The 285,829-nt window shown below is 43.2% G+C and overlaps 11 protein-coding genes and 1 long non-coding RNA gene across 20 annotated transcripts in view; 5 read left to right on the top strand and 7 right to left on the bottom strand.

Annotated features, from left to right (window-relative positions):
* Positions 1–54,150, bottom strand: part of SLC23A2 (solute carrier family 23 member 2) — a 62,441-nt gene extending 8,291 nt beyond the window's left edge. The window contains exons 1-13 of one of the 4 annotated variants that reach the window (XM_085242930.1): positions 52,849–54,150; positions 28,187–28,383; positions 22,372–22,650; positions 21,684–21,782; positions 16,238–16,354; positions 14,891–15,048; positions 10,078–10,166; positions 9,042–9,112; positions 7,694–7,875; positions 4,732–4,852; positions 3,901–4,057; positions 2,406–2,553; positions 1,466–1,571 (exon numbers count right to left, since the gene is read on the bottom strand). In XM_085242930.1, the coding sequence (XP_085099056.1) occupies positions 1,466–1,571; positions 2,406–2,553; positions 3,901–4,057; positions 4,732–4,852; positions 7,694–7,875; positions 9,042–9,112; positions 10,078–10,166; positions 14,891–15,048; positions 16,238–16,354; positions 21,684–21,782; positions 22,372–22,503 (1,380 nt within the window). In that variant the 5' untranslated portion in view covers positions 22,504–22,650; positions 28,187–28,383; positions 52,849–54,150. Of the gene's footprint in view, positions 1–1,465; positions 1,572–2,405; positions 2,554–3,900; positions 4,058–4,731; positions 4,853–7,693; positions 7,876–9,041; positions 9,113–10,077; positions 10,167–14,890; positions 15,049–16,237; positions 16,355–21,683; positions 21,783–22,371; positions 22,651–28,186; positions 28,384–31,387; positions 31,510–44,402; positions 44,575–52,848 lie in introns of those variants that run through there. The other 3 variants (XM_010723071.3, XM_010723072.4, XM_019622616.2) reach the window with 3 other exon arrangements.
* Positions 54,151–57,356: 3,206 nt separating this feature from the next.
* Positions 57,357–61,916, bottom strand: TMEM230 (transmembrane protein 230). 2 transcript variants are annotated; one of them, XM_010723073.4, is made up of 4 exons: positions 61,696–61,916; positions 59,457–59,584; positions 58,907–59,029; positions 57,357–57,870 (listed from the first exon to the last, which is right to left on the bottom strand). In XM_010723073.4, the coding sequence occupies exons 2-4, from the start codon at positions 59,553–59,555 to the stop codon at positions 57,730–57,732; spliced, it is 363 nt and encodes a 120-aa protein (XP_010721375.1). In that variant the 5' UTR covers positions 59,556–59,584; positions 61,696–61,916; the 3' UTR covers positions 57,357–57,729. The 2 variants fall into 2 exon arrangements, with proteins under 2 accessions (XP_010721375.1, XP_003212428.1); XM_003212380.5 differs by having other exon boundaries at positions 61,692–61,912.
* A 2,069-nt stretch (positions 61,917–63,985) lies between these two features.
* PCNA (proliferating cell nuclear antigen) lies at positions 63,986–67,077 on the bottom strand. The gene is made up of 6 exons (XM_003212379.5): positions 66,773–67,077; positions 66,115–66,212; positions 65,669–65,736; positions 65,354–65,548; positions 64,924–65,047; positions 63,986–64,526 (listed from the first exon to the last, which is right to left on the bottom strand). Exons 1-6 carry the CDS (start codon positions 66,991–66,993, stop codon positions 64,444–64,446), a joined length of 789 nt encoding a protein of 262 aa, XP_003212427.1. The 5' UTR covers positions 66,994–67,077; the 3' UTR covers positions 63,986–64,443.
* Positions 67,078–67,276: 199 nt separating this feature from the next.
* CDS2 (CDP-diacylglycerol synthase 2) lies at positions 67,277–87,168 on the top strand. Of its 2 annotated transcripts, none has more exons than XM_085242932.1 (13): positions 67,277–67,703; positions 75,464–75,606; positions 76,545–76,641; positions 76,777–76,874; positions 77,589–77,728; positions 78,054–78,112; positions 78,843–78,925; positions 80,124–80,211; positions 80,410–80,478; positions 81,206–81,358; positions 81,664–81,783; positions 82,458–82,561; positions 83,183–87,168. In XM_085242932.1, exons 1-13 carry the CDS (start codon positions 67,653–67,655, stop codon positions 83,310–83,312), a joined length of 1,335 nt encoding a protein of 444 aa, XP_085099058.1. In that variant the 5' UTR covers positions 67,277–67,652; the 3' UTR covers positions 83,313–87,168. The 2 variants fall into 2 exon arrangements, with proteins under 2 accessions (XP_085099058.1, XP_085099057.1); XM_085242931.1 differs by having other exon boundaries at positions 67,279–67,703; positions 75,458–75,606.
* A 2,012-nt stretch (positions 87,169–89,180) lies between these two features.
* On the top strand, positions 89,181–105,166 carry ARHGAP25 (Rho GTPase activating protein 25). 2 transcript variants are annotated; one of them, XM_003212378.5, is made up of 11 exons: positions 89,181–89,515; positions 93,208–93,401; positions 95,555–95,642; positions 96,011–96,130; positions 98,228–98,435; positions 99,948–100,080; positions 100,516–100,589; positions 101,111–101,232; positions 101,467–101,666; positions 102,298–102,878; positions 103,631–105,166. In XM_003212378.5, exons 1-11 carry the CDS (start codon positions 89,455–89,457, stop codon positions 103,839–103,841), a joined length of 1,992 nt encoding a protein of 663 aa, XP_003212426.2. In that variant the 5' UTR covers positions 89,181–89,454; the 3' UTR covers positions 103,842–105,166. The 2 variants fall into 2 exon arrangements, with proteins under 2 accessions (XP_003212426.2, XP_085099055.1); XM_085242929.1 differs by lacking the exons at positions 89,181–89,515; positions 93,208–93,401; positions 95,555–95,642; positions 96,011–96,130 and adding an exon at positions 96,268–97,786.
* A 9,733-nt stretch (positions 105,167–114,899) lies between these two features.
* On the bottom strand, positions 114,900–120,928 carry BMP10 (bone morphogenetic protein 10). The gene is made up of 2 exons (XM_003212377.5): positions 120,346–120,928; positions 114,900–117,031 (listed from the first exon to the last, which is right to left on the bottom strand). Exons 1-2 carry the CDS (start codon positions 120,677–120,679, stop codon positions 116,088–116,090), a joined length of 1,278 nt encoding a protein of 425 aa, XP_003212425.1. The 5' UTR covers positions 120,680–120,928; the 3' UTR covers positions 114,900–116,087.
* A 12,050-nt stretch (positions 120,929–132,978) lies between these two features.
* On the bottom strand, positions 132,979–136,324 carry GKN2 (gastrokine 2). The gene is made up of 6 exons (XM_010723078.4): positions 136,313–136,324; positions 135,718–135,771; positions 135,070–135,201; positions 134,443–134,553; positions 133,678–133,831; positions 132,979–133,159 (listed from the first exon to the last, which is right to left on the bottom strand). The coding sequence occupies exons 1-6, from the start codon at positions 136,322–136,324 to the stop codon at positions 133,071–133,073; spliced, it is 552 nt and encodes a 183-aa protein (XP_010721380.1). The 3' UTR covers positions 132,979–133,070.
* A 6,559-nt stretch (positions 136,325–142,883) lies between these two features.
* On the top strand, positions 142,884–146,482 carry LOC104914221 (uncharacterized). The gene is made up of 6 exons (XM_085242685.1): positions 142,884–142,901; positions 143,507–143,557; positions 144,314–144,643; positions 145,308–145,385; positions 145,825–145,969; positions 146,199–146,482. The coding sequence occupies exons 1-6, from the start codon at positions 142,884–142,886 to the stop codon at positions 146,276–146,278; spliced, it is 702 nt and encodes a 233-aa protein (XP_085098811.1). The 3' UTR covers positions 146,279–146,482.
* A 2,601-nt stretch (positions 146,483–149,083) lies between these two features.
* LOC104914220 (gastrokine-1) lies at positions 149,084–153,201 on the top strand. The gene is made up of 6 exons (XM_010723075.3): positions 149,084–149,095; positions 149,731–149,787; positions 150,148–150,309; positions 150,745–150,855; positions 152,245–152,398; positions 153,110–153,201. Exons 1-6 carry the CDS (start codon positions 149,084–149,086, stop codon positions 153,199–153,201), a joined length of 588 nt encoding a protein of 195 aa, XP_010721377.2.
* A 4,280-nt stretch (positions 153,202–157,481) lies between these two features.
* ANTXR1 (ANTXR cell adhesion molecule 1) lies at positions 157,482–247,932 on the top strand. Its single transcript, XM_085242818.1, has 18 exons — positions 157,482–158,034; positions 164,883–164,954; positions 165,418–165,489; positions 167,672–167,753; positions 168,539–168,572; positions 169,987–170,066; positions 172,357–172,425; positions 173,133–173,213; positions 178,505–178,565; positions 180,791–180,889; positions 191,425–191,494; positions 192,075–192,153; positions 204,988–205,083; positions 213,925–213,966; positions 221,001–221,096; positions 221,406–221,573; positions 228,210–228,290; positions 244,042–247,932. The coding sequence occupies exons 1-18, from the start codon at positions 157,883–157,885 to the stop codon at positions 244,312–244,314; spliced, it is 1,707 nt and encodes a 568-aa protein (XP_085098944.1). The 5' UTR covers positions 157,482–157,882; the 3' UTR covers positions 244,315–247,932.
* Positions 201,795–227,906, bottom strand: LOC146542817 (uncharacterized). Its single transcript, XR_014887961.1, has 3 exons — positions 216,642–227,906; positions 208,704–215,697; positions 201,795–205,137 (listed from the first exon to the last, which is right to left on the bottom strand). It is a non-coding gene; the product is annotated as an uncharacterized LOC146542817 (long non-coding RNA).
* A 498-nt stretch (positions 247,933–248,430) lies between the features above and the next one.
* Positions 248,431–282,629, bottom strand: GFPT1 (glutamine--fructose-6-phosphate transaminase 1). Of its 3 annotated transcripts, none has more exons than XM_085242816.1 (20): positions 282,474–282,629; positions 274,664–274,771; positions 273,596–273,703; positions 272,755–272,880; positions 272,010–272,068; positions 271,395–271,529; positions 270,761–270,822; positions 270,035–270,114; positions 269,537–269,590; positions 267,669–267,774; positions 266,521–266,684; positions 265,755–265,850; positions 265,534–265,631; positions 264,760–264,880; positions 263,282–263,439; positions 261,421–261,535; positions 260,993–261,120; positions 260,279–260,446; positions 259,400–259,561; positions 248,431–253,970 (listed from the first exon to the last, which is right to left on the bottom strand). In XM_085242816.1, exons 1-20 carry the CDS (start codon positions 282,577–282,579, stop codon positions 253,941–253,943), a joined length of 2,184 nt encoding a protein of 727 aa, XP_085098942.1. In that variant the 5' UTR covers positions 282,580–282,629; the 3' UTR covers positions 248,431–253,940. The 3 variants fall into 3 exon arrangements, with proteins under 3 accessions (XP_085098942.1, XP_085098941.1, XP_085098943.1); XM_085242815.1 differs by lacking the exon at positions 248,431–253,970 and adding an exon at positions 255,130–258,833; XM_085242817.1 differs by lacking the exons at positions 248,431–253,970; positions 269,537–269,590 and adding an exon at positions 255,130–258,833.
* Positions 282,630–285,829: the final 3,200 nt, after the last annotated feature.

The following is a 285,829-nucleotide window of genomic DNA, read 5'->3' as shown; positions in this document are numbered from 1 at the left end:
GCAACCAGTACTAATTTCAAGGCAGGTATATGCCTTTTCAACAGTTGCAGTGGTATAATGGGATCACTATAATTGTTTAGACTTTGCTCATGAGCACTGAAGATTGCCTTTTACAACTAACAGCAGAGTATCTAAGTTGTACAGATTGATTCCAATAGAAATTGAAGTTGCAAAGCTGTTTAGATTTTTTTGGGACAAATACTCACACAGCAAAACAGGGCAAATCACTGGAGCACAGCCATCCAGCTGTGCCACTCTAGATAAGGCACATTCAACTCTTCCATCGTACTCTCTGAACAAACCTAATCGTACTTAACTCTGTTCTTTGTTTCAAGAGAAAATGCATCCTCATTCCTGCACCCTTAATAAAAAATCTTTGTTAATTCATGGAACTACGAAGTGAGCAACAGAAAGAGCAGAACAAAATAAACCTTTCTCTAAGGATTCTTCAAGCAAACTTCTAGGAAATTTCCACCAACAGAAAGGAGGACTTACACAGACAGCAGATGGTGCTGTTAGTATTTATATTGCATTGCAAAAGCAAACAGAGCCATCCTTTCCTAGAGGAAAAAATATGGCTGACGATAAATCCATCATCTACACTGGATTAAGCTGGGGGATGAGTTATTCCAAGAGGAGCACATACATCCCGCATCTCGCCTGCATGAAGTAGATTTACAGCTCCCAAGCCAAACACACAACAGGATGTACGCAGTTACAACGTAAATTGCTCTTTCTGATTTTGCTGATATTTCTTAACAAGGTTAAATTAACAGTGTCAAGCTAATCCATCTGCAGCCCAAGGTCCCCCAGCTCAGCACAGCACTCAACCACCCATCAGTTCAGTACGTAAACAAAGGAATTCCTCAACTGCTTACACTTTGCTGACTGACACTGCCTCCAAACTGTAACCCCTTAATCATGCTCAGTGATTTATAAACATATCACAACAGAGACATTTTAACTTTGAAGTTACCTGGACTGCAGCTCCTGCTCTAGCTCTGTCAATGTAACATCCTAGTACAGATGTAGACAAGACCCAAGGATCTCAACTTATATTTCGTTGTGTCAAAATGAGACACTGGAAACAGTCCTGTAGCAACGCTTTCACAGCTAGGAGATCCAAAGGAATACTAATTTCTATGCAGTTTACAGTGTCTATGCCTCAACTCAAGAACACTACAGTCCTGGAATTCTTTGCTGGTTTTCAAAAGGCTAGTTTATTTAGCATCATTTGCATTATGAACATTTTAAAACTCCTGTTTACTTAGAATGAAAATAAGATTTTTGGCATCCTTTCATAGAATGGATTTCTATTAGACAAGGTCTGACACTTAAGTTTAGAATACTGTATGAAGTTTAGTCTGCACGAAGTGCAGCTGTAAAATATGAGAATAGCATAAGCCAACCACAAGAAGACAAAATAATACTCAAAGTCACTGCCTGATTAAGGTATAGAACATACCTTTGTGATGCCCAGGACACCAATGTTAGGGCTGGAAGAAGTGGATCCATTCCCTGTCCCAAATACTCCATCCAAAACACAGGAGAGACCCTCAATAAAAATTCCTCTGTAATTCAGAAACAGAAAATTGTCAAACTTGTATTAGCATTGACTCACTCAGATGGTGCTTTATAACTGCAGTGCCTGTTAAGGCATCTGTCCCAGATGAATTACTGTAATTGACATTTCAACTTCCAATACAGCTGGAAAATCAACTTGTGTTCTGACTTTGTGTCTCAGATAATCACGTTCCTAAAATGAGGAAATTAAACTCATAGAATCATAGAATTGTTTTGGTTGGAAGGGACCTTTAAAGGCAATTTAGTCCAACTTCCCAGCAATGAAAGGAGATATCCACAGCTTATCACAGGGATGGGACATCCATCATCTCTCTGGGCAACCCATGCCAGTGTCTTACTACCATTATAGTGAAAACCTATTTCCTTATATCCAATCTAAATCTCCCCTCTTTTAGTTTGAAGCCATTTCCCCTTCTCCTATCACAACAGATTCTGCTAAAGAATTTGTCCCCTTCTTTCCTATAGACCCCCTTTATACACTGCACTGCTGCTCGCTCTCAGATCTCCCCAGAGCCTCCTCTGCTCTGGGCTGAACAGTCCCAACTCTCAGCCTGTCCTCCTAGGGGAGGTGATTTAGAGTTCCCTCCCCAGTGAAACTGTATTATTTCTTAATTTCTATAGATCCCAGTAGGAACAGGACTAAGTTTCCAATGTTACATTTGAATCAGAGTTGGACTTAGCTCTTCCATCTTTCATTTCTCATCCTCGGCCCTTGTGTCTAACACATAACAGCAGAGCACAATCCTGCCTTGCCCCAAGGAAAAAAAACATGACAAGAAAATAGAATTGATACTCATTTTTTCCTTTTTTTTTTGACATACCTGTTTATCGCATGAATGGGAGGAGGAGGAGCACAAGACAACCTGGCACAGGCATAGTAATCCCCTATTGATTCAATAATGCTTGCGACAACTGCGCTAAGCATTCCTATAACTCCAGCAGCTGAAATTGTTGGCAGTCCCCACTGAACTGTGAAGAAAACAAAACTGAAATCTCTCATGCCACATAAAACAATTTAGATTTCAAAACGTAGAGTAACTTATTATTCTCTAATGGAATCAACAAACTCCCTTCACAGTCACACAGCCTGGCAGGTTCACTTAGATTAAAGGAGCAAAGAAATAACCATCTAACCGAATGCTTTGATCATGTTTGGGGGCTTTCCTCCTGCTCAGAAGGAATCTGAACTACTTATAGGGGAAAAAACCCAATTCAGATCAGTGAGGCAAACGCCTCTTTATTGTCTTTCCTCTGAAAACTCAGTCTTTGGTTACAAGTTTAGTCTATCAAACGAAGACAACGTCCAACAGCCAGCTATGATCACTGCACAAACAACTTCCAATTCTAAATTCCTTTACAAGGGAAAGTAAGATTAATTTAAGTCTACAGAAAAGCTTGGCAGGTTTTCCACAGCCACTGCCTTGATGCTTTTATCTCATTGAAATAAAGAGTCTCTCGCAACAAAAGGAACTTTTAAGTTACACAAACATGAAAGAAGAAGGCTTCACAAATAAGAAAGGTCTAATGAGGGTGGAAAAATTTTCTGCCTCTTCTTTTCCCAAACCCTTCTATTATACATCTTGCAAGTAATGCTTTAGATGAGTTTTTTCCTAAGAACTAACCAGAAACAAAGCATATGAAAAAGCACGGTGAAGATACTTCATTATGAATGCCCATACATCATAATGATTTATATTACTCTATTCTGGAAGAGTATTATTCTCTTATGATTATGTTAATTTCTGAGCAGCACAAGCACAAACCAGTGTACAGCTCTATCTCAAGTCCTAAGAAAATGCCTTTAACAGCTTTAGACTTAGATGTAGCTGCCAAAAGAATAAAATCAACCAAGGTGCCACATAAAGGATTTTGCACTGTCTTTTATGCACTCTTCTTCACTTTCGTAAGCATTGACTGGCATCTGCCAGCTTGCCCATAAGCCCAATTCTGGAAGTCAGATTATTTGCACAGCTGTCTAATAGTTGTGCTAATTCAAGAACAGTTGCCTTCACGGGCAGGGAAATGTATGAAGTTGGAAAAACTCCAGGCACTAGTGATTCCTTTAACAATGAGAATGAGTAACTCCTGTAGAGAGCTACTGAAGTCATAATAACCCACCCTTATTTCTGTAACATCAACTGCAGCAGGCCACAGTACTGCCAAGTACAGATAAATCAACCATCTACCTGAAGCCCTCATTAAATATACAGTCACATCCATGTCGTTAGGAGTCAAGAGTTACCTAGATAAAATCTAGCAGAACTGATATTGGCAGGCTATCAAAAGAAAACGACCCTTACAACCAAACATACTTACAAGGATAAGGAACCTTGAACCACGGAGCTACTAAGAGCACTCCTCGCCGGGCATCCGTGCGGGCATAGAAGCCGTACTTGGAACTGTCGGGGGGAAAGACATCTGTCACAGTGAAGATGAAGCAAAGCAACCACGACACCAAGATAGCTAAAATTATCTGCAAAAGAAGATAAAGAAGCTGTTTAAAAATCACTTATCGTCAATATACATCAAGAGCAAACAGTTTCTGCACAGAGTATCTACTGTACACGCATCTGAGTGTGATCTTAAGTGATGTTTTACATCGGAAGAAGCAGTAAACCCTGCAGTAGATCTTCTGAGTATCTTTTACCTCTAATGAAGGTGCTGTTAGAATAAGTCTGCTACCTTGCTAACAAATGGAAAAGTCTTCAAATGGGCACTTATATGAGCTACTGAATTAGTCTCGTGAATTAGTCTCAATGCGAACAGAAATAAAGGAAGCCTTTCACATGGGGAAACAGTGCTGCTTTCATAAAGCTAGAAGATAACGATCTTGTCATCCCTTTTTTCAGGATTCCGTTTAGGCTTTCACTACATGCATAAACATATGTCCTTCTCTACCTCTTCCCTCCATCACCTTCACTGCTCCATCAGAGATGGATGCCAGAATGGGATCTGGCAAGACATCAATGAGACCACCTCCTATGGCAAATCAACCATCTAGTTCAGTTTCCCATAACCACATTCAAGCTTTTATCTCACATTTGCCATCTACTGTACTACTAAGAAAAATCAAAATCAAGCAAAAAAGCCCCCAAGCATTAAATTAGGGACACTTTTGCCCACTGAAGAATAAATTCAGCTACTTACAGGGAACATCTTAAAAAGCTGCAGTCTATATGCCGTCCATCCTTTTTTTGATTTGTAAATGGGTAAGGGAAATTTGACATTTCTGGCATACTGAGAAAACAGCAATACGAGGAAAATAGTCCTGAGAAGGAACAACAAGAAAAGGAGAAGGATGGGACAAGAGAGATGTGTCATTAGCACCAGTATTTTAAAAATCCTTCTCAGCACAAATCTTTCAGGCTGCTCAGACTTCAAATAGAAACATAGATTTTAAATTTAGAGCGAGACAAAACGAGAGAATTTGTTTTAAATATATAATTATTCTGCACAATCCCAAGCGACATCATTTGCATTCAATTCTTAAGAACCCCAATGTTTGCTGCATATGTTATTAGAGTATGATTCCATGACGTGATTCTAGCTGTAACACTAACAGAATACAGCCCAAAAACCAAGATTCCAGTCAACTGCAGGTCAGCAGTACCCCAGTTCATAGAAGTTTTTAGATGCCTTAAGTGTTACGCATTTCCCTGTTGTCAAAATTGCTAAGCTCCTCCGTATGTTAAAAATAATTAAAGTCTACAGCTAAAATGAGTACCTACTGCAATGTAAAATAAAAAGGAAGGAGGAGTTGATCAATTCTGAAATAACCAAAAAGCATTTCGCTGTAAAAAGGCTACAGAAAGAGTCAAGCTGTCTGAAGAAGCAAAGCTTTCCTGCAATTTGAGCTTATGTTTTCATCAGATTTATTAAGGGGAAAAAAAAGAAGACGGAATTTAAGCATCCCTCCCTTTCCTATCCAGGATCAGTTTCAGCTTGCATGAAACAGAACAGAGCTTCATTTTCTCCCCCAATCTCCAGGAACAAAGAGCTCTGCACCACAAGGGCATCATTTACAGCCTTTCTCCGTGACTGAAGTCTAATGATAAAGACACCTTTTCCCTTGCGTTCAGGAAATGCTTTGGCATTCCTCCAGAAGTCCATTACAGAAAGATGATGAACTCCACTCCCTAACAGCACGTCAGCCCTGAGGATAGACAGTTACCAGGATTTTTTTGTTAAAAAAAAAAAAAAAAGAAAGCTGCATTATTTAAGACAGTGAGGAGGATAGGAGGATACACGGCATGAGGCTAAGCAGGACACAGAGACAAGACTTGAAAACTGAACTTTTCTTCACAAGCAGAGACAAACTCAGGAATACTTTTCCCCTTTTAAGAGATCAGTTGTATTTTATCATTAAATTATCTCAGACTGTAACCTACAGAACAAGGGCAACAAGATCATTCTGGAGACTGAAAATCCTGTCAATCACATCTGCAGCTAACGAAGGCCAACAGCTCTTACACAAATATTACCCCATTGTGCTAGATAGTGATGCAGTCATTTTATCCCATCAGAATAGGCAAGACCATTTTCAGTGCCATATCTTGTAGAAATCAAGTTACTTTTGAGTGGCACTAGATGACCACGGAGTTATTTCCAGTTCTCCAGCACACATTTTGAATGGCTGGAGCCAGAAATACTTATTGACTGAGCAGTACTTAAACCTGTTCCTAAATGGATCTATTTTTTCCATCTGCAAAATGTCAACTGTCATTACAGGTTTCCATGTCCAACTCAAAGGTCTATGTGACTGATACAGCATCAGTCCCAACTTGCACAGAATTTGTTTTGCACGAAAATAAATGTTCCTTTGTGTCAGCTGCTTAACATAACAGAATTACAAAAACATCCATAATGCTAACATTGGAGATAATGAATTAAACAGCCCTTTTAACCATAAGCTGCACTTACAGAATACTTTACTTGGTCAAAGTACCGTGCTAACAGATGTGTCAGATCACGGTCTGATCGCATCAACTCATTCCTTCCACCTCCAGAGCCAGTTCAAAGCTGGTCGCTATAGATCGGATATTTCAACTGCTTCAGCCAATTTCATGCTCCCTTGAGTGTGGTTTCCATCCCAATTTGGCTGCGTATCAACAGCATCTCACAGGAAACTTTTGTCTTTGCTTCATCTCATTTTTCCCAGCTATTCCCTTCTGTACTCCTAATCACATTTTGTTTGTTTCCCTGGCATCTATACCTCCAGAAATATGCACAGCATGGCCTGAAACTTGCTGTCCAAGTATTTCCGCCTGCTGAACAGCAGTCAGCCTACTTACACTTCAGTAACTGAAAGAATTCTTATACTTTAGTAAAGAATAATACAAGACACACTGAAGCTACCACAGCTGTCCTCCAATACTGTCACATTCTTGTTTAATTTTATCTCTGAAATAGGTAAGTTCCAAATTCACCGTGAGATTGAAATAGCACTCACTGAAGCAACTTCAGAGTTTCCACAGAATGAAAATTAAAATAGAAAAGTAGAGGTAGGATGTAATAGCAAGAAAGAAAAAAAAAAAAAAGAGCAGCTGTGTAGAAAAAGAAATCATATTCATCCTAAAAGTCCAATCTGTTTCCTCAGCAACTGGCATTTATGGAAATACGTATTCTGGCATCATATAAATTTTCTGGGAGGTACCCAGAAATAAAATAGCAAAAATCAGAAATGGACAACTACTACCAAAGCCATTTGCTTGCTTTTGCCAAATAAGAAATGTGCAAAAGCATCATTAAAAAAGAAATACAAGTTGTCCACCAGTCCCTCTGATGCTCTGCAGAATCGCTTTTAAGTTTGCACTGAATTAATGGACCCATGACTCCCAGACAAACTATCGTTTCATAACATTCTGTTTTCTACACTTCACTGTCAGCCTTCTCTCCTTCCTCCTCTCCCTGAGTTGCTGTGGTTTTTGTTCCCTAATTGCTTGCTGATCCCACCCAGACTCCTGTTCTGCTTCTCCGAGCTGGGAGCACTGCCACACTACCTCTGGCAGCCAAGCAGACTCAGCTTCCTCACTGGCACTCCAGAACATCTCTGTGATGACTTACCAGCTGGGACTCACTGCTCTACATCAGGAACACCCTGAGTACTTACAACATAGCGATACCCCAGTGTTTGCCTGCTCTTTCTCCAGCTGCTTGGAAACCAGAGAGGCCGATGAGAGCAACAGTTGGTGTGATGGTCAGAGGTCCAATGTATCGCAGCAGGGCACCAGGAAGGCCAAGCAAACCAATCACCACTTCTATCAGTGAGGACATAATAATAGCACCTTGGATCTGAACACACAAGAATGGCAAAGAGACAGTTTAGTCACATCTTAAAAACAAAACCAAAACATTTTTTTTTCTGCTCTGGATTACAAACTGCAGTTCAAAGAATTCAGTGACACAGAAGAACTCAGCATATATATATTTTTTTTTGTCATAAAACAGCTCATTAGGTTTAAGTGACTTATTGCTTAAGCATAACACTTATGGTTTTCTCCACAAAACTATTACACAACAGACCAGTGGGCCAGTCTGGTAGCTGTGTGGATAGCACATCACACTGTCAGACAGGAGACCTGGGTTCCAGGCTAACCTTTAAGCTCTCAGATCGAGCCGGCAAGGGTTGGTGGCGCCACGGAGGTGATGCTCCTAGCTCCTAGGGGCAGTGTATGCTGCATTGTTCACAAGTGCTCCTTAGAAGCTGGTATAGAGCAGCGTTGTGGTCTCAGGAGACTGTCAGCCCTCTTGGCTGCAGGGCTCTTGGCAGGATGTAGCTATGGTTTGAACATGGGGAAGAGAGAGGGGTTGTTTTTAATTAAGAAAAAGTTTGCAGCCCAAAGCAACGGGATGGGAGATAAATTCCATGACACACGCCTTGATTTGGACTACGCTATCTACCACTGTAGTGGGATGCCTGGGCACAACCCTCACTGTGGGCTCTGCAGTGAACGATGAGGTTCAGACTGCAATGCTTCAAGTGGAGAAGGAGTCTGATATACTTCAGCAAATCTTTTGGGAGAATCCAGGTCTTATCAGAAGTCTCCAACTTCAAACACCTGGGGATGAACACATTTGCCAACTGCATTTTACCTTCCACGGGACAGCCTACTGACCAGAGTGAGCAGGCAAGTGGTCTGCTAGCAGCCGATGGTTTGCTGAGCTGCTACTGGTGAGTGCAAATTGCAAGTGTTACAAGAACAGTATTCATCTCACTTGTGCATTTTACTGCATATCTTTTGGAATGTGACAACTAACTCATCATATTTGCTGTTCAGCGATGAACAAGTTGGAAAAAAAAAATCAAGACTTCCATAGAATGAGTAAAGGGATATACTCAAATGAAATTGCAGTGGAAGAAGGAATCAGCAACACAACGATGAGAACACACAGATGGTTAAATGAGAAACTTAACTGAAATCGGACAGATTAACTGCAAAAGGCTACTCCTACATTACCTCTCGTATTCTGGGATACCAGATGTGCTCAGTGTGAAGCAGTTCTGTTGTTCCATTTGTAACAGTTACATCTTACCAAAAGAAGAAAAGATAAAAGACAGATATTTACTCCTCAGTTTGTCTGCCATCATTTAATAAAAAAAATTTCCCTTAAACACAGCTTAACAAAAGAACCTTGATTTACATTTTAAAAAAATTCTGCAATGCTATAAATCTTGTAGTAACATGCACACATTTCCCAAGAGCTAACCCACTAATTTTACCCAGTGTACTGAAGTAGAAAAAAAATTGTCATTTTCAGAAATGAAGGTTTTTTAAAGACTTTTCCCACTCAAGTAAGTAAATGAATGGAGAATTACTCAATTGCTGGGAATCAAGGAAGCCCCCCAATGTTTGTTGTTAGCCAATTTAGGTCACTTGCTGAACAATGAACTGACCCCATGGTAACAGCCCCATCTGACAGTATCTGAAGGTTAAAAGGTTTAAGAGCAAGATGCAGCAAAGGTTCTTTCTGAAAAGCTCAAGTAGTGGAAAAATTGCTTTGGCAATCAAATGTTATCTATTGGACAGTATTTTCTCTCAACCAGGTACGTATCAGGATTGTGGCACATTTTGTCATCTGGAAGTATCTGACACAGGTCTGAGAACTGAAACCCATGTGCTCTTTCCCAGCTTAATCTTCTCAATAGCAAAGGATTTATGTGTCATCAAAGCAGAAATTATACCTGGATGTTAACTCTAACAAACAGAAGTTTTCTAACAAGGCCTTAATGGCTCTCTTAAATTTTGCATCTTCCATTTAATTCCCTTATAAAACAAGTAGATTAGACATGGACATAAAAGAATAAAAGCCAGAAATCCACAGGGACACTTTTAGAAATCTTCTAAAGCAAGGTTTTAACCTTGTACAAGGAGTTCATTTTCTATATCCCCTGCTCATTACTTGCAGTTTCCATACCAAAAGGTTCAGTAGTTGCTCCATATGACATCTGGGTCATTTGCCACTTAAATGAGAACAAGCATAAATGACAATTACCTGTATTATTACATTTCCACTTCTCCAGGGAGAGTATTGCTCTAGCAGGTGCTAAGAATGCAAAAGCACTCGCCTGGAACAAGGGTAACCTGGTGGAAAGTGAAAGAAGAGATGCTAATGCTACTCCATGGCATGGCATTGTGTCAAGGTATCAATTGCAGTTAGGTGCTTATTCATCCTCAAAACCATCCTGTATCAGATGGCTGCCACAAATGTGAAATACGAGAATTTCTTATTAAAAAGAACATAGAAATGCTAAGACATCACCAAAAGAAAGGCCTAACAAAAGATGCTACGTGTGTGAAGTCAACAAGATGTAACAGGTAATTACTGGATGCTGACTGCAGGTACCTGACGTTGCTTTAAGTTTTTGACTCAGTATCACAACAAAGATGAGGACGCATGCTGTGATGTAAGCACCAGGCAGGGTGCTGAACACTCAGCTTTCAGTCTCACCACATTAAAGAGCCTTCTGATAGAGGTAAGGACCTTCCCACTGCATGACTTGAAATGGAGTCATTTACAGAATCATCTTTAAGTATATGTGTAAACAACAATTAGGTAGCTAAGTGCTGATTAGATGTACCGGGTGGCTACTAACAATAAATACAAATGTTGCAAGCATTTCAAGATGACATTCTTAGCAGTGGTGTTTACACTTCCCAAAAGGTTTAATATCTGAAGAGCATCCACCAGCACCAACTATGTATGTATTGAATGCACAGCATTACAAATATTCAGATGTTACTTAACTAGAAAGAAGATGCACTTTGACCTGTTCTATAAATACCAACGGACTGTAACTCTTTAATAGCAGATCTCAAACATAACATGTGAAACAGCTGCACATGCACCACTAGGAACTGAACTGCATTTATGGCTGTTTTACAGCCACAGTCAAGTGCCTTAATGCCAGCACAAGTATTGGTAAAGGAAAAAGAACTGACTGTAGCAGATTCAGATTAAGATCAAAAAGGTACAAGGAGAAAAAAGAACAGAAACTTGCTTAACAGAGGAAAGTTCAAAACAGAAACATGTTACTAACAGCACTTGTAAAAGTTCACAGGCAGGAAGTCAGAAGAGATGACCTATTTATTACAGAAAGGAGTGTGAGCCATGAGCTATCTAACAAGTTGACCTATCTGCTGCAAACTTGGAGAGTCGAGTTTGAAAGTCACTCATTATGAAATACATGAAGCCACTTGAGGACAACTGACCTGCACACAATTCCCTTCTACCTTTCTCCAGCAAAAATCAAAGCTTTGGGGAAGAAACAGTAGCAGCTATGAGTGAATAATTCACCTCATTTTCCAAAGTTCACTGGGCAAACTGAGCAAGCATGGCATAACATGTAATACTTCTTAACAAGCTGTTACTCCTCTGTCCCACCTACACAGTGCTCTGTCCCTGCATAATGATTTTGTAAACGCACTTTGCAAGAACATTCACCAGTGATGAGGTCAGTCACACTGAGACAAGTCTGGGTTGTGAGTTTTCTATGACATAAAACACCCCCTGGAAACCTTGCACAACCCTCACTGGTGGCACACTTACAGGACACAAATTGCAGTGGGCATTCAGACTGAGAATTATCCTTCCAAAGATAATAAAACCACACAATAATAAAGTAATTAAGGTTGCAACAGACCTTCAAGATCATCACGTCCAATCCTCAACTTTACCTAATGAGTCCCACCACCAAACCACATTTCTTAATGCCACGTCCCAAACACCCGCAGGGATGGCAACTCCACCACTTCCCAGGCAGCCTGCTCCAATGCCTAACCACTCCTTTTGTGGAGAAATTCTTCCTGATATCCAGTCTAGCCCTCCTCTGGCACAAACTGAGACCACCTCCTCTGTGCTACCACTTGTCACAAGAGAAACTAGGCCAACATCCATCCCTCTACAACCTCCTTTTCCAGATAGCTGCAGAGAGCCTGCTCCCATCCTCTTGATATTCACACCCTTCAGGTATCTGTGAATGTTGCTAAGATCCCCTCTCGGTCTCCTCCAAGCTAAACAGTCCCAGGTCTCTCAATCCTTCCTCATAACAGAGGTGCTTCAGGCCCTTAATCCCCTTTGAAGCCCTCTGCTGGATTCTTTCCAGTAGTTCCTTGTCTTTCTCAAACACAGGAGCCCAGGAACAGATCTTGCTGAATGCCATCCGAATGGACACAGCCCGCTCATCTGGCCCATTGGGAACCTCCTGCAGAACCTTCCTTTCCTCAAGCAGATCAACAGTCCCACCCAACTTGGTACGGTCCACAAACTTACAGAGGGTGCACTTGATGATCCCTTCACCCAGATTCCTGATAAAAACATTAATTAGACCGAGCCCCAGAAACAAATCACGGGGACCACTGCTGACCAACCACCAACTGGATTAACTCCATTCATCATCATGACTCTGACCCTGGCCAGCGAGCCCACTCTTCACCCAGATATTCACACTGCACAAATTCTTCCCTCATCTTTAGCCAGTTTATGCTTAACTTCAGCTGTTTTGTCAAAACTGGGGCATTCTGGTGCTTTTAAAAACAAGCTGGTATTTTTACTCTGCCCAAACCCTCTTTGTAGACCTAGACTATTCACCTGGATAAAATTACGTATTGCATAATATGGTCTTAGCAAGTCCTGCTAAGCTATCTGCTCAATCATCACGAAAGATGGTTAATCCAAAAACATTTCCCAGAAGGGTCACTGAGCTCAAAATGCTGTGCTTTTGTCTAAGCAGAAAATAACAGTTTCTATCTTCTTCATTTTTTTTTTTAAACACTACCCCAAATCAGCCAGCCACAATTAGTATCCTTCTGGAGAGACAGTTGTAGTTTGGAATGTGCTTTATGAAATAGCCTTCCCATTGCAAACCCAGGCATTCATTACTAGCTAAGTACCACCAGCCTGGTACTGGAATATCATGGCTATATTGCTGAGTTGCTCAGTTTTGGCAGCAGCACTTGTGAAGTTGGAGCTATTTATGAAGCTGAAGTCATTTAGAATCTTCTTCATTATATCAACATTTCACACAGATGTAGGAATGCTTAGACAATGTGATGGGCACAGTAATAAGCCTAAAATGTTTAGATATTAAAGCTCTATGTGATTGTTTCAGTCATATTAACTGCTCTGAATCCTTGCAAAATCTTCTGGCTTATAAGGAAATCCAATAAATAGCTTGAATTCCTAAAAACTAGCATGGGTACCAGACTGACCAGAACTCTCCCTCATAATGGAGCCAAATGAACCTTCAAACCACAGAATTTCTCCTTCTGATACCATGCTGGCTTTATTTGCTGAAATACTTTACAACTGACATGCCTGCCAATAAATACTTGAAAATCTCATTTAGTGAATGTTGCTGCTTTATCTCAGCCCCACCCTTATATAAAACCAGAATCACATGTTAAATCATTACAAAACATTCAGCCACTGGAATTTTCTTCTTAAATAGAAGACCCAAACACAATTACCTCTTCAGTTTATAAATACATCTTTCGCAGGGCAAGTGAAAAGGGCTCTGAAAAGGAAAACCACAGAGGGCAAGCACTGGATTATACAGGAGGAACAGAGCATTTCAGACTGATGGGACCACACCTATTTTTGAAAGAGCCTCAAATAATTCTATAGCAAATAATAAAGACATGAAGCCAAGATTAGTTAGGGAAAAAAAGAAAGATGACAAGCTTGAGATCTGTGAAGACATATCCGTCTCTGGAAATATTACAAGAAAGTTTCTTCTGATAAATTCGAGGCAGAAGAAGAAACCCATTAGGTGCACAGGAAAATCAAGCTCCCTTTTGCATTAATATCCATTCAGTCACAACTCTGCATTTGTCCAGAAAATATGGAGATTTTCAACTTCAATAAGCCCAGGAAGCAGACACTCAAAGATGAAAACCAGAAGACCTTATCTCCTAATTAGGTCAATGATCTCTTCATTTCCTACATAAAGCACAAATTGGAGTGGGGAAAAAACATCCCGAATATAAGCGAGGTCGATCAGGTTCAGAACACCAAGAGGCACTGAACACTGCTCCTCTGCTTCCTTTCAGATGTGGTACTTGAGAATTTATGATTACAGCTAAAGCGAGCTAACTTATAACACAGAGAGCCAATCAGGCAGAAAATATGATTAGTCTTGACATAAAGAAAATACTCTGGGGAAAGAAACTTCTCTTTCAACAGTTTCCATTATACCGCTCTGCCATACGATTTTCTACATTTAACAAAATGTAATAAAAACAAAGCAAAGATTCCTTTTCAAAGTCAAAAGTCAAGAAAGTATGTAAGCAATGCATCTTCTCAAACTAAAACATCACTGAAGATTACATTAAAAAAGCTGAAATACTTGAAACCGTGTTGGATAAGAACTGATCTCAATATACAACAGACTTTACTTCTGCACCCCGCTGAGATAACTTTTCCACCCAAAGATTCTGTTTCTAAGATAAATCTTTCCAAATGAGGAAAATGTTAAAAAACCCAAGGAAAACATCAGAATTAATTCTTCTTTGCAAAGGTGTGTGAATTTATCCTTCTCCTCAGAAACACTTCTACATTCTGTTCTCAGATTTCTCTTTTCCTCATGCTGGATTTTCTTACCCATGAGATATATTTTCTGATTTCAGATCCATCTTTAATTAGGATAAGTTTTCCAAAGATTTTAATAAGCAGTTCACAAATAGGGGACAGTTATCTCATATTTAGTGTTTTTCCTTTGGAAAAAAGACTGCTTCTTGGATCTCTACCTACATCCTGGAAAATCTTACAATCACCATCTCCACAACTGGAAACAAGTCCCAAACCTCACCTGCATCCAAAAGTTGTTTGTAACAACGTAGTGATGCCCACACAGAAGAAAATGGTCCCAATCAACTGGCTGGTGGCCCACTGGTCAAATCCAACACACATGGCATCAGCTAGCAAAAAGGGAACTGCTATAGTTCCACTGAAACATGTTAAATAGTGCTGTGAACAACAACAAAATATGTGTTAATACATCAGACTATTTATTTATTTATTTGTTTTTTAGTTTATGACCTTTTTTTTTTTTTTTTTTCTTTTCCACTGGAATTTTTTGCTTTTGCATTACCTACCAAATGACTCATTTCTTGGGTCTAAGGCATTTCTTCATGTATTTGCTTCCATGTTAAGGTACCACTAGTCCATCGCTAATGATCACTAATTCATTTACATAGTTGCACAGCTACTGTTCTTGATGAGGAAGTACTTAGATTACTGCTGAAAACACCTTTCAACTCAGAAAAGTAGATAAACAACTTCATTCATTTTCAACCATGTGAAAAACCAATAGCTTACAAATGAATTTAAAGCACATACAGACTAGTATGTAAATAAGCTCCCAAGTATCAGAAAACAGGTAGTCATTAATTCCTTCCCAATCTAAGTATGTTAAGCAAACAAACAAATAGGTGCCACCATATTCAACAATAATCCTTACAGAACTGCCTGCTCTTGAAGGAAAGGCAGAAGTAAAAAAGATGCTTCGGAATGTATTTGTTTGGAGATCTCAACATACTTTACAGATATTAACAAATTCTCAGCATTCCTGTGGGATGGATTTTATTACCATTCAAGAAGGAAGCGAGATGGAAAGAGCTGTTCTTCATATAAGTGAGTGGCTGGGCTAGAAGTACAGTCCAGCTCACCACTACAATCACATCTGCAAGATGCACACACATTCCATCCAAGAGCAGCGACAGAATTTGCCCACCCTGCTTATTTCTAAGTCTGCAGGTAATTACTGCAGGATGGTGCTATCAAGTTTGCAGAACAGAAACCACTACAGTATCAGGTTAATATTCAAGGTTTCAGCAGTAAACAATTATCTCCCATCAGCATTAATTCTAGAGGTATAAAGTGTCAGTTTCTGAAGCTTTGCACTTTACTTGCTAACTTACGTCCTATCTAACAACAGCTTAGAATAATAAATATTTAAGTGAATCTCACTAATAACTAAGCCAGCAATAATATAGGTCATTATTAACATAGTAAACTTACTGTGTGATCAACTTCAGAAGAAACTATCTTAACAGCTTTTCAAATGTGTGAGAGTGTGGGAAGAATCAAATTATCACATACACAGAAAGTGCTAAAAAAATCCCAGAGGAAAAAAGAAAGCTGCTTTGAAACATACCTGTAACCCCAAAAATATGCAGAGATACCACGGAGGAACATCCTCAATAGTGTAAATCATATCAGTTCTCTGAGCATCTAAACTGCCAGTGCTGTCCAGTGTCTCTGCCAAAGAACTCTATCAAATGGGGGAGGGTAGAAAGGTGGAGGAGGACACAAAACAACACAGGTTAATATTACATAGGAATAATCTGAATTTGAATTATCAGACAATTCCCAAATGCTGCAAGTCTGGTGTAATAATCCCAAGCAACATCTGTATGTTGCATTTTCAGAAACCTTCTACTTTTGATGATGGGCTCATCTTCAACTCTGGCTACAGAAACTGCACTGAACAAATCACGTGTATAAACCATTTCCTGTTTATTTATGCTACCACAGCAGTTCATTTATGGTACAACCAATCCGGCAGTCACACAGTGTCCCAAAATACTGTATGTTTAAAAAAAAAGAAAAAAAGAACGAAAAATGAAGAATTGGAACTAAGAAAAAGAATCAACACTGGCTATCTGCAAAGTCAAACAGCCACCTTTGCACAAGAGGCCCAAGTCACAGGCAAGGAAGTTCCTCATTTGTGTAGCCTGGAAGCTGCTTCCCAGCTTAGCTCTTACCCAGTTTGAATCTTGGTTAACCGTTTTTTAGCCATAAGATAGCTTTCTTTTCCCCATCCCACATTCAAGAATAAATGAAAAAACCCTAATTGTTGTAACTGAATAATACATATATGGTCAATTTGTACGCAAACCTACAGGAATTTAAGTGAGACCACATTGGGGCCCTCGTACACAGCTAACAGAACATTGATCAAACCTACCCGGGCTCTAAAACCCCCACATATGTTCCATTAAAACAAGATTCAGCACAACCACTTCTTTACAACTAAGTGGAATTGTTTGTAACTCTCTGCTGTCCAATTCCTGAGAATCAAAATGCAAACACTTCAGAGCATTAAGAACCAACAACAAAAGTAGAAGGAAATATCAGATTTCATCATTTCAGCTCAGCTATCCAAAAACTACATTATGTAACTGCTGTTCTGACCTAATCCACACCTGAACCTGATCTCACGTGAAGCAGCCCTACAGAACAGGCCAGCGCTTCTGCCAGACTTGTGACTTTGCTTCATATGGCCTTTACTTCTTCAAAATCACAGCACGTGCACAGATCGCTCCTAGATCATCTCCACTTTGTGTATCACCTACAAGGTCAGGGAAGCCAAATGGACCTATGGCATTTCCCTTTTATCTAGCACTGGGTAATTACATCAATTCAAATTCAGAGAGCATAAACAATCATATTGCTAAGGAAAGACTAAGGTTATTACAGTAGAATATGACAGAAAAACACTGATTTCAAAAGACTTTAACAGCCTTAAGCTCCAGGCATTCTGCTCACCAGGATTAAAGGTGCAGCTGTTGAACAGATCAATAAGTACATCTGTTAATTTACCAGCTTGCAGCACCAATGTCATTTTTCATTGACCAGAAAGTGAAAGACTGCTCCCTTGACTGAGTTCTCTAAAAAATTATAATAAAAAAAAGTTATGAAGCTGAGTTTCAGAGCTTCATCTCATACTGAAGGGAGAGCACAGAGCAGCTGTAAACCTGTGCACATCTCTTCTCTGACAGGAACTTTGGAAAAACGCATATATTCCATGTCAGCCTAAGTATGCATAAATCCAAGGTACAGCACAAAGAGCCACAAAGATATGCAGAAAAAAGATTTGGAAGCTGATGAAAGTCACTGAGAAATGTCAGATTCACCCGGAGAAGATCCTGTGATACACTTCTGTCGTTACAAAGCAGCACGGTGAAGCATTCCCTAATAAATACATGCACACGTGCACAAATGCATTTTTATGTGTGTATAATTGTCTCCCCTCCCCTTCACTGTAATATATGCACCACCTGAGAACTCTGCTAACCAGAGGTACTGTAATTTATTCTACAAAGACTGTCACACACACTTTCAAAGAGGCACAGGCCACAAAGGAAGTGCAAGAACTGTTGTAAAATCCACCCATGAGGTCAGAATAGAGAAGAACCAGCAGAAAACTCTTTGTTTCACAAATCACATCAGCATTAACTTGCTGAAGCCATCAAAAGAGGCAATTACATTTTTCCTCAAACGACTGATGAGGTTCTATCCTGTACAATCCTTTACTTTGTCAACTGCCCATCTAATCAACAGAATATTTCCCTTCTTCTTAGGGCAACTGAAATCAGAAACGATGACCTGTTTCTACCTGTAAGACCATGACGTATCCTTCAAGCTTACTAGTCTTTTTACAGCTTTTCATTTTTTATTACATTTATGCCTACGTTTGTCTGCAAAGAATAAAAGGTTCAGCAGGCTTAGAAACAAGCCAACTGGTTTGCATAAAGCTCTCCAGACATACTGACAATTGGCAACAACTTTAAGCTCTTGAGAACAAACTTTCTAGCTCTTCTAACAAAGGCATTTTAGCAGAGTATCCTGGGAATCCATGAGAGCTGGTTCATTTTCAATAACCATCTTTAAAAGCCCAGGAGCAGGCAATCCCACCGCACTCCAAGTTATGCAAGCAGGGCAGAAGATCAGCCTGGCTGAACAGGGAACTCCTCCTGGAACAAGAGCAAAAAGATATGTGATCCCTGGAAACAAGATCAGGTTTCAAGGAGTGATTACAGAGCTGCAGTTTGCACCTGCAGGAAGAAAACAAGAAAAGCTGAAGTTCAACTTGAGTTGACGGTGGTCATTGTGCTGTCAGACAACAAAAAAGGCTTCAAGTATGTCAACAACAAGGGAAGCTCGACGGAAAAACACTGGACTTATGCCTGGTGAAGCCATTCACCCAACAAGTGAATATGAGGAAAAGGCAGAAGAAAGTAACATCTCAGTTTTTTAATATTAATGACAGAGCTCGGGCTGGAGGATCATTACTGGGACTTTCAGCAACTTCCTATTTGTGGTCACCAAAACTGTAAGGAAATCATTTTAATCAGCTCCACGGTCTGAAGTCCACGAGGTCTGACAGAATCCACTCCAGAGTGCTGAAGGAATTAGCAGATGTTGCACCTCATGATCACTGTCAACAATTTACCAAAGTGCTGGGAGCCTGGGAAGATCCCTGCTGATTAGAGTTAGCCAACTTTATAGTCATCTACAAACAGAGAATTAAACACAGCATGGCCAACTGGTCCAAGGAGATGATTCTCCTGCTGTATTTCACATCGGTGCAGTCTCACCTTGAGTATTGTGTCAGCTCTGCACTCCACAATATAGAAAGAATGTTAAGTCCCTGAACGTGTCCAGAGGAGACAATGAACTGATAGAAGGACCAGAGGGCATGTTCTGTGATGAGTGGTTGCCTAGTTTAGAAAAGTCTCACAGGTGATCTCATTGCTCTCTACAACATCCCAAGGAAGGGAAATGAGGAGGTGCCAGCCTCTTCTCCCTGGTAATCAGTAAAGCATACGGGAACAGCGCAAGTCTGCACCAGGGGACGTTCAAAATAGAGATAAAGAAAAATTCCCTTACTGTGAGGGTGATCCAAACACTGCAACAGGCTTCCTAGAGAGGGAGGTGATGCCCCATGCTTGTGTTCAAGAAGCATTTGATCAATGCCCTCAGTAATATGCTTTAACTTTTGCTTGGCCCCGAAACACACAGGCAGTCACTGATGACTTCATAGGTCCCCTAGAACTGAACTTTTCTCACTTTGAAGAAGAAATATCATAGCAGTGTCCTTCCCAAACAGAAAGCATTCAGGACACTCCTCCATTCTTCCAAAATCCAGATTTACTCTGCTTTGAACAAGGAAGCTTTCAACTTGATCAGAACTTCAGCAGTAATAGTTAAAGGGAGTGGGCATAAGAAACATTCAAGGCCAAACAATTAGGGCAAGGTGTGGCTCCCCAGGTGATAAGTCACTGGGTAGTCACTGGCCATTTCATATCTCAAGCATGCGCCTGCTGCCTTCATATACTGACTGCATGCTGGTGCTTGCCAAGTGTGCCATAATGTTATGCTTTAGGGAATTGCCAGGAATAAGCTGCACCTTTTTGAATGAGATATTCATCAGAGATGAATTAATTTTTTAAATTTTTAACTGCCCACAAGTGGGACAACACAAATTGGAAAAAAAACAAACAAAGAATAATTATGTACAGGAAAAAGAATGAGACTGAAAGGCAGAGCAAAAATGTTGGGAACTAACATAGAAACAAACAGAAAAAAATAATCATGCAAGATGAAGACATGAAGACTGTTGTGAAGTATAACTGGGAAGGACCAAGAGAAAGCTGAGGAACTGCAAGGAAAAAGGGAAGAGCTGACAAGATGTGACCATTATAATATCAGCACGATCGAGATGGTAACACAAACGTGCATGAGACAAATTTCTGCATACAAAACAAGTGTAAGACACACCACACGATGCACGCTGCAGCATTCATACATTCTTCCAAAATGTAAGACCACAAGACTTGCATCATAATTACTTGCCCAGGGTATGTTTTGAAGTGAATTCTGATGTCTGAGTTCGAAAACTAACTATACTATTTAAGATCATCCTTGTCCTAGAAGCAGCTATGGTTCAGATAAACAAATGTCAAGATGCACTTATAAGGACCCAAAGGAGTTTTTCCTCTCATTTCAATTTAGACATTTAAAAAAAAAGAAAATTGCCAAACTGAGGCTTCTCTGAAATAACCACAGAGCCAGTTAGATAATAAACACTTGAGAAAAAAGTGCTCTTCTTATTTCCTGTAATTTTCTTCCTCTAAACAAAAGTTCAGATGATTCATAGTGTTTCTGCTTGCAAGATTATTATTAAACAGGATTGAAAAGCAATAGAATGGAAGAAGAAAGTTGAAAAGTCACAACCAAACTCATCTCCAAAGAGGAAAGAGACAAACACAGCTGTACTAAGGTAAAAATCTTCAGGGGTCTTTATGAACGACCCGATCTTCACTCATAAAAGCTGTCATGAAATAATAAGAAGTTCCCAACTTATGAGAACAACTAGAAAATTAAGTCTATTAGGTTGGAGCTTGGAAGAAACTGGAAAAGATCCACTTTCAAAGGTGCTCAACACCAGTAGTTTGACTAAACACTGGAAAAATTAAGAACTGAAGAACAAAAGAAAAGAATCTTAGCAGGGAAATCACATAAAAAGGCCAATGGAAATGAAGAGATGCAAAAGCTGCCTATGATGAAATTAGGCAGCAGGTCATGGCAAATTAACTGCTCCTAACACATGCTGAGTCATTCTCCAACTTCTGCAACTGAAACATGTGACCAGAAGAATCATGAGGTCACAACTCTCCCAGACCCCATCTGGATCTGCAAATCAGCAAATTCTATTAGAGAAAGAAAATCTCACAGCCGAGGAAAATTACTGTGAGCAAATAACAGCACTAAACAAGCAAGAATGAGTTCTTGTATAAAAGGAAACAACCAAATACCTTTTCTGCTATGCCATTTTCTGTAGTATAGATGGCCATCAACTCTGTGTCTTCTGTATCCTGATCACCACTCGATGTTGCTCCACCATTAATCACAACCTTAAAAATAAAACAGAGCAAAACAAAGAAGTGCTAAAATAAACATTTTCTCTGCAACAACAGCTCACATCAGCCATCTCCCCCCGGTCTGCACTTAACAAGTGCCTTTGACGTTTTGTCAGAAAAGGTAACGCACATGAGAAGCAGTTATTTCTCTAACAGCATGTCTAGGAACACACAAATTTGAAAGGCATCACACAGAGCACTTTGAAGCCTAGACATGAAGGATGTAATGAAAATCTAATTAAGTAAAAGGTGATCAGCAGCTGTTTCTTTACTGCTGCCTGCTACTCTCAGGCAAGGAACATAGGGTATACTCCTCATGGGGGCTGGTGTGTTCTGCAGTATTACCATCAATTGTTCTAATCACAAACTGCCTGGGGAATTGCAGGTCTTGCTTTGGAGCACACACAGGAAATAACCACAGACAACATAATGGGCCATGTTTACATATACACAGAAACAAGTGGGAAAAGAGTTTTTACTAACTACTTACGGATGGTCAGGTTTCATGCGACACAATTAGAACAAAGCATGACTGACTGAGTCACACTGAGCTCGAGAATGGAGTGCTGAACGTGTTACTTACAGGCAGAGTGAAAAAGGTGGGATGTTTGGATTCATCCTCATATTTGCCTTCTGTTGAGCCTCCTGCCTCCACTGATTTCGAAGTGGTATTCTTACCAATCCCCATCGTTTCCAGTATGTCATGGACTTGCATACAGGACCCAAGAGAATGCTTCTGGGTTGAAGGCCAAGTACTACCAGGACAGGTTCTTATTTAGACAACAGCAGCTCCAAGAATCACAGATGTCTTCAGCAAACCAGCTGGGATACTCAGGTTGTTTACTTTAAGTACCGTTAGCACCTAGAATTAAAGACGGGATTTATTTTTTCCCCTCAATTATCTAAGTTAAATGCACAAACACAAGCCCTGCAGACATGTTCCTTTTCGTGCTCATGACTCACTAACATTCAGCATTCCTTCTCTTGATTTGATAATCAGTAGATACCACTTAAAAATAAGGCTGATGGTATTTTAAGTTCTTTCCAGGAAGAGACCACTGTGATTATTCTCTCATCCTTTACTTGTGGTCTTCAATTATTAGCAGCATATTTAAATTCCGGCTTTGTTTCTACTGCACAGTCATTTCTAAATGGGTTTTGGGGAACAAAGCAAGCCTGTAGCTGAGATGCCAAACAGCCTGCTGTTCTACACCCATTGCAAACAATACTTGTGCTCCTTCAAAGGATTTCAACTTGTAGACCTAATCATGACTTCACTTCTGAGTAACTAAATTCTTCTTTTTAGAATAACATCTTTAAACACAGAGCATCAGGAAGCTGAGATTAGAAGGACAGTGAAGCACTGAGCCTATTTCTGCCTGTTACCCCAAATTATCCCAGTTTCTCGAGGGACTTTCAAAGCGAACTGCCTGATGATGTCAAAGCAGCTGCTTCAGGGCAAAACTGAGCCTGCATTTTAATTGGCATCGCTGCTGTTCTGGCACAGAAGCAGGAAAGATCATACAGCTTACGAGTTCTTTTGTTTTACCAGATGGGTCACTACAGCTCGTTTTCCCACATTTGCTCCTTAAAAGGAACCTGCCAGTCCTCGGACATCCACATTTTTGCCTTTTCCAAGACTAAGGAGCACAAATCAACAGACGTGAACCTAAACTTTCTGTGGGAAAGCATCAAACGTTCCTAAAGCAAACCAAGTTCCGCAACCTGTGGTTACTGAGCTACAAACAAATTAAGCGTAGTTGCAGGCAGCTGTGGATGAAACAACCTAAGCTACAGACAAAAGTACATGACAGAACCTGAAAAATGCTCTTCAAAACCTTAACGAGTGAAATTTTCTGCAAAAACAGGAACACATTCAAGCAGCAAAACCCCACTGCACATTGGCATTACAATAAAGCAAGTTAATGACATTTCCAACCAAATTGCTGGAGGTGGAAATGCAGCTAATGGACATTCAAAAAGCTCAGTTATGTGTATGTAAGAAAGCCAAAAAGTAGAGTTTGGTGTTTTTACTTAAACCTCCCTTTCAAAATATCGCTCAGGAAAATGTCAGCAGCTCAGATATCTGCTGTAATTGCAAGAATTAAACTTGACAAAGACCCTTCTCCTAGAGGTACTTAACTGCTTTTAAAATCTCCTAACAGCTCTTAGTTGCCCATTTGCTAGAAAATTCTGGTTACTTGAAGCAAAATAGATATTCATCTTTCAAAGTGAGCAACTTCTGGAGACACAAAATATACACACAAAATAGACCCTACTTGGGTGCTGAAATACCCTTAAAGCATCCCTAATTAAATCAAAATGGAACTGAGAGAACAGTCTTCAAGTAAGGGCTTAATTAAGATCTGTTTCTCCAAGTAAATAGTAGGAGAGCATAACTAATTATTTCTCACTTGCAATTAAGACTAAAGGAGAGGACTAGTTCAAATATTCACCAGACTTGGCATTTACTAAAAAGCTTATTTAGGTGAAATTTGGGGGTAGGTGTGTGATTTTTAGAGGTTTTGTTTGTTTTAATGGTAGAAGCACAAGGGATTTTTTGTCAAGCACAAAAAGTGTTATAAGAAAAAAAGGACTTTGTCTTTTTCTTTCAACACAGACATATGTTATTCTCCAAGAAAACCAGTGATGGAGACAGGCTTAATTTGCTCTGGCAGCTTACATATCTCAGGTCTGGAAAGGAAAAGGGAAAGGATGGAGTTACACCTCCCTAACAAATACAGCCACGCCAAAAAAGCACCACTGCAAGGGCTGGACCAGCAGGACCGTGCAGTTCAGGAGATCTGGTTTAAGGCATTCCAGATATTAGCATTATATCTAATTAGCATTAACCAGTATATGCACTGATGCAAAGGAAAAGACCATATAATCTTACTGTTGTGCAATGCAAAATGAAATAAGTCTGCTATCTTCTCCAAGATGATGTGATCATTCCTTGGGAATTGTTCTTGAGAATTACATCAGGAGATCACACAAGCAAGCTATGCCTTGTACTAATTCTTTAGAGCTGAAACACAATAGTTAGCAAGGTACAGCATGGAGAGGGGTTCCCAGATTACAGCAAAGTAATGACTCCAAAACAGCAGACAAAAACAGTCTCATCTGCTATTTCCCTGGAGGAAGGTTGTGTTTGCATACACACCAGTTTCTGTACATGCACCCAGACGTGCCCACACAGACACCACACATTTGTATGTTGGTGCACAGTCCAAGGCAAACGAGAATAAATCTCCAAGCTATACTGGCTCCTGCCCAGCAATTAAACTGGCTCTTACTGGCACAGATAGCCACACAGCTTCAGAATGCTTTTATTCTGCAATGAGAAGCGTCAAACCAAAAGAGAAATCTCTAGGCAGCAGCAGCTGTCTGATTGATAGCAGTATTTCCTGCGCATCCTACAGCAGGGAACCTGCTCTGGCAGTGGGTGGGACTGGGCAATCTCCAGAGGTCCTTTACAGTCCCTACGATCCTGTGATTATCAGAGCTCTTATCCTCACCGACCACAGCTAAACCAGGTGACTCACACATTTTATAGCTCTCCACAACAAACCCAGCTGATCAGAAGCTGAAAAGCTATGCAACTGGAGATAAAACTCCTGTGAAACCAGCTGCATGCAAACAAATTATCTGCTGCCTTGACTCAAACACAAAGGCTAGAAGTGAAATTTCCAGCAGGGCACTGAATAGCATCTATTTCTTTGAACACTGGGTTATCTTCAGCACATGACTAACTCAGCAAGGCCAGAAAGCTGGTGAAGGCCACACGCATCCTCTGACACACTTCCTGTTCTCTGAGACAATTCTTTTTAAGAGCTGGTGCCACCACGGGTAGGACACAAAGCTACAGCAGTGTCTGGACACTGAATGGCAGTCCTAAAGATCTGCATTTCCATGACTCCCAATGCTGTATTTTCAGTGTTACCAAGGCAGCTTCTCCTTTGTTTGAAACAAGTTCAGGGAAGGAAAAAGCGTTGAGAACCATCAGAGACCGGGATGTGCAATAGAAAACTAATCTAACTTAGTTACATGTTCATTCTTGAAGCTGATCTCTGCGTGTCATTATTCTGTGATCTCTGCCTTAAATAAAAACGTCCACTGAAGTATACAACAAAGGTTTTCCCACAGAGAAATCTGCCCCATCTATCAGGACAAGGTGAATCAGAAGTTACTATTTCACAAGCTACCAAACTGCATATGCATGTTTGTCTAAAAGCTTATTTGAAAATCCACCTCTTGCTCGTTTCAGCAGTTACCCTGGGTAGGACAGAAGATAGATATACATGAGAGCTCACATATACATAAATAGCACGTAAAGAGTAACAGAAAGGAAAAACTGACCATAAACCTCTTACAAGAAGCATGCAATTGTAACACATACATCATCTTCCTTATTTGCTTTACTTTCTTTAAGGTAGCATCATTTTTTATCCACTTTTGGGTTCAATGACATTAAAATTGTTCTCTGCTTTTTTTCCGCTCATTTGTCTAAGAGGACAAAAAGCAGAAAATTGGCTTTCGTGGCATTTCTCTCTACAGTGCTACTTTTGAGGGCCTTCAACATGACATACTGGCATCCTACAGTGCTCATCTCCTGACGTTTGCACTAAGTGCACACATAACTGAATCCTTCGGAAGAAGCTCAGCTCAGACCTGAAGTTCCCCTGTATCACAATGACCTTCAACTCTGATAACTGCCAGTTTTCCACAATGTTAATATAATGTTGGTTTTCTCCCAGAAGCTTTAAGAAGGAAGCAGCTTCATGAATTTCCTTAATTGTTCAACTCAAAACAAAACCACAAAGGTCTTTCCAAATTTCATCTGAATCATGAATTTCTACAGCTGAGCAAGGCTCACCCTACAGAAACATTACTCAAAATACTTTAGACTTCTCAAATCGATTTGTACGACTGCTGACCCAGCATAAAGCACAGCAGATAAATGCCAGCAATGGGCATAAAGTTTGAACACAACTCAAGTGGCCTCGTGTTGTGCTTTGCAAGATGGTACAAACAGTGTTCACCTCAGGGAAGTCCAGAAGACAAGGAAGCCGAGGTAAAAGAGTTAGAGAATCCCAGTTAGCCTGAGAAGTGAGTGCATCCCTCCTACCCCTTAGCCTAACTGAAGTCACAAGTGAATTAGCAAGTTATGCAGCCGCTGTGGTTTCTTGATTTGTTCTATAGGAGCTGACCTACATTTGGTGGCCATCCACTGTCATGCAAGGGAAATATTTGGAAAATAAGCACAAAAGGCGTGGTTATAAAACAAGCTGGCATTGAAAGCACATTCTTTAGAGTATACTGATGGAAAAGCTCCCAGAAGCAGTAGGTGTAGGTATGCCACCTGGTATGCACATGTCATGCACCCCGAGGAAGGAGTGATGCCAGAGCCAACCCAGGATCTTTTTGGCTTTTACAGATGGCTGAAGAGCCAACAAGCTCAGCCTACTGCATGCCTTAAGGAGATTAGAAACAAATCAAGATGACAGCTTAATTACAAACTTCAGTTTATTAATTGTAATTCGTTGTCAGACTCATGCAAATATCAACAGCTTTCTTCTGCAAGCAGGGATGATGCTCAGCCAGAAGCTGTCTGATCTTACAACCAAGGTTAGCTTCACCTAAATTTTAAATAAAATCAGGGCACTTATTCATAGAACGGCTTGGGTTGGAAGGGACCTTAAAGATCATTTAGTTCCAATGCCCCGCTGTTATAAGGCAAGCAACATGAACTCTGGCAGAATTTCTGATGTTCCACCATGTCCACTTCCAGGTATTTAACACCTCTGAAAATCAAGGACACGTTGTGTCTAAATATAAATCAAGATATCCTTTCTGTCTGGGGCTGTATTTGGCAACAGACACAAAACAGATGTGGAAAGGAACCTGCACTCCCCATCCTTAAGTTCTTTACTATGAGAGTGGTAAGGGGCTGGAACAGGCTGCCCAGAGAGGTTGTCTCCCTGGAGGCATCCAAGGCTAGGTCAGATGGGCTGTGGGGAGCATGGCCTAGTATTAAATGGGGAGGTTGGTGGCCCTGCCTGTGGCAGGGGGGTTGGAGATTCACGATCCTTGAGGTCCCTTCCAATCCAGGCCATTCTGTGAAACTTTGTGATGTTTTATTGTTAGATTACACCAAGTCCGAGCAGAAGATAAAGCCAAACTTTAAATCCCCTTCACTACCCCAGCAGCAGGCACTGCAGCTAAAGATGAACTCCCAGTTCCTGCAGCATCATACAGTCGTGCAAACGTGATTTACTTTGTTTAATTAACAAAAAAAAAAAAAAAAAAAATCAACCAAGAAGTGTATTTACATCAAGCAGCTACTAAGCTACTACTACTCTCCGGCACTGAGGATGCTGCAGGACAGGGTTGCTTACAGTTTGGCTGCCAGATGACGTGGACGGAGGGAGCCGGAGGAGGAGACAGGCAGTCACAGCTGGGAGCAGCACCAGAGCTTTCTGCGGAAGGCAGAGGGGTGGATGCCAAGAGATCAGAGAAGTTTTCAAAGAAATCCTTCACTGAAGCGCTGTGTCGGAGCGATGAGGGAAACAGGAACGCTTCTGCGTCTTCAGGACTGAAAAGAAAACAATCAAGGAATTTTGTGGAGGCTCCAATCAGACAAGTTTACTTACGGGGTGCAGCTACCTTTGGCCAGACACACAACTCAATAGGAAAGCAAGGCAATTCCCAGTTAATTACAGAACAGCAGCTTTCTCCATTTTGCTCTTGGCTTTGGTTATACCAGCCGTACAAAACTTCTGTACTGATTTTTTTGTCGTTACAGTATTAAAAAAACAAAAACCACAAGGACTTCTCTTCCTGTGATCAGACACACCTGGTCTTCCATGCATTAGACAGGAGGCAGAGCAATAGGCAGGTTGCTTTATATGAGTGCTCGTCACCCAAGTCCCAAGCTGAGCTCTTTTTAACACCTGATGATTCTCAGAGTGAGATTTCCCCTTTTATTTTCCAGCCTGCTCACCACAGCCATTCCCACCTGCTATTCAGCAGCATGAAGCCTGAGATACCACCTCTGAGAAGCTGTTCAAATGGAGCAGCTCGTTATCAAAGGGGTTAAAATAATGACCAAATTATAAGTAATCAAAAGAGCAGCTACATTCCAACTCCAAACTGTCTGTGAAGTTGTTTGATGTTGGACTCTGTGATCCTTTATGGGTTCCTTCCAACTTGGGGTATTCCAAGATTCTATGTTTTCCTACACAGCAAGAAGATTCCTCCCCCATCCAAAGGACTCATCAACAATCTCTCATCAGCAAGCCTAATAAAGCCCAGCAATCTCTTTGCATTACACAACACAGTCCCATCTGCAGCCCCACAACCACAACTGCCTCAGCACTGACCACTGCTGTTACATCTCAAGATTGGTGCTGAGATACCGCACCTGTGAAGTCTCTACCTCAAAAACCAGTCCAGATACATAGGTGTGCCCAAAAGGCATTTTTTCAGCCTTCCAGGGGATTTTGACCATCTCACAGACAAGGAAAAGGTTGCATAACTCCCACACTTCATCTTCTGTTGTTACACGTAAAAACTATCTCCTTGGTTTAGTCTTCAGTAGAGATTTCCTCAGGCTCTTCTGAAACAGAGCTTCTTTGGTCTGGAAAATCTTTGAATTTGCCCCAACTGCACGCCCACTGCACCCTTCCCACTAAAGGAAACAGCACTAAACTGCAGATTTTCCGCCTTCCAACTAAGAGGAACTACATCCACATTCAACTAGATGTGCTTTAAGTTCCAAAGCACTTCCCCAAAAGACACCCCTTCCCAAAAGGTATGAAATATGCCCAAACTTCCTACCGTCTACCTTACAGAAAGCAAGACTGAAGGAGCACTTTAATAAGTCCTGATCTCGTTTCTCATCCACTTCAAAGCCCGCTGTCAAAGCACCAATGCATTCCCTCTTTGTAGGCACTAATGAATTTTTAAGTAGTTGGTATTTTGACTACGGTCCAGAACAGTATGGCTGAGCTGACCCACGTTATTAGCGCATGCCTACACAGCACTGAGCAGGAAAGTTATGCCCAGCTCAAACCTGCTGCTGATTTAAAGCATATTAAGTAAATCTCATTAACTTCCTATGCGAATGAGCTTGCTGAGAAGAGGACTTAAGTCCGAATGAATGAGATATTTAACAAAGGATCTTAAAGCTTTCAAAACCAATGCTTGGTTACTCTAATTATTGTAGAGTTAACATAGCTGTGATTCTAAATGAAAATATCTGAAATATTTACCTTTCTAAGATGTATATGTCAATGTGAAGGTGTGCTTTTGTCAGAAATCTGTCAAGCTTGCTTGCTTCTCACAACATTTCTCCCGTTTTCTTGTTCTAACAGGCAATGGCTTTGCCAAGTTTTGTGTTCTCCATAGGACACCAGTTTGATGCCCACAATGGTGTGCATTAAGGTCCTATGGAAAGGGCTCAAAAGGAGTGTCCAGAAGCCAAAACACGTTTCAAAGAAATGCAAGCAAGATTCAGGAAATACTTCCGCAGCTTGATCCTACATGACTGATAGCAAGTGACACTTGCAATGCTCTCCAGACAGAGACGGGATAAATAAAAATGAAATACTGTATCACTGTGCTTTATGAAACACATTTCTACTTCATAGCTTTATTTTTAGCCAAGCACACCTCCATCTCTGTTTATGGCACGCATTAACTTGATTTACAATAGCACGCAGCCCTGACAGTCTCCCTATGAAGCATTAATAATTGAAGAATTCAGATACCTCCACATTATTACGGATGTTAATACATAGTTCATTAAGCTCCTCTGCAGCACTCAGACAGCAACCTGAGCACACACTGGCTCTTTTCTCAGCTTCCTTTGTACTTTCACTTGGCACTTTGATGAAAGCTATTTTTCTCCAAGACCTTAATCACATTTACAAGAAAAAAAGGTGAAGCTAGAGACTCATCTATGAAAAATTCCATTTATTAAGCAAACTAGGGAAATGTGTCAGCTTTCCCATCTCTGTGAATGAAGCTCCTTTCCACAGCCTTCAAAATTCCCAAGTCTACCTTTGAAACCGATATCCCTCGCTGGAAGAAAACAACTTTAGCCCAGTAAACAATATAAAATCAATAACTGGTCACACACTACGTGTAATGTACAAATGCACAGAGGTAAATAAACAGTTGATCTGTTAGGCTTAACTTGAAATAATTGAGTATTTCCCTTCTATTTAAGAGAACTCAATAAAAGATCTGGAATTCAAGAAACTTTCAAAAACGAATCCAGATGATGCACTTCTGGGGTCAAACATTAAAACCTTCTCTTTAGGACAGAAATCTCATTTATTTTCCACCCGTTTAAAAATAAAAGGAATCCAAAGTTTACAGGTAAACAGAAACAAGCAAACACTTTTGAATGTCTCTTGATGATGATAATTTTAAAATGAAAAAAAAACAAAAATCTTGTGTATATTGAAACTTAAGCTATGAAAAACTTGAAGTGGTCAAGTTTAAATTATCTCAGTTATAATAACGCCCACACTACAGCACTGAGCTTTTGTAACCATCCCTATGAACATCTGGACTCAGAGAAGCCCTCTTACCACCAGGCTCACTCCTGAGATCGTCTCAGGCAGCTCCTCCACGGCGTCTCCTCCAGTTCGTGCTCAGAGCAACAGCCCAAGCTGCAAGCCACAGCCTGAAAGGATGCAGGCATCAGACTTTTATAATCTGGTTGGGCTCACGACACTGTATAACTGTACTTTGCCCAATCAACATCTCTGCACATTACACAATGCTGAAATGCGGGAAGACACCACATGGCCATGAATTGTTACTACATGCCTCCAGCACTGTTACAAAAGTGAGGGAAGGGACAGTATCCCTGAGTAACAGCAGAGAGCACATAAGAACTGTGCGTGGAGGTTTAAGAACTTTGCATAACCCGGCCAGGGCCCTCAAAATCAAACCGCATAAATATTTACAAGCCAGACTCCAGCAGCTGTAATCAGGATAGGGAATTTTCTCCTCCTGTCTCTGATGAACAAATTAGCATTTCCATAACCCTTAGTTGTGCAACTTGCAAGGAAATATTTTTATCAGCAATTAGCCAGCTTTCAACGGTTCCCAGATCCAAAAGCTCTGCTCCATAACACAAGGACTAGCAATCCAGTCTCAGCAAGAGCACAGAACGTACCCCACGCTGGGCTCCTTCACTTTACCGATGCAACAGCTGTATCACAGAGATGCTCAGAGCCTGAGACGGTAAGGGAGGCAGGAACAGGAGAGAGTTAAAACAACGAAACTCCATTAATTGATGATGTACAGTTTGTCCTCATCTCCCTGACTACCTCTATTTCTGGATGAGGACGGCACTCATCTTAAGGGTCCTTCACCTGCAACCAAATCCCCTTTGCTTGCTGTAAACACCATTCCCCACTCCCTGAAGTCTCCCACGTAGATGCACGACCTTACCAGCCCTCCAGGAGGCACTTCATATTTGTCATGTCCTGAGTCCAAACCCTGTCCCTGTATGAGGGAAAAGCAGCAACCTCGACATGAGTCTGCAGTGTTAACAAGCCGCCACCACTTCTTCAGCCAACGCCATAACCATTTAAACAGGCCTCCAGAAAGCAGCACTCAGCTGTGGGATGCTGCCCACCTTTTACCTGCAAGGCACCTTTTGAACCCAAAGCTGAGTAGGCAAAGGCCGAGGGCGCCATCTAGCTCCCTTCTCCCAAGGAGCAGAGCAAGCACTGCGCAATTAGCAAAGTTCGTCACACAGCTTGCTTCATTGGAACATCAACACGTGCTTGTCCTTCCATCGCAGGATGAACCATGAATAGGGCACAATTAATTGTTATTACATGTTACTTTTTATTCATTGTTTATTAAGAATTCACGAAAGAAAGTCAATTACATCCAGTAATTTTGTGTAATGTGTGTATATAAAAATACATTATTTTTCATTTAGTTTCCACTAAATTCATCTTTCCACTGGAAAGAGATGTTGAAAGGTTCCCTCCTCCATTTGCTCATTTTCCAATTCTTAGCTTCTTTCCTTGGCTCTTGGCTTCCGATTCCCAACACTTGTGCCAAAGTTGACCACAAAACCCAAAACATTTGCTAAGTCCAGTGAAGAGAAAGCTTACAGCCTCCAATGCAAGCAGTCTCTAATGCAGGTATCCCCATCTCTGATGTTTTAAGACCAGAAAACAACAGCTGTACAATAGATCTACAGACAGCCTATGAGGTCGTTCATACTTTGGAGGAGTATGATGGAAGTTCTTCCAGCTTCAAGACATTTGATGTGCTTACAGGGAGCACGAGTTGGAGTCTGTGATCCTTATGGGTCTCTTCCCATCACATTCTATGACTATCTAATGGCAAAAAAAAGAGGTAAGTTTTGGATAAACAAACAAGATACTTCCTTTTTGACTCTTCGTGCTTAATGACTCCTAATTTCTAGTGTCCACAATTATTTCTTTAAAATAGTTGCAAAAAAACAAAACAAAACAAACCAACAAAAAAAAACAATAACCAGGAACTCAAACACTGCTTGCCCTGGATGTCAAAGTTCAAAGTATAATTGAGTTCAATGCCAGTAACATTGGTTAAGTATTCAATTAACCAAGACTTGTATATTTACCTTACCATTAAGGCTAACCGGTTCAAAGTTCATCATCAGGTAGCGGACAATTTCATCATTACAAAGATTTGTTTCTGGTTAGTTAGTATTTATACTCCATAATTTAGTTCAAACAAACCACCTGCTAATCTGAGGCCTTCACTCCAAGTCCAGCTTCCCCCCTCCACCAGACAGATCTAATTGCCTGTTGTTTGCATGCAATTGCTTGCAGTGAGTAGGTACTTAATCACTGACAACTTGAAATGAATGCTAATTCAAGATTTAATCTTACAACTACGGTTTCAAGACAGCACAATATTATACAGTGCCTTTTCAAACACTGTAATAATGCAAAGGACAGGAGGGAATGAAAAGCTGAGAACAGAAATGGGGGATTTTATGCCACAGCACAGCAGCCTTCATCTTCTGGATGAGTCTGGAACAGGAGGACCCTCCAAGATCAGCTGGCTCTCTTTCCAGCTGCCCCACTAAGCCTGTTTTACGCAAGCGAGCAGCGTGTCAGAGCTGCCTTTTACTTACTGTAATTCAAACCCTCTGGGAAGCTTTATGTGTTGCTGCATTTTATTGATGGAAGTGAACTCACAGCCGACAATTTATCTTCCACTTCTCTATGCAGGAAGCAGACTGTCGTAACGATCCTGCATAACCAGTCATCATTTTTACGCCCTGCTTAATATCTGAAGCTTGAGCTGACAGAAGCACCTCTCTTGCTTGAGGATGTTACTCCTCGGAGGAGTTCACTTCTGATTACTGTGATGAAATCCAATTTTGTGCCTCTTTCCCAGTTACACAGCGCTCAGTTTAAGCACGAAACAAATACTTCAGAGAGACATAGCTGAATTACAAATGCTTGCTGGTAGACACACATTGGTGAGCTGACAATTTGCAGGCAACATTCTGAGTCTGAAGTATTTATTCAGAGGACGATTTTGCAGCACTCAAATTTAGGACAAAATTCTTTTTTGAAAGCATCTGTTTCTTCTGTACTGAAAAGTGTCTCTTGTGTGCGAGGATGGAGCACAGCGGTGGACTCACACAACTGAACTCAGCAATAACATAACCCAGTGACCACAAGCACCTGGTAACCAAATCACTCCTTTGAACCTTCAGATATTGCCAGGTAATAACAAGAAAAACAAACAACACAGAAGGCAAATCTGATGCAATCACTGCAAAACTGTTAAGAAGAGGTTCTCTGCTCCACAACTTATTAAAACAAGGAAGAAATAAAAATACCCATTCCAGCAGAGCAGGTGCTGCACAATACTCAGCTGCTGGATTGCACCCTTTGCAGAGCAACAGAACTGAGACATCGCCTTTGCAAGAAAATCCATTTGAAAAAGGAGAGGGTGAGGTGAAGGATGTCACAGTAATGATGGCCAAACGATGGCTCAGTGAGCGTTCTTCCTACCGAAGTCCAAACAAATCCGCAGCCTTTAGCACCAGTGAACTCATAGAAGATGTAATTACATCATACAAACCAACATATTAGTAAACACATACACTGTGTATGGTTTTTTTTTCTTTTTAAACCTGCCTTATAGGCTGTGTTATTGTGTTTCCTACAACTTTTCTTGCAATCACAATATTTTTTAAATTCTAGGGTCTGAGAAGTCATTCAGAACTACGGTTCATTCACACAAAAAGTACTTATCAGATGGAAGTGCCTTTAAAAATGCCCAGGCTTGATTTTTGTTCAAGAAACAAGAAATCACTGTCAAGAACAGATGAGGAGTGAAGCCAAAGCCATTTACTGCAAATGTGCTCCAAAAATTAATGACTAAGGAACATGCTTTCTGTGACCTGTCATTGTATTCACGGGTCCATAAACCAAACCAGCTACCTACATCTCTCCTGAACCCCCAGGCATGTTTGCAATTAGCAGCCCAAACTCAAATCACTTTTCTTTGAGGACTGACAAGGGTAAAACCAGTTCAGTGGCCAATACAGCACCAAGGGAAGCCACTGGATGCCACCCTCACAGCATCATTACAACGTTCCCAGATGCCCAGGGAAGCACCATCAACATCACCACGTGCTTAGAAGACAGCATCCAGCCCAACTCGACGTGCAGTAACTCAGCCAGAGGAACAACACACAACTAACCCAACCAACCCATCCAATAGGCCAAAACTTAATCCGCCAATTGCAAGTGAAGACCCGAGATCAGCCCAGCAGCTCCAACCTGCCCAGTGCTGCAGGCCAGAAAATGGATATGCAAATCCATACACTAAGTCTGGACCTGCAACATCTGTTGGCTCTTCCCACCTGTGGCATTATTTTGCTGTTACATTTAGGCAGCACACACACATTTTAGTTTATCTACCTTATTTTTTGACTGCAAGTAGTTTCAAAAGTGCACTCTACATCAGTTCAGAGAAAAAAATAGCAGGCTGATGTGGTAACAGGCTATGCAAAGAAACAGAAAGTTCCATCCTTCAGCTGAAGTTGCTGTTATTTTCATTTTCTTAAGGCAAAACATGTTTATACAAAAAACATCCTTACAGCTTTGAATTCAATACGCTGTTTGCTCAGAGATCCATCTGCATAAAGAGTGACCAGACGAGTTGAAATCTCCAGCTGCAAAATTAAATGTTGTAAAAGAGGGAGGGAAGCAGATAGCCACACTTTGTTCAGCAATCCTGGTTTCCCACTCACAGTTCAGTAAGTAAAACGCAAATGCAGCTTCACAGCACTGCCCAACTGCTCAGGCAGCCACAAGTCCCCCTCCCACCCATCCCAGCCTCCTCCATCTGAAATGAAAAAGCCCTTTTAATCTTCAAAGCATGGCCACAAGTCAATCTCAAACTTAGCACGCTTTTTAATTTTCTTTTTAATTATCCAGCTGGGAGAGTTATGCCCTCTTTGCTCAGTGACCTTTCATTCCTTCAGGATTATTTCAAGAAATCGTTCCTGGGAATGATCAGTAAATTTATACCACTTGCAGAGGAAATGTTTCCAAGCATACAAGCACTGAGAGGAGAGACAAGAAGATTCTTTGTGTGCTTTTGTGCAGGCTGCTTTTACTGGGGTAACCCAGCACAGCACACTCTGCTCTGCAGGGCAACTACATTCTGGCTTCAAAGCAGCGACTGCAGCAGGCACAATTCTGACATTTACCCCAACACCTTTCCAGCAGGCCGTTGTTGCTGCACTGATATTCAGAGTTCTTGATCCCAGAAGAGAATTTCTTTCTGCTAGAACAGAAGGCAAGGGTGAAGCTGATAGCTATTGGTATGGAGATTTTTGTATCAGCAACAGTGACCAAACGTCGGTCCTGTGAGTGCTGGTGTTGAAGCACAGCTCGGTTTGCCACAGCGGAGCCATAGGGACAAATCAAGTCGTTACAGCCATTAACGATTTTTAAGTTAACACCAGCACTTACACCCTGCCCACACACTAAACAACTGCATGCAACCCTGCACTTGATTCCCACACCAATTACTAATTTATTAATTTTACAACAAGCCCGGAAGTGTTTATAAGACAGGCTCGTGTTTAACCAGACCTGCTGGTTAACTTCCCCTACTCGTCTTTCAGGCAAATGGGGTGAAAGTGCCCTCATGGCCAGCAGCCACGACCTGCTTCCTTCTCAGTGTGCACACGGCAGCTGCACCTGCTGCCCTGATGCTGTGCATCACCACCACAGCCCTCCAACAGACAGCAGAGCTAACAGAACCTGTTGGAACATCCAACCTGCACGTTACCACAGAGAGACGCAGTGCTGAACTCAGCCCAAGAGATGTGACTCTTCTCCATACGTAAGCAGGTAATCAGTGATACATTAACATATGGAGCGTATTAAATATCCGCACAAATTCCGCTCCGGAGGATGGGATAGGAGGTGGACAGCCCATGTAATACCGTACTGATCAGACAGATGAAGAGCAAAAAGATGCAAGATTTTGACAGGGCTCACATAACTTACAACAGTATTCATGCCAATTACAGCTTATTGAAAGAGCTTCTTTTCCCAGCAAGACATGCTTGTTCTGAAAAGTATTTTCACAGGACCATAGAATGGCCTGGGTTAAAAGGCCCACAGTGCTCATCCAGTCCCAACCCCCTGCTGTGTGCAGGTCACCAACCAGCAGCCCAGGCTGCCCAGAGCCACATCCAGCCTGGCCTTGAATGCCTGCAGGGATGGGGCATCCACAGCCTCCTTGGGCGACCTGTTCCAGTGCCTCACCACCCTCTGGCTGAAAAACTTCCTCCAAATATCCGACCTAAACCTCCCCTGTCTCAGTTTAAAACTATTCCCCTTGTCCTATCACCATCCACCCTCATAAACAGAGGTAGATGTTGGCAGTGTTTAATGGAATATTTCTTCAGCATTGTTTTGCTGTCAAAGATCACTTTTTTAGCAAGTATACTATGATGTCAATATTTCACATTCCTGCTTTCTGCGTTTTCAGGGCTTTTTTGCAGATGTCTATATAGCACTACTTGAAAAAAAAAAAAATCACAATAATTCTTGCTTAATTGGCATTACTTAGAGAACTACTATTTGGAGTAATATCATTTAGTCATACATTCTACCCTCAAACAACATTTTCCATTTGAATAATTAAGAGGAGAAAAGACCAGTACAGATAGAGTCTCCTTTGAAGATACCCACATGCTGTGCTCTCTCCATAATAAACCTATTACCTGCCATTCAACAACACATTATCTGTCACAACAGCCTCCAGAACAATAACACCAATTAGATGCGGATCCTTTACATGCTGCGCTATTCTGCAGTCGGTGATTCTGCAGGTTTAGGAAACAAGCAGGGCTACACCTGGGCAAGATTCAAACCTGGGCTAATGCTGACCACGACACCCTCAGCAAAGCGGAACAGCCAAGGGGCAAGGCCTGATAATCCGTGGGCTTTAAGCTCATTTATACTAAGAAACTCAATAGGAAGCTTAACTGACAGCTTTGCTCAATTCGATTGTGCCTTATTAGACATCTTCATGAAAAGCACTGAACGTTTTCATCCCTTCCAAAGAGGAAGGCTCATTAGCAATGGATATTTACAAGAGCTCAAAATTACAGGAACTCCTTCCGTCCTGGAGAAGGAGCTGCTCAGATCCGTGTCTTTATGAGAAGGGCTCACGCAGCATGTCAGCAAGAACTCAGGTTCCATCCTCTTCTCCTGATATCTGCAAACAAGACAGCCAATGGAAACATCAGCTCACTGGAAAGCCTGACTCAGAGCTCACACCTCAGTGCGTGGCTAGAGGTCCAGGGGAGTGCAACAGCACTGTTACACAGCACCAGAGATTATATCTCACGTCAAGACAGATTTTCTGTGCTCTTAAGTCAATATGCTGCAAACTGAGCAGCTCTCATTCATATTGCTCCTTCCAGATAGAATTTGCTCTCATTCATTCTTCACTGTCCAGCTAGAAAAAATAAATAGAGCAAGTAAACTATTACACTACCTTTACACTGATAGTAACTATTACACTGATAATAACTATTATGCTCAGCAGCAACTCATGGCATTTCACTCATAAAATCGAATGTTACCAATGCAAATACACACTTCTAGGACCAAACAACAGACACCTGTTGCCGTCCCTCTACATGAAGGACACAGAACAGCATGAGAACAACACAGCTATGCCTTATGGTTCTATAAAGCAAGGATCAGGAGCTCCAGTTTTATTATATTATCATCTTTTTGTCAAGCTGGATCCCAACTGCTTCTTGGGTTTGGCGCACACGCAAAAAAGCACACAAGAGAAATCAGTGCTCTTTAAGCCTTCAAAAACTCTGGTCTGCTGAAGTACACTCAAGCAAATGCTTCTGGAGTCAGGAACATCCATGTCAACCTCCAGACATTCATTTTGCATTAAAAAATATTAATAAAAAAATGCTCCAGCTGATGCTTCAACATACCCTAATTTTCCTGAACATACGCAAAAGCATGGATGTGTTTTCTTTGCTCAGGTATGGCAAGGCTCTGAATACAGCAATCTACAGTAATACATGGAGTAAATTGCAGAACTCGGGATTTTTCCTGCCACATATTCAGACACAGTCATACTTTATCACAAGGCAGGCAAATAAACACATTTTATTTTCTTTAAATAACCTATACGACCTGAATACTGATGAGAATATATACATACACATATAATATACACACAAACACACACACAGGCACTTTCTTCCCACAAGCACAAAAGGCCAGAACACAGAAGCCCTTAAAATCATTACTTTTTGTACAGAAAACCACAAATACCCAGCACAGACACACTTCAGAGCAAAAGCAAGAAATCAGAGATTTGCATTAGGGAGCATCTTCCTCTCTAGGAATTCCAGAGCACTGAAGGTTGGGAGCAAACTCCCAGCACATCAACCCCCTCATCACATAAACACAGCTAAGACTGACTGCTTTGGGTACCTTCTTAAATCTCCGAAACTGCCCTTTATTCTCTTAACTTTTATAACCTTACAAGCACACTAACAGCCAGCATGCCACTAAAACGTTGCCCCAGGCTGTGATTTCATGGCCACGTAACAATTAAGGGTAAACCCAATTAAAATGTGTTACTACTTTTAGAGTCCTAACTTACTCAAAGCATCCACACACAAGGCTAATGCCTAGGAATCCAAGTGCACAGAAATCCCTTCAAGTTGCTTTTTTTACTTCCTTGCTATGACAGCATTCCTGTCTACAGCTCGTTCTCAAAATGCTTCAGCCAACTGTTCATGTGACACAAGCTCTGCAATAATTTGATGTGAAAAGAAACGCAGACAAGAACTTTGGGGGACATTCAGCCATTTGATATCTGTCCTATGAGTCATTCCATTTCAAAACCATCACCATGGTGAGTCAATCACTCCTTCACCATTTATACTCATTCAAGGCCATGTTTCAAGCAACTTCAACCTAAAGGAAATGGTACAAAGTTAGCATTGTCTCTTTAGTCACAAGGGGCACAGCAAGCAAGCATTGGTTAAACCCACATGTTGTTATTGTACTGACTGCATATAAATGAACTCTGGTATTGCTGTCACAGCCCCTAAAAGTTCAACATGCCTAAAGGTACCACATTGCTCCTTCAACACAATGACAAGTGGATAAATCTGCTCCTAAAATTACAACCCTCAGACAGAGCTCATCTCCTCTGACATTTTGCTGGTGCAAGTACAAGATCAAAGCATTGCTCAAAGGAGAAAGATAGGCTGGTCTCTACAGCGCACAAGAGAAAGTTGCACCATGCCATCACACCGAGGTGCACGTGACAGTGATTTGGTACTTACTGGCCTGATGGCAACATCCAGCACCGAAGAATTGTTGGTCAGTATCTAACCTCCCAAAGCGTGTTGGGTTAGAAGAACACAGGATCTGCACAACATATTATTATGCATAGGGCATTTCTGATGCTGTAGACATTCTTACTGCTGTGTTTGGAAAGGGAGGCTACAAATTCTCACGTCAAGTGCAAGGCATAAAGCTAGAGCAGGAGACTTCATATGGACTCCTCTTCCTTCCTTTCCCCACCAGTGATGTACCAGCAGCCCAACCCTTTCCCAAGGAGGCACCACTTCTCCTTTCACAGCCGAATTACCAACACAAGAAATTCCCAATTAAGATCCTTCCCTAACTGAAGAGCACACAGATAGCAGACATTTCCTTCCCATAACCTATCATCAGACTTTTCTTTAACTCAGTTGTTGTAAGACCACCCCTAACAACTAGAAACATTTAGTCATAACACTTTCTTAGAAGCATAAGAAACACATTCCCAGCAGCAACACAAAGTTAGCACAATGTCTTAATGCAACCCACCCCTGGGAACAGCTCAGGAACATGGCAAATAGCTTTCATTTTCAATGATTTATTTTAATGCTGCCTTAGGCTCCATCATGCTGCACATCTCTTTACTTATCCCGACCGTCAATATTTTCTTCCTGCAGCTTTCAAGTCAAATAAACCACGCTGTAACTGCAGTCAGGCCGCTTCACGACCACTAAGGCTCCATAAATAAGAGCACTTGATACAAATAAATTTTTCGGCAATATGTGAACCATCATCATCAATGGCAGAAAAAGCACTTTGTGCAGCCATCTGCATTTTCCCTTCCTACATAAACGTCCAAAGGAGTGTTCGAAAGCAAGATAAATCTATGGAGAAAATGGCTCCAGAGAATCTTTTCGGTCTTGGGTTTTTTCTTACTGATTTTTATACGTGGTTTACACAAAGATATCGAAAGGAACAGCTGCAGTAGAATAAAACCTTCCAGAAGCACCCTGCATAAGACATAGCACTTAATAGAACGGCTCACAAGGGCGTGCTGCCTTCCTTCCCCTTGTACACACAGGGATCAGAAGAGTTCAACTGCAGCAGTTCAGACCGGGCCATTAGGGCAGTTTAGCAGCCACTTCCCCAGGAATCCTTACTAAAGATGGGTAAAGCTGCCCTCGGGTAGCTCTGAACAGCCTAGAGAGCACTCCACTAAGCCCCATTCCACAGCACAGTAAGAAAGCCCATGCTACTGAGGAAGCTAATTAATACTTTGGGACATAACAGGGGGAAAAAAACAAAACCAAAATACAGACAGACTCAAAGAATGAAAACCCAACCTGTCTTTTTTTCAAACTGGGAAGTAGTTCTGCACACAAACGCAGCATCATCTACTAAGATCTGAAACAAACATGGGGAAAACCTACAGTCATATCACTTTCTGGTTTCCCCACCTCCTCAAATACTGCCAGTATCTTGAACTCCTCCCGAAGAAAACAGTCTACAGCCCAGCAAAACCAACAGACACACGACTCTTATTTCTCTCCTGGATTTCTACTCCCTGTTAGCTTCAAGTACAAAGAGAGAAAATCTCATATCAGCAGTTGAATAGGGGTTGCTTAAAAAAAATAAAAATAAAAATAATAATAATCATCACGGAGGCATTCACCAAATTGCACCCCAAATTATCCTGCACTGTGTAAAGCTGCTTCTCCTTCTGGTTTGTTTCTGTATTGATGACGCAGAAAAGGCACAGAGAGAACATTTCTACCCAGCTCTCCATATCTACTTAATGTGAGGGCCAATGCCTTTGAGAAAACACACACCAGACCTCAGCCTAGCTGAATGCAGGGTTTAAAGGCAAGTCACAGATTGGCATGGATTTTAAACCTGAAGAACTTGGCTTGTTAAGGAACAGGTGGAACCCAACCCACCCCAGCTCTTTCCCTTATCCCCAGGGCTCTGACAAGCCATTTTCAACTCCAATTTGCATCTTTCCTACAGCCAAAGGCTTGTTTAAATCCACGATAAAAATCTTAGGGGTTGTTTAACCTCACAGCTAATCCAAGGTTGAATTTGTTCCATTGCAGCTCCCAGTTAACACTGCTATAATTTCAAGCTATCTGGATCACAACTTGAAACTGGGAATAGAGTTGCAAAAGCTCATCAACTACAAATCCCATTGTTCTACATGTGTCCAGGATTGTTTCACACTGTACTAATCTGAGCTACTTGCTGCAATAACCCCTTACTTCTAATGAAATCACCCAGCAGATTATGGTGTGCAGTTCTAGTGCCTTGCTCTGGCAGGGTGCAGCACTCCAACAGACTGCTCCAGCACTTGTTCTGCTGCTCCACTTCGTTCTCCAGCCTGCATCAAACTCCAGGTGCCAGCAAAACCACTATCCAAAACAGCTCCTATTTTAAGCTTAAAATGGGTAATTTAAAGCTCACTCAACTAAGGCAACACCATGATGCAGGGGGGATATACAGATGTGTTAAGCTCCAAATGAGAACAGAGCATTATTTCTAATTCAGGTGGTCAAGTTCAACAGCAAGTCATGCATTTATTTGGCACTGAACTCATACCGAGAGGTATGAGCAGGCAATAAGACGTCCAAAATGATCACAGAAGATCTTCACTTTGTCTTAAATACGTTTGGGAATTTTTCCCCTTTCCTGCCAAAATTTTCTATGGGCTCTGGCGGCAGCTGACTTCCTTCTGGGTTCAGCCCCACTCACTCATCTACAGAGGAGATGAGCTGACCCCCAAAGTCTGGGCAAGGAAAAGAGCAGACCCCCAAAGCTGAGCCATCCTCTGAGCCTACAAAATGACAACGATGCTTCAAAATGAAGGGACAGGAATCTCTCTGCCTACACGCTCATCCTTTATGACAAACCCACTAACGACAGAAAGGCACAATGCAGGTATTGAGGCATTACCCCTTAGGTAATGAAACCCAATCAGAGGTTCATCGGCAAGGTTTTTTGTCAGGGCATTCTGTATTGCCTGCATCGCTGGGCTCCACCAAAACACACCTTAAAACAAAAGGGAACTGTGCACGATGGGGCTCACAGACTGAAACAGGAATAGATAATAGAAATACGAAATGCCTCGAGCTGCAAAGGAAGCAACACACAGCCCACAAGCCCCAACCATTTAAAATAATAATAACGATAAAATAAAACCCTCAAATCACGTCGTAAGAATGGGATCGGACAGATGAGGGTGGGGGGGAGTCGAGGGGTGGGAATAACATGAATTGCTTCACCCCATCTTCGAGCTGACGGCTCTGCCACCCATTTTGATTCCAGTAATGAAATAATAATAATAAAAAAAAAAGACGCGTGACACGACGATCTCCGTAAAATAACATCCACACCTACGGCCGTCCCCACGCCCGGCAGGTGGCTGCGGCCACAGGCGCCACCTCACGCAGCCCCTCCGCAAGGCAGCCCCGGCTCGGAGAGGGGAGAACGTGGAGAGGCTTAAAAAAGAAAGAGAAAAAGGGGACTCGGATGGCACAGCAGCCGCCAGGCCAAGGTGAGGCGCAGCCCCGCAACATGGTGGAGGCTCCCCGATAGGCGGCAGGAGGAGAGGATGAGGGGGAGAGGAGACAGAGGGCAGCGCACAGAGGTGACAGTGGGCGGCTGTCGGATGGCGCCATGGGGGAGGCGCCCGCCGGGCTGCGGCCTCAGCGCGGCAGGAGGAGGAGGACGGGCTCACCTGCCATAGCGGACGGCAAGGGCGATGGAAGCTGCGGTAGCGACGGAGAACGCGCCAGACTCCGCACCCCTCGGTCGGCAGCGGGGAGTAGAGCGGGGCCGGGGCCGGGGCCGCCCCGCCAGGCAGAGCACGGGGCGGGCCGAGCCCCGCTCCGCCCCCGACAAGATGGCGCCCGCCGCCTTCCCTCAGCGCCTGCCCGCCATGGCAGCCCCGCAGCGGGCGGGCGACGGTTGCGGGTGTCGCGTTATGAGGCGATCGTGAGGCGAGGCGGGTCCCGCCGAGGTGTATCGCTGTGGAAAATGGTGTTGATGTGGGCACGGGGTGCACTCAGCCCATGCTTATTTTGGGGGGGGAGTTCATAGAACGCTTGGGTTGGAAGGGATCCAAAGGATCAAAAATACATAAATAAATGAATAAATAAATAAGTCCAGCTCTCCTAATAGGAGAAGTGAGTGGTAATAGTGACATTCTTTCTTCCCTCCAAGGAAGTGGGCACCCTCAATATAAGATGCCTCCAACATCCAACATAAGCAATCTTTGGCTTAAAGTCTCTTTAAAAAAATCCCAATTTTTCTCAGATTTTCAGACTTTTCTGCTTGAGCAGTGATGGGCACGTCACCGCACAGCAGATCAGCTCCTGGAGCACAGAGCTGTGTGTTTCAGACCCATGGCAGATCCCTGCTGCTCCAGTAACCCACATTGGAACAGACGTATGCTTTCTCTTCAAGCCTGTTGGCCAAAAAAAAAATGATTGACATTCTTAATTGATTTTGATACTGGTAACTTGCTTTAATTTTGCCCAGAGAGGTTGTGGATACCCCAGTCTCTGAATGGGGCTCTGGGCAGCCTGATCCAATGGTTGGCAACGCTGCCCATGGTGAGCAGGTTGGAGCTGATGATCTTTAAGGTCCCCTCCAACCTAAGCCATTCTGTGGTTCTGTGATTAATTTGTCTTCTCCCCTTTTCAAGTATGTACCCTTCTCAGGTGTGTTGGGGCCCATTGGCTCACTCTACCTTTTACGTCTTGCTGCCCTTCTGGGAAGCCACAGCCCAATGCCGCCTCCAGTAATTCCTACTCTTTCTCCAACAACAAAGCTCTGCTTCAAGCAGCAGTGCTAACTTACAGTAGGTGTCCTTGAGATAATACTGACTGATGCTGAGCTTTCTCCCCAAACCAGCCCACTTTGTTATTTGATTAAGGTGCCTTGTAGCTGTAACTGGAGACCAAGTCAATAGGAAAACCTCTGCTCTCTGGACCAGTGACACTAGTTGTAATCCATTGCATCATTTCACCCAGACCTGCAATTCTCTGTTGATCTTCCAGGTCCTTGCCTTAATAGTTGCTGTTTGCAGGGTTCAGCTGCTCGGAGTGTTTACTGAGTATTTGCTCACCAGCTGCCTGACCCCTTCCATCCACTGCTGGTGTAAAGAGGGTTTCATCGGATCCCACTAAAACCCAGGAGCTTATTTTAAGATCGTAGACTCTATGAGGCCCCTGGAGCATTTGCATTTATCCTTGTGCATCGCTCAGTTCCACATTCACTGAGATACTCTCCTTGTTGAGCTTCTAAAAGGCTTTCAAATTAACCATGTGGAGGACTATACAGGACACAGATAAGTCACAAAGCATCTTTTCTGCTTTGTATGCTCTTGACTATGGGTATCGATCCCTAAGCATTACTCAGTGCTTGGCTTTAATCCAAATATATACATATATTTAATTGCAGCTTTTAAACATTAATAGACTTTGTTTGTTAGGGCAGAGGACCATGCAGCCATGATACAAGAGACATTTTAGTACTGTAAGATTGATTGAGACTGCAGCAGTTTCACTGCTGACAGCAGTTTGTATAGGAAGATGGATTGTATGTATCCAGTGATTCTGTCTCCCTATGAGGATTTCTCGTGTTCAGAAATCATTGTCAGAGCCACAGCTCTAAGATTTCTTTTAAATCCAGATTCACAAATAAATATTCTAATTTTGCCAACGTGGCGTCCCTCAGTTGAAGATTGCAGAGTGAAATACAGGTAAGCCAACAAGAGATCTGCAAGTGGGAAGTTCATGAGTCAGCCTGAAATTTAACAGATAGAGACCTCAGGTTCTAAATAATTACAAGGACAAGCAAAGAAAGGATGATAAGTGTGCATTTAGTGCTCTAAAAATTGAGCAGGACACCATTAGATCCCCTGGATCCATGGGCTCAAACCCAGCAAAAGCACTTTCAGGCCTTTGTTCCTATGAAATAGACAAATTACCTTCCAGGTGGCTTTCTGTGTTGTCAAATTTCAGAAAATATCCTGACATTCCTGCTGGTCAGGGAGCCAGAGCCCACTTGGTGTGGTCACACTGCCCTGCTGCTGAAGTGTAAATTATCTTGCTGGATTATTGGCGTATATCATTCTTCATTATTAAAATGAGGTCTTTATAAACACTTTCAGTCTGAGTGATTTGTGGGAGCATAAACAAGTTGCAGGGAGCAGAGATACAGGATGTGCATTTGTGTGTCCTTTATAACAACAGCAAGTATAAAGGAAATTAGCAGCCATTAATCATTTAGTGTGCAGATCTTTGAGATCTCGAAGGACTGACCTTCCTTTTGTAGTTTTCCTTTATATGTAATCTAGGAGATTATCAGAAGGAGAGAGATGTGAGGTCCTCAGAGCTCACCTGGATTTACCTGAATAGGTGAAGTGTTGCTGCATCCAGACACCAAGTCGCCACAGAATGCTTATGCTTTAATTGTCCCAATTAAACCAGTGTGAAATACCTGTCCATCTACAATACATCTCCTGAATCCCTCCTGCAATTGCCCTAACTGCCTAAATTCCTATAAATTCTTCAGCTAAGATTAACAGTCCTGTAGTCTCGATTCCGCCCTCTGTGGTTTGTGCTAATCGGTCATTACGCTTGCTTTCATAATGCAGGATAAATATTATAGTATTAATGTAATCACAGTAGTAACAAGTAGGGAGTACATGAGCAAAGAGTGTGTTGTGATATTTGCCAGCTTGAATCACTGGAACGCCTCAACAACACATGCAAGAAGAAACTTGATTTTGTGGTGAGGTTGTGCCCTTGTCAAACGACGAGTCTGCTGAGCTGGGTGTCCTTCTCTGCAGCCAGAGAATGCAATATTACTGTGATAGTCTGGGTAACTAATGAGTATGTTCCCCAACCATGCCAGTTTTATTTTGTTTGTTTCTTCATGGCTCTGTAAAAATAAAGTGGTAAGGACAGGACTACAGAAGGTCAGGGCTTTCTTGAGATGCAATGCGTAGGTTACTGGCATAAATTTAAGTGCTGAAGTCTTTTTGGCTGGCATCTCCTCTGTTTACTCAAAATTCCCAGTTTAAACTGAAACGTCACCTCCATTTGGACATGAGTCATTGATCTGAATACAGGATCTCCAAAAGAGTAAATTACACCTCAGATCCAGTTATATCCAGAGATGGTTGTTTTGGAGCTGGGATCTGTAGGAATTTTCCAACTGCCTATCTGATTTTGCCAAAAAAAAAAAAAAGGGCAAGAAAATTAAAAAATTATAATAATAATAATAATAATAAAGAAGTTTAACAGTATTTTCTATGATCCCACAGGTGGTGTTCAGTAATTTAGAACAACCCAGCATGGAACATATACATGGACAATGAATAGACATGTCTCTACTGGATTACACAAAATAAAAACAAACCCCTGGTATTTCCACAGCCGCTTAAGAGGAGAAAGGAGCCTGAGAAAAGGCAGTTTGTAGGTCACCAGCTGTGATAGTTTTTCTTCTTCTGGAGTATGGAGTAAGTGAAGACAACACTGAACTGAGCAGATCCTGGGTTTCTATCCTAGAAGGTTAAAAAAATCCTTAATGCTGTCTACCACCACCTAGTGGAAAATACCACTTTAGTTTTCCTTGACCTACATAGATTTGTAGTTGATCTTGTGGACACTCCTGACTTGATTGCTGCTTTTTTTTCCACCCTCATAGTGCTATACAGAATTAGAGCTAGCAAAAAAATTCATTCTAAGAAGTATTTAAAAACTTAACGACATACTTCCTATCTGAGCTAAATCCTCAATTTTGTCATCTACAAAATGGAGATTCTAAGACCCAGGAAAAGTTTTATGAGGTTTAATTAGTGCAAAGTGCTCTTAATACCAATAGGTCTTTTTGGTCCAAGGACCTCAGACTGCTTTGGTCCAAGTACTCAAATTACTGAGGCTTCAGCCAGCGATCCAAGAGGGAGATGTACTGCTGTGCTTGCTGTATAGAAAGATAAATAGCAGGGGCTGCAAAGTTACAGTTGCCAGAATTCACGTAATAAATCAATAAGCAAAGAGAAGAAAAATTCTGCATAGCTGCAAAATTGTTGGATCCCTACTGTTCTCATCAAGATGGTCTTCCCTCTGATAGCTTTCAGAGCGAGGAGATCCTCCTTGGCTTTTGTGCATGCATATATGCTGCAAATGGAGTCCAGATTCTGGCAAAACAACCCAGAAGAGCTTCCCGTGCTTCTCACAGAAGGGCTGGTCAGATCACATTGCTGCACAGAACGCACAGTATGCATCAAAGCGTTGCTGGCAAATGTGGGGAAGTGCAAGTAATAGGGAGTGCTTACAGTAACACTAACTCAACCAGACAGCTCATGCTCTGGATGAGAAGCTAATTTTCTTGATGCTGTTGTGTCTGGTACCTCAGGGGCTGTGCCAAAGAGATGGGACTGAACTTTCTGAGTCAGGAGTAAGGCCTGAGGATGGAGAAGATAGACAGCCATGTCTCAGAGCTCACTCCTAGTCCTCTTGTCGCAAATAATGGGGAGTCCTTACACACTGGGAAGAGCAGAAGCAGGAAAACAGCATGCCTTTATCCTCCCTGTTCCCTTTTTCTATCAGGTTCCAGCTGCCAATACTGCTGAATTGCTGGAGCCATGTCTCCTGACCCTGAGATTTCATGGCAGCAGCAGCAGAACTGCAAGAAGCATGTGGCTAACAGCTCTGGACAATTTTGCTTTGCTGGTCCACGTTCACGCTGGCATTCTGCTTGCAGCCACCCATCAGATGAAGCCTGTGTCACTGGGAGCAATGATGGCCAGGCAGGAGACATGCTGAGTTTTGCCATCTTATATCAAGTTCGTGACTGGCTGCTGTTCAAAGCTATAGCAGTAAATGGAGCTTCTGTTGACAAATGTGTATGGACAGAGCCGGGCCAAAAAGTGACTTATTCTTACTTAACTCACTTCCAAAAGGGTGTGGACATCGTGCTATGTGAAAATCATTTGGAAGTCCATTAGAGGAGTTTTTCAGCACAGTGTGAAATAGGTTATGTTAAGTCACCTCCACTGGGAATTCAAATGAAGATCCTTTGCTTTGTAAAGGTCAGCAGCACTTTTGTGGTTGTTTACTCCTATCTCAGAGCAGTGATAGCAGACAATTCCTGTCTTAACCTTTTCGTTACTTCCACAGTCTGTTCAGGGAGGAAGGACGGTCTGGGATGGTGTCACTGCTTTTATCTGCGATCTGCCCGTGACTCATTTCGTTCATCACATGAACGCATGGTAACAACAACAAGCAGTGATGTCAGGAATGATAGAATGATAGATTTTGCGGAATCAATCCCCTCTAGCAAGTGGCAGAAGACAAAATAAATGAGCGTAGCACCGAGGCATGAGTCAGAGATGGAAACAGCACCACAACAAGCCCTCTAAAAGCTTCTTCTGAACCGGAACTGTCCGAAGCACGCTGCGAGGATGCTTGATGGGAATCGTCACTCACTTGGCTAGAACAGCTCCCTGAGGCAGGAGGGATTGCTGGGCCCGAACCAGGGCTCAGTGGGCACACGGAGAGCTGGAAACTGTGGCATTCTTCAGTTCCTTCCTTCCCTGACAGCTGAACTAACACTTGTCACAGGAGTGCAAAGTAGGCAATTACAGCAAGCGCGGAGGCCACAAGGCTGGATGGGCTCGCTATTTATAGCTTCCTACTGAGGGAGTTTTCCCACCGTGCCACTCTGCACGCAGGGTAAGGTACAGTCCATGCCTTGAAGGGCTCACAGTCCAGATAAAATTAGAAAAAGGAAGGAGAAGCAGCCTCTTGTGATGAGAGCCAAGACTCGGGAGATGAAAGGACAAAAAGGAAATCCACAGCGGAGCCTGGAACAATGAACTCCAACTTCTCCCCAGCAAACTGCCCTTCCTCTGGTTAACTCCTTCCCTGCCTCAAGTCCGACCTCTCCACTACTCATCATAATTAGTGCCAGTTTGATACGTCAGGAAGAGGAGTTTTTGCACGTTCTGACCTGTCTTCCCACTGTTAAATTATTTTCCCTCCGGCAGATGTGGTGAAGGGACGTGCGCCCAGCCTGTATTCCCTCCTGGTTCAGTGCTTCCATCCCAATGAAAGGAGGATGGGAAACGTCCTGGTGTGCTGACTCTGCTCAAGGAACGATAAACCCCCTGGAGAGCAGCAGGCTATCAGCTTCGAGAATTCACTGCCTCAGACAGCTGTGGACGTGAGTCAAAGACAGAGGTTCTCCTTTGTTTCATGTGAGGATTAGAACAGGAGCTGTTTGTAAGTTGAGCTCTGCAGTATATTCTCAGCAACTGGAAATGTGGTCACACAACAAAGAGAAAACCTTTGCAACTCTAGTTTCTTTGTACTACTCTAGTACTTGAGGTTGGAGTCCATCCACTGGCCTATTTGCAGCCAAGCATTTGAAATGCTGCATTGCAATCCTGCCCCTGTTCTCATGCAGTAAAATATGGAGAAGAGTCACTTGACTTACAGTATCAAGTACAGAGAAAATGAGATACCTATCTGGAAAAGAACCACTTAACACAGTGGTGAAGAAGTCTTGCTTCTACTTGTACTGTTAGTGCTGAGGCAATAAAAATCATATTGTAGAAGCTGGTAAACTTTTTAGTAGCGATTTTAATGGAAATAACTTACAGAAAATGGTATAATGATGCTAATAAGTATTCACCTGTTTAAAAGCCTGAGATCTTTTACTTTCATACTACATACACGTAGGTGTAAATCCACCTGACTTCCTTTGCTGACTTCCTTTCTAGCTCAGAGGCTGACGCTCTCACATGAGTGAACCCTTCCCTGGTTGCTGACTTTCGGTCGACTGGTTTGACCACTTGCATTAAACACGATGCAACATATGACAAATGGAACTGAATGTCGGGATGCAGTGCAATGAAAATGCTGCACCCCATCTGATGGGTCAGTGAGAGAGAAAGGAGGTATTTGCCCTGGGTGAGAGCACATGGAAAAGCACAGAGATGAACACCAAGCCCCAGGTCTCTCAGCCTTTCCTTATAAGAGACATGCTCCACGTCCCCGATCATCTCTGTGGCCTTCCACTGGGCTCCCTCTAGAAGTTCCCTATCACGTCAGCAAGACTTTGTGTACCACACATTTCTCAACAAGGACAGAAAGGTTAAATCCTTGGTTGACAGGTTAACAGCATGATTTGCAGCAGCAGCTTAAATAAATGGTTGCAGGCACAAACGAGTAGCAGGCAACTAATCCTTTAAAGGCTTAAGTGCAGCTACTACTGCAGTCCGAGTAAATATTTCAAAATAAAATTAATTAGTGGTGACTGGTGGATTTTCTTCTTTGTTTTGCAAGCCCAGGCTTAAATGGTGATTCCTCCACAGAATGTATGCTTTCAGTGCCAAAACTGCCATTTTGCAGGAGTAGAAGGTGCCTTCTCAAAGACAATGAATTGCAGTGTTGTTCTTTACAGTAATTGTAGCAGAACTGGAAAAGTTACAGATGAATCTTGTAGGTCTGTGCTACCATCAGAGAGGCATCAATGGCTCAGTGTCCAACACAAGTACAATGTAGATGAAATATTTGCTTCCTGATTCTTGTCATAAGTAAGCTCCGCCCATGGCCACAGAAATAATGGTCTTAATAATGGCCTTACTTCCAATTAAAAGATTTTTCTTCACACCTTCATAGACAGAGGTCAAAGCAGGAAGGCAAAAACCTCAACATAACCTGTACCCAACCAGCACAAAACAAAGCCTGAGACTGCAGAAGAAAAACACTCAAACGAAAGCAGCAAAAGGTCAATGAAATTATTTGAAAACAATCATTTATAATCCACAATCAACCCTTTTTTTTTCCCCAAGATTTTTTTCCTTTTACCTTGACCTTTGACTCCATCTCAGAACAACGCCAATTTTCTCATGAGGGAGGAATCTCTCATGGTCCACTGAACTGTCTGGACTATTTTTAGTTAAACACAGCATTCCTAAAAATCTCAAGCTGCTTGTGTATTAAGGAGGGAGCAAGGAAGCCCTGTGCCCACACTCATCATTTCACACGGCAAGCACAAAACACAGCATGCCAGATGGGGTTGAATGCAGAGCTCTAGGAGAAAGAACAGTGTGCCTGCAGTTTTCAGTAGATAAAGAAAAGGGAAAATGGACAGCTTGCACTTACCCACTAAAATGATGAGCTGCAGCTCCAGAGCACAGCAATGGGAAATCTGCCCAGTGGAAAGGCAGAAGTCAAGGAGATCTTCGCAGGTGGAGATCTTGCTGGGAGGAGCAGGACAGATGCCCAAAGGGAAGGGTGAGGAGAAAGCTTATGGTAGCAGCTTAGGGAGAGGCAGAAGATGTGAGGAGGGGTTGTATGAATGAGCTGATGTCAGGGACATTTAAGGACTGAGCATGAGGGGGAGGAGTGTGGAGAAACTCGTTTAGACCTCAGCATAAGTGGAGTATAGCACAAATCTGATTAGATGGGACAGAACTGTAGTGCCGAGTCATTTCTTCCTGCCCTGCAGGGTTTTCATGTCTTCTTTTATGCTAAGCAAAATCCATATTGCCATAAGAGCAGCATTATAGCACTGAGCCTCTCAGTTGCTGAATTTGGCTAACTGCAGTTGGCAGAAGGAAAGCAGACCCCAACCACAGGGTCTAATCTGAGTGATGTGTACCAGAAAAGCACTCAAGATGCCACTGTCAATTGTGATGTTTGAACAACAAAACACTCATTTTAAGGCTATATTTAGAGCACATTGGTTGTATCTAATATGCTCCAAGTGAGTCATCACATTCTCTCTCCCTCATCTCCACAGATGTTTCACATGATTTCTGCTAATATATTTTCAGGGCTAGGATCAGTGACAACCACTCCTGTCTGCAGATAGTCCTCAGCCCTCAACCAGCACAGCATCCAGGCAGGCCTCGAGGATCAGCTTATCAATGAGAACATAAAATCTCTGCTGAGAGAAGAGAATCAAGGTAAACCCAACAAGGACAAACAAGAAACTCAAGCTCCCACTTTTCTCCATCACTGTAGAACCAGCGGTGAGCCCTGCTCTTCTTCCCATCCCATAAACAAACACATGGAGAAGCTCAGAGAGATTGATCAGCAGCAATGCCAAGAAATATACAAATATAGTGCAAGGGAAACTGCTGCTCAGGGTACTGGCACCTGGCACCCTGTTTCCCAGGATGTTCCCTGTAGAGCCGTCCCAGGTGAGCTGCTGCTGAAGGTTGGTGGGTAAAGACCTGGATGAATCAAAAACTTGCCTGTCATTTAGGGTCTTCATAGGGGAAGCATGGGAGAAGAGGAATTAGCAGTCACCTCCTCGCAGCACGATGCCCCCCTACAAAGCTCTCTGTATGGAGAGATCCAAAATTGCTGCGTCTGTAAACAGCTCAGCACTGCTGGCTCCTCTAACCTTAAAACAACTAGAGGAAAAAGAAAGAGGAACTGAGAGAACACCATGGGGTGATAGAGATAGCTGCACAAATAGCTGCACAGCTATGCTCTCACTTGGACACGGGCACCTCACCACCCCCTTTATTGCACTAACCAACCTACAGAAGCACCATCTCTCCCTCTTCTCTCAAGCAGAGAACTGTTTGTGTAAAGCTTTGGATAACTGTAGCTTTTCCTATTGCCCCTTTCCACTGCTGAGCATCTCTCTGTGTCCTGTCTTTGCCATTTGATACAAGTAGCCCCTTACAGGCAAGGCTTTGCCGTAGGATTTCAAACTCGGGGCTTGTAGTTAATGTCTGCAGCTCCTCAGATAGCCTTCACTGCTACCCAAACTGACCAATGAAGTTGTGGATGCCCCATCTTTGGAGGTGCTCAAGGCCAGGTTGGATGGGGCCCTGGGCAACCTGACCTGGTGCTTTGTCTGCTTCAGGGAAATTTCCTCTGTTGTGATTATGCTCAGGCATTTGCATTAAGCTGTGCTCACTCCAGACACTTAAATAAAAAAATCATGAGATTGATCGAAAAGGAGTCCTTGCTTTTATAAAGAATACATTTGGTGGAATTTCTTTGTGACTTCTTTGAAGCTCAGACCTCCGGGAGACTCTAGAGCCACACAATCACATAAATACACCACACCACAGCAATAGAACATCACTGAGGACATAATTCAGGCGCTCATAAAATAGAGAAAAGCCTTAACTCCGGGTGCTTGTTCTTACTGCAGTTCTTGTGTATAACGATACCCCATTGAGCCATATAAATGCCAACTATTTTTATCTAAGACAGCTGCCTCACCCAGAATGGATGATGCTCAACATAGGAGACAGCAATTTGGCATTATCCTCATCCATCAGTGCTCAGCCTGTGCCTTGCTCATTGGTCAAGCTCTGCTCTAGAACCAGAAATTTCTTCACAGTACTGAGGCTGTTGTCATATCCCAGCACTCAGAACAACAGTGTATGAGGAACAGCCTCATCTAGATGGAAAACTACGATGCCTTCACGCAATGCTTGAACAAAAAATCTGAGCTGACAGCACCGACTATCCTCATATAGTCCTCACCAAAGGAGCATCACTGCTATGTGAAAGAACCGTGCTCATCATGGAAACAAATGCTTGCAGTAATTCTTCCAGATTCTCCAAAACATAAAGTCAGTTTGTTTTCTGAGAAAAAAAACGAACAGCAGGTATTACTGCACTGCAGCCAGACCACAGAAGTTTGAGCATAAGGAAATTTATATGCTGGCGGAAAGCCATGCTTAGAATACAATATATGAACACACAGAATGAGGTAGTCAGGACCTACCTTTTTTGAGTAGTAAATACACCTTTTTCCTCATAAACAGATATAAAATATCCCCACGCAGAGGAAATTTTCCACGCATCCCTCCCTCGTACAGACCACCCCGAAAGGGACTGATCTTATTTGCACTGTGCTTCTGTCAAACGACAAATAAATTGCCATCTCCAGAGAAGTCAGCATGCTCCCTACATTCCCTAACCTTCTGTAGCTTCCCAGGCTTCCCAACATTCTGCTGCCCCTCAGCTCCCCTCTGCTCCTTCTTTTCCATATAAACTTCCCTTCCCTTTCCTCTCCCGTTTCCCCAAACCAAACAAACTCACATTCTTATCCCCTTATAAAGGCTGATTCATGATTTTGCGTCAGCAGCAGCGTTTCTGGCCAGACCCAGCTTTAACTGAGGGATTTCAGCTGCTGTTAAGTGATGGTGACATCTGGGAAGCTGGGCTGCCATTGGAACACGAGACTGGTGGTGGCCAAGGCCGGCGTGACGCAGCAGAGCAGGGAACATGCGTAGCTGTTGCCTTGGGAGGAGGGAAGGGAAAAGGGAGATCCTGAATTCAATCAGTTATTCCTCAGAGCACACCGCCAGGGCACGCACAGGCCAATGCATCAAGTCAAACCAGAGAATAGGTGGAGTTTGGAAAAAAAGAAGAACGTGGCTCAGGCTCTGGGTTTGATCTAGAGCACTGGAGGAAGAATGGCAAAGTGAGGAAGGAAGAAGTGAATCTTGGCCTTCCAAATCATAAGTGGCCCAGGGTTGAAAGAGACCTGAAAGATTATCTAGATCCAACCCCTCTGCCAGGGTTGCCACCCACCATTTCAGGCTGCCCAGAGCCCCATCCAACCTGCCCTTGGGCACCCACAGCTTCTTTGGGCAACATGATGAAGCACAGACTGATGCCACACCTAGGGCACTGCATTGCTGCTCTCCGGAGGGTAATTACTGATTCAAGTGAGCCAGGGGTCTGCAGAGCAGTTGGAGCTGTTGTGAAGCTGCTGGCTCAGCAAAGCTTATTGCTGATTGTAGCAACTGCATCAGAAACTGGAAGCAGCAAGCAACAGCATATTCAGCTCATTGCCCAGAATCATTTTTAGACTACACTGAAGTCTGTGAAGGTGAAAAGATGAACCTATGATTTGTACACAGAAGATAGAGAAGTTTATTTGTGTTAAACACATATACTTGCATCTTGCATTTCTGTGTCTTGTCACATAGTTGATCTTCAGGATATTTGGTTCAGTCCTGCTTCAGAGACAGCGAGCTTTGCCTTTGCATCAAATACAGATCAACCAGCTTATTTCCCCTGAATAACCTATGGCTGAAGCTAGCAATACAATACAAACAAGATTTACCCAGTACAAACTATACAGACTTGCTTTTTGCTGGTCTAGGGAGTTATTAGCAACATATCATCTAGACAAGGACAAAATAATCCCAAATATACAGTTAGAATTCAAGTGTCTGCAATACCCACACACCAATCAAAACCAAGGTTTAGATATTGAGACTCTTCAAGTTCTTCAAGTCCAGATCCCAGTTTTTCTCCCCGTCTCAATTTGCTTTAAAATAATGAGTAAAATCCAGACATAGTAAGTCCTTTTAGAGGATAACAAGTTGGCTTTGCCATAAGCAAGAGTGGCGTGGAGAACAGCCTGCTTCTGAGAAATGTTTGCTGAACAAATAGGATTGGTCAGTGTAATGATGAATTGCACAGCAAATGCAATATGTGCAAGTTATCTCATGCAAGTGCAGTTTGCATTTGACTTCCACTACTCCAGACAAGCACAACACAAGTAGATTGGAAGAATTTTGGATGGGCAGAGAGCAAAAAAAAACAAAGAGATGCAAGGCGTTTGCGACATTAAACCCAAGGGTGGCCACAATCTCTCAAAAAACAAACAAACAACAAAACTCTTTGAAACAGTATAGAAAAACAAATATCTTTACTGATGGAACTGTCTGGCTTATCTATTTTTGGAGAATGGCTAGAATTGCTTTGCTGAGGAACTTCTTACAAGTAACCGGCATCATGCACCCGAGAGGAAAAATACAATAAATCACATGTTCTTCCCACCTAATTTTGCAATCCTTCTGGTCACTTCCGCATTTAATCCCCCATCCCCACCAGCTGAAAGCTTTCAAAGCCTCCCCACAGCATTTTCAAAACCAGGACGATGCATCTTGTGACTGACACGCTCCATTTACAATCTTAAAGGCTCCCTCCAATATTTAAGATCACTAGCAGCTCTTAACACTAACCTAATGGTAACGCTGTCCAGAACATGATTCAGTCATCGAAATCTGGGATATCGTCGTAGGAATAGCCCCGGTAGCCTTTGGAAGCATAATATGCAATGCGCAGGTGGTAGAAGCCTGGGAGGAATACGAGGATCCCAATGATGAGCACGGGGATGGCACGGTCTGTTCCCTGCAGCAGAGAGAAGAGCAATGTAAGTGCCGTGAGGAGGGATCTGTATCGAGGTCTTTTTCTTATTCATCCCTACATGGGTTTCCTGGCCCAAAAAATTCATCTCAAATCAGAAATCTCTCAAGCTTTATCATGCTAAGCTCTGATATCCTTCCTGGTCTGCTCCTCGCTACAGGAAACCTCAACTGAACTTTTCCTTTGGGTAGGAGGGGTGGCTCCTGCTGGCACTTATCACATTACAAAACTGCCAACCACAGGCTGGGTGCTGGGCACTTGGCTGAGATCAGCTCTCCTATCAGCGCCTGGACTGCTTCCGATACAGCCAAAATGCTGCTGCTTCCACACTGATAACAGCAGCTGCCAACTGTAAAGCAATTCCATCCTGCACAAGGCTAAAGTATGCCAAGCACAGCGCCAATGGCAAGGATCAGATCTGCTTTCAGTGGGTCATAAATGTAGAGAGAGGAGATAAATAGTGCTGCGTCCTGCATGGCGATCAGGTATCCCCTAAAGCATTAGATCATTATTAGAAGCGTGATGATCTGAGTGCTATTTCCACCAAGACAGCAATGTGGCATTAAAATGAAACCACTCTACCAAGCAGGACACAGAAACTCAGCCCATCCTGACAGATACCCCATCCGGCCTGGAGCTCCAATACAAGCTAACTAGAGACCTCAAGGGTTGGATATTAGGAACAATTTCTTCTCAGGAGGCGTGGGCAAGCACGGGCATAGGGAGGTGGTGGGGTCCCTGTGGAGATGTGGCACTGAGGGAATGGTCAGCAGCGTGGTGGAATGGCTTTGGGATTGGACTTGATGATCTTAGGGGTCTTTTCCAACCTGAATGATTCTAAGGTTGATTCCATGATTCTAACTAGAGCTGTGAGCAAACACTGCTGCGGTAGTAGAAGGAATTACTTTCTTGCTTATAGACCTTTTGTGCCAAGTTTCTGCACTGAAGTTATGGTTCATGGCAGGTTTTGGGAGGGGCAAACAATACAGAACTAGAAAAGAGATGTAATCAATCCACTTACGCCTTTGCTAATGTATCCTGCCAAGAGGAGGGCTCCGATGATAATGAGAAAAGTTCCAATCATGAAGAGCACAACAGCCAGTGCAATTGCCTTGTAGGGGATTTTTGGTGGGCTCTTCTTGAACTGGATGGAAAAAGCCCAAATGTTAAGCAGCTCATCTCAGTGTTGTTCCCCTATAACCATGGCAGAGATGTGAATATCACAGCTGGCAGAGGACAAGAGAAACCACTGCTGCAGCCTCCCTACGATGAATCCTGTCCATGCATCCCCTGCTGTTTGGGGCTGCATTTACACCATTGCTCTGATTTTCATCCCCCTCCAAATAAATGAAGCCGATTCTATTTATTAAACAAGCAATCTTATTTCCAGTTGAGCTGTGTGGGTTTTCTGGAGCAGAAGGGCTGAAATTCTGTGATTAAACATGGTGAGGTTGGACTTCATACCTTGGGTACCTTTTCCAACCTTTATGATTCTGAGTGGGCATGGTGATGATGGGTTGACAATAGGAATTTACTTGCAGAACAAAGCATTTTTTCCCCCCACATTTTACCTGCAGGTCAATATATCCATCATCAGTGCTGGCGAGCTTGGAATATTTGACTTTGCTACTGGGAATCCCAGCAGAGAGATTCGTTCTTGACGGCATCATTACAGTGAGGTGTGGGCATCAGCTAGAACCTGGAAAACAGAAATAGACACAAAAAAAAATCAGAGCAAACTGGATGATAGGATCAGATGTGGATTATGTTTCTTATGACAAGCACAAGGAGTGTCAAGCTGATACAAACCAAAAGAAATTCATTTTCATAAATTACATCTTTTCAAACAAAGCTTTGTATCTTAGCCTAAAATACAAAGGCATGGATGTGCTTCCTCCCTGGAAGCACTCAAGGCCAGGTTGGATGGGGCTGTGAGCAGCCTGGTCTGGAGGAAGGTGTCCCTGCCTATAGCAGGGGGTTGGAACGTGATGATCTTAAAGGTCCCTTCCAACCCAAACCATTCTATGGATTCTATTACAAATGCAAAAGGCAAATTTGGATTTGTCAATATTTGAAAACAAAATTAATGTAGAATGTGTTTCAAACCTCGTACAGGTTCCAGAATAATATCCCTTGTGTAAATTGGCTCTGCTGCACAAGGAGGTCACGCTTCCTGCTGCAGGATGTCTGAGGTCTACCTATTTCTAAATAGGGTCATTAGCAAACAAACCCAAACCAGAACTGAACAAAGCAGCTTTTCAACCAGATGGATATTTTGCAATAAATCCATTTTGAAAAAAAAAAAAAAAAAAAAAAAGAGTTAATAAAACCATGAAATGGTGAAATGGAGCTATCATCATTGGGATAGCTTGAGGCTTGAGTCAGAGGGAGCATGGAGGGGTGGGCACTGGGTGAAGCAACCAAAATGCAGGAAGGGGCTACAAACCATATCCAACAACTCCTCTACCCAGCTGCAAGGCAGGAAGCATTCAGGGCTGCACTTCATGGAGTTGCAGCAGAGCTGTATCCTGCAGTTGCACCCTGTGTGCAGCCAGGCCGTGGTTTTGCTACCAGCAGTGACAGCACTGCTGATTGGAGCAGAGAGGTGGGCAGAGCCAGCGCTCCTCTTGTGGGCACCGAACGTGGATCCGACCTCACACAGCCCTGACTCAGTGCAGAGCCCCTCAGTGGGAAGTCCTGCAGCTTCCATGCAGGATCTGGGCATGGGGCAGCGCTCACCCTGAACCCACAGCCTTCCCAAAGAGAGGTACGGTTTCACTCACTGCACCAATTCAATAACTTCTAATTTCTGGAAAAGCGTGAAATAATAATAATAATAATAATAATAATAATAATAATAAAACAGCACAGAACCCCATGAGCATGTATGCCAGGTGATAAAGGTGCCCTTTCTGCAATTGTATTTGATATCCCATGAAATAGCATCTCCTCAAAGCATGCTCTCCACTGGAACAAAATAAATCCTTCGTCTCCCTCAGTGCTAACAGAAATTCTTTTTGCGTTCCTCTCTGCTCTCTATGCTTTGGTAAATCCTCCTTTAATGCAACTTTTATTTAAAATAATAAATTAAAAAGAAATAACAAAAACCCAACACTCTGATCTTAAACCCTCCCACCTCTTTAATATGAACTTATTTTGCTTCTTACGGAGGGGAAAGAATATGCATATACATCCCCATTGAGAGTGGGAATATCGCCCACCTATGGGGCAGTAACCCCTCCTCACTGCTCACCCATCCCTTTTTTTCCTCAGTGTGCCCAAATGCCCTCGGAGACTCCCACGTGCCCACAGGGTGGAAGTGCAGAAAGGGACGCAGAGAGAAGAGAACAGCACGTCCAAACTTAACAAATGTCCCCACTCGGCCCTGTTGTGCCCTGGGATTGTTTGTACTCCCTGTCTCATTGCTCACAGGCTGATTCCCAGCGGCCTCCCAGGGATTACTGCTGATTTACACAAGCTGTCCCTGCACGCTATTAAGGACGAATGCACAACATTCCCTCAGACTCCACATTAGGGGCTCTATTCAAGCCCAAGCAAACGCAGCACTTCAGGCCAAAGTCCTATTTCTCCCCCAAAGACCCACAATACACACTTCTACCCCCAGTGCCCATATCAGGGAGGGGAGCAGGATGTCATTTCCTGCCCCGCGCAGAGCTCAACGCAGACGCAATAACACCCAGCCAACCCCGAAGCCCCCACATGGATTCCCTGCTGCTAAGCCCACATCACGCCCATCAAATCCCCAAAACCTCAGAGCTCGGCGAGGTCATAACGAGCAGAGTTACCTACGGCTCACGCTGCTGCTCAGAGCCATCGCTGCCAGCGCCGCTTCCCGGCCGACCAACCCAGGAAGTTTATTTTGATGACGGCTGTTTCCTTCCAGGTTATGGCAGCAGCTTTGCTGGCTCAGCTCTGCGGGGCTGTTCCGAGCCTGGTGCTGAGGGCTGGCAGCCGGAGGGCTCAGGGAGCCGTGGGACAGGCAGTGTGGGCACATCTGCTCCATGCAGCCCGCTGCGCGTTGCCCTGCGTATGAAAAGGAAGCGCTGGGTATCGTCGAACTGCAGACACAGCACAGCCCTCTGTCAGCAGACACAGCCAACAGGCGAGGCAGAGCCAAACGTTATTAAAAGCATCTGTATTAATTGGGAGGAATCACAGCTGGGATTTCCTCCATCCAACCGCTCCCAAAAAGGAAGCTGAGCGTGGCTCCAATTCCTGTAATCAACAAAACGTGCACTGATTTGCCATCTGCAAATTGATTTCTCCCAAAATTGCAAAGGATCCTCCATCTCCCACTTTTCCTAAATCAGACATTTCTGCAAACGAAGGCCTCAAAAGTTTCCCTCCTCCAACGGAGAGAAACAAACAGCATTTTACTGCATCTCCCCATTTACTTTTAAGAGGGAGCAGCTGCTGGTTTTTCAGCAGTATTTCAGGGAATATTCATACACGAAGCTGATGCAAGGGTTTAGCAGAAGGTACAGCCACAAATCAAACAGAAGTGCACAGATGGTGCTAAAAGGTGTTTCCTACTACGAGAAACCGCTCAATCTCATTGTTACAGCAATAAGTAATGAAACCAGGTGGCTTAATTTAAGTATTATGGGTAGAACAGCACAAATAAGAGGTCAGTGACCCCCACTGCAGCAGGAGGCGGACAAAAAGCTGTTTGCTTCTGATGCAGCACATCACTGACATGGAATCCTCCCCGTTTCCATCATGGATCTTTAATTCCCCACTGAAGCACTTCATTGCACTTGGTAGTACAATGGCAACCCAGTGTGAGCAGCATTACATTTGGGCTTAAAACCCCATCCCTCCTATGGACAATTCCTACGCACCAACTGAACTGGCTGCTGCAGCTCCAGGCCAGCTGATGCTTTCAGGTGTTTCCTGGAGGGTCAGCAACATCAACACTGAGAGAATAAATGAGGCGCACTCTAGAGATACGAGGGAGCTCAATACGAGATCTAAAACATTTCCTACTGAAAAAGATGTGCTGCTATAAGCTTAGAATGAAGGGCAAGGGGCATGATTAGTTCTCACCAGCAGCCTTTGAGCAGGAGCTGCTTTCAGTGAGCAGCCCTGTCATTCTGACACAGCAGAATTGGTTGCCTGATCAGCACTGCCACCTCGTGAAGGTCTTCTGCTCTGTTACCCAGCCGCCCTGCTTAGGGCAGTGTGCACAGGGATGCTCTTGTATACTCTTACAGCACCGTCTATGAGAACAATGAACACAGCATTAAGACTACAAGTACTTCATACTGATGAAGCCAACAGAACCGCTCCTGTGTTTATCTTCATTTGTGGTGGAGTCACTGACTGAGGATGAAGGGTCAGGATTTAGGCGGATAGCAGCAATGAAGTTACTGAATAAAAACAGTGGCTACTCAGAACTTCTCAAACCCAGTTTCCACCATCAAGCCACAAAGCACACTGCAAACCTGGCATCTCCATGGATGGTAACTTAAGCAAAGGAGTCTCAGTGTAGGTGACCGCAGCACATTTGTCACACGTGGGGCAGACACAAGAACAGAACACGTGCAGAGCTGCTGAGGAATGGCTTAACAGCAAGAGCAGTAACAGCAGAGCCAAAAGCAAAGCTCTCCAGCCCAGGTTTAATGCACTGTGGCACCACAGCATTTGTCTACATACTGACTTCATTTAAAGCACAGGTGGCAGCCACAGGATCAGTCCATGCTGGAACAGGAGGGTCTCCAATATGCAAATCTTCAGTTTATTTTAGGGAAAAACACATTTCACAAAACTGTTCCACTGGAACAGGTCGCCCAAGCAGGCTGTGGATGCCCCATCCCTGCAGGCAGTCAAGGCCAGGCTGGATGTGGCTCTGGGCTGCTGGTTGGTGACCTGCACACAGCAGGGGGTGGGACTGGATGAGCGCTGTGGGCCTTTTAACCCAGGCCATTCTATGGTTCTAAACCTCACTAGCTTAAAGCAGCAGCATCACTGATGAATTAGTTAACTGGGATTTCCTTCCTCCTTCAATTCAGTGCTTTAACAGAGGGACTGTACATCAGCACCTTTTGACAAAGCAGTGATTGATCTGCTCACATTGAAGTAGGATAAAACCATGAAGTTGTTTTTATTTCCACATTTCAGTTAGAATACCAGCTTCAAAAATAAATGAAGGGGAAAATAAACTTGCGGCATAATTAAACAGCAACCCTAACCAACTACAGTTCCACAGGTGAAAATCTAGGAACCATCTTTACTGAAATTAAATATTGCACTCCTCTAACACACGTTAAGAGGAGTATTTCACCTAAAGACAGCATCTAAGACATTACTGCAAGTATAGCTATAGGCTATAAAAAAAATTCCTATTTCAAATGACATCAGTATAGCAAAACAAGTAAGTTGAAAAATATTTACAGAGATATCTACAGAACATTAACAGTGCTGATTCGATGCAATGCACTGACATTTCTAGTAACGTGGAAGACAGCAGACTTCCTTCTTCAAGCTGGTTGTGCCCCCCCAAGGGCTGAGCAGATCTTCCCCTCAGTCCCAGTGTAGTTAAGAGCCTTCTTGCTGGTCTTCAATCTTTGGAGCCAGGTAGTATTTTAAGTGTCCCATATCAGCAATCTTGTACTCCACAACTGGTAAAGAAAAAAGGGCATTCAGGAGGTTCTTCATAAAAGCAGTTAAATACATTCCTAATAGAATTTGGATAGTGGTAGAACCAGGGGGAATGTTGAAAATGTTGAAAATTGAGACAGGAGAGGTTTAGGTTGGATATTAGGAGGAAGTTGTTCAGCCAGAGGGTGGTGAGGCACTGGAACAGGTTGCCCAAGGAGGCTGTGGATGCCCCATCCCTGCAGGCATCCAAGGCCAGGCTGGATGTGGCTCTGGGCAGCCTGGGCTGCTGGTTGGCGACCTGCACACAAGCAGGGGGTTGGAACCAGATGAGCACTGTGCTCCTTTTAACCCAGGCCATTCTGTGATTCTAAGGGAGATTCTTTCACAAGGTTTTCAAGGAGAGCTGCTTCTACTTACCCAGAGGAACATCTGCAGACATGCTGAGTGTTACTGTAGGTGACAGGGGGGTGGCTTTGGTAAAGAAGTTCAAATACCTCAGAGCAAAAGTCAACTGGACTGGCTCATTCATTTCTATTGTAACCTGGAACAACAGCAGCCAGATCAAAGTTGAGTAAATGCAAGTTGCAGTGAGTTCCCCCAAACTTCTCAAACAATTCAGCATCACAGACCTAGACACCTCATGCACAGACAGTGCTAGTCTCCACTCTGCTCTGTGCAGGGCTGCTTGCAAACCCCACAGCTAAGAAAGTGCCAGCAAGGATTCATTGACTTGGTTCTACACATCAGAGAAACACTGGATCCAGTGATCTACTTTAGCCCCCAGCAGTCACATCAGTAGAAAGCTCAGCACAAAAGACACCACAGTAACCATTAACATTCAACTTACAGCTTCTTCCTCTTTGTCCACATTACTGGTCTGTGACAGCTTGATGTTTCCATTTCCTAACTCTCCATTAGCTGAAAATTTCACACCGTCTTTTGCACAGGAGATGACAACAGCATCACCAATGTGGCTGAGGTCTCTGCAGATGCGTGCAAATTCAGCAGAAGGCATTTTCACTACACAACTGTATTCTTGTTCCTGGAAAAGAAGTGATAAACTTTTATACGAAGAAGCTTTACGACTTCTGAATTCTAGGTTTGTAGATGAGGAAAACATGTTGTCCTAGGAGAGTGTGCAGTCATTCAAACAACTACTTACTGGAATTCCAAGCTGCTCCACATCGAGGTCCATAAGCTTCATCTCATAATCAGAAACCTTTTCCTGATCTAAGGAAACAAAGCATAGTTTGACCAAGTGTTTCAGAGAAGTTATCACTGTGAGCTTAAATTTTGCCCGCAGTTTTTCTTCCAAAAGAATAAGGCCTTAGTTGTGACAATAGGATTCATCTTACTTGGTGACCTAAAGAGCCTTCTGGAGGCTACTAGAGGAAAGTAGGCTGCCAAGATGAACCTGTGAGCATTTTTACATGGCTCAGGGATGATTTTCTTACAAGGAGTATTAGGTACATTTTTACACCTCCAAAGCATTTTAAGTGTTTAAATATCATGCAATTCCTCCCACTCTTCACAACCACCATGCACTCCTTGGCCTATGAAGACCGTCTTTGTTTTCCGGTAGCACACGATGTCACAAATACCACTCACTTGGTGCTTCAAACACTAGAGCCAACGTATCCGCATTGTCTTCTGCTCTGAGAGTTATGATATCTTCATTTCCAGCACACTTCAGTATTTTAGACATGCTAGGGGACAAAAGGCAAATCACTACAGACTACAGAGCATGAACACCCCTCCATTACCTATCAGCGTTAAAACACACCTAACGAGCTGTCTGAAGTCACAGCATTTGCCTGGTTTGCGTTACACGTTACCACTAAACCCTTCTAGGTGCACAAACCCTCCCGCCCGCTGCCGCCAAGCTCTGCACCCGCAGCGCACACATCAGCACTGAGTTGAAGCCGCAGCGATGTAAAAGGAGCCGGGCCGGGGCGAGCAGTGAGCGCCGGGGGGGCGGGGCGGCGGCGCCATGATTTTTCCCCGCCAAACTTTCCCGCCACAGCACGGCGCGCTCACAGAGCCGGCAGTGACGTCACGGCTGCCGGCAGCGCCGCGCGCGCTGCGAAAAACGGCGCGAGAGCTGTGAGGAGAAAGGGGGAGGGGCGGGGGGAGCACAAAAACCGCTTCCACATCGCGTGAGGCCCAAGCCGCACACCTTCCCCTTATATCCCCCTGCCCCAGTAGGACGCGCTTCCTTCAGCGCCTCAGGCCGAGTCCGGCCCCTGCGCGGCCCCACCGCCGTTACCTGTTGAGGTTGACGCCCATGGCGATGTTGCGGTCGCAGCGGTAGGTGTCGAAGCCCTCAGAGCGCAGCGTGAGCTGCACCAGGGAGACGTGCGAGGAGTCCATGCTTTGCAGGCTGATGCCGCCTGATCCCAGATCCCAGCACGCCTCGGTGATGAGGTCCTTCAGGGCCTCCAGCACCCGCTTGAGCACCGAGCCCTGCACAAGCCGCGCCTCGAACATCTTGGCGGCAGCAGCAAACAACAACAGGACAGAGCACGACACGGCCGCCAACTGCAGCAGCCCGCCAAAGTCACCTTTATATGCCCCTCTACGCCCCGCCCACCGCCGCGCCGCAGCCAATCGTAGCGTTCCCCTCTCGCTCTGCGGATGACCTATCCACGCTCATGTGACAGGTGCTCACATCGCCGGCCAATCGTGACGCCGCTTCTACACCTTAATCCCGCCTCCTAACGCCAGTGGAACTACTCAACACATGTGTTATACAGCACCGCCCCGCCTCGCCGTGAAGCGATGGCGGCGGGGCCTGCGAAGCCTGAGAGAAACTCCGGGCCAGAGCGAACACCGAAGGGAATTCCCTCTCTGAAACAAAACCGCCACGATTGAGGCAGCGCCCACGTACGGCGCTCTCCGGTCTGCTCCTTCCGCCCCGCGCTCAGGGCCGTTTTCCCTCCTCTACCACCAGCTGCGCACCCGCGCCCAGCCATCTCAGTGGCGGCCGCTCACATCCGGGTACACGTGGGCGTGGCCGCGGCCGCTTAGCCCCGCCCACCGCGGCCATTCCGCGGCTGTGATTGGCGGGCGGCTCCCGGTCCTCTCCCTTCCCTGGCTCCGGAGGGCGCGCAGCGGCAGCGGGGTGCGGAGCGGAGCTGCGGGTCGGGATGAGCGAGCTGCGGCAGCGGCTGTGCGGGGAGCGGGAGCCCGAGGAGAAGGTGGGCAGCGGCGGCGGCGGCGGGGCGAAGCCTTCTGCTGAGGGGTGGCGGTGCAGCGGGCCGGGCCTCGGATCTGGGGGCTGAGCGGGAGCCCCTGGGGCGGCCGGCGGGGAGCGGAGGCCCGGGCCGGGTTCAGCTCCTCGGGTGCGGGGCGGCTCCTCGCTCGGCGGCGGTTCGTAGAGCATCCCGAGCTGCAAGGGCCCGCGGGGCTCCTCCTTCAGCAGAAATAGCAGTGGTTTAATGGGATTTAACGGCGGTGGTTTGCTGAGGATCGGCTGTGGAGGGGGAATCTGATGGCTTTCCTGTAGCGTCCGTTCTGCTTCGACCCCAGACGCGGTGCTCGGAACTTGGCATCGCCCTCAGGAGCTGCGGTGTCCCATCACGGAGGTGCCCGAGGCTGGTGGGGGGCACCCAGCCCACTGCAAGGGGCTCTCAGGTCCCTTCCAGGCCGACCGTGCTGTGATTCCGTGGTTCTGCGATCTTTAAGGACCCTTCCAACTCAACCCTACGTCATCCCATGGCTGTTTGATCTTTCAGGACCTCCCCAGCCCATTCCATGTTTTTCTGATCTTTAAATACCCTTCAACCCAGACCCAAGTCGTGTGATCTTTAAGGAGAATTCCGACCCAAACCGTTTCAGTTCTACAGCTTTTAAGCTCCCTTCCAACCCCAGCCAAGCTGTGATCCTCTGCTTTGCTCACCTGTCCCACTCAAGTGTAAGGAAACAAGAGGAATAAGCAATCCAAAAAAAGTTTCTCTATGCAGATTTAAACCACAAAATCACAACTGGAGGAAAAAGTAGTTCTTTGCTGCCTTCCAGTTCAATGCAGGTGTTTTGCCTGCTTTGCCCAATGCTTGCCCTTAGCAGCACTGTGTTGACATGATTCCTCTGCTGATGCATGAAGTATTCAGAGGAGCATGAAATCGTCATGCAAAACTCTTTTCTTCAATCAAAACGTTACGTTTAATGCTGCTAAATGTTACATTTAGCGTGTTTTAAATGTCAGCTTAACACCTGTTGGGAGCTGTGTTTGAGTAAGCTTGCTGTTTCCAGTGTGCTTAGAGTGGGTATTGGAATGGAGAGCACAGACAGCATCAAGAATGGATTTCCTTCGAGTAGATCTGAGGTTTTGCCTTTTTTGTGTCTTACGTGCAGCTGTCCAACATCCAGATCTCCGTAAGATCCTTATTTTGTTGCTGTGCCCAGAGCAAAGCTTAACCTCTAGATAAGTGCATTTGTCTCACTCAGAATTAACTTTGCAGCAGAAAATCTTCAGGGACTTTTATATTCCAGAACTTTGGTGGGAGTTGGAAGGCGTCCCTCAGAAGCCTGCAAGTACCAGTGCTGCTTCACTGGCATGCAAACAAACTCCCTCAGCCAAGCTGCGATCTTGCTTTAGCTGCTTGTGATGTGTTCCTAAGGAAGGTCAGAGGGCCGCTATTTTGAGTGCAATCCTGTTATCTTCAGGCAAGTATGCTTTTTAAACACATTGAGCCTCCTAAAGGGCTTCTCTAATATTACCTTGGAGTTGATAACTTGAAGTGTCCTTAGGAGGGAGGGTAATATCTGTGTCATGCTGCTCGGCTTTAATTGCAAGGGGAAAAAAAAAAGAGATGTTTTCAGCTAGTGAAGAGCAGCTCCTTGGAGGTGCTGAGCATGATGTCTCCTAACAATAGCAGGCAGCTGCAGGAGGCAGAGAATTTCCCCAAACTGCTACAGCAAGCCTGGTGGGAGGTTACCTGGTAACAGCAATACTGTATTAGAAAAACTGTACAGCATTGCACTTCCTTAGAAAAACTGTATAGCACTGCACTTCCTATGGCAGTATGCCTCTGTGGCAGGCTTGTCTTCCATGACATCAAACTTGTGTTTTAGAGCTTGGTAATGCCTGGCAGAGGCTGGGAATAATGGTGGATATAAAGCCAACGCAGCAGAATTTCGTGTGCTTTGTGTGCCCAGTGCTGGTATTGCTGTCAGGAGAGGAGATCCCTGTTTCTGCTTTGTCATTCAGTTGGCATTGCCACAAAAACTAATTCAGCCATGCATATTGTATTCTACAGAAGCCTATCTGCTGGAAAGAACTCTCAGCTTCTTGATAGGAACAAGTTAAAAGGAGCTGTAAATGTCAAGGCTGGTTTTAAGAGTAGACTTGGAAAGTTGTGTTTTCGACTCGTTTTCACTTTGTTTTGATAACGGGAAGGAGGAGGGTGGTTTCACTTTCTGGTCCCATAACCCTTGCACAGTGTCACAGCTTTGATGTTGTCCTCCCCTTTGACACAGAGCAATGCATGTAGCTGAAAGTGCTGCTTCATGCAAGAAGGTTTTAAAATCATTTTTGTAGAGCTGCTGTGCAGCACGCAGCCTTTGTCTCAGTACGAACAAGGCTCATCTGTTTAATGAGTGAACTCCGTCTGATCTCTCTAGTTAAAAAAGCAGGGAAATTTGTGCTTGGTGCCCATTCTTTTTGCCCAAACAAGTGCTGTTAACTGTTGCCATTAATGTTGTGGGGAGATGGTTGATACAAGTTCTATTTCTTGTTACTAGATAAACCCCTTCACTTTGCAGACCATTCCTTTCCATGGCAGACCCATGCTTTAAGTAAAACTGAAGGTCAGAGCCTTCTCTCCTGAGCTGTGCACATCCCATGAAATCACATTTTTATCTTCCAATTTCCAGATTGAATTGCAAAGGTGTAAAGGAAAATTGTTTCATGATGCATGAATGGAGCCCCAAACACTTCTGCTCTTCTGATGGCATTCTGAGATCACTCCTCAGCAGTGACTTGAGAACAGAAGGTTTTCCCATTTCTTTTTTTCCCTTCTTTTGCTAGGATGTTGAAGTGGTGGCTGCCTGAAATCCAGAGAGGATCTCGGACATCGTTCCCATGGAAGGAGCAGAGGGCAGGGCTATTTAGAGGCAGGCTTATCTGGGCTGCAGCTCACACCCTTACGTCACTTCTGGTCGTGCTTACCCACCTCTTTGTCACAGGCAGTCAGTGTCTTGGTGGAAAATACTGTCTCTTTTCAGAGGGTGGGAGCTGCTGCGAAAGGCAATCTGTGCAGAAGCATTTCTCTGTACTGATCCATGCAGGTGGATTTCCAGGGCAGTGTTTGGATACTGTGTTCCACCCACAGCAGCCAGGGATGCTCATTTCTTGTAGAAACAGTGAGTGCAAGGAGTGTTATTTTGATGGCACAAAGCCTTGAGGAGCAAGAGCAAAAGCTTTCCTTACTTAGGAAAAGGTTCAATGAAGAGGACTTTTGTTCTTTTTCATAGCTCAACCCAGCAGTGGACTGATGAGGTGACTTCTTGTCTGGCTACATCTGTATTGTGTTATGAAAGGCAGTGGGCTCTGCTGGCCAAGCCTTGTGATTGTTGCACTTCCAGGCATTTTGCAAGCTTTCCCTTGTGATCAAAAGTGTTCTAACGATGCTGAGCGTTGGAATGTCAGTGCTGAGGGTGAAGGGCTGTGTGCTGGGAGGGCTGCAGGAGCTCTGGGTTCAGCATTTGGCTCAGGATGGGGTGCAGAGAAACAGGGTGCGGGAGCCCTGTCACGTTATGGTAGCCATGTCTTCAGAAGTCTGTTGAGTTTGTTGGAATTACACTTAAGTAGACTGGGCTGAATCCTTTCTTTGACTGCTTCAAATAAAGCCAGCAGGAGTGATGGGTAGAGGATGGATAGAGGAATGGGAACAAGATGGCATCACAGGCAGCAAATTAACTGGACTGGTAAGACGTTTTTCTGGTGAGGTCTCGGAAAAACATGTCTAACTCTGAAGGAATTGAGGGTCAGAAGCCATCAGCCATTGCAAGCTCTCATTTCGGAGGACAAAAATAGACTTTTCCTGTACTAACCTTCTGATGCAAATAGAGTACGTGTTGGTGCAGAGCTGTTTGTTCTCTCTCTCATTTCTCACAGCTCTTCCAAATAAGAGATCAAAATGTTTGCGTGCAGACGTGGCTCCGAGGTGGGGCAGAGCTGCTTTCAGACAATGGATCCCAGAGGTGCTCGGGAGATTTATGTCTTGTTTCTGTACTCGTGTTTCTGTCTCTGCAGGGATGGTGAGGGCTGCTGGCTCAATGAACGCCGTGATAGGAGAGTGATTCATTAGAGCCAGGAGAACCCAGCGCTGAAGCCTCCAAAACACCCCATCAAGTGTTACAAGGGAGGAGCAGGTTGTGTTCTTAACAGTAGGAAGTTCTGGGGGAACGCCAGAGTTAACTACCTATTTTGGTGCTCTTGTGTGTACAGTAGCTTCTCTAAAGGACGCAGAGCCTGCTGCATTTACCTTTCTTGATTTCCTGGAATATACAGAGTCTGTGCTGAGCTGGGGACCAGGCAGAGGATTAGCCAGATGAGTCACAACTTTACATCAATCATATTTGCTGACACTGAGCTCGGGTTCTTCTGTCAGACAGTTGTTCTGCTACATGCAAACTATGCATACCTCTGATCACATCCCACTGGCAAGCTGAGCTTGCTTGTGTTCAAAATAAAGTGAGTGGCTTTGGGAACATGAGATGGCAGTGGGTGTTTTCTTAATTCTTTCAGCCTCTGTGCAAACATTTACCCTTTTTTGATGTTATCTGCTACTGATCTCAGTGTATCAGCGTGCCCTAATTTCTGTGCACTGGAGTATGTTTTTTGGGGGGATGGGGAAAGGAGTCCCATATCAACATAGATGAAAACTGACCTTCATCACTGAGTTTTGTTTTGTTTTCGGGACAAGATCCAGCAAGCACCAACTTGATGGGTGTTTTGATGGAGGAACATGAGAAACTTGAATTTAATTGCTCTGAGGACAACTGCACAGCATGAGAAATTCAAGCATGTTCCTGGACCTGCCCAGGACGTGAGATGCTTTGTGCCCCAGCCAGTGTTCTTTTCTCTAATGGTGTATTGGCACTTTGCATCACTGCGTTTTGTTAGCATGGCAGAAAGTCTAAATAAAGCAGTGCTTTGCTTCAAGGAAGGTGCACAAAGAATAGAATTTCTTCAACTAATTTAATCTACCAGCACTGAATGCTGAACTGTATCTCTGTACTGGGCAGAAAATGTTTGGCAGGGAGATAGCTCACTTGTTTCTATGGCAACTGAGATCATGTCACGGATACTTGGGGGGGAAAAAGTGCTTCTGCTGCGTGAAAACCCTTTGGAAATGTGAACAAAAATTTCATATCTCTTGCTTACAGGAGTTAAGCTGTTTAAGGGAAGCTATGACAACTCACTTCTCCACGACTCTTATCTTTAGGGTGGTAAAATATTTGTCCACAAACGTTTTATCCCTGCATTATTTATTCTCCAGTTTCTTAAGGAACTTTTCAGTATCTGAGTCGATGAATTGAATGAGTGCTGGGCTTGTCTGTGGTGCTGGCCAAGCAGATCTGCACCAAACAGGTCTCTTGAAGGTTCAAGGAGAGAGCACAGTCCAGTGGTTATGGAAGGAGATGTCAGGATGTCTGGGTTAACTCACTCCAAGTAGGCTTTTGTTTCAGTTGCAGAAATAGGAGAGGACAGCACAGAAGAGGCATCAGGCACATGGCAGAAAACCACCTATCAGACACAGCTTCCCTGCACTGGTTGTGCCAGCATTACTGCACTGTGTTTGCACTCTATGGCTTAAGCAGCCCAGACCCACTCCTCGCAGTCACAGCCTCTTCATGGGAGCATCAGCTCTGTAATGAGCTTAAATTTTCACTCTGCCCATTCTAACAGCTGCTAGGTTGGCTCTTTGCAGCTCCCTTGAGCTATGCAGTTGCTTTTATCCTTCCTATTCCTGGCCAGGAGCGGAAGAGAAAAAGGCATCCGTGCTCTTTCCCTTCCTTTTGGTCCCTGAGTACTTTGTGAAACTTTTGATCCTCTGCACCACAGACAAGGAACAATTTGCTGCCTTGCACTTAGCCCTGCAATGTTAGTGCTTTGGGAGTAAGATGCGGGAATGCTGGCTTGAATCTGCATTCTCATCTCAGCATTTAGTCCTTTTATCGCACTGCCAGTGACTTGTGCAATTTGGTAAATACTTGGACTGCATTAAAATTCTACTTAAGATTTTTGATTTTAGCTTGCACAGATAATGGCTGTTACTCCACGTACCTAAGCACTTCCGTGCTCATTTAAATGGAGTCGGTCACATTCATTTTTCTTTCCTAGGTCCGTATTTCTAAAGGTAACTTATAAGCCCAGAAGGAGAAACTGAACTAAAGCCAAGCTGTATTTCCTCATTCCCTCACGAGTGCAGGCAGAAGTGTTTGTTTCAGCTCTCCTCCTTGTCCTCAGCCCATGGGAATGGGAAGCAGCAAGCACAGAGCCCAGCAAGGAAGAGGCATCGTGGGATGAGATGGGTGCCGTGCTGGCTCTTCACATGCCTGCGGAAGCACCGTTGTATTTTTAGCTGCCTCCATCTGACAGCATGTAGCTGTCCTCGTCTGTTCTGAGAACCTGGCCTGCAGCCACTGCTACCTTACAGCTGGGGAGCAATTATCCTTTCCTGCCTTAACTAAGAGAAATGCCACTCAAGTCTCACTGCTCCACTGAACTACAAACACTCTCTCGATTTGGATACAGCAAACCACTCCCAGCATTTATTTTGGTGGGGTCTCTGCTTTCTGATTATAGGAGAGCCCAGAGAGCTGCAGCATTCCAAAAGGATGAGGTTGTGTTGTTTGCAGAGCCCCCAGCACTTGGCTTCTTCCTGTTCTTTTCCTCCTCTTTTTCCAGGAGCTTGAAGTAGCTCTGAAGCCAGATGCCCTGGACTCCACCTGCTCGTTGCTCCCCAGGGATTGGCATTTTCCTTCCTTGCTTCTAGGAGCAGGATGCTGAAGTGAGGGGCAAAATGTGCCTTTTTGGGTCTGTCCTCTATTCCTGATCTGGGCTAGAGGATAAACAGCTCAAGAAAGGGAGGTTGCTTGTAAACCTTTTTCTACCACTGGTCTTCAGTAACCTCTTGCCTCACCTTTATTTGTTTACCCTCATATGCAGGACTTTGTGCTGGGCTCTGGAGCAGTAATACAGGGTGCAGGGACAGCAGGTGCTGTCTCCTTCCTCTGCACGTTTCTCCTGTGGCCAGAGAGGATGGCTGGGCCTGAGTGATAAGCCATGTTCTTCCTCTTCAACTTTCTGAGGATGGGCTCGGTGTTATTTTTAGTGCCCACATATTAAGTTAGCACTTGAAAAGTCTGTCTGGAAGCCTTGAGCCTGTCTACTTGGAGGCCTTTCTTTCTGTCTAATTTGGGCAATGCTGCATTCTTGGAGATCTGCCTGGGGATTGAGAGACCTTGTAAAAATTCCTGCTAACAAGCTCGTGTCCCCTGTGCACTTGCTGTATTTGAGATGCTTCTTAATCAACTGCAAAGTGTTTTTAACTGTTCAGAGGAAACAGATCCTTTCCTGTAGTCTCTGCTGAGGATGCCAAAGAGTAAAGTGCATTGTGGAAATCACCTAAAACATGTAATGTTCGTGCTTTAGGTGACTGTTTTCCTGTCTTCTTCCTCTCCTGTTTGCAGAAGCAGAATGGCACTAGGCCTTGCATCCTGGGGACTGCTGGATTTCTTCACTCGCACAATCATGGGATTGGAAGGGATCTTGCAGCTCCCCACCCCTCTTGTGGGATGGTTGCCCCCACCAGTTCAGGCTGCCCCCGGTTCCATCCAGCCTGGCCTTGGGCACCTTCGGGGATGGGGCACCCATAGCTCCTTCTCTGGGCCAAATTCATCGTTGTCACTGTACCTAGTAAAGCTTTTCTCTCTCTTTAAGTTGCAGGAATCAGAATCCGAGAACAAGCTGGATGGAGAGACCGCGTCAGACAGCGAAAGCAAGTCTGAATTTGGAGGATCGCCCCCCGTGCCAACATCAGATGACACTCCAGAGGTCCTGAACAGGGCTCTCTCCAACCTGTCCTCAAGGTAGCCCCCACTCAGCATTGTTCTGCTCTGCTGCCAGTGCCCCTGCATTTGCCATGTGGCTTTCCAAGCCCTGGCAGTGCGGTGATGGCTGCTGGAAGCTGAATGAGCAGCTCCTGGTAGTGCTGCCTTCTCCCTCTCTCACATGCAAACAGGAAGGTGTCCCCGAGGCCACAGGCAGCAGAAAGTGATGGTAACATCAGCAAGGCTAGCAGAGTGCAGTGCTCAAGGCTGCTCTGTGTGGGATCAGGGCAGAGGAGTGCTGCAGGAGGGCAGCATCACTGCCTGCTTGGTCTTGACAGGTGAAGGGAGGCCTTGGTGAGGCCGAAGACGTTGTGTTCAGCTTTGACATCACTCAGCACTCGGCTGTGATGGCTTTTAACCACTAGTGTGACCTACTTGTGTAGGAGTGCGTGGGGAAAAATGTGCTGATAAGGACAAGATTTGAGAAGAAGCTGGGAATATATTCTGCAGGCTGCTTTCAGGCACAGGAAAAAGCATCTCTCTCAGGTGTTCTCTGAGAATGGGAGATGCTCAAGGCAAGATTTGTTGGACAGTAATAAGAGTACAACATGCCAAAGCCTGTGCTTCTTCTGGAAAAAGATCTGCAGGGTTTGGTAATGATTCCTAGCTTGTCTGTTAGACCAGAACAGGAACAGATGCCCTGCCTCTTTCAGTGTCTTTTGAGATACTCTGTGCCTGACTGATATTTTCTACATTTAGTGGTGTTCAGTCTTCCCTGCTAAGATCTAAGCTGTAACCTCGCAACTGTTGCAGCCAGCCTTTGATCAGTAGAACAAGGTCTCTGCTGCACCAAGAAGAAATCTGGGGTTTCCAGGGCTCAGTTTCCTGCTTTCATGATATGCAGAGAACAGAAGTGCAATCCTGCTTCCTTACTTTGTTTTGGCTTTCTCTAACTTCTTTCGTTCTCTGTGACCTAGATGGAAGAATTGGTGGGTAAGAGGCATCCTCACCCTGGCAATGATCACCTTCTTCTTCATCATCATCTACTTGGGACCCATGGTTTTAATGACAATAGTAAGTGTTCACAGCAACAGGGGAGAAAGTTGCTGGGGCTGACAGCTCAGAGCCTCCTATTATGGAATGTTTTTTCCACTTTTGAGGAAGGAGGTGTTTCAACCTGTTACATCTTGCTGCTGTCTCTTTGTGCAGGTGATGTGTGTCCAGATCAAATGTTTCCACGAGATTATCACTATTGGCTATAATGTGTATCACTCATATGACCTGCCTTGGTTCAGGACACTCAGCTGGTGAGTAGGGAGACTCCTCCTCTCCCAGTGTTTGTGTGCAGCTTCACCTCATTGCAGACAGGTAGCTCCAAACCAGAGACCAGGGGATTGTGCTGTGTGTTGACCACTGTAATATGTTAGCAGCACTTGTAAGGGAAAGGCCTTCTCTAAATTGTGGTGTATTTTGATAGAACTTGTGCTGATAAAATTTACCCCACTGTTTATGAAGCATGGATGTTTGGCAGTCACCACTATGTGACAGACACGGTTGATGGGATGGGTATTTGTAGGGGATTTGAAGCAGGGCTCAACATTGAGGCATAACTGTGTTGAGCAGCTTTGGCTGCCAGAGAGAGGCTGGGGAGAGAGCAGGAGCAGTGCTGTTAGGGTGTATGGGTGGTGCTTTTGGCATGCAGGAGTTCACAGAGGCCTGTTGAGGAGTGCCACCTAAAGGCAGGCAGTCCTTGTGCATCAGAAGGCCAAAGCCAAAGCCATACGATGCAGACAATCAAGCCATAAAATCCATTGCAGAGTGGAGCTGAGTGATGCTGCCACTAGTTTATTTCTCACCATTTAGAACTTCACCTTCATTTAAAGTTCTGCCCATCACTTGCAGGACGATGGCTCTTTGCAATGTATAAAAGCAATGTAAAGACTTTGGAAATGCAGAGCCACTTTCTGTGTTCTCTAGGAGCCTTTTAGGGCCCTGCTAACAAGCATCTGCCTTCTCTACAGGTACTTCTTACTCTGTGTTAACTACTTTTTCTATGGTGAGACTGTGACAGATTATTTCTTCACCCTGGTTCAGAGGGAGGAGCCCCTGCGAATTCTCAGCAAATACCACCGCTTCATTTCTTTCGCCCTCTACTTAACAGGTAGAGACCACATTTTCTGTTTTTAAACCTGACTGGGCTGGAAGTTTGAAATCTGCTTTAACTACTCTTGCCCTGAGCATTGTATACATTCAACATCGATAGCAAATTGTTTCTGTTCTTAGTGACGTTGTAACTTGACCACAGGGTGACAAGTCCCTTAAATGAGGCTCTGTAGAAGAAAACTCCCTAAACTCAATGAGACAATTAGGCTTGATGCTTAACTATACAAGTATAATTTGTAGGCAACTGTGCCCCCCTTGGGGGGGGAAATATTTATTGTTGAAGAAATGTTTCCTCTATTCACTCTTTTTCTGTCTCTCACTAGGTTTCTGCATGTTTGTCTTGAGCCTGGTGAAGAAGCACTATCGCCTCCAGTTTTACATGGTATGGTTAAAAAGGGGCTGGCTGCCCCCACTTGGAGGCAGAATGATAAATAATATAGGCTGCTTGAAAATGTTATGTAGATAAATACTTGCTTCTGTGCTGGCTGTGTGCTGTAATGCTGCCCCAAAGGAAAGTTACTGTGAGCAGACTGTAGATTTGGGGAGATAATCAGACAAAATTTCCCTCCAGTCGTGAATTCTCTCTACACTGGAGGATGCTCTTAAGAAACTTTCTGCAAGCTGAGGTGACTGCATTTGACTCTTGTGTTGAGGGCAGATTGCCACTGGGGTTGACTGGCTATGTTGCCCTTTTCCCAGATGTCAAAGGAATTGCTCCTTTTGACCATCAGTATGGTTAGTTTTGCTGTCCAGTTTAATCAGCACACAGAGAAAGAGCTTGGATATCCATCAACCTTTTGCTTCTCAGCTAGTCAGAAGGCTGAGTGAGATGTATGGGAGAGGAAAGGGCTAAAGAGCACTTGGTCTGGCAGAACTCTACCCAATGAAGTTCAGCTCTGGGCTTGAGCTGAAGAATATGCCATAAATCACTAGGGGTGGCTGTTCCCTGTTCCTCATGCCTCTTGGTGTTTCTCATGGTGAAGGTGCATGCTAGCACATGTGCATGAGCTGTTCTCAGTCTGAGAGGTAGCTAACAGCATCTGATTTCTGCCAGCGGTGTGTGTGAGCAGTGTCTCAAGGCAGGCTGGACTGCATGCTGTCTTCTCTTCCAGTTTGGATGGACCCATGTGACCTTGCTAATTGTTGTTACCCAGTCGCACCTCATCATTCACAACCTGTTTGAAGGAATGATATGGTGAGTTGCTGTGTGTTCTGAGTTGCTTTGACTTCTGCAGCCTCATACAGATTATCACAGAATCATGGAATGATTTGGGTTGGAAGGGACCCTTAAAGATCACCTTGTTCCAACCCCTCTGCTGTGAACGGGGACATCTTTCCCTAGATTAGGTTGCTTAAAATGCTGTCCAAACACTTGAACGCTTCCAATGACAAGCACCCATAAATTCTCTGGGCAACCTGTTCTGATGTCTCACCAGCCTCATGTAAAATATTTCTTCCATACATCCACTCTTATTCAGTTAAAATTTTTGTCCCTTGTCCTGTCACTACAAGCCCTGGTAAAAAGTTTTTCTCCATCTTTCTTGTAAGCCCCCTTTATAAACTGTTAGGCCCTATAAGGTCTTCCTGGAACCTCTTACCACATTTTGAGTTAAAAACTTTTCTTAATGAGTGACCAAGGACAAAGTGCTTCCTGTTCAGAATAGAAAAACAAAATATTGAGCAATTCCTCAGGTACTTAGGACTTGCTTTGTGCAGAGCTGTATTAAAGCATCTGCAAATTGTGGTGCACGGACATCTCAGGCAGTGCTAGGCCCGTTTCAATGCCTTCTCTGCCCACCCATATTTAGCAAATGGACAGGAGAGTGCTGCTGAGCACTTGGTTGTGGGCAGCACTGCCAGCATAATGTTAAAAGCATCAATGTGAAAGAAGGGAGATTGCAACCTGCTGCCTTTCCCAGCTTACTCCAGCTGCAGAGGGGAAGCCCTTTTCAGGACGGGGCTCTCCGTCTCCATCTTCCCCAGACCAGCAGTACCAGGAACTAATTTTGGCTGCTCTGAAGATTGCATGTTCCTATGTGCTCCTCAGCCAGCCCAGAGTGCTTTGTGAGCAGCCTGCTTACAGCTGAAGTGCAGCCTTTCTGGGGGAAAAGAAGGCAGCTACCTAACAGCATGCCACGTGTGACAAAAGAAAATGTGCTTAAAACAGTCTGTTCTGGGTACACAACACGCTCTTTAGTCCAGAGCACTGGAGTAACCTCTGGGATCGTCCTGAGAGCTTCAAGTCATTGCTCCTATCGTGTGAGATTGTATTGGATAGGGAGGTATTAATGTCATAGTCCTGCAAAACGTTTTAAGAAGCAGCTGCCTGCTTAGTTAAGCCTCGGGGTTGTCTGATTTGACACTTCAAATGGTTTTGCTCTTCCCCCATGTAGGTTCATCGTCCCGATTTCATGTGTGATCTGCAATGACATCATGGCATACATGTTTGGGTTCTTCTTTGGACGCACCCCACTAATCAAGGTTTGTAATGCTTTGTTGAACAAAAGATGCATTTTAGCTTCTTCAGATATTAATCCTGTGTTCCCTGATCTCCAGTTTTGTGGCTTTTTAGAAGTCTGAAGCAAGCTTCCAAATGAAACTTGGTGTGTGCTCCAGTCTGTGTTGCAGTGAGCGTAGGTGCAGTTTGTAATGATCCCCTTCTTTCTCTCCCTCTGGCAGCTGTCCCCGAAGAAGACCTGGGAGGGTTTTATTGGAGGGTTTTTTGCCACCGTTTTGTTTGGGTTACTGGTAAGTAGCAATCGTGCTGCTTCTTTCTTTGGCTTCTGTTTGTAAGGTGACAGAGTGTTGGCTAAAAAGTGCACACAAACTTTAAACTCTACTGGCTCTTCTCAGAAAATTTACCTTTTTCCTACTGACCTGGATTTGAACTGGTCTGTGGTTCTGTTTTGCACTGTGTGCAGATCCTGCTGATGGAGCAGGACACTGCGGGAAGCTTTCAGTCCTCATCAGACCCTGTGACACATCCATTTCTTCAGTTATCCTCGAAACACTCTCTCTTGTACCTTGAAGGGGAGAGACTACAGCATCTCCACAGATGCTGTACACATTTGGGTACAGCCAAAGCATCTGGGGCTGCTATTGGATAAATGCCTATTTCAAAGGCTGCGTGGGGAACTCGGTGCTCTTGGAATATTTGTACCTGGTTTTGTGTCGATCTGTGTCTCTGGTTGCATCCATCTGCTCAGCCAAATAGTGCAACCTGTCTCAGTTTTTTTGTAAAGGGCTCTGATTACTGGTTGTTGACCAGATGCAATTACTAAACAAATGCTTTCTCTGCCTTCAGCCAATTACTGTTCTCAGGAAAGCAATCTTCCTAGCGAAGCTGGCAGCGAAGCTCTGCCCTCACCATGTCTCCCTGAGTGGCCTTTTCCCTTAAGAGCCCCTTTGCCTCATTGCTGAGGAAGGTGTTAATCATAATTTCTCATACTGTATCTTTATTTCTCTCCTTTTGAAGCTGTCCTATGTGATGTCTGGGTATCGGTGCTTTACTTGTCCGGTGGAGTTCAACAATGACACCAACAGCTTCACAGTGGACTGTGAGCCATCAGAGCTGTTCCAGCTGCAGGAGTACAACATCCCCTTGGTGCTGCAGTCTGTGGTGGGCTGGGTAGGACTCTCTCTATTTATTGAGGCCTTAGGAACATGATAGGAACGTGAGAAAAAGAAATTAGGGCTTTATTTTGGTGCAATTCAAGGGAACATGACAAGGGATGATGGTACATCCAGAAAATGGGGGGAATTCAGTGGTGCTCCATTTGGATTGAAGGCCCAATGCAACTATTCCAAGACATGAACCCATTTGAAAAGCAGCTGGCCTTGGTGCATGGTGAAGGGAGAAAGATGGGCAACAAGTGAGCAGTGCTATTCTAGGTGGAAATCCTTCTCTGACATGTTGGTTTTTTTTCCTTGCAGAAGACAGTCCGGATGTACCCCTTCCAAATCCACAGCATTGCACTGTCTACTTTTGCCTCCCTTATTGGGCCATTTGGAGGCTTCTTTGCTAGTGGATTTAAGAGAGCCTTCAAAATTAAGGTGAGGATATGCACTGTCATTTGCAGTAGATAATGTAAAGACTGAACAGTTACTGCCACTCTGAACAGTCTCTCCAAGGAAGCAAGTTGGGAGCTTTGGGAATGGAGAGAATGTTTGTTCAGTAACAAATAGAGCAACGGGGCATGATTCAGTTTTGTGGGATTTTTTTATTTTTATTTATTTATTTATTATTATTATTATTATTTTAAGTTTTATTAAATGGATGTGGGGAGAGATCTTAAAATTTCAACAGCAATATTCTAGACACTGCTTTGGTGCAGAACTGGAGGTAGATGAATAAAACATCCTGACTCAGTCAGGATATTTTGCAGTCTGAGGCTTGCCTTGATGTTTTGCAGGCTGGTTTTAGATACAAACAGTCTCTGTGCAGCTAAGATAAAGGCAGGACACATTGCAAGTGATAAACATTGGCCTTCCTTGACCTCTGAGTGACGGATCTGAGTTAAGCCTTGATGTCATCAGGCACTGGTGGCCTTCATACAGGAGGAACTTTTAGAACCAGGGGAGAGATCAAGCAAAATTTCTTCTTAGTCTGACTTTTGCCTTCTGGGAAGAATTAAAGGAGGGGTATGAGAGTGGCACATAAATGCACTTAAGTAAGTACAGGTAATGGGCATCTGAAACTTTAATGTCATCTTTTCTGCTTTGCACAGGACTTTGCCAACACAATTCCAGGGCATGGGGGTATCATGGATCGCTTTGACTGTCAGTATCTGATGGCTACCTTTGTGAACGTGTACATCGCAAGCTTTATCAGGTATTTACTGCTTTCCAGTGAGGTTTGGGGACCTACTCAAACTCAAGTGACACACAGTACAGGTTTGCAATATGAGACAGTTGATACTCCTGTGAGTACAAAATACAAGACAAGGAAAGAGAAGGAATAGGGGCTTGAAAAGGAAAGTGTCATCCAAAACAGTCACATCGAGCTGGAAACACAATCAGTTTCTTAAGGTCTGTTACTCCAGTCCTCTTGCATGTCCTTTCTGCATTCCTGTGAATCTTGAACAGGGTTTCCCCTGAGCTGATCAAGCAGCAAAATTTTAGTTCTGCTGCAGTATACAGATGTTCAAGAGTAGAAGAAAGCCCAGGGATGCACAGAAGCTGTACTGAAGGAGATGAGGAGCTGAATTCACGAGTGTTTTTATTCTAGAGGAGGAGCATCTGTTAATAGCATCTGTTAATCTGTTCCAGCGTCCTACGGAAACAGATTAGGTTTGGTTGTTGTTGGTTTTGTTTACAGCTCAGCATGCTGTCTCCCTTGAATCCATTTCCCCATCTCCAAATTGGATTCCCTGGGTAAAACTATTGTGAATGAGTAGGCATTTGGGTTCCAAGAGCACTGGGATTCGCTGGTAACAATGCTTTTGTGTTTCAGAGGTCCTAACCCGAGCAAACTGATCCAGCAGTTCTTAACCTTGAGGCCAGACCAGCAGCTGCACATCTTCAACACGCTAAAAGCACACCTGGTTGACAAGGGAGTGTTAGTTGGCTCAGAGGACGCATAGACAGCCATGTGATTTGGAACAGGACTGAAAACAGACAAGCCTCCCCATGGAAATTCCTGGCTTGCCTGATTTAAGACAATAACAAGGCCTCATTTCACTGTAACTTTTCTTCCTTTCTTGGTAAATGTTTGCATTTGTGTTGTTTTTTTTTTTAAATATATAATAATATATTTATATAGCTTTGGTTCAAATGAGCAAATCTGAGTTTGTAGCTGGAAAGGAATGAAGACTTGGAAGGAGTTGGGTGAAGTAAGAGGGTACAGCTGTCCTTGTGGTCAGTTTTAATCATCGATGCAGATGTGGGCAGAGCTGAACTTTTCCTGTGAGTGGTTTTATGCAGGGAATACACACTGTAGTGTCCATACAGCCAGCTCTGCCAGCAGGGAAAGATGAAGCCATACAGCTCCCCTGGGTGCTGTGCCAGGCTGTGATTGTGATGGCAGCTCTGGAGACCTTAATTTTCTCCGGTGGTGACTGTGGATGTTCATTTTCCTAGAAGGTCACATACACACATGCCTATGTGCAGCCCCTTGGAGATTCTGCACAGCAAGCACAAGGCTCAATTAGTTGGAAGAGGACCTTGTACTAATCCAGCAATATTCCTCTGCCCGGTCGGGCATGTGTCTCTATTGTCACTTGCTGTTTCTGCCAGTGCTTCCCACATTCTCCTCTTCTAGCTGATATTTTGGCTAATAAGATCTTTCTTAACCTGTTAAATTGGAAATTAACTGGGGGTAAGGAATTAAGAAGCTGGTAGTGCTCATGGGAATGTGGGAAGTTCAGTTCGCTTCAAAACTGCATTGAGGAAAAAGGTTTTAAAGAACATCTAAGCTTTCATTGAGTAAGTCTTGCCAAGTAAAAACAGCCTTGTAAATAACTTGGTTCGTATTTCCTCACTCAAATAACTTTTAAGAAACATCAAACCACACTTTTTTTTTTTCTTTTTTTTTTTCCATTTCTTGATGGTTGGAACCCCTACACTGGGACATTTTACCCAACTTGGTTTTGTTTCTGAAACGTGCAGGTTGGGCTCCAGCACCACACAGGTGCTGTCAGCGGGGTATTTCATTTTTCTTTCAGGGATCATGGCTGTCACCTGTTTGTTACTTGAGTTCTAGATGTTGTGCTGCTGAGCTTTACCATGGTCTGTGTTGCATTTCAGTCTGGGTTCATTCACCTGCAGGCTTCTGTCCTGCTTCGCTTACTGAATCTTGTCATCCGTAGGTTGCACTTAATAGTTGGAGGTTTTATCAAACTATTTTCCTTTACTTTGTCATACGCTTCAATTATTTTAAAGAGCCCTAAAAATTGTAAAACTTATTTTCTCTTTTTGTGACCAGATAGTGAAAATATCCCCAACTTATTCTAGATCTTATGCAGTGTTCTCATGGAGAAGATGACTGATTTTACTTATTCTCATAATTTGTGCACAAGACAGAGAAACTTTTCCTTATTTTAACCCAGGGAGCAAGCGTCAGGTAAAGGTAACACAGAAATACTTCGTTTTTTTCAAATAATTGCTGTCGTAAACCTTATACAGACACTCCCCCCACGTGGATGACTTGTACATGCTGCAAACCAGCAAAGCATCAGCAGGAAGTAAAGCACCTGCAGCTATTTCGTGCTCATATCATATTCTGATTCTGCTCTTGCTTTCGATCCCCCTGGAAGAGTGGGCAGGAGAGCACAAATGTGCTTGTGTAAATACATGAGTAGAACCCAATCTCTCTCTTATTTCTGTACAACTCTGTGTCGTAAGTTCTGCTTCCTCTCCCTAAGCAGGAGCTGTGGGGCAGAAGCTCGTGCCCGTTGCACTGCAAATACAGCATGCACTGTGGAGAAGGAAGGACTATTTCCACAGCAGTGCTGGCAAAGCTGCCATCTTCTGGCAGGGTCAGGGCTGATGTTTGGGATCAGGTCAGGATTGTGTTTTATTCACACCAACAGCGTAGATGCTTCCCTAGATCAGTTGAGGGGCCTGATCTTATCCAGCCTCAATCAGGCAGGGATTTATTTTGTGTTGACTTGGAGGATGTTGTTCCAACATCTAAAGGGGAGAATCAAAACACTTCCATCTTGCTTTGCACAGAGAATAAACCTGGGCTGCGTTTTGCTACGATTTATCTGAAATTAGGTGAGGGCATTTGAACTGGGAATGGACGTGGAAGCAACAGGGTGTTGTGTAGTCTCCAAAAGCAGCTTTCCCTATGGTCACACAAGCTGGTGCTGTCCTGGACTCTCACTGCCTGATGGCAACAGCTACCAAAATCCCTTGTACTGTGTTATACTGTGCTGTTGGGGCTGAAGTCCGTCCTCAGGAGGTACAGTGTTGATAGATATAACAAAAGTGTACTGCTCCTTATAGCCATGCATTTTGCACACTGGTCTCTAGTCTCCTCTCATCTTGCTTTAAACCTTTCGTCCATCTTTAGTCGTAATTAGTGGGGCAAAAAACCGAAATCTTTGTGCATGCTTTTGATTTGAAGTAGCTTTTGGGCCTTTTTGACGGTGCAGTGCTGCATGTGGACACCGGAGGGCAAAGCAGCTGCGTTCATGGCTGCGTTGCTCGGGGAGAAGCAGCGCTGATGTGTGTGAGTGGCTTTTCTGCTGAGCTCGCAGCTTCCTTCTTCCTTCCTCCCCAGCAGTGCAGAGGATGAGCGTAAAGCTACATGGAAATGGTGCACTCAAGTTTAGTTATAACTGAACGGGACTGCTGCGTTCGTTTGGGAAATGGAGGAGGAAATGAGAGGCGGAGGGTGGTTAGGCGATCTGCAGGCTGGTCTGGCTGAATAATGTGGTGAGCGAAGCAGCTGTGGCTGGTAAACCCGCTTGGTTTCTGCACCGCTGCTGGGAGCGCAGGGCTGTTCTGGTGTAGGGGACAATAGTGCCCAGCTCCCAGTGACAGCAGCGCTGGTTTGGGGCAGGATGTGTGGGGTTGCCCCACCACTCCTGCCTGGGAATGGCTTTCGTTTGCTGACCGTTTCAAGTTACTGCACAGTAGTTTTGCTCTCCATAGGTGGAGCTGTTCCTCCTCTTGGGCGGCAGAGCAGCAAGGGTGAACTCCGAGCGTCCGCGGTGGTTTCTGTGAAGCATCGGGTGCTGGTGCGCCCTGCAGCACTGCTGCGCTGTGTGGTTGAGCACCGGGTGAGTTCGGGCGGGGATTTGCTTCTCTGAGCCTGGCTGTAGGCTGGATGAGCTCGCAGCTCAGCTGCACTCTCAGTGTGACCAGCAGGGAAACATTGACACCTAATTGCGGCGTAAGGTGTTACATCCTGTACCCACCTCCTGCTATTTAGGTCTTGGTGGTGATGGGCTCGGGGGCTTGCTGATGCTGACCTGGAGGGGTCTTTATGTGGCTCAGAAAGCTGCAAATCCCACAGCATCAGCCAGCACTTGGTGTCAGGTCGGGGACTGCCAGTGTCAGAGATGTCCGGGTGCGTTCTGATGGCGATGCATGTCCCCATCCCTTCTCCTTCCTCCTCCTCTTCCTCCTCTGACCACTTGGTCCCATAGGAGGAAGGCAGAGCCCTGTGGAACCATCCCTACGCCTCGTCCAGACCTCTCTGCCTCACAGAAAGCATCGTGTGAAGGCTCCCATGGTTCTGCCCTCTGTACCCATCCCCAGCTGCATTCTGTGCTCCCGTAGTGGTTGTGTGCTCCTGTTCTCCAGACCTGACCTGGGCATTCCTCCATCTGCTTCTTTCTCTGTGCATCGTTCTTTCAGTTCATGTTTTAGCTACACATGTAGATTTGCCTTTCTTTGACAGGATGTCCGAATGTGATATATTGTATATTTTAAAGTATTTACCCTATTTATATACTGTATGTTACTGTTAAATAAATATAAGTTCCATTATCTGTAGTGGAGTTTTATTCAGCGCTGCCAAGGGAGATCCTGCTTTGCTCCCAGCAGACTGATCTGATTCTGCAATAACTTTCCTATTCCCCATTTCTTGCTTTCCTTCCCAGGGTGCTGTGGGGTGGGAGCTGCCATCAAATCACAGCCCCATCCCATAAAGGCTGAAGGAAGCACTGCCATGTGCTGCACATCCACTCGTTTTGCCCTAAGGCTTTGACTGGGAATGCTGGAATTCCAGTTTACATCAATTATTGCTTCATTTCAGCCATTTCTATTGACTTGTTTGGGTCAGGAGGGCAGAATCCTTCTGTGTACCCCTGCAAAACACCCTATTTTTAGCTCTGCTGTTATTTTGTCTGTTGTTTGACTTATCAACTAACCTAAACCATGCGATCAGCAGCTTGCTTCCTGTCATGCTGTCTGCATGTTCTGAGACAAATTCATCCTCCAGCAACACCAAAATATGTTCTTCCCTCTAGCAAACCTGCAAAATTGACTCTAAAGTCCCAAATCTTCTGCTGTGATACATCTTCCATGGAGGATTTGCATGGATAGAAAGGAATTTGCTGAACAGCCCTGTGCAGTATTCATATGGAACAACTGCACGTGTTAATAAGAGGTCTTGAAAGATCCCTCGGTATTAAATCTCTTGGAAAAAGGGCTGAAATCTCCCTTCTCTTGTGTGTTAGCAGATTTCATTGAACTGAACAGCCCGAAGTGGCGATTCCCAGTGCTGCACATCCTGGTGTTCTGTACCTACAGGGATGGAAAGCCTCAATCCAGAGCTGTCTGTGCTGTGAGCAGCTCTCACGCAATGCTCCTTCCAGACCTATTTCTGATGCTCCCAACAGATCCTAAGGAGAAAAAACAAACAAACAAGAGAGAGAGAAACAAACAAAACCAAGTCCTGGTGATGTGCATTCCCAAACCCGGAGCATTTTGATACCTGGTGGGACCTGGCAGCAGGATGGCTCTGTGTGTGTCTGCGGGCTGCCTGCAGGCACAGAGCATTGGGCTGAAGTGCACAGGTTTGGGTTGAAGCACTTGCTGCGCTGTTTCCTTTCCGGAGGGGAGGGAGGTGCAGTGTAGCATCCTGTTCACACAGGGCTTTTGTAAAAAAACAGATTTAAAAGAGAGAAGAAAAAAAAAAAAGTAAAAAAATCAAAGCGCATGACTCCACGACTCCCTTAAGCTCCCATTGCTTTCTACAGATAATATTAAGAGGAGGAAAAAATGATGCCCTACATTCAGGGCTCTCTGAGCTCAGCAGAAGCTGAGCTGGCTCCAGCTGCTAATTCATTTTTCAGAATTTAACCCAAATTGGCCTGATCAGGCTGTGAAATCAGGCTCCATCTCCTTTCTCGAGGGTGAATTCCTCATGGATTGAGGCCGTGATGGCAACTGTGTGCAGCTCAGTGCACCCTGGGTGGGCCAATGGGGATGTGACAGCACAGAACTGATGGCTGCATCCTCTTTCACGCCAGCTCCCCATGCTGCTCGTTCTGCTTCTCCTTGGGGCAACTTCCCCCTCTTACAGGGCCCCTACAGGAGGAGATGGAGGTTGCAGCTCCCCGTCACCCCCTTCTGCCCCAACACCCACAGCACTTCCCCAAGCAGCAGCTCCATTTTGCAGGCACCGCTGTTGCAAACCAGGTGCAAAAACCCTAAACCACCTTTGAGTCATAGAATCACAGCACGGCTGGGTTGGGAGGAACCTTACAGCCCACCCAACCCCACCTCCTACCGTGGGCTGATTGCCCCCCACCAGCTCAGCGTGCTCAGGGCTCCATCCACAGCCTCAGGGCACCTCCAGGGAAATGACCCTCTTGTCACCTGGGGATGCAGTCAGACATTGAAGGACGCTATCCTGCAGCTGTGGCTGCTTTGCTTTGCTGCCCAGCAGTGCATTTCCCAAAACCCTGGCCGAGTTCAGCCACTTCCCCAAATTCAGCCAACTGCAGCCCTGGGCTCCTGGTGTGGGTTGGGGCCACAGCACTGCGTCCCCACGCAAAGTGGAGCAAAAATTAAGGCAAAAGCAGCGCCTTGGCAAGAGGGGGAAGCAAGGCAAGAGCTTGGCGGGGCAGGAAAGGACTTTTATGGGGTTGCTTGCAGAGGAGGGAGGAGGAAGTACGTTGGCAAAGCAGCCGTCAGCGGGCCGTCACGCTGCGTTGGGGGATCAGACCCCAGGCAAAGGGTGGCCACGGGGCCGTCCGAGCTCCACTTCAGCCCTTCTCCAAACCTGCCCCCCCCTGGAGACCAAACGCCAAACCCTCCTGATCCATAATGTCCCTCAAGCTGCCACGGAACTGGGATTTCAACCTGAAAATGGATGCTGCCAAAATAGGTACCGTGAGTACTTCTTTATGCCATTCTTCAGCCTTCTTGGCCTTCTTGGGGTCTGTGGGGTGCTTGCGTCCAAGCCCTGCAGCCATTGCAGCTGCAGCCCAAACCCAACCCCCTTCTGGGTGTCGGCATGGGGACGCGGCCCTGGTGGCTGTGTTGGAGACAGCGCATGGTTTGCAAATGATCGGCGAGAAATGCTTTGCAAGAATCCCTTTGCAAGAATTGCTTTGCAAAGCTGCACTGCTGTGCAGTGGGAACACAGCTGGGATGGCCCTATGGTGTTGGGGACAGAGGGACACTGGCAGCATGGAGCTGCTGCCCACTGGAAATCCGGGTTTTGAGCCATTTGCTCCTTTTGCTCAAAGCCCATTTGCTCGTTTTGCTGAGCAAGTCTTGCAGGAGGCGGAGCGGTGCAGGTGGAGGAAGCATCCTTGCCCTTTCTCAGGTTTCTTCTCCCACCTGACGTCACCAATTTCCTCTCACCAGAGGTGTAGAGTCCCATGTGGCCTTGCTGAACGCTTTCCTGACTGTGCCCAGGCTTTGCACAGCTCACATCCACTGTGGGATCCATTGCAGGATGAAAACCACTTTGAAATATCCTGAGGAAGCAGTGAGAGGTCCCCATGTTGGGCTCTATGGCCAAAATATCACAGCATTTGGGTCAAACAGCAAAGGAGAAGAGTTTAGGGGTGAGGAAGGAGTGCATGAGTGTGTGCAGGCAGCAAAGCAAAGGTTCTTAATGGTGTCAAAACTTGGCCAAGGTGCACTTTGGTGGCTTCATTGACCCAGCAGTCTCTGCAGTTCTGAGTTCGTCTTACATTGCGCATCAGCTTGCAAGCTCATCTTGGCTGTATTTTCTTGCAAAGGCTGTTGGGACTTTTACCTGAAGCCACTTTGGCTGAGGCTGCCAAGCACTGCTCTGCACATGGCCCTGGACAAGGCAGCACTGGTCACCTAAAGCTGCACTGCAACACGAGGTGTGTGTGCAGGACCCTGAGAGCTCAGCTCTTTGCAGTGACTCTCATCGTATACTTTGGGGTGCCTGGTCCTCTGCCTGCAGGGATGTGACTCACGGGTGGAAAATCATCTCAAATGAGTCACCATTGCCTTGCTGGATCCTGGCTCTGTGCACTTCCCTCTGCATGTCACCAGTGGTGACCACAGCTTTGAGAGCCCTGGGACGGAGTGCTGAGTGCTGGGTGCTGTGTGCTTCCGCATGCTGAGATGTACACACACCATTTATTTCCATGAAAGAGAAAGCTTTGTTTGCAATTCTCATTGCAAAACCTTTTGTAGAAGGTTTGCTTCTGTTGGGTTTCATTGCACATCCCCAACATTCCATCCAATGGGGATGCTTGCACGAGATGAGGATTTGGAGCAGGGACCAGTGGTGATGTGGCACCACAGGGACACCTGCTGCAATGCCTCCTGCAAATGGCACTTTGGCAGAGCTCCTCTCTGCAATGCCCAGGGCTGGAGGAGGAGAAAGGCTGTTTGGAGGAAACATTCAGCTTTGAAGGCGGTTACTGCAGGAAACGCTTTGGGGAGCGCAGCGTTTGCTCTCAGCAAACTTTTTCCTACCAGGGATGAAGGGCTGCAAGCGCTGAGCCACCTTGGGAATAACTTCACCTCAACCCCACGTGAGATCTTCAGTGCTGACCACAGGAGGTAGAAATATGGAAAAGTGGTCAGGGAGGGACCCACAGCCTCGGTAGCTCTGGTTTTGTTTAAACAGAGGACTTTCTACTGGGCAAAAAATAGCAACACTGCTTGCAAAGCCAAGCTCCCCACAGCAGCTCCCATTGCACACCTCTGTGTGAACCCTGCAACCAAAGACTGCTCGTGCAGTGGGTACAAACAAGCCTGCAAAGCTCTCTTTTGTACTTAAGTCAGCCCAGAGCACAGGGAGAGGGAAAATACACCTGCACGTGTCATGCTCATGTATGTGAGGGATCATGGCTGGGCCACACATGGTTGCATGTCTGGTGTTTAGGAAGAGCTGATGAGAAAGCAAAGGGAACACAGTGTACTGCACTGTTCTGTCTGCATCAGGGAAGAAGGATGAAAATAGGAACAAATCGTATTTCCAGCAAGGTCTGGGCAATTTTAGCTCAGCAATTTAAGTCAGTGTAGCAGCAGCAGCAGCAAGGTCACTGCCTTGATGCAGAGCAGAGCACTGATGCTGTGGTGATGGGCCGAGAGAGAGACTGAAATCGTCAAAAAAAGGTAATCAAAAGTTCCCTTCTTCATAAAAGAGATGATTTTTCCTTGTCAATGCAATACCTGAGCTGGGGAAAATGAATAGAGCTGGCAGATGGGAACAGCTGAGTTGGGATAACAGCATCTCCCTGAACACCACTGCATCCCAAATTCCCATCAGCTCAGCTGTGAGCATGGACCCAAAACTCACTGCCCAGGAGAGGGTGGCAAATCCCTTTCAAAGGTCCCTGCTCACAGCGTCCCACGTCAGCACACGATGAGATATGAGCAGCACCCTCACCAAATATTGGAGGCTGATGTTTGTATTCACCATCCTTCTTTGGAAATGGATTTGCAATACTGTGGTGAGCCTGGAGTGCCCTATCCATGCTGAGCTCTGGACGATGATGGCAGAACTCAGAGAAGCTTCTTGCTCTAGGGGATTTTGGAAAGGGAAGTAGGGCGCAATCCTGATCTGCATCATCCCTGATGGATTTGCTAACCACACAGTGATAAATGCAAAATATTTTGCAGCTTCATGCTCCTCACGGGGTGCCTATGTAGTGCAATCCCAAATACCACCAGGCTGCAATGGCTAAGTGTTGATTTTCCATTTTTTGAAGCTTATCTTTTGCACAAGGCCAGGAATCCCCCAACACTAGCAGCTCTTGCTTTTGCAGCTCTGCTGACCGACTCAAGGGGAAAAGCATATGCTTGGGTTCAGAGCACTGGGTCAGCCACAGCTTCCCTTTATCACCATCACCATTAGCTTTAGCAGGGGAGATGTCAGAAGTGACCATGTGCAGAGCAGAGAAACTGAATTCCCCTGCAGTCACACATCTGGTTCTACCCTAAATGCTCCCCCTACATGGCTGGGTGGGCACTGGGGTCCTACAGTGCAAGTAAAACCCAAATTATCCCTCCCAGAAATGATTCTTCCTGAGGCATTTGCTATGCAGAAGCTTTTATAGAGGGGCCATGTGCTGATCCATGGCACAAGATGCATGGGAAACACCCATGCAGTAGCAGATGGGGACACTGCAGCAGGAGATGGGACAGCAGCAAATCCCCCCTTCCTCCCTTGGAAATTTCCAGTCTCATTGCAGGAGATCATCCCCTTCAGCAACATCACACAAAAGGCAAAACTTCATTTTCCAGGCAGTTGTGTTGCTGGTTTGTATTTTTTTGGGCCAGGCTGGATCACTCCGATCTCACAGCTGCAGCCTGTTTGGGGTGGGGATAAGAAAACACACACTCCCATTAGGGAGAAAGAAAAAAAAAAAAAGAAAAGAAAAAGCTTATGATTTTCTTCTTGCTTGCAAGACAATGACTCCTACGCAGGAAAAAGGAAGCACGGGCTGATAGATACTGCAGCCACTTCCTTTACAACTAGCTAGCCAGTTTGCTGGGTGCAAGCAAAGGAGCTGAGAGCTCTCACTGTTTGAATTGGGCTGGTGCCTCCATCCCCTCCATCCCCCAATCCTGTCCCCACAGCCCGCTCCAGGAGTGTGATGAGCGGTGAGGCCGTGACCCCCCAGCCTGGCCCCCCCAGCGCCATGGAGCGGCCGCTGAAGTTGGGTTGGCTGAAGAAGCAGCGCTCCATCGTCAAGAACTGGCAGCAGCGGTACTTCGTGCTGCGGGGCCAACAGCTCTACTACTACAAGGATGAGGATGACACCAAGCCGCAGGTAGGCTGGGGACTTGCTTTGCTCTTTGGGGATGGGGCTGGAGTTTGGTTTTAAAGAGGGTTTATTGCCTTGGGGTGGTAACAATGACGGGATATCCTTGTGAGGATCTTCATCCATGTGCTGAAATTCGTATGGTGCCCACAGGCATTGCCTGTCCTCCAGGACAACAGACGTAGGCCAGGGAGATGTGGCAGCTCTGTGTTTGGGGTGAGCACATAGGGCACATGAGATTGGAGCCATCTCATGGGGTGCTTGTAGGAGAAAGCAAGCAATCTTTTGGTCTTGAGACAGCCCTGATGGACCTCATGGCTGGGGTGGGAGATGGAGTGAGGGCCCCTCTGAGGAGAGAGATAAGGAAAGGAAATCTTTCTCCAGCCTTTCAGTTCGCATCCTATCCTGGCAGGAGGTTGGGCCACGTGGATGGGGTTTGTTCCTTGGCCCTCTTCCACCCTGCACAGCTGCAGGAAACCTGTCCACTGCCTGCTCCTTTCAGGGCTTGAAAGTTGCTGTGTTTGGATGGTTTTTGGATCTCCAAGAGATCACAGCATGCACACAACCCTGTGCACAATGCCTGCGATCCCCACTGCAGCATGATGTAGGTGTCTGCACCCAATGTCCCCAGCCCTGCCAGCACACCAGTGTTTGGGTCTCTTTTGGGGCTGCAATGAGCCCTCTGTGCCACCCACCCAAACTATTGCTCAGGGGATGTGTTGGAATACAGTTGCTGGGAGGAAATCAGCTTGTTTTCCCAATGTATGTGGATAATTTCAACTGCGTTCTCCACACTGTGAGAATTTTCACCACCATCTTTTGCTTGTTCTGGGGGAAAGAGCCTCCTTTTTGCCAGAAGAGATGTTCACTGTGCGAATTGGTGCCAGTAGCAAAAACAATTCCAAGCTAACAAAATTCCAAAGGGGAAAATGATCAGCGGACCCTGGGGGTGAAACAAGGGGCAGAGGTGATGGGATGCATACCCTGTTTACGGCTTTTTCCCCTCTCAGAGGTGTTTGGGAGGAGCTGTTTCCCCAGCTCTAAATAGAAATGTAGAAACTGAAAGTGCTGTATCAAAGCTGATTGCTGCTGATAGTGCTTTCAGCAGCCCTCCTCATCGGCACACCTCGCTTCAAGCTGTTCCCACCAGCATTCAGCTCGATGCCACCACATTCGGGGCTCTTGGAGAACTGACGGTTGAATCCTCGCTGCCCATAGGAACCCAACAGCTTTCAGAAGCCTGAAATTAGGGAGAAAATCACTATTTCTGCCTCTGTAGGCTGCCAGTGCTGACTCATACACCCACTCCATCCCACGCGCCCTGTCTGCTCCCCACCCATCGCCTCCCACAGTGACCGAGCTGTTGGCTCTGTTCATTTGTGAAAGGAAGAACCAAAGGAAACAGCTGTTTTCTGCTTTGCTTTTTTTTTTTCCTTTCTTTTTCTCAATTTTCTTCTTTTTTCTCTGCTCCTCTCTTGTAAACTTTTTCCGTTTTGTTTTTAAGTGGCACTGCATTAAAAGAAGAAATTTCCTGTTCCAGTGCAGCAAAAAGAGGCTCTCTATGCATTGTCATGTCCCTTCTCCTTTGCACTTTCTTCCTCTATCCCCAACAGGGGTTAAAAAAACATGAGAAAGGAGAAAAACATGAGAGGGGAGGAAAAAACGAAAGAGGAAATCAAACAGTGCTCTCACTCTGAAAACAACTTCATCAGAAAAACTGGCATTTAAGAAGTGTTTCTTATTGCTTGAAGTCATTTTACATATACACATATATGTATTTGTGTGTGTATATATACATATATATGTATATATGCATCCTTTATTAAGTTATTTTGAAGATATATATATGTATATATAAAGGAGGTGCCATCCCAGGAGATGTTCAGGAAAAGAGTAGATGTGGCACCTGGGGACGTGGTTTAGTGGGCATGGTGGGGGTTTGTTGGGGTTGGACTGGATGATCTTGTGTTTTCTTCCAACCTTAATGATTTTATATATATATATATACACACATGTATTTTTAATGAGAAATGCAATGAAAAACTCAGTTCCTGCAATCTGTCTCAAACAAGGGAGTCTGATGCCCAGGGCTGACACTACCTCGTGTCACCTCTCAGAGGTGGGACGTGGGGATTGGCAGCTCCTGCTCTGCTTGGTCCTAGGGCTGCCTGTCTCTCCAGGGAAGCACCATCAAGGAGGTGGCTAGCAACCCAGAGGAAGGAGGGAAATTTATCTTTGAAATTATCCCAGGTGAGAACGCTTCCTTCTCTTTCACTGCATGCTTGTTGGGATGGACTGGTAGCCCCAAACCATTTGGGCACGTCATTGCGCCTGCCCCTTCCCTCCCATTTCTTTTCAACACCTCCCCCAGCACTGCATAAAAAAACGTCTTCCTTTCAACATCCACATGCTGGAACATCCCATGTTGTTACATTAAGCACTTTCTGTTCCCTTCTTAAAGCTTCGGCGAGGTCAAAACATTAGAGAGCTGCTTCCTTTCACAGCCAAGCAGACGTTATTAGGGAAACTGGGAGCCAAAAATATTCAGCAAAGACAAGACGAATTTGCCATTCCTATCCCAACCTTCACTATACATGGTCTATAACTGCTTTTTGCAGGGCTCTCTGGAGACCAGAACCGGGCTGGGCAGGACACCTGTGTGCTCATGGCCAGCTCCCAGTCCGATATGGAGGAATGGGTTAAATCCATCCGACGGGTGCTGGGTTCAACCTCAGGAGGTAACAGGCAGTGGGATCAGCTCTTGGAGGGATGGTTTCATAGCATATCACATTCCATGCTGCTGCTGAGCAAGGGTTTCAAAGCTGGGCTCCTAATTCCAAGAAAATGGGACGTGCAATGCTTTAGAGACCTTCCTTGAGGCTGGACCTCATGGTGTTGGTCTGCTGCAGAGTTAAGCAAATGGCCATCAGATTCCCCTGCTGCTTTCAACATCTTTTGGGAGCTTCTTCATTGCCCCGTTGACTCCAGAAATTGTCATTCTTGAGAACAACTCCATTCCTTCCTATTGAAGGATCCTATTCCTAGTTCCCCTTCCCACTCAATCATGGTTCAGTGAGATTCAATGAATCAGTGATAAGGCACTGAAAAAAATCTCACCTTTTCACTGCCAGTTTTCCTTCTTTGCTTTTCCCTTTGCCTTCCTCTGCCCGGTCCTCCTTACTCCATTCTCTCTGCAGACTCTGCCTTGGGCACACCATCACCTCTCCCATGTGATAGATCCTCACTTGTGGTCAGGGAGGGATCAGACAAAACCCATCAGAAGAGCATACCTTGAAATTGCCACTGTGGGCAATGCCCACAAGGGAAGCAGCAAAGCTCACTCCAGCCACTCTTCCTATATAGATAAATTACCCCCTTCCTATAAGGGAGAATTATCCAGACTTTTCCTATAAGGATGAACACCTACAAGCAAGGTCCAAGCAGGGCTGCAAGCCCCTACAGCTCTTTTGCAAAAGAAACAACAGTCCTGAGCCTCTCCTCCTCGTCTCCATGCTTCGTGTTGACCATTTATACCATTTTTCATACAGATTGTGCCCTGTGCTGCAGCTCTACAGGCACCATGCAGCTCTGATCTCCCGTAGTTTCCCCTGAATAGATATCACAGCAGTTTTGAGGCTGGTTTCATTTGCAATCCAGATGTTTTCTATCTCTAAACTGGTGCTGTGCCCCAGGGTTGGCAGCAATGTGCAGCTGAAATGAGGATTCTTTGAGCCAGGTGGGTATTGCCCCTCCTGGCTCTAATAATGACAACTCAACAGCTGATCCTTGCTTAAGCTTCAGAGGCTGCTGGGCTTCTTCCAGCCAGATAAAGTGATCTTACATGATGGGAAATGTAAATTTATAGTAGTACAAGAGCTCTGGGGACAGCAGAGAAGTCAGGCACTGCAGAGCTGCATTTTATGCCAACATAAAGATGAACAGACCCCAAAACTTCATGCTGTGTGTTTTTGGCATCAAGGCAAGGTGTGCTTTTAAAACACAGTGAAGGTGTTGGATTTGCTTCTATTGTGCACAATGACAGATTTATATTCATTATTTATAACTGTAAGCAGCTCCCTTATAAACAAAACACCCCACAGCCAGGCAGGTGCAGACAAGTTTGTGGTTCCAGATGAGGGTGCATACTTGCAGTTTCCTGGTTTGGAAGAAGCACAGGAACCATTTCAGCCTTCAGAGCGTGCAGTGAATGCACTACAAAACCATAGCAGAAGACCACAGGACCATTTGTCATTACCCCAAAGCCAGGACAAGCTGGGATTCTTGTGCTGGGGCTCCAAGGAGGAAGAGCTGGGATGCAGGCTGCTGCCTCCTCACCTTTGAGCTCTTCTTTTTCCGTGAGTTCAGGAGGAAAAAGCCTTTGCTCCGAAGGAAAGGTACCGCCTGCTGCAGAACATTGCTTCAGTGCACTGAGAGGGAAAGGGGAGGTTCAGGCTGGGTGTTAGGAACAATTTCTTCTCTAAAAGAATGGTAGGGCACTGGCACAGGCTGCCCAGGGAGGCGGTCAGGAGCTGTGGAGATGTGGCACTTGGGGACATGGTCAATAATGGGGATGGGTTGGGGTTGGACTTGGAGACCCTGGTGGTCTTTGCAACCTTAATGATTCCGTAATTATACAATTTATTCATTTTGGGAATATAATTGTTTGGAGGATGTCCCATTTTGCTGTTATTTCTCTGGGAGCACTTCCCTGCGCGCCCTCAGCTTGCACAGCTCTTGGAAGCTTTCACTTTTAGGAAGAAGTGCTGCTGTCCCCTTTGCACACAGCGCTGAGCACCTCAAGCAAAGCTCCTCTAACCCCAGTGTCCTCTCCCTAGCGGTGTTTGGCCAACGCTTGGCAGAGACCATGGCCTACGAGCAGAAGTTTGGGCAGCACCAGGTGCCCATCCTGGTGCAGAAATGTGCCGAGTTCATCCGGGAGCACGGGGTGAATGAAGAGGGCATCTTCCGCCTCCCCGGCCAGGACAACCTGGTGAAGCAGCTCAGGGATGCCTTTGATGCTGGGGAAAGGCCATCATTTGGCAGGTAATGTTGATTCCCTCTTTCCTGCTCAGCTTGCACCCCAAAATCTGGGGAAAAGTGGCCTGGCTCCCCTGCAGGAACTCAGCAGTGCACTGATGGAGACTTGGGGCCAGCAGAAGGGTTCAGCACACAGAGAGGGGCTCCCCTCAAAAGGATTATTATGGGAGATGGATGCAGATCTGAGGGAGGAGTTTAGGGATGCTGGAGAGCCACACAATGAGTGTTGTTCCAGCCAGCAAAGAAGGCAAAGGGAAGAGCCTACAAAGCGCATAGCTAAAGACAGAGGTTTAGGGAAAGAAGAGCAAGAAGAGCAGTGCAAATACGTTCAGAGAATACCCTAAACCTCACAGAATAATTTCTTCTCTGACAGCCCATTGGCTTGGAACTTTCCCCCTGCTGCTTTTCCCACAGAGAAATAAGAGAGAGATTTTGGCTGCTCAAAAGCTGCCTCCTCCCAAATCCCTTCCTCTGCCGGGCTGAGAGGGAAAAGCAAATCCCCTAAAGCCAAGAGAGCCCCCTGGTGCTGCCTGTATCCCCCAGGGAGGCAGTGTTTGCTGCTTTCGAAGCGTAACAATCCCAGCCCTGCATGTTGCAGCTGATTATTTCTTGCTTTCTGTGTCCCCGAGTCCCGTTACAACCTGTAGGGGGTCATAGGAAGGTGAAGCTTTTTTTTTTTTTTTTTTTTGAATAATAGTGTTTTGCAGCAAGGGAAGTTGGCACTGCTCCTCGGACCTGCCACATTAACCCTACAGGGCTCAGATGAGCATCACTGCAGCACTCCCTGTGCACTTCACATAAAATATCTTCAGCAAGGCCAGTAAAGGGGTTTCCAGAAAGGTGAATGCTGCGAGGTGCTGGGTTTGCAGCCGGTTTGGGTTTGCACTGGCACACACAAAGCACAGCACGACTGGGTGGGGAGCCTTAGAAAACTGTTGGTGCAGCCCAGGCATCCAGGATATCTATTGGTAGGCCCTACAAAAATGTGGCTCTGAAAAAATTCCTCTGTGATTCTGCGGGTTCGTTTAGAAACCCCAACCAATCCTAAAAATAAATGACCTGCGGGATTTTTGCTAGAAGTTTATAAGAGTTTAAGCAACTTCAAGGTAGGTCAAATGAGAGACTTACTGTCTTGACAGTGTCCTTTTGACATAATGTAAACTACATGGTATGCAAAGCTGCAAACATCTGGCCCGGCAGAACATCTTCAGTAATTGCTGTTAATCTTCCAAACCCCAGGCAATGCAGAGTGGGGAGCTCCTGCCAAACGTGTGAATGCCTGCAGACTGGGTTTGCATGCAAAATTCAGCGCAGGCTGGGGACGTGCAGCAGGGAAAATCTTCGCCAAGCAGATTATTTGGCCAACTGGGGCCATTCCCTGACTTGGGGTGCCCTGTGAGCTGCTACTGGCTTTTTGTTGCTCCCTGTTTGTAGTTCTGCACCTCATGCATCTATACACAAAGCATGGAGCAGGGATTGCTCACCGGCTGGGTTTGAGTCTCACCTTTGGCTTTGCAGGGACACGGATGTGCACACTGTGGCCTCTCTGCTCAAGCTGTACCTACGGGAGCTTCCTGAGCCAGTTGTGCCATGGATGCAGTATGAGGACTTCCTGCTCTGTGGCCAAACACTGGACGTGGACCAGAAAAAGGTACAGAAGTGCATTCGTTTCTCTCCTTCTGGACTTAAAATGAAAGCTTAGGTTTCCATAGCAGATCTAAGAGCATGACAGCAGCTCATGCAGCTGCTGTCCTGTGGCGGAGGGCTCCAGGTAGCAGCAAGAATGGGAGCAGGGGTGTGGGTGAGAGTCAGATGAGTGAAATGCAATGAGAGCTGCCCTGTCCTAATGCTGTGTTTGGGTGGAAAAGCAAGAAGGTACTCATGGACACTGCTCCTCTGCACAAGAAAATGAGACAGAGAGCATCCCCAGTCTTTGCTGGGTCTCCCTAAGAAATGGCATTGCCACAGTTGCATGCAAATGCCAGGAGGTGACACCACACAGGGATGGCTGGAGCAACACAGAGCCTCTCTTCAACCCATGTACGTCCGTGCATCTTCACAAAGCTGTTCCTTAACTTGCATTTAGGGGCATCAGGACCTCCTGAAGCAGCTGTCTCTTCTTCCCAGAGACAACTACAACCTCCTCAGCTACATCTGCAGGTCAGTCTTTTGCATCAGATACAAACAGCTCCAATTAGATGTTGGTGAGGAGGAATATCACCCTAAAGATTGAGGTTGACTCCCCATCAGCCACTAGATCTTGACTTTTAAGAGTTTCCACCATTGGGCTGAACATCTCAAAGATATCTGAGTGTGAATGCATACAAACTCACTTATGAACTCCTGAGAATAAAAACACAAAGCCTTTTTATCACAAAGCCTTGCACAATGAAGCAGCCAGCTTTCACCCTGAGTGATGTGTGATTTTTCTCTGGTTGTTAAATATCAGATGGATTTTTCCCCTTTTTTCTGTTTTTTGGGGGATGTGTTGGTCATCACATGGCGGTTTTCTTACTGCCACCACCAAGACCCAGCTCCAGCATACATTTGTAAGGCACTTACATTCTTCTATCCTTGGGAATTAGAGGGTGAGAACAGAGTAATTGGGTATCTAAGGTATCTCAGACTTTTGTATAGTCTTCTTTCTCTGATTGGAAATGCTTGCCCTTGGGTCCTGATAGGTTTCTATATGAAATACAGCTGAACTCTGGCGTCAACAAGATGAGCGTGGATAACCTGGCAACAGTGATTGGAGTGAACCTCATCAGACCCAAGATGGAGGATCCTGCAACTATTATGAGAGGTGAAAGTGACTCCTGCAATAATTGATGTCTTTTTGATATACTGAAGTACAAATTTGCACCCACAAACTGGAAAATGAAAAACCTGAAATTAAATACTTTCTAACCTAAGGAATTGTGTATTCCCTCTGTGGATTCCATGCAATTCAGGAATTTGGTGAATTTTGCTTAGAGTAGAGAGGTGTGAAATACTTAGAAAAACAAGTGAAACTCGGAGAGTCTCTGATTTCTTCCAGGCACGCTGCCAATCCAGAAAGTGATGACCGTGATGATCAGCAACCATGCAGACCTTTTTCCCCCATCCAAGGACGTGCCGCCCTCCCCAACAGCCCAACAGAATGACAAGAAAACCCCCATCCTGCGCAGCTCCGTGGGCTGGGACTCTGCAGAGGACTCCACGTTGCCCAGGGCAGAGAGCTCAGTCCAAAGGCAAATGGTAAGGGTAGAGCCTTGGGGAATAAAACCGGAGCCCAATACATGGCTGGTTAATGATTATGGGATCAAATGGGTCAGCAAGCCATATGAGGGCTTGCTATTTATAGGATAAAGAACTGTAACTGTCATCCCTGGAAACAGATCTGGAAAACAAGCTCTTTCCTCTGGAAAACTTACTGTTCTTGGAAAAATGATTCTTTTACCTAAAGTTTTTTTAGTTAAAAGGCAAAAGAGATGAAACTTTTTCCATTTGTGTTGGTGATGTGAAAACATTGAGGGGTAAAGTCTTTTCTCAGAAAGAAATAACCGCAGCAGAGAACTCTTCTTAATGGAAAATGCAACGTAATCCAAAATGGAGTCACGGAGTGCCTCGGGCTGGGAGGGACCTCAAAGCCCACCCAGTTTCAACCCCTGCCGTGGGCTGGTTGCCCCCAGGCAGATCAGGTTGCCCATCCACAGCTTCTCTGGGAGCAGTGCCAGGGCCTTACCAGCTGATAAAAATCAATTCTTATGGACAAGCTGTGGCCATTCCTGCTGCGTGAGTCACCGTGCCCTTTGTCAGTATTGAGGTCTCTGCAGTCACTGCCCACGAGCAAAATGAGACAGTCCTAATGCTTCCACTCTGTTTGCAGAAAGACAACCCAAGTGCCAGCTGTGCTCCTGGGCGGGCTGTGAGCTCACGTGCACCCAGCGAAGATGGTGTGCAACCATCCAAAGATACACTGGGAATGTGGAAAATGCAAGCAAGGAAAAGGACTCAGACTTTACCTAACAGAAAATCCTTCCTGACTGCTGCATCTCCAGGGGAGAAAGGCAGCAATGACAGGAACGACATATTTAACAATGACTTCTGGAAAGGCTCCACGCAGAGCAACCCACGTTCTGTGCTCACTGAAGGACATAAGAGAACGTTATCTCATGATCTTTTCAAGCTGCTCGACCTTCACCGGGCTTCAACTTACGACAGCGTGCCCACCTCCCATGTGGAAAGCAGCAGCTCCAGCCCCAGTCCTGCCAGCAGCTGCTCCGATAAGGAATTCCAGCCCTGCCCCAGCCCCTGCCATCAGCCCCCGGAGCCAACCAGCCCTGCCAGCAGCCCTTCCGAGGTGTTCCAGCCTGCTCCAGAGAGCAAGGAGTCCCTGCAAAACATGGTCCTGAAGCTGCAGAGAGAAATGGATGCGCAAAAAGAGACCTACGAGGAGCAGATTAAAAGGTAACATGCTGCCATGCGCTGCTCCAAGGGTTGATAACATCTTTATTGCAGCAGCAGAACCGCATAGGATTATTTACCAGTAATACCCTACAGCATATAACAGCAATGACCAGTGATAACATACAGCGTTATAGAACATTATCTCAAATTCAATTCTGTGTGCTGTGCTCTCATGACTTAGTAGTGTGTTACTGCATTGTTGACATTCTATAGTTCTTATTACATCATTGTATGGTACTATAATATTTCTGCAATAATTACATAGTCATATTTATCGTTATTATACTATTATAGAATCATAGAACTGTTTGAATTGGAAGGGACCTAAAAGCTCATCTCCTCCAAACCCCTGCAAGGAACAGAGAAACCCACAGCTTGATCAGTTGCTCAGCCATGTCCAGCCTGACTTTGGGTGTCTCCATGGATTGGCATGCATCACGTCTCTGGCAACCTGTGCTAGTGCCTCACTGCCCTTACTGCACTATCCAGAATTCAACAGCAGTATTATTACTGCATCCAGTGGTTGTAGCCATCACTGTTACTACAGTTTCACATACTGTTATCATATCATTATTTACCTCATATCTTGATTGCTTGCACTGAGATGCATCCGGTGATGATCAGGGGATCAGGACAGCACCTCTAGCTTGCTTTACTGCTTAACAACAGAGAGGTCAGAGTCCTGGAGAGTCAAACTCTCACTTCTCAGCTCTCTTCTGCTCCAAACCTTTGTGTTCTGTTTCTCTCTCCAGCCTCGAGAAGGAAAACTACGACGTTTGGGCCAAAGTGGTGAGGCTGAACCAGGACATTGAAAGGGAGAAGAAGAAGTCTGAGGAGCTGGAGCTGAAACTGAAGAACATGGAGCGCTTGCAGGAGGACTTGGAGAAGAAAAACAAGATGCTTGAGGAGGAGATAAAAACCATTGCTAAATCCAGGAGCAAAAGTGATGCCAAAACCAACTAGGAGAAGACATCCAGCTGTGCACAAACATAAAATGCAGCTGCACAAATCCAAAGGAATTGCCAAGCAGGACCAGAGTCAGGGACTTGTGTTGTCCAGTGCCCTGCGACTGGCTGTGGGCTTGTGCGGAGGAAGGAGCCTGGAATTTAGAGGCTGGTTTGTGCTCTGAAACAGGAAATTTCCATAATACTGTTTAGCTTTTTCTTGTGTGTTTTTTCAAGTCCTCTTTCAGCTGCTCAAGTTACCTGTAGAACAGGCCGATACCTCTTGCTGCTCAATCAGAACATCTTGCACACAAAAAATCAAAGCAATGAGTCCTTCCTGCCAGCCAGCTGGCTCTGTATTGGAGACACCAGCAGTGCTTCTGAGTGAACAGAGCATCCCTAAATCCTGGAGCTGGGAAGATGGAAAACACCCAAAGGCTTGGGTGGCACAGCCCATCTCACCACATGCCTGGATGCTGGGCTGCAAATGCTGTCAGCAACACAACCAAGACATTTGCATCAACATATGCACTTGGTTATTGCTCTTATAGAGCAAGAGAAGCCCAGACAGCTTGCTGGGTCCATCAAGAAACCTCGTGCCCCATCCCTTGTTGTGCTGTGCAAGACTCAATGATAAGAAGGCTCCAGCTGTGAAATCACAACAATCACAACTTCTTCAGTTAAATTGCTCTTCACTTATTTTAACTTGCTAATTCTTACAGCCATGTGTATATGAACCCATCATGGTTGCTGTTGAGACTTTGGAGTTTCACACACCCATACATGGAGCTCTCTATCTTTCATTATTTCATCAGGATTCTCTTGGCCTCTTGGTGCAACCCACTGATGATGCTGGGTCTCTGCCCATCACTTGCTGCCATTGGCATGAGGACTAATCAACATGGCTAATTGTAAACGTGTTGCTTTGGCTGCTTGCTTTCGCACTGCCTGCCAATGAGTCACCACGTTGCTGCTGAAGGTTTTGGTGTAGGAAAAATAGAACAAGACCCTGGAACCCTTCACACATTGATATTCAGAAGGGTGACCCACAACACACAGCCTCAGCCCAGCCTCCGTGAGTACAGAAAGGGGATCAGCAGGAGTTATCAACAAAGAATTGTAGGACTAAATGCACTCTTTTGTGCCAAGCACAATGCAAATGGATTGCTGTTACTGAGGACTTGAAGTGAAAGTTCAGCTCCAGACAGGCTGCAGAACTGCTTGGCAGAGATCTGCAAAGGAAAAAGAACTGAAGAGAGAAAGAGATGCAGAAGAGACTGTGAAAAGAGAAAGATGGGAGTGGGAAAGTGTTTGTAGAGAATAAAAGCCATTATTGGGTATATAGCTCTTGCTGTGGCGGAGTTCTGTAGCCCTGAAGCTGACAACTCCTTAGGCTCAAGCTCAGGCATAGTGCATGTATTGAATCTGTCCTTGCTCAGCCATGGATGGAGAATCCAGGTGAAGGAAATGCGTGTAAGAGTTGAGCTGCATTTAGGAGCCTGACCCATAAACAGAACATGCCCATGACAAACTCAGACTCTGCGTGGTTTTCCTTGCCTTAGGGTCCCCATAGGTTACAAAGCCTCACAGTGCCCAATTCAAGTAATTCACGCATGGAGGTGCTGCAAAATCACAGTGCTCACCTCACAATGGAGGGTGCCCAGTGCAAATCAACCCATAGATAAGGTTCTCTGCCCCTGCTATCAACAATCTGATCAACATTTCAGGTCTGAAACTCAGTAATTCAGAAATTATGGAATCACAGAAGGGTTTGGGTTGGAAAGGACTTTGAGCCCACAGAGCATTTTGCTTCCATTCTTTTCTGAGAGATTTCAGATTACTTCAGGAGTGCTACTTCAGCATTTAAATAATATTTTACCTTTATAGAGAGCTTGTTAAGAAGAGAAATTGGATTGTTTAGCCTGGCGAAGAGGAAACTCAGGGGAGACCTTATCAGTCCCTACAACTTCCAGGAAGGAGGTGGTAGTGGTGAGGAGGGAATAGGATGAGAGATGATGGCCTTAGGTTTTGCTGGGGAAGGTTTAGTTTGGATATCTCAAAAATTTCTTGCCAGGAAGAGTGGAAATGCACTGTCACAGCTGCCCAGAGAGGTGGTGGGGTCACCATCCTTGGGGGTGCTCAAGAACTGTGGAGATGTGGCACTGAAGGACGTGGTTAGTGGCATGGTGGGGTGGGTCATGGTTGGACCAGATGATCTTAGAGGTCTTTTCCAACATTCCTGGTTCTGTGATCTAGTCGTGAGGCCTGGGAAACATTTAGGGAGATGTTTCTCCATCAGGTCCAGGAGAAACATTGTGAGCATGTGGGCTGGAAATGCCACACGCTCTTTTCTGTGCAGATCAAAAGTGTGAAGAGGCAAATAATTCCTCTGCGGCCCACGGCAAAGCATGATGACGTGGGAAGGCTTGGCTGCAGCTCAGAATGCTGCGATTAGGACAAGTGCACGTTAATTTAGTATAAACTGTGCATTCCCCCATTTCCGTTGCAGATAGGCAAAATAGCTGCTATCAAACCACAGCTGTTTCTGAGGAGCTGAGTAACTTCTTTGAAGATATTCTGCCCATTAAAATGTGGAGTGTTTACAGTGGTCATATTTAAAAGATAGACTTTCCAATGGAGGTCAGGTGGCCTGGAAATTCCTAAGTGCATGGGGGGAGCGAGCAGCTTCCAAGAGCAGCATGGGCATCATGTGAGCTGATGGTGCTCCTGGGTTCTGTGGGATAAGGAGGGTTTTCTTTTTTAAGAAAAAAAAAGTGTTTTGGTTTGTTGGTTTTTTGTGTTGTTTTTTTTTTTTTTTTTTTTTTTGGAGAGAGAGAGAGCAATGGGTTTAGAGAAGCATGGGTCTGCCCATGACTGACATATAGAAACTTTGCAGCCCATCTCTCCACTCAAAGGCTGAACGTTGGCCATGTCCAAGTCCTGCTCTGGATGTAATGCGCTTCCAGGTCTTCTGCTGTAGACAGCAGGACATGAGGTCTCCAAAAACTGACTGACGTATGACCTGTGTTTCAGAGCTGCTACCGTCACATAAAAATACATTATTTTTATTTACAAGAGAATAAATAATAATCCCTGTATACAGATCAATCTTGTCCTGGGCATCATGGAGTTAGGAAGTTGCATCATCGAAAAGGCTTTTTCAGCCCCTTAGCCATCACGTTGCACAGCCACAGGGCATAAGAGCATCCCCTACAAGACAATGGGAAGGCTTGTGAGATAGCCTACAAAACACCCGTGGGATTTTTTTTTCTCTATAAGAAAGAAACTTCCAAATTAAAGCAAGTAAACCCACAGATCTGAATGCACCTCAATCTACTAAAACATAGAATTATAAGGGTTGGAAAAGACCTCTAAGATCCCAAGTCCAACCCAACCCATCCCCACCATACCCAGCAACCATGTCCCTAAGTGTCACATCTCCAGCACCTTGCTGGGCGATAAGTATCAATGCATCACCACTCTTTCTAAGGTTTTTTTTCCTATATCGTGCATTATGGAGCAGAGATGTGACATCTTATATGACATATTTTAGCCCTGCTCTTATTGTCTAGCATTCTTTGCACTATAGCAAAAATCTGTTTTGCTTTTCTTTGGGATTTATTGCATTCATTTAGTAATTCACTTTGTATCCTGGCATTTAGTAGGCGTGAGAGGCAAGAAAGTAAAATTATCCTTCCCACACTCTTCCTCTGGATCCCAAGCCAGTCATGCTTATGCTGACTTGTCCCCTCATATTTTATCAAAATCACATTTTTGGCATGATAGTAACTTTCCTTTTTTGGCTTGGCTACTGCAGAAAATAGCAAGTTGCAGTGGGAGGCGAGGTAGACGTGTGGGAAATGTGTCCAGCCATTCTTTAGGATGGCTTGTGTAAAGGAAAGGAAAGCAGTGAGAACATGTTGTTCTCTCCAGGAATGAGAGAGCATTGTATGTCCTTCCTGCACATACATGATACCTCCAAAGCAAGTTGATTTTAAGAAGTCAGCTCTTAATTTCAGCCAAATACACAGCCTGAGTGATGCAAACTTGGATGCAGTTTTCCTAACTGTTAGGCTCAACCTTCAGCAAACAGCAAATCCATCAAGATGAAAACCCCAATAAGCAGGGAGCTCAGCAAGGAGGCAGCATCTTATTTACCTCTCACTCTGTGAGGAGGCTTCCAAAAAAGCCATTTTTCATGCATAGCCCTGCCCAAAAGGGTGCCTAGGTGCCATCAACACCTTCTGAAAATTTGCTTTATCGCACATAAAAACACAACGTGATATTTCAGCCCTCTTCACACCACACACTGTTAACAGGAACTGGGAACAGAGGGACGTTCCTTTAATGTCGTCAGCTGGCCGTGATGCTGTTTGCCACGTCCAGGGAGATATTTCCAAATGAGAGCATTTTGGAAGCAGCCAGAGAGGTGGGGACAGGCTTTGACCTCTTGTTAAAGAAGTTGAGATTGATTTGGCATCTGCTTCCCAAGCATGTGAGACAGTGATTTTTTGCTTTCTTTCCACAGTAGTGTTGGCTTGTCTCCTTCCTCAGCTTCCTCAGTGACAAGGACCAAGCACCCCAAGCACAGTTAGAATCATAGGAAAAGTAGAATCACAGAATGACTTGGGTTGGAAGGGACCTCAAAGATCCTCCAGTTCCAACCCCACTGACACGGGCTGGGTTGCCAACCACTAAATCAGGCACCTGATCAGGTTGCCCCATCCAGCCTGGCCTTGAGCGCCTCCAGGGATGGGTATCCACATCCCTTGAGCTGTTCCCAACACAACAGCTTCAAACAATACCTGTGAGCAAAATGCCAACTGTCCGTGGAAACTGTGGTGCTTCCACACACATAGGTGGAGTGGGAGAATCCTTATCTCTCACTGACTTGTTCCTATCCAGTGTGAACAAGTCTGAAATGTGGATAAATAGCATTTACATGCTGCACAGTATACAGGCTTACAAACTCATTGTTGCCATGGGACTGGATCTTTCCCCTAGCTGGCAGTGGGAGGAAGTTGGCTTAGGGTCAAGGATAGCACAAGAAGTTACAAAAAAGCTCCAGGAGATTAAATTGCTGTCATCCACTCTGACTTGCTTCTGTTCACTCAAATATAAAGCTTTGCTAATAATGGCAAGTGGAATTGCTTTTAGGAATAAATCATAGAGAAGCCTCTGTTCCATTATATCAGGATACTCAGAAATCCTATGCAGGAACACCAACCAAGGCAAAGCCCCCTGGCATCCCATCAAAACATGGAGCCATGGCCATCTACACTGTCTTTTTAGGACATTGACGTCGAGCTCAAGAGATTAGAATGCTTTTTGCTTGACCTTCCACATACCATAGCAGTCCATCCATTTAAGGTCCCTGCCAACCAAAGCCATTCTATGAATCTGTGACCCTATTTTATCTTGCATGTCAGTGAGCAAGGAGCCCATTGCCATAAAGCTGAGCCTGCACCAGTGCAAGTCTTGCAGTGCCTTGGCCAGGAGAGGCAAAGAAGGTTGCAGCAGATGCTCAACGTTTGAGTCAAAATCATGAGTTCTTCTGCCTTGACAAAAGTCAAGCCATTGGGACCACAGATTTTTGTTTTCCAACACAGAAGTCTTTGAAGATGTTTGCACCATACAGAACCAGAGCCAGACTTGCAAGTCTTGGATCCCAACATCTATAAATATTTGGAATAAAAACTAGATTGCCAGACTTGCCAGACAACCCTTCCTACCTGTCCTGGAGCTCGTTAGCCCCCCCAGGCTGTGTCAGGAGATGCATGCTCAGTTAAGCAAAGCCTGTTAGCTTATAGCTCAGGCCACTTTGCTTATCTCTATTGCACTAATAAGGGTGGACAGAGGAAGCACAAGACATGCAATTTATATTATTAGTCTAAATCTGTTGTCAGGCATTGATTGGCAAAGGAGGGTGAAAAAAAGCAATGGAAGCTGGAGAAATCCCAGGGAGAAAGCTGAGTGTATCACTGCTTTTCCAGCAAGAATGATTTCAAAATTGATGCAAGCCTATAAATGAAATTCTAAATAGGAATTTGGACTGAAGTGGTGCCGTGCTACTTTGTGCCTACTCCAGCAGCAACCAGCTGGTGTAAGCCAAAATAAACCACTGCAATGTCTCCACTGCTAGATCAGCCCTTGGGTCCCCTAAATGTGCCTCAGCTTCCCATGGACTCCCACTCCCATTTTTGGAGGAGTTTAAATTGGGATCTCCCAAGGTAGATCTGGTGCAGAGCAAGCACAGCAAACAATAATAAGTATAATAATAATAAGTAGAAATGCTAGGAAGGAATCATTTTTCCTGCAGAAGATATTCGCTCTGCACAGCTCAGCTGGGTAACAGTCCAGGCCATAGGGCACCCTGTATCAGCATCCAAAGCCAAACATCTAAAATCTGGCAATGGTATAGGCATATCCAGTATTGCACGACAATTAGTTTCGTTTTCCCACCTTTGCATTTCAACTCTGCCTGATTAGTCCAGTGGTGACAGCTCAGGAAATGGATTCCACCAAATCTCACAACGACTGATCTGAAATGCTCTAATCTCTGGGGCGATAAGGAGTTGCTATAGCAAAGCCAACATAAACCTGAGTGCTGTGGAAGGTTGGGTTGTTGTTTAGCCTCTGTTGCTAGTTAGCAAGCTGTGCTTGATTCCAGGGACCACCCTGTGTTTAAACCTTCTCACTTCACACGTATCTTTTCAGCACCATCCTGGACAGCATCAGCTGCACGGAGCTGAAGGACGTTGGGAGCTCTGCATCACATTGAGCATCCCTTGGCCCAAAGTCACTGCGGGCAGTAGCTCCTGCAAAATGTGGTTGTGCTGATGTTGGATTCATGGTATGCATCTGCTCCTTTAAAATAAAACACCGCATATTGTTTTCGTTGGTCCTATCTCATAGAAAATTTGTAGTACTTGGAGCTAGGGAGAAAAAAAAATGCACTTATTTTCCAGAAGCGTTGCTCTGTGTCACGGAAACCCATTCCTCTCATATCATTTCCTTTATTGCAACCATGTTGATTGCTTTTATCCCCCATATTTCCTTTGTTTACTTAAAAAATGCAATCAAAGGTCCCGCAAAGCCCTTGCAATGCTGAGCAGGGGGCTGATCAATTTGCCTTGCACACAGAATCATGTTGGGCACACATCCAGCAGTGTTAAACAAACATGCTAATTTCCTATTCCCAATATATGCTCATTTAGTTGGATGTGATTTATCACCCCTGGCGATATATTATTACAGTGCATACATTAACAAGTCTATTTCTGAGTTTGTCCTTTCCAAAAAGTAGCTCCATTTGCACGGTAATGCAGCTGTGTCCTGAAAGGTTTTGTTAGCAATCTGCTCAGTGGACGGGGCTGGATGCAGAAAACTCACAGGTCATTGCTGGCTGAAATTCTGCTTTTTCTGATGCCCAAAGTGAGGCAGTACAGTCAGTTGGCATGCATCTAGCATGCACCTGAAAGCAAACGTGCTTCGTTGCTGCAGGAGCTCTTAGCAAGACCTCAGCATGTACCACCGTCCACTATTCATCTTCTTGACAAGGATATGAAAAGGTGGAGTTTTTCCTCTGTTTCCATCCAGGAAAAGCAGCAGTAACTCTAACAGCTGCTCTTTCCACCACTTTTGATTGTGTTTCCCCAGCAAGATGCTCCTGTGCACGCACAGCAGGCAACTACGTGCCTCACGTCCTACGCCCCAGGGAACAGCTTGCAGCAATGCAGCCTTAGGAAACACGTCTGGTCTGAGGAAAAGTGGGTGGGCAGTGCTGAGGGTCATGAGGAAGAGCAAAGCAATGGGTGGATGAAGGAAAGAGAGGCAGGGCACTCAGCAGCTAGATTTGTTCCCAAGGTCTTGAGGTCATTTGGAAGCTTCTCCTTCTATTGGGACGTGCAAGTGAGATGTAACCCTGACAAACCTGCCTGCCCACTGGAAATTACTGGCATTAGGCTTTACAGAAAGAGAGGATCTCTGCTTTCTTTGTTTTTTTTTTTTGTTTGTTTTTTTTTTTTGTTTTGTTTTGTTTTGTTTTTTCATTTTTTTCTCCCTTTCATTGGGCTTGGAGTGCAAAGCATAGAATCATAGAATCGTTAAGGTTGGAAAATGCAACTAAGATCATCAAGTTCAACTGTCAACCCATCACAGGATGGCTTAGGTTGGAAGGGACCTTAAAGATCATTGACTTCCAACCCCTGTGGCTTTTTCTTTTCATTGAAAATATGATTTTAAGAAAGCTCAACACAGCAGAAGTTTTAATAGTCTGTTTTCAGTAGGAATGTTAGGCCACAAACTCAAGTCCTCATTGGGTTATGACTGTGCCAATGCCATGAGTGCCTTGCACGGCAGCTTGTTAACTCGTGGCCATAAATCAGTTTTATTATGGCTGAAGGAGGTTCAGGATGTGTGTATTTGGGCTTTCATCTGTCTGCATTTAGACATCTACACTCTAGAAATGAGAGAAAAACCACATTATTTCTACCTTAGTCTTAGAAGTTTAGGGCAAAGCATGGGCCAACACTTGAGGCTCTCTGCAGCAATACCACTTCCTTGACTGCTCTTCACTCCTGATATTGCCTGTGCCAGAAATGCACATCTCCATCCAAAATGCCTGAGCCCAGCACTAATATTCAACAATAATATGCTCCATATAATAAACTTCTTCTTCCAAGGGGTGTTGATAAGAATTTCCATTTTTAGTCGAGGGCAAACAAGCCATTCTGCCTTTATTTGTTGCTGTTGTAATTGAAGAAGGAGCAGAAGCTAATTTTGTAACTTTTCCTGTAAATAGTGCATTAATGAAGACAGATGGGTCAGCAATATAAACAAAACCTCTATCTCAAGCTAGTTTTGTTCTGGCTTTGTTTCCCAGCATAGTAAGCAACCCACCACCACCCCAGTTCCCATCCTATTAACAGTGTTTGCACTCCAAATGTTGAACTGGGTTATAAGGAAGTTTAAATTAACCCTGGGCTGTAGTTCTTCAAATTCTTGAAGCAGATGTTCAAGTGCCAGGAAATCCTCCTTCTCTTTCTTTTTTTTTACTGTTTTGTTCTGTTTTGTTTTTTTAATAAGTGATAGATTTTGTTGGCGTTTGACTTGGGCTGAGGTCAGAAAATACTTCACTGAATCTCTTCCGTTGGGCTGGTAGGTAATCGAGGCACCGAAATGCCAATGTAAAATGGGCAGTGCAGTATCTAGAGGTAGGGAGAAGAAGATGGGAGTAGGCTTTGGCTGCAGCTTTTGATTGCTTTGGGAGATGGTTTTTCCTAAGTGATCTGAATTTTGGGGAGACTGAACCTCATGACTTTTGCTCCAAAGGTGCTCCAAAGATCAATGGGCATTGGGAAGAGTTATAGGGTTAAAAAGGTCATGAAAATGTTGAAGAAGTTTGGTTCCACATGCAGAGAGCTTAAGATAGGGATCATATCGATATTATATAGGTCATAAATGAAAGGAAGAGCACATTACTACTTAACGTGAAAAATAAATGCTTTTAGAAACAGAAGTCATGGTGCAAACGTGGATGAAGAGGAGGAGGAGGAGGAAGGAAAGACTAAAGAAACAAAGAAAAAGAAAGCATGCACTAGAATACTCTTTCAGGGACTTGTCACCGATTTCCCCAGCACGTACAGCTTGATAGCACTGGCTCTTGTCATGCTCTCACCATGTTATTTGTGAGTGTCATATCTATACAGACAGGTTTGTTGAAAGCCAAGTACTTCTGATTTCGCAGCCTTAATTTACTACTTAAGGAAAACACTTTATAAAACAAGTCTTCCAATTTTTCTGTGCTATTTTGCTTTATCTCTGCTGTCTAACTCCAGTAAATGTCTTTGCCTGTTTATTTTCAAAGGTAAAGTCAAGGTAAGGTTTTGCTAACAAAGCAGGGATGCAGGAATGCCTAACAGGCAGACATTAATAAATGAAATACTGTTCTCAATTGTTCTCATATCTGATTATGAAAAGCATAGTTGCAGCTGAAGGATTCAAGAGATGCTTAGTTTCCTCCTGAAATAACATAATACCCAGGTATTATCTCATGCTTCACCAGTTTGCAACACAACTTCTGTTTGAAATCACCAATCATAAAATCATTTGAGTCGGGAGGAACCTTTAAAGGTCGTCTCATCCAATCCATGCTTGTTTTATTACAAAGAAAAGTTGCTAATCCCAAAAGGTGGGCTGGCATGTAATGCTACACAGGTACTGTAGATATATCTGCCGATTTCTACTTGTGAATATTCATATGTGCAGATTTAATTACTGATAGAGCTACATGTCTACCCAGACTAGCACTGCAGTGCTCCTGTATCTCATCTCCTCTATTAGAGCAATAAGAGAGTGTGAAGGCAGCCACTCTGATATGCTGTGTGGTCACTTGGAAACGTATAATGGTAGAGGGTGGTTCTACTGGGTCATATATTGTTTCTAAGGCACAGATCCTCTTAATTGGTGAGCAGAAGTGTTGGTGCTGTTCGATAAAGGACAGCAGTGCAGAAACATGTTGTGTGGATCGCTGCCACAGGAACAGTTGCAGAGAAGAGCCGATAAAAGCAAATGTCGGATTATCTCCCTAATGCTGGATTATCACTCCTAACAAGGTGAATGGTTTGTCCTGGCAAATGGCTTCATAAGAATTGAGGAGAGTTTTGAAAGGATTTGCGTGGTGACACTTCAACCGTTGGCCGCGGCGGTTCATGTCAGCAGAGGGAGATATCACACCTCCCGTGAATTCCTGCAGCGTGCCATTAAGGACAGACTGAGATTGCAGTGTGGCTGTAAGGAAAGGCCCGAGAGCAGGGCCAGCTACACTGGGAGGAGTGAAGCAGTACAGACCCATGGCCCAACTTGCTGCTGGAACCACGCAGTGGTCATGGAGTGGGCAACACCGTATGCTCACCAGAATGCTGTTTGAATAAACCACTGGGGTGAATAGTTCTGTAAGCAGTGGAGATAGCCACGGGGTACACTATTTACAAGCATCTAGGGCAGAAAAACATTGTCAGTCCCAATCTCCACACAGCACAACTCAACAGAGAGAGTCCACATCCAGGAGGGTTGGTACAAGGTTTTATCCAAGTGGGGTTACATACAAGCACAAAAATAAAACATTCTGTATTCTACATTATATTACAAAGGCAGGCAGTCAATAAATAGATCAATAAATTATGGGAAGCACAGAAGAGTATGTGTGAAAATAGGTGAGACTGGTTTTAGTTGGTGCATGATAAAGTCTTTTGTGTTCATTCCCATGAAGTGTTAGAGTGATTCTTTCAAAGGCCCTTATCAGTTCCAGTGAAGATAACTTTCTCTTAAAAGTGTAAAACAGAGGCAGGGACAGTACAGTAGGCTCTGGTGCAGGCTAAAGAGTCAGCGTCACTTACACTTTCCCAAGAATCTGACAAATTTGCAGCTTAGTATAAATAAAGTGACGGGTCTATTGTTTCTCAGCTCCGACACCTCCTTATCACTGCGATTTGTTGCAGAAGAGTGGCGGAAACGTTGGCATGTGACTCCATCATATATCATTTAAGGGGGGGCAGTACCTTTATGAATTGACAACTTCAGCACAGACATAAAGGAAAGATCCTCTCTATCTAGCTGGCACAATGGGGTTTCCTTTTCTGTCTATTTCTATGCAGACTAAATGCAATGCTATTCGGCCCTTTGAATTGGGTAATGTGGATGTATAGGACATAACTTACTGGACTGGCTGGGGGGGACCAGTTTCTAAGCTGGTATAAACTGGTACCATTCTAAATCTTTTGTTGGGATTTCAGAGCTACGGAGAAAAATTTTCAAAGAAATATCTGAGCATGTAAAGATCTTTATAAAGATTTTACACTACAACTAGGCATGTATTGCCCGTGGCTTCAGTCGCTCTGGAAATCCCTACAGACACCATTCACCATTTACAAAGCACAAAAAGATGCCTTTATTCCTGTGAATTTGAATGTGCCCCTTCTAGCATGAAGAGCCCACCCAAACAATCCAGTGATCTGCTCTATGCTCAGATATGAAGAGAGATGGTCATAATTTGAACAGAATAGCAAGAAGCAAGAAACAGAACAAAATATACATTCCCTACGGTCATATGACTTGCCAATTCCCTGTGACAGGAAACATACAATTATCTGTACATGCCTCATTAAATAACCTTATTAAATAGGAAATCCAAAATGTACAAATTTACAGACTGAATCATTAAATACTTCCCTTGGGCACTCCCCTGTGCATGTGTTCCCTGCTACTATCTGCAGCCACACTCTGATACTACCATGCCTTCGTATTTGAACTTGTAGGTGACCACCCCTGCATCCATGTAGAGAATTGAGATAGGATCGAGTTTGGTGGGCACACAGCAGGCCTTGGAGGCTTTCTGGGGATTCTTCAAGTGAACCAAAGTCTGGACAATGGCATGTTTTGTTGGGGTGACGTGCTCTGTTAAGGGGTAGGCGCATACTCCATGGCACTCGTAAGCTTCATATCCTGCTGGAGCAATGATCCAGGAATCCCAGCCAATCTCCTTGAAATCTATGTAGAGTGGAGTCTTTTTGCAGTAGTTGCCTTTTGCGTTCCTTCGGATTCGAGCAGTAGAGTCATAAATGATGTTGGAACGCATCTGGAGCAGAGCCTCCTCACCAGGGTGTCCGTGGAAGTTGCCAACCTCCAGGTTCTCCAAGTCCAGGAGCTGCTCATGGTCTATCATTTCGTTCAGCTCTTGCTTCTCCTCTTTCTTGTCATTGCTTTGGTCATCAGAGAACACAATCAACAGGGGCACGTGCTTAGCCTCAGAGTTGATGTCGATATCGAGTTTTCCCTCTCCATTCTGCTCCTCCCCTTCCCTGCTCTCAATGTGAACCTCCAGCCGGTGCGTGGTCAGCCCTGCCCTTCGCCAGCGCCTGATGGCTTCGGTCACCTCGAAGCTCTCCCACTCGCTGCTTGTGCCATAGATCTGTCTGGATGCCAGTGCCACGATCTTTCTTTCTTCTCCTACCCCCATGTGGTCATTTTCCAGCACTTCAAAAATGGTGACCTTTCGGTCGAGCCCGTCATAAAGCATTTGGTCCCTCTCCACCAAGGTGTAGAGCCTCAGCTCCGCCATGGTGATTTCTTCATGATGAGGGATGGAGACATTGAACAGAAGGGGATATTTCCGAACTCCTATGACACCAACAGGGTGGGAAGCAAGGTCTGGAAATAACAAAAATCAGATGTTTTAGAATGGTCAATATACCCAATAACACATGCACTGAAGTTCACCTGACATGTTTTGCATTGCATGGTTTCAGTCCAACAGTTTCAGGAGAGTGTTATCTCCATTGTCCTTGGATAAAAAGCCCACAACTTTATTATAGATATCTAAGGACAGTGAGATCCCACATAAAATAAAGACTGTAAATCTGGATGTAAGGGTTTTCTTACTACTTTCATGGCTTCAAGGGCTTCCTAGTTACCTGGAAGGACTACGTGTTAAAGATGTGTGGTCTGATACCAAAATGAAATAGCTTCTCAGTAATTATTAAAAAAATGAGACAAAAACAGTCAGCGTAGCAAAGGAAGGGAAGAAAGATATAGCACTGGAGTGAACATGAGATAGATGACACATAGGCTGCATATGCAAGAATAACAGTCTCTAACTGTGTCTGCTGTGTGTTTTCGTGCTAGCAAGTATTTCCTCCTGCTGAAACATCCTCAGCAATGCAGAGCACCTGGCATGACAGGAGGAAAAGTTGCCTGAGAAGCTGTAAAGGCTCCAGGTTAGGAAGAGCAGGCAGTGAACATCCAGTGTGAGCCATCAGTCAATAGGAATGCTGCCACAGAGTCAGTGAGTTTCAGGCGAGCAGTCAGACAGCTGTGCTCAGGCACTTTTGGCAGCTTTGGTTAATAAAACATATAAGAAACACACAATATCTGCTTGTCATTCAGGCTGTCTGTCCTGCCTGCGTTGCTTGTTTATACATAGCAGTATGCATTTCTTCATGCAATGTAGGAGTCTTGCAATCCTAATGATTGTATATTTGTTACTGAATTACTATGCTGTCTACTTGTAACTTTGAAGACAGACATAAAGACTACGTGTAAACTTTCTGCAGAAGCAAACTGCTTGGGACCTGTTATTATCTTCATCTCTGACTCCTCCAATTTTGATATCTTTGTAGAAAAGGGACACTGATTAAACTGCAAGTATTGGCCAAACTCCATCCATGCACTTAAGCAAGCAGCTCACTTAAGCACACGAATTTTCCTTGGCCATGAAGTAGGTTTTGAGGCGCCTGCCTTTCTTCTTTTTTCTATTTTTTTTCTGCTTTAACAATTCCATCGGTTCATAAATTAAAAAAGAAGGAGCTTGCATCTCTCTACCCATCAATTGATAAGACGGGAGCTGATTATATTCCACACAGCACCAGCATAGGAGTGCTGAGAGGTGAAAAACACTGCTATTCAAGCACAGGGATGCTTAGCCATGATCTGAATGATCTGAGTGGTCTTGTCCAACCTTAATGATTCTGTGAGATGCCACAGAATGAAGAAATATCACCTGACCATTCAGAAAACAGGCACAAGGAATTCACTACACCACGGCTATGTGATATGTGACAAGCTGGGTCAGCACTAACACAGCAAGAAAAGTGTTCATTTCTAAGTCAAGATGTGACTTTGCACTTCAACTACAAAGTCCATGGGCTGAGAGACCTTCCTGCTACCGGTACATCCCTGGCAGGGTTGGGAAGGGTGAACTGAAATCCATAGGAAAATAGAAATTTCCTGAGGACTTTCACTGATAGAGCACTGCTTTGTTCTGTTTGCAACAGAGCATTATACTCAGACCTATTTCCAGCCGAGCCTCATGTTGCATTTCTATAATCTCTTTATAGCAATTACAAATTTAATAAAGGACTTAATGAATGTCAATGAAACTACCATTACCACCAATTTTCAGGTGAGCAAAAAAAGTCTGTTTCTACTGCCTTGAAGGTTACATGTAATTAATTTCTATATTAAAAGAGAGTGATTTTGGCATGAAATGGCTGATTGTTCATTTCATGCATTTTAAAGACATAAAGAAAACCCAAACAATTGTATAAGCATGTGCTTGTGAAGCTGTGTTAACATCAGTAGCCCCACTCAGAGGTGAGAGGAAAACCAAAATGATGGAAAGTTACACCAAATTTGCCCCATCTCAGTACATAATTTTTGCAGTGATGAAGAAGATATGGAACATCACACAGAAGGGCACAGAGCTGTGAACCCTGCTCTTAATATTGGCAAAAAGATCCATTTGTTCCATTTTTGCTCATTTTGCCAGTGGGATGATTCCAGATTTACGTCACTAAACCACACTGTGTTGTATTGGTTGGCATCATGTACTCAACAAATTTCATTGTGTTCATTTCTCCTGCACAGTGCACAGTGAGAAAAGAACAACAGGCATTCCTGCATATGTCTGCATTTATACTGAGATGAGTAACTGTTCACCCATGGGTCTAGCTGGTTTGCCATCAACCATTCAATAAATTCTCCCACTCTGGAGGAAAGGACATGTAAAGGAGATTTAAATCACAAACCAGAAACACATTGCCAATAAAGAGTATGCAGGCCTGGCAGGACTGAGCAGAGTGATAAAAATGCAATAATGGCTGTTATACATTGCATAGGGTAGCGTGGAGAAGTCTTGCAGCAATTTGAATAGTTGCACGTATCTCTAAAGAGCTAAAAAGAATGGAAACACTTGTACTTGCCAAGTGGAATGACTGGTATTTGAAAACGATCAGTTGAAAAATATTTTTAACACAAATCCCACATTGGTGCAAATGACTGTTAAGAAACTGTTGAATGTTATCACTGAAACTTATCTTGTCTTTGCTGAAATGAGGGGAAATGTTGAAACAGAAACATAGGGAACTATGTAAGGTCATGAATAAGCTTCCTTTTTCTAATATAATTTTTAACATGAAATATCCTATTTCTCAAAAAAAAAGTTAAGTGTGATACAAAATTCTACTTATTGTCTAGACCGTGCTCAGATATCAAAGGAAGAAAATGTTACAAATCCCATGGGGATCAAAAGTGGGAGGCTATTATCAGAAACCCACATCTTGTTTCACTCACAATCAGGAAATACTGCAACTTTGAACAATACGTAAAATGATTTCTTGCCTTAAATTCAAATAATACTATGAATTTCCATTTGAAAACCAGCCAGATAATAGCAAACAAGTGTCATTCTGGGGACAATGAAAACAATGCACTCAAATTATTCTCTTAAACACAAGAGGAATATCACATTTCGCTGAAAACTTGCAATCTCAAAAGCAAAGGACAAGGGGTCCATCTCATAGCAAGCGACATTAGTACAAGCAGTATTAACTGTCTGTTGCTAACGGTGCTCTCACTGAAGGCCTTTACTCCCTGTTGTCTGCTCAATGCCTGCTTGACTCTGTACGTACATACATACTTCACGTTGACTACAAGGGTGAGCATTTCTAGAGATGCACGTATCTTACCTTCATTTTTGAAGCTCCTAATGATATTTGCAGACGGCATAGATGTCCTATCAGTGGCAAACTTGTTGTACAGCTCTAGCATGTACTCTGGTGGGTCCACTTTAGCTGATTCGTGCAGAGGAATGTCGGAGAGGTTCAACGTCTTCAGGAACTCGTTCTTCATATTCTGAAGCAACGTGTTGAAATCAACGCCGTCCTGCTCGGACAGGAATTCATCGAAAAGAGGCTCGCCTTCCTCCAAGGAAGAGTGCTCCAAGCTCAGGATGGGACTGCAAGCGGCAAGGTGAACCAAGAGGCAGAGGCCAGCCCACAGCTGGAGGACTACGGAATCCATGGCTTCGCTCTGGCCTCTGACCACCCTCAACAAGCTCTAGCTCTCGTGTGGGCTAAGTGGCGGTTTTATCCCCTTGTGTCACAGAGAGATGACAAGTTTGGATTGAAACTTGTGATCCGTCCTCTCTCCCTTCCCCCTCCCCAAAGCCAGGTCTCAGTAATTGGAGAGGGCTTGCTCTCTTCTATGGTCGCCTTGCCTCTCTTATCTCGTGTAGTGTAAGCTGTTCACCAGATTTGTTGCTATCTTGCAATCCCCTTTCCCTTAATGAGCTTTTTGTAAACATTCTGCTCTAGGACACGAGAAGATAGGACAAGTTTCTCCTTGGAGAGGAACTGCTCTTTCTTTCTGCCTCCTCCAGCGTGTGTGAACAATTCCATCCATGCAGATATAGAGGAAACATAAATTTGATAGAGCTTCTACTGAAATCTACGAATTTTGCAGCAAGGACAAAGAATAATTCCTTCAGTGTGATCTGAACATTAGCACGGGTTGAGTGCTGGTGCTCAATGCTGTGTGCCATACAAGCGCTCAGAAACAGAAAGAGTGAAGAAAATCTTCACTTCCTTTCATATCTTATATACTGAGCAGGTAAGAACTTGTAGTAATTCTTGATTTAGTTGTTGGAGAGTTTCCCTTTGCAAGCAGTAAGAGCTTTACCCAAAGAGCAAATCTAAACTGATCTGCTGATTTTTGCAAATCCTTCTTTTCCATTGTGGCTAAGCATATCCAGGGATTTGTTGCTTCATCTCTGCAACTTTCTTTCTTCACAGATACTCAGAATCTTCTTCAATATCTACCATATCTTTCTTCTTCAAGACCCATCACTCTCACAAATAGCCTCAACTCCAGTTGAAAGATTAATACTCAACCCATGTCTGTTTAAATTTCTCCTATGTTTGTTTGTTTGTTTGTTTTGTAATTATCAATATCTTTGTGAAAATAACACGCGGTATTGATGTCACGGACATCAGTATGGCCTTTAACATTGTTTCATTCATCTTTTCCCCTTATAAATATGGGAAATTGATAAGAAAAGCAGAACAATTTATCAAGGTTACTACTGCACTACATTGGAAGGAGATATTTGATATCTCTTCAGCCTTATCAAAGACTCATCTCTGAACAATGTGGCTTTCTGGAGCTAAGCTTAGAAAAACTTAGGGAAATTCTGGAGCTGAGGTCATTTATGTTAACCTAATAAGAAAAACACAATCTTCTTGCTTGTGATTCATCACCTGACTATGCTGAGCCAAGGTCCTATGGTCACAGGAAGGGAAATTAGCACTGAAATCTGTGAGAAGAGTGAGGGCACACAGTGCTCACTCTTCTGTAGCATAATTATTGGCTCCTGTAGAGGAAGTTCTTCCAGTTGACTTCTCATCAGCAATACATTTGCTGTAATACCTATATAAATGTTTTAAAGAGGTCTTTTTTTGTGTTTGAACATTATTTTCAGAAGTGCACTGACTTTATATACATAAATATATTCATTTTTCCATGAAGAATGTAAGCGTGCTGGAAGAGCTCCTGCTTTTTGGAAGGCAACAGGTGCTGCATCTTCTCAGCACTTAGAGCCTTATCCTTAGTGCTTGTCCATATCTGGTTTTTCTCCTCAGACAAGCATAAATAACAGCTTGAATGCAAAGGCAAAGGCATGCAGAGATATGCCTTTCAGAGCCTGTAGGCACTGGGATCTATAGCATTGCATGGCTTGATTCTTTCAAGGTTTAGGGCGGAAAGCTTTGCATTTAAAAGCAATTTTTGTGTATTTGTACCACTGATGTTTTTTAGCTCTCTCATGCTGGTGATTCTCAGAATTGTACCTGGCCATTAGAATCACAGAATCACAGAATCATTAAAATTGTAAAAGACCACTAAGATCATCTAGTCCAATCACCAACCCATCATCACCATGTCCACTAAACCATAAATTACGCATAGAGTCAACGTCTCCTCTCACTTCTGTTATTCCTGATGAACTGTTCCAGAGCCAGAAAGGTTTTTCCAGCTGCTCATGAGAAGCACAATTACTGCTCAGACATTCCAATTGTCCTTGTGTTTCTACTCTTGTTTTGATAACTCTGTGAACAACAGCATATTGAAGGGTAATTCAGCTAATGAAGAGGGAGTTTAATAGATAACAGATTTTAATTGTTATTAATTTTATAGCCTAAATGAACAGATTGACCAGAGAAGCTGTGGGGGCCCCATCCCTGGAGGTGTCCAAGGCCAGGCTGGATGAGGCCCTGTGCAGCCTGATCTGGTGGGAGGCACAAGCTCATGCCAGGCATTTGGAACCGGGTGAGTTTGAGTTTCCTTCCAATCCAAGCCATCCTGTGGTTCTGTGATTCTATGACCTTTAAGATCTCTCCCAGCCCAACCATCCTATGATTTATGGACTTTAATGACCCTTCCAACCCAAGCCATTCTATGATTCCATGATATGAAGATCCTCTGTTTTTAGGAATAAATGGCTCATTCAGGCAGGCAGAGTTTAGAAAGGTTTCTTGGCCTTGTGTTAATTTCCCCAGTGAACTTGCACTTGCACAATGGGAAAATGCAGCTAATGAAAACATAAGCCTCAGCACTGATCCCTACAGCATCAAGAACAGCACTCTGCACACGCAGGGCACTGTTTAGAGTCATAGAATCATTAAAGTTGGAAAAAAATACTAAGATCTTGAAGTTCAACCCCATGCCCGCTAACCATCTCACTCAGTGCCACATCTCCACAGTTCTGGAACATCTCCAGGGACTCCATCATCTTCCTGGGCAGCCTGTGCCAATGCATCACTGCAAAGAAGGTTAGCCTAAAACCCAACCTGAATCTCCCCTGCTGCAGCTTAAGGCCATCACCTCTTTTCCTATCACAAGCAACTTGGGAGAAGAAGTCTGCACCCATCTTACTACAGCCTCCTTTCAGGTTTAACTCATATCATGCTCTTTCTATTGGATCTGGCTTCTGGTGGAGGATTGGACACTGTCCATTCCTATGGCATGGTGAGAACCAGAGGGGAACATCATCCCTGAGCACAGAGAGAGGTCTGTTCCCACTTCCAGCACTGAGCTGGGGCAGGACCACAAGTGCGGTTGACACGGCCAAGGCTGTGCAGCAACTCCTGGGAACAGCTCAGCTGTTGAAAGGGTCACTCCTGAAGATTGCAGGGCTCCAAAATAGCCTCTAATCTCAGGCACCACGCAACTTCCTCCAAGCCAATGCCTCCACGGCTTCTTCTGTCAAGAGGCAGCAGAAGAGCACGGGTTTGAGTAGGAATGTGTGAAGCAAGCTTGGTGCTGAAAGGCCAGAAAGCGAAGCAGGGCTCTATGAAGTGCCAAGGTCGACAATCTGCCATGATTGAAAGGGCGTGATGCTCCTCTGGGAAAGAGGAAGTGAGAAGAAAGAATGTGAAGTGCTTTTTGAGCATCTTTGTCCTTTCTTTGGCTGATTTTCGATGTGGAAGCACACCTGCTCCCACCAACGAAGGCAGAGAGCACTGGGATGTGGGATATTTTCCAGGAAGGAGTGATTAACAGTTGCTCACGTGGGCTTTTGTGATGGAAATGGTTTCCCAGAGAACAAACAGAAAGCTTTCCAGTTAATTACCCATGTGTGATTTCTCCATGAGTAAACTCAGTCAGGTGGATTTGGGTTCAGTAAAGTGTACCTTAACAAATTCTAATAAGATTTTAAAATCCATTTTTTAAAGACAAGAAAAGTGAACAAACACTGGGTTTATTCAGTATCCCGTGACCTCAAATCTTTACAGTTTTCATTTAAATTCATGCTTATTTGTCAAATCACAATTACATCTTTGCATATGCGATATATACAAGAAAACAAATTATGTCTCTCAGGAATGTGTATTATATACAAAGAGAAGAGACAGAGGAGGACAAAAGAGATGTATCCCTCTTTCGTAACAGAAAATTGATCAAGCCACTTTGAGCCACACTTCCACTGCTGGAATTCAAAGTGCAATGCCCTGCTGCACCACGAGACAATATCCACTCCTCTACTGTTCCTGCAAGAGATTTGCACTAAAGCACAAGATAACCTTTGTTTATTTGCTGAAATATTTGGGAAAAAAAGAGTCAAATCTGAGAATGTCTTCTACATGACTCAGAAAGTTCTCATTCTCAGCCATGACTTCTTTTGTCCATAAGTAATTCATCGTTAGTAAAAGAGAAAAAGGTATGTTTTAATGGAAAATCAAGAGTGCTTTTGGTGACATTAATCAGCCCTTAAAAAGAGACAGACCTAAAAAAACCACATATTTTCCCACCACACCATGCTTAGAGGTGTAATTTATCTCTGACACAGCACTTTTGATCCGATCTCAGCATTCATATTGAACCAACAGTGCAACATCTTGTTCAGAACTGTCAAAATTCCTATGGAGCAAATCTTCAGCCTCTTCCAAAATCTGTATGAAGGCTGGGTTTGAGATTCAGAGCTACTCTCTAATCAAGACACCATAGACAAGAATACAATTTGAGGGAGGTAGGAGAGTGATGCAAGCTAATGTGCTCTAGCAATCATCCCAACATGTGATCTGAAATTTTCCAAAATACTGCCATGAAATTGTTACAAATACGCCCCACAATGGTCTCTGACAGGAGATAGCTGTGGCATGAGGCAACTGTTGGACATGATATGGGAGATAAAGAAGAGTGTGACACTGACAGTGTGATGAGCTTGCAATGGAATAACTAAAATTAGTTTCCATTCCTGCATCTGCCCAAGTCATTGCTGTATGCCTCGGTTCATGGCTGCTCTGGATTTCCTCTCCATAAATGGGCAGTTCCCAGCAGTGCTTTGTTCTGGTTTCAGATGGCACTGGAAATTGAAAAGATAGAACTAAAAGAAAGAGTGGGGAGAGAGAAGTGTGTCAATGCATTAAAACTGGGATGTTAGAAAGGGAAAGGGAAGAGGGAAGGAAAGAGGGAGGGCAAAAAGGAAAAGAAGGGAAGGGAAGAGAAGAGAAGGGAAGGGAAGGAAGAAAAAAGAAAAAAGAAAAAAGAAAAAAGAAAAAAGAAAAAAAGAAAAAAAAAAAGAAAAAAGAAAAAAGAAACGAAGAAAAGCGAAGAGGAAAAGAGAAGCGAAGCGAAGCGAAGAGAAGAGAAGAGAAGAGAAGAGAAGAGAAGAGAAGAGAAGAGAAGAGAAGAGAAGAGAAGAGAAGAGAAGAGAAGAGAAGAGAAGAGAAGAGAAGAGAAGGGAAGAGAAGAGAAGAGAGAGAAGGAAGAGAAGAGAAGAGAAGAAAAGAAAAGAAAAGAAAAGAAAAGAAAAGAAAAGAAAAGAAAAGAAAAGAAAAGAAAAGAAAAGAAAAGAAAAGAAAAGAAAAGAAAAGAAAAGAAAAGAAAAGAAAAGAAAAGAAAAGAAAAGAAAAGAAAAGAAAAGAAAGGAAAGAGAAAGGAAAGAGAAAGGAAAGAGAAAGAGAAAAAGGAGAGTCACAGGGAAAGGAGTCCATCCCTGTGCATTTGCACTACTGCAACCTGCTCTGAGCCGTGGGTCAGTGGCCATGAGGTGGGACGATAAACAGCGATAAGCAGAGATTCTTCAGCACAAAGCCTCAGCCACTGAAACAGAAAGAAGACTGAAAACAGCTGGACAGTGCTTTCTTGTCAGTGTCCTGTCAGTCACATTCACTGTGAGCACATGGTCTTGTTGTCCAAGCTCCTTATGTCTGGAAAAGCATCCATTTCCCAGTGTCACTTGGGAATTCTTTATGTTTAATTGGGAAACTTGGACTAGCATGCAGTCAAGTATATAGCTCGGTCTTGTCATGAGGGAATGATATGGAAAATTCTTAGATCCTTACATGAGAAGGATTAAGTCCTTTTTTCTTGTGTCTGGTTCTGCACATTTCAGCATTTAATTTTAATCTTCCCTTAAAATATATCAACACGAGTGATCAAAATTACATTAATGTGACTATGTCCAGCAGCACTATATTCAACATTGGCTTATATCCTGCAAGAGATGGGAGGCATCTCAAGAAATTGATTGATTTGTCTCCACACTCATTATCTGAAAATATGCAGATCTTCATCTGTGCGTATCTGTGATTATGTCCTAATGATATAAAAAAGACCATTTAAAATTTAGTGCCTTTAAAGGTCATATCATTTATTAATTTGGTCTAACAATTGAAATCCAATGGGACACGTTCAAAAATACATATATCAATGCATATCAATATGTGAGATCTTCACAATGAAAGTGTATTGTAATGCCAATTAACAGGCATGTTAACTGAATTATTATTGAATACCAGGAGTTTTGCCTCTGCTGCTTTCTTGTCACACTGAACAGTGTAGCTTAATAGAAAAGGGTCAAGAGAAAGTTTTAATTTTGCATTGTTGAAATTCCTTCTCTCATCATCCAGATATTTGGTGGCGTTTTGAATTCATCTGGGTGTTAAACTTTGGGCAACCATCAGTGACACTGACAGAAGCAAAACTCCTTGACAAAACCCTGCAGAGTTCTCCAGAGCTGTTCCTCTTTCTCAGCTCTGTTTGAAAAACAGCTTTCTTTAATGACAACTCCACTGACGTTTTCCCAAAGCCCTAAAAAGACAAAGCTCTTGAGAGTAATGAGTAAATAATTCCTTTGTTTCAGAATTTTTAATCTGAGTTGAGAATGAGTTTGAAGAAAATGGACTCCACTCATCAGAAATTATTTTGGTGACAACTTTGATTAATAACTCAAAATTGTTTAATTAACAACCTGACTACTAGGCAGAGCTGGAATATTTTCTGGTGGTTGGCTGATATCTCAGCATGAAATGGCTCTTACAAAGCCAACAGCTTGTAATCACATCAACAAAACATGAAGAAACATCAGACAAGCATGTCTAATATTTATTCTGTTTATTTGATGTTAGGGTTGGAATAAAAGAAAAAAAGGAGATTAAATTTTATGTGACAGTAGAAAAGACTAATCCACCTCAAAAACACTGCCAAAATACAGCCTTAGAAATTGAAGGAATTAAAATGTATGGCATTTCAGATTCTGTAATTCTAGGATTGGAATTATACTGGATAATTTAGGATGGCCATCAGCCTTCCTCACTTGTATTTCTCACTCAGTTGAATACCAAATTTTGTCTTTCCTACCACGCTTCTGGTTGTTCCTCAATTTAATTCACGAAACCTCCACATTTAAGATTGCAGCTTGGACTGCACATCTCCCAGTTTTTCTCAGAGTGCCTTGGCAGATAGGAGTGTCTTTTGAAGCGCGGATGGCAGCTTATCTCATTGAGAGCATGGAACAAGCCCCTCGCAGTCCCTGGTGTTAAAGGGCTCTGCTTATCAGGAACGAGTGGCAGAGTGCTCTGGCTCAGCTCTCAGTGCACTGCACCCAGGGGCACCACTTAATGTGACACTGTCAAACACCTCCCGGAGCGCTCAGGGCAAATTTCTCAATCAAGGAGTGTCCTGATGTGAAAACAGCCCCTTCTTCCTAGGCGTGGGATGCAAAGGTTGCTGGCTACCACTGTTGGGTCAGTGTATCTGTATGGTACATCCGCTTCTCTATCCAACAAGCAAGGGGGATAAGGAGGATGTGGGAGTTCTGGGGTTTCCCTCCTTAGCTGTGGTCATGGTCAGGATGCTTTCATTTGTTGCTGTGTCCCTTTTCTGAAACAGGAAGGATTCAATTCAAACGGTGTCAACCTTTGCTACTTGTGTTTCTATAATGATTTAAATCTGATTAATGAACCCTCTGCCACTGTAATGCTTTATAAGAGAAAGGAATATGCATACATATATTAAAGAGAGTTAATAACTAATATTATGAGATAGGAATTCATTTTATTTTATTTTTGTGTTGTGGTTTGCACCCCATTATTGTTTTCAATAGCCCAGCCAGATCAAGGTCTCACTTACTAACAACCGGGATTCCCATGAAATACAGACAAAAAAGCATAAGAATTGAGATTGCTGTAACAATTTGCCATCTAGTGGTCAACCAAAATCACATTCAGCTCTTATCTCAAGAAGAAAGCAAGTGTGGACCATCAGAATTGGGCTACATGCCTTGGAGTATCTGTTGTGGCCCATTGGCCAAGATATTTCCTTAAACAAAATGGAAAACCTTGCAAAACCAAACTCACCTCCCAGTAATTTAAGATCTGGGTACATAAAATTAGGACCTTGATTCTGAGGACATACATTTCCTTTAGTGAGATAACTCCCCTTTTATTCTTGCATATGGATGTTGCCATGTTGCTTTGTTGAGAGTTTTTTTTTCCCACTACTGTGCATCATTAGTACTTTAGGGTGGGAAGACTCAGGAAAATGAGGGCGATCAGATTCACATCCTCGGCTTGCTGGCCCAGACAGCACAATTCTTGTTTCAAGTAATGGGCCTAATTCTTCAGCCTATATGACTTCAAGAGAATTCAGTCCTATAAAGTGAAATTTGGTGGTGTTGATAGCTATTCCTCTTTGTTGCTTGATGCAAACTGGAAGGTATTTTCTCATATAGAATCATAGATTGTCCCAAGCTGGAAGGGATCCATAAAAATCATTGAGTCCAACTCCTATAATTGACAATATCTACAGGAAAATCTGTCAGTCCTCATTTTAGCAGTCTCTTTCATTTCACTGGTATTGCTCACAGGAGTAGGAGTTTCTGGGTTAATCTCTGATTTTAAAATGGCCACAAATTGACCTTGGGAAGTCTTGTATACTACTTATGGTGTGGAAGTTCTCTATTAAATGAGTTCAGTGTTAAAAAGACCATAATGTGCAGCACAGGTGACCAGATAAACTGGTGTCCTTGGCAGTGAAGAGCCAGAGATGCTTCCTGCCCACTGATATAAAGGATCAAGAAAGGTTAATTGCAGCAGACATGGGGATGTGACTGGAATGTGCGATAATTCTGCCATCCCCAAATGCTTCACGTATTTTAGCTGCCTGTCAGTGTATATCCGATGATACCATTGCTCGGATTCCAGGCATGTCTTTGAAAACTTTTTTGGCTTTTAAAAAGCTGGAAGCGAATAATCAGGATTATTAGATATTTCAACCTAGGATAAATGCTATTTTAACACATAAATGCTGACAATGTGCATGCACGTGCAGACTCACACTCACCCAGGCACACTCCCAATGTATTTACTTCAACATATATTCTACAGCTTTTATCGGAAGGGACGGGACTAGATGTAAAGCAAGCCAGATCTCCAGAATGCGTATTACTTGCATGGAAAGCTCTAGGATAGATTTGGTAACTTTTAAGATGGTAAGAGTCACATCACAATAGTCTTCTCCAGACTCATTCCACCATACTCTTCTTTTCTAGCCTCCTTCTACCAATATCTCATTAGCATCTAAGCTTGTGCACTGTCTCCTTTCCTCATTTTCATGGTAGATCTGGGTTCCAGTCCTGGTGGGGTCTCCAGAGCCCTTTCCATGTTCTCTTGTAGATATGCCAAACGCCTGTGCTGTTTTCCAGGTGTTTATCTTATACTTAAGGCTAATCAGCCTCATGCACAATCAACCCTGCACATTGACCTTTGGCAGTAGCACTCTCCTTTGTTGGCTGTGAACGTAACTTTCCCATTGTTTCTGAGGGTGGTTGCTGGCTGCTCTCCACTTGAGAACTTCAATGGGTTTCTTTCATGGAAAGCAGTGGGAATTTTCCATCCATTCCGGACAAACGTCTTAGAATTCACAATATTAAAAATTCCTTATCAATAGATGTCCCATATCTAACAAGCTCTGTGATAGCAGATGCTGCATAATATGTAGATCACATGCTTAAATTAAGTGCGAAGTAAAATGAAAGTTTTAATTTTCCATCAGATTATACATTCAGTTCAGAACTTTGCTGTCAGGCTGTGGGTTTAAAGATCAAAAATAATTTCAGACTACAGTTGTTTAAGGCAACCAGTGGACCATATATATCTCTAGGGATACTTTGCCTCTTGTTGCTTTTTACTCAGTCTTTTGCTGTACTCCAGCAACAACATCCATCATCTTGTAAAACTGTGAAAACAGATTAATTATAGTATAAAATGGGTACACAGAACATATGGCAAATGGTGGCACAGTCAGCAGGAAACAGCACTGGCCAACTACAGTATCGAAAAGATATAATATCAACATTTTTTTCTCATGCATAGGTCCTTTTTTTTTGCTTTTGTTCAGAAGTGGGTGTACATTTCTGTTTGTCCTATGGTTACGGTTACCAAACTCTGAATTAATTTCCTTTGCCCTGCAGCCATTTCTTGTATGATCTTTGAAATCAATGATTTTTTAGTGGTGCCAATAGGATTACATTCAAGGTCTAAATTGCACGGGATAGATTGTCCTTCACTTTTTCATCAGTAATATAAGGGCAGCAATTCGTCCCTTATTTTGCCCATTTAAAACAGTGTTCAGCAGCTGTAAGCAATTACACAAGAGAAGACTTCACACAGCATTGCTCTTCTTCTTTGGCCCTGCATCTCTTACAACTTTGTACAACCACTTTGTTGTTCTAGCCAGACCTCATTTACATGTCTGAGAACATCTTCCTTTAATCAATACAAGTGTAGTACACAAAGGGTTGCTTTAAAGCCACTAATTTCAGTTATACTATTAGGAACAGGAGCAGTCTCGAAGGAGCATCACTACACTGCACAAAATGTTCAGAGTCATCAGTACTGCAGATAGACAGAAAACCAAACTGCACTGACTAATTCTAATTATTTTTTAACAACTTAATGATAGAATTGTTTGTAATTTAGCGTTTACATATATTATTTATAGAATTTAATCGGAGAATAAATAATAATCATAGAATAATAAGATTTGCCTCTCCGAATGCTCTGTCAGTTTGTTCCTTTGGGATCTATGTCACTCTCAGGTGTATTTGATGCCAAGTCACCATCCTTAGAGGAACAATGCAAAGTTATACACAGCATGAGATAATTAAAGCAATTATTTTCTATATTTGCAGAGCTCGTCTGACTCAGGGGTTTTTTGATGACTTTCGTGTCCTCTAACAGAAGAATAATACACAAGGAAGAGGTTGAAATGTGGTGGTTGTCACATGGAAACAAGATTATGGCTTCCAACTTTTAGTTTTTTAAGGCCTTAGTTTTTAAGGAATATTCTCTCAGAATCTTGCAACACCAAGAAAAGTTTTGAAGGTCAAAACCCACACGAACACTCTTGATAAGCAGCGCTATCAAAGAGCGCTTTGAGGTGTTTTGTGTCTCCTGTGCATCAGCCAAGAACATCACAACTTCAAGTCCCAGTTCCACTTCCCACCAGTGAATGTCACTTCCAAACAGAAACTATCCCGTATCTTGGAGATACACATAAATAATCTTGGATTTAATTATTGAAGTTTGACTCTCCACAAACATTGTCTGGATCACAAAGAACCTGTGGGCTATTGTGATTAATCCAAAAGAATAGTTTTACCATAAGATGATGAAATGCTTTTTTAATACATGGCAGATAGCTTGACCATGAGCCTGATTTGAAAATAATAAATCACGGACCTGAGGACCCTGAGTCATGGACCTTCCTGGACTCCAAAGGTATACCTTGCCATTTGGCAACAAGGCTCCGATAAACTACAGATATTCAGTCTTCCGCCCCAAAATACACACCAAGCATACATGTGTGATCTCAACCATTTTCTGAGATTCACAGGAAAAGCACACAGACATCACCAGTGTTGCTTCATCTTGTACTTTAAGCAGCTCCAGAGATATCACAGAACCATGGAATCATGAAGGTTGGAAAAGGCCTCTGCAATCCCCAAGTCCATCCCCAACCCATCCCACCTTGCCCACTGACCATGTCCCTCTGTACTCCACAGTTCTGGAACACCTCCCTGGGGCTTTGTTTCAGATGCTTCGCTAACAATAATGTTTAAATCAAATCTGATTAAAAATATTATGAAGTATTCCCGTGACAATTGATAACAAATATTTACTCCCTCCCTTTTTCTATCCATTCATTTGCTTGTTTCCTCAGTCCCTCTCTCCTTCCCACTAGCAAACATATGTGAGTCAGTCCCTGAAGACCATGGGTGCTGGTGTCAATGGAAAGTACTTCAGTGGAAAACCCATTATTTTTCTCCATTAGCGTGACCCACTGCCTATGTCATCTCACGGCCTAAGTGTACAAACGCACCAAAGGCAAAGCACATTTTTTCTGGAGGAAAACCTCTAGGAAGTCCTAGTTTATTTCTGTTCCACTTCTGAATGAAGAAAGAAGACAAAGCATTTGAATTACTACATTATCTTTATTTGTAGAGAATATGTTTGTTGCTGTCAAAGCTCAGGACAGGTAAATTGATTTTGTTTTCTTCCGTTTTAAGAACATGTGTACCATCAGAAAAACACATAGAGAAATGAGCCATTTCCATGCAGAAGGGCTGTCCAGATCAGTAGTTCTCTCTGAGTCTTTCACAGATATTAATGCCCAAAATGGATGGAATTCCTGCACTGGCACAGCTGTTGGAATTAGTCAGTGCTAAAACAAAAACAAAAAAATGAAAATTTTTTCAGCGACGAGATTCCTTGTGTCCACCAAGGAAAAGTCTGTTAAATACACAAACACAATCCCCAATCATGGCCCTGTTCAAGTCTCCTGCTGGTCTCAATGGACACTGTAGAAAATTTTTATGGTGTAACACAAAGAAAGGAATCAAAGCCATTGATATGGCTTTAAATCACCTTTGGGCTCCTCATTTCCAGTCACAGTAATGCAGCAGGTATCATTGTGGGACCCCCATAGGTACCGCTGAATACAACTGAGCCCTCTGTGACACTAGACAAACCACTTTGGAATAGCTGTACTAGATATTTAGATGCCAAATGATGGCAAAACATGCTTTAATTAATTTTCCAAAGCATTCTGGAGCCTTACTCTTTCAGTTTTGCCAGGTAGTTTACTCCCTCTCTCCAAAATGGGACAATACGTCCCTGCCTCTCAAAGTTGCCATATGGATTTAGTTTTAAAGGAAAAAATGTTTTCTTTTTCCTACTTACGTTCACTCTTTGAAAGCTTGTAGAGAGGTAGACCCTTGCAGAGTTGCTCAATGGGTTTACCATAGCGAAGCCACTCTCTGATGCTCCCAAACATGGCATTACCGGATTGAAACTGTACCCACATAACTCGTGGAGAATAAATTTTTCTCATAGTCTAAGGATAAAATAGTAGATGTCATTAGTAACCTAACTTTGGTTTCATGTGGCTGAGAAAAATCCCTAAATCCTCTTTGAGAAAAATGCCTAAATCTAATATCTTTGTCTCATACAAAGCTCTAGCTAAGGAATACATGTTTTAAAATATTTTTTTCCAGCCTGTTCAGAAACAAATTTCACTAGATGCTATTTCTATCAATTCAGTTAAGCTGAGTTGTATTGATATTTAATAAACTGTTAATTGACTGCATAGTCAAGCAATTTCCAAATATGTTAACCCTTCCAGTCCGTAGGGGCGCCGTAAGAAGTGCAATAGCAAATGTGCTACTGTTGGACTGTCATAAGTTGTGCCAGAAAAATCACAGTTCAGTCAAAGTAAATTGATTTCTGAATTCTGTTCTGCAAATGAAACTATTTCAAATGATGTCTAACACAAAATATTGACATGTTCTGTGTGATATTTCCTTGAAGTTCTATTTTGTCAGATCTGTTCCTTCATTGCTAACCACTAGTAGACATTCCTAAGAACAGCAGGTCTTCTTAGAGCCCTGTAGCTTGCACACAGTAGACTTTTTTTTGTATACAGAATGAATTTTTCTACAAAATTACCTGTCTTTCAAAAGCCTGGCGTCCAATCTCTTGCAGCTCGGGGATGGAAGCTTTATCAATTTTCATGATGAAACAAGCATGTCGTGAAAACAGCCTTGTTGCAATATATCCCTGTGATAAAAAATAAAATAAAATAAAATAAAATAAAAAGTAATTCACTAAAAATGGTTACCAGTAATGTATGTTGATCCTTCCTCTTTAGGGCCATCTAGAAGAGACATAAGGTGGTTACAATGGCTATTGTAGAATGACTTCTTTGCATTTTCACCTTTGGGGAGTAAAAGAGAATTTAATGTCTGTCTGTAAGACTTGAGTGTTCTTTTCCCATGGATCCTGCTCCATTTGCAATACACAAGTGATGGCAGCCATTTCTTGACTGTCTTGCATTGAGGTCAGTGACAGTCTTCTCACTTTCACAAATGACCACCATGTCATCACAAGTCTCATAAAAATGCATCATCATATGTGTGAAAAAGAAATTACAGAAGAGGAGAAGTGAGGGAAATCTTCGAAGAAGTTGTATTTCAGAGCAATTCATAATGAAAGCACATCAACACAACTTATCTGAATTTACAAACATCTCCATAGAGATTGTTAGATTCTAGGCAGATTCTTAGATTTACTTACGTGCTGGTAGTCAAAAATGGTGTCAGAGGAGTACATGCCAGAACGGACATGGACATCAGCATAGTTCTTCTTGTTGTCAATGGTCATAGACCCGGTGACATATTCATTGTTAGGTCCCGGCAGGAGATAACTCTTTGGTAAAAAGCATAAAACCGTTGTTCATCTGGTTTGCACTTTTAAAGACACAGTATAAACCAAGAATATGTGCCAATAATCGTGATTGCTTCATGTAAGTGTGTAACCCTTTAACTCTCTAGAAATCTCAAGAGGCAGTTGAGGTGGGGACTAATTGTGGTAGTGGTTGAGTCACGGTGAGAGGGGAGGGGACAGAGCCACACCACAGCCCAAGGAGAATTATGTTATTATATTTATATTATTGTACATGGCAGCAGAGAAGGCTGCAAGAGTCTTCCAACTTCAGGCTGAGCCAAGGGGACCTATGTTGCCTGTATTTCTTGCTACTATACAGCTGTGCAGAATTGCCTCTTTGTCTTTTTGCCTCTTGTCATCTTTGGTTAAAGCTACTTAGTCTGTGCTTGGCAGTAAGCATTATTTTGGTTTCTTCTGTTCTTCCTATTATATTCCTCCCTTCCCATCAATCCAATGCATTTTAAAGTACATGCACAGTAGGCTTGCCAGTTTACTTACCTCCAGTGCAGAAGTTTGAGTCCAGAAGACTCCCAGCAAAATGAAAATTGCAGCCTGTAATACGAGAAATGAGCATTTCACCCAACAGAAACACTGGCCAGTGCCATATCAATGAACAAGGCGAGACAAAAAATTCGGTTCATAAACTGAGGTGAGCAGCTGTGCTGTCACTTTGAAGTATTACCCTCTCCACATGTGTGCTAGTTGAAAGCAATCACAGTTCTGCATTGTAATATTACTGATATTAGCTTTTTTTGCTTCTAGTAGTAAAAATGCAGAACAACTGCGGCATTATTTACATCTTTCAAAGTCATATGGCGAGTTAATTCTTAATTTGTCTCCACAATTGGAATTAATTAATCATAACTAAATACCTGTTTTGAACTGTGATCAGATTCTACATCCTCCACTGAAATAATGTTCTTACTGACTTCAGGGAGAATTCCCAATGAACAACCAAAAAAAAAAAAAATCCAAATACATAGATCCTATTAGTCCCAGTATTGCACCACTACTCAGAACATCATCTTTTCTATATTTTAATTTTAAAATGAACATTTTATAATATAAATTGAATAAAAATGTGTATACTTACAAATGCCTTCATTTTTCTTTCAACAAGAGGCTGTGGAGGATAGGAACTCAAGAAAACTCCAGAGACCTTCAACTTTTATATCATCCAGTAGGTGTGGGAAACACTTGACAGAATTGTTCATTGACCACAACAAGTCCATATCTACATGCCAGAGTATCTCATATCTGAAATTTTGGGCTGGCATAGATAACCAGATCTCGATATGTTAAAAGCAGTCAATACATCAGCTTTTGTGTGATTAATCACTCCCCAAATAGCTATTGTTTACTGGTTTAAACTTTAGTGGAATTTCCACTCCTTCTATTTCATTTTTTTTTTAATATTTAACAGGATATTTTCTAGAACAAAAGAACATCAGGAACAACTCTGCTATTCATTCATACAATATGCATTTTGTCTTCTGAAAAACAACTCCTAAAAGCCTGATAGTCTTCAAAGAAATCCTGGAAAAAAATTCCAGCACCACGCATGCTTACGTGTCAGCTGAACAGACCAACTTTTCAGCCATTTCTTCCATCTAGTATGTGCATGATCTTTTCTAACAAAAAGTATTGCTAATTTTTGACCAGACACCACGATATCTATCAGATGCACTGAAATTAGTGACATTGATAGAAGTAACAATTTTGCTGCACAGGCACAATCTGTTTACTGATTTTCTCCTCAATGCAAGAAAGAGTGATATGAGACTTCAGAGAGTGTGTTCACATGTGGCCACAAGAGAAGCAGGATGCAGATTCCTCCTTTACAGCTACAACTGTATCTCATATCAAAAGTCAATGACCGTGGGACACCTCCATGAGTATTCTCCTGTGATAAAGACCTTGCCTGGGCTCCTCATTTCATAGAATCATGGAATCATTAAGGTTGGAAGATCATCTAGTCCAACTATCAGCCCATGCCTGCGACTGCTCTACACCATGTCACTCAATACCACATCTAACCTTTTCTTGAACACCTCCAAGGATGGTGACTCCACCACCTTCCTGGGCGATCTGTTCCAGTGCCGACCACTCTTTCTGAGAGGAAACTTTTCCCAGTACGCAACCTGAACCTCCCCCTGGCACAACAAAAGGTCATTGCCTCTTGTCCTATAACTCTGCACCATTCAGTGCACATACCTTGACCAATCACACATAACTTAAATGTCTTAACTGAGTCCTATTCCCTTCTCACAAAATGAGAATCCAGCCCAAAAGCCAACAAATTGCTGTCATCTTAGTTACAGAATCAGAGAATGGTTGAGATTGGAAGGGATCTTTGCAGGCCATCTGCTCTTATGCACTTGCTCCAGCAGGGTCACCAGAGCTGGTTTCCAGGACCACATCCAGTTGGCTCTGACGATCTCCGATGAGGAGACTCCAGCATGTCTCTGGGCAGCCTATGCCAGCTCTCTGTGATCCATACAGCACAGATGTGCTTTCTGATGCTTAGATGGAACCTCTTGTTTTCCAGGTTGTGCCATTTGTCTCTTGTCTTGGCACTGAGCACCACTGGAAGGAGCCTCAGTCTGTCTTCTTTGCATCCTCCATTTAAGTATTTACATAATTTGTTGAAATGTCTATTAAGCCTTCTAGTTTCCAGGCTAAACACTGCCAGCTATTTCATATGAGAGGTACTCCAGGCCCTTCAGCATCTTTGTGGCCCTACACTGGAATCCCTTCAGTACATCCAGGTCTCTCCTGTACTGTTAAGCCTAGAACTGGACCCAGTATCCCAGGCACACCTTCACCTGGATTGAACAGGGGAAAAAGACCACCTCTTTTAAACTGTTGGCAATACTTCGACTAATGCACCCAGGAATACTGCTAGCCTTCTTAGTGGCAAGGCCACATGGCTAGCTCATGGTCAACTTGGTGTCCACTAGGATTCCCAAGGTCTTTTCTCCAGATCTGCTTCCCAGCTCGGGGACCTAGAGGTTGCTAAATTCCTTCACGACAGGTATAAAACGTTGTATTTCCCTTTGTTGAACTTCCTGAAGTTCCCATTTCTCCAACCTGTCCAGGTCCCTTTGGTCAACAGAATGCTCTTCCAGTGAATCTGCCACTTCCTCAGTTCTGCATCAACTGCAAACTTACTGAGGGTACACTCTACCCCATCATTCAGATCATTACTGAAGGTATTGAACAGCCATTAATCAACTGAAGAAAGGGTGAAAAAGGTCATCCAGGTCTACAAGTAAGCCTCAATATAAAAGTAAATTGCATGCATTTGCTTTACACCACGCAACTCTACATGGACAGTGTTATCTCCAGTGTAACAAAGCTGTGCTGCTAAGGAATATATCATAACATAAATACGAACACACATGAAATTGTGACAAGCGTAGTTAGATTAGTTTAAATTAGATTAGATTGTTGTTGCCCTCCTGTTGAAAGCTGGCCCTGCCCCTTCTTTTCAAATGGTTATTTGTTTGCAAGATTACAACCTTTCACAGCAGGATTCATGAACAAGCCCAAATGAAAAGCTTTAATAGGTTTAAAACTAATGTTAAATTAAATTTCCAGTATTCATTATGTCTTTATATATTAATTTCTTTCGAGAAACTGCCATGGCACTAAAGCACGAGCTTCTGCTTTCCTAAGCCACACATGAGAGTAGATTAATCAGCAGTATTTAGTGAAGGAGATATGCAACAGTGGCTGTGTTCTCATTATTTCCACTATATGTTGAAAGGATTGAACTTCGCTGATCCTCTCAAGTGAGGCCGAAAATAAAAGGTTACTTTCTAAAAAGCATTTGACTAATTAATCTTACTGCAAGAGAGAACACACTTCTAGTTGGCTCGTGTCTGTAACTTCAAATCCATAAATCTCCCAGTAATCTATCTGAAATTATCATAGAATCGTTATAGTTGGAAAAGACCTCTAAGACCATTTAGTCCAACCATCCACCTACCACCAATACTGGCCACTAAACCACGTCCCTCAGTGCCACATCTCCACCTTATTCTTCAGTGCCTCCATGGATGGTGACTCCAGCATCTCCCTGGGCAGACTGTGCCAGAGCCTACTGCTCTTTTGAAGAAGCTTTTCCTAATATCCAACCTGAACCTCCCCCGGAGCAACTTGAAGCCATTATCTTCCATTCTCTTGCAGAACTCCTCCATGACCCCAAAATTTTACAATGGTATCCACACTCGCAAAGCAGTCTGTTTCAGATCATTTTGATCTAAATGAAGACTTTCAAACTTTTCCCCACATGAATGGTAGTGATCACTAGATGATCTTAGAAGTCTTTTCTGACCTTAATGATTCTATGATTCTTAATGATTCTATGCAGTCAGATGTTACGCTTGCAGTCAGATTGGTCCTATTAGCACAGAGAAGCTTATTCAGAAAAAGGAATGTATTCTTACAGCACAGAAATGTATATTGTTGCAAAAAACTTATTTCTCAGCTCATTTCATAAGGCCAAGTATTTTAAAATACATTCTAATTTGCCTCAGTAAGATATTATTAAGTTACTCTTAGTCTATGTGATGAAAATTACAAGAAGAATTTGATACATTATTTGACACCACCATCCAGTAAAAATCGTTTAAACAAGCAAACCTTGACTATCGTATGAAAAGAATACTTGTATAACTTCAGTTCATGTCTGATAACCAAACAGGAATTTCAACATACAAGGGAGAGAGATTTAATCATGTTAATGCGGGAATAATGCTATCAAAACAAACTTTCTTGGTGACTAGTGCTTTTTTTCATGTTCTTTGATAAATATTTGCTTTATCAGGGAGTGAGTAGGTAGTGGGAGGAAAGTAAAGAATGAAGCAACGCCTCAAAGAGCAACAAAATTCTCTATGCTTATGTTTGCATTCAGCTGGGCACGCCAGACATGGGATCAAAATGGGGTGACATAGTCTAAAAAAATCCATGTTGTCCATGGATGGGGCAAGCAGAATTTGTCAAACTCAGTAGTTAAAAAAAAACAAGCTCCTAGGATTAATCCACCAATAATTTCTGTAGAATTTTCTATATTATAAGGTATGAAAAAAACCCTACACATGGAAGTGTAAGTCTAGGGTTAAACATTCCTCAGCCTTGGGAATTTGCTGCACAGTGGTACAAGAACTTAGTACAGAAGCAGAGAATGGTTTGATCAGAGCTTTAAAATCAGGCAGAGAGATACAGAAAGCTTGTGTTGGAAAAAGAACAGGATCTCATACTGTAAATGCATCCCCTCCCTGCCCTTATTCCTGGATTCTAATACTGTAATTAGTTCCATCAGCGATTCTTAATGTCAAATGCTCTAATTGTGTGTTTGCCATGCAAAGTACTTCAGTAATCAAAAGTTGATGGAAGATTTGGAGATTCGGGCTTCCAAGTGTGATGCATCATGATAATGGCCAAATTGGCGATGGTTGTTAGAGCAAATGGACCAAACCATTTGTTCCAGCTCATTAGTAATGACACCATGGGGACAAGCATTACAGAGCTCAGCTTCTCAATGCGTTTCTTGGGAACAAGTCAAAAATTAAATTTCCAGAGACTATGAGAGAATTTTGCAACATTCAAAACAAACTCCTGTGTAGTTTGGATCTCTGAAACTAAGAACATGCAGGTCTGCATTCAGCATCCGCAAATCAGATCAGCTGGAAGAAGGAAATCCTTGTGCTTGGTAATGTATTACTTTCATTCAATGTACTGTACACCTCATGCAAATTGCAAAGTGGGTGCAAATTTGAGGGAAAAGCAGTTCTTTCACCCACAGTGCTGCAGTCCAACAAGGCATCCATTACTAATAAAATGGATCCGTCACTGTTACAAATGAGAATTAGGCCTCATCTTCTTAATTAAAGTCAGATTCCCTGACCTTTTCAATTACTATTATTCAGCAACTGACAGCACTGGATAATTTGGTTCAGAGACATTAGCTCATATCAGAATTCCCATCATGCCATTCCAGAAATGCAAAGGTAACAGAGTATGCCAACCCATACTAACTACTGCAAGGTGCAGGACTGATGTACTGATAGAGCTGCTGTTAAAGAAGAAATGCTTTTCAAGATATAAATGAGTACCTCTTAAACTGCTTCTTCTTTAATGAGCAGAGCTAAGTAACAAATCCAAATTATCCAGGGGTATGTAGGGATGATGACCTTGTAGATGACTTTAAAACGTCCATTCCAACTCAAATTATTCTATTCTAAGTATCTCTGTAAATTACGCAGTAATGAAGATTGTTCTAGGGCAACAAGAATCGGACTTCTTCATGGGCCAATGAAAATACTATGCAAACATTTTGAAAGCTTTTGCAGCAAACAAGGCTAATACATTTTTCCTATGGCTCCATATGTATTTACCAAATTCAGATGAACATGAGAAATCAACTTTCTACATAACAATTGACATAAATGCCTGTTGTTATTCCTCCTGCCTACTAATCTTTTATAATTTCAATTATGTGGTCCTTTTCTTGAATAAACTTTTATTCTGTAATCAGTATTTTTGTAAGTAGTAATTAGTACTTTTGTGCAGATCTGAAGATGCAGAGGCCAGGTCTCAAGGATAGAAAGCAGATCCTCAAGGACAAAGCAGCGCTAAAGGATTCAGGACAGAAGGCAAGCAAAAGGACTCAATAACTTCTATTATACAGATTCAACTCCTTTATTCCTGGGGACATGAATTAAAACCTTTTACACCAACAGAGATGGTAATATTGCTATTTTTAGAATGTAATGAGCTATGAATAAAAAAATTAGGCTGAGTTCTTCATCACACAAAGTACAACTACAAATTTTATTAGGCATCCATTTCTGGTTCTGATTTTTTTTTCTCTTTTAGAAGTTACTGTTGAATTCTTTCATCTTACCATTACAAGATTTCTTTAATCTTGCAATATGTAATGAGTTCGATTAGGTTTGTATCAAAGCCTACTCTTATCAAACTGCTTCCACAGGAAACTCGTCATGATTCTGTGAACAGAGGACACCTGCCAAGAAGGTAAACCCATTTTACTTTGGGATATTACTCTATAAGAAGTAAGAGTACACATCAATTACCAGCAGAACCTGCCTCATCTACCATCAAAATGAAGTTCGCTGTAAGTACATATATCACTTTCTCATAAAACTGCTAATGTTGGAGAGTTTTTAAATTATTTTGAGTCTTTCTTGGCACCTATAGGACTATCACTGAATTATGTAGGGTTTACAGAGCAAAAAGGCCAAATGGGTTGCAACTTCATGGGTGAAATTTCGTTTTTGGCAGTGACCTCATTCCATAAGCTTATCCAAACAAGTGCTCTGTTTCAAGGGTGAGATGCACACGTAAAATCTAGGAAGGGCAATACTGTCTCATCACAATCCAATGGTCTTCCTGAGCTCTATGAAGTTAATTTACAGCTGTCTGTCAAGAGCATAAGAGAAGAACTGTGAGCTGTGGGAGACTCAAGTGCATGTATGAGAGAAGGGCAGCGGTCTGAAACTGCTGCAGGATAATTTCCAAAATGTTAAATACTCTGAGCACACTTGGATCTTACTATTAAAAACTCTCCTTTGAAGTCAGTGAAATTTGTGATGGGTTCAGTATTTGAGGATTTGTCTCCAAGAGAACAATTGTCCACAATGGTTATCGTTACAGAGGTATTTAGTATTGAATCTTACATAAAAATATACCAGCAGGACTTTTGAACCATAAGGAAATCTGAACAACATGAAGCGTGGGATCATCGAAACAACATAATTTTAGAGAGGAGTAGCAATGTGCTTTTGTACAGAAATACACTGCCTACTCTCTTCAGCTTTGGATGCATGAGAACTGTTATGAGGACTTTTGAATCCCATTTCTGCTGTGTTCCAAGGACACAGCTGTGCTGCACACTCATATTCCATCCCTTTGCAATGGGTACAAATGGATGCTTGCTCTGAAAATCAAGAAGTCCAGTGAAAAGTTCACTCTTAAAAAGAAATACTTCAGTCCAGCTTTTTCCAAGAGTACACAGAATCGGGGCTAGAAATATTAAAAAAAAAAAAACAGTGTTTAAATGAGCTTTTTTACCTGCACAAAATATAATTCTAAGGTTAGGAGCAACTTATATGAATTGAATATCTGATTTATCTGCATATTTGTGTACTCATCAGATAAACTCCAGAAAAATGCTGAGTGTGAAGCTAAGCAAGAAGTAAAGCTTATTTTAAGACAGAAAATAATTTGATGCAAGATGAGCATATGTTATTGTTCATTTCAGATTCTGCTTGCTCTCTTTGGAGTTCTCCTGGCTCCAACCCTTGCTGAGGAGGTAAGTACAGTGCAAAGATGCACCACTGCCATAAGAACTGATGGGTTTTAGTTGTGACAACTGAAAAATATATTTCTGAAAATGCAGCTGTGTTCTGAAATCTGACATTTAGCATGAAACTACCTTTTTTTACACTAGAGAAAATATGTAAGTGGTAGATGCATCAGGAGAAAATGTCACTGCTAGATATGAAATCAGCAACAAATTCTGACTTTCAGATTAGCATAAATACTGTTAAGTATTTATGAACATAGTATGGTAGCAGTGAATACAGTGAAATATGGTAAATTATTGCAAATTCCTCTGGTGAAAAGGAAGGGCAATAAGGAACTATTTTATTTTTCCTACATTTTTTTTCTTCCAAGTTGCACTCTGAATATCAAGTCTAGCTTTTAACTTTAAAGGAGATCACCCAGTGTTTAAACATTTTATACCCAACTTTTCCACCTGGTCTGATACTCTATAAAGGGGGAAGGGAGGAAGGGTTAGAGCAGTTATGTTAAAGCCTGCCTGCCTTCACAGAGAGGATTCCATTAGATATACATGGAAAACAGGTCTTACTGAAGTCTGAATGTAAAGTTTGATGCAGAAGTACTATGGCCTTTGCAGTGCTGAGGCTGGAATTTATCTCCTTTTTATTCTGGCCTTTGAGAGTAATTATTTTCCAAAGTATGGTTACCAGAACAAGAACGTGAAACACCTCTGGGAATCTCCAAACCTAAATCCTCACTATCTTTAATTTGTTTCCAAAACCAGAACCACAGGAGGGCTGAGGGTGAAGGTCCACACCTTCCACCCCATGATGAAGGTCCACGTCACCCGCCCCTTGGCGAAAATCCACACCTTCCACTCCGTGGCGAAGGTCCACCCCATGCTGAAGGTCCACACGAGCCAGCTCGTAATGAAGGTCCACGCCATCCTCCCCTTGGCGAAAATCCACACTATCTAATCCACGGTGTAAATCCACGCCATCCACATCGTATTGGAATTCCACGTCATCCACGCCCTTATTTTGGCAACCGTGGGTTTGCCATCAGGCCACCTGTGTACCCTAATAACTGGAAAACCGTCTGGGATGCCAAGACTGTAAGTGGGTGCCCCCATGGCTCAAGCAACGTTTGGGCTTCTACCACAAAGGGTCACAGTGCAAGCTGATAATGGGTAGACGCTGGTGTTACTTGGTTTGTCTCTTCTTGATTAAGGTGTAAGATGGTTGATGTAAGAACAAGCAGTCCAAGACAATCTGTGGGGACAACCAACCAAGTAACCAAGTTGCACAACTGTTCAATGAGTTCAATAGAGGCCATGTAAAGCTGCAAACCTGCTTCTCACACTGCTGAAAAATCCAAATTGACACTTAGGTTAGCACTGGAAAAGAACAAAATGTCTTTCAGAAGCACCTAAGCTTCAGCAAGATCGTGAGGTTGTAGAGGTGATGCTTTAAAAATGTTTTCATTTAACCATTCTGTAATTTCTGATGCTCTGAATTTCATATGGCCTAGATAATATAACACCATATACATGTGGCATTACCAGTCAAGGCAGTTTATTTTACTTGTGTCAAAGTCCATCATTAGCCACCATCATTTATCTAGGCAGTATAAGTGACAGACATTTTCCTTCCCTATGATTAATTGTACTATATAAAGCATTTGAATGTGCAGGGTTTTTTTTTGTTTGTTTGTTTTTGTTTTTGTTTTTGTCTTTGTTGTTTTTCAATAGTCTGTCTTTTAAATGTATTTTTTAATAGGGTTTCATCGCAACCAAGGTACTGGGAAAAAACACCTGCATCATTAGCAAAGCTAACACAGGATTTAATGGATTTGAGGTATGCTGGTGAATGAAAGTGCTGAGGAAGTTAACCAGCTGGGAATTATCAGTCTTGGGATATCAGTCTTGGGGAATGGTTTAGTTGGCATTGTGGGGAGGGTGGACATGAATTGGATGATCTTAGAGGTCTTATCCAGCCTTACTGATTCTGTGATTCTATGAGCATGGTGGGGATGGGTGGGTTGTTGGACTAGATGATCTTTGAGGACTTCTCTAGCCTTAATGGCTCTGTGATTATTCTATCACTGTAAATGGGAAAAGTTTCCTAAAGTGAAGTTTTTCAGCAGGGTTGAGTTGCTCTAAATACCTCAAAAGCTGCATCAAGTTAAATAAATAGAAGATGAATAAACTCCTCTGCATTATGAAAACTCTTATTTTATTTTATTTTATTTTATTTTCCTAAATGCTTTATTCTGGCTTTATGTCTTTGACACTAGGGAGCTAGCTCCCCTGGGTTCCTTCCACCCATAGAGCATCGTTACGTGATCTCAAACAACAGACTCCTGAACCTGTACCCATACGGAGCACGCATTCAAAGACTGTGCAGAGGAGTTCCCACTTACTTTGCTTTCCCATCTCCTGGTGAGTATACTGGTAAATAGCATTTTGCATACCAAAATAAGCACTAATAAGACTTTTGTCTAAGACGATTGCACTAGCAGTGGCTTGTAGCATACATCTACAACTCAATTTTTAAATTGGGATTTTGCTGAGTTCAACATTTCTGGTGGTAGAACATAATGATAGAAAAATGTCACCTACACTGTTCTTCTGTTTCCTCAATTCAATAAGCTTTTTTCTTTTCTTATAGGGTCAAACTTCTCAGAAGATGATGCCTCGTGCTTCAGCAATGTGTTCAGAAATATGAGTCTCATTTACTGCAATTCATAAATTTCTCCTGATGAAATTTTGACGAAGAAAATACACAGATCTGCGTACCCATGAAGAAGCCTTTTTTCCTTGATGATCTGATCTTGATCACAGTGTCAATCATGTATCTGTCTTCTCTTCTGCTCTTTGTGGAGCATATTTTCTTTCAGTAAAATGCATCATCAGCCTCCACTAGTCTGTGTTTTTAATGACCTTTTTAAAAAGCAGAAGCAGCACGAAAGCTAAGTTGCTAAACTGTAATTCCTAAAAATTCCAAATTTTGCATTTAAATCTGATCTTGTAGTACTTCCCAAAGAAATTTGACATTAAGAAAGTTTCCATCACTGCTAAAATAAAGTGGTGTTACACACTGCATAACCATATCAGAAAGAATTAAGTCCATATGTATAAAAACAAGCATATTTGTGGATTATTTCAATTTCAACTTATTGCTAAAATACTGTTATACCATGTTTTATACCAAAAAAAAAAAAAAAAAAGCGCTGCAGTGCATTATAGCCAAATACAAATGCAGAAATCAAGCGTTCAGTAACAGAATCATTAAGTGAAATGCAGTTTGTAATTGAATATAGCTATTATTTCCCACTCTTTCACCAATATTTAACACAGGAAATTAAAAAAAAAACACACACCCTAATCAAACAAAAGTGCAGATGGACATTTTAGAGTTGAGTTGTAGTTAGGCCAAAACTAAGGCAAAATGGCTGGAACTCATTTCTGCCATGGATCTGAAAGGATTAATCCAGTGATTGGGGGGCTGGCTGGAGGACTCCTTTCTCAGATGCTATTTTCCTGGAGTTTTGGAAGGATTTAACCTACGAGATGCTTTATTTTTCATAGAAGTCGATGATTACTCTAAGTCAAAGATACAGCAGCCTTTTTGCTCAGCAAAATGTAGAATGAAATCAAAACCAAAGCTCGTCTGCTTTTATCCCAAGTTTTTAGAACCTCCAAACAAAAGTAACCATATGGCTGCAGTATTTAAACAAAGCTCCTCACCGACTTGCCGGGGGTTTCTTCTCCTTTTCCAGCTTAACCCTTCATTTTCCCTGAGATAAAACAGACACTCTACTTATCCAATTGCTTGTCACTGGGAAATGTCTTTTGAGGGGCCTTCTTGTCCCTGAGACAGATGATGCACCCAACAAGGGCAGTGCTGCTGCAATACTGCCTCCAGTTAAGGTCAAAATTTCAAACAGAGGGCACAAAACATGAGCAGCAAGATCCAGCTTCTGCCTAAGCCACTTAAACTACATGCACATAGGTTCCAATTAGTGTATTATCACACGCTGCAACGTGAGACTGCAAGAGCCCCTGAGGGGACATCACTTGTCACCACCTCCACTTGGACATAGGTCCATTGACCACAGCCCTCTGGCTGTGATCATCCAACCAAATCTTTATCCACCTAGCAGTCTACCCTTCAAATCCATATTTCTGCAATTTAGAGATAAGAATGTGGTGTGGACTGTGTCAAAGGCCTTGTACAAATCCGGGCCGATGAGACAGTTGCCTTCCCTTTGTCCATCAACACCATTGCTCCCTCATAGAAGGCCATCACGTGGGTCAGGCAATGTCAGTTCTCCCTCCTCATTTACTGGAGGGACTACACTATCCCTTGCCTGTCTCTTCTGACCAATGTATCTAACGAACTCCATTTTTTATTTTTCACATCCCTTCACAAGTTCAACTCCATCTGTGCCTTGGTTTTCCTGATCCCATCTCTGTAGCTCTGTTTTTCTCCCATCACACAGCAGGCATAATATGGAGATTCAGTTGAACTTATGTCTTTTTTCAAATGGGGAAAAGTAAAATAAAAAAAAATAAATAAATAAAATAAAAATTTTAAAAGCCATCAAGTAATCTATTAAACATAACAGAATCCAGGACTCTGGGAGAACCTAATTTGTGAGAACGTGTAAAAAAAGCCCCTTAGGATGTGCAGACTGCCTCAGTTTTGCAAGAATTTGATCTAATATTGCTCTTGCAGCACAGGTTAAAGGTGACTGAGAATGAAAAGAAAAGAAATTCCCTCATTTTTTGAAAAATGTGCTGAATTGCAGTTGGACAATTTCAGACTCTTCTGGTTTGCACTGATAGTACTAATTGCACACAAAATCGAACTGAGCAACTTGAGGGTAAAACCAATTATTAAAAAAAGTCCCTGAGAGAATCTTCGCCTCTTCACAATCAACTTTTACTTCACTGTGGAAGATAAGCCATGGCAAGGCGAAAAAAGCTGTTGTTGCTACCTACAATAATAGAGACACCCATAGACATTCCCATATGTTGTAATTCAGCTGAAATTTTACTGAAAAGCAATTTTTGGTGGCAATGTTGCATTTAGGTTGTACATTCTGGTGGAGCTGTGGTTCTATGGTAAAGTCCAGTATGTTTTGGAGGGTGCAAAGGCCCTAATCTATGTGTATTTTCCCTAATGTAAGGATATTTTATTATGACCTTAGATTATCTCTGGTCTCCATTTTGACGTAAATTTTCAAAATTAGACAGCAAATATGTCAGAAAGTTATCGCAAAACCCATTTCCTTTTTCACTGCAAATGGATTCTTATCTGATAATTTTGTCAGACTGACAGGTCAGAATTTGCATAAGTATAACCCCTCCATTTATGAAACAGTTATGGCAGGAAATAATGTCCAATGACACAAAGACTTGGATACAAATTACTAGATAATTTTCTTTCCATACTTAATCATTCTGTGCCTGATCCTGAGACTAGCGTATATAAGGTGGATGGTTTGCCCCATTCGTTCCATCTGCACTTGCATCCGCTCTGCAGTCAAGATGAAATTCACTGTGAGTATGCAAGCTACTTTCTTATTCTATACCAAAACTCAAAGCTATTGCCTTTTACTTCTTATACATTATAACTCAAAGCTATTGCCTTTATACCTTGGAAATGCTTTTGCTCATTTACAGTGAAAAGTTACTCTCCGAGGAGGTTTTGCTCCTCCATTTTAGACTGTATTAGCCTAGATAGATGAAGAGGTAAGGATCTTTGTAAAAGCTGATTTATGCACTATTCAGTCTCACAAGAGATCTCCTAGATCAACGCCCATTTTTGCCAATGGGCTTTTTGCGATCTGGAGCACCATGCTATGGATCAAACCGCTTTCTTGTGATGCGTGTGCAGAGGAAATTTAAATTCTCTCTCCTCACTCTTGTAAAATTTCTATGTATATTTGTATCAATGCTGTACTGATCTCTGTAGCAACTTCAGATCCTGCTCTTAGAAATGCAGATTGCCAGTATGGGTTATTCTAGAATAAAGCAAGGATGAGTCACTTCAGGTGACCATTGTAAAACCAGTATGGAAGCAATGGGTATCCAAGGAGTTCATCTCAACATCAGATTAGGAAAAAGGATTCTCATGACAAGATCTGTCAGCCAGACTTGCAGTTACATTTTTATGCTTTCAATGTTCCTTTCAGATTGTTGCTACCGTCCTTCTTGGACTTGTGCTGACTCCAGCTCTTTCACAATTCCAAGTGAGTACAGTGACCAAGTTATACACTGCTGCTCTTCTTCTACATTCCCTACTTTCTGAACTTTCCTCCTCTCCTTAGAGGAAAAAAATCTAAATGTTTTTCATGAACAAAACCCTGAAACCACGAGACAACCACTGTAAAATTATCTATTGTAAATTATTCATTAATATATTAAAATTATTCTTAGAGCAACTACAGAATGCTATGGCCTTACTCTTTCATCATTTTGACAATACAGTGGTCACTGAAGGCGCTCCTTATGAGCCAGCATTTGTTATATTATAGCGCTGATTTTCTAAGTCTCTGGGGAGATAACCGGCTATCACTTGGAAGTCTAAAAATGTTAATTTTGTTTGCTAGTTTCAGGATGTGAAAATAAATAGAGGACAATACCCTAAGACAGTCACCATCAATGTTGGCCTTGGCATCCAAACACTGACCATCAATAGGAACTCCCTTGTGGCAATTATTCAGTCAGATTCAGCTGAGAATTCATGGACAACTGTTTGGAACTACGGAACTGTGAGTGGCAATGAGCATGCTTTTTCAGAATATTTTTCAGAATACAAAGAGCCTAGCTCCTATAATGCCCAGATAGGTGGTGGAGTCATCATCCCTGGAGGTATTCAAGAACCGTGGAGAGGTGGCACTTGGGGACATGGCTTAGTGTTCATGGTGGGGGTGAAGCAATGGTGGGATATGGTGATCTTAGAGGTTTTTTCCAACCTTGATGAATCTATGAGTGGGCATGGTGATGATGGGTTGATGGTTGGATTAGATGTCTTAGAGATCTCTTCCTATTTTAATGACTCTAAGATTCTGTGAAAGCTGACCAAAATAGAGAATTATTAAGTCTAATTTTGGGGGTAGAAATACGCTATGTTCATTACTTTGATTTTTAATACAGATCTCTATGATTTAAAAGCTGAATTATTGCGTTCTAACGTTTTTTTACAGGGCTACGTTGCAACCAAACTTGGACAAGAGGGAGTCTGCTATGTTTCCACAATGAACAGAGTCCTGACACCTGCTCTTAACTCAATTGCTCTCCTTGCTGAAGAGACTAGCGTAAGATAAAAAGGGGCAGTTACTTTTCAGACTTTCCCAAAACAACTAATGACTATAATAGCATGAGTGTTCAGCTTATTAGCCTTTTATAGACACAGACTCCATTTAAAGTCTGAGAACTGGGTTGTTTAAAAAAAAAAAATCAGCTTTTGAAAAGCAAGAATGGGAGGGGAAATGGGTAGTTATATTCTAGACTTGAGCAAAACCATTCACCTCTATCTACAATTCCAGTCTTGCTTTCGGTAAGGTGCATCTTTGTGCCCTCTGAAGCTTAACCCAACTTGCTTAACAGCAAGAAGGAAATTTATTTGAGTGGACATCCAGGAACCCTTTGATAAAGTTCCACCATAATTTTGAAAGTATATATCAGTCTCAGTCATCCCAGCTAAGTGTGTCTATACTCTGGAGTTCATCAAGCTGTTTCTTAACAGAATGTTTTCTCCTTCTTGAGAGGTTTTTGGAAGTGGTATGGTGGTTTTTCAAAGGAAAAAGAGTAGATGCATTTTCCACCCCTCCCCTCATCTATCTGTTCTCTGAAAAAATGCAGAGGTTGCTAAGAAGCAATATGTTTCAGGAAACTTTCAGTTTTCAGGCATTGTTTTTGGATAGTTCGGTCCAGAAATAGTTAACTCTGAGTCATTTTAAAACAGAATTGCTTTTTCATTACGGAACACTGCTTTTTGGGTGCAATTGGTTGGAATTTCATTCTTTTTTAGGGCATGAGAGAACATGGATTGGTGGATGGTTGGACTACATGATCTTAATTGTCTTTTCCAACCTCAATGATTCTGTAATTCTATGGGCATGGTGGTGATGGGTTGATGGTTGGGCTAGATTATCTTAGTGATCTTTTCCAACCTTAAAGATTCTACAACTCTTTAATTCTTTGAACATCACATATTCATCTCAGCCTCCACATTTCTGGTATGATTTAGGAGTCCTGTGGCTGTAGCTGAATAATGAATACAAACAAGCACGAAGCCCAGGTTGTGAGAGAAAATACAGGCATCCAGAAATGTTGTCTAACAGACAAATCACTTAACTAGGAAAATAGACTTGAAATTCAGTGAAAACAAAGCACTCTGGAACAGTTAAGAGAATTTATCCCATTACAACATAATTCTTAAGATCATAAGAACTGCTTTCAAATCATTTGCCAACTGTTCCTATTGTTCCCCTTGGTTCCAGTTTTAGAAAATGGAATTGATTTCTTCTTCCACTCTTCCAGTTACGTCCCAGGTGCCTCTATAGTGAGAGATTTATAAGTGACTGAGGAAATTCTTTTGTACAGTTTTAGTAGAACAGCAAGTACAGTCTCATTGCTTCAGAAATAGGAATGTGCATAAAATTAAATGGATCAAGGCACCAAATTATGTTATTTGATTTTAGAATGTGAAAGGCGAAAGTGTGCTCTCGAGGTCCATCAGGTACGTCGTCTCCAGAAGACAAGTTCGTGACCTCATGACTTATGGAAACGATATCTTCGCTCTCTGCAGTGGACTCCCAACCTACATGGCTTTCGAAGAGACACAACAGGAGGGTGGTAAGTGTGATCATACGAATTATAAGCTAAAGAGGTGATTTTGTTTCCTTTGGCAATACACTATTCCTGTTGTTACCACTGAAGGTAGACATAAGTCTAAAACTTCAGGCCTTGAATGGAGGGCTCAGGATTGGAAGAATGTTGTTACTATTCTCCAGTTCAGAGACTGCTGACAGTTTATTGAGGAATCCCACCATTAAATGGCTCCCATGGAAGCAAAGAACATTCTTTTTCCCAATATTAAGCCAAGCTGCTTTGTACCCTTTTTTTCAGTGGTAGAATGATTACATGACATGGGAGTTTGTGGCCTAAACTTTATGGGACTGTTTGATAACGACAAAACCTGATAGGGCCTATTAAATATACATACATATCTGTATAATACACAATAATATATACTAACAACATAGGGTATAATAGTGTCCCTTAGTACTAGAAAATGTAAAGATTATTAAGTAGCATCAGTTTACATTCCTTTGTTTGAATTAAATATACAGCTGACTACAAAAGAATGTTTCAATCATAGACTTAAATTATTTCTATAGCAATGATTATAAGAAAACATTCCTTAGTCAGAGGTAAAGTGCAAGCCATTGCTATGCAGACAAGTATAAATCATTAGCTGTCCTGCTGTTGGTGCCATAATCAGGTTTGATGACTTGCAGTAACATCTTGGGAATTAACTCATGGTATTTTTTTTCTTTCTTTTAGGAAACCAGATTTTCTACAACCAAAATGCATGCTACAGACTTGATGTCCTGAATCTCTTGGGCATTAACTACTGCCGTGCTGGCAAAGTTTGAGCACCATGCCTTTCTTGAACCTAGTATCAACGGCCAATAGCTGAACAAAGCCATCCCTGATGCTATTCTTCCCTGACATCATGTCTTTTGAGAGTTTTGTTCTTCATGATTCAGATGTTGTAAGAGATCAGTTGGTGATAGTATCTTCCAAATAAACACTTTTAGCATGAATAAACTGTGTCTGTTTTCTCATTGCTACACTCTTTATGATCAATGAAAGCTTCAAAAAATAAAGAACTCCAAATTATAGAACGGTTTGGATCGGAAGGGCCTCTATTTCCAAAACCTTTGCCACAGGCAGGAGCCAAATGGTGGATTTGCACTGGTGGGTAACTCAACACCACCAATCTGTAGCTCCCCGTGACCTCCTTTTTTCTCTTTGAAAAAAAGATGTTACATTTCCCCTTTTCCAGACACTGGTGACATCACCTCAGTGCAATCTCTTTTCAAATATGATGGATAGCAGCTTAGCTGCTCCATCTGCTTGTTCCTTCAGGGCCCTGAATTCATCTCATCAGGTCCCATGGACCGTTCACTTGCATGTTCCTCAGACTCTCAAATCTAATCTCCTATAGTGGGTGGGACTTCACTCCCCGAGCTCCTTTCTTGAGATTCTGTGACTTTGGAGGTACGGAAAGTACAACAGTCAGTGAAGTCTGAAGCAAAAATGTTGAGTACTTCATCCTTCTCTGTGTCAGTTGAACCAGATCCTCCTATCTGTCTCATCAAAGAGATGCCACTTCTTTTATCCTTCTTTTCTGTTTTGTGTACCCGTAGAAACCCTGCTTACTATTCCCTACATCTCTAACCAAGCTCAGCTCCAGCTGTGCCTTCTCTTTTCTGATCTCATCCCAACTACCAGACCACAACCATGTTAACTTTCCCAGGATTTACATCCCCGCACCCACTGTTTATGTATTGATAAATTTATTTATTTATAGTCCCTATAATATAACAGAATATTGATCCACATAAGACATTGCAAGATTACTGGATGTTTTCTCCCAAAGGCTCTAACTCAGCCTTGAAGAAACCATGGAGATCGTGTTCAGCCACCTGATCTTCAGAAATGCTGGTATCCAAAAGGCTGAAATGGTTTCCTCGACATTTGGTGCAATCCCAGCATTGCTGAGACCTGGGCTGATTACTAAAACTTCACAAGCAAAATATTTATCCACTGAGGTTAATATTCCCCTTCAGTGAGAGGTTACATCTACATGCAAATAGTTAGTGGTTCCTGATACAAAAGCAGTGGAAAAAACTCTAACCACCAGAAGAAAAACACAATCCAGGACTACATGTTGCAGCAGAGACAAATAAGTTTAAAGCAGAATAAAGTCAAGTAAGATCACCCTACTCTCTTGCTTTTGATTTATTTGAAAAGTTAGAGCAATCCAAGGAAGAAAAAAGCTCTTGGCCACTGGGTGTCAGCCTTGAATTATATGTTATAGAGCGACTGAGTCAGTAAGATTCTAGTCCAACTATCCACCCACCATTGATATTGCCCACTAAACCATGTCCCTAAGAAGATGTACAGGGTAAGAAAAAGCACACTCCTCATTACCCAGAGGAGTCTCTTGTCCTATACAGAATCACAGAGTCACAGAATGGCCAGGGTTGGAAGGGACCTCAAGGATCATGAATCTCCAACCCCCCCCAACATGCAGGGCCACCAACCTCCACATTCAATACCAGCCCAGGCTGCCCAGGGCCCCATCCAACCTGGCCTTGAACACCTCCAGGGATGGACGGGGCATCCACAGCCTCTCTGGGCAGCTGTTCCAGCACCTCACCACTCTCTCTATAAAGAACTTCCCCTGATGTCCAACTTCAGTCTCCCTTCTCTCAACTTAAAACCATTTCCCCTCATCCTGTCATTATCTACCCTTATAAAGAGTTGATTCCCCTCCCCTCTATAGGCTCCCTTTAGGTACTGAAAGGCTGCAATGAGGTCACCCCACAGCCTTCTTTTCTCCAGGCTGAACGAGCCCAGCTCCCTCAGCCTGTCTTTGCAGGGGAGATGCTCCAGTCCCCTGATCATCTTTGTGGCTCCTCTGGACCCTCTCCAACAGCTCTCTGTCTTTCTTGTACTGGAGGTTCCAGACCTGGATGCAGTATTCCAGATGGGGCCTCACTGGAGCAGAGTAGAGGGGGACAATCACCTCCCCATCCCTGCTGGCCACCCCTCTTCTGATGGAGCCCAGGATCCTATTTGCCTTCTGAGTCGCAAGAGCACACTGCTGGCTCTTGTTAAGTTTTTCATCTATCAAGACCCCCAGGTCCTTCTCCACAGGGCTGCTCTCAAGGACTGCTCCTTCCAGTCTGTATGGATGCCTGGGATTCCTCTGGCCCAAGTGCAAAACTGCACTTTGCCGTGTTGAACCTCATCAGGTTCACTCAGGCCCACCTTTCCAGCCTCTCGAATTCCCTCTGAATGGCATCCCTTCCTCCCACCCTATCGACCACACCACTCAGCTGGGTGTTGTTAGCAAACTTTCTGAGGGCGCACTCGATTCTGTCATCGCTGTCATTGATAAAGATGTTACAGAGCACCGGTCCCAACACAGAGCCCTGGGGGAGCCGCTCGTTACCGGCCTCCACCTGGACACAGAGCCATTGACCTCCACCCTCTGTCTGCGGCCTTTCAACCAGTTTCTTATCCACTGGATGGACCACCCATCAAATCTACATCCCTCCAATTTGGAGATATGGATGTGGTGGGGGACAGTGTCAAAGGCCTTGCTCAAGTCCAGGTAAATGACATCAGTATCACATCAGACTGTTCAGCTCAGTTTTGTTAGTAGTTGTGTTAAGACAAGTGTCTAATTCCTGTTCAGCGATGATGTATTTGTGATTATAATACCAATGTCAGCAATTCATTGTCTCACTTATCCATGCATATTGCTCTAACACCTTCCTAAACTGTCAGGAAAGTAGAGGAATGCTTTGAGATCTTGACAGAAATCATTACCCACTGTAGAAGCTGGACATTTGTAAGCCAAAGGGAACTGAACCCAGCCCACCTTCCCTAAAACCGCAATGAATGAGTGCTCAGAAAACCCACCCAGTGCTGATACAGGTGGGTGACACCTCAGCAGCACCCCTATTACCACTGGAGGAACCAGCTTCCAAGCTGCTTCAGAATAGATAATAAAACAAGAAAACCAGCTGATGTCATTTCCTCCATCACTTAGATGCCCAAATGCTAATCACACACTAAGAGCATCAGTCAGAGCTTAATTAACCATTGAGCTGCTGAGTGCAACTGAAGCACCTTGGCTGCATGAGGAGAATTTGCCCTGAACCACATTGATGCCATAGCACAAATCACAGCATTTCACCTCACGTTTTCACTTCTCCATCTCAATGCTCTGCTCTCCATCTGATGCCTCATTTCTTGGTTTATTTCCAAGATTTACGGGGCCTTCTGTTAGCCTGAATGCACAGCCACACAGGGAACCCTGCACCTTTCTTTCCTCCTGCTAGGTTCAGGCTGGAATTATTTTCTTGAGCATAGCATTTTTATTCTATTCTGAATTGTTACTTATTTGTTCATTTCAGAGTCAGTCAGAAACAAATAAGAGGGAACCATACAATGGCTTGGGTTGGAAGGGACCACAAAGATGAGCTGGTTCCAATCCCCAATAAAAAGGAATAAAAAGAAATAAAATTCCTTCTTCTCCTGAGAGCATTTGAAATGGAAGGATGGATGCTCCCACTCTTGGGACCTCTACTGTAGCTCTTGTCTGCACTGAGGGTTGCTCTGAATTGGGAATAGTGTTATTTTTGAGTTGTCTTGCAGCGTTTTGGTGCTGTTTTTGGAAGAAGTCTGAGAAGATGAGTTTCCTGGCAAGGTCTGCAGGAAGAGGGAGGGTTCAGCCCCTGGTGTCTGGCCCCTGGAGCGAGCTAAGGATAGCAGAGGGAAGCATGGTCATAGGCATGGGATTTCTTAAGACTGAGAAAACACAAAGAATGAATGCAGTTGTAGTTTCTCTCTGACTTTTGCTACATTGCTCCGGGTTTTAATTCTTTATGCCTCTAACTTGGATATTGACATTGGGTGAAAAGACTCTGCACGACGCTGCATGAGTGCTGTCAGCAATCTGCTCACCCCATGCCTTGCAGCCTGCACTATGTGTGCTCAATGCACAGATGATGTCTTTTCCATCCAGAGACTCCAGTTACATTGAGTTTTCACCAGTAGGTGGCATTCTCTGAGCTGCTTTTTTTTCCTTCTTTTTATCTTCTTTTCTTTTAATAATAATGATAATAATTAAAGGTGGACCGGGGGGAGGGGGTGTGTGTGTGTGTGTCAAACCCTCCCCGTCCTTGCTGAAGTCTGCAGTAAAGCAAAATCTCTCTGCTCCTGTTGGGAAGCAACGGTAGTATTCTCAAACTAAGGGAGAGTGAGGGTCAAAGTCCCTTTAAAAAAAAAAAAAAGTGAAATACAGTATTGTGCATCTTGAAATCTGAAACCAAGAAACAGAATTGCAAGGGAAACAAGGGGGGAAGCCTTGCAATTCCTGAGGACAACTCTTGCAAGTGGAGTTTTAAGAAGTAAAATACCTGTCTATGCATTTAAAGGGTGTTGAATGGCTTTTGGGGAGAAGGCTGTGAAATAAAGGAGATTAAAGGAAGAAGACTTTTTCTTTTTTTTTTTCTCTCATCTTCTCTGGATATAATGGCCATTGCAAAGCAAAGCATCTCCAGATTTGGCTTCAAGTGTTTCTTCTTTGCAACTTTTCTGCTGGTGTGTGATGGACACAGTGGGAAGAGAGAGAACGGGGGTCCTGCTTGCTACGGAGGGTTTGATTTGTACTTCATTCTGGACAAGTAAGTCACTTCTATCCTTCTATTTCAAAGCAGTCTTTCTCTTCGTGTGAACTGGAGGACCATATGCTAGGATTTTTGTTTTGTTTTGTTTTGTTTCGTTTTTTTGTTTTGGAGAATTCATTTTGTCCCCAGGGGACTGAGAAACTCTATTGTGGTGGTGATAACTTTGGTGGGTGTAGCATATAATGCTAGCATGCTTTGAAAATCAAATGGGTATATAAATTTTGCTTTGCTTGATATCAAACCTTTCCTCTGTACTTGGCACCATGCTTGGGATGAAGAGCAGGACCCCATTCAACACTGGTTTCCCCAACAGTGATATCTGAGGCACTGTGGGGAGACGGTACTGCAGAATTAATTCTGCAGCTGAAAATGTGCAAAAAATGTCTCCTGCCTGCAGATCTGCTGCTGCCCATGTGTCCTTATCCAAGCAGGTAAAGACGAGGCTCTGAAATGTGGCAGCCTGCTTTAAAAGGGTCTGATTTTGGCCATTCTGTTGGAAAAAAAAAAAAAGTGAGATTGCTTTATTTAAAAGCAAACTTTATTTTTCTCCAGGCTCAGTCACATATCCTTTGTTCCTGTTAATCAAACGCATATTTTGACTGCCTAATTGTTTGTGCTGGAGATAACTGCCCACTCACTTCTTCATTACTAATTCTGATCTGGATGTGGTAACCGTGCCTATTCAGGGGCAATGTGAAATAGATATGAGCTGAGCTTTGGAAAGCATCCTGTTGAAGCAATGCAACAAACTAAATGTGTTAAAAGTGCTGGTTAAAACGATTGTGGTAAATTCCTTAATTAAGAATAGTTATTTTGAACCTCTAGTTTGGAAATATTGGAGAATGTAAGTGCCAGAGCCATAGCACTGGCATTTTTAACCATAAATTTAAGAGATAGGAAAGTATTTTGAGTTGCCAGGAGCTCTCTGTCTGATCCTCGGAGTGTTTTTCAGTAGCAGCCACATTCCATTTGTATAAACGACTTGGAATTACATAACACTTTATTGCAAAATACTGGGTAAAATGTAAGTCTGAGATGAGTGAGCTGGGTATGTTACTGTGCCAGCTGTCCTTATTCTCCAGGGGAAATAATTTTATTTTTGTTTTACTTCATTCAGTGGAAAGAAGTTCCTCTCGTCTATTGCACTGTGTTGCTTTGGCCATTCTGCTGTTAACTGGAATAATTCATAGAATCGTTTCAGTCGGAAGGGACCCTAAAGGGCCATCTAGTCCAACTCCCCTGCAATGACCAGGGACGTTTACAGCTTCTATTGCTCCATCTGAAAAACAAAGCGTGGTTTGCACTGCTGACAGCTTTTGCAAACTGAGTTCTCCTGAAGGTTGGGGCAGAATGGAAGGTTTTACCCAATCTGATGGATGTGCTCTGGAATTGCTCTGAGCTATTATTTCAAGCTCTGTGCTTTCCTTTTACTGAAGGAATGACTTTCTACACTTGCTCAAGGAAATTTATGTGGAAATACAAAGCTTGGCACAAACTTAAAGTACACAGGCTCAAGGTACTCAGTGCATATATGAAGGTATCCAAGAAATCCTGCTTGAACGGTTGTAGGTTTCCTACTTTTGGTGCAGAAATTGACTGATACAAAGCCCATTGGTGTTAAAATCGCATTGGTCTCTGGAATTTGGATGAGTCACTGGTGTTCAGCTGCTGGTGTGTGCTGCATATTCTGTAGCCCTTGAGGTAGCCAAGGAGAGACTTAGAGTGGTGCAGGAGGTGTTCCCATCTTTTTCTTTAAGACTATATTTTGTTCTTCAGAATCATAGAATGGCTTAGTTTGGAAGGGACCTTGAATTTCCTTGAGCTCTGGGTCATCAGCATTCTTATTTAGCTTGGGTTTTCTGCTTTTTCTGCTGTTTTTGTTTGTCTTCAAAGATGTTGCTGAAGTCCTGAATGACTATATGGACCTTCTGGCAAACTGTGAAATGAGCATAATAGATCCAGGGTGCACCTTGCTGTTTCTATTAAGAAATTGCTTTAAAAATTATGTGAGCTTTGGTGATGAAGATCCTGCAGCAGATTTAGGTTTTGAAACATGAAGCATTAATGGCAGAGGTGGAAGAAAGCCACTAAAGTATTAAGCAACTTTCTGGGATCAGAGGAGGATAGAACAACAATAAACACAGTGCTGGAACTCACCAGTGCTGGAGCCCTATCCTGACCCTTTGCCTCAGTGCTTGGCCAGATCTAGAGACTACTGAAATCCATTTAGCACCTTGTATGCTGTCCTTGTCACAGTGCTGGCTCTTGTACTGCTTGGTTACCAGAGTATCTTTAATCTGTGTGTGCACTTTCATGCTTTCATTAAGCCTTCACTGTTGCTTCCTAAACTGTGTGAGTGCTCCTCTTGGAAGTAATTATAGAATTACAGAGTCATTTGAGTTGGAAAAGACCTTAAAGGCCATCTGGTTGAACTCCTTTGCATTGAACAGGGGGACACCCACAGCTTGATCAGATGCTTGAAACCCCATCCAGACTGACCTTGAGTGTCTCCAGGGATGGGCATCCACCACTTCTCCATGGGCAACTTGAAAGGTTTATAGCAGTATTGCACACACAAACACCCAACTTGATATTCTGAGCTGCCTGGCAGCAGGTTCGGTGAAGGATTTGTGATCACAGGAGTTAAGACTGGATTAATCCATTTCCCTTTGACTATGATTGTAAAAATAATTAATAATGTGGGTATGGGGTGTTGCAGCTCAAGCTCTAAGATATTTAGAGTACAGTTATCTGATATTTGCGACTTTGATAATACGCAGGATGTAGTAATGCAGAGTACTGGGCATTCCTCCTAATCATACCAAGATGATCTTAGATGATCTTAGATTACCTATTATTTTAGAGGTCTTTTCCAACCTTAATGATTCTGTGATTCTGTAATTCTATTCCTTAGTACAAATGGTAGGTGGGAGCTGCACTCTGTGCTTTACTGTTTGATATCAGAATAACTAAAGAATCATAGAATGGTCTGTGGTTGCTTGTTTCTTTGTCATGTGCCCCTGTCAATCAGGTAAAGATGAACATTCTCAGATTGTGTTTGGGCATGGAGACTTGCACTACTCTGAAGTGGACCTTTATAAACTCTGTAATTCTTTACAATAGCTTAGTGAGTTGTCTCATATGAGGTTCAGCTCAAGACAGAAGTGTTTGCGTCACCTCACTAACATCTACATGCTATCTGGTTTTCCCAGAATTGCTCCTGAAATATTTGGAAAGGCAGAGGACTCTTTGGCTCACGTGTGTTATTTTTTTCAAGTGCTCAATGAAACAATGCTGCAAAACTTCTTGGGTCAATGCCACCTCTGACAGCTAGGAGACATCTTGGAGTTGGTCCAAAAGTAGAAGTTGAAGGAGAATTTGGATCAACTTCAGTCTGAATCAGGTGTCTGTATGTACTTCTGCCTGCTACAGTGCTTGTAACTACTGTGAAAGCTCTGTCAAAGAGTTTGGGTTTGGAACTAGATGAAGTGAGTTTGAATTGGGTCATCTTTGAGGTCTCTTCCAACCCAAGCCATTCTATGAGTTTGTGGCCTTGGCTCTATTTTCACCTATGTTGTGAATTAAAAATACCACTGTGGGTTTGCTGAGAAGGTGCAGTAGGAGAAATAGAAGTAAGGAGTTTAAAAAGTATAGGAAAGACAAACTAAGTTTGTGTCACTACAGCTCTGGGTTATAGTGCATGGGTAGGAGAAAGGCACCTGCTGGGCCAGCACGTGGCACCTTGCCCCTGGAAACACTGAGCCATGTGGAGTGTCTCTGCCTTGGATTGAATTTAGATATACCAAATCCCAGCGCAGTTGACCACAAAATGTATCATTCTCTTGTTAAAGGCATAATGGCTTACTTATTCTTAATTTCCACTTATTGGGCTTTTCTCCAGCAAGAGGATTTGGCATTCTCAGTAAAAGCCTTTACGTAAATTGCAAGTTTACACCATCAACCTTTCAGCCTTGCAGCATTGGCTTGCGGATCATCATCTTTTTTTTTCTTGGGAATATGGAGACATAACCTTAAATTTCTTTCATTGCCTTGCAGTTCGGCTTTAGAAATATTTCTCCTGTTTAGAATTCTTGGCATGCCTAAGGAGGGGCTGCATAAGTGACGTGGTCTGAAATATCTTTGAGAAAATGTTTTTTTTTTTATCAAAATATTTCTTCTAAATACAGACCTTGGTGTCTTGTATGCATTGAGACCTTGGACTGAGTCAACAGAGAAATGAACTGCACAAGGACTGCAAATTGTTCACCTGCAGATGGAAAATGTTTTGTGCTAAAAGAAAGGACCTATGGTCAACAGAAGTGTAAGCCTTTATTTTGGGACCCATTTTTAATCTTGCCCTGATAAACATGTAGAATAACTGTACATTATTACAATTATCCCACTTTGGTGCTTTTGTAACTGAAAGGAGAAACCATCCTCCACTCGTGGGGTTTTGATCGTCGCAATGATACGGAGCTTCCTTATAGCAGAGAGAACCTTCTGTGCTCTTGAGCTTCAGGTCATTTCTCTTCGGTGTCATTAGATGAGTAGGAAGGCTCCCACTGCCCAAACCATTTAAATAAAGCAGAATGAAGTAACAAACGCAGACAAGCAAACAGGGTGTGCTGCTGACTGGCACATTACAGAATAGAGCAATTGGTTTTTAAGCTTCATTCTGGCAAGCGCTGTTTCAAAAAAATGCATGACTTCAGAACCATGGAAAATGGCAAGAGTTATAAATGATGACCCACATACCATATGTGCTCTGTGGCTGGATCTCATTCTCAGGTGCTTTGCAGTAATAGTAATTTTAACTGATGGTTAGATTTTGTTCAGTGGTTTGCAACGAAATAAGAGGAATAATCGCATTTTTCTAGGCTAGTGTTGCTGGTCTAAAGCAACCTACATTTCAATGAAGGATGTAGTAAGTGGTTTATGAACTCTTGACTTTATTGTCTTTCAGAGGCTGATGCAACCATTGCAATAATGTCAAGTGTTTATTTTGTGCCTTACCACGTCGAGACAATAAATATCCATTTTCAAGCCTTTTCTCAATGATGGTTTGGCACTGATGGGACTGGGGTGTCATATTCAAGTTCTTAGAGTTATTCCATGCATTTCAGAGGGATTTGCATCTGGGTTTGAGCTTTGAGTGTCTCAATTCTGCCAGTATACAAACCAGTGCAATTTGGATGCAGCTGAGTTTTTTGTTTGATGGCAAATCCTAATGTAGATCATTCATCATCTGTTACAAGACATCAGTTTTCTCACTGCCTGTGTGCTTTAATTTATTAAGACCAAAGAAACATTGAGCCATTTGAGTTGGCAGAGTCCTTAAAGGTCATTGACTCCCCTGCAATGAACAGAGACATTTATTTGGCCCTCTCTGATACACATGAGGTTGGAGAACAAGTAATGATTTCAAGTCTTGGTCTGATGAAAAGATTTTGTGTCTCTTCCCTGAAGATCCAAGAAACACAGAGACATTAGCACTTTCTTGTGATTGAGTCTCCTATGCAAGCTGTTACAATCACAGAAAGAAAACAGAGTGTCTGCAAGGTTTTATTATTTATTTTATTTTATTTATTATTTTTTTATTCTCTTTTCTGTAAAGAGAACCAGTATTGTTCACTCTTTATCTAGATGGAGCATATGTGCAAGGCTCCCCATTTCACACGCCCATCTAAGGCTGCCTTTGGACTTACAGAGTCATACAAAGAAAAAATGACTTCAGGTATCATGGAGCAAGTGGGTCGGGTGAAGAGTTATACTGGATGGCTGTAAATAAGAACCAGGTGTGGGGAGAAGAAAGAAGGAAATTTATGTAAACTGTACAATTTGGTTTGCACGCTTGCAGTATTTCTAGGAAGTGAAGTAATGGTTTTTGCAGCTCAGCAGGAGTTGCCTGTGCCAGGTGTGTAGAACTTGGTTGAATCTATTTGTGGGTATTCATTTAGATTCTCAGCCCTAAGGTAGAGAAGAGTTGGATCAGATGCCTTTTCTTTCTGTGAAGTGAAAAAACATATTCTCAAATAATCATATCTCTCTTCTCAGGCTGCAGATCAATGAGTTTTTGAGTTTTCTGTTAAAACTGGGTTTGTTTTTCCCCTATAAATATTTTTAATTGTAGTCAATGAATAGAAATAAGTGATGACACATTTATTTTCCATTTCTAGAAATGATTTTTTTCCCCAATATTAATATTCCAATATTCATACAAATGTCCATGCCAGAAGGTGCATTTAGTGCTGGAAGATTCTAGTTAATCTCACTTTTTCCTGGTTCTTACAACATGAAGAATAATCCAATCCCATCCAAATCCATAGCTTATTTTCCTGGGGAGCAGCATTAGTTTGTGTTTTGCCTTGAACTGAGCTATGACGGAATGGGAAACAACAGCCAAGATGTGGACTGAAGGTATTTTACTTTTCATGGTTTCTAGCACAGTGGAAATGCTAGAGAGGCTTAGGAATCTGTTCCTCCAACTGCATTTCATTCCCAAAATGAGCAAAAAGCTCTGCACAATGCTATGGCAAATGAGTTGGTTGAATTCATATAACAGACAGTGCAAGGAGACAGACATTGCTAACACAGGGTTTATTTGTTTAAGGCTGTGCTAAAGGTCTAACGTCACTGCCACATGTTATTGTGATAGTCTCAAATAGTTGCATGAAGCATAAATTACCCTTGCTTTTCAAAGTTAAGTAGGAAATGTAATTTACATTTTAATATCTTTTAAAAGGAAGAATAGAAATAACTCACTGAGCAATGCATAACAAAGCACTAGGCTTGGAAAACTACAACAGCAGCAATTAAATATGTCCTGTAATCATTATTTCCCATAGATCAGGAAGTGTCCTGCATCACTGGAATGAAATATATCATTTTGTGGAACATTTGGCCCGCAAGTTCATAAGGTAAGAGGTACTAATTTGTAGATAACTGAGAGAGGAGGGGTGTCAAGGAATACATTCTGATTTCCCCTTGGGAAACTCACCTACTGGATCTTCTTAATGTATTTCTCAGATCATCCCACTAATTGCTTTGGAATTGTTCCTGAACTTCCCCCTGTTCCTGTCCTGTAGGACACAGGAGCAGATAACCTAAATGGATCCTTCTCTCCAGCCTGAACTTCTATGGACCAAATTGTACTTTTGCAGGCAGGGATTTCTCATCATTTCTGAGCTGCTTGATTACTACATATTCCTCATGGTATTCTTTGGCTAGAGCTGCCCAGGGCAAAGCCCCATTTGCTGCTCAGTCCTGTCTTGTTGAGTTATAATCTTGATAGCAATAAGAGCACTTTGAGTTTGTTATTACACATACATTAAGCTGTGGTCTGAACCACTGAAATCACTTCTGCTGCCTCTTTTTCTCCAGCCCTCAGCTGAGGATGTCCTTCATTGTTTTTTCAACCAGAGGAACAATTCTGATGAGATTAACAGAAGACAGGTAAGATGTTTAAAACTCCTTCTACATCTTCCTTCACTTTCCTTGCTCAGTGATCTCCAGCTCACAATCAACAAGACGGTGACATCTTTGTTCTTCTCAAATGAATTAAATCACCTGTCCATTTCACATATGACACTCATTCTCCTAAGATGCCCTAAGGTCTCTTAAAGCAGTTGTCTTCTGAGTTTTAGCTTCTAAATGTCTTTCTTTCCACAGCTGAGCTTTAAAGCCAGATAGTGCTCTACCTGGGAGTCTGCTTTCCAGACATTTTCAGTCTGTTGTCAAAAAAACAAGGCCTCATTGCCTTTGAAACTTCTGTAGGGAGTTTTTTTCTGCAAACAAATAAGTGAAATTCCCTTCCCATAAAAACAAACTTGAAAACAGTACGTGACAGATCTCTTGATGTAGAGATGGGAATGATTTCTCAGATGCCTGAAAACAAGCAAAGTGTTTAGGATGGATTGCAAGAGTGTGTATTTTTGGCAGTGACAGTTTGATTGTCATGTTTCTGAAGCATGTTCTTGTGGCTCCCTTGCAGATCCCCAAATTAATCCCAGTAAAATCTATGGGATTGATATGTTTTTTTTCACTTTGCCTTCAAGAGCTGGATGGGGTCCTTTAATCACTATTGCTTCCTCTGTTAGCTTCATTGCCACGTGGAGCAAAGATATATGTAACATATGTGAAGGCTGTATAAGTCAGCATGTGTTTTACATATTGGATGTCTGTGAAATTGCATACCAGAGCAGCTACTATAGAGAAATGAATAGGAAACTGGCCACTTTCCTAAAGAGCAGTCTACACACATACCAACCTTGAAAAAGGTCATTAAAGCCAGCCAGCCTAAACGTCTCTTGCTATTTACCACAACAATAAGTAAAAAGAGAATTAGCCATGTGTAAGTTGGTGCCAGAGAAAACCTGCGCCTGCCTCTGTCGGTCTCTCACCCTGGGAGCATACCCTGTTGCAGAGATCTCTGGTCTCTTAAGGCTTTAAGCTCTGAGGCTTGCTATGTATGTTTCCCATGTGGAAGTGTATTTCATATTTATGCAGCTGTCCTAGAAATGTTGACTGGGAACAGGATATTGATATGGTATTAGTCAAAAGCCAGCTGAATTGGAGAGCTGCTGGCTTTTTATCAGAGGTCTGAAGAACAAGGGGTGGGCTTCCTTCCAGACCTTCAGCCAACACAGACATTTTAGTAGGGAAGTTGGAAAAGTGGTAAAACTTTCTCCATCTTCCCCATGGTTCCATGTGGTCTATCAGCATGAAGAAGCCTGGAGAAGTGGAGTCACTATCCATAGCAGTTTTCAAGAAGAGGGTCGATGTGATTCTGAGGGACATAGTGGGCATGGTGGGGATAGATTGATAGTTGGACTCAACTATCTTAGTGGTCTTTTCCAAACTCAGTGATTCTATGGTGATGATGATGATAGTCCAACCATCAGTACATCCCCATTAAACCTGTCACTCAGTGTCACATCTACATATTTCTGGAACACCTCCATGGACAGTGACTCCACCACCTCCATGAGCAGCCTGTTCCAATGCTTGACCACTCTTTTAGAGAATAAATTTTTCCTAATATCCAATCTGAACCTTCCCTGGCACAACTTAATGTCATTCCTTCTCATCCTCTCACTGTTACTGGGGAGAAGAGGCCAACCCCCATCTCACTATCACCTCCCTTCAGGGAGTTGTAGAAAGTAATAAGGTCTCCCCTGAGCCTTCTCTTCTCCAGACTAAACAATCCCACATCCCTCAGCCACTACCCACACAGAAATACAGCCATCCAATTGGACCTTATGGCTTTTTGATTAATTTGCACAGTCAAACCAGCAAACACAGGTGAGGAATATAAGCCATGTGCAAGTCAGCTGCTCTACTTCTGCAACAGAGGTTTGACCAGGGCTGCACAGGGAATATCTATTTGGAGAGAAATGTGAATGGAGAAGTGGCTGTCATGGCTTTGTCTGGGCTGTGGGAATACCCATAAAGAGCACATCTGCTCTATTTTCTACATCCTTAGAAAGGTATCCAGACATTACCTTAGTCTACACATACACTGAGTTAGCTCTTTTTTCCCATCTCGATCTGATTTCAGCCATGCATGTCTTCACCAGGCTATCAAGTCCTGATACATTTGATCTTGGATGTAACAATTCATCTGCATTCGTTTCAGAGAACAGATACGTCAGGGTCTAGAAGAGCTTCAGAAAGTCCTTCCAGGAGGTGACACGTACATGCATGAAGGATTTGAAAGGGTAACTAGATGCATGTTAGAGTGTATTTAAACTGTGTCTGGGTTGTTAGAGTTGGTTGGGATCTGAGGCCGTGGCCATAACCTGTTCACTGTCATGGACAAACAATGCTACTAAAAAGTTATTGCCCGTTCCAGACCTCTCCTATGTATTTTACACAGTCAGGAGTTTGTCTAAATCTTTTCTAGGGGAAATCCTGAACTCCTTCCCGTTCTGTACTACATGTGCATTTGAGGATTAGGGAACTGTTTATTGAAAAATGCATTGAACACACCTCAAAAATGGAGGTGACAAAAACAGTAACAACCAAATTTTAAAACTGAGTATTTTTCTGCCAGCTTTTTACTTCTTAATTTTGGAACCTTGAAGCATTTGTCCTTCAGCCTTGCAAAATACGCCTGTGTGTAGTTATGGCAAGAGATAGAAGCATGTGAATATCTCTTTGCAGTTGGTTTGTTTCCAATTGGAGTAGTTGACCTACAAGTGCTGAAGAGTATATATCAATGGACATAGGATGTTTCTAAAGTAGGAAGGTGAATGTAATTTCCAGATGGAGTAGTGGGAGATGATGGTTGGCCAGCGGTCTTAGGGTTTCTTTGAGTTAATGCTTTAGAAAAGCCATGCAGTGAAAGCCACAGGCAAGAAACTTGTTCTGTGAAGCCAGTAAGAGGTCATCTGTAGGCTACAATCATAACATCCTTGCTGCTGTCTTCTCTCTCTTTCTGGTACATGTGTAGATGCCCACAGGATTATTATTTATTGCTAATAATCTTCTGATTTAATTTCAGGCAAGTGAACAGATTTACTATGAAAATGTTCATGGTGAGAGATTTTCCTGATCCATTAAATGTTTTTCCTTCTTTACTGATACCCTTAATTGATTTGAAATGCAGCTTTGCTGCAAGAAAGGTAGTGGGTGGCTCCTGTTCTTACAGGCATGCAATGCTCTTCAGGGTAGTTGCTTCTGAAGGGGAAAAAAAAGAACAGATAGAACTTTAAGGGTCCAGACTGGAATAAGTGCTTTTCAGGCCAAAAGTGAGAAGCCTGACTGACTGAAGGTACCTACTGGTGTTAAAACTATCTGGTACATAATGTTTTTTTTGCTTGAGGACTCAGGTAACCAATTCTTCTTCCTTTTGAAACATGAGTACATGGAGATACTGTTCAGTAAATGTATTTTTCAACAAGAAATTAGTACATGTAATAGTAAGTGGCGTCGCTTCCAAAATATTTCTCCTTTCTTCCTGGTAATTAACATAAAATCTTTCTGCACTGGAAAACACAAAGTGGAAATAAAACATTCTTCTTGGAAATTGAAAGACAGGAGACCTGATGTTTGAGTACAAAACCAGTGCTAGCATTTTTACAAGACCATTCATGAACGCAACAAAGCTTTGGGACTGAGCTGTAAAATCCAACTGCAGCAGAAGGGAATAAATGCCTACAGTAATTACACTGGGGATTGATAATGTTTTTACATGCTTCTATTACACATTGCACGTAAACAGTGCCACACAAAAACAGGTTGAAGAAGCAGTGTACAACTGGGTCCTCAAGCCAATGTTGGCCCATCTACTTTTGCTTTACGAGTGCTGTGCCATCAGCTTTCCATAACAGTGTGCAAGTTTTATCTACAGAGCTCCTACAGACCTGTAGTAAGTCTGCTGCCAGAAATATGATTGAATTCTATTTGTCTGGTCCTGAAAATTAATATAAACTTGTAAAACCTGAGTTATAATCAATTCAAGGAGAAGACAGCTGTGTTTAATCATGATGCTGAAATATGCTACAAAGAGAGGCTGAAGAATATAGCTCGTTTTCCTACAAAATCTATTTAAATCCCAATTCAGCTTTTCATCACAAGCTGAAACTCTCTGCATTTCTTGAATTTACAGCATTAATAAAATCAGAAATTAATAGCTCGGAACACTTTGCTTAATTTTTCTTGCTGCCTAATGTACTGGTCTGAAATACTGAAATAGCTATGAGAGAATTTCTGTTAAAAATCATTGGCACCTCAAAGGAGTATGGTCTAAAACTGGTGTTGTAGGCAGGTGCCCAAATGGAAAGAGAGTGCAGAAATTCATGTCTTCTGAAAACTGGTTGGCTGAAAGGAATAAGGGCATGGGATTAATGCTAACCATTTCCAATTTAGCAGCTCATTAGTAACATGTTTTCTATGTTAATTTAACAAATGTTACTCAAAACATGGGACTAAAGAACTCCATGTATTTAGGTTACAGAACTGCAAGTGTCATCATTGCACTGACAGATGGAGAACTCCATGAAGACCTATTTTTCTACTCTGAGAGGGAGGTAAGTCTCGTACATTTTTAGCCACAGAGAGAGCAAAATGTCTAGTTCTGCTGCTTCAAAGGCAAAATATAGAATAAAACCATTTATCCTAGGGACAAAACTTTAATTGAATCTTATAACAGAATCGTAGAATGGCTTGAGATGGTAGGGACCTCAAAGGTCATCGACTTCCAACCTCCCTGCTATGAGCAGCATTGCCAACCTCTGTGTTCTTCAGACATGAATCTTAGAGATAAACATTAACAGCAGCAGTATTTCTGACTCATTAAACCTGAGTCAGTTCATAGAAAATAAGTTTTTTTAACAACTTCCAGTGAAAAAAAAGTTTAGAGGTAGAAATAATCCACAGCTGAAAAGTTTCGGCATTTATTAAAATGATTTGAGAAATCCCTCAATCCTGAACAAATGTCTCCATTTCCAAGTTTCAAGCATGGATGCTGAACACCATCCTTAAGTTAACATACTGTCCCAAATATTGGATGCTCAGTAGTTGAACTTGACAGATTTTCTCTATAATGTTCCTATTGAAAACTTCAGTCAAGGCAAGATGACTTGAACTTGGAAAATGGCATAATTACATCAATTTGCTATGGACAGATCTTTTCCTCTCAATCTATCCCAGGTGGAATTTTAAATCCAGCAACAAAAAGAAGGGTTATGTTGTAGATGAAAAACAATATTGCTGAAGCACAAATGTAAGGAATGTAAGGCTTTTCTTTCTAATTGTTCATCTCCTTTTCTTCCCTTCTGAAATCAAAAATATACAAGAAAAACATGTTTGTTTTTAGAGATGAACGAGCAACTTGAGAGGTCAGTAGTGCTACATTTATTTTGGTTTGGGAAGGAGCAGTTACTGAGCTAACAGAACTGAGACCTTGATGTCAGATGATACACTGAGTTGCTTCAGTTCTTTGCCTTTAAGCTCCTTTGTGTAAAGGTAGAATGATGCTTTCCTTGTAAAGCTCTTTGCTGTCTAGCAGACTGAACTATGTCAGCATTGTACTACTCAAACAGTCAGGTATTTCTTTTCCAGTGAATATCATTAAATGACTTCATTCACATTTACACAAGGAAGAGCATTTAGAACTGTTGCTTTTTGAACATTAAGTGCACCTTCGTCTACAGGCCTGAAAAAAAAAGAAATATATGTTCTCCCTTGAATGCTTTGAAATCATAAAATGGCTTGGGTTGGAAGGGGCCCCATGGATCATCACGTTCCAACCCCCCAGGAACAGATACAAAAATATTTACGCTGTCTGGAGGTAAAAACTGAAAAATTTTGGGCTTCTATTACACTGGTGTGTGTCCTAAATAATGCAAAGAAAAAATATTTAGTCTGTCATGAGTGTGTTTGATAAACAACCGTAAGAAAGTAGGAGTAGATAGGAAGGTGTTGGAAATATCCAAATAATTTTGTCAGGACGGTATCTCTGATAAAAGCAGATTTTATTCGCCATTGCAATGGCGGGCGTCCTGCAAGCAGGAGCACCTATGGACACAACATGACAGCCTTTATACCCTGTTTTCTCCCCCTTGTCTCCCCCCTCTTCCCTGTTTCCCCACTGGCTGGGTACTCCAGGTTCACAATCTTATCAGAGGATTTATATTTGTTATTTACTTGTTAATTTTTGTGTTATCTGGTGTCAGTCACTGTTGTTTCCAAGATGTCTCAGTGCTCTTCTTGTGGTACTGATGTGGTGATTTGCTTCCAAGTCTTCTTTAAACAAGGAGCACCGGGGCGGGGGATGATGCCAGGCCTTCCCATGTCTCTTCAGGCGCTTCCTCAGGCATCCATCACTTGTTCTCTGGTTTGATCTAGTGCAGGGTATTCTTGCAGTGTGTATGACAAAATATACATACATACACCTATATACACCTATATACAGAGCGTGCGTCCCTGGGAAGGGTTATCTAGATGATAAGTGACGTAAACTATCAGAGATCTTCCCCAGGTTAAGCAGAAAGACTCCCAAAAAGAACTATGACAGCGGAGATCATGAAATAAAAATATATATATTATCCAATTCTAATGCAGAAACAACATTTGATTCCCACAAAGGTGAGATAATTAGGTTTAAAAAGAAACACAAAATATGCTGGGCTTAGTTTTACTAGGCAAAGAGCATCCTAATAGCAGATAAAATCTGTTTATGCAGAATCAGGGAGAAAAGCTCTTTATTGGGCAAGACCTCGTTGTTCTTTTTATGGAGAAAGCCTAAATTCACAAGTAAGGTCTTTAGGAAACCTACATCCATTTATGTTCACATCATCCCTCCTTTCCTTATTCCAGGCCAATCGGTCAAGAGAGCTGGGAGCAACAGTATATTGTGTTGGTGTGAAAGACTTCAATGAAACCCAGGTAAACAAGTGCTCATTGTGTCTGCTGGGGTATTTGGCAAAGGCATTTGGCACAGGCACAAAATCCAGACTTTCTGTCTCTTTCCTCACTCTGCTGACTGCTTGACAGTCTGAAGTGTCTACCTGAAGTGCATTGGTCATGATGCTGATTTTAAGCCCCTTCTGCCTTCACCTCCTTCTGCAGAGAAGTATTCCTCTGCCCATGTGCCACAATGATTGCTGTGGAAAAGCAGGGAAAAGGCAGAGGAATAACAAATCCATCTGGTCTAAGCTGTAGACAGAAGGTTGTGTGGACTTTGCTTTTTAATGTGTAGTTCTGTGAAAGAAAAGTGTAAAAAAAAAAAAAAAAAAAAAAAGAAGTATATGTCAATATCTCATTTTTATGGAAAAAAAATAATCACCTTCGTTAGTGACTCTAATATTTTACTGTCTTTTCCTATTAACTCAACAGAAAGACTTCTAAATTTCATGAAATTTACTGTGTCCGTGAATTATATTTCACATGTAACATTAACTACAAATGGTCCAATCTCTGTCCTGACAGGAAAAGCAATCCATTAACAATCCATGCAGAGCATTTATGGTAGTTGTTTTTTTTTTCACTTGCAAGTGAACGAGTCTTAAGAACTAACTCTTCATGTGCTGCCTGATGACTAATTGATCTCATTCTTTGCATTTCTGTTTTATTTACTTACACTGCGCTGTCAGCTGGCGAGAATTGCTGACAGTAAAGATCATGTCTTTCCTGTGAATGATGGTTTTGAAGCCCTGCAGGGAATTATTGATTCTGTAAGTATTTTTAATCATATATTTGCATGTATATGTGTTAGAATTTGTTACCTGATAGTTAAAGATTTAGTCTTCCTGTGTTCACAAGGATCCGCTGCCTGTGAGTAAATCACTTAAATGCTGTGTCCAAAGAAATCTTAATTGGTGCTAATATTGCTACTTCAAGATTGAGTTTTTATAAACAATTCAGAACAGAGGAAGCATTGAGTCCAGCCTTCCAGTACCTAAAGGGAGCCTACAAATGGGAGGGGAGTCAACTCTTTATAAGGGTAGATAATGGCAGGACAAGGGGAAATGGTTTTAAGTTGAGGGAAGGGAGATTGAGATTGGACGTCAGGGGGAAGTTCTTTACAGAGAGAGTGGTGAGGTGCTGGAACAGCTGCCCAGAGAGGCTGTGGATGCCCCGTCCATCCCTGGAGGTGTTCAAGGCCAGGTTGGATGGGGCCCTGGGCAGCCTGGGCTGGTATTAAATGTGGAGGTTGGTGGCCCTGCATGCAGCAGGGGGTTTTTGGAGCTTGAGGTCCCTTCCAACCCTGGCCATTCTGTGATTCTATGAATCTTCACATGTTTTGCTTCTTAATATGACATACCAGATTTAATTTACAATGCACTTTGGGACAATTTGTAAAATGGTGGCCACGGAGTCAGTCAGCAGAGATATATGCACACTCTATATGGGAGATTAGAGCACTTTTTGGGCTCTGTATTCCAGTTTGATTGGCATATTTTCTATCTTGATAGGTGGATGAGGCACTGCTCACCTGCACAGAATGAGGGAAAGGATCTTGCTCTCTGAGCAAAATCCTGAAAACTCTCCTTTCTACACTTGGCCTCCCAATGTGTTTTATTTTTCCCCCAGACTCATGTTTCCCAGTTCAGATTGATCAACTGCTGGCATTTCCTTTGGGGCCTGGGCAAAGAGTGTAAGAGCTGGTGCACACAAATGGCTGGAGGGTTAGCAGTTCACTGGCAAAGAGAGAGGCAGCCTGGATTGACTCCGTTCCAATTCCTTGTGTATAAGTCATGCAAATAGCTCTGTGGTCTCTACTGGCAAAGAGTAGAGCCTCATAAGACATCTCTATTTCTAGTTCCTAAGATGCTAATTGGCCTTATTCTTTCCTACCTACGACCAGGGCCTCCCTTGCCTGATCAGGAAAAGCAAGACCTTATGTTTTCAGATCACTCTCATAGTATTTCATTTCCTTTGCTCATAAACGTTTTAATTGTATTGCTTCCCACAGCTACAAAGTAAGATGGGAAATCCTTTTAGGGACATGTGTTTTGTTCATTTTGGTACAGACTTTCTTAGTTGATATAACACAGATGTAATTTATAACTTTCTACTTGAATCTGGGTAGGGTAGGTTCACCAGGGGGGTCTCATATTTCTGTGTTTACGGCGGTCACACACCATTCTGACCATTCAGTACCATACAAAAAACCTGCTCCCACAGCACAGGCACTGTTTTCCCTGGTACTTTTGCATGCAGATGGGATCCCTTGTGTATTGGCTTTCCAGACACTGTCCAAGCATGGGGCTATGGCCTCAATCAGGTATTGCAAGAAAACAATAAAAAGCTCTATTTTGCTTCCCAGACCTGCATTCTCTTTGCAGCTCTTTATAATGAATTCCAGAAGCAGTCCTGACTCCCTTTTCAGTTGCGCTTAAGATAGAGGAAGGCTTCAGCCTCTAGGAACTTCAGCTGATGGGTGCAAGATTTATCAGCCCTGGAAAGGAGGGTCACAAGAAGTAATTACACAGTAGTGAGTCTGATTCCTCTGACAGTGTGGTAGCATTGTCATCTTATAAGGCAGATAGTGTCTTGCATTGAAGTTATCGCAATAGGCTGTGTAAAAAAGGAGGTCTGTGAAAGGAATGGCAAGAAGGAAATTAATCACTGTAGAAAAATAAGGAGGCTGTAGATTCTTGTTCTAGCCAGAAAACAAGCTGCCTTGGTATTTTGTGCCTGGAAAGTACCTCATTCTTAGTGTAAACATAGTATTAATGTTCATAGGTGTATGCTGAATGATGGCCTGAACCTCTGATTGATCACTTGAGGTGAGCAATGAGTCAGCCCTGGGAGCACAGGTGAAGGCAATTCTCTTGTGCTGCTGGAAGAGTGGAGCCTGGCTGCACCTCTCCTGGACCCATTTAAGAGCTGACTACCAGTAGGGAAGGATCTCTCTGGAGATCCACTCTGCTGGAGTTTCATAAGCAAGCCCAGGATATGAGTAAGCAGCCTGTCTTTTTTGCTTTGGTGTAATATCTGTGTAGCCAAGCTCTCTGGTATACCTTGTAACTTAACATCTGTACATTGGTTGGCTGTACAATAGGAAAGCCCTTTCCTATTGAAAGAGCCATGTGATTTGGAAACCATGGACTTCTTTAAACTCTCATGTAAATGCTGGCATAGCAAGGATGCTTAGCCATGTGAGAAGGGGATTGGTTAAGCTACTAGGTAGTGGCTGATGTAACAGGGGAAGGGAATATAAAGTAAGTCTGGGAGAAACTAGTGCTTGAAATTGCTCTTGAGATGCGTAGACTTGAGTTTGCTCTGGTCTGCAGTGATTTGCTATGAACTGCTCTGTGTTCCTGCTGAGGCAGCCCAACTCTTTCCTCCTCCCCCTTGTCCCAGGGAGCAAATCTTCCCTCACCTTTTGCATGTGCAGAGGTGGTGGGCTTTGAGGTCTCTCCAATAGGGCGGGAGCTGGGAGGGGTAGCACTTGATTCTGGCTCTGTGCTGGGTATGCATCTGCTGAGCAAAGCTGTTCAGGGTGGTGGGTTTGCAGATGTCTCAGAACACCCTGCCCTTGCTTTCTAGCCAGCTCGTGGGAGCCAGCAAGTCTTCAGTGAGCAGCTGCAAGGAGCCCTGCTCTGTGCTGTTAATGCAGGACTGTATCCCACTGTCTGAGCACCACCAAGCTATTTGGATTGTGCTTAAATGAACTGAAACATAAGTATTAAAAGGAGAGCTGTAGGCATTCAGTATGCTGTGGGTTTTGGTCCTTTCTCTCCTGTAAGTGCCAATGTGACTTTTTTTATTAAGCAAATGAATTACTTTTTTTTTTCTCTCACTGAGACAGTCACTAGTAAAGTTTGTTTTCCCCCTGTTTAATGGTGGGATTTTTTTTGTTTGTTTGTTTGTTTATCGGAAGTGAGGGAAGAACCTGGTAGTGAAAGCAGACACCTGATTGCTGTAAATGGAGAAACAAGCTGAAGAAACACCAGGATTTTTCATTTTCCTTTGTACTGTGTTTGTTTGGTTTGGTTTTCGTTTTTGTTTCTTTTTCATGAAAAACTTCTACAGATCATAACTTGTCAATTGAAAGCAAACAGAGCAAGTCTTAGAAGGAAAACCAGAGACTCAACTTCATCTTCTGCTCAGAGTCTTTGATAGAAGTGCTGCAGGCAGTGAAACATGAAGCAGCATGAAGTCAGGATAGGATCTGGTCATTGCTTTCTTTTGAGCATGGAACATTCTTGAGAACTTAATGTGAATGCATCATAGACCAAGTATGAGAAATGATGCTTTTCTGCACTCATCCTGAGCTAGCTGTTCACACATCACTTGCAAATATATATATACTGTGTATAGGTGTTAGGGAGAGAGGATCAGAGTTATGTGAAGGAAAGATGAAAGTCATTGTTGGTAAATGGATGGTTGGACTAGATGGTCTGGGAGGTCTTTCCCAACCTTGATGGTTCTAGGATTCTGTGATTTCACTGAGTGCATGCGTGTGTGATTGCACAGGAAACACTTCAGAAACAGGTGATTGTTTTGTAATTGACAACAGATCTTGTTATTTAACAATCCATTAGAGCTCATTAATAAGCACTTAGCTGCAGACTGGGTCATTTATGCTATGCTTCTCATTTTTATTAAATGAAAGCATTTATTGTATTTTTCATGGTTTTGTTTCCAACTTGCTTGCTTCCTTCCTCCTTCACTCTATTGCTGAAAGTCAATTAAGAGACAAAATATACATTAAAACATTTCAGTTGGAGGATGCTGAGGGTGAAGGGAGCAGAAACTAAAAGGGAATTTGGAAAAATCTGGAAAGAGTCTAAAGAGACATTTTTTTGGTGGAGGGGAAAAATAGTTGAGAAAATGTCAAGTCTAGTGGAGTTCATTAGCCTTGCCAGTCTTTCTGGGAGAAAAATTCTGTATCTTCAGAGAAGAAGAACCAGGGATGAGTAAGGGGAGAGCAGCAGAGGACTGACCCCACGTGGATGGATAGTTAGCTATGTGTGGGTACTTTGGAAGAATGTCCTTAGGGTCTTCCTTGTTGTTGTTGTTGTATTTTCCATTCCTTTCAAATTCTTCTGATGCTTTTCTGCTCAGCTCTCAGCTGTTGACTTTCTCTCTTTTTTTCCTCCTAACAGTTCCTGTGTAATCTTGTTCCTGCAAATCTTTCTCCTCACTTGTCAGGCTGCCAGCGGCTCAGATGATTCTGCTTCCCTCCGTCCCTTGGTACCCTGTCAGTCTCTACCAGCCCTTCTCTGAGTAACAAACTTTTGTGTTAAAGTTTAAAGAAATGATAACCATAGCTTCATGTAATTGATATTTGAGGCAGAGAGCCATGACTGCAGATAAAAAATAAAATAAAAATACAACAGATCATCTCTTACAGAATTTATTGTGTTGGTTGCTTCTCTTTCCTTACAGATGTTTCAATTTAACATTGGGAAAATAATTTTCATGTTGGATTTGAGTCATAATGCTTGGCTGACATTTGCTTGCCTCTCAGAGCTGACCTAAATTTTGATCAGCATTGCATCATTTAGGGGCTGCTCAGCCCAGCCCTGAACACCCACCACTCTTGGTCACTGCTGCTGCTTTCACAGGGGCTCATAAATGCTGTCACAGGTTTGCTGACTGTGTGCAGCAAAGAATTGGAGTCTTCAGAGGAAGGGGAAGGCTGCTCTTTGCAAAAAACAGCCTGAGAAATTCTAACATAGCATGGGAATAAATTGAATACAAATCTAGTGTGGTCTTCCTGACTTGCAGGTAGTCTGCCAAGGCTGATGCTGAAGTATTTATGTAAATCACTGCCTGTGAAGTGGTTGAAGGCAGTGCCAACCCTTATGAAAAAATACTGCTTCACTTAAGTTTCTTGCCGACTTAATCAAAATGGGAACGAGCCCTTTTTAAATCAAGAAAAATTATCCTATATCTTCATTTTGCAGTGTTAAACATTTAGATGACAACAAATGCTTTTTCAAGCTTTTGTATTTGTGTACCTCCAGAAAAACAATTCAACACTTCATGACATTTATTTTCTGTCTTTTAGATTTTGAAGAAATCATGTATTGAAATTCTGGCTGCAGAACCTTCCAGTATATGTGCAGGAGGTAAGTGTAAATGGAGGTGCAATCTGTTGACTCGCACTACTCCCTCTTTGTGTGGTTGTTCTAATAACATTGTGCTATGGACGCTGGTTTTAAAGTCCTGGCAAACATTTTTACGTTCTGTAGAACCCCCAGTCATTTTAGAAGAAAGCTTGAGAACCATTTTAGCATCTTCAATCTTCCGTGAGCTCCATGTTTTACATAGTGTTTCCTTACTATTTATTGAATGAGTTTTGCAGAGTAGGATGAGACCCTGATGCATTCTGTTTCTCTTTACATTCTCAAGTTGGTAGTCCACGTAAGAAAGCCAATTGCCAGTGCTGCTTTGTTTTCACTTCCATTGCAGATGCTTTAATCAGCCATCTTGCATCTCCTAATCCTGGAGTGACTATGTACATTCCTGAACATACACAGGTAGTCACATTTTTCTAAGGAATGCGAGGTACCAGGCTAAATACTCAGTAACTGTGAGGGATTTGTTTTGCATTCCAGGAACATCACCATAGTACTTTGTTTTTTGGAGCCAGTTTGGCGTAATTGACCCATAGTTCTCAGTCATGTATTTTGGATCTTGATTGACCATTTAAATGGTTCCTTTGTTTAAAAAAAAAAAAGGCTCCTAAACAAGTTTCTGTTTATCTGAGTGTGAAAGATGGCCAAGGAAATGAAGTTATATCATAAATGGTTATCATAAAATTGTTCAGGTTGGACAAGACCTTCAAGATCATAAAGTCCAACCTCAACCTAACCATACCACACTATCTCTAATAACTCACTGCTAAATCATATCCCTGACTTTACAAATAGATTGAGATTTGTCATACTTATCAAGTGACAAAACAAGATGTTTATGTAATTTCAAAAGCCAGAAGATGACTTACAATCACAATTTATAGTTAACTCTTTCTAATGTGCCTGTTAGTTGCTTATATGTCTCATCACTGCCATCCAATGTATCTTAATGAGAATTTAGGGGTAAAGTAAAACCATATCCCATGAAGCTAGCTGAGAAGAAACGTGGAGAGGATTAATGTAAACCGTCCACCTTGGAATTTTCCCAGGACGTCACAAGAGGAGCAGTGATAAGCTTGAAAAATACCAATGGTTAATTAAATGTTCAATTGAAGGTCTAATCTCTATGTTTGGACAAATACTCTATTAATAATGTTCCGACTGCTAATTGTGACAATTAGGACTTTGAGATTAATAAAAGTGACACTAAAGGAGAGTTAGCTCCACTGGGAGTCTTCTGGAGATAAATTTGGCAGGTATAGCTCTGACAGCTCATGTTTTCTTGATTTATTATTTTTTTTTCTTGTGCATATTCTTGAAGACCAGTCACAGTTTGGTTTGTTTTTTTTTTTTTTTTTTTGGATGGGGAGAGCAAGGGCTCTGCTAGCCAAGGCAACTCTTGCACTGCAGACCAGCCCTAGACACTTAGCAGCAGCACATATGCCTGAAATGCTGGTTTCCAAACGGCATGGTTTTGCATCGGGATAGAAATGCAGTGTGCGTGCTGGATCTGTTTGCTTCAGTCCCGAGCAGAGACAAGCAGAGACAGGATCTCCACGGTTAATCTGACATCATTGATACACTAGTCTTTGACTGTACGTGAACTCTTATTCCCCAGCAGTTGAGACTTCTGTGATTTCTCTTAAGTATTCATCAGCCCCCGCACAGCTCTTTTCCCTCGTTCTTCCCAAATGCTCTTGGACAACACATAATGGGCCTGGCAGGCAGCTTCCCTGGCTAGATGTGGTGGGATGATTTGCAACTTGGCTGTAAATCAGTGGGATCTGGAAGGGAGCCCAGATTCCAGAGCAAATCTGCCTTTTTTTTTTTTTTTTGACAAGTACAGTGTATGAGTCCTCAAGGGAGATGAAAGAAGATGGGGACTGTAACATGCAAGGAGAAAATTGAGAATGCAAATGCCCATTCCAACTGTTTCTTGGGATTTTAAAACTGGTTATTTCTGATGCATTGTGATTCCTTCTGTGTTGTCAGAAGAAACATTTTGTGTTTGATTGTCATTCATCAAAAGTAACACCAGCTTTTGAACGTCCCTCCTAGATAGCAGCAGGAACTGTGGGAGTTGGTTCCCTCCCCGTGGGGCGATGCAGAGGGTGAGCCCCTGGCTCTGCTGCCAGAGCATGGCAGACACTGCTTGTCCAAGTGACTATTCTTCGCCTCCCTATGGATCAGTAATCTGCTGTTTGTCTTTGCTACAGAGTCATTTCAGGTTGTTGTGAGAGGAAATGGATTTCGACATGCTCGTAACGTCGACAGAGTCCTCTGCAGCTTCAGGATCAATGACACAGTCACTCTCAGTAAGCGGTTTTGATTCTTTCCTTTTTTTTTTTTCCCTGAGTTTGCACTAGCAGGCATTTGCCTGGGAAACACTGGATTTTCAAATACTTTGGCTGTCATCATGGGATGAAGAGCTATCAAACTGCAGGAGGGAAAACCAACCTCAGCACATGGCTCCATTGGGGTGGGAGGAAGGCAGGTAGGAACTGCTAAGCTTGGCTTCATGGAGAAAGGTAATAGCACAGAATCATGGAATCATTAAGGTTGGAATAGCCCAGCTCCTGGGAAGTACTGTTTGCTGACGGAAAAATTGATAGGCACATTAAAGCCTGAGTGCCTAGTGTTTTTGTGAAGGGTACTGAGGACCACTTAATTGGAGGAGCTAATGATCCTGTTGTTCTCATCTTGCATGCTTGTAAATCCACATAGGATGTCAGACTGCGTATTTCATATCTCATACCACCAGTGACTGTAGAATTCATTTTGCCTAACATGGGATCTAGTCAGATGGTGTTTTGAAGGTAGTCCTGATTCTTTATACATAACATAAAGCAGTTTTATTTTATATTAAGAAATGCATGGGTGTGTAGAAAGGGAGTTAAAAGAGCTACAATACCACTCAGCAAAACAAAAGTCTCTAAACTTTCACGTTCAGGAGTGCCCAGCTCCCTGCAGTGGTTTGACATGGCCTTCTTTTAAGTCCTGAGTCTCCTTCAGACCAGATATCCTTTTGAGAGACTTGTCCTGTTTCTGAGCTCTAAGTGAAGACTGATTGGGTATTTCAGTGTGCAGTATTTCAATTTTAGCACAGCCTGGGGCAGTATGTGCAACCTGAGTGAGAGGGGATAAGGGTCGCATTTGGTTTATTAAATTATGCCTTTACTTTCGTTGTGGTTGCATTGAATCATTTGGAATACAACTGAAACATGGTATTTTTTTTTTCTTACAATGCGACTTTTGCTCCAAGTAACATCCTAAACAATCAAAATTATGGCTCACATTGTCAGTTGTGGTGTTTTGGTTTTTTTTAAAACTCAAAAATCTTTGAGAAACCTGAGGGCTGTAGGTGGTCTCTTAGGAAGAAGATTGTTTATCCTGCTGGTGAAATGAAAGGACTGTTGTTCTTGCTGTTTATTGCAGTCAATAAAGAGGTTTCATTTGCTAAAGGCTTCAGGGGAGGACAGCAAGCAGGTGGTACCTATGAAACTGCACCTCCTAGGAATTAAAGGGATTTGGGTCAATATGGCCTGTGACTTGCATTAACTAATGTCACAGTTTGTGGATGAGCTAAGAATAAAATGCAGTTATCAGCACTGCAACTGTAGGCATTAACTTCAAGATCACCTTTCAAAACATTTCACTGAGTCAGAAGAAGATTAAGAGCCATGTTGTCTCCTTATAATAATCTGGCATAGCATCTCAAACTTGAAAGCTGTAATGTGAGCACAGAATGCGATATGACTAACAGATAAAATTAGAGCAAGAACATTTGCTAAATCCTGAGATGAATTTCTGGCTGTAAAATGTGCAGTGGTACAGCTGGCAGTCTCAACAATATTGCCTTTAAACCATTGACCTCAGATCTCCCACTGAACTTTTTTGGGGTGTGCTTTACAATGGTTTAGCATTACTGGGGAATCTGTTTTCAGTACAGTTGGACTGAAAAACAACCACAGAAGGAGATTGAGCAGCATGTGAAGGAAAACAAAAGGCAGATGTGAGCTCAGGGGAAATGTGCTTTCTGGAGCAGGGATGAAGATGATGCTAAAAATAATAATAAAATAAGTGGGACAGCAATCTTTGTTTTGGGAGACTTTTTTTCCCTTCCCTAGCTACCTATCCAGCACCCAATTGACTTCAGTAAGAAATGTTTGGGGAGCATCCTTGCTTAAAGGGACCTGGGATTCTGGTGGATACCAAGTGGAACATAAGTCAACAGTGAGCCACTGTAGCAATAGAAAGCAAATCAGGTTCAGGGTTGCATCTGCAGGGGCATTGCTAACGTAGATAGAGGTGTGGTCATCCAATTCTGCTCCGTTCTATTCTGCTTGCTGCATTCAGTGCTGTTCCCACAGATCAAAAAAGCTGCAGGCTGACTGGACAGGGTCCAAAGGAAGGCCAAGAAGATGATCCAAGGACTGAAGAATCTGCCTTACATGGAAATACTGAAAGAATTAAATGTATTTGCCCTGGAGAAGAGGGGACCCTACCACAATATTCCAGTACTTGAAGGGCAGCTACAAGGACAAAAGAAGCTCCCTATTTGCAAGAACAAACATGGAGAAGAAAACAGAGAATGGGCACTTCAACTTCACTGGGATAGGTTCTTTCTTTACTTAAGAGACATTTCTTCACAGCAAGATCAGTCAACCACTGGTACAGCATCCCCAGAGATGTGGTGGAATCCCAGTCTTGGTTTTTATAGTATAATTTGACAGGGTGCTAGATAATCTCATCTAGGCTCCCTTTTCCCATGTAAGGTTGTAGCTGACAGTCTTTCAAGGTCCTTTCCAGTCTAGGAAGATTGTAAGAAAAAGATTGAAAGAAGAAAGCTCAGAGTCTAATGACCTGAAATATGTGGGTCTTGGCCTTTTTAATTAGAAGTTTTAAAATATGCAGTAGACAAATGTGGTCTCTGTCCCGCAGCCTAGTTCTCTTCCTCCTGGTTTATGGGCTCCTCCAGTAGCTAGAGATTTGGTGCAGATCTCCTTTTTCAGAGGTCATCCTTCTTTTCTCTCCTGTGTAAAGCCTGTTCAGCATTCTATTTGCTGCTCCACTTTTTCTCTTGTCTATAGCTTGAAAGTTCCCTCTTTACTTGAGGCTACACTGGCTTTGACCTGCCATCTGTGCTGCATCTCAATAGTTTCAAAGCTCAGCTTTCTGGCACTGATGCAAGACATTCATTCCTGGAAACACGCTGAAGTCTTCATTGAGCTGAGAATGTCATCCATCAGCTTTTCTCTATTCGGTGTGTCCCATCCATGGAGACACAAAAACATCCAGTGTTGCCAATGGGAGGAACTGCTTGCGAGGGTTACTTCACTCCCAAACACTGTGACCTGGTGCTGGTGGGGGTCAGGAAAAGACTCCTTCCTCCTTTTTTTTTTTTTTTTTTTTTGTGTGTGTGTGTGTGTGTTCTGTCTCTGTAGCTAAATAATTTTCTATAGTGTCCATCATCATCATCATTTCACAGTAGCTTTCAGGAAAGATCAACTGCTCTTGTTGCAACCAATAGGCTTTTTTCCTTGAAGCTATCTCATATCTACAAAATGGCCATGGAAAATAAGGATGAGGGCCAAATACATCCCCCACCCTTCTGAGCTGGTGTATTTATTGTGTCCTGAATCAGTGCATAGGTGAGAAGAAAACTTATTCTCCTTGGCACCACACCAAGACTTCTCTGTTCATTCTGCAGAATCCTAGAGTGCTTGGTGCAGTGACCTAGGAGCAGGAGGCCAAAACCTCCATTTCTGAGTTCAAACTGTTCCCAGATTGGAGGAATCCAACAGTTTCTCATCAGTGCTCCCAGATCCACGTCTCTCCAGGCAGAAATTTGCACAGCTTTGTTTAAGTTTAAGCTGCTCTGTGTGGGAATATATCTCAATGCTTTTGCTTTACTGCAGCTCCAGCTGGTATTCTCCCTTGCCCACTTAGATGCAAACAGTTTAACATCAGCATTAACTCAAAGGGAGTTTTATGGAAACCTTATGGGGAGCAGATGGCTCAGCTGTTTTTGTTTGCTTGAAACTTCTTGGGCTCTGATTGTATCAGGGAGGGAGGTATTTTTAAAGATAACACTAAGCCAGAAGTTCCTGAAACCTTAAATTATCCCTGATGAGATGTAGACCAGCACAGCTAGGACTTGCTGAGGTTAAGGGCATGAGCTAATAGATTTTTATTGGGATTGCTGGCAGAGAAAAATGGCAGGTGAAGAGAGCGTTGGCTTATAATGTTCATAGCTAGGGGATAGAAAAAATAATTAAAAAAGGAACATCTGTAGAAACAATAAAGAATATTTGGCTGTGCAGAGCTGTAATCAGATGCATGTTCAACAAGCAGAGTGTTTTCTGCCAGCAGCAGGTCCTAGGAGAATTGGTTTCAGACTGCACAGAGTTAAAACTAATTATCTAGTGCAGTGACTTATGACTGCTTTGTGGTGCTAAAATGTCTTTGTCTGCCCAGATTGTGCAGGATCCAGCAAAGATAGCTCTGGGCATGGAGGCAAGCTCTGTCCTAGGCAATTTAAAATTCAATGGAGGGATGAAAGATTGGTGAGGAAACAGCATGCACCACAGCAGAGATAGGACCAAACCTCTTGCATTCTAGTGAATGCTGTGGATACTTGGCCAAAACTGATTCTTTCAGATTAGACTGAGTTTTTCAGCACCTGGTAACAGAAGCAAGGAAAAAGAGACAAAGATGGTGAGAGCATGGCTTCCCCAGCTGTCACCAGAAAGGTCTATGCAGGGAGCTGTGTCCCCAAGCTGCCAAGCAAATGCCTTCTAAAAACAGTCTTCTGCTTTTGGAGCAGATTGCTAATTATACTTTTTCTTTCCTTTTTATTTTTCTGGCAGCACAGTACTTTTCTTGTGGTACCTTCCATACTTACTCTCATCTTGACCACTCTCAGAACAGGAAAGTTCTGCTCTGCACTTCTATTTCAATCTCTGGGTTCCCTGATTTCATGACACTTTAAACCTCCATCAAATGTTTACTCTTATTTTTTTTTCTAGTGGATTTTCCCTCTTTTCATTACAGTAGTAGTTAATATCTTCCACTGAACAAACTCCACCAAGATATTCTGAGGATGTGACCTTTGTGAAAGACACAAGCTATGCCTGTGTTTCCCCTAGATGGAAGAGATGTGTTTCTTGGGTGAAAACATACACCAAGGTGAGCTAGGCATCCTCTTTTGAAGGGTGGATCGAGTCATTACTTCATTAAAAAATTAGTCACAGAATGGCCTGGTTTGGAAGGGATCTCAAAGATCATCCAGTTCCAACCTGTCTGCCATGGAAAGGATTGCCAACCACTGAATCAGGCGCCAGATCAGGTTGCCCAGGAGCCCATCCAATCTGACTTTGAATACCTCCAGGGATGGAGCATCCATGTGAATAAATAGGAATAGCATGAAAATAGGAGAAAGAGTTTTCCTTCCCTCAAATGCTTTCCTAGCCTCTAACAAATTGATGTGCAGGTGCTTTGCTGCGTGCAATGAAATGTGATGGGCTTTATGGTAACTTCTCCATGGGCTTGGAGTTGGGCAAGGCATGCCACTGAAGGACTGCTCATGGTAGTGACCCTTTCATACTAGAGCATGTGCTGCTCTCAGAGCTGCCAGTTGTGAGCATGAGCAAAGTAACAGTGAAGTGCCTGCTAGGTTCTGCTAGCAGCTTTTGGGCTATGTGTGCTGGGTGAACAGAGCTATAAGCACAGCAAATGAGCACAACAAAGACGAACCCATCAGAAAAAGAAAATTCCTTTCAGATCTCTTCTTTCTATCTAGAGATGATTATGAATGTGATATCATTGCTATGTGCTTATCTTTCTCTTCCCTTCACCCTCTGAACTCAGCTCTGGCTTTGGCATTTGAAGCTCATGTGTCCCTACCCATAACAGAGCAATCATAGCATGATCTCAATGTGGTTTTCATTACAGCATTAACAAAACATTCTCTCTTTATTTATGGGCCTTCTCATAGGCCCTTCTGTGTTCCAGTGTCTTTCTGCATTCCTGCCTCCCCACAAAGTGGATCTGAAGTAAAAACTTTGCTTGCAGAGTTGTCACAAGGAGTGGCATAAGAAGAGTCAGCCAGGATGAACTGAGATTGGGCTTTGGTAGTTGGTGCAGTGAATAATAGGAGTATTTTGAGTTTCCGAGGAACAGTGGAAGTGCTCAGGGCTACCTATGTCATAGAATCCTAGGATCATGAAGGTTGGAAAAGATCTCTAAGATCATCTAGTCCAACCATCCACCTACCATCAATATTGCCTACTAAGCCACGTCCCTAAGTACCAAGTTGACCCTTTCCTTAAACATCTCCAGGGACAGTGATTCCACCTCTTCCCTGGGCAGCCTGCTTCAAAGGTTGGTCCTCAGATGGACTGAGGACAAAAGAGAGGCCAACCTCCTTAGCATAGATGTTCCTGGGAGAATCTCATATGAGAGCAGCCAGATTCCTCTGATTTGTGTGTATTAGATTGACAGAAACCAGTGTCATCTGTCCTGCAGATGCAGAAGACTAGATCAGAGCATTTGGAGATGCACTTTAATCAAACACAAATCACAAATACTCCTTTATTTGACAAGGGTAATAACAGAAGGAAATTGTTGGCCTGTGATGCATGGAAAGTTTGTCAAACAGCTTTTGCAGCCTTTCCTGAACTAAAATATTGCAGACATTGCAAGCCCAACAGTCAGCATTGGTACTATTGAGATGGCGATCTGAAAGCATTAATGCTTTCTGTAAGAAATCTTTGCAGTCATTTTTCAGCCTGCCCATTGGTTTTTGTATAAGCCATTAACCAAAGAAAAGGCTGTTTTAATTTCAGCATGCTTATATGGCAGAAATACTATCTTTCTTTGTCACCTTTGGGGTTTTATTCTTCTGGTTTAGTTTTGCTCTTCTGTGTTAAAACATCATGCATATATTGAGGCTGTTATTATTATAGTTGGGAAGTACTTCAAGTCCTGGCTTGCCAAAAGGCTACACCCTGCTAATGGCAAAAGAAACTATACACTAATGCTTGGACTAATAGATTTTACAGGCTACAGATAGCTGTTAAAAGGTATAGGAATGCTGGATAGTGAATTATGAGAATTTGAGCAGTAGAAAGTACCTTGTTGAAAGGGTACCTTGTTGAAATCTATAGAAAACACATGTATTCTGGGGAGATGTTTGACCCTTCTCTTTTTCTGCAAACAGCTGTCAAGCGATTATTTTAGCTACCCATTTGTTCTGTGTGTCCTATGGACTTCTTTTACAGTGAGAACCTTTTTTTGCTTGATGAGGTGATCGGGGTGGATAGGTAAGCTGCTCCTTTCTGTAGGTGGACTTTCTCAAAGGTGAAGTGTTGCAACGCATCCTGAGACTCTGCCCATATCTGATATCTATGATGCATTTCTATGAATCTGGCAAAGGAGTCCAGATGACTTTTGCAGGGCTGCAAGGCCAGCTAGCGGCCGAGCCGAGAAGGGAAATTGCTTTCTGTGCAGCAAAATCTGCAGCATGGAGCGGCCCCTGCTTTCCCAGCTCCTCTACCAGCATCATCAGCTGACGGGACTCCAAACCACAAGTACAGCTTTGGCATGAGATCTGGAGCTCGGGAGCATTCGGGCCCATCTCTTAGTGCACAGGAATACAGCAAGCTTTTATGCAGCATGCAAAAAAAAAAAAAAAAAAAAAAAAAAAAAGCATCCTGTCAAATGTGTCCTGCAGATAGAGGCACGATTGCGGATGAGAAGTGTTGTTTTGTTTGGTTTCTCAATGTAGGTTTTCCAGGAAGGAGTTGGATGGACAGAGTTTTGCAAAACGAACGGATCCTCTTTTGTTTAGAGCTAAGAAATAGTCACTCATTTTTGTGGTGAAACACAAGCATTCTCCAAACAAAATAATCTCTCTCTACGGCCAACCCTGCCAGCCATGAGGCTGATGCACTTTCTAGAGAGGCATAGATGTAATGCAAGTTAGGGGATGGAAAGGGAGAGAAACAGAAACAAAAAGCTGAGGAATTCCAGTGCAAAATTAAACCAGATCTTGTTTTCGTGAGTGCTGGCATGGAGCATTCCTTGGCCTTGACTGCTGGCATTAGCAAAGGAGAAAACAAGACATTGGTCTTCATTCTCTTATTGTGTGCACTGAGACAATGTCATAAACTCATGGGAGTTAATTACACCTTCACAAATGAGGGTGAAAAGACCACCAGAGTGCCACAAGGTGCTGTGCTCACCACCCATATGCATCCCCATGCTTGGGCAAAGTCAGTGGTAAACGCTACTGCTTTGCTTGGCTACTCTGTGGCAAAACTGATTGCCTGCATAGGATGTAAGCTCCCCATGAATCGAGTGCTATGCTGTAGGTTATGTGAAGTGTGAGCATCACAGTGTGCTTTAAATACCTGTTGTCTGTCAGGCTCTCAGAGAGAAAGTTGCCGTGTCAGTGGTGTGGGGTTGCAAAGGAAAACCCCATGCTAAAAACATCTGCTCTTAATGCTTAGTGTAGTGGAAATGTTAGTACGCGTTCTTGCAGCAAGGCTGTGGGAAAGCAGGAGTAATATATGGTACTTTTCAGGCCAAGAGCAGGAGCAGGGATCGAGTGGGATCACAGAAGCTTGAAGGCTGCTCTCAGTAGCCGAGTCACGATGCAGAAGTGAAGCCTGTTTGTGCAAACTGTACAGCTGGCTGTGATGTTTTATTTTCATCTGTTTGCCTGTGTGTCAACAGCCCTTAAAAAAACAATGCTGTGGGCAATGCAAAAATTCAAGTGTGTTTGTATAGGCATGGGATTTGCTAGAAGCTGGAAACATAAGGAAAACTTCAGCGAAAGCTACAGCTTTTCACTACTATTTTATTCTTTGATGGAGTGTAGAAAGTAAACATTTCCTAGCCTGCCTTAGGAAATCATATTTTATTTTGCTGCCAAAGCAAAGAAACTGACCACTATGAAATAGGGATCATAATATGCAACAGGAATTACTATTACTACTACTAATATTGCGTCTTTCTGCAATTCTGCGTTCAGATAAAACGTCTCCTGTAGGAATGTCTAGAAGAGAGGCCTTGACTCAATGAGTCCTGCTTCTGCACCGAGTGGACAAACTCTTGCAGCCTCCATCTTGCCTCTCTTACGTGCTTCATTCACTGCAGTAAAATGTGCTGCATAGCCCTGCTTCTGAGTGAGAACCTGCTGAGCTCTAACCATCAAGAATGGAGCCAGCGTTGTTAGGGTTAGACTTGGGCTGGGTTAGATGTGGGTTAGGGTTATGATTGGGGTTATAATTAAGGTAGTTTTAACATTGGGGTCCAGTCTGAGCACTGATGTTGGAGTTAGGATTAGGGTTATTGTGCTCCACTGCTACCATCCATGTGAATAAATCTCCTAGCAGCCACGATTGAACAGGGCTCACAGCTGATGCTTCTTTCAGGCAGATACCACATTCTCTTTGGTTTTTGTCTCTTTGTGGCTTTTCCTCTTTCCATTGGCACCTTAAATGGAATTATAGCTCATAAACAAAAGACCAAGCAAAACAGACCGGTTCAACTATTTGTTAGATTGCTAAACAACTTGGCTAAACTCTCCTTTCTTGCTCCTTTCCATCCTATTTGTCAGTGGTGTGCCAGTTAGGCACTGAACACTGTTTCTAATCTTCCTTCTATGCTGCCCATTTAATGCTCCCTGGGAAGATAAGTGAGTGCACTATACAGTTATGAAGTTGTTTTTCTTTGTTGTAGACCCTGGTTTTGTACTTCAAACAGGTAGGCAAGATTGTGATGTATTATTCTCCTGTTTTAACATGGTGCCATGGAAAGGACTCCTCCATCCTGCAGCATATAAAGATGAGATTATGATTTGAATTTATGATAGGGTTTAAATCTGCCAAGATTTCAAACAAAATTAAAATTTTAACTGGAAATTTTTAGGAAATCTGACAATATTTGCTGACTGCTCTCATTTAATATATATGTAAGCATATCTAGAGAAGACTCTAGAGATGGTTCTAACTACCGCTGGAAGAAAGCTTCTCAATACAATGACACACTTCTGGAAGCTGCTGATTCAGCAGAATTAAACTGTTCTGTAGGAATGTGTGGTTTCCAGCCAAAAGTAAAAGAAACCAGCCTGTCTACCTGGTTTTCTGCCAACCTGCTTGATCTCCGGTCAGCTGGCAGATGGGCTGGGATGTTCCTTAGGATCCCCATCTCTCTGGTGACTAGGGAGATAGTACAAAGTTCTAAGTCTACAAAAGAACATTGGCTGATGTTCATCTTTCCGAGGCAAACTCCAATTGTTACTTTTTTTTCACTCTGATTTAAAAGCTGTAGAAGAGGCAGGAAGGTTTAATTTACGTTCAGACAATTCTGCCTTGAAGTTGTGAGATTTTCCATAACATACAGTTTTCTTCACCCAGCTGTTTCCAGTCACGATTTATTGCATTGGACTTGTTGGTCCTTATTAGTCTCTTCCAACCTGAAATATGATGTGATTCTACATCCAGGCCTCCTATACAGGGGGGCTGTGATGATTTGCTCTGTACATTCAGAAAGCTTTGGGTCTTCAGTTCTGTTGTGACTCAGATGTGCGGCATGGGGACTTCAGGAGCACCAGTGGCTGCAGGAATGGGGAGGATGTTGCCTACAGAATGGGGATGTCAAACAGTGCTGGGCTTCTGATGCCTTGTGCCCTGCTGCAGGCCATCACAAATGAGGAAAAACATTATTTATACATATATTTTTATATATATATTTATAACTAAGCTGTCTCTAAGTATTGTGTTACTGATCTGGTAATAAATCTCTGTATCTCTCGTTTTTTCTTTTTTTTTTTTTTCCCTCCCAGATGAGAAGCCTTTTGTTGTGGAAGATACCTATTTACTCTGCCCAGCACCTGTACTACGAGAAGTTGGCATGTATGTTTTTCCTATATACTCTAATCCTTTCTTTGCCTATGGGAAAATGACAGCCTCATCTCACTATACTCCGTTGTTCTTAGGTGCAGCTAGTTCTAACGTTGTCTTTTATGTTTCATCTTTGAGGAACTCATAGCTTCTAGAACATAATTTTTTAGGTTAAAGCAGAGCATTGTTAGCTATCATTGGTTGGAGTTTATCAGGTATGGCACATCTGAGTGCAAAAAAACTGGCTACAGTATATTTGCATTGCTAGTGTCAATAGATTTAGATGCACTCTTTGAAACTATCTCAACTCAGGGTGGTTTATTAATAGTTATGTGACAAGACTTTTGTCCCCTGTTTGGCATTTCCATGAAAAGGACTTCTGTGCATCAACAGACATTTCTCTCTCTTCCATATAAGCACAGAGAGGGAGAGTCAGTAGGAGAGTCAGTTATTCTCTCAATGACAGGAAAACATTCCTGCCTCAAATGGGAAAAGTTTTGCTGCTGATCCTAAAGTCCAAGTTCCAGCGGATGTTGTCTAGAAGAGGATTGTGGACAGACAGCTCTGACTTATTTATTTGGTGTTTTTTCAGGGAGGCAGCTCTTCAAGTTAGTATGAACGATGGTCTAAGCTTCATCTCCAGCTCTGTCATCATCTCCAGCACACACTGTGTAAGTTCTCATTCACCTACTTGAAATGATTCAGTAGGATGGTGGCATTTAACGACAGACCTGTTTGGTACACTGGTATTAATGCTCCCAGTTTAGTCACCCTGATGCGTGAAGATCTTGTTTAATTCTTTTCAAGGTGAGCCTGTAAGCACAGAGATGTAGCATTTTCTGTGCCATAATACAACAAAGCTCTTGTGCCTTCAGTAATTGTCTTGGCCCTTATATCTACATGCACAGATCAGATTAGAACTAGCAGCCCAGGTCTGGAGATGTCTATGCCTTCTTGCCCAGTGGACAGTGATCAAGAGGCGTTTCTTGTGGCTTTTTCTGCTAGTCTGCGCCAACAGTGATGCTGCCAATGGTGACACAACACACAGGAGTTGTTAACTGCACTCTTTGTCTGAAGGCCATTATGTACTTTGATGACAAAACCTTTCTGTGCAACATTTAAATAATTTAGAAAATGTTAAGATGGAGCAAGGAGTTGGACTAAATATCCTTATGGGTCCCTTCCAACTTGACTCTCAGATACAGATATTTAAAGAGCAGGGCAGATGGAGTGTAAGCATCTGTATCTAGTATGCTTTTTTATCACTGCAGACGCCATGAAGACAACCTAAAATTTTTGCTAAGAAAGTCGGTCCAGTTTCTCATAAGTTTAATATTAAATTATATTTTACTAGTAGAGGTCTTGATCTTTATTTAATATTTAAGTCTCCTAGGAACAAGACTGCAAAATAAATAGCAGTTTTATCAAACAGTGAACGCTCTAAGAGAAAGAAAACATTTTCCATCTGAGGCAAATAGGTCACTTCTTGGCAAGGAACACGGGATCAAGGCCTTTGCCTTGAATGCATCACTGCTTCAGTGCTGTAATTCAGCAAGCCTTGATTCCTGAGACTGCCAGAGTACTCAGTGCTCCTGTGCTCACGTTGTGTTTTCCAATGCCAACTGCTGGAAATGGGATACTGGGAATTTTTGCCTTGCCCAGCACAATCATTTTTGTGAGGTTTCCAAGGCAAAAAGTGCTTTTTTTTCCTAATTACACCACCTTCGTATACAAATAGTGATCATGTGGCAAACATAATGTTCTTGAGAATTTGTCCCTTTTAAGAAATGACAGTTTTGTGTCTCTTGAATGCAGCAATACACATCCCTCTCTAGCAGAAACTCACTCTCTTTGGGAACAGACAGCTTTAGCTTGAACCCATACTGCCTAACTGAAGTCATTATTTGCATTTTTTCCACTTGAGGTGTAAAATCTGCTACAGCATTTCAATGTGGAGAAAATGAGAGCAGGTTTGGAATGAAGGCATATGTAATGACTGATTTAATCTCCTTCCTGCTCTGCTGAGAAAGAATGAAAGACATTCTGTTTTCCAGCACTAAGTGACACCACTTGTCAAGACTCTCAGCATCACGTTAGACCTCACTGGTGAATACTGTTGGGGGTTTGGGGGTTTTTTTGTTGCTTTTCTTATTCTAAAGGATACACAGATACAGCTGAAGCAGCCTCACAGCTTCTACATGTTCTTTTGAATCTGGGTATACAAACCTGCAGATGAAATCCTATACGTGGGTAGGACTGGAGCATGCGTTGTCTCAGATCCCCAAGTGGTGATGTGCAGAAAGAAGCACGTACTCCACTAGGATGGAACCGGGAGGCCTGCATCCTGCTCGCTTTTGCAAGGTGCTTACGGCAGCAAAGGCCTGTATGTCCTCTTGCTGGAGGAATGCAGTGATTTCTGTTTATTTGTCAAAAATTGGGCCAGACACAAGAGCTGTTGTGGTTGGGCAATGCGTTTGTTGTATTAACTTATGGAATGCAGCTGAAACCCTCTCTAGCTTAGGCAGCGTGATACTGGCTGCAATGAATGAAGCCAGCTTGTGTGCTCACTGTGGATGGCCAATACTATTTTTTATTCAAAGACTTTGCTCACCCAACACCCCAGACCGAAGGATGACTGTCTGGCTTTTGGTAAAGCTGCTACGAGTGGAAGGTTGGTTTTATTTCAAAAGCAAAAGGGTAACACTGTATAAATCAGGGGGTGCAGGCAGGAGTTTAGTCCTGTCCTCTGCTAACATATGTATTAAACTAAGATGGGGTTGTCCTGAGTGTAATTTAGGGTGGTATTTGGCCTGAGCTGTGAGACCACTGGCAACTGCCCCACCAGAGCAAGGGAATGGCTGGAATGAGAGCATTCTTAAGGCTGGAGACAGTGTGCTGTTTATGTGCTTAGCTGGGGGATGAGATGCCAGCATCTCCAATATGACAAAACTCAGCTGGCTGGAAGGATTTGATGAATTTGTCTCTTTGCTTGCTTGTCCTGGAGAGTTATGAATTTATTTCTCTGAAGTTGGTTTTTCAATATTTGCACCTCTTAAAGAATATTTTTATTCAATTTTTAAGCTCCCTGTGGGGGGAAGGAATCTCCTTTGCAAATAATGAGAAAAGAGGCAGCATTGTTATTGCATTACCAATACAGAAGAGAGCAAAATCCTGCAGGGACATCCAGATGACCTCTGAAGTTGGCGAAGAAGGAGCTAAATGGCAGCCCTGAGTACTGAAGCCTGCAGAGGTTGGGCACACGGAGGAGCAGGGCATTGCTTCTTAAGACGTGACTTCAAGGCTTACAGCGTCGTGCTGGGCTTGTTCCCCTCTGTTCTTTTGGACAAAATCATCTCTACTTTGTAGAACCCCATACAGATTAAAAGCCTTTTCTCTTTCCAACTCTTGGACCAGTTGTTGACTGCTTGGACTGATATCAGAAGACTGCCCTTGAAGGCATTTAGGAGGCCTATGGAAGTATCCTGGGCATCTTTTTTGCAAGTGTGTCTTCCAGTTCTGAGTTTCCAGGAACTATTCTAATTGCAAATAACATTTAGGTCGCCATTTTTGCGTCCATCACTTGATTCAGTGTGGACAGAGCCCTCTTCTAGGGAGCAGGACACTCCCTTCCTGGCTATTCTGCTGAATGTCTTCTTCATCCAGCAAAGTCTGGTCTGTGTGCTTTGCAGGTGCATGAATTGTTCTTGATCACTGCTCTCAAGGTCCTCGTGCTGTGTGCTAATAGAAGCCAGAAGCATCTGGTGACTGAATGAAGCTATCAGTGCTGCAGGAAGTGCTTCAGAAACAATTTGTCAGGCTTAGATGTGACATTACAGTGCATAAATCCTGTATTTCCATAGAGTGTGAAGGACTGAGTTCTTCTTTTTCTGTTTCCTCACACCTTTTAAGATTAGAATTCTTTTTACTGCATTTATGAAAGAGACACTGATTTGGAAAGTAAAGGTTAATGTCATTTCCAGTCCCAGTCTGTAAACTGACAGCTTACACTGATGCTCCAGGTGTTTTCACATGGTTGCGCGCTTTCTATCTTTTACCTTACAGACTAGAATATTCTCATTGGATGGCATATAATCAATGGTGAGAGGTCCAAAGTAGTTTTGTTCTCCTGTTGGCATCAGTGGACCTTAGATATAGACTATAGCTTACTCTCTGCTGAGCAGATCAACCTCCATCTTGCAGCACCAAGGCATAGAGCCTGGAATGCAATGGTAGCCAAGCACCTTCAGCCCACCAATGGGAATTATAATGTGTATATGTCTATTTCTCAGCTGTTAGTCTCAGCACACCAGCTTGCAGTTTCACATGCAAACTTGCCCTGCATCAGACTTCAGTGCTGTGAGTGTTACTTTCATGTGTTTGCGTGCTGCGCTGAGCAGATAATGACTGGTGGAGTTGAGAAACCCTTAAAAAGGGATTTGCTCCTCTTCCCAAGTTTTCTGAAGAACTGAAAGAGGGAGAAAGTATTAGATATTGCTTTCATAATGGGCACACATGCAGATGTGCACAGAGCAGGCTGCACACCAAGCACTGTCGGGAGATGTGCAATAGAGGAAGTAATTAACAAGGCAGCGTTCACAGGCAGGAAGTCAGTCCTACTCCACTGCTGCCAAGTTCTTCAGTGCAGAGAGCGCATCTTGGAGAGAAGCCAGGATGGGAATTAAAATAAGCCTTTGTTCATTTTCTAAAAGGCTCCCAGAAGAGCAAAAACCATTAATGACCTCTTGCACTAGCGGCTCTCAAAACTGGAAGGGAGGTGAAAAATGCAGGGCTGGAGTGACCGTGTAAAGTAGATCTCCTAGGCTGTTCCAATGCCTCACCTGTACCACCTAGTGAGAAACACATGATGCTTCTCTGCAAGGAGAGATAATGAATCACAGAATCGTTTGAATAGGAAGGGACCTCTAAAGGTCATCTAGGCCAGCTCCCCTGCAATGAACTGGACATCTACAGTAAGATCAGGGTTCTCAGAGCCCCATCCAGCCTGACCTTGCGTGTCTCCATGTCATCCATTCTCCATCCAATGGAGGCACCACACCTGGGATGCAAGAACATTTCTGTTGCAGGATTTTAATCTGCCGTTGACCAGAAGTAGTTGTTTGCCATGTGTATGCAGTTCACAATGGATGTCCTCTCATGTCACACTCAGGAGAGCTAGGGTAATCATGCTTGTAAAGAGGAGCCTTTCAGGTGAAGAGTGATATGTTGGGTCAGGGTATTTTGTGGGGAGAGGTTGCACTTGGGAGGCCTGTGCAATACCTAAACTGGGCTTACTCCTGTCCAGTGCTAGTAGATATCAACCTTGCCTTTCCTGAAAGGCTGGTGTTGCAAACCTGCACCCACCATTGTGGGAAGGAATGGTCTCCGATCCCACATTTCCAATTGCAAGGATAGATGAGACATTGAAGCAAACTGGAAAAAAGAATTGGATCTAATCACTTCAATGGGTGTTGTTTTTGACAAAAGGGTATGAGTACTGACACACCTTTCTCTATCTTTGTATCCCATTTTTTTCTTGTTTTCCTGTGGCTGTCTGAAAAAGACTGGAGGAATTTGTACGTTTAGTTAAACAACAGTGGATGGATTTTGTCTTTAAATATGGAGAATGAGAAGGTCAGAAATTCTGTAGGCCTGTAGTAAAATCTGATGACTCCCTGCAGTGAGGGGTTTTTTATTCAGAAGGAATGTGATGCAGTGCTAACGCAGTTTTCTCAATTGTGACTTTGTTCTGGGCTGCACAGCTAAGGCTCTGCTAGTTATCACTGTTCCTGAGTCTGCAGGCAATTAAAGTGCATTTACTATTGTATCAATAGAGGCTTTATGAAACTGCAGAGCAAATTTAATGAGCCCTTTCCTAGGCCCTTGACCTGTGTATTATTAGTTGAGGTATTGCTCTGTGGGAACTCCAGGGCACATGTTTTCGGGTCTGTTTCTAAAATAAATTACTCTTAGTTGTTTTGTGCTGCAAATATAGTAGGCAGTGAATGGTTTTACCTCTCAGGTCACTAAGGTTTAAATCTGCAGAAATTGTTTCACTCCAATATTGTTGCATGGGCTGTTTTATAACACCTTTAAGTAAGATAGGCATTTTAAAAGAGCATGCTCTTAAGATTTGGAAAATAGGAGACTTCCAAAAGAGACCAATACTTTGGGAGTGGAGGAGGAATCACAGATTGGACATCTGGAAAAACCCTTCTCCACAGGACTTCTCTCAAGTTCTTCTCCCATCTGCACTCATATCTGGGATTGCCCTCACCCAAGTGTAAACTTTGCCCTTGGTCCTGTAGAACTTCATTAATTTCTTTTGGGCCCATTCTCAAGCTTGTCCAGGCCCCTTTAGATGGCATCCTTTCCTTCCAGGCTATCAAATGTGATTCCAATTTAAATGAAATTTCAGCAGGAAACTTCTCTCATATATCTTGTTGTGTGGGTTCAGGCCACGTTGGTGTTTGCTTAACCTTGCTGAACTCATGGCAGGCTGCCATGAGGCAGCCCATGAGGAGCATCACTGGTTAACCCTCGGGGAAGGGTATGTAAGAGTGTTACCTCGAGAAGGTGCTGCTTAGATTTCATGTATTTTTTCTTTTTTTATGAAGTTGCTTACGTGCTACAAATCTCAGATGCAGAGGCAAGGCATTCCAGAGCTGTAGCATGCTGTTTTCCTTCCTTTCCTGCCTTGCAAAGAAGTAAACCCAAACAGAGCCATAAATGGCTGTTGTTATGACAAAATGTAATTCCACAGAATTTTGTCTATTATTCCAGTTACTATTCGCCTCCCAAAATGAATTTAGCATTCTTCTATTGAGGGCTGCCTTCAGGCACAAATGGAAACCAAAATAACTGCTTAGGTTTCACCTTGAAGACTTTGCTTTTTAGCTCTGAGTGTCGAGGAACAAGAGAGGGCTTTTTCAGAATAGGAGCTCCTCAGTCAAAATGGGAAGACCTCCAACTAGGTAGATGCCCATCATATGAAGGGTATTTGGTTGAACTGAGGAGAAATTCACCTGTCCCACTGTACTATTTATAATGCCAACTCCCAGATGCAGTGCCTTACATTGCAAGACTGGGAAATCTTGATTTTTACCCTTAGTTCTGCCCTATCTGTCTTCCAGTGGTCTTGCTAACACTTCTGTTTATCTGGAAACTTGTGGGTATTTCTTCTGAAGGAAAAATTGAGTGTGTTTTCCTAAGTATAAACACTGCAGTTGGGGATTAAAGAAATGTTTTCTCTGACCAAAGATCTTCCCTTGTAGCAGAGGGAGCAATAATCCTTCTCTCCATGTGTGAACCCTTCAGGACAACGGCTGCCTTTTGCTCTGGTTTTGTGAAGCATGTGGTAAAGTGAGGCTTCACTGGTGTTTATATCGTGCTGTAAAGCAAATAACCAAGGGTGCTGGAAGAATCTTTCATAAAAGGGCTCTCATCTTCTTTCAGCTATGAAAGTAAAGGAGGAAAATAGATCACTGCCAAAGGATCTCTCATTTCACAGCACAGGAAAGTTAGAAAAGTAGATCTGACAATACATAGACTGGCTGACCCAGAACAGGTGTTTCTTGCTCACATCTCCTCCTAAGCTTGGCTCGCACTCATGTAACTGCACACAGACCGTGATCAAAGAGGTTAGCATTACAGAATAGTGCATTCAGTGAGAGTCCATTTCCTTTTGGAATTTAGACCAGATTATAGTACTAAAAATAATAATAATAATGAAGTCTCTATGTGTGTGTGATGATAAGTATCCATTTTTGTTGCAGTGATGGGTGCATTCCCAAGAGAGTCAGGTTTGATTGTATTCTAGATAGAAATAGTGAATGTTCCCTTCACAATAAAAGTTGCCTGAATCTGATGGGCAAAGGCCAGGTCATCCTTTGTCCTCCCCCTCCTCTGTTAAACTTGTTTCTCCTTTCTCTCTTGTGAGAAAATCTCTGCCAGAATTTGGATGCTCATTCGAAAACTGTAGTCAAGGTTGCTGTAAAGCCTGTTAGCAGCACTTGGCTCTTTTCCTGTTAGCACCCTTTGACATGCTTTCAGCATGTCACTGCTCTTCCATGGAGAAAACATAAAAAGATTGTAGCTTTTAATGTATACGATGCAGGACTGGAATAGAGATGTGCACATCTCCTGGGATTTAGCAGTAATAAGTGTTAAAGTTACTGTGAGCCATGTTGAAGGCAGCCTCGGTGAGGTGGCTGCCTCACGTTGCTCCCAGGTAGCAGAACAGATCTCACACTGCATTCTCAGCACCGGAGCAGTAATGCTGCCAGCTTTCCAGCCTGCCCAGTGTGAGAATGGCTGGAAAGGTTCCAAGATGCTCTGCTGCACAGCATGAGATCAATGGTCCTGGAGCAGTTAGTTGGTAAACAAACATCACATCTGTGATCCTACTTTCTGATGCGGTCAGTAGGAGTTAGAACAAACTCCTTTTACTGAGCTTCACAGTCTGCAAAAGCCAAGTGCTTGATGCATGTATTCAACAGAAGTCCATCCTTCTTAGGCGCACCATGGAGTCAGCACATTTAAACACATGCTTCAAGTTAAATCCATTTACTGTTGTGGTAACAAGCATGCACACTAACCGCTGCCCTCTCCCCATAAATCAATGGTGCATTAGTTCATCAACAACAGTACATGAGCACATTTGTTAGATGCACCTAGTACTTCATTCATCACTCCTGTACATTAGTAGTCAAACCTTTCAGGAGTACACTTTGATGTTGCTAATCTGTGTTCCAATTCTGGAATATCTACTGTATGCTGCAGACGCTGGTGCAGTAAAGTGAGAAACTATGAAATAAAATCTGAAACAAAAATAATTAGGATTCAAACAAAACCAAATTCCCATCTGATGCATAGTAGCTTTTTTTGTTTGTTTGAAATCCTCAGACCTAAGCTGTTGAAAAGTCAATGAGGAGATTTATGTGTTTCTCTTAGAAACACATAATAAACACACTGGATGCCTGAGATGAAAGAGGGTCTCAGAATCACTGATTCTGTCTTAGCTTTGTCTGTCTGCATGACTGCGTTCCTGCTTCCTGAAGCAAAATTTTAGGAACTTGATCTTGGGCAGCAACATTGGTAGGCAACAGGAGAGGTGAAGATGAGTCATTTCCCTGCAGCCATCATCCCTGTTTGCTGACTCTTGAAGGAATGTGCATGCACGTAATCATGACCTTTTTCTCTTAAATATGATCTTCCCTGGGTTTGTGTGTACCCTAGAGGAATGTCTTGCTTTTGAACACAGCACATAGCTGAATTTTTGTGGATAGACTTAAGGAAATACCCTGTGCCATGTTCTGGGTCAGATGTTGCCATCCCTCACCGACTGGGGGTACCTGCAGACCAAGACATGGGCCAGGTTCCTTTCTCGTGACAAAAGAATGCCCCCCAGGCACAGTTTGGCTCCTCAAAGCCCAACACTAATTTCTAAGTAAAAGAAAAAAATATATATGTGTGTACATATGTGCACATCCATGTCTGAGGAAATGCCTCAAATCTCCCATTTCATACTTCTTGATATCTTTATATTTTACAATATCATCCAGAGGTGGTTGTCCATTGGTCTTCAACTGCCAGCAACACTTCCAGCATTTTCTTGGACTTGGATTCTTTGTCACAGAAAAGACAGCTTCGAGGCACCAATGCCTTGCTTTCCCTACTATCTCATTTGTTTTGAAGTCTACATGGCCAAGGTTTCACATGTCAAATGTGCAGCATGTCAAAATGTCATTTAAAGATCCTGGTCACTTTCATGTAGGGTGTTTCTTGATACAATAGCAAGGCATTTAAAACACTGGCTCCAACCATCATCTAGGTCTTCAGCAGCTGTCTGGAAGCAAGTTGCTAATGTTTTGTGTTTAGTTTACAGTTGGCAGAAGTGGTAACAGTACCTTAGCTCAATTTTTCACATGTGGTGGAATTGTAGGTTATTGATCCTGCCATAGGCGCAGGATCTCGGTATAGCAGTCAAAATTAATCCCAATGGGAAAGTAGCACTGATTTCAGATAACTGTATACTTAGGGGCTACCATGCTTCATTTCTGTAGATACTTTACAGGAATTCCAATAGTTAAGTTAAAGTTATTAAGTTAAAATTGTTTGTCTTCAAAATGAAAGCTATTTTCATCGTCTGAGTTGACAGCCTTTGTTCAGTATGTGTGTCAAACACAGCTCATTGAATTATTGTGTCAGTCTTCCGAATTTTCATTTAAAAATAATGGAGTGGAAACAGATATTTCAAAAGTCTTCACCAGCCCTGCTTTAAGGCAGGGAGAAAGACTCAAAAATGTCAGTGGAACTTTTGCAAACTGCTCTAGCAGGCGTATTTTCCTTCTTGTTTATTATTCTGCTTGGGTAGTTGCACTTTCCATCTAAGCAAAGTTCAGGCTCTATGAAACTATGGATGCTACATAGAATGATAACTAAATTATAGGGGAAACTGACAATAGAAAGGTAAAACAAAGCAAAAGCAATGTTTGGGTCACTTTGGCAATTATGGTAGGTTTTATTATGTATGTATACATTGTCCTGGCCTGTCCAGACTATTTTCATCTTTGTTCAAATATAAGAGAAGGAATTAATACCAACCCCACATTTTTGTGTGCGTGTCTGGTTTTGATATCGGAAGGCAGCTCATTCCTGCAGGCTTGTCATGCAGTGCTGCCTTTGGTGAGAGGCATTACCTGAGTGAGAAATGTAAGTTTTGGCACATGAAACACTTTCAGCTCCTCTGGACTGTTTCACTGCTGAGAGATGCAGAATACCAGCTGGCCACATCAGCTGCCTTGCAGAGATCCAGATGTGGTAGAGTAATGTAAACTGCTCTTTCCAGTACAAACAAATTCTATTAAAAACTGGTTAAAAGACCAGTTTAATTTGCCTTGTATTTTTGCAAATTGCTTTTTAATTATTCTTAATGACAAAATTTATTTCAATATAGGCACAAAAGAGGCAGGCAACCATTAGACATAAAAAAACCTTCCTTCTTTCCTCTATCATTTGATAGCAACAAAGAGTCAGGATCGCATATTCTAAAGTGCTTAACATCAGCACGTTCCACTTTGTGGATGATGGATGTTATTTTATGCCATCTGTCTAAAGGAACAACACCAAAATGTACAGCTCTGTCTCCTCAAATGAGTTTTATTTTGTGTCAGGATCCAGTTTCCATTTCCAGAGATGTCTTGGGTGAATTCTCCTGTGCAGACTACATCTCTTTTATTTCCATGTGTCAAAGATCAGATTGTCTTGATCCAAGATGTCCAGAAATGTCTTCTGCACTAGAAGAAGGTTTGGAAAATGCTTTTAACCTTGATTGTTTTTCCATTATTCTTGCCATTTTGGTATGATGGGAGATCATCTGGCCGTTGAATTAGAGTGACTTAAGTAGGCACCCAATTTTCCCATCCTGCAGGTCAGTCTGCTCTTGAATGTGTCCTTAGCCTGGCTTGGTGATCCTGACATTTGGGTGGGGTTTTTATGTGCCTGGCTCTTACATCAAGAACGTCTCAAACAGGCTTAAGTCAGGGATGCCTGCTTGCTTATCTCAGAGTAGGGTGATAATGGAGAGACGCAGTATAGGGAAGCTGGCATGCCTTAGAGAGCTGAGAACATCTGGTTTGGGTTAAATTGACAAGAAATAATGCACATTTGGTTTCAGCTGCTATATTGAGATGCCTTGTGTAGCAGTTTGGATTAATAGATAGCAAAGAATTGCAAATGCCTTTTTAAATGGGGAAAACGTAAAGGACCATCTTCCTGGCTGCCATGGCCCACTGCTGTCTCTTGTTGAACCTGCTGTCACCAGCACCCCCAGGTCTCTTCCTGCTCAGGCTCTCCAGCCACTCATCTCCTCCAGGCTGTGCCTATGTCTGCATTATGCCATCCCAGCTGCACCACCTGGCATTTTCCTTTGCTGCATTTCAGGCCGTTGCTGATTGCCCGGTGCTCCAGTCTATCTATCCAGATCCCTCTGCAAGGCCTCTCTTCCCTGCAGGGACTGAACGGAACCTCCAGTTTAGCACCATCAGTAAATGTGCTAAGGATGCATTCCAGTCCTGCAGCCAGACCATTGATAAAACCATTGAACAAGACTGGCCCTAGAACTGACCTTTGGAGAATACCACTGGTGACTATCTGCTTGATGTAGCTCCATTCCCTACATTGCTCCGAGCTCTGTTCATCACCTAGCGTAGGGTGAACCAGTTTGTTTCACAGTCAGGCAATTTCTCCAGAAGGATGTCGTGAGGGATGGTATCAAAGGCCTTACTGAAATCCAGACAGATTACATCCCCTGCCTTACTTTCATCCACTGCTTTTCCTTAATCCACCAAGCAGGTGACCTTATCATAGAGGGAGACCAAATTATTAAGGCAGGACTTTTCCTTGATGAGCCCATGTTAACAATGGCTTATAACAGCTTTGTTCTTTAACGACCTTTCATTATCCCCCAGGATAATCTTCTCCAGAACTTTTCCAGGCATGAGGTTAAACCAACAGGTCTGTAGTGTTTTGAGTCTTCTCTCATGCCCTATTTGTAATTCTGGGTATATCCAGCTCATCACAGACCTTCTTTGGTAAACTGTTGAGAGTGGTTATTAGCTGCAACATCTGCTAATACCTTCAGTACTCAGGGATGAATCCTATCAGGCCTCATGGACTCATGACCAACTGATAAAACAGATTCCTTACAATTTGGTGACCACAAATGGAAAGTCACTTCTCCCCTCATCATGGCCCTCCAACTCAGATGACTGGACAACTCAAGATTATAGAATCATAGAACGGCTTGGGCTGGAAAAGACCTCAAGGACCATCAAGCTCGAACCATTAATATTAAAAACTGAAGCAAAACTCTATGTTTTCCTCATCCTATCTTGTTAGGTGAATTCCTTCACCAAGCATCAGTTCAATGTTTTCTTTAAACCTCGTCTTGCTGTTGACATACTTTAAAAAGCCTTTTCTGTTGTTGCCTAACTCCATGCTGGCCAGTGTCATCCCATGTTTGAGCTTTGGCTTTTCTTGTTTTCTCCTACAGGTGCAAACTGCAGCTCTCCTAAGAGTTTTCTGTTTGGATTAAATTAGAATTCTGGCATTACTTTCATGTTTGTGCAAAAGGGAAGAATAGAATCAAAGAATCATAGAATCATTTGAGTTGGAGGGGATCTTTAAGGCCATCTAGTCCCACTCCCCTGCAATAAACAGGGACACACATGGCTCAGTTTGCTGTAGACAGTCACAAATAGTCACAAAAAAAGGAGAATGCTTGAAATTGTAAGGAAACATTGCGTTGTGAGCGGTGATGCTTTAAAAATGCATACATTTCTGGGAGAACCAAGGCAAAACTTCCCACAACTCCAGGAGGTGAATAAGATGTCTCAGCTTCTTTGTAGTAACCAAGGATGGGGAAGGTGCCCCACTTAGATGTATGAGGGAGGAAAACTCTGTTTTCTGCTGGTGGTACTCACATGCTCTCTGTGTTTCTCTTCCAGTCAGATGGGACCATCCTGGCTATAGCTCTGTTGATTCTCTTCCTGCTGCTGGCGCTGGCTCTCCTCTGGTGGTTCTGGCCTCTTTGCTGCACAGTGGTAAGTCCTCCTCACCTGTTCTGCTTTCAGCCTGCTGTCAGCTCCATGGCATTTCTGTATGATGAAATGTTAAGTCTTACTTAAGGTAAAATGCAGGGCAGAAGTGATGGGTGGGAAGCAGCAGGTCAACATTGTCTGGATGGAACAAATGAACAGAACAAAATGTTCTCAAGAGTTAAAAAGCATAGTTACAGAGCTGATATCTGAAAAAGGCAGACAAAATGTGGAGAAAACAGGAGGTCAGGGGAGGTGAGGGGCAACTGGGGACTTGAGATAAGCTTTTCTCTCACTCATGACCCTGCTGTCTGACTGCAAGGACCTGTCATATCTCTGTACATCTCTGCTGATCGTGCCCTAGGGCTGTGTTTAATCAATGGATATACAGATGGTATAGATATATATCCAGGAGCTTGGCTAATAGAATTTATATTGGAGAAATAAGAGAAAGTCACTCACCCTGTCCTGAGCTCATGAGATGAACTCCTGATGGAGCGGATCTCCAGAGAGATCTTTCCCCACTGGCAGTCAGCTCTTAAATGGGTCTAGGAGAGGTGCAGCCAGGCTCCACCCCTTCCTGCAGCACAGGTAATTGCCTGCAGCTGTGCTCCCATGGCTGACTCATTGCTTGCCTCAGGTGATCAATCAAAGGTTCAGGCCATGATTCAGCAGCCCCATACAGGCTGCCTTTTCCAGTGGGAATGGGGGTGAAGTGTGCAGTTCATTGAATCTCAGCCTTTGCTTTGCATCTCATTTACACACCAAATACAGAGCAAGAACTACTGTCAGCAGAACTGGGCATTGGTTTTGGTGTCAGGCTGCATATAATGTTTCAAATGCAACTTTTAAGATTATCCAAACTGACTCAAGTTTCTAGTCACTAGCATTGTTCCTGACTGTAAATCTCTTACCCAGTTTTCTAAGATTACACCATGTTATAGTTTATCTCTTTGCAAGCTGTGGATCCACAGGCACTGCATGAGTTGGTCATATCTAAAGGGTCTTTGTGTGAAATGTGTTTCTCTATATAAAGCAAGGATGAAAAACTTGGAGGAAAAAGTCTTAATCATCTGTGTCTGTTTCTGGATGGATAAGTGAGGGGTAGAATGCTTCTTTTCACGGTAGTTTGGCACTTTTGTCCTGAGTAGAAAACCAGAAAGAAAAAAATACTTATCTGGACTTATTGGAACAATAAAAAAACAGTTCTAAAAATGGACAAAGGATTAGCAGAGGGGTAGATTTCTGGAGTTGTTTGTCTAAACTAGATGGCCTGTTTCCAGCAAAGTCAGGCCAACTCCTTGGCACATCTGCATGGGAATTGATGGAGGTGAACCCATGTGTGTGGTTTGCACCAGGATTTAGTGGAGAACTGAGGTGACACAGAGGAGAGACTGTAAGTGAATTAGGGTTTTTTTTGAAGGAGATCAGTGAGGCTGATAAGAAGGCATGAGTGAAAGCAGAAGGTGTGGAGTAGAGGGACTGTGGAAGTACATGCATTGAGAGGGCAGTGCAGGACTGCTCCAAGGGGACGATATGGGGACAGCAGTCATAGAACTGTGCCGCTTTAAGTGCATGTCAAACATCCCTTTACTTGCTGGAAAGGTTTTAATTCAGGAACCTGTGTGAGATCTCTTCATCTATCCAGGATGGCAGAGCAGTATCGGTAGCAAACCAGCAGCTAAGATCCCTCACAGTGCACCTCGCTGTGCATTTCAGTTCTGTAAAATGTAGAGACAAATCCACAGAGGAGCACCCAGCCTGCTTGGTTTAGGGTGGGGAGAAAGAGAGCAGAGCAGCACTGCTTATTTACTAGTTTGGCAATGGCTCATCAAGGAATACAATGTCAGAAGTACAGAGTGAATTAAGGGCAGAGGAACTGACTTGCACAACAGACAAGAAGCAGGCAAGCAATAACCTCTAATAATCAAACCACAGACCCAGAGACAGTGATGTGAATTCAAGCCTGGGGACATCTCAGAGATAATTGTGTGTCTGTACTGAGGGGAAAAAAATCCAACTTTTTTCTTATGAAGAGTAAATTTGAGTGACAAGCACATTTCTAAACCCTGAAACTCCCCTTGGCATGTGTTTTAATTAAATAGGGATCATTACTGTCCAGCAGTTCTGCAGGAAAGACACCAAGCCAGCTTCACCCTGGAGTAAAGGCACTGAAGTCAATAGACTTACTCTGGAGATTTATCTGGAACTCAGTATCTCCTTGGCATGCTCCCATAAAGAAATGCTGTTTCCAAGTGTATCCAAGTTTATTGGTCTCAGAAGTATTCTGGGATGAAGTCTGGAATTTACCAGTCATTTTACAGTAGATGCAATTGTTGCTTAGTGGATCAAAATAATAATTAGACCTTTGCTGTGCCTGGTATAGGCAAAATTTCCCTTGAAATCCACAGGGAAATGCAAAAGCATGGGATCCAGGTGCTAACTTTTGAAGAGATATCAAGGAAGTTTATTCAACTGCAGGCAACAAAGAAGGATATTCTGCAAGGTTACATCTCCAGCACTGTACACATTGAAAGAATGATGACAAATACAAAGACATCACGGCAGGATGACCCCACTTTTCCTGAGAAGAACACATCTGCAAAACAGAAGGTGCCAGATCCTGGCCCTGATGATGCTTTTGGGCTTTTGACTTTCCGTAGCTGTTTTTTTCCCCTTTCTCCTCTTTCCTGAATGTGGGGTAACCAGGAGAGATCAGAGCACTCATAGGAGAACTGTGTGTGCTACAGGTTCCTTAGGTGCCCAAAGGTGACACTGAGTTCCAGGCAGGAGGCCAACACAAGGTATAGTTTTGATATAGACACAATCCAAGTAAATGCAAATATTGTAAGGCAAATAATAAGCTTCCAAAATAGTCTTAAGGAGGCTTTTGGAGGATATTATTAGATTGGCTTAGAAATTAAATTGGTTAATTTGTTTTGGATGTATAGCAAAGACATAATACGTTTGTTGAAAGTCATATGCATGCTGGGACAGTTCCCATGCTCCTCCCATTTTGCACCTCTGTAGCAATTGCCTGCTCAGAATATATGCACTCTTGCTTATTTTTATACTGCAGCTTCTTAAACTACAGGGGTGTGGCTGGCATATAAACGAGGTGTTGGTATTCAAGCGCTGAACACCAGTCTTAGCTCTAAAGCTGCTTTCTGGAAGGAAGCATGGAAGAACCCAGCAATTTGTTTGGCTTTAAGTCTGTAGTGCAGCTGACCAAAAGTTTTGGAAACAAAAATCTGGATGGAGAAAATACAGAATATATATATATATTAAAAACACATGCAAATTGTGGCTAAACTGGAGGAAGAGAAGGGGAGGAAATACATATACACTACAGTAACCCTGGAGAGTAATAAGATTACATGGTGCACATTGGCGTGATGGAGGTTATTTGTAAGGGCCCACGTATTCTGATTCCCACCCACTCCCATGTGCACATGAGGCACCACTTTTCTGCACTTAAAATGATTTTGGGAGAAGAGAATGCAGATTCATGAATTGTATGAAACATTAGTGAGACAGACTGAGAGATAAAAACAAAAATTTGCAGGAAAATTGACTTTTAGACCCCACAGCCCCTGTCTTTGGTTCAGACCAAGCCAAGCACTCACCTGACATAACATGGTAGCTCCACCAAAGCTATTGGAGCCTAAACTGGTATCCACTCTTGCTGCCACAAGGGAGTGTCTTCATTTATGTCAATAAAATACAATTGGAGCCAAAAGGTTGAAGCCAAATTCTCCAAAGTGTCCCTCAGTTTTGGAGTTTCCAACCCAAAAGGTGTTCCAGGAGTTCAATATTTAGAGAGTGCTAAGAATTGCCTTCTGAAAGCTCTTTGCCTTGAGATGATAGGCATAGACTTCAGATTACCAAACCACTTTCCTTGTTAATGCATCTCTTTAAGGCCAGATCCAAAGGCCAATTATATTAATCCTAACTGCCTTCAGCACCTTTTGTTCCAGACCACAAAGAGACTCAGTGTAGAGGAGGCACTGTTGTTCTTTGCTCCAGTTGTGCATGGAAAGCAATTAACTCAGTAAAAGTTCTTTCTTCCTTTGTTTTTTTTCGTGGGCTCCTCTCACCTCTTCCAAAGAAAGTTCTCCTAAGCCCAGCTGAGGAGAAATAGCTCATTAGGACCGAGTCTTAACCAACCAATAATCTCGCGAGCAATCAGTGAGTGAGAGTAAGGGCTTCTGCAGATAGCTGAAAGTAGCTGTGATGTTTTCTTTAGTTCAGAAAATGAAATTCATTCATTTGCTCTTCCAAAGCAAGTGGGTCATGCACTTGGAGCAAAACCCACTGATTCTGGCCTTGTTTGTCTGTATAATTGAAATGGCCTAGGAAAAGGAATGACCTTTGCAGATGCTTTGTTTTCTCATGCATTCCCCAGAGAATTGCATGTCAACCCTATTCGGTTGCAAATTATATCAGAGTTATTTATATGGAGGGCTGCTTTTTTTTCCCCCTCCATGATGTCATGTCTCCTCTAAGTGCATGGATGATTCTGACATGTCTGTTTTGAATTTTTGCACGTCAGCTTTAAGTCTTCTCTGTGAAGCAGTTTTGTCTCTCCTAGTTTTAATGAGTTCAAATTGAGATTACTGAATCCTCTTCCAGGCTAAGTAGAAGTCAACTTAAAAAAAAGTTCTAGATAGTGTTCCAATTTGACTTCATTTGCCCCTGGGAAGAAGAATGTACTCTTTTACAGATTTAAAAACAGAGACAGGCTCCTGCTTGTATTAGAAACCTTGAACTATGGACAAAATCTCCAAGGATTTAATGGATAGTTGCAACACAAGGCAGATAGGAAACAAATAGAAAGGAAACATTCCTTTATCCAATTCATAACTATGCTATGAGACTCTGTCACAGGATTTAGAGGAAGAAAGAGAAAGAAGGATCCAGCAGATGGGTCATTGTTAATGTTATTTTTTAAGAAACCTTGCTTGATATGATTGCTGAAATACATATTCCATATTATGAAGAAGAATGATAGCAAATAAGAGCAAAATCTGCTCAGTTAAATGCATTTTTTCCTTCCTGAATTTTTAGTTCTAGTTAGAGGCAAAATCCTCTATTTCGTTGTACTGTTTTCTCATGTAACCCTCATTTTAAGTTATATTCTGTTCCATCTTAAAGCAGATACGTTTCACTGACACGGAACATATTGCCTCTATTTATCAGATAAAACTCCAGGGACAGTAACTAAGTATGTGTTTTCTGGACTCTGCAAACTGGTGGAGTTTTCTATGCTCCCAGGATGGAAAACATTCTAGACACATTCCTGGAATATGCAAAATTTGGATTCAACATGTGCTGTCTTTGCTTATGCCTGAATGGCTACAGAAATTTTTATGGCAGCAGCAAATACATCCTCTCCATGCTTTTCAGTTTCCAGTAGGTTGGCTAATAGGATTCTTCTGCTTTCATACTGGGTTGTTCAGCAACATCTGCTCTGTGACATCAGGGTAGGTCAACTACGAGGGACCTGTGTCAGTCCTATATGTGCTGAGACCTGTGATAGAAAAGCAAAGAATTGCTTTACTGTCCTGACTTTTCATGGTCAAGTGTGCGGAAGTGCTGACAACTACTCTTGAAGTTCTTTCCTTTGCTGAGGAAAGCCAGTGGTCCTGTCCATCCCCCAGGCCTTGACTTCTTACCAACCAAAGACCATACTGTAATTTGATTGCATGGCAGTGTTGTAGAAATGCTCAGGTATTCCTAACCTAGCAAGCAAATATGGTTGCTTAACCACATTTTCCTTCTTGCAAAACAGGGACAGGAGATACAGTCGCAGCAGCAAGCCCAGAAATGGCTTGGGGTTATCAAAACAATTGCAGCACACATGAACAAACACTTAAACTTTGCCAAGTTAAACTAGCCTAAGCATTTTGCTTGGACAAGCGTGCTCCCAGCTGATCGCATTCAGCAGGTCCATGTGTGTCATCTGGTGAGGCAGAGGGAAGGCGAGAGGTGCAGCCCAGAACAAGATGTGGTGGACTTGAGCCTTCTGTGCCAGTGTGGGCTCTATCCTCTCTGGGTTCCCTGTAGCAGTATTTCCTTTCTTGTACTTGAGTAGTCATTTCTCTTTGTGCAGCTGTAAGGCACTGCCTTTCAGTTCTGGGCTCCTGTTATTCCCACTTGGTGTTTGCTTTGCTCATGTCAGGTGGCAGAGAGCTCCCATTTGCATCACTGCCTCCACTACTGCACAATGATGGTCTCATGCACAACCCAGGAGAAAGAAAAGATTTGTACTGTTTGTAGAACCATAGAATATTTTGGGTTGTGAGGGACCTTTAAGGTCATCCAGTTCCAACCCCTTGCATGGGCTGGTTGCCACCCACCACAACAGGCTGCGCAAAGCCCATCCAACCTAGCACTTTCAGGGATGGGGCACTTCTCTGGACAACCTGTTCCAGTGTCTCACCTCTCTCTGAATAAAGAATTCCATCTAACATCTAATATAAATCTCTCCTTCATTTAGCTTAAAACCTTTGCCCCTTGAGCTACCCCTATCTACCTATGTAAAACACTGGTTTTCCATAGAGAGGTAGGCTCCTGTAACCCTTTCCAGATCTGGACGATGAGATAAGATGTATATTTTGTATATGACAAACTTCCAAATTTCATACAGGCTCAAAGGAAGAGAAGACTAAAGTCTCCCCATCTCTGGATTTCTCCAAACTAACCAATCTATGCAGCCAACTGGTGGGTATTCAGTTGTTTTTAGGAGTGCTCAGTGCTTAATAATGCAAGGAATCACTCTTTTTTTTTCACTTGGTCATATAAATCAATTAATGCAAGAGTGTGTATGTTGTGAGAAAGAATACAAATATGTGAAAAATACAGCTATCCCATCATATCCAAGTCTGTAATTTTAAGATTTTCCAGTGATAGTGGCTGAGAAGTTGTGTGTGAATGCTTAGCTGGACCAAGTGTGTTGGATGGATTATCCTCATCTTTCATGCCAATGCAAATCAGAGAAACTCCACTGAAACCCACAATGTTTCACCAGAATAACATTAGAGAAGGTAGTAAGACTAGTTCCAGTAGATATGTTTTGGATGAGTGAGATATCTGAAATTTTTCAGCGTTTTGTTTGGGTTAAGTTTGTATCCAAACTTTGGATTTGGTTTTGGGTTTGGATTAAGGGTTTTGGTTCAAAGATGGGTCTGCTGAAGAGTGACTATTATAGTGACAAGTAAACTAAAAAATCTGAAAACGTGACTAGAAAAGCCTTATGTTTATTTGATGCTTTGTACACAGGAATCACTAATTGTGTCATGAGATGTACAAGAGACTGTGTTGTTGCCAACTTCTTAGGGACATCTCATTTGTCCCTAATGCAGTCAGTGCTTTTGTAGCCAAGGCTTGACCCATGGTTCTGCTGCACCGGAGCAGGACAGGGGGTGCACCTACATCACCTCTGAAAGGTCATCCCAAGCTTCCATGTGGACTTTGTGCCTTTGCACATAAATAAAGATTCAGTGTTGGCACCCAAGCACGCAGGGTGTTTAGCAGAGATTCCTCGAGGACCCCAAAGGCCAACAAAGAAAGACCTGCTGCCCAGGACTGGGATATGTGGAGTGGGATGTGTAAAAAGGACTGATCCAGCCCCAGTCTCCTCCCAAGCCAAAGGCACATGCTCCTCATTAGTGGCTGTATTGCATGACTTGGGGTTTGCAGAAGAAAATAAAAACAGTGAGCTCATCAGAGAAGTTAAAACAGCAGTGAGGGAAATTTTTGTAAATATTTATGTCTTCGGGGCCTTTAATATGATTGTCATTTTCTCTTCCTGCATTTAAATAGCTAAGCTGTTATTGTTTGGGACTGTGATTTTGTTTTTGAAGGGCAATCTCTCAGCCTGTACATCTGCACCCCATCTCTAGGCAGCCCCTATGCTCAGTATACAGTCCTGACAGGAGCGCAGCACCCCAGCAGCATCCAACTCATTACTTTGTGCATAAAGGAGGAGCTGCTCCATCCAGATGGACTTAAAACTACAGGAGAAATTCCATCCCTGGGGCAGCTGCATTGACAGGAGTGACTGGATTCAATGTTGCCTGCAATGGCTGTGCACTGGGGTCTGTTGCGTGTAAAGGAGAGAGATTTGACGTGTCTGTATGCAACTTCTTTCCCTTTGGAAGATTCTCTGTTGCTCTTGGAATGGAGGGCTGTGATGATAGCCAACTGCCTGCTGAGCTCGAGATGCAAATTTTTTGCATGAAATAATAACCTCACGCCCACATAAACTTAAGCTGTTTCTATGGAGAATATCCTGGACCGGTCTAAAGCCTCACCCTGATTGCTTTTTTAGTTAGAAATCCTTGAAGAACTTTGAAGTGTATGTGCATATATACATGTACATATGTATGTAAGTACAATATATGCAGATTTTAAAGAAAACCGTATGAGAGTGGGATATAGTGCCTGATAATGTGAAAAGCATTCTTTAGGTGAGCAATGAGTGGGACAACATTCTGGAATGGTGTATTGCTCTGGGAGACAGCAATTACTCCTCTCCAATGTCTCTGGGGCATTTTGTTTCACCTTGGTTTCTTTTCCAGTCTTTGTGCAGATGCTAATTAATTTGAGGCAGGATATGTGTGTGCAGTGGCCAGTAGAAGGACGTGCTGAATTTAACATGTTAGTGCAGGTAAAGCAATGGTTGTTACCAGTGTGCCAGCATTATGGCTCCTATTGGGATATCAAGGAGCATCCAGGGTGTATTACTTCAGATCTGCTGTCACTTCACGTGGAACAAGGATCACATAATGAGCAACATTTGCATCATTCTGATTTACCACTTTTTTTTCTCATTTATTCTTCCAGATCATCAAAGAGCCCCCTCCACCTCCTGCAGAAGACAGTGAAGTAAGTAACAACAAGATTTTGTTCAGCTTCCTTAGAAGAGGTTATGATTCTGCTGCATGGTAGAGTATGGATCATGGCAGGAAGCTGGTAGGGAAGGAGAGCAGAGGCAGACGGTTCTTTCACTTGGTCAGAACAGCACTGGAGGCTCTGATTCACAAAAAGAACAACTCTTAAGTATATGCTTAACTTTGAAGTTAATGGAACCTAAACATACGCTTAACTGCTTTCCTGGAATGGCACGGTAGTGATTTTAGTGTTTAGTGCATACAAATCCTTGTGGCAGCTGAGCACTAACTCACAGTGCTTATCCTTTGGACTTCAATTGCTGTGAGCAAAAGCAGCCCACAAACTTTGCAGTTGTGCCTGAAGATGACAGACCAGACTCTGAGCAGATATCAAACCCAGCACAACCATCTCAGTGCCAGAAGAGCTGCACCAACTGGGCGAGTTTTAATGGAGGAAAACAGTAAAGCACCAATTGAAACCTTTGGCTTAATTCTGCTTACTCTTTTAGATGAATCCAGCAACAAATGGTTTCAAGTTATGTCACTGTCACTTAATTAGTAGACTCTCCCTAGAAATCTGCCCAGTTTTTCATCTTCTGTTTTCTGTATCTCCTGCTCTCAGCAGATCTCTTTTCTTGCTTCCAGTTTTGCACATGGGATTTCATTGAAAAGTCAGTCAGCTGCGTCCAGGGTACATCGATTTCAATAGGAGTTTTTCCATTGACTTCATCGGGGTTAGGATCTGTTCCTCTTAGCTGTGCAACAGAAGACTCAGATGCATTCTCAGAGTGATTTGGATTGCTAGTTCCTCTTGCTTTTTGCCTCTGGAGGCCAAGTCATTGCATGCTACAGTTTGGCTTGCTGAAATGATCCTCTGCTCTTGGTGATGTCTGGCCCAGGGACAGTGTGCTGGTGCTCTATGCCAAGGTGGAGACCTTTAAAGCTCAGTGCTCTGCGGCACTACCAAGGTAGAATCCAACCTAGATTCTGCCTGCATTGAGCACAGCAAAATAGTTGAGAGCAGCCGGAGCCAAGGCTGGTGCAGGAACCTCTATCTTGTTAGCACTTGTCTCCTTCAAAACAGGCCTGAAGCAAAACTCCAAATTTAAACATGTATGGACCCAAGTGAGGTTTACATTTGGGTCCAATGCTGAAGTTATTTCTGAAGCTACACATCTCTGAGAATAACATCACTCCATGCATCCATATACAAACATCTGTCTTATTTTCCAAGTGGCCATTGTTGTTTGGGCTGTATGGGTATCCACTAGTTTTGCCAGTTTTGATCCTTGGAATGAAAAGGAAAATACTTGTCTAAAATTGCACATGCTCCGTTCAGCTTCACATATGCCTCCAAGCCAAGGGACTCAATTGCTGAAGTTAATTAAAATACATCATTCTGGAATGCCGGTTCTCTGGCCAAGGACTGGAAGGGGAAATTACATCTCTGTGCTAAGTAAGAAGGCATACTTCGTGTACATGGAAGCCCTTCTAAAACCAGTAAGTGTTGCAAAAGCTTACCGGTTGCTGTAAAATTGAGCCAGTTGCAGCAGACCTCAGGTTCATTCTAGTTAAACTAAGGATATCTCTGGATACCTCTGGATGTGTCATATTTTCTCTTTGATTCTGAGAGGAAGAATCCATGCAGCTCTTAGGATGGAACAGGCCTCAGTTCATCAGTCTGTTTCACAGCTTTCCTCTAACAATGTGTTTGCCAGCGGCTTCTCTGCAGAGAAATAGAAAAATTGCATTAATTTGCTACCTGTAGGTTACCTGCTTCCCTCTTAATGCAGTGTATACAGTATTCTAGATGTTGTTCCTACTGTTTCTGTTTTGGGACCCTGGAATGAGGGGATTTAGCTACAACAATAGAGACTAATCTGATAGCACACACAGGATTCCACACCTACTTTCCACCATGTCATATCCCCTAAACTCAGTGCTCAGTATTCTAAAGCTACCTTGTACAGTCAGCAGCCAAAGGAAAACACACTTTTATACTGTTTCAGAAACTGGAAAGCATCAGAGCAGTGCTCAGAAATCAGTAACGCTTGGAGCTGTGACTTCTGTGCTGCATGTTTTCCCCTACAGAAGCCTCCCACTGGTGGAAAAACAATAGGAGCTCTAAAAAGATGCAGTTTGTTGGTCTCATTTACTCTTATAGAGCTGGATCCACACAGTGGGATTAACAGTAACATGGTGCTTTCAGAGAGGACTGAATACTCCAGATTTTTTACTTTGCTAAAAACTAATAGAAGATGGAGTTGTTTTTCTTACAATTTGTGGATAGCTTTCTCCCCTGTAGAAACCATAGTAACTACTCATCTCCAGAATGAAAAAGTGCTAATCCCTTAAGCAGCAGCATTGCAGTTACAGTGTGATTCTTTTCTTCTAAAAGCCTTGGCAAAAATAAGACAAGAGGAATTCCTGCATCAGCAGATTTGGGAGCTGAGGCCCACATGTCTTTGCACTGCAAGGAGAATGCGTTATACTCTAACAATGAGGGGAAAGCAGCATTGCTGTCAGAAACCCACCAAAGGTTTTATTGAACTCTGCTTTAAAGGCGTTTTGAGACATATTGGAGCCACGCCCACTGTTGGAGAGGGAATTCATTACTGGCTAGAAACTTCCAATTAATTCATTCTGAAATTGCAAATGTTGTCAACTCACCGCTGTGTTCTTCAGACAATGCAGGATGCTGGAGCAGACTGACCCCAGATGAAGGACAGATGGTTTTACTTAGAGCCAGGAAAGATTGAGTTAATACTAATCGGAAGAGGTGAATGCCTCAAGGAGTCAGTGAGCACCTTGCTGGCCTGCGATTGACTCAGTGATAGTGGATCAAAACCGCATTCTTCTATTCCCTGTGAATAGGAAGGCTCTTTCTATCCATGCTGGAGGAAGACACAGCTGCTTTTGTTCAAGCGCCCATCGCTTTCAGGCTGGGCTTATTGGAACGACTTAGATGAGAAGTGTACCAAGAAGCTGAAGTTGGTTCTCATTATTGCAACCCATCTTCTACAGAGAAAAAAAAAAAACGGCATTCTGCAGGGCTTTCCAGCTTCTAGCAATTTCCTTTCCACTGCCTGACCTAGGGCTCTGCTACTGGGCTGTTCCATAGGACAAGTTCTGACTGGGTCATAAGGTGCACTCCCCACTGTCCCCAGGAGGCACATGCTCTTCTCGTTGCTTTCCTGCCCTTCTAAACACCTGGCAGTGTCAACACAGAATCACAGAATCACCAGCATTGGAAAAGATGTCTAAGATCACCCAATCCAACCCACTAAACCATGTCCTGCGTGTCCTATTACATCTAAACATGTGCTGTTCTTATCTTTATTTGCTGTTGTGGCTGTGCTTTCTCCCACAAAATGGATTCAGGGACACAAAGTGCCCTGAAACTTGGTAAAACCAGACAGGACACCAACCGGATGACCTGAGCACACCCTCTCCTCATCAGTAAAACCCAGTTTTTCCATGCTGCTCAAGCCCAGGCTCCACAGTCACTCCTAACATGGCACCACGACCAAGCCACCAACCAGCCTGTAATTGGATAATCGTTTCGCCTGTTGTCATCCTGCCCACATACACCAAAACACACACACACAAGAAAGTCCTGGAGGGAAAGCACCATTCAGCACAGTTATGAGATGTTGAAGGTAATTATTGCTGTCATGGAAGGCCTGCATGAAAAGGAGGATTTTAACTCACTGTCTGGCAGCTATTGTGAAGTCAGCAGATGAAACCTTCTGTCCATCATGATCTCTTTGTGAACTAATTTCTTTCACCTGCAACTGAACAGTCACAAAGCCAATGAATGGCTTACAGGGATGGAGCTGCTTGCACCGTCACTTATTGTTGTTTATTAATCCTTTCCAAACCACTCTACTCTCTCTTCCTGAAAAGCCTTGCTGGGGAGATAGCAAAATAAGCTCAGAGAAGTTCCGATGAAATTTTTTTTGTAGACACCAAGGCAGGAAATGTATTCTGTTATTCCTGAAATAAAGCCAGGTCGCAGCAGTATGCCAGCTCTTTTCCTTCCCCTTTCCTCCCCTTTTACAATGTGTTGTGGAAATCTGGGAGGAACCTATTGAGATACAGGCATTTAAAAGAAAAAGAGCTGGGATGTTATTGGAAACAAATGAGGTGTAAGCGTTACTTCATGAAGGTGTGGTCTTTTATAACCAAATTTAATGTGAGATATCTAGGCAGATCCAGCGCAACATACTCGACTAGTGTAGAGGCAGTGAGCCGTGGGATGTATTCCCAATGCACTGCGAGGTGGGGACATAAATCTGGGGACTTCAGGTGTTTTGTTCTGTAGAACAATTTCCTCTGTGATTTTGGGTGTGTTATTTCACTTTTCATTTGCTCTTTCCAGTTGTTCAGCTTTTGAGCCATACAGTGGGAATCATTCAGCGTCTCTTCTTCTCCTACATCAATACAGGGGCTCTCTTTTAATTATGTCCCATGTACACTTTACCCTCTGAGGATATATGCTTCAAGCAGGATCTTTACCATGGATAAACCAGGAATTCCATTAAATGCTGGTTTTCTAAGCAGTTTTGTCTCAGGTATAATCAAATAGGTGGATTTTCTGGTGCTTAACAAGAGCTGAGCTCTCTCTTCAGCCTGCTACTTAGTAGAGCACCAGTAGAGCATCTTCTCTTTGATGTTCTTATGATTTTTTAGTTCTTTATGACAATACTCTGCAGGCTTGGCTGGAAGAAGCGGAGATATGAGAAACGCCAAGGGCATGTTCTTGAGAATGGCTCAGGGGTGGTTAAGATTAGGCAGGGTTTATCCAGTTGTGATTCAGATGTCTGGTCCACGAAAGCAAGAATGAAATATTTCTTAAGAACCAAGAAAATTGTCCTCCAAATCTAGCAATGCCTTTGCATTTGGGAGGTGGTCGTGCAATTTGGAAGTGGGCCTGGTGTTGGGAGAAGGGGTTGAGGTGTGGGAAGCTGCAATCTGGGAGGACAACGAATTTCACATCCAGGTTTCCTCTGCTGTAAAATTAGATGATAACAACAATTACTCAGAGGGCTGACCGCCCTATGTCATACAGTGCTTTCTGCAGGCAGAGCTCTATAAATGCTGAATTCTGACAACATCCAGGCTTTGCAGAGACAACTGTGAAAATAATTATAAGGGTGGGGAGAGGAGTAATTTGTCCAAACTTTTATATCTGGCCGATTTCAGTTTGAATTTTTACCCTGAGTGGTTCCATGTCCCTAGTGGAGACTGAATTATCCTTCTGTTACCAACAGATGAGGTTCCCTCAGGTCAGGGTCAAAGCATACAAAGCCCAGCATGGCCTCTGAGATAAACACATCTTTGTTTTCTGAAATCCAGTGGTGATGAACCTGGATCTCTGACAGTGAAATGTAGCTCTATCCTTATTATTATTATTTTGTAAAAGAAACTCTAGCTCCATCTAAAGCAGATTAGAGGGATGGAAAGATGCCAAGTTCTGCACAGTCACTTTCCAGCATCCTTAAATGCACTTGGATTTTCCAAGGCTGCCTTTTGTGCTGCTGCTGGGTCAGAGCTGAAGTTCCTTACGCAGTTCTTCCTCAGGAAAAAACCCCACTGTAGTGTAATATGGGCCAAAGTGAGCTAGGATGTGATAATTCATCCCCATGGTATTGGCTCAGATCTTGTGAATGGGGCACTGAGCTGGGATGCTGGTGTGGGGATTGTGTTCCTCCTCATTCTGCTGGCTCCCCACTTTGACCCCCAGTTTTCCAGTTACTTCACTTGAGCAACTCACGTGTGTTATGAACGCATTTGTCAAGTGTGTAGGAAATCATTGGGTTGTTGTTGGCTTTTTTTTCTTTCTGCTCGTGTTGCAAAACCTCCCATGCCCTTCAAAACATGTAAACAGGCTCATCCGGAAGAAAGCTTGTGACTCTTTTGTTTTTCAGATGTTTGCTGTAGTCCTTTTTTGCGCGTGTGGTGTTTCTGTTGTCCTGGCAGAAGCCCTCCTATCTTAGATTGAAGCAACTTGCAGGGCTTTCAAGGGCTTGTGGGGAAGATTTCCTAAACCTTGGTATTTCCTGTTGTGAGAAGTCCAGTCTGTGCTAAGCTGAAGAGAGAGAAAGAGAGAATTGCTGAAGGAAAATATTTAGATGGCTTTGGTTCTTTTTTTTTTTTTTTAATAAAAAAAAGTCCTCATGGAAAACTTCATGCAGAGATATTAAGTTCTTAGGTTGCAGCAAAGAGCCTCAGCTACTCCAACGAGAGAGAGGGGATCAGCTTCGAAGGAGAGGAGCTGTGTATTTATGATTCATTTGCCCACTCTCCTTGAAATCAGGGCAGATTTTGCAGCCTGATTGATGGTTTTGGTTTGTTTTAAATTAAAACAAATTTGTTTAGCATGAAAAGCATAGTTTGTCTCAGATTTTTATCCCTCCTCCCCAGTTTTTCAGTTTTCCAACTGGAGAGTTCGAATTCAAAGTATTTTTGGCTTTCCCAGTTTTGGAAAGCTCCAAAGTTCTGGAGTTTTGCCAAATCCCTGTGAAGAATTAAAGAAAGAAAGGAAAAAAAAAAGACAGAGAGAGACCATTTTTCATTTCTCTCCGCATTTTTCACAGGAAATACTGAACGTTTTTGATGGACTTTGCTTTTCTGCTTTGCCAGTTCACAGACTGAGTTGTAGAAGTTAAAGGGAAAGGCACTGCATGGGTCAGAGCGTATGTGCAGTTCTTACAGTGTACCCATATTATGTAGAATACACCTATAGAAATTAAAAAGAATGAAAGGTCCCTTTAAAACAAGCAAATAATCAAAAACACACGTTCTTGCTGGAGCTTGATTGTACCCTTTGGGTGGTGGTGGTGTTTATATTATGAAACATTTTCTTTTCATGAGTGTACATCCTCTGGAAAGCAACCAGCAACGGACCACTACCTTTACAGCACCAGTTCTTACAGGCTGAAAGGGCCATACAACCAGAAACTATTTACCCCTTACCAACTCAGTTTCTGCTTTCTAATAGTGCAACCCTTTCCTTCTGTTTTGTAGGAGGAAGATGACGATGGTCTTCCAAAGAAGAAATGGCCAACAGTGGATGCTTCTTATTATGGCGGTCGAGGAGTTGGTGGCATCAAGAGAATGGAGGTAAATAGACACCAGCTTATATATCAGAAAATCTCAGTTGTGAAACACTTGGGCAGTTTAACCAAAAAGCTTGGGAGGCAGGTACAAACTTCACACTTTTGTGCATCTGAACCAAATTCTTTTCTATATAGGAATATTTGAGAGCCAAATAGAAGGCCTTAAGTCTTAGGACAGTTTTTTCCTCTACTGCAGAACAATGTTTGTGCCTGGGATACATGGGCAACATTCCCATGCAAATTGCAACAAAATATTCTTACAGTTTTTCTCAAGCACTTCCCCACCCTCATTTCTCTGCCGCTGTCATTTCAGGTGCGCTGGGGAGAAAAGGGCTCCACAGAGGAAGGCGCTAAGTTAGAGAAAGCCAAGAATGCCAGGGTCAAGATGCCAGAACAAGAATATGAGTTCCCCGAACCCAGGAACCTTGCAAACAACATGCGCAGACCTTCCTCTCCTCGGAAGTGGTACTCTCCAATCAAGGTAAGTCCTGTCCAGCAATGCACCACATAAAGCATTTCCAGATCTGTGTTAAGTAGTCTATTTTCACCTCCATGGGTAAAGATGGAGAACTTTAAACTGTGATCTCAATGTGCTGGTAGAGGAGCTGTGCATAAGGAAATCCCTCTGAACAAGTGACCAGGGACAAGTGCTATAGAAAGGAACCATATGTGCAATGGCAGTTTCCCATCAGGTTAAACAGATTTCAGGGTTGCATTGCTTTCTTAGACCCGAACAAGCAGCTGATCAGTTACAGTAGTGTAGCTTCTGTAAAGTTCTTACAGATTCCACTGTGCTTGCAAAGTTAGTCCCTTTAGTCAATATTGCATATTCTCTGAGATGTAGGGAGCAAATTGCATTTTCTTTCCTGAAAGAGGGAAGAAATATGAATGGAATTGCTCCTAAATGTCACCAGAGATGTTCTGAGAAGATCAAGGATTGCAGGGCAGCACATGGGTGTCTGCCAGCAGACATGGGTCACAGGGCCAGCTTCATCCAGAAGGGATGCCCTGTGAGAAGATTTTGGCTGTATTAGAATGCTTGTGGAGTGGAAAATCAAATTCATGCTGATATCAGGTCAGAATCAATGCAGAGCTGCTCAGCAGTCGCCCACAGGAACTGGGAGGGCTCTCCTGTGCCATCTGAAGCAAGCAAGCAACTGGATGCTTCACTGAAGCAAAACCCTTCAAGTCACATGTGAACGTTCTTCCAGGATTAAGAGAAACAAACCACATGCAATAGATATCAGTGGCATCATCCACTGATGATGTGTGAAAACACTCCAGAATCAGAAAGCTAATCTCTTGCCGTCAGGACATGTTGAGATGTTTCTAGCAAAGGATTCTCTTTGTTACTACATTTTTCAGGGTTAATCCTTTCGGAAAATGCTGAGACCCTTCTTGTATCTTTTCAGTTCATGGCTATTTGTAGCAGCACTGCAGTAATCAGAAAAGACTAAAAATGCACAGTTCATATCTGAGTGCAAACCCTGCACTGCTGGAACCTGGATCTCTTTTTGAAGAGTAGTCATTCTGGTTAAAATATCTCTACAGGCAATTTTGTTAAACCCTCTGATGTTGAACACAACTTAAACTTTATTCTAAGTGAGGAAGTGCCTCACTGCTGAAACAGAGTTTTTAGTCCCCTGTTTTCTCCCTGTCTGGTAGCAGCCAGCCCGGTCAGACATACTCTATCAGCTACGTTATTACGACACAGATATATTTCACTGCAGTACACCCAGGTTTCCCTGCATTGTATCTTGTTACCGATCAGCCTAGCAGTGCCCAGAGGAATTTGGGCAAGTAACACGTTTTGGCTTTCCTCAGTCATTGATCTTGCTGTTGGTTCAAATCCAGCAATTGAAATAGCAAGGATGCACAAGGGAGTACAAGTGGTTTCCGGAGGATACAGAAACGTGAGCCTCTGTGAAAATTTGGTCCAATGCCCTCTCTCTTTTCCCCCTTTAAGATTATCATCTAATAAACATAGCCTACCAACAAGTCATTTGCAATTGTGCTATAATGACTTCAACATGTGTTCATGAAAGTTATTCATTCCCTTGGTGGGACAGGTTACAGACTCAACTGTTCTCAGTTCAGAGTCAGGAATTCAGTAAGCACCATCCCATATAGCTGCTCCTTTGTTTCTGAATTCATTGCATTGTCATTTACATTAGTGCAAAGTGTTTGTAAGATACACCAGTCCCATCTGGGAGATTTTCACTCCTACTACGTGCTCATGGAAATGACCTCATCCAGCTGAAAGAAGCAGCTCAGTTGCTTTTGTGTGCTGCAGTCCAGATTCAGGCACGCAACATTATACTCTAACCACCTAGGAAATGACAGAAGCACTGATTTTAGCACAAAGAGCCTGAATACATGCTCAGGCAGTTGGAATCCATGTGGGCACCACTACCTGAGATCATTAGCTGTGGGAGCTAGGTCTTTCCCATTGGAGATAATGCTGAGTTTCTCCGCTCTATCTTCACCAATTCATGATGTTGGATGACAGTCTCAGGAGATTTTCAGTTTGTTTTTAGAGATTATTCTGCATGGCAGAAAATGAACTCAGGAGTTTGTTGCAGCTTTATCCCAGCTGGGAGTTCAAAAGAGGCTTGAAGAAAAGATTCAATGTATTTAAGTTCAAGTTCTGTTCTGATTCTGACTAGCAACATCTTTTGCTTCATAACAGCAATAATTCAATTATTAGGGGACTAAGTGTATTAGAAGTATCTCATGGGTGATATATCTTCCTGTTTCCTTTGGAAAAGTCTCTCCTTTCTACCATTCAAAGTCTACAGTATAAGGACAGGTCCAATCCAAAACCCCATATCCAAATACTCCCTATCTTTGGCATGTTCCACATCTGGATAGTGTTCAGCAGCCTGAATATGTGGATGTGTTTGCCTAATTATTAATTGCCACCACACCCCTTATTGAGCTGTATCCAACACTTTCCCCACGTATAACCACGAGCACTCAAAAAAAGCAGAGGGGATCATTCCTGTGAAGCAGAGGTCCTGCAATTACTTTCCCTGTGCAGTAAGGAACTAGCAAAATTGGCATAGCTCATCAGCACTCTTGGCAGAAGCTCTTGTCCAGAAGACATGAGCATATGAAGATGAATTTGTGTTGTGCTGTGCAGGGAAGCTATCATGGAGTTGTAAGAGGCAGAGGAGGGCAAGGATGGACAGCCTATTAGGTCATTGGGTCTGCACTCTCAGCCAAAGCAGCATTGCTAGCTTGAGTCTGTCCTTCACTGCTTTTTCCATTCTGGTTTTTAAAATAACATAGAGGCTTCCACTGCTTTTCAGGGGGAATATTTCCCAGTCTACTAGACCTCACCTGTAGGAAATGGCTCCTGATACTCAAATTTTCCCTCATCCTCAAGGTCCAAATGCACTCAGCTCCTTTGATTGGAGACATTAAGTTTCCACCCACCCCACTGGGCTGTTTGAAACACCTCTTTGGAAGGTGGATTAATATGCATGTGGCAATTTACTTATAAATGAAGTGGGCAAGGAATTAAATCTCAGAAGCAGTGAACCAAGGTGGCTTGAATCTGACAAAGAGCCAGGAAATTCACATTTTAGGGCCAGCAGGCCTCCTTTTCTCCATGCAACACAAGCATCAGCCTTACTTGGAGTTCTCTACCTTTTGCCAGTTTGTCTGATGAAGTTTTTTTTCCCCTTACATCCCTTCTCCAGAGTGGTGTCCATATGGTAGGTAGACAGCTGTTAGCTGAGAGTGGATAGATTGCTGCTAGAAATGCTCCAGGGCTTTGTTTGCTGCCAAATTGCAGCTACTGACACTTAACAGATTGTTTCTACTGTTGTTGTTGTTACTCTTATTTGCTGCTGTTACTTCTTAGCACAACGTCAACTGGCTTACCCCATTTTTAAAATATCGCTTCAACAATTTGAAAAATCAGTGTAAATAACCCAAGGAGCACCACAAGTCTAGAAACTTCTCAAGAGACTTGCCAAATCCTCAGTTCATCTGACAGAGGGAGGAGCAGCAGAAAACGCAGAAGCAAGTGAAAGATCATAAAGGATTATGAGGATTATGCCATTTGGTTCAAGACATGCTCCCTGCTGCAGCCAGCCACCGATCTTCTATGCCTTGGTTTGGTTAAGAGCTTTTGTCTCACCTCTATTTCAGCCTCTGCTTCTATCTGCATCAATCTCTTCTCCTCAAAGCATTACTACACTTAGTTATCATAGAATCATTTGAGTTGGAAAAACTCTTAAAGATCCTCCAGTCCAACTCCCCTGCAATAAGCAGGAACATCTACAGCTCAGTCACATTGCTCAGGTCTTGGTCCAGCCTGACCTTCAATGTCTCCAAAGATGGGGCATCCACCTCATCGCTGTGTTTGACTCAAAAAGGCCAGTAGCAGTCTCTAAACAACTGTACAAAAGCTACCATAAGACAAGGCTGAATTCACTGTTCATCCACAAAAACTCACCTGCAGGACCTGTCTCAAGGCCTAGGTTGAAGCAACGAGTAATCCTCCCAAAAAGAAACCTCAGATGCATCCTAAACTGAGGCCACTTAATGATTTGCTGTGCTGTGTGACCCTGACACATTTTTCTAGCTTTGGTCTTTCCTGTCCCTGTTTGCAAAGCTGATGTAGCACATCTTCCTCCCTGGAAGAAGCCCAAGGGCAGCTTAGATCTACAGTCAGCTTACAAAACTGCCTCTAACTGACAACATACCAGGTCTCAGGATCACTCTAGGCACCAGATCATTCGCTAGACTACAGTTCACGCAGTGCTGACCTAACCATTAGGAAGATAATATGTTAATTTTCAGGCAGTACCTGAAGTGACCCTTCTTCATTTATCGTCTACATCTCACTGTTTCCACTTTCTGGACTTTATATCTAGGAGGACACAGCTTTATTTGCCTCCAGCCCATTTTTTTTGCCTCCAAGCTACCTTGTACTTCAGTTGCAAAAGAGTTTCCAACCTAAGAGAGGCCCAGCTCATCTACTGGAGAGTACAGAAGTGCTTCTATTTCCAAATGAATGCATTGCCATTTTCATTTCTTTAAGCAATATCACCCTTTCCATGATCCATTCCCCTTCTTCTGCCCAGATGTCTCAGGATCATGAAGCTCCATTCAAGTTCCCAAAGATGGGTCTTCTTGTTTTTTTCCCAAGAAATCTCAGTAGAATGTTAGAAGTTAGGACTGTAGTAAAGACCTTTTTATTCCATGTAAAGTTGTAGTTTTCCCTCTGGTTTCTCATAGGAAAAATGTATGAAAAAATGTACTTATTTCTTCAGTTGTCAGATGGGACAGGAGACCAAGAGCTTCCATGAGCTCTGATGTAGGGGCAAAGATGGACTCAAAGGGAGAGCTTTCAGATTGGAAGGATGGGTTTGGACAGATTCACAGACAGGGATGGTTTCCTCTGGTCTAAGAGAGGCTGTCCAAATGCAGGAATCTGACAGAAGAGGTTCTTGCTTCTTCCTTTGAGAATTAGACTTTCCTGGCTCTCACCTTAGGAAGTCTTTTTTTCGCAGTATCCTATGGAAAACAACATCTATGCAGTCATTCTGTGTCTGTCTGTCTCCACCCATGTATCCCTCCAACTCCCAAAAAAGCTTTGAAACGTTGGCTTAATACATTCATTGAGGAATGTAGGTGTCAGAAAGGATTATGGCCCTAATGGTTTCTTTAAAAGGGAAGGAGGAGACTCCATATATGCCCTTGAGAAAGGAAGAGTGTGCATTGAGTGCATTGTGCATCAGTTCTTTAATTAGGCCTATCAGAGGCTGTGATGTCTCTGTAATGGATATGTCAATAAGTAAAGTATGTTGTTAACCTCCAGAGAAATTTTTACAAATCTTTGGGTAGCATTCACTTAACAGCCTCTGGGCCAAATGACATTAATTTGAAGATTTTGGTAAATTCCTCTGCAGTTTGTAACATATCCATAGTGTTCCATTGAGCCAGCCAACATGCTGCATATACAGACATTCTTCTACAGACCTCCTGGAAGGTGAATCCATTTTGAAAGTGAAATCCCAGCATAATAGAATGGGGATACAGCAGAGAATTGTTCAGCAGCAGATATATGTTTCAGAGCAGATGATTTGATGGATGTTCCTATGCTACACAGCCCTGTGCTGGTCCTTCTCACCTCATTCAGCTCATCTGGAACACAACTGCAGGCCTGGCATTACATTTCACTGCTGAATTTCAGTTGGAATCAAATGCTTTGTGTGGCAGAGCAGCACTGCAGGGAGGAAAGGCAGGGTATGGCCCCACATCTCAACCAACTGTTCTGTCACTGAGAGATTTCAGCACGCTTAGTTGTCTGGATTTGTGCCTGCTCACATGGATCCGAGACCACACAGCAAGGTAAGCAGTTTGTCAAAACCAAGGCAGTGTGCACTAGGCGACTGACAGTGAGCTCATAGGAATGCAGTATTCTGAAAGACATGTGTCATTGCCTGGAGAAGATGCCAGTGCCAACTGGTGTGTGGGTGTGAGACCTGGTAAGGCAATCCTCTGCATGCAAAGATAGTTAATAGGATAGAATACTGTCATAGAATCACTGAAGTTGGAAGAGACCACTAAGATCACCAAGTCCAATCGTCAGCCTATCCCCGCATGTCCACTAAACCATGTCCTTCAATGCCACATCTACCCTGGTTCTTCAGTCACATTCCACTGCACATTGTTTTGACACATAAATCCAGAGGAGGAGGAGGCAGAGTAGTGAGGAAATGTGGCATACAAATTCAACAGATTTCTGCATTCATTTAGCACTTTGCCAGAACCATGCCAGAAATGGAGTAGGTATGAGATTCTCTCAACTCTGGAGATATCTAAGTCACCAATTTTGGAGATGCTCAGTAGTATACACGAAGAATAGGCACAGGCACTGCTGACTGCCAGGCACATCTTCCTATTGCTCATCTGAAAGCCTTCTCCTTTGCACTTGCAGCAGGTGCAGAGGAAGTTTCTGTAAGGGAAAACATTGCTCTCCAGCACCTTGTACAGGCATAGCAAATGGTTAAGTGCAAAATGTAAGTTTTGTACAGCTCACTTGCTATTGCACTGAAGGTAGCACACTGCATTTTTTTCCTTTCTTTCTTTGTGATTGCAGGGGAAGTTGGATGCTCTCTGGGTCTTGCTGCGGAAAGGTTACGACCGTGTATCAGTGATGCGCCCACAACCAGGAGACAAGGTACTGTGCCTCCAGACATTTCTTGCAGCTAGGGAAAAACAAAACCCCGCTGAAGCTTCAGACTACCTTTACAAATAGGACAGAATAGTTGTGATTACCTTCCCCTGGTAAGGCAGACAGATACTTGTGACAGCTCAGAAGGAAAAGCTCTGTCACACTTTATCAGCTTTGTTATAACTGCAGTTCCTGTATTTTCAAGTATGGAAACTGTCCTGGTGCAGTGACAGAAACACCCATATAGGAGCCCAGTAGAGACTTGAGGCACTTTCAATTAATTACATAATAAATCTAATGAACAGCAAGGAGTATTTCTGCGTATGTTCTCTCAGGGCTGTACCCAATGCAGTTTTTATAGTCTCCAAGGATTGAGATTCAGCTTCTCACTGAGCCCCAAATTCAATCTCCCTTCTGGTGAAAAGTGTCCATTCCATTGATGTCATGCCTCTCATTGTACCTGTCATATCGCTGATGTAAATGGGCAGAGGAGGTTGAAGTTGCTTCAGGAGTAGCATTGTCCTAAAGCATAAGCAACTGGGTAACATTGTGAAGGTTTCAAGAAGCTGAACTGCACATGAAAAAACAACATAATTTAGTGATGGAGAATTGTAATTCTGTAATGTTTGACTCCCTTCAAGGTTTGCCGTTGAATACAGGACCAATCATAGAATCATAGAATGGCTTGAGTTGGAAGGGACCCCGAGGATCATCAGATTCCAATCCCCCTGACACAGGCAGAGCCACCAACCTCCAGATCTAGACCAGATTGCCCAGTGCAATCTTCCCTCCAAAACTGGAGTTTCCCTCCAAAATTGGAGTTTGGAGAGTTCCTATTCTAGGAATATGTATTTTCACTTGAAGAGTTGCAAGGAAGATGCCACTTCCATTTATGCTAGGGAAAACTCAGAGAGTTTTAACTGAAGCTGATAAAGTTATCAGCAATTTGTGGCAGTAGCTTCCTCCCTTTTTAGCGATTTTCTCTGTCAGCATAAGCAATAGCAGAATTAGCTTATGTAGGTGTTATGTGATCCAGGCTCTAAGTAAATGAAGCTCTTTACAATTTTGCTATGCTATTAAGGATCTCTGATTTGGAGCAAGTGTAATTTGGTGTGAAAGAGAAAGTGGCTGCAAATGCACACAGGCTTAGAGCTGCAAAAATATCTGTTTCTCTGCAAATGGCTTCTGAAAGACTTGGAAATACTGGGGCAATTCCTTGTGTTACTGTAAGGTGTTGGATTTCCATGTGCCTGAGTTTCCATCTTCTCTGAGTAGCTGTGCACAATCATCTTGATGATTTTAATCACTTTCAGACTTAGGAGAGCAATTGGTATTCATTGCTTTACAGCAGTGACATAACCAGGTGATGTCACCCCCAGCAGTACAGGCAAAAGCAATCTGAGAACTTGCCAGAAAACAGTAAAATGTCAGTGATGTTCATTAGTTTACACAGCTGAAATGCTGTGTAATTTCCCCTTCCCCTGCTCATCAGTGATGTGGGCTTTTTTTGTTTCCTACTTCGGATTTAAAGCAAGGAAAAGAATCGAGCTTTCAAGCCCTGGGTTTGGCTATGAAGTCTCCACATCATTTCTCATCTTGCTGTAGGCATTCCCCATTGCTTGGGTGCTGTTTTAGGCTCCCAGACTTTCTCCTTTGTAGGCACAGAAGGTGATTTTACTGGAGCTGAGCATTACGAAGGTTGGCTTTATGATATATTTAGATGCTTCTGTGCAAAAGACTGTGCAATTGTTATTAGCAGAGCTACTTTCAACTACCACTGTGCCCTGGGAGACAAATTATTCAAAAAGAAAAGCAAAAAGTTATAAAAATTTGCTGTAAAATTTACACCATGTGAAATAAGAAGACTCTAACCCCTGTATGATCCTACCAATTTCATTCTGTTCTTCTCTGAGCCACCGTTCTTCTGAGACAAAGTGTCCCAGCATGATGATATATAGGCTGCATAATTAATGAAATCATGAAGGTCAGAAAACACCTGTATGATCTTCTAGTCCAAAATCAACCCATCATCACCATGCCCACTGACCCATGTGCCTGAGTATCTTATGGTAGTCAGCTTCTGCCAGGACATCAAGTATCAAATATTATTTCACAAATCATGCCACTGTTTTGATGTGGTTGAAAATGCAGTGCTGAATTGATGGGGACAGCAGCATGGAAACATCTATCAGTATTGAATGCAGATGTCAGTGCCTTGAATGCAGATAGTCAAGAGTCTGTGTGAATGGTTTGCTTTCCTTGCAAGAAAGAGACATAAAGGAAAAGGAGCAATCCTCAAGAAAATCTTTTCACAAACCTATGTCTGTAGAACAATGAATCTGCTGCCTTTCATGGAAGTGATAGGAAATTTCTACCTGTGCAAATGCTGAGAATGCCTCTGGGTTACTTAGAAGCATGGCACCTTCTTGGCCCAACATGCAGCCAAGTGGCTGCATCCAACAGGTTTGGATGTTCTTCATGCTGCAGGATGGCACTGAGCAGGATGCTCACTCACACAGACCTAGATGCTACCCAGCCATGTGTTTCTGGTGTAGAGTTTGGAGATCAGCCAGCAGGGTAGAGCTGTTAAGAGTTGTTTCGGCAGTGGCAAGCTCAGCTGTAAATTCCTGTGGCCTCTAGAAGTGGTTCCAAATAGCTCCCTTGGACCAGGCAGCATGGACAGGTGGCAAAGCAAAGGCAGCCTTGGTTCTCTATGGGTTGTGAAGTCTTCAGCGTGGGCAAGTAGCCATGAGTCTGTGGGTTCTAACAGCTGTCCGCTGGCAAATTTGGGTTGGATCCTGTTCTACTGGAAAGCATAGATAAAGGAGCACTTTGCCCAATTTGTCAGCAAAGGAGACCCAATGAGAGCTGGTATCAGCAACCCCAAGCTGGTTCTGTGGTTTTACAGTGGAAGTACAGCTGGTTTGAAACCTCAGCCCTGGTAGACTGGAGCTATGTGCAAGCCCAGCCCTGCCGGCTGCAGGAAGCTTCAGGAAGCCAGACACAAGGCTTTGAGTTACTGCAGCACATGGCAGAGCAGCTGCAGCTTTCCAGCTTTTTCCTGGCTCTGCTTAACTTCATTGCCATGCCATTCATTCACAAAGCTCTGCTCTCCGGAAGGGAGGTCTGGCTTCTGAGTCTTGCAATAGCTCTGAAAAGGGGGGAAAAAGCTCGAATTTCCCTGTGTCACAGGGCCCCTCAATCCCAAACTGCCTGTGAAATGCTCAAGTTTTGTACCTTGGAGGGATGGCTGTAAAAGCAAGGGGAGGAGAGAAGAGCCTGGGGATCCCAAACGCGATTCTGTCCTTCATCACACTGCCACCAACAGCTGAAGAAAGCAATTTGCACTCTTTCATTCTCTTCACTGCAGAAAAGAAGGAAGCAGATTTCAGACCCTTGGTGTTGTCCAGCGGGCATCTTAATTCACCCACTGGCCAACAATGAAAAATCAAAGGCAAATGAAAACTAACTGAAAGGAATCTCTGTTTTGGAGCCCAAAAAGGAATTGGACTCAATCCCAGCATTACATCACTTTCATATATAAGCAATCCATTGCTATAATCAGTTACTTAATCCCCTGCCAGCATGTTAGCTGAGCTGTTCAAAAAGATTGCTTGAGTAGAATGAAACATGGATCCAGCTTCAAATGCTGTGTTGACTAATTCTTACTGTTTATCTGCTGTAGCCCACACAATTTCCAAGGTACCATAGGAATCATCAGGAAAGACGTTCACTGGCCTAAGTTCACATTAGTTTATAACAAGACATTGGTTCAAGCCTAGCGAGTAACAAATTTACAATTTATATCAGTATATGGAGAGGATAATGTAGGGGCTAAAGCTTATCTTCCAGTCTTCCTCCTCTGTGTGACTTTAGACAATCTTTGCTCATTGCTTCTGTTCATGCCCTGAGACCTTTAATCAAGTTTGGGATGCCTTACAATAAAACTGCTTTGCAAAAGGCACAGCTATCACAATAACTGATTAATAAGTGCTGCACACAACAAGAAAGCTGGGATTGCCTAAAAATAGAGTTGTAGGTAGGGGTTTTCCAGCTATACCGGTTAGCAGAATGTAAGATAAACTTCAGCAAGATTGTGCCTCGACCGAGGGATCCTTCTAATTTGGAAGACTTTAGGTTTAGGCCTTAACCTTGCAAAACATGCATGCAAGCTTTCAGAAAAAAGCTTTGCATGGGGCTGAAAGTTCTCTGTGGGTGCTGTCTGGGGTGTGCAGCACTCAGTGTATAACTTTGTATTAGAGATGCCCATGCTGATGCAGGAATTCCTGACCCTAGTGGGGATGGACGTGCTGGATCTGACGGCAACGTTGAGCTGCTGCCTTCTATTGAGGCTGTTTTGCCTGGAAAGCATGACTAGCTTATGGGCAACACACCCTGCTTATGGGGCTGCCCAGCTTCTCCTGCCAGACCTTCATGAGGCTTCCTGCCTGTAGATCATCACCTCCAGTGTGGCATATGGGTTAGACGTTCCTGGTTAATGGAGAGGTGAGGTCTCTTTCCAGCAGGACTGCCAGAAGGGTGCCTGCCTGAGCAGTCTTACCTGGCTTTGACCATTATATCTCCACAAAAGGTATACCAGTTATCATCAGCTGGTCCTGATCACCATGTTATCATGTTGGCCATAACCAGTCACTTGCTAATCTGTCTTTGCAAAGAGCAAACCACGAAGCAAACTCTGGTCTGGTATGGAGTAGGCTTGTTAATCTGCGCCTTTTCTCCAAAAGCAAAAGGAAGAGAGAGGCATGTTCAGAACCTGATTTGAAAAAGCACTCAGAGAGGCTAAGATGCACAAAAAGGTTGTGAAATTCTTTTCTTGGAGTCAAACCTGGAAATGGTCTGAGGTTACCAGTAGACACAGATGTTTCCAATAAGGCAAGGAAGTCAGAGTCACATGGGATTCCTGTGGTCTTCTCACATTTTCAAGAGACTAAGTTTGCATTCTTGTCGGCATTAATGAGGTTATTTTTACATTCAAAACATCATCAGAAAGGGGTGATTTAAAAATACATGTTATTTTAGAAAACGTTATCACTTTTGTAGTAAGGGAATGCTAAATTGTACAAAGTGCTCATTAGGAGTTGGATCCAAATGAGCGTGTCTTCGAAGTATCAGTTGCATTTCCATGATGAACGTCGGTCTGTCAGGAATTTATAGGAAAATAATTAAAATGTGCTTCAAGCTCAGACTTGGCTAGGAAAATCTCAATCTGAGAGCACATTATATCTTAAATGTGTGTTACATTGAGTTAATTACATTTTCGCTTTGTGTGTATTTGAAAAATTGATACGAATAGGTGTAAATATGGAGAAAAAGTACAGCAAAACTATGTGTAATTAGGTGTAAATATCCTACCTAAATAAAGGGAAATGAAATGAGAGAAGCTTTTTCCAGAGCTTTTGCAAATGTGCCAATCAAATCTCACCTCCTGTTACATCACAGTGATACAGTTCTGGTACAAATTGTGGTTAGTTATGATGAGAGGATGAAACTGCGAACTCCACAAAAATGTCCCCCCTTAAAGTAATCACAACTTATCTCTTTTTACAATGAAAGGGAGAACGTGTACGTGCATGTGCTGACAAAAAAAAAATTTTTTCATTGATTTTAATAGAAACAGATCAGCCAGCATATGAAATAAGTCCAGTTTACAGCCAAACTGCATGAATCTTCACTACAGATAAGCACGTGTGTTTTTCAACAAAATCTGACAATCTTCCCTTCGATCATACTTATGTTTTTATATCACAGTGAAATGCCAAAACCTCGTATTAACTTGATTTCAGACTCCACTGTGAATGTTTTGTGCAGCCGAAGGAATTCAGATGACCGCTCTGGGTTATATCAGTCATTCATCCCAAATGACTGTTCCTTGTTAAGCGTCCAATTTTGCAATTTAAGGACTTTGTGCTGCTTGCTAAGTCTCTGCATTTCTTGAGGGTCACTTGAGTGTCTAGGTCAGTGGGCACAGTGAGGATGGGTTAGATCAGATGAGCTTTGTGCTCTTTTCCAACCTTAATGATGCTGTGGTTCTGTGGTTCTGCATCTGTAGTCCTGGGGCCTACTTCTGCACTGCCATGTAGTCAACTCCACAGAATCGAAGAATCATACAATCACTTTGGTTGGAAAAAGCCCTTCAGATCATGGAGTTCTGCCACCACTTAACACTATCAAGTCCACTGCTGAGCCGTGTCCCTGTGTGCCACATCCACACATCTCCTAAATAACTGCAGGGATGTAAGATGTGGACTCCCCCACCTCCCTGTGCAGTTCTGTTCCAGTATTGACCATCCCCTCCATGAGGAAATTCTTCCTGATATTCAATCTAAACTTCCCGTATTGCAACTTGAGGCTGTTTCCTCAATTTCTATCACTTATTGCCTGAATAAAGAGATTAACACCCACCTGGCTATAACCTCCTTTCAGGTTCAGCTGTAGAGAGCAATGAGTTCTCCCTTCAACCCTCATTTTCTCCAGTCACAGACCCAGTTCCCTTAGTCAGTCATCATAAGTTTTGTTTTCCACTCCTATCACTGCTTTCATTGCATGTAGTCAAGCAATTCAATGTCCTTCTTGCAGTGAGGGGCCCAAAACTCAACACAGTATGCATCTCAGATGTTTCTCCTGTCTTCTAGATGAGGCTAATCCAATGCATTTTCTTTCCCACGGCATTTATGAAAATGAAGGATGGAACTTGGCAATAAATTTAAAATGTGAGCAAGTGTTGTGGTTGTAAGGTTGGGGTTAAGGTTAGAGTTAGGTTTAGCTGTATTTGCAGGTATATGTATAGGGGTGCACCTCACCTGTGGATTTGCATGGTTACAGTATGATGCTACCAGTACAGATGTAGGTCTGGAGTGATATTTTAGACCTGTAGGGTGCCAGGTAGTTTGTCTTTCTTGCATGGTGTGCCAGGGTTCATTTTGCTTTTGCAAGCTAAGGTGTTACAAGAAACCAGTGAGAACCAGGAGCTAGCTTTGCCATGTCTGTCCACACATCCCCTTTGGCACAACGTTCCAGGTTTACCTGTTTCTGCAGATTGTGATTCTCAGTTCATGGGAGAGCCCTCCTTGCTGACTGGGCATTCATCGTCATGTCTCAAAAATGTAGAGAAGGAAAGAAAGCAGCCTGAATCATTACCACTTTCTAGCAACTTTTCCTTCTTCTCAGTCCATTTGTATGCTTAAAAAAAAAAAAAAAAAAAAAAAAAAAGGTGAAAAACTCTTAATCTGCTGCACATAATTGGGTCTTTCACAGAAGAGATTAGCGCTGGCTGCTCTGCCTCTTGAGGAATGTGTCTTATCTCTGGCAAATTCAGACTCTGAAAACAAAGCCTCCTTTCCATGACTGCTGGAAAAAAGCTGTGTGCCTCCAAAGACCTCTCTGGGAAATAACTAATCGTTTCTCACGCCCCACACAGTGCTGAAATGGAAGGAAATGAAATCTAAACCACAAGGAGAGAGGCAGTGCTGCTTCATGAGCTGGGAGTTCCTCGCTGTTATAGAGGGGGGTGGATGTATTTGTGCATGTCAGGGGATGGCTGTCTGGGAAACAGAGAGTGCAGGTTGGTGGGTGAGTTTCCCCCTCTGGCTCAGGACCACTTCTCCTATTGATATGAACATCAGTGCCAGAGTTTCTGTTCCAATACCACACCCCCTCCCACCCTCCCTAGCTCCAAGCTAGGTTGGTGGGTGTTTTTAGGCACTCAGAATATGAGTAAAACCATGGAAAGTGAAACTCCTGTACAAGGAAGGGGAGGATTTAGATGCAAAGAGAGTCACCTTGTCAAAGATGTCAGAAACATGTCTCTGCCATGTGTTGTTCTCTCTGAGTGAATGTTGATGTTGCATTTGTAATGTGTTCTCCTTGTGCAGCTTCCAGTAATGTGTATCCTTATGGAAAGCAAGGTCATTGCTTCCTGTGGGATTCCAGATTCCTGAAAGTGAGCAGCTATTCCAGCTGAAAACTTTGGACTGTGTCTGGGCTCATCTGCATGGAGAACTTGTAGGGGGAACCCTGAGTCTTACATCAGCCACCAGAGGACCTCCAGGGACTTTCTAGGCATGCAGAGCTACCCAGAACCCAAGCACTGACATCGAATGTTCTACCTGTGGTCCAGGGCTCAGAAAGAAGACTTATCCTAATAGCTGAAGGCTCTAATTCTCACCTGGTTTTACATACACCCATAAAAGGGTATTTTGGAGGAGTCATAAAGCAAGACCAGGTGGACTTAGTGCTTTGTTTGTGTTAGAACCAGTTGGTCATCAGCCATTATGCACTGCAATAAACTTGGCTGTTAGCAGGTTTGTGAGGAACTGTAAGGCCCATTAAGTACTGCTGGCATGCAGGAATACTGTTTTTAACTTAAGGCTGCATTATTAGAGTGCTATCAAGAAACAGAGAAGGAATGTAGCAGCTAGCTGGAGCCTTTGCTTGGAGAGCATAAATCCAATGAAAACATCCCAAAAGCCGTAATTATTTGTTCATAATTGGATACTTATGAGCAAATTCTGCCACACATACCTCCAGCAAGTCATACTAAAAGTCAAGAAGTGTAATATTCAAGAATGGGGAAGGTTATTCAATATGGGAAGGTTACTTGTTAATCAGATGTGGACTGCACAATACACAGGAGCAAAAGACATCATGGAAAGCCCCCTTGATCTCTCTGATTTTGAGTTGGAGATCTATTTTAAAGATGAGGAAATTCAGTTTTAAGGTAGTTTCACATCTTGCTCTTTCACAGCTCTCTGAAACAAAGAGCAGAAAACAGAGGATGCAATTGCAGATTACCGTGCTTTAGTTGCTAGACTGATTTCCCTTTTCAGACCTGATAATGAGACCAGCCCTATGGACTCCAGGTCAACCAACACACCTGTACATTGCTTGGCTGCTGCTTGCTATGGTTGTTCTTTTGGCAGATTCAGAAATGCATGGGCACTCAGGAGGAGCCATTGCTAAGTCTGTGCTAATAGGTTTCTGTTGACAGGCTGCAAAGCCTGAGAACAAAATTGTAATCTTTCTGCACGTAGTATTGCAGCGGGTTTTCCATTACTAGCTGTGGAAAAGTTAACCTCAATATCAGCTATTTTTCATGGAACTAACAGCTCCAAAGCCAAAAGCCAGGTGATCTGCCCATTGGCTTGCAGGACTGCTCATGCCTTTTTTGTTTGTAAAAACAAAGCCCTGGGCTGGCTCTTGAAATGTTGGACCTCCATTTGTGATCTAGAGAGCAGCCAGCTCACAAAGGGAGCATACCACTCGTGTCTTGATCTGAGGCAAACTTCCCTGTATGCAGAATTGGAAGGATATGCATTGAATCTCAACAGGTTTGCTTAGGAAGCCAAGGGGAATCCAGGGATTGCAGGGATGGGAACTACTCACTATCTTACCAGTAGGACAGTATTCAGCAGCAGTAACTCCTGTTTTCTTAAGCCATTAGCACTACCCTGCTGGTTCTTCCTTCTCCTCCAGAGAAGGAATTATATGATTAATTATTCTGGTTATCATTGCCAAAATAATGTGTTTTTCATTTGAATTTTTCTCCTTTCCTTGTACCCAGTTGACTTTGTTACTCAACCTCCAGATCAAAGATTATAGTCCTGCAGTGTCTTTGATGTGTCATGTAGTGTTTCCCCAAGACGAACTACCTCTTTCCAGAAAGACAGTGAGAAGAATGACCAGATCTTCCTGGAAATGACACTCGTCTCACAGTGTAAATAAGCCAAATCCAGCTCCTGCAAAAGCAATCAGGGCTTTTTGCTGACATAAAAATGCCCACTCATTACTGAAAGAGCCACACTCCCAAACTCTGGCAGAAGCCAAAGATTGTAGTTGTTACGCTCATTCCCACACTTGAATTTGGCAAAGTAGAAGTCTATATCATCTCGTCTCACTTTTTTTAGGAGTTTGAATGTTTTCCTTTCAATAGGTTCCCCAGCTCAATCCGTCCTGCATGACATAGTTACAGATACCAAGTGGCAGAGATACTGGCAGAGCAATGGGTGTTATCTGGGTTGTGGTAGGTCTGAAGAGTCAGTCACAGTCCCAAAGCTATGAGTAAGCTCCTGAGTAAGATTTCAACTGGAGGCTGAATTGGCAGAACCATTCTTTGTGCTGTGGGGGCTTCAGATGCACAGTGCTATATATGTAGGTATAGGCGTGCATTAGTCACAAGCCAGCGTGACTGAGCTTATTCAGCTCTTACTTCAAATCACAGAATCATAGAATGGTTTGGGTTGGAAGGGACCTTTAAGACCATCTAATTCCAACCCTCCTGCTGTAGGCAGGGACACCTCCCACTAGACCAAGTTGCTCCAAGCCCCATCCAGCCTGGTCTTGAATGCTTCCAGGGAGGGGGTACCCATGACCTCACTGAGCACATTCTATGAGAGTTCTGCAAAAACTGCAACACTTCATGAATTTTAAAGTATTTTCTTTTAGCCTTCAAAATATGTGGCTTTTGTGTTGCTTGGAAAGAACAGGATCATGTTAGTTGAAATAAAAACCATTGCACAAATGCAAACCACTGTCTGAATATCTGAATTGGCCAAACCATATCTAAGACATCACAGAATCACTGAATTCAGAAAGATCAGACAATGATAGTTTTTCTGCTCCTTTTTTTTTCTTCTAAATTTAGACAGGATGCTTATCTGCAGTATAGGATGCTGCCTGTGATATAGCCCATTAATTTGGGGAAATATTTTTTGCTCTCATCTGGGGCAAATCTTTTGTACCACTCTTTTCATGGGAGCTGGAAATCCAGCACAGCTTAATACTAAGTAGTACTAAGTACTACTAAGACCTGACAGAAAGATCTGAATCTGCAATACTTTTCATAATGTCTTCTAGGTTAAGCCATAATGACCCATTGTTTTCAGTGCTGCCTCTACAATAACAGAGCAGGCCATTAAAAGTCATGACCCAAAGTTCCTTCTTATCGATGGAAGTCATCCTCTTAATTTAGGGAGAAAATAAATCAAGCCTCTAAATTATTGAGGTGGCTGAGGATGAGGTGGCTGGAATGCCTTGGGAATGGTAGGTTTTATGAGCAACACTGAGTTCAAGGCTGTGTAATGAGAGACAGATGGGAATGGTTTTGCTGCGGTGATGTTTTATCACGAAACGCGACAGTTTTAATAGCTGTTTGGTGACTAACAGATACAGAGATAGCCGTGTAATTAGAATGCTTGCCTCAGGAGGTAGTGCTTCCTGGCACTGCCAAGCACACTTAACACAGGCTGATCTCACCAAGAGTGGCTGGCTAACAAAGCCCAGAAACTAGTCAACGATTTCCTAAAAGTGTCTCCAGACACCCTTGTGTGATTTGAAAGCCAGCACGCTGCCAGTTTGGGTCATGAAAGAAGGGATATCTCAAACTCTCAAGATCCCATTACATAGCAGAAACCCTCTGGGGTTACTTTGACGGGAGCCCAAGAGCTCCCCAACCGCTGCTTTTCCCAAATGATGACATGGTAGTGGGAATCTTGGCCCTGTTTTTTTCCCAGTATGTCCTGGCACAAAGGAGCACATTTTTAGAGATGTTCATGGAAGGCTCCAGCCTGGGCTAGGTTCAAACCAAGCACCTTTTGTCTTCAGTGGGGTTTGTCCGAGAGAATTCCGTGCTATCATCTTTCATCCATATACGTGCTTTGCTTTTAAAGTATCTACACATCAGAAATAAATCTCTTTCCAGAGACTAGTGTTATCTCTTCATGTATTTAATGCTTTCCTGATGCTCATTTCAATGTTTTTTTCCTAGAAGCTTTTGTGCGTGCTTGTTTCAGGATCACACACTAATTTTCAACTTTCTTCCCTCTTCCGCTTTCCTTTTCCTTCTCCTTCTCCTCTTTCTTTGTGTTCTTTCTCCTCCTTGCTCTTGATTTTTGTATTTCTTTTTATTTCTCTCCATTTTCTTGTGACAACAGGATAAACTCAGTTGTTTTTGGAAATTTTGAATTACTAATGAACCTTACAAAACAACAGTAAGGATCATATCTTTTCCAATCGCTCTATTTAAACTCAGAAGCCAGCCCCAGTGCTTTACAGTCTTAAAATATTGATATTTTTCCAGGTATTCATTCCAGATTGATAGGAAACCAAAAGAAACAGAAACATTATTCATTTTCAGAAAAATGTGTTCAACCTTCCTTTGTTAAAGAGATACCCCAGTGCTGTTTTAGGGTATGCACCTTGTAGGGTTCAGTGTGTCCCATTCCTGGAGGTGCTCAAGATCAGGTGGGATGGGGGTCTGGGCAGCCTGATTTGGTGGATGGCAACCAGTCCATAGCAGAGATTGGGGCTGAGTGGGTTTTAAGGTCCCTTTCAACCCAACCATACTATGGTTCTACAGTTCTATGATCTTTAAGGTCCCTTTCAACCCAACTTATGCTGTGGTTCTGTGATCCCAAGCCAGGGCTGTGCAGATAGCACTGTGGGCAGCCCAGCTGGTTCAAATGAACAGAAAGAGGTAGGAGGAGGTGGGAATTGGCTTAGGCAAGGCTATGGAGTTCCTAGGAAATGCCACAGATTGACTGAGGCATCCTCTGCTCTTCACATCTCTGCTTGCCATATCTGCCTCCAAGACACCGACATTCAGCTTGCTCCCAAGCATGCAGTTGCTGTCACCCTGCGCCATGACCTCGGCAGCCTGATGTCCCCTCTCCCCACATCCTGTCCTCTCTTCTGACCCTAGCAGCACTCCCCAGCCAGCCAGATGCGAAGAACAAAGAGAAAATCTTGGATCGATCATGCAGCCCTACGGCACTCTGCGTGCAAGGCGCTGGCAGGGCCAGGCTTGCAGTCAGAGCACTCCATCCCCCGTGGCCCCGTGTTGGCTGGCCCAGAGGCAGCGCTCCCTGCCTCCATCCCAAAAGCAATCAGCTGTTGAAGGTGAAAGAGCAAAGTCACTCAGAGCAGAATTCATTATGCAAATGCCTGTGAGCAGTGCTCTTTAGAAAAACAACATAAAATGCTGGAGTGAATCTGCCTGGCTGATTTTGCTGATTCCACTAAATTTTGGATGTAATAATGTCTTCATATTGCTTCAATTGTCTCTGCTGAGGCACAGCTGTGACTGCCCCCTGAAGCGTTGTGGCTGCAGAAAGGGAAGTGAAAGCCAAGGCGTTCAGCACAGCAGCCCTTCAATATACAGCATATTCCCTTGGATTCTTCATTCTGTATCTCCAACTAATGTCTCTCTGCTTGAAAGGCCTATAGAATTGACTGCTCTTCTTCTCAAAGCTGTGGTACAATCTGGTTCAGGAGCTTTTTCTCCTGGAATGAGAGGTGACTTCTGTTTGAGGATCCATTTGTTGGAAATGGGTTCTTTTCCTGCCACCTGGATGTTCTGCTACCACCTTCCAGGTCCATCTGATGTCCATCTGGGCACCTGGATGAGGAGGAACACTTGTGGATAGCTTCTCTGGGCAGCAGTGCCAGAATCTTACTAAATTTTCAGCCTCTCCTGTGTAATGGCATGGTAATTTGTTTCCTAGCTATGTCCTTGTCATTTAGTCTGGCAGTTCTCCTTCCCTGGAAGGTGTTGGTTTCTCCATCTCCTCTGAGGCAGTGTAGCCCCCAATGCCCAAACTGCTATCTGGCACTCTCCCTTCCATGTGCATTGCTGAGAGAAATGTCAAGCAGTGACACAAGAACTGTTAGCTCACATGAGAGGAGGAAGGCTGAATTCTCTCTGTCCTCCACTGTTACTGGATGCCCCGCAGAACTACCCACTGCACAGCAGTAGGAAGCATTGTTCAGGAGGTATCAATTCACTGCAAGAAGAGAGGGGAAGAGAGACCATTAGTCATGAGTGTAAGCAGTATACATGGACATGGGTTCACTAAGTGGTAGCTGGCTGCAAGAAACAATGTAAAACACAGTGCAGCTCTGCACTGGTATGAGTTGCTTGCTCTGTTTTTATGATGATGATATTGCAGAGCTGCCTGAGCCAGCTCTCATCAATAAAAACTCAAATCTTTGCCAGTGAAGTCAAAGTTGTAAGGACATGATATCATTTTGGACCATGCTTTGGGCATTGCCATGAATGCTAGATGGTTTTCAGCCTTCAGGGCTTGCCCTGACCCCAGCTCCAAAGATTTCTGAGTGTCACTGCACCCTCTTGAATGTAGTTTGGGCAGTGTTCAGTTCCATTTGGATCCACAGCACCATAACCTCACCCCTGGAGCATCCAGACAGAGAATCTCTCCACGCAAAAACAATTGCAACTTTTTGTTCTCTGGCTGGAATTCCTGGACTGCTGCTTTTCATTCGGATTTATTTTATTTTCAACATAAGTAAAGAAAACAAAACTGGTACAAGCAATAGTCCGAAACTGCTAAAGTTCCATTGCAGGAGACATGGAACCAGAACAAGGAAAACATCCTCATGTTTTGTTTCTCTCTGTGCAGAATTGGTTAACTTGGGTTCAGACTTTGACTCACTCAGCAGGCCTACTCCCCGGTGTTTACTTAAAATCACAACTAAGTGCATTAAAACAACATTAAAGCAGAGACACCAGCCTGCAAAGAGCAAATAGAACAGAGGGAACACTGAATTGAGTCATTGCTCAGTTCAGGCTTCTCTCTGCCCAATTGCCCTGTGGAGGAATTTCTGGCCACTCCATAGGTCTCTGCTTTGCCCTGGAGCGCCACTCCTCAAGGAGAGCCCAAACTGAAGCCACAGGCTCTTCTTGCAGACAGACACCCTGGGCTGAGCCATGCAGGGGTTCATCTTCCACCAGAAGGAGCAGCTCCGAGGTGATGCTCACAGGGCATGAGCGCTGTGAAATCTTTGTTTTCTTTAAAAGACCTTTGTCTGCACAAGACAGCCCGCGCTCAGCTGTGAGCTGCTCTACATACTTCAGTGAGGAATCCACTTTCCTCTGCGGAACAACTCAGGCAGATGTTTCTTGGTATCTGCGTAATGATAGAATTGATAGTGTGCTGAGAGCGAAGCCGTCTGCATCTCTTTGTCTGTCAGTCCCCTCCAAGCCATCTCCACTCATCCCCATCAAACATTTTTCCAGCACCTTTCTACCAGCATTTCCCTTCCTTCACTTCGGGTTCTTCTTCCACACAGTTTGCCCATAGGTTGCCCAGGAAGGTGGTGGGGTCACCATCCCTGGAGATGTTCAAGAGCCGTGGGGATGTGGCATTGAAGAATGTGGTCAGTGGGCATGGTGGGGTGGGTTGGGCTCAGGTTTGGGGATCCTAGAGGTCTCTTCCAACTTTAATGGTTCCATGGCTCTTTGAGTGGGCACGGAGGGGATGGGGTGATGATGGGACTAAATGGTCTTAGAGGTCTTTTCCAACCTTTATGATTCAAGGGTTCTATGAACTCAGTGCTCCATTTGGCACCTTTTCACCAGGAAAAACATTTACTTTGGGAGAAGAAGGAGGAAAGCAGATCCAAAAAAACAAAGGACAGGCTCAGAAATCCTCCAGCCCCATTTTGGATGATTTCATATCTGAAAGAATGAATCCATAATGCAATAGTGCTGATTCTGACATTTGAGTATTTACAGTGGGATCTTTTGCAGGTTGGAACTTGGGAGGAAAAAAAGAAAAAAGAATAGCTCAGAGGGCAAAGGTTTTGTTTAAAAATGTACAACAAACTGTAGCTTAGCACCGTTCTCACAGAACAGCAAGAAAAGCAGTTTTTTGGCTTCATATGTGCAGGGACATCAGCTTCCATCACTAACTCTGCTTTTCCTCTTTCTTCTCTTTTCTTCCAGGGGCGTTGCATCAATTTCACCCGAGTGAAGAATGCCGACGCTCCCCCCAAATACCCCCTCAACAACGCCTACCCACTGCCCCCCCCTCCCCCAGCCCCTATCTACAACCCCCCACTCCCAGTTCCCATCTACAACCCACCGCCCCCCAGCTCTCCCACGCCCCATGCCCCCTCCCCATCCTCCACGCTCCCCCCTCTCCCCCCACTGCCTCAAGTCCCACCACCCAACAGGGCGCCCCCTCCATCCCGGCCCCCTCCTCGCCCTACAGTCTAGGGGTTCCATCTCTTCTAGAAGCATTTGAGGGTTTTTTTTTCAGCAGTACTGTATCATGTCCGTCTTCGGGGTGGGGGGGGGGTGGGACAGAGGAAGCCACGTCAGTTTTGGAATGGGACAGAATGAACGACTTCATCGTCGCCCTTCTCCTTTCATTTTCTGTTATCTTTAAAACCCCTTGAGCATCAGTGCCACCAAACTATTGAAGCAAGAAAAGCCAAGAGACTGCAGGAGCAAGGCGAGTGACTCCAGCTCTATTTCAGCAAGGCTCTCCCCACTGCTTCCCCATGCCTCATCACAGTGATTCCAGGATAAATTGGGAAAATGGTTGAAGGTTCTTCCCAGGGAAGAGCTGCAAAACGCTCCTTCAGGTGCAAAAGCTTGGAGCATCCTGAAGACGTCTGCACAAATTAACCGTATGAGACTCAAGGGATAACAGAAAGCCAGGCTGCATACCAGCTGCCAGGTGAACAAAGACAACAGTAAGTCTGTAACCACAGAAATCCCATAAATCTGGAGAAGAATTGATGGTGGGCAGCTATTCTCATGGCCTGTGAATTGAAGAAGGGAAGGTCACCTTTGAGGGTCCAAAAAGGAGAAGGGGTAGGTCTCTGGTGTCTGGTTTGGGGTATGTTGGGATGTGGAAGTGCAGGTGAATGAAAACGAAGTGCCACCAGGCAAATGGATCACGTGGAAGATCAATTCAGCACAATCAATCGATGAATCGCCAGGCTTCAACCTCCTCCCATGAGGACAGGAGTGAGACACATCGGTGCTCCCAGTGGGACAGAGGGGCTCACAGCAATCTGGGAAAGGTCTGGTTGACAGAAGAATCTTTGCATTTGGCTTAGACTAATTACGTCCATCTAATTAACCCATCTGCAGTTCAGCACTGTAATTTAATGCTGTTTTCCATTCTTAAAGGAAAGTTTCTTAGTACAAATAGGTGGTTAGGCATATCGATTTCTCTAAATCCAGTCTGCTTGGGCTCCTTGTTACTGTCAGTTTGAAATGGTTACCACTGATGCATTCCTGTTTTTTCTGTAAATTACGTACTTTTGCCCCGAAAATATTTCCACATGGATTTTTATTATTTGTTTTCCCTTCCTGAATAAGTAGCAGATGTCTTCCAAACTCAAAGAGCCAGTGTGCTTACTCACTCTTGTCAACTCTGAGCAACATCACTTCTCTACACGTTGTTGACTATGGCGAAAATCCCACACCAGATGCAAGATTGGAATCAGTCTTCCAAGAAATGCACTAGATGCATTTCTCCATGCTTTCCTCTTTGTGGGACTCCCACCGTATTCCACACCACAGCCTATGCACACATCACAGCAAACTTTCTGAGCACATGCCTAGTGATAGCAATAGGGGAGGTCGCTGCGCTTCAGTCTCTGTTTTATGGTCAGGATTGGTTCTCATGAAAGGACTGGAAATTGCCAAGTCATAAAGGGTAAAACTGTCTTGTTCTATGAATATCTAAGGGTTCTTATGCTCATATCATTTTGTACCAGGTAAAGAAATGCATTGCCAAGTGCTTACTTCAGTGCTGTTGGAAATAATAATTCTAGCTTTTCTTGCTATTTAAAAACAAACAAACAAAACAAAAAAAAAATCAAAACAACAACAACAACAAAAAAAACTCAAGGAGGAAAAAGAACAGATGAAAAAGACTCAGTGGAGACCTGGCTTGGGATCTCTTGGTAAGGACATCTGTGAATGAAGCCTGACCATGAGACCCAGGGTCAAGCAACCCACGTTTGGTCAATGTGCCACTTTTAGGTGCCATAAACACAACAACTACAATGGATCTGAAGACTCATTTAAAGGGTGACAGTTCACCCCAACACTGTTTTGTCTGCAGGCGGCACAGAGCAGTCCCCAGTTTGGAGCAAAACCCGGTTTTGCCACTCACTATATCAAGTTCTATCAGGTAGAAGGCACTGTTGGTTCAGTGAGATGACTTTGTCATGGTGGCGTTGGAGTGGGAAGCCTTTAACACCCCAACACAAATTGGTTGGATTCCCTCTGGTGATGAATGGGATTAGGTGAGATGTTAAAAGAGTATGGTGTAAAACAGGATCAGTAAATATTTCCCTCAACAGAACCTCAATATTCCAAAACAGGTTGGAAAAGAGATTGATTTTCAGCATTACAGCATTTAGGCTTTTTTTGTGTGTGTGTCAATTAAGCAGTAAACATAAACCCATAAATCTAAAGCTACTGCTGGGGAAAAAAGTAATAGCAGTGTATGCTCCATGACTGAAGCTAACTTCTTGCAGATGTACATAGGAATTTTCCTTCTCTGCAGAGAGGAAAAAGAATCCACAGTAGGAAAGAAGCAAAACGAAGCATACATCGGGCTAGAAAAATAATCATTGCAAAATACCTCCATGTACTCATCCTGTTTATGAATAGAAATAAACTCCCTTTTTTCTTTTTTCTTTTTTTTTTTTTTTTTTTTTTTGTTGTACATATTATTACTGCATGCTTACCATATGTTAGATGGAAGCATTTCCTATCCTGTGTGGATAAAAGAACATTTTTCAAGTTGTAGTAAATTATTATAAAGCCAGTGACATTTCATGGCATGTTATTGTATCAAGCTGTGCTTGTTGTATTTTTTTCTTTATGGTTGTATGGCTTTTTTTTTATAAATGTACAAATATTTCCTGTAGTGACGAGCACCTGCTTTACATAGCACTAATTGAGGCATGAGGATGCTGGGCTGCCCAACCTTCGATGCATTGGGAAGAGTTTTGCACATCCACCATCAGAACCGAATTTAAGGTATTAAGAAGGAAAATTTGGGCCCAAATTGAAATGAACTCCCAGACAATTAATGCTATGTAAATGAGGTTGAATTAGCTGGTGTGCCATGTGCTGATATATGGCACCCTATGTATTCTCTCTGTAAAGAACTTTCCTAGATACACATTACACAGGCTATCAATCCACACTAGCCAGTTGTTAAGTAAAGGCTCATTATAGATCAAAGGGAGCTGTGTGGCACTACATCTGCTCCATGATTTCAAAGGACTTCAGCAGATATCTCTGTTTACTACTTTTACATGCTCACGTATAGGGTCGGTCTAAACAGCCATAAACAGATGTCTGATGGCATTAATAAACAGTTTTCTTTGCTCAAAATAGATCACTTTGATTATCCCTTTGTGTTTAATTCAGGCACAGCTTTCTATCATTGCACCAGAGGACCAAGCAGCTGCATTCAACAAAAATTCCCATGTTTTATAATTGCTAACATCACACATTATTGCTGGCTGCATTTTGAGGCATTCATCCATATGAGCTTTGGTGGCCACTGAAATTCTTCCTCTGCTCCTTGGTGCATGAAAACATCTTCTGTCACTGTTAATTTTAGAGACTGTCTGGCTTTGGAGCTCTCTGTGGGCAGTGACATTGTTCTATATGTGGTGCTGATGCAACAAAGGAAAAGAAACAAGTCTTCTGATCTGATGTTGGATTATGTTCTGTCACCTCAGCCAGTGCTGTGCAATGATGTTTTATTCCCTCTGTTTGTTGCATGTGTCATTTGTTAAGTTCAGTCATTATTCTTGCTGATCTTTATTATTATTAAAGAACTACACAAATTTACACTGGGCTCCATCAAATTCATTGCCTAGGTAGAGGGAGCAACCAGGAGAGAATCCTGGTCAACAAGTTATCCCATAAAACCATCTTTCCACCAGCCTGGAGAATTCAAACAGGAATTTGTGCATTTCTGCCTGACACAAAAACTGTTTTCATCTGGAGGTGACACAGTCTATGCTGTCTGCATCAGTACAGGTGTCTTGGTTGACCAGTTGGTCAACCTTGGTTGGCCAACAGTTGACTGATGGTTGACCAACAGTTGACCAACAGTTAACCAATGGTTGACCATGGCTTAACCATGAGCCAGCAGCGTGCCTAGAGCTTCCTTCCAACCTCTACAGCTCTGTGATTTTCAGAGCCTCACAACCACAGGATAATGTTTAATGCAGTTCACTGAGCAACCTCTAACAAGGACAAGTTAGCACAACTGCTAAAAATACCTAAGCATGCTTCCTCTCACATTCTTTCTTCCTCTCTGCTTAATGATCCAACACCCAGTGGTTTTTGATGTTATTGGAATATTTTATTCCACAAAGAAAACTAACACAGAAAGCTAATACAAGGAAGTTCCGCCTTAATACACCCAGCCATGTTTCAGCAAATGATTCATGCTTTTTAGCTCCTGAAAACATGAGCTACCAGTTTGGAAGGGACCTCACAGCCCTCCAGCCCCATCCCTTGCTGTGGGCTGAGTGTCCCCCACCAGCTCAGGTTGTCCAGAGCCTTGGGCACCTTCAGGGATTGGGAACCCATACTTCTCTGGGCAGCAGTGCCAGGGCCTCGTAGACATGATCATGATGAATTTCCTCCTGAATTTCCCCAAGAAATGCCGTTTTTAGAACAGTGTGTGCAAAGCAACGAGCTGTGCGTGCAATGCTGCTGAGCACGTGGCTGTCTTTGGGCAGCTGCAGAGTTCCTTGTTTGGCAGGCATGCAAATTATTCATTTTTTCTTCTTTCTTTTTTTCCTTCTTTTTTTTTTTTTTTTCTTTCTATTTTTGGCAAAGAAAGCCCCTTCCAACTCATAGATAAGGCTCTTGAAAAGGGGGTCGATGGAAGGAGCTGTGACATGGTAGAATCCTTTTTTTGCTGTTCATGTTGTTGAAGAATGTAACACTCTTTCTTTTTTTTAAAGAAACAGACATAAAATCACTTGTAAAAACAACAGAATAAATCATATTGCACACAGACAGTGGCTGAAAGCCTGTAGCACTCTGCCAGAATAAACTGCTGATGTTTCTTGAGATAATTTAAATATCTTTTAAGATTTAAATGCTTTTAGAGCTCCCTCTTGCTAGCAGAAGAAGGCAAAATATCATTTCACAAAGGTATTTTCTTATGTCACAGTGCATGCATATGTGGCCTGAAGGAATGCCATGGGCTGACCCTGTCCTCGGCCCAAGCAGGGATTTTTCTAGTTCTTCACAGCCATTAACTCATGGGGCCTTTTTCAGAGCTGGAGGAATTAATAGGGATGGAGAACAGCATGCAGAAATACCGCAGCGAGTGGAAAACTGAGCTTAGCCTATGAGGTCACTTCAATTGCAAGGGGATTTCTGTGTTCCACTTTCTGTTCCCATTTCAAATCCTTCCTGGCACATCCCTCCTGGTGTGCATGGCTCAGTTGTCCCCAATCCTTTCCTCCGTTGGGGTCCCTCAGTCTCCTCGAGCATCCACTGGGCAATGGGATGTCAGGGTCCTTTTCCTATATGGTTTTCCTCAATGGAAAAATCTCTAAGAAAAAGCTGAGCAGAAATAGAGTGTATCTACACACCTCCAACCTATTTTTGAGATGGGGAATGTGAAATCTGAGCACTCATAGCCTTAAAAACTTTATCTGCCTATTGGCCTTTTGTAGGGTAACATCCCACTCTACATAGGCAATCCCTGCTCTGTTTTTAAGAAAAAAATGGGGAAAATTCTCCAGGCCACGGGTCGGCTTTGGCTCTGTTCCCAGTAAACTGCAGCAAACCCCGTGCTAGTGGGATGTGAGGATTGGAGATATTGTGACTCCGCACCATTGGGAACAACAGAGCAGGATCCCTGTAACCAAAGCGACAGCTGAAGTGGAAAAAAGATCAGGAATGGCTCAAGAGTATTTTTAGCTGCCTCCAATGCAGCAGGGGAGACAAAAAGAGATGTATGGGCGATGTTTCCATTGACTGGAACTTGGGAATCTCTGTTTTGTTGGAATATGATGTGGATTCTTAACATTTTGGGGGGGGCTAAGCTTCATGTCTCTGTATGTGTTGATCACTGAAGCCTATTTCCCAGGCTGCTATGGAATCGGGAGCTGTGCTCTTGCTAAAAATGCACTCAAATAACTTCAGGAGCATCAGACAGTTTTCTGTTTGTTTTCTTAACCATCCAGCTCAGAAGGTTAAACTGACGTCATTCTCTCTCATCTGATCCTGTCTGGGTAGGGATGTGGATGGTTTGGTCCAGGCTTCTCTCCTAGGCTTGCAAAATTACTATTTCATTGTGTTTTGAGTTTTCTTTTTTCATTGGATTTTTGCTTGTTCTGTTGGGTTTTTTTTGGTTGTTTTTAGTTGTTTTTAGAGAAGGATTGGAAGTAAACTATAGAATCACGCAATCGTTCGAGTTGGAAGGGGTCTTTAAAGGTCATCTGTCCAGCCCCCCTGCAATAAACAAGGACAATAACCCATCAAAGATGAAAGAGGCAAATGTTGGCAAGCTATGATCCTGGGTGCTCAGACACCAATCATGACATCCACCAATCATGACATCCTCCAATCATGACAGCAAAGCAGACAACTGTTCTTTTCAGTTGCAGACCTTATAAGCAGCTTTTTTGACTCAAAATTGACCCAAACGGACAGGATTCAGGTTGGATATCAGGAAAAATTTCTTCTCTGAAAGAGCAGTTATGCATTGGCACAGGCTGCCAAGGAAGATGTTGGAGTCACAGTCCCTGGAGGCGCTCAAGAACCATGGGGATGTGGCACCAAGGAACCCTGAGGGCACTTGGGGTCCTTAGGTTCCCTGCAATAAGGCTTTGAAGGTTGGCAATGCTATGATGTTGGGCTTCCGTTTGGTTTCCTTCTCTGTAAACCAGCCCAAAGGTGAGCCTGCAGCAAGAAAAAACATTTATGCCCAGCACCTGGTGATGCTGTCTATCCCCAAGACAGTAGCAATGTTTTGGATCCTATAGGGCAGCTCCAGGAGCATCACTTGTCCAGAGAAAGCTACATTGGCACTGTACTGTTGGGCAGGATCTTGCCTGGTGCAGAGCTCACAAGGCTCTGTCTCATGGGCTGCATAGCTGCTGGGGATTTTTGGAATTAAAAATAATAAAAATCTCATAGGGTTTAGTTCCTGTATGTTCTTTAAATAACCAGAGAGTCTGCAGTAGGTGGAGGAAAGCTGAAGTCATGCTGCAAATATGAAGGTAACTCTATCTACTTATCTGAGGCCAAATCGGCACAGTTTGAAAGAGTGCCCATTAGAAATGGGAGACATCAGAGATAGTGATGAAGAAAGCGCTGCTCTGGCTGCTTTTTGGGACTGGATGCTATCAGACCTCACCCCAATGTGTTTCCAGGCAGACAAAGGCGCGTGGGAACAAATGCAAATGTTAACAGGGAGAGAAGGGCCAAAGCCAAAAGTTTTGCATACATTCCCGAGAAACACCTTGGATATGGAAGGAGCTTCAGAAATCGTATCCTCTGGTCTGAAAACTGTGGCAAATCAACAAATTTCTTCTTAGTATAACACATGGCCCTAAATGAGGCTCATGTCATTGCTGCACCACTGCAGGACATGGGACACAGCTCCTCGTGGCAGTGCTGTTTGCTCTTTTTATAGCACCAGTGTGCATTTGGTACAGCAGGACTGTGCCAAACCAAACACTGCAGGATTAAGCCTTGATGTATAGGATGCCTTAGAAGGGAATCTGGCTCCCCATGCAAAACAACTTTTGATTTTTCTCTTGGCAAGAGCCTCCCTTTGTCTCCAGATATATACTGATCTCATGTTTGCTCCAGCTGGGGCTGCACAGCTACACTTCCAGCCTTCCAAGCCCGCCCTTTAACAAACTTCCCTATAAAACAGAAGCAGCTCATGTGTCATGTACACCAGACAGAGGAGAGAAGCATGTGAACGAGAGCCAAAGAAATGCCACGATCTCTTTGTGCCGTCCATCACAACAAAGCTGCTGCATGTAGGGTGTGAGCAGCCAACAGAGGCAGTTTGTTCCTGGTGTTTCTCTCCTATTCTACAGGAACACAAAGAGGCTGCACCCAATCTGTGCTGTGCTCCTCCCTGGCTCCACTAAGTGCTCACAGTTGAATTGGAAGGGACATTAAAACCAGCCCAGACCCAACTCGGCCATGGGCTGGGGCACCTCTCATAGTCCATGTGCCCAAAGCCTCATCCATCACCCACAGTCCCAATGGCTGGGATTACCCCCAACCCAAGCACAGCACTCAGACACATTCACCTCCATTCATGTTTTCCAGTTTGCTCCATCTTCGCATCCCCACCTATACCATGTACAGAGCCACTTGCCAAGAGCCACTTGCCCCCATCACAATGGACTTATATCTGGAGACACTGCTGACGCTCCAAGTGCCCCCCCCCTTACTGCCTGCAGGAAGATTTTGCCTAAATACAGACTGGAGGAGATGTGGCCTTCCCTGACACCTCTTAGGGATGATGATTTCTTGCTGAAACAATTTGGTTGAGCAGCTGCCAACCAAAGCCGAGCGCTGGACCACCCATCATCTACTACAGCACATTTCTACATTCCCACAACATAAAACTAAATAAATAAGAAGCAAAGTGTGAGAAAACCAAAAAACAAGAGAGAAATGCTGGAAAGCTGCCAGGGAACACGCTTAGTTCTGCAGGTTAAATGCAGAGCCTGAGTGGAGCCATAGGAAGGATTGCATCAGCTCATGGGATCATTTACTAGACAGTATCAGCAGGCAAAATTTGTGAGGCTATTATATAATAATCCAGATTTAGGTGCAAACATTGCAATTGCTGAATTCTCTGTGCAGAACTGCTCTGGGAGATGGGAAAATCAGTGCAAGGATGCTTCTACAGGAGGACGAGCAGTTAATAGGTTGCATCCTTCACTCTTCCTACACCACTCCCATTGAATCCTGTCCCTTCCTCTCCCCATGTGATTCCTGTCCAAAAGTGCCTGATTTCATCTTTTTTTCCTCCCCTTCTACCGTTGCTGGAATACAATGTTCTGTGTACTGGCAACCCATAGCGCTGTGGTTTGCTGCTGCATTGCTTCCCACGCTCCAGGTTAGACAGGAATACACTCACGCTGCTGGAGGAAGGACCTTCAGACAAGGAAAGGGTTGGGGATGTTATCTCAAGGAACAATTTCTTGCACAGCTGCAAAAGTCTGCAGCAGGAACAAATGTGCTGCTTGGGCTGCAGACAAATGGAAACATACCCAAGCAGCAGCACAAAGCTCTGGGTTAGGAGCAAGCAGAAAACTCAATTATTTTTCCCCCCAAACCAGCTCTAATTGATTGAATGGAGATGAGGGCTGATCACCCAGCGGTGGCTGAAGGACCAAGTACTGCTATAGGCTTTTCATGATGAGGAAGGGTTGGGGTTGGTGATCTTAGAAGCCTTTTCCAACCTTAACGTTTCTACGATTCTACGAACTCTTTGTTTCATGGGCTGCAGAAGCCAAGAAGGGAACGAAACCCTCCATGAAAACACTGGCAACCACCAAAGCAGGATGTTCCCCTTGAGGCATTTAGTTTTTTGTTTTTGTTTTATTAAAAAACAAAAACATCCATGGAGATTTTATTGCCTAAAACCTAAAACCAAGGCAAAAACTGCAATGCAAAATGCAACAGAATAACCTGTGCTTTGTGACACTTCTCCGGTGGGTTCTCTGTGCCTCATTGCAAGCCACTCCAAGCAGACAGGACTGGGTGATACGCTGGGATGCAGGCAGAGGCCAGGGCTGTGGTGTTGGCCACCTGCAGCTCACCTCTTGCTCCTTCCATGCAAGCAGCTGCTCTCAGTCCTTGGGGGCAGTGATGCGATCCACCTGCAGAAACAGGGAAGTCTGGAGATGTGACCAGGGTATAATCCTCCATAACCATGAACTATGTGAGGTGTCAAGCTGAAGATGAATGAATCCCTTGCTTTATTGCTTTTTCATGCAGTGTTTGCTCTGATACTCATTGGCCACTGGGTAACCCAAGTGGGATGGGTGCAGTGAGAAGGCACAAGGCTCTTCTTAGAGAGATGCAACAGATTTTAAGCTGCTTCAGGAGCCAGATCAGAAGGGCAAAGGATGTGCCTGGTGGAAATGCTGCTGTCTCAGCTCTTTGCTTTTTGGGAGGAGTCTTTCTGTGATTTGGGGCTGTTCTGTCTGCTCTGAAACCAACTTCTAAGCACATAGAACCATGGTTGGGTGAGAAGGGACCTCACAGCCCACCCAGCCCCACCCCCTGCCTTGGGCTGGGTGCCACCCACCAGCTCAGCCTGCCCAAGGCCACCATCAACAGCCTTGGGCACTTCCAGGGATGGGGCACCCACATCCTCAGCACCCCCCACATGCCAGGGCTCACCACCACTTTCAAAATCCAGACATGGGCAAGCAGCTTGTTTGTGTAAAGTTGTTACCACAGGAATTTGTGAGGACCACAGGAATATGGATTTTTAACAGGAAATAATGGACCTGAGGAGGGGAGGTGGAAGAAAGTTGTCCTGCCCCCTCTTGATGTATGGATCTGATTTGTCACAGCCTCTTTAGGATGGAATGGGCCGTCTGGGTGAGCCAGCTGGCTTTTTCTTTTTTCAAATACCTGTAATATATTCCAACTAGTTGATAAAATCATGGAAATAGGTGAGAAAGAGGACAGCTTTGGGCTCAGGCTTGTCCAAAAGCAGCTCCCAAACCACAGGCCTGGCCAGGTGGTCCCACTGAGATAACTTCATCCCCATAATATCTATTAACTGCTGCCCCCTAAATCTATGGCACTTCACTCCTGGCTCTAGTTCTGTGATTTTAACTGATACCAAGGACACAGGCGCCTTGTTTCAAGGCACTAACATCTAAAAGCAGCCTCGTGGCTTTACTACTTGCACAGGAAAGGTATTTTTTTTTTAAGAAGAGTGTGTCCAAGCTGCTCATTTTATCTAAGAAAACAAATGCTTGTTTGATACTTTTACACGTATTTAACTAAAGACCAGTAATTCCATTTGTTTAATGTAGGGCACTTGATTTTATTCAAAGGGTGAGATACAAAAGAAGTAAGCAAAAAGACAGAACCCAAATTATAAAACACTACAGACAAAATAAGACATCTGCATACAGCACACAACAGGAAACAAGGAACAATCTGGTCCCCACAAACCAAGAGAGCTGGATATGTACAAGCAGAGGCAAACAGACCCATAGGGAAGAAATGGTGGTAACTACCATTTCAAATGTCTATTTATACGCACTGAATTGAAGGCAAATAGTTTTATTCTCTGACTCAAAACCAATTCCTTATTTCTTCTTCCTGATCTGGTGGAGGGACTCTGTGCTTTTTGAGGCAAATTTGGTACTATCAGGTGGGATCTAAAATCAGCCACAAACACCAATGTGCCAAACTGCAGCTCCACCATCCATCCTACATGCTGCTGCTTGTGCTGCCAAGGACTGCTACCAGAAGGGAGAAAACCCTCATTGTGCACTAATGTTGGTCCCCCTTGGGCTTTTAGATGTCTTCACTCTGCAGCTTAACCCAATCCAGTTAGTCCAGGCTATCACTAGGGATACTAATTAAGCAAGATTGCATGCTGTTATATGCATGAGATTCTCCCACTTGTCTCAGAGCTTTCACTAGTGCAGCTCTTTACATACAAAGAGATTTTATAGACAAGGATATGGACAGAAGGGCAGCCCCAAACCATCACTGCACCCTACAGACACCTGGCTATCCCAACACTGCTTTGGGCTCTTTGTAATGACATATGTGCAGACAGTACTCACTCATTTGACAAATTCAGAGCTGAGTACAGCCTTTCTTCAGTGCAGACAGGAGGAAAAATCTTTCTGGCCAATGTAAGCAGTAATAGGCAGCTGCTATGCAAAATGAGAAAGGACTTTACTGGTGTTTACCCATGGCTGGAGGTGAAGTGCTGCTGCATGTCTGCACACCTCCATCAGGAGGAGGGAGTCGGACTGGCTCAGTAAGCAAAACATTCATTCTGGAGAGTAGAAGACTGACCGCTGTTAATAAATATCACAAGACATTCTAAAAGTCCTCTAGGGAAAGAGAGAAATACTATCTGTTCATCAAAACACAACACGTCTACACAAAATGAGCTAAGGAAAGCTAAGAAGAGTCCTTTGTACAATCTGACTTCACACTGGCATGGCAATTAACAATGAGATGCTTTACGGATTCCCTACCACGCTCATCAGAGAAATTCTTCATAGCAAGTGTCCTCCACTGAAGCATGACAACGTCCTACCTGCACTTAGTACATCTTTGTTTTGGCAGTTTGTATACTTGAGGCATTTTGCTGGCAACCCGCAGGATGCAGGGGGTGAATACTACCTTACTTCAGACAAATGAAGAATCTATTGTGGAGAATTTCAGAGAAAAGGATTTGTCTATCACAGCATTAAAACCAAAGAGCTCAGCAGTATCTGTACAGTTACATCCAACAGGAGAGCATCAGATTCATTACATTTTTTATTTAAAATCCTGTTCTTTGGTCCTCTTTGTACACAACTTCCGTAAGTATTTAATAGCCCACACTACCAGCCTTCTACTGAACAGCAATCCGCATTTTGTGAGGTTGACCACCCTGACTGCCATGTCAACCACTCCGTCTGCCAGGAGTGAGCTGGCAAACCGTTATGTGCTAAAAGCAATGCTTGGTGCTTTTCTTTTGAACGGAATAAGAGAAACAGATCTTCAAACCATTCTCATGCAAGTTCTTTCCCATCAGACTTCATGCAAGTCCTTATGCTGGCCAACGGGAGAACCTTCCCTGGCTCCCAGCCTCCATGCTCAAGGTTTACAGCTTCTCTTAATAAGGTGAGTGGCAGCAGGAAGAGGAACTGCCCCCAGGCCGTCAGCACTGAACACAGATTGTTTGCTGTTCCTCTGGGAGAATGACACCCTTTCAAAGAAGGGCAGTCTACTGGTCATGCCTAGGCAGAGGCACAGAGTAGGAGTCAGCACTTCATAAGCAACTGCTGTACAACTACACTGCAACACTTCCTACACTAGCAAAACAATGCATTCATAAATTAACAGTCTGAACACACTATAAACATACACACATGTTGGCTTTGAGAAAGTTTCCAGGCACGCAGCATTTTACTCATTAACATAACAAAACAGCCTCGGGTTGATTATGAACTGAAGTCAAACAGGTTACTGCAGTTCGGTATGAAGCAGAATTGCCACTATCTTTGAAAATATTTCATCTGAACGCTCCTCTTCTGTCGAAAATCATCCACCAGAGCTGAGTTTTAATGGTAATGGATGGCCCCCAAACACTGCATTTGTTAAAGCAGTTTTCCAGGAGCAGCACTTTGAAATATTCACCAGGACTCAGCAAGCATTGCTTTCCACCTTGTACTATGCTTTTGCATGTATAAAGCTAATTCAAAACCCATCAGGCTGGTAGGAATTTACCTTTCTGCGTTAGGAAACACCCAGTTAACTGCCCTTTAATGACTTGTTCAACATCTCGAAGGCATATTTTCTGCATAACTTCTGCAAACTTGCTAAATAATCATTATCAAAGTTCTTATTTTGTGGCTATCAAGTTTTATCCCCTCCAATTTTACACCAGCTCAATTTGACACAGCCACATATGAACTGCTCCTAAATAAACCAGAACCCATGCACTTACAGGACACTGTATAACATAGCAAGCCTCATAGAGAGAGATTTAGTGCTGTCTCTGTTCGAAGGACAGAAGGCAGAAACCATTAAGTGACCTGCAGCAAAATAAAGCCCATTCCTTATGATCTCTTCGCAGTGCTACAACTCTGAGGGAAAAACCTTCATCCCATAACACGAGAAGAGGGCTACTTGTTTAAAAACAAATTAAAAGCCAACAAAATAAACACCACCAACTGAGCTCTGTTCCCCCTCCTTTTTTTGGTAGGCATCCATGGTTCTGAGCCAGACACTGCTTCCACTTGCATTTGAAGGCGAGTTCCACCATCTTCACGGGTACAACTACAAAGAGCTGCTGTGTCACACGGTGTATCATGGCCCAGCTCTATGAGATTGTCAGCTGCTAGGTATTTGGCATAGATAACATCTTTCTGAAGCAACATTACTTCCTCAGCACATTTACCACGTGCCTAAAGCTTCAGAAGCTGAGACAGGTCAGCTGAATCCCCGTTTATGGATGAGGCAGAAGTTGACCCAAATGCTCTTTTACAGTTTCTCCCACTGTTAAAATACCTGCACAAACATGACCATGACCAGCAGCAGCTCCTGTTCCAGTTGTACACTCTGGTATCACTCCCTGAGAGCATGACAGGTAACGTATTGAATGGCTTCTCACCAACAACTAGAGTGAGCCACACTGGTAAGAAACAATGACAGTATCTGAAAGTAAAGTGGAGGGCCCTTTACCTAGAAGACTCAGTAATCTTTAGAGAAAACCATTTAATAGCTTCCATGGAAATCTATTGTTCAAAAAACCCAAGGCTATTGGCATAGCATGTGGAATCAATTTGACAATCACTTAATGTAATGGAATTACAGTGATCTCGTACACAAACAATCAATTACCAAAATAAGATTTACCGAGGGGACTTGATTTTAAAGTTATTTTGGTACCAAAAAGAGTCTTTCACTTAATTCCCCTTTGCCCCTATGATTCAGATGATCTTTCACTCTACAGTTACGGACTTGGCCAGATTTCTTGGAAAATCAACCTGCAGAGAGGGAGGAGAAAGAAGATGCTCGTGAGTATTTACACACTTTTTTTTGTGTACAACTCTGTAACATGTGGAGCGTTGGTTCTGTTTTTAAATTGACAATGACTGAACATATTTCCCTATTAATGAGGATAATTAGTGCAGAAGAACAAAGGACTCAGTCCTTTTGGTGTATGCTGTTACAGAGCTCAAATACAGAAGGTCACTGCAGTAAGAGGTAGAGGCCAGTGCCTGTGTTATGATCCGTATCTCAAACATCCTTTTGTGGATTTTTTAACTTCCTTTTTGCTCCCTACCAGCCATCCAAGCACTAGAAAACAGACACATCCAACCTCAAACTGCACAGTTCTCAGCCACGTGTCACAGACCGCCCTCACCTTTTGCTCACAAAGCCTCTGCAGTTGCTAGGTCCACCTTTTAACCTGGTTCCAATAACTCAAGCAGTCACACAGATACCCCCACAGACTTCCAGCCTCACCCAATACACTTTTTCCAGACATGCAGGTAGCAAGTACAAATGCAAGAGATGAGGAAGGGAATTCGGAAGAGAATATCGTACTTACATCATATCCTCTGAGAACTGCAAGGTGAAAAGCCAGAAGCTGAAGGGGGATAACGCTCAGGATACCCTGCAGACAGTCCACAGAATGGGGAACTTTGATTGTTCTCTTATTATTCTTAATTGTCTCGATGTCTTCTTTGTCACAAATGATAACAGGTCGTCCCTGAAACAAGAAAAGGCAAATTTTGAATTAAAACAGGTCTGGAATGTTCTGTTTTTCACTTCTATTCAGATCAGTGGTGGCAAGAACTCCTCTCTTAATTCAGAACAAAAACAGCTTAACATCACACAGGTATCCCTGTAGCGTATTTTAAAGGATAAACAAAGCCCACCAGGCTTCTGCATCTGTTGTGTTCCATCAGTGTACTTTTCTCATTAAAGCACAACATCAGTGCATTCTGCATGTATGTATGACTGCACAGTCTGAGTTGTTCCCTTTTCTGTGACCTGACCGAACTGGGAAATCCCAGAGGCTTAAAAAACAAACTTCACACATCAAATAGGAGCTCCTATGCATTCTTAGCTAGTGAAATACTGTTAAAACTGAAAATATGCTCAGTTCTATGGGTTCTGCAGGAGCTATCTACAACTATCTTGAAACCTAATCCACAGTGCCACAAGGGTCTCAGCCTCCACCTTCTATTGCCCTGTAACATTTGTAGCAAAAACTGTCATAAATTTAAGATAGAGATACCAATCAGTCTCCCTCCTTCTCTTTTTTTCCCAAATATTATACAAAATTACCCATAAAGACCACCTACTGAACTTACACTTAGGCAGTCACACTATAGCAGATAGGTAGGGTGCCCTATAACTATAAAACTGTTTCCATATTAAAGCCTACATTTCTGGTACACTAGAAGTTTTTACATATACTTACTTGTCGTGCAATGACCTGCTGGAGAGCATTCTGGCACTTTGCATATGTATGGTCTCTCATAATGATCATGATAACAGGCATGAGTTTGTCCACCAGGGCAAGAGGGCCATGCTTCAGCTCACCTGCCAATATCCCTTCAGAGTGCATATAGGTAATTTCTTTAATTTTCTAGATAGGGAAGAAAATAATCTTTCATAAGTTCTCATGATTTGTCATCAGTCAATGCATACATCATCACAGCCCGGAACTGGGCAGGTAAATACAAAGAGGACGTGTGCATGTCCACAAGTGACAGCAAAACACCAAAAGGAATCTTTTCAGAGGTAGAAATCGCAATACACAGGTTGTAGAGAAGGAACGTGCTCAGTTTGGGACGCTGAGCACTTCTGGAAATGTCACCCCTACAGTTTAAAGAATTGATTTTATCAGGGTGCCCTGTCTGTAATCCAAATAGACATGAAACATTCCCATGTGAACGCTGAAGCTGAAAACACATTTCAGTCCACTGTAGCCAGCAGCTATGGTGTGAATTGGGTATCTTCCCATAGGAATAACAGAAGCAGTATGGCAAGTGTTATTTCACACACTATTTCAGCCAGTGTCAGCCAGCAGACCACAGCTGCTTGCTGTTTATAAATCAGCTTGTAGCAGGTGCCTAATCTAAGCCCACAGCTAAGCGCACTTGAAAAAGTTTCAAGTAAAGAAATCTCTTACCAAAGCTCCCTCTAGACATGTAGCATAGTGGTAGCCACGTCCCATGATGAGAACAGACTTCTGATGGTACAGCTCTGTGGCCAGCTTCTGGATCTCATCGTCCATACTCAGCACTTCTTTAATCAATTCTGGAAGAATCAAAGTTGTGTCTGCTTGTAACCCTGCCTCTCTCAAACAGTACACACTGCCTATACTTCATATACACAGACAGCCATGACTTGCAGAGTGAACTGGACTCAGTGTTTAATATTCCAATTTAGTGCTGTGAATGCATCAGAGAGAATATAGTTGCAAAGTTACCACTGACAGTCACATTGCACAAATCTCAATTCTTCCATCTTTCAAATGCAAAGCTTAGGCACTGTCAAGTACGCCTGTGCTATTAAATTACTACTTGGCAAGATGGAATCAATACAATGTTTTCCTACCTGGCAGTCCTTTGAGACCACGCATGATTTCCTTGCGTCTTTCTTGCATAGAAATTCTGTCATCACACATCATGAGAGCAAACATCACCAAAGAGACAAACTGGCTGGTATAGGCCTAGTAAAGGGAAGGGAGAAAGAAGGAGAGAGAAACATTATTAAGACAGGAAGCAAACAGTTGTCACCTACTACAACATCCTTCAATTAGCTGCTGATTTCATTCTTAATACATTACTAAATGGTGGCTTTCCTTCCAATCAAGTAGGAAAGAGGAACATGAGCAAAGAGCATTTCTAGAATTTCTGGCAACTACTAAATCCTGTTTTGTGACTGGGCTGTAGCTGTGTCCTTCTTCCTGTATTTAGGAAGCAAATGATGACAGCACTGATGATCAGCAGACCCAGTGATGGAGACACACAGTGGAAGCTCACCACTACATCCGGACATTGTGACACTGCACAGCTGGCTGTAGGATTTTTGGACCACATGCAAGAAAAGCAAAGTCTACTGAAAAGGTGACTTCCCACCCTTCCTCCCCCCTAGCTTTTCAGGAACAGCTTCTGAACACCTCACCTTGCAAAGGCTCTCTAAAAGATCCCAGTGATGGGTATCACCAAGTCTGGGGAAAAAAATCATCTACACAGTGCTCGAGGCAACTCTGTCTGCAATAACATCTGAGGCACAGAATCCAACAGCTATTATGAAGGCAAGCCTTTGAAGTCCTTAAAAGACCAGTGTTGTGATGAAATGCTCTGCAGAGCCAGCCTGGGATTGAACTCACTTAGAAATAAGATTAAGGTTTGTAACAATTCTGCCCCTTTCTCAACCATGATCAAAACAATCCCCACATTGAATATTGGAGAACAGCTCTGAAGGAATTTAGAAAAGCTTGAATGATGGTGACTAGGAAAGTTTGATACAGAATGTGACCTCCTACTTTTGGGTAGCATGCAGTTGAAGACGTGTTACATTATCTATCATGTGTTCTCAAAATGAACTTGAATATTCAGCTTAGGGGAGAACCTCTTCCAGTTCATATTTCACATACGCACAACTTTGGTAACTCCCCACATTTCCAGAGAGAAAATGCCATTTTCAGATATCTCCAACCACTGGTTATGTGAAAACAACCCAGCGACAAACAACTCTTTCAAAGTTTGTAAGAGACTCATGAATTTTCCATGATCAAATTCCCCACTGAACTATTAAACTCCAATGTGGTTTTTGGCTGAATTTATGTAACAGATTGACATCATCTCGCCTCTAAATATAACTAAATCAAAGCAGATTTCACTGTGCAAAGTACTTCATTGAAATGAAATGCAGCATAGCACAGTACTTTAAACTGTATCACATGCAGCCAGATGCATCAACCAGAGAATAACTCTTAGGTGGACACAAAAAATGGGTTTATTTTATTGACTGTTTTCCCATTTGCTAAAAGTAAAGCTTTAACATCAGCATTCTTTGTTAAAGCAGTGTGATTCAGGGCAGTTATGTACTAAGTTTCTGAAATTCTTACTATTTCCTTTTCCATCTTGAGACTTAAGTTTAAACCAAGATTGTAGCTCAGGACAAATGACTGAGAATAGAATTTTTGCCTCTTAAGGCATTCTTCTCTCTGAGACAACTTTGTTTTCAACATTTAATATTGCTTCCTTGCAATATTTCCTTTACAAAATAGAAGAAAGCTTTTTGCAAGATACAACAAAAGGAAAATGAGTAGTATTGATGTGCACATGATCATTGACTACACAGTCATCCGTTGCAACTGTTAAAAAGGGAATAGAAAGCATTCTGAGGACCCATATAATAACCAACCTTTTCACAAGAGATTCAGTAATGTCTGTGAACTTGGTATTACCTTGGTACTGGCAACCCCTATCTCTGGTCCTGCATTGATATGGACTCCACAATCCGTCTCCCGTGATATAGAGCTGCCAACTGTGTTGGTTATGCCAACAGTTAAGGCTCCTCTCTCTTTGCAGTACCGAAGACCCATCAAAGTATCTGCTGTCTCACCTGAAAAGACACATTTTCCAATGCTGCCATTTGTATCAGTTACTTCAGCCACTACAGATGTAGAACTGCAGTGCTTTTCCCAATAGAATCTTAAAGGTTTGCGTTTGTCTGTAAGTCAAAGGAGTCAGCAATTAAAAAGATTGGTTTAAATGAACTCAATGGGTGGGAAAATAAAATCCTCATACTGGTGATCCCAACAGTGATGTTTGTGGGCTGAGATCCACAGATGGGACTAGAAGCTACCATATATTATATCAATTTGCCTTTCTCCTAAAAGAACACCTCTTTTGAGGTGCTCCTGTCCATACGACAACAGAAAAACAAAGCAAGTTAGGTTCACTTCTACTTCAATATTCCAATACAAAACCAACACTGGCTGCACCACTGCTTACATACTACCAGCCAGTAGGGTGGAAATCTAAGGCTAGAAAAATAGATTAATGAGTGGGGGTAAGGAGGGTTGAGTATTTACTTTGGTTTGGTTTTGTAATGCCTGATGAACAAGCTTAGGTTCCAGGAAAATCCTTGTTTGCATGCCACATCCAACACTTCAGGGGAAAGATCTATCCCCTAAGGTGTCCTCAATCAGTCGCCTGCTACATTTGGGACAGTGGAACTTACAAGAAAAAGCAAAAGGTTTCAAAATCTGGGAAAAAGCTGCAATGCTTACATGAGTCCTCTACAAAGAAGGGACACTCTAAGTTATCTGACACTTTGCCACCTAAAGTGTATTTCATTGTATTGAGGAAAAACTAACCACTAGTTTATAATAACAAAGCTGAAAATCAGCTGCAACAATCTGTAACTGAAATGAAAATAAATTCTTGCCAATTGCCCTTGGAAATATTTTAAATAGGATACATCACTATATTTCTTTTTAAGATAAGCATGTGTTTTCTCATTCATCCCATTCCAAGGCTGCTGTATTTTTCCTGCAGTAGTCTTCCACAGAGCTGATCCACCGTGCAGCTCAGTATCTAGTACAGCTTTAAGTAAAGAACTACATCTATTCAAAGGAAACTACTGTGTTGCCTTTACCCAGACCTCAGAAGAATGTTTTTTCAGCCTTCTGGTTGATGGAATATTTCCTCACAGAGAAAGGAAACAAAACCACCATCACCATGTGTAAAGCTCAGCTAAATGAACTCATGCAGATGGACAGGGGGAGAACCGCTCCATTTTTTCCCCCATCTCCTGTATGTCTGTGCCAATTTCTTCCTTTGCATGCAGGATCTGCAGTCCTACAGACAGGCACAAGAATTCTTACAGGAAGCTTACAGGAACGATGTGAGCGAGTTGGGTGGTAAAGTAAGACCATACCTGACTGGCTGATGAAAAAGCAAACATCATCTCTGAAGACAGGAGTGTTTCTATCCAGGAAATCACTGGCTAGTTCAACCATCACAGGTAATTCAGTCAGTTCTTCCAGAACCTGACGGGTCTGGTAATGTTAGAAAGATATTACTAACAAAATACATTTAAAAAATTAGAACTAGATTATATTCTAGTTACTCAGTATACTGAAGTTACATACAACTACCCCTGTGAAAAGCTACCCTGCTTCTGGCCCCATAAAAAGCCTATAGGGCCAACTGCTTCCAATTCTTCTGAAAAATTCTTCCTACTTATAGAATGTCATTCCACCAGACTGCAACTTGTATTACTAGTGAATTCAAGAGCCACCAACAGTATCCAGACCAAGTCAGAAGCTTGTTGTGGCTACTCAACTGAATACTATCAACATTTTCATAGAACACTCAAGTGTACAAACTTTTAGTTCCTATCTTGTTCCAGGATGCATTCATGGCCAGGCTGGATATGGCTCTGGGCAGCCTGGTCTGGTGGTTGGCAACCCTGCCTGTGGTAGGGGAGTTGAAACTAGATGATCTTTGAGGTCCTTTTCAACCCAGGCCATTCTATGATTCTATCTTTGCTGCTGGCAATTTGAAAGTCTGGTAAATACAGCTTCCAAAGGATCTTTACCAAGCAGTACACATTTGCTGAGCATTATCATCTCATCCTTATCCTGCTGACAGATGCAGCATCATTCAGCTCTACTTACAGCTCACAAACAGATCAAGACTGACCACTTACTGCAACTCCAGCATGGTAACTCGTCCCGCAGGCAATAAGGATTAGACGACGACACCTCTGAATCTCCTTAATGTGATCCTTCAAGCCACCAAGATTCACTGCAGGCAAGATTCAGAGAGAAAAATTAGGGTAGCCAAGTACCAGAACTTCTCAAGATTACTGGTGTGAATAATTGCTGGATGTTGTGCTGCCAGAAATAAAGAAGGATTCATCTCAATTACCAGTGTAGTCATCAAAGTTGACCCTTCCTCTCATGGTATTAACAACGGATTCTGGCTGCTCAAAAATCTCCTTTTGCATGAACGAGCTAAAGTTACCTATAAAATAAATAAGAAACAAGATAATACTTTTATTTACAAGATAATACTTTTATTTACTTTTCCCCACGTGAATGTGAGTTCACATTCACGTGGGGAAAAGCTTTAATCACAGTCACTGACATGCCAGTTATCAGTCAGAGATGATTTTTCATTCTTGTACCTAATGAACCTTACTATTAAGGTTCATTTCATTTCATTTTCTACCAAAGCATCAGCTCATCATAAGAATTAGATTCAAGGTGACTAATGGTTAGATCCAAGCTGGTTAGGGTTCAATCTCAGAACGTACTGATGCCTCCAAGCAGGAGGGAAAATCCTCAGCCCCACAACTCTTGTTACGGTGTTAGCTTGAGGAAAAGTCTCATTACATGCAAGATCGATTTCTTGCACCATGATGGTGAGGTCAAGCACTGGAACAGGTGCTAAGAGGGTCTGTGGGATTTCCATCCTTTCACATACTCCAAACTCAACTAAATAATGATCTGAACAACCTGATTTGGGTTGTATTAGAATTACCATCAGATTTCAGTCTCTGCTCTCTTACTTGAATAAAACAACTTGATCCAGGTTGTGCAGGGCCAGAGCATCCCCAGAGGTCCTTCACAACCTGAATAATTCTGTGACAGTGGGTATGTGCATCTACCCAGGTGACATTCAGAAGAGTTACCCTTCATAATCTGTTGAAGTTCCATCTGCAAGGTTTGCACGGCGCGCCCGGGATGATCGCCTGCTGTACGTTTGATCCGGTGAATGGAAAGACGGCCATCAACCACAGCTGCTACGTCATCATCCTCAAGGAAAATCACTCTGTTGGTATGCTCAATGACAGCGCTATAAAGGCATATATCATGTGCCATAAGACATTATTTGCCACAGAAATACGAAGGCTACAGCCCTATTTATAATCAAAGATTTTAGAAGTTACTCGTATCAATGGAATTTTATTTTTTAAGAAGAGAAGAACATTGTGAAGAACATTTCCACACTGCCAATATAACTGGATTTTTCCCATCCACCTCATTATTGAGCTCAGTACCTGCTTGAAGAAGAAACTATGAGCTCCTCAGACAAAGTAATGGGATCTAAGCATTAGGAGCTAGAGTGGAAGTCAGGAAGAAGGTAACACACAGGATGCTCAACTGCAGGTGCAGAGTCCCTTTCCTTTTCCAGTGATGAGCAATCGTTCCTCCTTGTATCTCATTTTCCCCATCTATAATACCTTGAGCAACCTGGCCACCTCTTAAAGTGCTTTAAGATCTACTTCGACATGCTCCAAGCACTGGGTACTACTGAACACCTTCCCTGCTTGCAGGCTACTTGAGGAGCGCCAATAATGGAACTACCATTAGACCTCAGACTCTGCTCTCTTACTCAAAGAGAACTGCACTGAAGCACATCAGCTCACTATTTTAGCAGTTTTTGTTCTGATCTTGGGCGAGCTCTGTGAGATCAGAGCATGGAGGGATAGATACCCCAAGACTCTCCAAAACACTCTGACAAAACGCCCTGAGTTGAGCACTGCAGTGCTTTCACGTTTCTGCAACAAGTATTGATTTCCCCAATACACAGAAAACCACCAGTTCTGATAATGCTGTTGTCAAGTTGTTCCTTCCCACTTCCACTAAAATAAGCCACCTCTGACAACAAAGGAATTGCCTGTATACAGAGATCACTGGAGAAGCAACATCCGTCCTGTTACTTTAGGTCTGTGCTCTCCCAGATTTCCCAACACACCTCTGGAATCTTAATAGTAGTTAAGATCTGCCTCTAAAGAACAAATCTATATCCACATTGAAAGACGCTGTAGCACATTACCTAGCATCAGAAGCAAAGTAGTACTCCACAGCTTTCTCCTCAACAGGGAAGAGGCAGGTGGTGCTGTCCACACGAGACAGGTTGCAGCTTCCCTTCTTATCCTTACCTAAAAGACACAAGGGTTAGGAACTGTACACACTGACAAATGCAGAATAAGCTGCAGGGTTATGCTCAGCCAAAGGTCCCAAGGCACAGTACCAACATGAAGCACTATTTCCGTCACTGTGAGCAGTCACAGTAAATTGAACAGCAACAATGAATAGAGGGCAGCACACCAATAATTATATCGTGGTACATTTTCTCAGTTTGCTTACATGCTTTTTATGTGCTTTTGAGTTAAACCTGCAAGCATAACGTTGCATGCAGAGTTTTAAGTTTATAGAAAAACAGCAGTAAAAGAAAGTTTATGCATGACTCCACTAGGAAAAGAGAACTCACGCTGCTTTACGAGCAGTCACATTTACCAATATTTTCCCAGTTGAATACGTCCTGTTTATCATTACAAATGCCTCCTGTGCTCATGTTTCACTAACTGTCCTGGAGCTTTGAGAAAGCAAGCAGGATTGCTCTTTCTTTGTCAGTTTCTTGTCCCAGATGACATTCTTTCATGCCACCTGAGCACCTCCAGCAGTAATTCAAACCTGTTTCTGTCTGGCTGAGCTAATGTGCTCAGACACAGATGAAGGATTCATGATTAAGCACTTGGCATTGCTCCCGAGATACCAAATACAAGCTTCTCAGTTGGATTCAAGATTTGTCCTACTCTGCTGGGAAGGAAGTATCTAAGAAGAATGAAGGACATAGGACTAAGAACCAACTTGATTTGGTAACGTAATGCTGAGATTTGTAGCACTGCAAATGTAAAGGAAAAATACTGCTTTCATGTTGATACTTCATAAGGTTTCACTCAGCCAAGAGTTTAGGGCCCTCCACTTCATCAGGTCAGTAAATGAGGGAAAAGAAAGAGCGAAGGTGTTAGTGGCCAATCTCCAACAGAAGTACCCACACTTGATCAAAACATGCAAATTTTGCTTCTCAAAATGCATTTCCCCACACTGACTTTACTATGTTGCAATGCTTTCCTCTGAGCTGGAGTTGGAACGGACAATATCTGTATCTTAACCAAGGAGTGGCTGAAAAGTTACAATGAGTGTTATCAACCAGTTATAGCTCTTATCTATTTGCCCAGAGATGACCCAATTATCTGAGGGTAACCTGGATTGTGCTGTATAGCACTCACTTCACAATGACTAGAATCTATGAGCAACACAGAATCTTTCCCCTTCTAAATCAAAGACCTGAAATGCCACGGAGAGTTAACACAGGTATAACAAAAAGGGGAGGAGGGATATGTCTGGAGTACATTTTAATACCATCTCTCTCTCCCTTACCACAACTCCAAGTACACTGCAGATCTGCGAAGGCACTGCTGCACAGATGAACAATGTTGCTCTTTCCAGCTCCAGATGTGAACTCAGTTCATCAGAACACACACGAAGGTGTGATTAAATTAAGTACTTAATACGAGATTAAAAATGGTTTGTCCTATTAAGTGCCCCATATATTTCAAGCTGCACAAATACAGCCATGTTAATAGAGCAAAGGGAAGTGAGCTGCAGTCACACGTAAACCTCACTGTCAAGTATTAGGGCACAACACTTGAAATAGGTTCAGTGGATTTTCCTGTCTGTTGCTCATGGTGTTCGTGATCCAGAAGAAATTCCAGCTATCCCATTTGTTTCACTAGATTACATGGAAAGCAATAACCACACAGTAAAGAAACAATGCTTATTTGCTCCATTTTTGATTCCTAACAAACTGGAGGATTTGTGTGAAATGTCAACTATGAGATTTTCTTTGGTGGGCACCTTCCTCCACATTTATGGATATTCCATCAAAAGAATGATCCATAGACTGTACAGCTGAAAGCGTAATTGGAAAACAAAATTCAGATCAGTGGGGAAAAAAGAAGGGTGTTACATAAATACATGAGGAATTACTGCTAATTATCCAACATCAACCAAGATCAAATAGACAGCTCACTAGGACTGGTTTCTCATAATGCAGCAAGGTATCATTAGCAGCACCATTAAGAAGGAGGAAAACATACTGGGATAGTCCTTATGATCACTGTAGCACTCAGAAAATGACTCAGTGCTCAGTAACTGAATGGTTTTAACAATTTTCATTATGGGGAAATAAAATAAGGTTCGTGACAGTGCTGGCAAAGCACTTTCTTAAAAGCAAATAAACTTCTGAATGCCAACATGCCACACACATAACATGAATGCAAGGATCTAAGTTGAACTGTACTGCAATAAGATGCATTTTGCTTGCAGTCAGAGGACATTAAAGCTCATGCTTACCTGTACGGTACAGGATGGGGATGTGGTCAGTGGAGAGCTTGTGCTCACTGCGCACTCCTATGAGCAGAGGGCTGCCTCGTCTGCAAGACACCGAGTGACAATCCTCAGCACCCAAAGGTTTGACTGAGCTAAAACGTGTCCCAAATTCAGCATTAGCTCTGTGAGCGTAACCCAAATCCCAGATGCCTGAGCCAGGAACACAAGGACTGCTGCTCACTGTGTGCACCTACAGTTATCATCATGGAAATTTGAACTTGGTTATTATGTTAACGCATGTGGTTAAATCAACTGGACTGATCCTCATGTTCAAAGGTGGAGAAGGACACCAGGCTGGCTTGTCTGCAAGTCAAATGAAGCACTTGCCCACATGCTGCAAACACAGAAAAGAGAAAACCATTTCCTTTTAAAGCTCTTGTAACCAGAAGTCTAGAGAAAAAGCTGTTCCTCCCAAAGCTCAGAGCTGCCCTCTTCCAATTGTAACACAGGTTACAAAGAAACCTTTAAAATACTTGGTGCACCCTTCCAATGAAACCATTCTGCTCTTTGGAATTTTGTTGTAATAGTCGGAGACGTGAAAAACAACAGTCAAGCTCACCCTACCATATACACCACACACCCTACCATATACCATGAGAACAATTTCTGTTGTCTTCTATCTTGGCTTAGGAGGGAACATACCTCGAGGCTGGGTGCACCAAGACTGGTTTTTAATATACAAATACTTACCTCGTGCCAACTGCTTGACCAGGATAATGAACGCTTTTGAATACGAGGGCAAAAGCACCTTCCTAGAATGAAAGAAATACAAACGGTTTATCCCTTCATTTGAGGCCAGGGCAGGATTTTAGGCATCTCAGTATGTTGGAGATACTGAGCAGATTTCACTGATGCTTTGGAGCCACCAGGTGCTCTAGGCTCTTCCTCAGCCACTCACTGAGTTCTGAATTGCCTGGCAGTCCCTGCAAGCACTCTTGTGTTAGCTCACAGGGAACTTATGAGGGAAAAAAACTGATAAAAAGCAACACTTGTTCCTGTCAGCAGTTACTGCAGCTTCTGCCAAAGAAATCACTAGGGAAAAAAAACACCTCCTGAGCAACCTGCCCTGGGAAGAGATGTGCACTGTGATGGATCCTAGTCCTGCACAGTTCAGCCACAGCTGACATGGAAGCCAGGCTGTGCGGTGGAGTTCCCACCAGGGGTCAGCATCTCTTCCAGATGGAGACTGCAGGCAGACTGCAAGCACACACTGCCTGGACCTGACTCTGTCTCAAACAGCACTCCCTGGTTATCGCTCCTACGATGCGTGTCTGTCCCCATCCATCCCTGCGTTCCCACCCCACACATGTGCCCCATGCATTACCAGCTGCTGGATGACTCTCTCCACCAGAGTGGTGAAGCTGACGTCGTCGCTGTCCCGGTTGTCATACATGTATTTCACCAGTTTGGCGATGCTCTCTGTGTCCGTTTCTGACTCAAAGTCATAGCCCTTGCTCTCCTGCAGCAACAGCACACATTGGTAACCAACCCTCTGTTTCCTATCTCTCCCTTCCCCTCCTTTCCATTTTGCCTTCCATCTTTCATTTTCTCCCTCTCACCCACTCATCCATCCTTTCTTCCCACTCCATTAATTCCCAATTCCATTAATTAATTAAGTGAGAGAGTGGAAGTGCACATGGGGGCACGAGTGCAAGAAGAGTAGAAGAGAAAGCATGAGGTAGAGTGTGTGTGTGTCAGTAAGCGCAAATACAAAAGTGCAACAGTGCAAGGAGAAGAGCAAGAGTGGGTGCTCATGAGTGTGCATGAGTTCAAGGGTGACTGTGAGCAAGGAAGTGGTAAGGAGCAGGGGAGTGGGAGAGTGAGAGTGCAAATGGAAGACTGAGAAAAGGAATGAATGCTGAATGAGCATGTGCTAATGCAGCTTGGGAGTGCCTGGGGGGCTCGTGATCCCTCCCAACACCACCAGTGTTCTGCTCACCAGGAATTTCCGCAGATCTTTGTAGTTGGTGATGATGCCATTGTGGATGACAATGAACTCTGCAAACAGAGGAAGACACGGTTCAGCCTGGCAACTGGCACCTGCCTGTGCCCACTGCAGCACTACACCCAATAAACAGCAGGGATTACAGATCTTTACGGTCTGTAAAGGCACCAGAATGAAGAGAAGAGTTTCTCTTGCTGGTATGATTTCCTTGCCCTTCCCCATTGTTTGGTTGTAAGTGGCAGAAGATAATAATGACCCTGCTGGAAATAAATGAACACTTCACTCCTCCTGTCAGATTGTTGATGCTGTCCCCTGGGCTGCTACAGCGCAAAAAAAAAAAAAAAAAAAAAACCAACCAACCAAGCCACTTCTGTCCAGTGGTGTTGATCAGAAAAAAAAAAAAAAAAAAAAAAAAAGAAAGAGAGGGAAGATAAAAAAAAAAATCCGAAGAATATTTGGGTAGGTTCTTACCATACAATTTCATTCTGTGTTGTTAACTTTTCTTGCACTATGGCCATGCACCCATTGAACCCCTGGGATGCTGACCCCAGCCCTCCATGAGATCAATCAGTGATGCAAGCAGCTCATGAGAACTTCCCCATGGTGAAAATCAGACTCAATCTCCTCCCGCTTCCCAATGACTGTGCTCAGCACCACAGTCTGCATTAAACCACCCATTCTGGGTCCAGCCACCCTTCCCAGTGTCCCAGAAAGCCAGATGCCAAGCAAAAGTTCTCACCATTGTTTTTATCCGAGCGCTGCGGGTGGCTGTTGACGGGATTGGGCTCTCCATGGGTAGCCCAACGGGTGTGAGCAATTCCAAGGTGCACGTCAAACTCGATGTCGAGATCCATGTCCTGCTGCTCTGCAGGCAAAAGTGGGAGAAGGTTTATTAACGCGACTCAAAGCCACTGGGAGAATCTTGTCCCACCTCCCAGGTCCACAGAGATAACAATACTGAGGCAGCTAGAAGAATTGGCAAACCTAACGAAACGCCAAGTTGTGACCAAACAACTTTGTGACTCTGTGTTCAGTACAGATGTAATGATTCTAGTTTTAAAATCAAGGAAATATCAAGAGAAAAAGATGGACAAGACCTCACTTGGTGCTCTCTCATTAATTTGGCAGTTACAGACATCAGTGCCTACTTGTAGCCATTTACCTACTTCACTGCTATGCAGATTGACTGCTTTACAGATAGAAATATAAAACTGAACTTATTAGTACATTCTTCTTGCTTCATGGCCAAGCTCTAGATGTCTAATAACTATCTCCCAGGATCTCCCATTTTCCCAGTTTAAGGAAAGTTTGTTTGTTTTGTCAGGTTTTAAACTGTATTTCAAATCTATTTAACATTAATAGCATGTGATTACTACTTCCTGAGAAAACAGGGTTTCTCTGTAACTTCATGCTCTCAGGTCCTCTGCAGCACATGTATGAGTACTTATACCTCTGGCACTTTACCTAGAAGTTATTTCCAAATAAGTGTTTTTCTGCATAAAATAGATGATAATCAAAACAAAATGACATGAGAAAACATTTCAATGGAAGAGAGCAAAGAGTGAAAGAACAATACATACTGTGCACCTCTTCATCCAGAGCCTTCACTTTCCCCTTCCGTTTGATAAGCTGGATTTTGCAAGCCTTAGCTTCCCAGTCTTTGTCGTTGCCACCATCGATTCCCACACCTAAGCATCATCATGGAACATAAAGAAATAGTGTGAAATGCAGAACCCGTGTTACAGCTATTTATGTAAAGAAATACTGCTGCCTTTTTCCTTTACAATGCCTTTTCTCTCTCCAAAAGAAAAGGCAAGAAACCCTTGAGACTGAAAGTCAATCTTCCCTTTGTCATCTTGGAGGTATTTTCAATACCACGGTAGAGAGGTTGTAAATAGATGATCTTTAAGGTCCCCTTCCAACCCGATGCATTCTGTGATTCTACAATTCAAGTAATAGAATTGCTGAATGGCTTGGGTTGGAAGGGACCTCAAGGATCATCAAGCTTCAACCCCCATGCTGTGTGCAGGGCCACCAACTTCCACATGTAATGCTAACCCAGGCTGCCCAGGGCCCCATCCAATCTGGCCTTGAACACCTCCAGGGATTGGGCATCCACAACTTCTCTGGGCAGCTGTTCCAGCACCACACCACTTTCTCTGTAAAGAACTTCCCCCCTGACATCCAACCTAAATCTTCCCTCCTTCAACTTAAAACCATTTCCCCTTGTCCTGCCATTATCTACCCTTGTAAAGAGTTGACTCCCCTCCTGTTTATAGGCTCCCTTTAGGTAGTGGAAGTCTGCAATGAGGTCACCCCACAGCCTTCTTTTCTCCAGGCTGAACAAGCCCAGCTCTTCAGCCTGTCTTCGTATGGGAGGTTCTCCAGCCCTCTGATCATCTTTGTGGCCCTCCTCTGGACCCTCTCCAATAGCTCCGCCTTGTACTGGGGGGCCCAGTCCTTAAATGCCAGGCATCAAGAACACTTATAGAAACCCACATGTTGAAAGTTAAGCCAATCCTCCAACCACACAACCATATGCATATCCAATTTGTGTTTCAGCTTACTTCAAAAGCAAAAGACAGTAGAAAACATTCACAACACCATGAGAATCTCTAAGCCAAAATCCAAAAAAGAGCCACTGTTACCTGCAGAGTCATAACCACGGTACTCCAACCGCTGGAGACCTTTGATAAGGGTCTCCAGAATCTCCCTTCTTGTCCGGGGAACATGGTAGTTCAAGTAAGCAAAGATGCCTGCATAGAAAAAAAAAGCATAATGTCCCCATAAAGTCACAACTGAGGAAAATCGGGTTTTTGGTGCTTAAGAACCATTTTCAAGATGAATTTTGCCTTGAATAGCTTTCCTAAGTTCCTCCCACATAAAAATTTGGGAAAACTTAATTTAACTCCTGCAATCAACACTTTCAAAGTAATGAGGTTATTTTTCCAGAGGGCTGCAAAGGCTGATAGATCACTGCTTCTATTTTTAAGCAACTGGGATGCAAACACATCATGGTGATAGGGATATGCAAATTCCTGGATCTCCAACACCAGCTACAACTCTATTTCAGAAAGATTAGCTTTGGTGCCATCAGGGAGCACGAATGTGCAAAGACACTTACTGGATGCTAGAAATATCCATGCTGGAAAATTGTCATTTCCTTTTTTTTAAAGGAGAAAAACACCTGCATGGAATAAAAGCATGGCAGTTTCATGTAAACATCCACACACGCTGAGAAGGGAGTTCGGTCCCTACCCACTCAAAGTCCTTCTTAAAGGCATCCCAATCCCAAATCCCAATTTTTTTTTTTTTTTCTCCAAATGGTGCTGCCATATAATGTTCCTCAGTTCCCAAACTTCTGCATGGAAGATTTTACCTCCACGATGATTCCTTCCTCAGTGTCTTTTGCTCCTGCCTTCACTTCTCCTAATCCCAAAGCCTTTCCCCATAACCACCTGTAAGAATATCAAGGCTAGAATTATAGAAAACTACAATTTCTCTTCGTTTGCTCCTGACATCCTACACCAACCAGCTGTGGCCACCTGTCAATGGGATCTATTCAACCTATTCTTGCACCTAAATGGATAGAGCGAGTCCCTCACCCACAATTCCTGCAGTGCACAGCTGAAATCTCAACAACTAATAAAACAGAGACAGCAGTTAACAACCTTGGCCACGTTTCAAAAGCTCCTTCTGCTTTCACCCTCCCAATCCTCACTCTCCAAACTCTTCCAGCAAAACAAAAATTTTACAATTTGAGATGCTTCGTTCACTCCAATTCTAAAAACTTTATCCTTCAGACACACAGCAGTCCCTGTTCACAAGTGAGTTGACTCCAAAGAGCTGTCACCCAGGCTGACAGGCTGCATATTTCAGCTATATCCTAGAAGCCTGAAATCCTCTATGTGGCTGCCAGGTCTTATCCAGAAGTATAAAGCAAACCGCTTTATTAGCTGGCAACTGGAAAAGCCCCTCTCTTATTTGTCTGAAACCTCCCAAATAGGTACCCAAAATACTGTTAAAAAAAAAAAAAAAAAAAAGCACACTGAGTTCCAGAAACTCCTGAGATTTCTCTTTCCATCTACACACCAACCCAAAGTCAAGCAGGCTCAGAAGCCATAATTACAACCAGCACGTATGTATAATCAATGAATATACAAATGTTATAATTATGAAATATAAGAAAGTTAGGCTAAGCAGGTTATTACACCAAAGAAAGAATAGATAGAATACTTACTTTTATCCTGGGCTCGCTGTAAAACTCTAAAGGAGGGATCTCCAAAAAGAGATCCTTCCCCACTGGCAGTCAGCTCTTAAATGGCTTAGGAGAGGTGCAGCCAGGCTCCACCCCTTCCAGCAGCACAGGAGAATTGCCTTCACCTGTGCTCCCAGGCTGACTCATTGCTCACCTCAGGTGATCGATCAGAGGTTCAGGCTGTGATTCAGCAGTTCCCATACAACATGCAATTACAGAAACAGGAAACACTTGAGCTGCCCACCTTTCACTGGTGGTTCTGGGCAGCTCCTCGTTCCCAGCAGCTCTCCATAAAGCCCTACAATCCCAGTATGGGGCAGCTCCTCATATTCAAGCAGCTCTCCATAATGTCCCCTCAAAAGCACACTGGCCATCTTGCTGTGGCACCACCAGACTCATCCAAGTATCCACGAGTTCTTCCAGCATCACAGCATGACACCACCCATGTGGGATAGGCTCCTTTTAGCAAATGAAGACTAATCATGAGGTGCATGGGGTTTGAATGCAGAACGAGGCCACTCCTGGAGCCCTTCCCCACACAGAACCAGACACACAAGAGCCTCATTGATGGAGCACAGAAGAGGCCTTCTTCACCAGCGTGAGTGACTCACAGGCAAATAAACACAGGACAGGCTGGCAAGCAAATAGTGCACCAGAACTCCCATGAATTGAGAGAAGAAACTGCAGAAGAAGAGAGGACAGGGGAAGGGGTGGGTAAAGGAACAATCCAGGTGGTCTCAGCAGCTGCCCTGCTGCCTCATTACCCAACCTGGTAGCCATCAGCAGCTCCAGGACTCCACAACAAAGAGCTGCGGAGGGCAGAGTGCCCCTCTCCATGCCACAGCATCAGAAGGGACACAAAACTGTTAGAGAAGTCCAAAAGGAGAGCCCATAAGGATGGGAAAGGGTCTAGTAGGCAAGACGTATGAAAAGCAGTTGAGTGCCCTTGGTTGGCTTGGCCCGAAGAAGAGGAGGCCGAGGGGAGGCCTCATGGTGGCCCTATTGCCCACGTTAATAGAGTTCAGTCACACCTGAACAGACAAAAAGAGAAGAAATTCCTCCCAGACAGGGATGGCTCAACTGGAATGACACTGAAATAGCGTTTATTTGTGCTTGTACTGTAAACAACCAGAAGACATCCATCAAGAAGGGAAGTATATGCCTCAGGCATTGAAAATGTATTAATTACAGCACAACTGTATTCAGATTACTCATAAGGACTGGGGAAAAGTTGGAATCTAAGATGGAGAAAACTACAAAATAAAGTGATTTTTATCGTAACACATAGACTGTGGAAAAAAGCCAACTATAAGCATGTAAATGTGATATTAATGCTGTAAAACATGCTACAGAGAAAAGAGACTTTTAAATACTGGGAGGTCTTGAGAAGAAAGTAGATGGAGTGATAATGGAGAGGTCACTCCAAAAACGTAACTCTACAAACTCACCAGTGAGCCTTGCACCTTTCTACAAATGAGAAGGGAAGTATGACGAGCAGGTTTAAAACACAGAGAAAACAGGAAAAATATGCATTAAAAAAAAAAAAAAGAATTAAAAATAAACAGTGTAATATCAAGGACAATAAGGCACGTGAAAATGAATGTGAGCCTAGCAGCAAGTTAAAACTAAATACTTGAAGGTTCATCATCCATTCATGACATCTGATCACGATGAACTGTGTGTAAACAACATTTCCATTTACTGGAAATATTTCCATTTTCTCTTTCTCAAACATCCTATAATGAGGTAATTCTTCATAGCTGGAGAAAGCTTCAACCCACACATACACAACAGCATTTTTACTGCCTCTACCATCACCACTGTATTATTCAGAAAGAGATGAGCAATCACATCTTATAATCACCTTCCATTTTTAAATACAGTTCTGCTGCCCTCAACAGAGGAGAAAAAAAGCCCAAGGCATTAATTGCTTGTCATGCTTCACTGATTTAAGTGGGCTCTTGGGAAAAAAAAAAAATATTTACTTCTCTCAGCAGCCAGCAAAAGGAGTTTTGCACACAGCACTTTGCTCCTGAGTTGCACCCCAAGATACTGGCCACATCTGTGCAACCCTCCAGAAGGGAACGTGGCTGTGCAAGCCAAAGGGTGCTCAGATGATGCTGACATCCCAGCATGAGGCAAAGCACAGAAAAGAACCTCTTTTTATTCCCCAGCTGAACAAGCATCACTTTATCCTTCTCTGAGGTGGGACGTGGCAATGTAGGATGGCACAATGCAACCCCACCTTGTGTTTTATAGGCTGTAAAAGACACTCTTTCTGCACAACAGAGATGTTCTTCTTCAGATCACATCTTATCAAATCCTTGTTCTCTCTCTCTCTCAGTGCTTATATTCGAATCAATGTAAATGACTCAAAAAATGAGAGGAAACGCACAGATCTTTACAGCTGCTTGAAGGTTCTGTACAGAGCGCTCCATCACAAAGTGCCAATTTTGCCATCAAAGTGACAACTCATTTACATCACAACAGTCAATAGAAACACACTGGGTTGGATATTAGGAAAAAATTCTTGGAAAGAGTGGTTGGGCACTGGAACATGCTGCCCAGGGGGGTGGTGAGGTCACCATCCCTGGAGGTGTTCCAGAACCGTGGAGATGTGGCACTGAGGGATGTGGTCAGTAGGCATAGTGGGATGAGCTGGACATGGGGATCTTAGTGGTCTGTTCCAACCTTAACAATTCTATGATTCTAAACTCAGTGCTATACAAGTAGATTTCCATCAGCATCCCACCACCAGCTCAGCTCCCTTTCCAGCCTCATCCCAAGTGCTGAAGACAGAAAAATCTGGACATACAGTCTGATTTTTCGGGAGTTCTATGTGTGGCCAGGAGTTGGACTTGATGATCCTTATGGGTCTCTTCCAACTAGGCATACTCTATGATTCTATGCAGAACGTTCCTTAAAACAGCCCACCAGAATTTCAGGTCCCAGCAGATCTGAAAACGAGAGTTTCACTTCCAGCTCAACATACACATTTAGCCTCAAACCAACAATACTCCTTTTCAGTAATAATGCCATACCTGCACTCCAACTTAGGCTCTGGAACAAGTCAGGAAACCAGACATCATGAACAGCATTTAATAGCACTGATCTGACGAGCCTTGAGTTGTATTCCAAGGTGAAATACATGCCACATGAAATGAAAAAACCACTCATGATCTTCATTCTAGTCCAGAACTATATTTAACAGTGAATTCCCATCTAGGAGACAGCAGCAAGTGTACTACAGAAATTTATATCTGATAGGCTCTGAAAATACAATGCTACTGTCTGGAATACACTAATATAACTTCAGGACTTGACACTAATAAACTTTAGGATTAAAGGAGTAGTCATGTTTTACAATAGAATAAAACATTTCAAATTGTGAATCGACACAGGGCTTTGCACACAAGGACTGAACAGACCAAGCATCATGCTAAGACCTGACACACCAAAGGAAGTTTGTTTTAAAGAGATTTTTACAGATTTGCTTAAAATCCTTACCCCAGCAGAGGGGATATTCAGGTGCTTGCGAAACTCAGCTGTCTTTGAACCAATTTTTAATAATCAGGCACTAAAACTGAGCATTTCAATGGCAGCTATATAAAGATCCCCTTATGAACAGTTGACAGAATAGAGTTTTTGCCAAATGGACATTCATTATTTCTACTGACAGCCACGAAAATACCTTTTCTGAGAACGTTCTTTTCCTGTGACCTTTTCGCTTCTCATGCTCTCTTATTTCACAGTAAGCTCACAGGAAAATGAAATGAATCATCACTTCCACATAAGAGCACATTATCTCCCCCAGTGTCTCGAATACATGAAGTAACTCAGAAGAGCTTCTCCTAATCCTTTTCTCACAAAAGCCAAAAGGCCTTCAGGCTAGGTTTACTGCCAGGTTAACAAATAACTTTACACCATACTATACACTGCTAAAATCACTCCAATGGATGATGTTATCACACATCCAGCAGGCAATTCTGAATAATCTTTTGTCATGGTGAGTGAGGATTATCAGATCCCTGGTTTTCAAGAAATGAGATGGAAGGTACTGCATATCACATACATAATGTGCATGATAGACTGGGAAAAATCAGGAAAATAATCTCTTTCTTAAGCCCATTTTCATCTCCGGTGATCACCAATATCACAGGATCTAAATTGTGAAACCCTTTTTTTGCTGTTCTAAAGCAGATGATGGGTTTACTTATTTACAGAACAATCCATCAGGCCTGGCTACCTTGAAAGACCTGTTTTCCAAACCATATCATGGATGCCACTGAACTGGTTTGGTGCATTCAGACCAAAGCGCATCCAAATAGCTGGTTAACTATTTAAACAGCTAGTCTGTAAAACACATCAAGAACAAAATCTACCCTTTTGAGATATGATCCGAAGTGAAAAGAACAGTCTTATCTATGCACCAGACCTCATACTTGTGTTAGGCATCAACAAAGTGAATTCTGAGATTGCTTCATCTTCATGGGTGCCACACAAGCACATCAGAACACAGGACTCTGGGAGGTCACTTACACAGAAATGAGAACATCATCTCAAGAGCCATCCCATCAGGACCCCATAGAGGATGAAGGAGGAACCAGGTATTGAGATATGGATTCTGTCACTCAGGAAAGCCCAAACCTTCACCGAATTGAAATGTATGAGCCCAAACTACAGTCATCCAGGTGTTGTGTCACCAGCTGGGCTGTGAATGACAGCAGCCAAGGAGACCACAACTTGTGCAGCAGCACCTGTTGGCTTCAAGCAGCTCTTTTGCTGTTTCCTGCAATGTTTTGCTGTCTTCATACACTTCCTGCATCCAGAAGTTCAGTTTATAAAGATATACTTATTACTATTCCGTAAGTCTTCAGAGAAACACGCTCCCCTCATTTTTCACTGCAGGATACGTCTCTGGCTTCCAGAACAACACAGCCACTAAACCTTGATGTTTCTCCACCCTGTTTCATAAAACACTTCCAACATCCAAGAACAACCTTATGAAACGACCAATATGAAAAAGGAAAAAAAAAGTTTAAAACCTTGAATGCAACTACATAACTACCCACAGAGTGCCTGGAGCTTCTCACAGCTAAGAAGATGAAAGGCAGAATGTTAACAGTGCCCACCCCAAAGGCTGGCCCTCAAACAACAGGGCACCAGAACTACACCCCTATTCCTACAGTCAGCTGTTGGTAGTAATAACGATCCCTTCTATTCTTTGTATTGTTCCACTTTGTACTTCCAACAGAAATTCAAGCAGCATGCACATGACAGGGAGTTGGATCCCTACAACCTAAGCCATTCTACGATTGTTAGGATTAAACAGAGGGTGAAAGATGAATTTCTGAGTGTGCCTTCATAGAGCTCCACAGCTTGTTGGCTTCACCCTGCTTCAATGACACAGAGCCACTGAAAGAAATGGTCACTACAAACTGAATATGCAGAATGAAATCATTGAATTGTTAACACTAGAAGAGATTTGGAAGAGAGCAAGAAGGTCCCCAGGTCCAATCCCACCCCAACGTGCCCACTGTGTCCTCACAGCCACATCTCCATGGTTCTGGGACACCTCCATGGATGGTGACCTCACCAGCAACTGTGCCACTGCATTACTACTCTTTGGGAGCAGAAATCGTTCCCAATACCCAACCCGAACCTCTGTTGGTGCGACCTGAGGTCATCACCTTGGAGCAGAGCCGATCCCTATCTCACTGACACCATCAATTCCGATTTTGCGAGTAAAAAGGGAAAAAAAAATAAGGAAACGTGGGAACAAGCAAAATTAACCAACAGACCATGGAACAACACGAAGGCAAGGTAAGGAGAGAAAGAAGGACGAACTGCAGTTCTGAGGCCGAGAGATGAGGTGGGACAACCACAGCACCCAACGGGGCACGAGGGGGGGCGCGGTTCCGGGACACGCACAGCCCCGCGGGTTGACCTGTCCGCCCGCAGCGCGCGCGGGGCCGGGCAGCGCCGCGTCCCACGTTGTGACTCCGCATACCTCCGCGCTGCCCCGCGGCCGCCGGGGCTCCCCCTGCACTGAGGCCTTTCACGCACCGCATTTTCGGCCGAGTCGCCCCCGAGAGGCGCTGACAGTCCCTCCAAAAGGACACGGGGCCCCTCGTGCCCCTCGTCAGCCTCACCCCCGTTGGGCAGGGGCAGATCCCACCCCCTCAGGCCCCGGCCCTCACCGCACATGCTGCGCGCTGCTCCACTCCTCGCTGCCGCTCTCTGCTCAGTCGCGGCCGCCCCGTCCGCCCCCCGCCGCCGCACAGAGCGCATGCGCACAACCCGCATTGTCACTGGACCGCGCCGCTCGCTCCGCCCCGCCCCTGGGACGTGGCACAGTGAGCGGGCAGGGAGCGTCGGTGTGGCCGTAAGGTGGGGATACGGCACGGCGAGCCCCTCCCGAGCTGCTGCGAGGATCCGGGGAGCCGGCAGCGGAACGGGAACCGCATGACTCAGCACAGCCAACGTGGCCCGGCTGCTGCTGCTGCTGCTTCTTCCTGGTTCTATCACAGCGCCCAATGAGATGGGAATAAAGGGACTGTGAGATGAAAGTCGGGGTGTGACCGAGCGGACAGGCACGTCCATACCGCAGGGTGTTGGGTTCTGCCACAACCAAATGATGTTTGGAAATAATAACTAAATAGTGAAAGCCTGAGGCTACAGACAGAGCAAAGTCCCTCTGTAAGAAAAAGGTTCAATTATCTTTATATTGACACTGCAATAGAGCCCATAAAAGAACCTAAAATCCATATATAAACCCAACAGGGCAGAGATGGATGTTGGCCTTCCTTCTATTATAACCTGCCTGGACCCAAACAGAGCTAGGAGGGCACTGTGTGAGGCTTCAAAGTGAGCAGCACAGCCCTCTGTGTGCTTTGGAAACATCACTACTTTAACCCCAGCAGTGACACAGTCCATAGGATGTGAATGTAATTAGGAATTGAGCTGTTAATTGGGAACTGAGCTGCTCACAGCTATCCTTTGTGTAGGAGGTGGAGGGCTGACTTCAAATTCTGGTTTCTTCCCCCGTTGTGCTCACAAAGAAGCCCATGTGTCAGTGGGAGCTGGATGCCTTGCAATGGTGGAAGTCCATTTCCCAAAGGGGAAGGGAGCAACTAACTCAGTGTAACTACAGATCAGAGACTGGCCAACAGGAACATGGGAATCTGCTCCCATCAGCACTCAATTCCATTTGTTACTGACCTGTGAGACACACATTGTTACTTTGCTACTCTGCCTCTGTGCTGTGGGTTCCATGCTGTCCTGCTGTAGGTTCTGCTCCATCTCTTCTTCACTAGCATAATTTCTCCCTGGGTTTTCTATCAACACACAGCATTTATCTGAAGGCAAATGAAAGGATGTGACTCTACCTATGATGCACCAGGTCTGCAGGAGCACGGGCAGTCAGTCCTACAAACACTCCTAAAGCACACAGCTCATGTCAGCAGCACAGCAAATCCTGAACTTTACAACTTAAACCTATGCCATATCTCAGACTGAGGCTACATGCTAACAATCCTGCTGCAAATCACTCCCATCTTTATGCATTCATCTCTATGTGTTTATTCCTGATGTGTCTATTTTTTTTTCCCCTATAAAAACCAAAATGTATTCCATGTAATATGTCACTGTACCCTGCAGCTCACCCTGCATGTGGCTTCACACCAGAAACAGACATGTAACTCACTACCAACAGGAGAAATGCAGAGAGTTTCCCAAACCGTCTCACACACACAAACCCTTTAAAATAAACAGTGTGGGTATGTGTGGGTTTGACCCATCCCCTCCCCAAGCCTCAGCATACCTCAATTGAAATAGAAGTCTGGCTGTGCTCCTGGATTCTACACAGACTGCAAAGTATCACCTCCTGGAAAAAAAAAGAAAGTGTGTTTTGTGATACTTATCTCACACATATTGAGTGTTACCATCAGGTAATGTTTCCTCCTGCTCCATAAATCCACAAAATGCTGTGCTGTCAGGAGGCTGCTTTCTCCTGGATGCCTGCAGGGAGTCACCTCCTGACTGAAAGCACATCTCCACCTGCAGACAACTCCAGGATGAGAGGAGTTTGGTCAGCTGGAGTCGGCCTCCCCTACAGCAGAACAGGGGACAGCTTAGGAAACACGAATGGATCTGAAGTGTTTTCATAGAAATCATCATAGAATGAATCATAGAACGGCCTGGGTTGAAAAGGACCACAATGCTCATCAGGTTCCAATCCCCTGCTATGTACAGGGTCGCCAACCACCAGACCAGGCTGCCCAGAGCCACATCCAGGCTGGCCTTGAATGCCTACAGGGATGGGGCATCCACAGCCTCCTTGGGCAACCTGTTCCAATGCCTCACCACCCTGTGTGAAAAACTTCCTCCTAATATCCAACCTAAACCTCCCCTATCTCAGTTTAAAATCATTCCCCCTTTTCTATCACTATCCACCCTAGTAAACAGCTGTTCCCCCTTCCTGTTTATACGCTCCCTTCAAGTTCTGGAAGGCCATAGTGAGGACTCCCCAGAGCCTTCTCTTTTCCAAGTTTTCCTCACCTGGAAGCACTGACAATGGTTGAATGACACACTGTAATCTTGCCAGCAAAAACACCAACGTACGTTTTCATTTCTTTAAAAAAAAACACACAACAGAATGTGCACTCACTGCTATTTTCAGTGTAATGACTGGCTGCAGTTCTTGATTCGAAACCACCTTGTTGATCCCTCTTCCAAAAAAGCACGGAGGACATCACGCAGCACTCTGCTCCCAGGCCAAGCAATGAACAGACACTGCCATAATCCCTTCTCCTACAAAGAAGGGCTGAGCTAGGCTCTGCAGAGACCTCACTGTGGCCTTCCATTACTGCTTCACTGAAAAACAAAGAACAAATCTGAAGAGCTACATTTTATTTAACATATGAAACAATTATCTACATGAGTTTTGGTGTATGCAGTGCGTTGAATTGACAGATTAGACCTGAAATGGTTTTGAGAAATGAGAAACATTATCCATCACCGCATGCTTTGTAACAGGGGGAAAGAAAACACAGTGATTTCAAACCAACTTCCAAATCCTGAGTGGGTAATTCAAATGACAGTGGGTTATTATCCATGTGAAAGCTACAGGAACATTCTGCTCAAATATTTGTTTTCTAATTTCCAAAGAGTGAGATGAAGTTGACGGCTGCCACATGCCGATGTGCGTGCTATAAGGGATTCTCCGCAGACTTAATTGATCCCACTTAGGCATTCAGTGGAATTACACTGGCAAAGAAAGGAGGAAGAAGCATACAAAGGCTGTCAGCCCCCTACACAGGGACGACTAGAACCATAAGCCAAATAATGACCACAAACCCTGGCAGCATGAAGAAGAAATACTGTCTCCATTAGCCAAGCAATCTGCTAAAGCCAGACACCAGGAAGGAATTAAGTTCTACGTGCACAAGAAATAAACACAAGTACTTGCAAAGCCTGCTTTACATATTTCTGCTTCAGAACAATAAATATTTCTCCTCCCATAGTCTCTACAATGGGCACACGTTCTGCTCTGCCA

Source organism: Meleagris gallopavo, chromosome 24 (assembly GCF_905368555.1).
Source record: "Meleagris gallopavo chromosome 24, MGAL_WU_HG_1.1, whole genome shotgun sequence".
NCBI lineage: Eukaryota > Metazoa > Chordata > Aves > Galliformes > Phasianidae > Meleagris > Meleagris gallopavo.
Note: the sequence above shows the minus strand (reverse complement) of the source record. Positions and strands in the feature narration are given on the sequence as shown.

Bases quoted from the DNA above. Each gene is read 5' to 3' on its own strand.
- TMEM230 (XM_010723073.4), bottom strand. From the start codon at position 59,555: ATGATGCCGTCAAGAACGAATCTCTCTGCTGGGATTCCCAGTAGCAAA. The intron at 59,030-59,456 runs GTAAAATGTGGG...TTTTCCATCCAG, and splicing joins ATGGATATATTGACCTGCAG to TTCAAGAAGAGCCCACCAAA. The intron at 57,871-58,906 runs GTAAGTGGATTG...TCTCTGCTGCAG, and splicing joins CAGGATACATTAGCAAAGGC to GGAACAGACCGTGCCATCCC.
- PCNA (XM_003212379.5), bottom strand. From the start codon at position 66,993: ATGTTCGAGGCGCGGCTTGTGCAGGGCTCGGTGCTCAAGCGGGTGCTG. The intron at 65,048-65,353 runs GTAAGTTGAATG...CTGTTGTTCCAG, and splicing joins TGGACAAAGAGGAAGAAGCT to GTTACAATAGAAATGAATGA. The intron at 64,527-64,923 runs GTAAGTAGAAGC...TTTCTTTACCAG, and splicing joins GTCTGCAGATGTTCCTCTGG to TTGTGGAGTACAAGATTGCT.
- CDS2 (XM_085242931.1), top strand. From the start codon at position 67,653: ATGAGCGAGCTGCGGCAGCGGCTGTGCGGGGAGCGGGAGCCCGAGGAG. The intron at 67,704-75,457 runs GTGGGCAGCGGC...TCTCTCTTTAAG, and splicing joins AGCGGGAGCCCGAGGAGAAG to TTGCAGGAATCAGAATCCGA. The intron at 75,607-76,544 runs GTAGCCCCCACT...TCTGTGACCTAG, and splicing joins CTCTCCAACCTGTCCTCAAG to ATGGAAGAATTGGTGGGTAA.
- ARHGAP25 (XM_003212378.5), top strand. From the start codon at position 89,455: ATGTCCCTCAAGCTGCCACGGAACTGGGATTTCAACCTGAAAATGGAT. The intron at 101,233-101,466 runs GTGAAAGTGACT...GATTTCTTCCAG, and splicing joins TCCTGCAACTATTATGAGAG to GCACGCTGCCAATCCAGAAA. The intron at 101,667-102,297 runs GTAAGGGTAGAG...CTCTGTTTGCAG, and splicing joins GCTCAGTCCAAAGGCAAATG to AAAGACAACCCAAGTGCCAG.
- BMP10 (XM_003212377.5), bottom strand. From the start codon at position 120,679: ATGGATTCCGTAGTCCTCCAGCTGTGGGCTGGCCTCTGCCTCTTGGTT. The intron at 117,032-120,345 runs GTAAGATACGTG...TGTTATTTCCAG, and splicing joins TAGGAGCTTCAAAAATGAAG to ACCTTGCTTCCCACCCTGTT.
- GKN2 (XM_010723078.4), bottom strand. The intron at 134,554-135,069 runs GTAAGTAAATCT...TTTTTATCACAG, and splicing joins CCATTTTTGACTACCAGCAC to GGATATATTGCAACAAGGCT. The intron at 133,832-134,442 runs GTAATTTTGTAG...TTTTATCCTTAG, and splicing joins GCCAGGCTTTTGAAAGACAG to ACTATGAGAAAAATTTATTC.
- LOC104914221 (XM_085242685.1), top strand. The intron at 144,644-145,307 runs GTAAGTGGGTGC...ATTTTTTAATAG, and splicing joins CCGTCTGGGATGCCAAGACT to GGTTTCATCGCAACCAAGGT. The intron at 145,386-145,824 runs GTATGCTGGTGA...CTTTGACACTAG, and splicing joins CAGGATTTAATGGATTTGAG to GGAGCTAGCTCCCCTGGGTT.
- LOC104914220 (XM_010723075.3), top strand. The intron at 150,856-152,244 runs GTAAGATAAAAA...ATTTGATTTTAG, and splicing joins TCCTTGCTGAAGAGACTAGC to AATGTGAAAGGCGAAAGTGT. The intron at 152,399-153,109 runs GTAAGTGTGATC...TCTTTCTTTTAG, and splicing joins AGAGACACAACAGGAGGGTG to GAAACCAGATTTTCTACAAC.
- ANTXR1 (XM_085242818.1), top strand. From the start codon at position 157,883: ATGGCCATTGCAAAGCAAAGCATCTCCAGATTTGGCTTCAAGTGTTTC. The intron at 158,035-164,882 runs GTAAGTCACTTC...TATTTCCCATAG, and splicing joins TTGTACTTCATTCTGGACAA to ATCAGGAAGTGTCCTGCATC. The intron at 172,426-173,132 runs GTAAACAAGTGC...CTGCGCTGTCAG, and splicing joins AAGACTTCAATGAAACCCAG to CTGGCGAGAATTGCTGACAG.
- GFPT1 (XM_085242815.1), bottom strand. From the start codon at position 282,579: ATGCGGGTTGTGCGCATGCGCTCTGTGCGGCGGCGGGGGGCGGACGGG. The intron at 274,772-282,473 runs GTGAGGGCCGGG...TTTTCTATGCAG, and splicing joins AGCAGCGCGCAGCATGTGCG to GCATCTTTGCTTACTTGAAC. The intron at 267,775-269,536 runs GTGCCCACCAAA...TGTGTCTTTTAG, and splicing joins ATCCATAAATGTGGAGGAAG to GTAAGGATAAGAAGGGAAGC.